The sequence below is a fragment of the Parasteatoda tepidariorum genome, chromosome 1 (assembly GCF_043381705.1).
Source record: "Parasteatoda tepidariorum isolate YZ-2023 chromosome 1, CAS_Ptep_4.0, whole genome shotgun sequence".
NCBI lineage: Eukaryota > Metazoa > Arthropoda > Arachnida > Araneae > Theridiidae > Parasteatoda > Parasteatoda tepidariorum.
Window position 1 is genome coordinate 60,155,692 of NC_092204.1, and position 288,358 is coordinate 60,444,049.

The 288,358-nt window shown below is 28.2% G+C and overlaps 8 protein-coding genes and 1 long non-coding RNA gene across 17 annotated transcripts in view; 3 read left to right on the forward strand and 6 right to left on the reverse strand.

Moving 5' to 3' along the window:
* The window catches only part of LOC107454181 (alpha-Mannosidase class II b), a 31,674-nt gene extending 21,957 nt beyond the window's left edge, over positions 1–9,717 (reverse strand). The window contains exon 1 of the mRNA XM_016071277.3: positions 9,087–9,717. Within this exon, the coding sequence (XP_015926763.2) occupies positions 9,087–9,485 (399 nt within the window). The 5' untranslated portion in view covers positions 9,486–9,717. The remainder of the gene's footprint in view (positions 1–9,086) is intronic.
* An 11,827-nt stretch (positions 9,718–21,544) lies between these two features.
* LOC107454175 (ENAH actin regulator enabled) lies at positions 21,545–62,678 on the reverse strand. Of its 2 annotated transcripts, none has more exons than XM_016071268.3 (11): positions 62,487–62,678; positions 39,785–39,950; positions 37,115–37,286; positions 35,928–36,030; positions 34,837–34,892; positions 33,144–33,499; positions 29,711–29,802; positions 28,783–28,813; positions 28,608–28,696; positions 26,064–26,203; positions 21,545–22,328 (listed from the first exon to the last, which is right to left on the reverse strand). In XM_016071268.3, the coding sequence occupies exons 1-11, from the start codon at positions 62,489–62,491 to the stop codon at positions 22,300–22,302; spliced, it is 1,239 nt and encodes a 412-aa protein (XP_015926754.1). In that variant the 5' UTR covers positions 62,492–62,678; the 3' UTR covers positions 21,545–22,299. The 2 variants fall into 2 exon arrangements, with proteins under 2 accessions (XP_015926754.1, XP_015926752.1); XM_016071266.4 differs by lacking the exon at positions 62,487–62,678 and adding an exon at positions 46,528–46,879.
* Positions 62,679–62,686: 8 nt separating this feature from the next.
* Positions 62,687–67,726, forward strand: LOC107454176 (signal recognition particle 9). Its single transcript, XM_016071269.4, has 3 exons — positions 62,687–62,899; positions 66,287–66,355; positions 67,558–67,726. The coding sequence occupies exons 1-3, from the start codon at positions 62,828–62,830 to the stop codon at positions 67,651–67,653; spliced, it is 237 nt and encodes a 78-aa protein (XP_015926755.1). The 5' UTR covers positions 62,687–62,827; the 3' UTR covers positions 67,654–67,726.
* A 1,392-nt stretch (positions 67,727–69,118) lies between these two features.
* Positions 69,119–94,322, reverse strand: LOC107454158 (mitochondrial ribosomal protein L47). Of its 2 annotated transcripts, none has more exons than XM_016071231.4 (6): positions 94,069–94,322; positions 91,803–91,945; positions 90,245–90,305; positions 77,075–77,171; positions 72,968–73,098; positions 69,119–69,447 (listed from the first exon to the last, which is right to left on the reverse strand). In XM_016071231.4, the coding sequence occupies exons 1-6, from the start codon at positions 94,137–94,139 to the stop codon at positions 69,159–69,161; spliced, it is 792 nt and encodes a 263-aa protein (XP_015926717.2). In that variant the 5' UTR covers positions 94,140–94,322; the 3' UTR covers positions 69,119–69,158. The 2 variants fall into 2 exon arrangements, with proteins under 2 accessions (XP_015926717.2, XP_042908826.1); XM_043052892.2 differs by lacking the exon at positions 90,245–90,305 and adding an exon at positions 83,358–83,418 and having other exon boundaries at positions 94,069–94,295.
* Positions 94,323–116,938: 22,616 nt separating this feature from the next.
* Positions 116,939–146,547, forward strand: LOC107454179 (lamin B receptor). Of its 4 annotated transcripts, none has more exons than XM_016071272.4 (12): positions 116,939–117,141; positions 123,999–124,171; positions 126,892–127,293; positions 129,555–129,773; positions 130,809–131,004; positions 133,726–133,911; positions 135,150–135,253; positions 135,326–135,448; positions 135,755–135,941; positions 138,223–138,303; positions 138,932–139,057; positions 143,379–146,547. In XM_016071272.4, exons 2-12 carry the CDS (start codon positions 124,013–124,015, stop codon positions 143,537–143,539), a joined length of 1,944 nt encoding a protein of 647 aa, XP_015926758.2. In that variant the 5' UTR covers positions 116,939–117,141; positions 123,999–124,012; the 3' UTR covers positions 143,540–146,547. The 4 variants fall into 4 exon arrangements, with proteins under 4 accessions (XP_015926758.2, XP_015926759.2, XP_071037041.1 ...); XM_016071273.3 differs by having other exon boundaries at positions 117,136–117,514; XM_071180940.1 differs by having other exon boundaries at positions 117,137–117,360.
* A 9,956-nt stretch (positions 146,548–156,503) lies between these two features.
* Positions 156,504–158,457, reverse strand: LOC107454171 (akirin). The gene has a single exon (XM_016071257.4). The coding sequence runs from the start codon at positions 157,948–157,950 to the stop codon at positions 157,432–157,434; it is 519 nt and encodes a 172-aa protein (XP_015926743.1). The 5' UTR covers positions 157,951–158,457; the 3' UTR covers positions 156,504–157,431.
* A 21,360-nt stretch (positions 158,458–179,817) lies between these two features.
* On the reverse strand, positions 179,818–214,924 carry LOC107454180 (zinc finger protein 541). Its single transcript, XM_016071274.4, has 18 exons — positions 214,594–214,924; positions 206,940–207,385; positions 204,394–205,005; positions 202,833–203,070; positions 196,630–197,794; positions 194,534–194,577; positions 193,836–193,941; positions 192,092–193,174; positions 190,769–191,009; positions 190,163–190,232; positions 189,611–189,660; positions 188,750–188,836; positions 187,416–187,519; positions 186,878–186,953; positions 185,302–185,390; positions 184,121–184,336; positions 182,679–182,851; positions 179,818–180,118 (listed from the first exon to the last, which is right to left on the reverse strand). The coding sequence occupies exons 2-18, from the start codon at positions 207,211–207,213 to the stop codon at positions 180,031–180,033; spliced, it is 4,716 nt and encodes a 1,571-aa protein (XP_015926760.1). The 5' UTR covers positions 207,214–207,385; positions 214,594–214,924; the 3' UTR covers positions 179,818–180,030.
* Positions 214,925–215,291: 367 nt separating this feature from the next.
* LOC107454173 (atlastin-2) lies at positions 215,292–236,341 on the forward strand. 4 transcript variants are annotated; one of them, XM_016071263.3, is made up of 15 exons: positions 215,292–215,410; positions 216,061–216,284; positions 219,353–219,487; positions 220,012–220,116; positions 222,555–222,605; positions 223,493–223,549; positions 224,274–224,366; positions 225,286–225,424; positions 225,511–225,638; positions 227,012–227,068; positions 228,323–228,394; positions 229,773–229,922; positions 231,343–231,557; positions 232,058–232,124; positions 232,685–235,085. In XM_016071263.3, exons 2-15 carry the CDS (start codon positions 216,084–216,086, stop codon positions 232,823–232,825), a joined length of 1,611 nt encoding a protein of 536 aa, XP_015926749.1. In that variant the 5' UTR covers positions 215,292–215,410; positions 216,061–216,083; the 3' UTR covers positions 232,826–235,085. The 4 variants fall into 4 exon arrangements, with proteins under 4 accessions (XP_015926749.1, XP_015926746.1, XP_015926748.1 ...); XM_016071260.4 differs by having other exon boundaries at positions 215,325–215,715; positions 232,685–236,341; XM_016071262.3 differs by having other exon boundaries at positions 215,331–215,484.
* A 16,010-nt stretch (positions 236,342–252,351) lies between these two features.
* Positions 252,352–278,027, reverse strand: LOC139425607 (uncharacterized). Its single transcript, XR_011636810.1, has 3 exons — positions 277,670–278,027; positions 276,650–276,836; positions 252,352–252,409 (listed from the first exon to the last, which is right to left on the reverse strand). It is a non-coding gene; the product is annotated as an uncharacterized lncRNA (long non-coding RNA).
* Positions 278,028–288,358: the final 10,331 nt, after the last annotated feature.

Consider the following 288,358-nt stretch of genomic DNA (forward strand, 5'->3'; position numbering starts at 1 on the left):
CCAGGTTACAGAAAGAAAAAAGCTACTAGTAGCATAAAATATTGTAAATAGCTTCGAATCTAATCGAAATCTAACAGCTTGATGTAAAACAACTCTTAATAAGTTATAACGTCAAAACAAGAGTATAATGGAAATTGAAAATATTAAATATTACGTTTTAGATTAAAAAGACAAAACATATTTTTTTTCGAAACTTAAACGAAAAACGAGGGGCTAGAGAGCATCACTTACAAAAGTGGGTGGAATTTTCGACGGTGGTACAAGATATTAAGACAGTGCTACGCCATGCCCTAGGTATTTTTGCTTTGAACTTGACTAATAAATAATTGTTTCTACTTAATAGTCAACTTGAAATATTTATCTCTTTTCGTTCTCTTCCATTAAGTTTTATGTCTGAAAATTTATGTTATCGGAAAAGCGCCGAAACTTAGTTTATCTATAAATTTTCCTTACATCAGTGTTTTCCAAAGTGTGGCACGTGTACCCCCCGGGGTACGGGAAAAGCTTAACAGGGGCACGCGTTCTTATGCGAAATATCTGACAACAAATGAAAATTTCAAAAAAAAATTTATTTAAAAACAAAGCTAGCTATGAAAATTTACGATTACGTATTTTTCTATTGGCTATTTTTTACAGAGTTAACAGTTGATAATTAGTGGTGACAACAGCCAATTGTGATTTTTAATTTTTATGCAATTTTTTTATGGTAAAAAATACTTTCATTTTTTTATTAGTGGTACACAGCGTTATGAAAAATTTAGAAAGGGTACACAAAAGTCATAAGTTTAGGAAACACTGCCTTACACACCATTAGGAAACAAGTTGTTGCAAGTGCAGGGTTGCTGTTGAAATTTAAGCACTCTAACTAGGCGGAATGCGATCAAAATTTCGATTTATTTCTAATTCTTGTAATTCCGTAGACGGATTGAACCTCGCCTAAATTCAGATTCAACTGTCCCCATCTGCTGGAAAGTATAGGAGGTTGGCGTATAGTGCTGACTCATCTGCCACCATCATGTTGTTGGTTTTGGAAATGTGCAGCTCCTATCTCCCTGACTTGGCTAATGTACTGTAGCGAAAGTACTGCCAGGTTATGCTAGCAGAAGTCAGGATATTATTGAAACAAGAATTTTCATTGGGCATGGAGCTTCAGTAGAGAATGGAGCACACTAGACGGAAAGAGGTTGAAATTTTGATTGCAAAACTTCCCTATCGCAGACACTAAATAAGGTTAATAATCCTCTTCCATGTACCATTATTTTGTCAATACCATTATGCTCGTGCACTTCATTTCACTTTTCACACATTCTTACTAACAGTTGGATGAGCATTGTACAGATATATTTTGGTCGTTGAAGCACAAAACATTAGTGATAATCTTAAGACTAACGAAAATACAATAGTTATCATTACAAGAACTCCGGATAGCTAATGATAGAGAATCATACGACCCTAAAAAAAAAACGCCATTGCTCTAGTAAAAAAAACACGGTGTCCGTAATCTTTCATTCAAGTACTCTTGTAACGTCAGTGACGCGTAGAAAATTGAGGCACTTTGAAAACGGGGCACGATTTTATTTTCAAAAATAATGGCTGTAATTCGCCTCATGTCATCTCACAGCCGTCCAGTGTGAATGGCAGAGGCATGAAGATTCTGTGTTTTTATTTTGACACTAAAAACGAGCACGCAGACAACAAAAGAGCTATAACAGGTGGAACAAATGGAAAATTCAATTGATGATAAATTTTGAAAAGCTCAGTAGAATAATAATGAACTTTTAAGATTTTTGGGATAGCGGAAAGGATTAATATCAAAATGTAATCGAAACTTTTTGTGGTACAGTTGAATAAATATGAAATAGTTTAGTTCGCTAGGGCCGAAAATAGATCTGATTTGTTGGGCGAAATGTGTTTCAAAGATTAATTTATATTATTTAAGATATTAGATCTAGGGAAGTGCTTGCACAATTGAAGAAATATATACAATGAGGATATAAAACTTCCCAATTTTCATTTATTATAGAATAAATAATTTTTGAAAAAAAAAAAAAAGATTGGGACACAATATGAAATGCTAAAAACTTTATTTAAGTTTTTAACATCATTTGTTTCCTCTGTATTGTAATTTTAAGGAGAACCTGATTATGACAAATTGTCATTACAATGGAATTCTTTTGCGTTTATTCTTTCTTTACCCATAGATTTCTTCAAAAAAAAAAATCGTATTTAATGCATTTTTCAACGATCAAATATATGGAGAGATAGTCTTACTCAATTTTGACAAAATATTTGCTAGTCAAATAATAATCAATGACTTTATTTTTGTCGATGAATTTAACATTACATTTCATTTTTTTTTAAATGTTTTTCAAACATTATAACCAACGCAAAACAAAGAGTTCTGGAAAATCTTTATCTGTGTAAACAACAATTTTTCTCTAACAAGAAGCAAAACACGCGAGGAAAAAAAAGCATTACAATGTATACTTTTGCTCCAAATGATTGGATTTCTACGTGCTAAATACTTTTTAACTTACGAAATCAGACACGAAAACATATTTTTTCTCATAATAAACATGTCTTTTTTACAACAGATTTGGATATTTAACCATCATGGTACGAGGTAGCCGCGACTTGGAATATATGGTATAAGGCTTGGAATGCATTTGGTTACAGTAGTTAGGTTTATTCACACAATTATAAAACTTGTCAATCTTAAATTAATTCAGCTCAAAAAAATATTTTTAACTATCATTTATTATCAATTATCATATAATGATCGAAAATATTTTGAATTGTGAAGTATGCCAATTTAGTTTTACATGATTCGAACGAAATCGGTCAAATAAGAGTTTTGAAGAAATAAAAATTTTAAAAATATAAGACTTTTAGAAAATTTATATTTTAAAAATTATTAAACCGATATAATTCACATTTTGTGTTTAGATATCCATAGTGACTTAAATTAAAATGAAGTAAAAAATTTTATATTTTATTGTTCGAATATTTTTCGACAACTTTTAAATAAAATAATAAGTAACTATTAAGAAAACTATATTGCTAGCATAAAATAATTTTTAAATAAATTAGCTTCATAAATTTTTGGAAAAAAATTAGCAAAAAATAAACATTAAATGGCTCTCTTGTTTATAGTGTTTATAATGGCTCTCTTGTTTATTAAACATTTAACGGCTTTCTTGTTTACTGCGGTTCAAATTTTGATGTTCTAAAATCTAATCTCCAGAGAAGGCATACTCAACTTTTATATATGGTGCACTAATTTCTTTATGAAAATTAACAGTGTCATGAAATGTTGAATAGAACTGTTATTTATACATAGTTTTATATTTCATTTTCTCCCTTTATATAAATTGTATTTATCAGTCAAAATACGCGAAAAAATTAAACTTAAACAAAGTCAAGAATTAACAACGTTAATAAGAGGAATTTACAACGTAAATGTGAGTATAATTATTCGAAATTTTCACTCAATTAAGTTTTACAATCGAAAAGTAATCTTAAGTAACTAATTAAAAAACTAACATAAAACCAATCGCAGACGATACATTTTCTCTCAATTCGAATCGGAAATGACGTAAAACTAATTAACACTCGGAAATGTGTCTAATTTCGTCATCTTTTTTAACTGATACATGGAAGAAAGAGAATAAAATTGCAATAAGGCTTGAGGAGCAATTACTATAAGATGTGGAGGAATGTTATTCTATTTATAGACAGATTCCGAAAGATGAAGGTCATGTGATACAGTTTAGAGGTCAGCGAGAACTTGCTTCATAAGATTGAAAAGAACAATATAGATCTATGGAAACAAAGACAAAAATAATACTTTCGTAAGAAATATGTTATTTTGCATTTATCTTTTTAAAGTTTATGAATTGTTTTTTTAATTAGTTTAATTTAAATTATTTTTTATATGCTTAGAATAGCGCTTTCGCAATGCTTACTTTTAAATTTTTGACTCAAATTTTAAATTACTTCGAATTCTAATAATCAATACAATAGTTAGCTGTAACAAAACAATAGATATTCATGTATCCTTTTTCTGATGCAATTTCACATTAAAAATTACGAAATATATGGGCGTGTTGAAACACGTATGTTTTTGTAATTGTATACCAAGACAATAAAAAATCACTCTTTTTTCTCATTTAAAAAATTCGAATGCTTTATATATTTTTTTTTTATTTAATTTATTTTGGTTTAAATAATTAATGAATATAACGTTTTGATTTTCTTTAAAATTTGAAGGTCTCAAACCATATTTTTCAAGGTAATTCTATAAAAAAAATTAAAAAAAAAAAAAAAAAAAAACTAATAAAATTTTTTTTTTAATTTTTTCTTCTTTAAAAAATCTGAATACTTTATATTTTTATATTTAATTTATTTTGGTTTAAGATAATTAATAAATACTGCATTTTGATTTTCTTTAAAATGAGGAGATTCCCACCCATATTTTTCAAGTCAATTTTATATATAGATAAAAATAAAAATAATAAAAATGTCAAGAAAAAAAAATCTCAACTGAACTCTGTTAACGGTCTGACAACTGTCAGTGCATACTTTGATTGACACACATATGGTACGATTTGACACTGGGTTGAATGAATTTTACTCAAACATAAATGCAAAAACGCAATTTTCATTAAAAATGAGAAAACGATAGAGAGAGAAAAAAAAGAGAAAACATTAAAGAAACATTGGTAATGAAAGCTGGTAAATATACGTAGAAAGGAAACAAAAATATGCTGCCCTCAAGAATTCTGATTTTAATCTTATTTCATATCTATTTCCCATATTTTTTTATAACATAAACTTAAATTAGACATTTTTTTTTAGATTAAAGTTAATTCGCAATTAGGGTTAATATCAACAAATCGAAGAATTACTTATGAGTAGAATGCAGTTTTTACCGAGAAAACTGAATAGGAATGCTAAAACTCAATGAGACAGAAACATGCTAGCAAAGACATTGGTGCTTTCTGAGGGTTTTAAAATGGAACTTATTTTTTAAATCAAAATTGTAGAGATTATTTATTTATTTACAGTTTAGCCTGCAATGCGATCAACAATACATATCTTTCTATCTGGCCACCCGCAAGGGGGTAAAGAAGGTGCACTTGCACTCGCCTACAAATCGAATAAACTAAAATTTAAAATTTGCTTTTAGGAATGTAATGAATATTCGGCCACTATTCGGTATTCGGCCCATTTTGCCGAATATTCGGTTGGCCCAATATTTGGCCGAATGTTCGGCAAAGTCTTTTTTTTCTTGGGGAATGACTTAATAAAGAGAAATCTAAAATCGATTTTTTACTATACATTATAAGATAGCCGCGATGGCTCAGGGGATAAAGCGTACACCTTCCAATGAGGTGAAACGGGTTCGAATCCCAGAGATGGCTGGTCGATACGAATTTTGCATCCGGCTAGCACCGACCACAGTGCTGACGTAAAATATCCTCAGTGGTAGACGTATCATGGGTTAGAGTCCCCCTGCCAACAGGCTAACCGTGGGATGTTCTCGTGGTCTTCCTCTCCATGTAACGCAAATGCGGGTTAGTTTCCCCAAAAAATCCTCCATACAGGCGAATTTCTCCCATAACTTGATGCAGGAGTTCCCTTGTCTTCTGGATTAGGTTCAAAATCACAAGGCTGCGGAGTTGAACATTAGTAGTCGTAAACACAAAAATTGGGTCGGCTGTTCAACGGCGGTTATAAAATAAAATATACATAAATAGAAGTAGTTTTTACGCATATTTGTTAAGTTCTAAGACTTGCGAATTTTTGTTCTGAAAGACAAATGAAAGAAATTTTTTTTAAAATTGAAACTAGGTTACTTGATACTAAACTGAGAGTTTTTTTTTTGTATTGCTGATTTTTTTAAAAAATTATATTCAGGCAAGACAATTTCGTCGTTTTTTCAACACGTTCTATTATAAGAATTTAGAGAATCTTTGGTTTGCTATTTTAAATGCTGCTTATAGAGCAGCATTTTAACAGAGCGTTTCTAATAGACTTAATTCTTTCATTGTCCCTTTTTTCTTGTACTATAAGGCAGATATCCGATAACATAGAAAACTGTGATTTTCTACGTTGAAATTATATTTTAAGAACTAAAAACAATTTTTTTCTATTTATCTTTCTCGAGCGTTTTTATTATGACACAGCATTTTTTAAAAAACGTTTCTTATGAACGTTGTTTTTTATATCATCCGTTTTTTCTAAAAATACGGCAATGTAAAAAAGTAAAATTTAGATTTTTCTCCACTTTATCTTGAAAATATAGCAATTGGAAGATTGAGATGCTCAGTTATAAATTTTCAAAAATTAAGCTAGATTTATTTTCTTTCTGCTTCGCTTTTAAATATATAATCTTTTTATGGGCATTTTCATAATAGCGAGGCATTTCTAAAAGCGTTCTTGATAGACTATATAGCTTATAACGTTTTATGGATACTTTTTTTCTGAAAAATACCATTTTTACCATTTAAGTTTTGTTTTAGGAATTAAAAGAATTTTCGATTTCTTATCTTTACGACTTTAGTTTTTTCTTTTTTAATTGTAGTTAGGCAGTTTTTTTATTTATCTTAAATATTTCTAATGCGTAAGTATTATAATTTTTCCTCCTTACCAATAATATAGCTAAGTTTTGATTATTTTTATAAATAAGTTTATTATCTATAAATAAAGAAAAATATTAATTAATGATAATTTTTTTTTATTTTAATGTTGCTATTCGGCCATTGAACATTCTGCAATCGACCAATTTTTTTTTGGCCGAATATTCGGTATTCGGCCAAATCACAGTTACTAATGAAATAATTACTGAGCGTCAAATACAATATCTCTGATTCATTAACAAAGCATAAGCATAGGAAACTTAAAAGATCTTTTGATTCATTAACAAAGCATATATAACTTTAATAAAGTATTATTACTTTTACATTATTCTTTTAAATTTATTTAAATTAAATTTGATATAGTAGCCTTAATTGATTTAAATGGCGAAAATATCTTACGCACACACTTAAAAAGTATTTTTCAGGTACACCCACGTACAAAAAAATTGCAATTTAAAATGTTAAAAAAGTACATGAATTTTGAATTATTTAAAAAAAAATATTAAAAAAATATTTAATCTATTTACAGTCCCCTTAAAAAAATTTTGTGATCTCCCTTTTAAAGCTTGTTATGCCTGCCATAAAGCATTCAATGTTAATCAGAATTTAAAATATAAGTTCACTATGCATTAAAAGACTTAAAACTAATTATCACACTATTCAAATAAATAATAACAATAAACATATAATATGCTTGTTAACACAGTACAACTGTTTTCCAAAATTTAGATTTAAATCCAGAGGCAATGCTAAAATTGTATTCTTAGGTTTACTTATTCTTTAACATTTAGAGCAGTTATGGATCATTTGCAATTTAAAATGTTAAAAGAGAGAAAATAAAAAAAGTTTTCTGTGTGTAAAGGTGAAACCTTCAAAAAGACTTTCTGTTCGAATGAAAAATGTTCAAAGTTAAAAACAAATTAGTGGCAAAAAATAAAACATGCATTGACTGTGTGTATTACTTTTCGACTTGAATTATTCGATTCGATTTAATTTAAAATATGATGGGTATTAATTATTCGAAATATAGATAGCATAGGAATTATTTTACAATTTTGACATACAATAAAACTTAAATACAATAGTCAAGTTTGCCTATATTGTTTTTATTTGTTCTAAACATTCAATGATTTGTTTTTAAGAATCAATTATATATCTCTTGACACCTGATTATACATATATGTGTATATTTAGCATTTATGAATACTTACCAGAAGTAACCATATACAATTATCAATGGTCCCCTTTATGTATTGAATGAATTATTTAATATAGTTATAATAGTCTTTATTATAACTATATTAAATAGTTATAATAGTCTTTATTTTTCAATCAAAATAATTGTCTACTACACTAACCCCTCCATTTCATTAAATTTTAAGTTTTATTTTAAAGACTTTTTGCAATAATAATAAACAAAAAGAAATATTCTTAAAATTTTTTTAATTACTTTTTAAAATTTTTACTTTGGAGGTAAGCATGACTAGTCTATCTTAAAAACTTCTTATAAATAACTATATAAAACTTCCAAATGCTTTCAGGAGAATAAATTAGAAGATTAGCAGGATAGAGAGGAAATTATAGATACTGATTTGCTTTGTAACCAATCATACAAAACAAAATAATATTCATTATAAAGCTAACATAAGAGTAGCAGGAAGACCATCATGAAGTTAAAAAAAACACTTTTTATTTTCTCTTTTTTAAGGAGAACATAGGGGCCCTACCACATAAGAAAATTTACCATTGTTTCCAGTAGATCCTTACCATTAAGACCATATATTAGAATTTATTATACTGTTTAATTTCATTTTAGTTACTATTTAATTCAGTTCTTAGTTGCTTGATTACATTTAAATTACAATTGAAATTACAAGTGAAAATATATATTTTAACAAATATGAATGCCAATTTATGCATAATAAATGCACTAATTATGAAATGAAAACAGCAATTAAGAAATTAATGATTTCTCAAAGAAATTGAAATTATTATTTTAAGAAAAAATTCATGGCATTAGTAAACTAGCATTAATGCATTCAACACATTGCACTTCAATTTTAAATTATATATTTTATTTGCAACCATTTATTTATTTACAAATTTTAATTTAATATTATACTTATATCACTTAATGAAATATTTTTAATTGGTTAACTTCACTAAATAAATGCTGTAACTATCTCAGTGTTAGATTTCGTTTGCAAATCATATAGAATCATAAAGAAAAACATAGTTTTAATAACCTATTTTTCTATAATTTATTTAAAACACTAAACCCTTCATAGTTTTTTCTGAAATATATTTTATAATAAAATCCACTTAAATCTACCTAAAATGCTACTTTTGACTCATTCCGAAATTCTATTCATATAAATAACTACATATATATTTCATAAGCAATCTTAATTTATAAAATAAAAAGGATTAATAAATAATACTTACCTCAAGGGGTAATTTATCCCAGTTTTCTTTAATTTTTAAGTACCTTCTTTCAAACGTATAGTTCCAATAGCTACGATAAGGTGGTTTAAAATTTAAAGTAGGATAAACTTCAGGGGTACTAATATCTACATTTTTCAAGGGACGAACGGTACTGCATTTCAGTTCTTCCCGCGATTTTTCCCTTCCGATCTCAGCTTCCGTGTTGATTTGCTCGATCAGCTGTATGGAATCTACAGGATTGAGACCGAGCTCAACCCGCGAAGAAGAAGTCGGCACCTGTTTGCTGTTTCCCATATTGTGATAAATAATTAACAAAGATAAGCATGTTAATAGAATGACTAGAATAAGGTATTTAGTCCTGGACTTCTGCAGGAATCGTGTGATAATCAATTTCGGCATCGTGACACAAAAGTTGTAAACAATTTAAGACATTTCCTGTATAAGATCTGACAGTGAGAGTGTTGATCACATGACGTTGTTAGTATCCACGAGTAAACAACGTATTATAAATTATAAGTGCGAGATCTGCAAAGAGTCTTGACAAGTTGACAACGAGTATTACAAACACACTGAGAGAGAATGAAAAACATAGCTGTTTTTGCTGCTGTTTTGCTGGTCCCTGCCGGCGATCGGATGGTTACCAGAATGTGGCATGATTATTTTTGCAGCCAAATAGTCGGATGGTCGCCAAAGTGCAGTAACGGCTTTCCCGCACTGAAACTTCTATGAGATTTATTACCTATAATATCAAATCTGCAAATATATTCTATTTGTTCGTTTGCCTTCCAACCTAAAACATTTTTATAGTAAATTTATTTTTATAATTTATATCGTGTAATACTAATAATTATTACTTTTGAAAAACATGTTTTTATAAGTGGAATCTAGCAGTAAGTGTTAGAATTAAACATTTTCCTTAAAGTGTGACAAAAAATTAATTTAAAACATTAATTTTTTGAAAACAGTTATTTTATTTACTATCCAGTTTTAGTAGTATAGCAATGCAAGGTGGTAATGTGATTGGTCTTTTTGTTTGGAAGAAATTAAGGGTAATTTGTTATATTTTTCAATATGGTAAATCTTTTCATGTTATTTATTTTTGTTTTTAAAATCTAAAAATTCTCGTCAAAATTTATGTGCGTATTTTAAAAAAAATCCGTTTTCTGAAGATAAATTTTTTTCTCCCCACAACTCTTATGTGATATAAAAGGCAAGATTACAAGTAGAATGTTGAAAATATTAATTGTTAAAAAAGTTCTACTATGATATGAAACAATCAAATTTAATCTTTCTTTACAAGATTTTTAATATATAATCTTGTTAATGAAGACATTTTGGAAAATAAAACGTAAATCGAATGTCCCCATTAAAAGTCTCACTTTATCCAAGAAATTAATTGAATTCTGATGCCTTTAGTAAAAGACAAATTCATGGCAAAAGTACACACACGCATTCAAGCGCCTTTTTCATTTTGTCAGCAAAAAACTAAAAATGATGTCAGGAAATATTTTTCAAGAAGCCGAAAAGATAATAAGAATAAAGTGTCTTCCATCTTAGAACTACCTCCAGTAACGTTTGGTATGCAAAAAGCACTTATGCTAACTCCATATAACTGATTATTCGAGTTCATAGGCGGGGCGTGAAGAGGCACACTTTTTGTTTTTAGAAAATTGTTCGTCTATTTTAAATTTTATACACGCATTTATATATAAATATACATACAAATAAGAAATATGCATGCATAAAAAAAAAACAAAGTTTTCTAAAAACGAAAAGTGCACGCTACACCTATGATCGAGTTATTTGTTTATTTACTCTTTTTTTATATCCTCATTTATAAAAAAGATAATACAAGGCATTCAAATCTTAGTTTTTTACCAGCTTTACAAGGCAGCGTTGCATTTGAAGTAATAAGTAATTTTGGAACTATGAAGCTTTACCCGCATTGGTTTTACTGTTTCTTATCACATAATTCTTACTGAATTATACAAACGAACAATTGTTAGTGTTTCATTCAATAATTGAAGTTTTCATTTACAAGGTGTCCCACAAAGGGCACCCTTTATATATATTATCAGAGGCTTTGTCAAAAAATGAATTCATTAAGGATAATGAATAATATTTAAGCAAAAAAAAAAAATACTACTAAGGAAGACGGTAGGAACCTGCTTGTTTTTCGGTGGAAACAAAGGCGAAAATTGTTAAGTATATTGCAAATATCAACAGACAATCAAACTGATTTTAATTTTTTTTTTAAATTTTATTTTACCTTCCTCACTAGCCAGGTACATCTATCATATCAAGTATGCTTGTTTGATAAAATCCTTTTAATTCGAATATATTGTATTAAAACTTAAATATTAATCTTCCGAATATTAATCGATCCGCAAAAATCTTCCGAAAGGAATATAAAAGTTGGTAACTATAAATTAGAATGACATACAATTCACTTCATTATTAAATGCAGAAATATTGGAATTATAAGTGAAATTTGTATCAAAATATCGATTAAAAAATGGAATAAAATTTTTCATGAAAGATATCTTTCATGAGAAATGACACAAATTTTTAAAAAAAGTATGCAGTTTAAACTTTGGTTTTAAGTAAGAAAATTTAATTAAAACGAATTAAATATCTAATTTACAAAACATATTTCCGTTTCATAATTTTTTTTAAGGAAGTGAAGCGGAGTTAAAGAAATTAAGTTATTTAGTGGTCGTGTAATTATTGTATCAGAATTTCAACATAAGCGTTCCTGTAGAAGTAGTTTCTCCTTTGAATCAGTTGGTTAGCAGGGAAACCAACATTTAAAGCAAAGGAAATTTTTACTCTGGTAATATTCTTATCGCTTCAGTTTCTCGAGATTATTTATTTAATGTCTTCGCTAGATTTGAAGTTACTAGATTTAAATTTAATATTACCTACATTTGATAATGAACCTAAATGGATACCTATATTTGAAAAATAATCAAATGTACTTACTTCAAAAAAAAAAAAAAAATTTAAATCTAGTTTAACAGTATGGGCGACATGATAAGAAGTAATAAATGAGAAATTTTCCTTGCTAACAATATATAACGGTACCGTTCAAATTGGAAACAGTTTTTTTTTCTTAAGCCTTTTATATTTTTTCAAATTTTGATGCAAATGTTTAGATTTTTATCAGGCAACATGCAACTCTCGCACTCTTTTTTATATATATATATTCATTTTATTGCTACTTCTGACTTTAAGTCAAGCGGGAGTTTATAAAATGAAGATCTCGAGAGAGAAAATTATTTTCCACAACAATGGATAAATAGTCATTATTTTTTTTAAAAAAATTGAAAATAAATCAGCGGGGAAAAACAATTAAATAGTGCAATAACTTTTTTCAAACAAATTGGAATTTCGAAAAAATAATAAAAAAATCGCGTTAAGTTAGTGAAAATTGTTCTTTCAGCACGTTAAGTTTTAACTCTGTAATTGGACTGCGGAGTAGTCCACGTGACACTTTTTACTGCAAACTCAACAGTGAATAACTCTCGGATTAATTATTGAGTGTTTTTTTTTCCCATCGTATTCCATGCACATTTTTTAAGCATCTTCGTATAATTTTAAGATTCTAAGTCACGGTTTTTACTCAACAAGAACAAAATGAAAGATCCCAAAACACCGGCCGCGCTTATGTTTTTTAATGCCCAGAGGTTTATTTACTTTATAAATAAATGTTTATTCTCAAATTATGTGAATGCTAAAATAGAATTTCAAAAAAATGATAACACAAAATTTAACTTTGAAAAAAAAAATCTTTTGAAATAAGTAGCTTTTTTATACAAACTGCCAAATACATAAAAATCTCAATTTTGAATTTTTTGTCGTTTAGGTTGATTTTTCTTTCGCACAGCAGTATAGTGGTCTAATTATACCTTTGAAGTTTGACAAAGTTATTTTGAAACACACCGTACATAGTATAAAAGCAGGAAATAGAGGGGCATATATGGACCACTCGGACCTACAATTCTTAAGAAACTACTTTTTAATGATATTTATTTTATTGTTTATTTATTATTTTATATAATTACCAGGATTGAAATGGAGCAAAGTCTTTTTAAATCCAACCCAAGTCTCTTTTTAATTATAACTTTCCACGGCCCTGCTTGCGCAATAAAGCAAAAAATGAATATTATTTCAAAGTAAATTCCACAAAGAAATATGATGCTACATGCTGAGTGACATTAAATAAGGTCATTGTAAATGATGGTCTTAGAAGAAGTTATCACTTACAGAAAAAATAAAAGTTGAAGTAGGTGTTGAAGAATCTTAAAGCGATTTTGAGCCAAATACGAAAATCCTATTCAGTGTAAGACGCATGCTCATTTTTCTACTTTCGGATTTGGCACGTTGCCATGGTTATCGGTTTATTTTCAGACGCGTGTGAGACTGGACATAGTGATATAAGGGAATAAGTCCTCAGGGATAAGGGTTGTGCTCCCGGGTACTGCTTAATTGGAATATTGGACCTTGGCCGTATATATATTCTTGGTCTATCTTTATACTAGATTAACTTTAAAAAAATATAATTTAATTGACAGTTTTCTGCTAATTATTAACGGAGCAGATTTAAAATTTTGGAAAGAACGAAGTTATTGAGTTCATTGGAGAAATATCATTTTAATCCTTTTATGATGAAATGTAGGAAAAATTTACATTAAGTTTCTGTAAAAAGTATGTTAACCCTCTCACTGCGTATTTTTTTAAATTCAAAATACTTTCAAAAATTGCGTATTTTTTATTACATATTTCAACATAGATGATGCTTCGAAAAATAGCAAGGCTTCGGGATCTTTTTACAAATTTCAGAGTTTAGTATTTGCTGTTTAAAAAAATATGACCTTTTCCTGATAATAAATTATACTATGATATCTTGTAAATTGTGCTAAATTTGAAAAATAATTTTAGCAAAAAAAAAAAAAAATATTTTTCTGCATTTTTTTTTATGAGCCGCTTTCTTAAAGTTAACAGTGTAATATTTAAGCTTAAACGTCAAAATAAAATTGCGGTTCGCATATGGGGACAATGGACGTTCAAAATACGAAAAATCCTTTAAATTTTGGGTTTTGCTTTTTGTGATATTAAAATATTCACCTGAATAATATACAGCAAACAGAATTCAAATTGGATCTTTTGTTAACGAGTTATAAGAATTTAAATTTGTATGTTGTAAATCATTTGCATTGAAAAATATTGATTTTTCTCAGAATAAGATTTTTGAACGATTTTCTATCTTCGAAAAGTTCCTTGCGCATCAATTTTTGCTCCATTGCTTTGAAATTTTCTTCAGGTATTGTTTGATGTCTGTTCTAAAGATAGAACTGCAATTAGTTAGCATTGCACAAAAATTTGTGTTGCTAATATTTAAACAAAAGTTTATGAATAGCAATTTTTTGATGAAAATTTAAGAGCGATGTGTAAAAAATCTTTTGATACACATTATTGCTCTATATTGTATCTGAAACAAGTTAAATACATAAAAGTACTTATTACCTCATTTTTTGTACAAAAATAATTTTGAAAAAAGCAAAACTGATGCGCAAGGGACTTTTTACGTATTGCTAATTTATCGTTAATTAAAAATATACTTTTCGCTGTAACTTGAAAAATAATTAGCATATTCTTAAAAAAAATTATACACAGGCTTCTATTGAGCTTACAAACATTCAATAAAAATTTCAGATGGCTAGGAGGAAAATTAAAATTTTTGGTTTTGAACGTCCATTGTCCCCTTAGAGCAAAGCAAACTGTTTTGAGTTTCACTAATATGTATTTACTTTTCACAAATCAAAGAAATAAGAAACAATAAAGTAAATAAATAAATTTTTTGTCCATTCTTTGAGAAAAAGGGTGCACTTATTTAATACAATCAGTCAGATGTTTTGCACCGAATAATTTTAGTACAGAAAATGTTCTTAAATTCTTTACATCGGACTGGGTTTCGTTCTGAGACGCGGGGGAAAAAATTGAAAATTATTTGAAACGAGTGTTGAATTAAAGAAAAACTTTAAGTAATAATAAAAATTAAACAAAATAGACTATATTATCGGGAAAAAATCTACGTGGTAACATAAAGAGAAAAATTTATAGTTTTAAATAATTGGTCGAATAGTTCTGGGAATTACATGTGGTTAGGTAGTTAAAAATGTAATTTTAAAATTAACTACGTATTCGACATCTCTTCATGTTAATTATCTTTATATTCATTTTAGTGACTTTTAAAACAACAATATTAGAGATAATCATCGCTGATGTCACAAGAGTTAGGTTCAAGACGACATAAAGATACCTTTTACCTTTAGTTTTAAAATAGATATTGAATAATTGATAAGTATATTATTCCTAGTAAATGCATACCTATGCACAATACTGGATTGAATTGACGAACTCACTTCCTTTAGCATCTGCTTTTTTCTAAATTGTGGAATGAATCAATTAGAAAAAAACAGATGCAAGAGGAAGCGAGTTCGATCCCCGCCGGCCAAAGAGTAACTACGTTGTAAATGCAGGGAGCGTAGCCAAATTATTCACCAAAAAATAAGTACCTTTTAAATACTCAAAAAATATTTTTAAGCACTTTAAAGAAATATCATAGCTAGGCAGGGTTGAAAAGTTTTTGACAATTGACGGTTTTATCTTGTTTTAAACGATCATGTCGAAAAAAAAAACTTTTGGCATTATTTTTGGCAATTGTCAAAAATCATGAAATTTTGAATCATGTAAAACGAATGAAGTTTTCATACGCTACGGGCTGACAGACAATATGCCGAAATAGATTGGGGTTGAATTAAATGCGAAAACGTTGTTTAGAACCATGTGAAAAGCACGCTTTTGCATAATTCGAAGCGAAAATCAACATAGTAAAGGAAAAATCTCATTTTTAAAAACACACAATGAAAAAAAGCACCTTTAAAAAACGCTACGAACCCTGAAATGGTGACTGGTGCGCGTTAAATTTGCCGAGTCACCATGTCCTTCATATTCCCATAACAAATATTATTATATTATATCCGTCGTTGAACAGCCGACCCAATTTTGGGTTTACGACTACTAATGTTCAACTCCGAAGCCTTGTAATTTTGATCCAATCCAGAAGACAAGGAAACTCCTGGATCAGTACCCCCAAGAGGTATTGATTTGTTATGGGAACATGGAGGACTTTGCGACACGACAGGTTTAATGTGCATCAGTTACCATTTACTACACGGGGAGTCTTCCGCCGGCGGGGATCGAACCCACGAACTCTTGGACATGGGCCCAGTGCCAGTCTACCCATGCCTCTTCCTTAACAAATAAATACCTCTGGGGATATTGAATTGAACTTCGATCGTTCTCTGGTTCAGGTCAAAATTACGATTTGTGTGTGAATGAATGGGTTCGCCCTATAAACGGACTGTGACGTATGTGTGGCTGAAATTGTATTCTTGGCCATGGATGGCGCCACTAAAAAAACAAGGAACGCACTCTCTGCCATAAATTCACTTGGTTTCATCAAGCAGACTTTCTGGTATTTGGCAAGTGGCATTAGAAACAAACAGGACTAACAGTTCAGTAGCTATAAAAATTTCGTTTTATACACAAGCAGACTTGTACATATTTACGAATCAGACATTGCTCTCTAGACTTATTTCTTTGTAATTATCTAGAATTTTTCCTTTGTAATTTTGCACGAAGCGAATGAGATCATACACGAGTCAATCGTACTATTAATTTGGAGGTTTCATTTTTTCGAGCTTAAAAAACTATTTTGGAAACATCATGTTTACGACGGCTTAAGTTCTTCCTCTCCCACCAAAATTCGAAGTGCATCTGGCAACTTTTTATTACTTACTAAAAGGAGGGCACTTAATATTTACTGTACTAGTAGTGATATGCCAGAATTCGATAGCCCTTTATTTCAGTCTAAATATTGAAATTGCAATCCTTAATATGTACATTTGTTCCTTCGTTTCTTTTTAGACAAAGCTGAAAATGTACATAAAGGGGTCATTATTGAATAACCTGAATAAAACTTTTCTCTCTTCTACTACTTTATTAAAAATATTTTTCTTTAATGAAAATTTGATTAAGTGTTACCATTGATAAAATTCAAAAGCAAGAAATGCTTAAAAATTCATCATTATTTTTCTCTTTTTTTGTATGTCTGGATTTGTGATTGTATATTTGGGTTTCTCAATATGAGTAATTTTTTTAACCGATTCAACGTTGTATCCCCCAGTAGAAAATAAACTAAACTAGTTCTATCTTTCAAACAAGTGCTTTTGGTCAAGTATTCAGGTAGCGCAAAATTCCTGTTGTGGTGGTTTCGCACTAGATCATGTGACTAGACGCACTTTTTTAGTTAATATCAATGCTGAATAATAAATAAGGAGAGAAATATTTGCATAATCAGTCTTTATTTTGCATTGGTAATACTTTTTAATTTTACACCAAAGTGAAAAAACTGAAAACTATACACAGACATTAAACATTTTCACTCTATAAATAGGAGCTTTCCGAAAGACAGGACACAGTTCAAATAACATTATGCACTATCAGTATTGAGCTTTGACAACTCTATTCGTTTTGTCTACACTCTTTGCATAATGAATGATATGATTTTGCATAGTTAAAGATTAATGCACAACTACTTCTACATATTTCAATAATCTCATTCTGCTTCTCTTTTCGAAGTAGTAATACGATAAATTAACAATAAAAATGAACAATTACAATTTCATTTTTTTTTTTTTACACTGACTAGAACCACATTTTTTAAAAATATATTTAAATATAAAAGTAGAAAAATTAACGAACAAAAATACTGCTAAAAGCATAACATAACACAATAAAAGTGAGCAATATGACAAATCATATATTGTCTTTTTAAGAATGTTACGATTCTTCAATATATTAAAAAATAACTATTAAAAGATAATTAAAGCATTTTTTTTACTTAAGGAATAAAAACAGACAGGTTTAAAAAGTTTATTGAAATTTTTTTTTCCCACTTATAAACGCTATTTGTTGATGATATGAAAGAAGGCCATTAAAAATATTTGAGAATTACAAAGGGAGACAAGTTAAAGGATACATTATTAAGGTTAAATTTATAAAAGGGAACATTATTATTATGCTAAGTGAAAACGGAGCTGATGTTAGATTCAGACACTTTAATATTTGAAAAAGAAAACAGCCAGAAAATAACAAACACAGAGTAAGATTGAATCAGTAAACACAAATGTTTGTGTGTTAATGGGAGGAAAATTTAGAAGAAAAAACACTATTCTTTTAAGGATAAATTATTTTGACTGAGATTAATAAACTAAAGAAATAAATGTTTAAGTAATTTTTAACAAGAAATAAATAACTGGTGAAAAGATCTTTTAAATTTTTAACTTTAAAAATTTACTCTAAAGACTTTAGAGGAAGATTTATTTCTCTTTAATTGCAATTACACAGTTTTGAATGCATTATAATATTTAACCACTTTTAAAATTTATTTTTAAATGCTGTTAATGCAATATTCATCAAATGGTTCAGAAAGAAAATCTTTATAACACCGATGAAGTAGTTTGAAATTTAAAAATTGAATCTTTTTTGGCCAACACACTATATTTCATTTAGGTTATTTTAATTTAAAGTATATACACTAGCAAAGTTTGCTCCAATTATTCTATATTCCTTCACTAAAAGACGTGCAATTTTTTTTACACCTTTTTACAATGTCAAGACTTGGGACTATTGTCCCCTCTTATGATATTTCTTATAGCACACTAGCATATATGACAGTTCGGGCCTTTGCACCATTAGTTTATATAAAAATGATTATTATCTGATACCAATATTAAAAATAAACAAATGTATTTGCTTCTTTTACAAAATAAGATGTGTCATCATTAATGTAAATCTTAAATTTATGTAATATACAAGTATTATTTTTAAAATTAATAAGATAACTTTGAGGACGATTTAGATAATATCTGCTGAATTTGGTATTTCTGAACTTTACCACATTTTAATGCCAAAAGGATTACAATATGATTAACAATTTAATATATACAATGGCAAGAGAAAGCCTTGTTTTCTCATAAACTCTGAATTATTGCAAATAAGCAAACATTTAAATCATGAAATGTAGACATTATAAGTCTTTGGAATTTCAGAGAAAAAAAAAAGGAACTTAATGGAGTTTTTATGAATACCTATTTACATGAATGGTGTAGATATCAGTTACTGTGCAATTACAATTTTGGGAATAATTACACACAGATTATTACCATTTAAAATATATGTTACTGAAACAATAAATATTGTACAATTAACTTTTAGGAAAACCAAAGAACTACTTTGAATATTAAATTTATAATATAAGTATTATTAGTAAACTAAATATTGAACAAAAAAAAATAATATTTTAAAGAAAAAATTATATTTGCCAAAAAATTCAAAATGCCATTATTCATTTCAAAAGTTAATTATTTTAATTTAATTTAAAAACACAGGTTTTATTACATTCATGAAAATATTTACTACTTTTGGTAAAAATTATTATAATATGAAGCAATACTAAAAAATTACTATCTTAGTTAGTAAAATTCAAGAATTCTTAATAAACATCAGTAAAACAAGTTAATTTTGAAGTAGTTATGTATAGATAATTTTTAAATATGTAACCGCAATTTTTTTTTTTATTATCACCATCTGATATTTACTTTTTGAAATTCACATTTAAACATTTAATACACATGGATATCATATAATAAAAGTATTTACACTTATGGACTGACATCTTAATAATAGCAGCACATTTACAAACACTTTAGCAATCTGAATTTTAATATTCAATTCACATAACATTTTAAATCCCATATCCAAATGCAGCAAACTGAATTAATAAACTTTAAAATTAAATTAACATTCTTTTTTAAAAAAATAGGCACACGCTTGTGATAATTTTTGTTTGTTGAATCACAAAACATTTTTTACTAGGCTAAAAAAATTTTTTAGTTATTAATTCTGGTTTAATAAATTTGATCTAATTCTAGAACTTTTGATGAGAAATATGGCCACACATCAAGTATCATATTCAAATAATAAGTGACACTCATAGCATTTTCATTCACATGATAGATTAATATATTTTATGAATACACAGTATTAATATCTATAACAAATGCATATTATCAAGTTGTTAAACTTTAAGTAAGCAACACTTCACTCAAAATGCAACCCAAAAAGATATTTACACTTTCTAAAAAAAAGACAAAAAAAATAATAATAATAATAATTCTAAAATGTCCAGCATTTTTAAAAAAGTATTGAAAAAAATTTTCCATAATTTTTATCAACAAAAATAAATTCTATTTTAAACGGAAATTCTAGAAAACTTAGGGTATATTTTGATAACAAATTTTAACAAAATGAAGTTAGTATTAAAGTAAGGTAAATGCAAGATAGAAAAGATACTTTAAATTTATAGTTTAATTATTAGCACTGAACAAAAATAAATTGCCAGTACTAGCCCACATAACTAGTTAGAAACTCAATAAACTAGAAAATATTATTTATTTATACTTATAATATTATTACCAAAACTTATTATTTTGGAAATTGAGATTTTGCTTTAAATAAAAACTAAAAATTTTTCAAAAATACACAAAAATAAATAAAATGCAAGAACAAAATGCATAAAAAATTAAAAATGCCTAAATTAATGTTTACTAACATACTAATTTATAAAGAATTTTATGTATGTTATAAGAGGAACTTATTTTGACCTTTTACACTGATAATAAAAAACCGATACATTACAATCAGTGTCAAGACAAAAAGCAAGCATGTAACACTAGTCATTAGAATTGACTCAAAAAAGAACATCACCCGCACTTTATTTTATTATTATTGAACAAAGAGAATATCAATACATAATACAAAAAATGCTTATTTTATAAACACACACTTATTATTAGCAATACCGATGCAATTATTCTTATTGGAAGAGCATCTAAAAGTCTGTGCCAAAGGCACTGATCTTATTTTAGAAAAATTTTAAACAGGTAAAATGGAAACTTGACTTTATGCTAAGTCAAACGTACATTAATAGATTAAAATATAAAACATTTTTCAGTAGAGTACTAAAATAAACATTTTGATAAGAAATAGCAGTCAGTTTCGTTGCTTTCAAGTATTTTAACACCAAACAACCAGCATTCATTGCTATCATTATTATTCTACAATAAAAATTTAATTATTATTAATTAGTATTAATTAATTAGATTACAAAGAAGCGGCATATTAGAACATCAATCAGCATGGATAAAAATGGCAATAAAAACTTTTTTTTTTAATTTTTTTTTTCTGAAATTGACTTTAATTTTGCACATCCATATATTTTTTACCCACATTCGTTATCTAAAGCTATGATAAATTTACCACATTCATTATTTGTATTAACTAAACTATCTGATTTAATTAATTATTTTTAATTCTGATTTAATTAAATTTGATATTTGTTACTAAGATCTATTTAATGTCATGTCATTAACATCCATGCTTTATTAATCATACTATAAAACGATTTGAAGAGTGGAAGAAAATGAATTTGTTTGGTATTTATTAAATTTAATGAATAAGAAGATGTCGTCAGTTTGATTTATAATTGCAGTATCACGACAGTACTAATTACTATAAGTTTTCATTTTAAATTATTTTTTTACTATTAAAAAGATCTAAGAGAACCAATCTATGATATAAAATTTAACAGCACCAATAATATGTTTATTAAAAAAAATCTACTTTTAAGTTCAGTGAAAAAGATTTATTTACAAGAGTGCTTTTTACCTTCAAAATATTGGAAACAAATAGACCCTACGATTTCAACATCTTACTATAAACTTTGACTTAGTATAGAATTAAGTTTCAAGCACACCATTAGCTTGTCCTCAACAAGAATGTTTAAAAAAAAAATAATAGAATAACCAAAGCAAAGTTCTAAAAAACCGTTTTGTCTATAGAAAAAGTACAAACGGGAACAATTTATTCATGAAAAAAGTTCACATAAAAGTTTTCAGAAGGCAAAAGTAGTCGCACACTTATGTACAGTATGAAACTCATTATGAAAGGCAAATATGCAAACTTCTATACACCAGTACATTCTGCAAATGCTTTGCATATAAAAGACTTCTTCCTCTCTGAGGCATTACCTACGATTTAGCTCACTCCTTATGGCTAGATTTAAAAGAAAACATATTTTAGCAAAAACAAATACATAAATTTAGTTAACAATAATTAAAATTGTAAAAACATCAAATTAGAAACAAAACACATCACCTAACCATGGCCAAGCAAATAGCCTCATTTATAAGGGCTGCATCATTTTCAGACTACATGGACAGTGCCTAACTTGCTACTCTTCTTGCAAAACTGACCAGACCACATCCAACAAGAAAACCTACAGTCATGACAGATTTAACGTGCACATGGCTGTGTATTTATGCCAGTTGTAAGGATCGAATTCATGTTCCCCAGCTCTCCTCCAAGGATGTGAGTGGTGCCTTAAGCGACCGCACCACAGAAGCGTTGATTTTAGAAAATCTTAATTTTATATAAAAGCCTGTTGACGGTGTTGTCTTCTTGCTTCATGCATTCTTTTTGTACAGATAAATTATATGATATGACGCTTTGATATGCATACATAGACATCTTTGGTTATAATTAGCAAAAAATTATAATTGTGTTAGCCTGTAAATTATTTTATCTCTTATTTAAAGGTGTATTTAATATACTAGCAATATTTAGAAATACATCCAATTTTTATAAATATCTTCTTAATATTATTCTCTGCAATAATTTTATTTTAGATACTGATTATTATTTAAAATTAATGTGTGCTAATTTAAAGTAATTTCTTAACACTATCTAATTATGCAACATCACATGAAAAAGTTATTTAGTCACAATAAGTTAATTAATTATATTTGAAACTATGTTCAGTTTATTTATGCAATTAAAATAAGGAATACAGGGTTCCCACTCTATGATGAGATTGAAATTCAAGGACTTTCCAGGACTTTTCAAGGACCTCAACAAAAATTTCAAGGACCTTAATCTAAGACCAATTTTAAAAATTATTCTCTTCTATTTTACTAGAAGCAACAATGCTTGTTGTGGCAATAATTAATTTCAAATATAATACCTAAATGCTTTGCCTATATAGAGAGAAGAGAGTATATGTATTATGGACTAAAATTTATATTTTTTTAAAAACAACCCTACTGGTTTTACATATTAATTCACAAAATCATTTTCAGCACAATCTATAACTAATGGTAATGAGGTGTTAATGGTGAAATCCTTTAATCCTGTGTATTTCCATGTGAAGGCTGCATGAAAGACAGAGCTAAATCTTAGGTATTCCATATTCCATGACTATTCCATAACCCCCTCCTCTCCTCTATTAAACATCGTTTCTGAAATTATTCATCCATAATTTACACAACCTTCTCTAAATGTTATGCAGCAACAATTCTTTCTGAAAATAAAAATTAGAAGGAACATATCCCATTTTCACCATGTTTAAAAGCATTATTCGTTATGTGTAATCCACAACTGCCAATGAATATGACCTGGTGGGAATATTTCTCTTTTAATTCACACTGAAGCTTCTAATAGAATTTCCAATTGACATAGGGTCCATCCATGGATAATTGAAGTATTTTAGAGAGCTTTTAACCATCATCCATGCATTTGTAAAAAGAGGACAAAATATTTTCTGCAGTTCCATGACCCATAAATTGGGAGGTAAGATACTTAGTGCAAACTTTATTATCAATTCCTTACCATAATGTCCATCTGCTTAGATTGTAGAGACTGATTTAACGTCTCATCAAAGAGTACAGTGTAGCAATCAACATTCTTCAGCTCATTTATAAGAATCCCTTTGAAGTATAGTGCCAATCCAAAGGAGCCCAAATAGGCTCACTTTGTGGCACTACAAAAAAATTGTCTCGCTATACAGCTATCAGCAAACATTTTGGAGAACAATTTACTAATCCCTTCACAGGAGTTACATGAATAATTACTAGTGATGCACTTCAGACTCCAGAGAATTTCAGCATCAAGCACATTCCTTTTGACCAGATAAGAAGACAATGTTACCTCGGCCACTAAAGTTTCTGTTTCACATGGGGCACACGATGTTGAAGGAGTATTTACACCAGATGAATTAGATGTTGATGTCTTTGGAAAAAGAGAACTCAGGGCATGAGACTGCTTTTTTGTTTTACCTTTCTTTCATGTGTGATTTCAGAGCAGATTCTTCCATTTTCGCGATATCGATCTCCTTCATGCATAATCGGCACTTGGCTCTGAACTTCTTTTCGGGCATCGATAAAATCCATTCTTTATAAGCTTGATTATCCATCCATTGGGGATTAAAATAGCACTTCCCAGGCATAACTAGTCTAAACTACATAACACAAATACGAAGCCGTGCCTTTGCGAATACGCTTTACAATAAAGTTTTGAAATGACGCAAACGTAAGGACAAGTGCGGATGGTAAAACGGCAAATTTATTGAAAACTACAAGGTACATATTGTTACGAAATTCGAGAGTATTCCAGTTTCGATAAGAAAAAAGAAGATCTAAGCATATGTGACAGAAGATGAAGTGGAGTCTCGCCCCGAACGCATTGATTGTCTGCTGTGCTCCGCGCGCTTGGCAGACACCAAGACGCTAGGCCCGGTTAGAAACGGTGGCGTTAAAAACCACGTGAGAGAGCTCGGGAACAAAACAGAAAGAACGAGAAAGATCCGCAGGTGTTTTATAAAAAGGGCCGCGGCAGTATTGGACAAATTCAAGGAACTATCAAGTTTTTCAAGGACCTAAGACGTTTTTCAAGCACTTTCAAGGACCTAAATTTAGCAACAAAAAAATTCAAGGACTTTCAAGGACTCTCAAGGACCGTGGGAACCCTGGAATAAGAAAAACTAAAATTCCAAAGCAATATCAATAAATAACTTGCGTACTTTAGTTAAACTGTGTTTCTTTAGTTAAACTATGTTACTAAAATTTGAAGAAGACTTTCAAACAAGAGTTTGTGGATAAAGTTGCAATTGAAATTAAGCAAACATATTAGGTTTACTTTTAATCTCAATAAAATTGGAAACTAAATCTATGTGATCTTTTAATTAAATAATCTTTAAATTTGATGTATCTATTTAAATTGGTGAAATCAGTTTAAATAAACAGAAATGATTAATAATCAAGCAATAATAAGCAAAACTCCTAATATAAAATAGAATCTAAATGTATTAATTTATTTCAAACTTAATTAACATGTACTCATTTATAAAGCTCAATGAAACAATTATTAAATAAATATATGCAAACACAAAACTGATGAAATTAAAACTAAATACAACAAGAAAACTAAATAACAGAGTGGCACTTAATGCGTTATATAAAATAAAATTCTTGAAAGTTTTTAAAAAATTAGTTTTAATTAGTTTATGCAATTATGTGTTTGGTTTGCTTGCCATCAATAGCCTAGAAGTGGTGCATACGAGTTATGAACCTCTACAAAACTAGCTGAAACAGCCTGACATTCACACTTTGGATATATGTACAGAAATGTGGCATTTTAACATTTTCACAAATAATATGGACTAAAAAAGTGCACATGTTTGGTGAGAGGGGTAAAAACATGCTCTGCATTTTACCGCTAAATTATCAAAGCTTTTTCTTTCAAGCATAAACAAGAACAAATAAAGCAAAATTAGGATTAACAATAAAAATTTAGGCAAATCTGTTGTACTAAAGAATTTAACGAAAAGAAAACATTCCAATTAATTTATCTTTACAAATTGTTAAAATTTTTTCTTTCAGAATTAATCACTAACCCTCAACATTGCATATTTTTTTAAAAACAAATTAGCAATTAAAATAAAATTAAATATCATACTTTCAATAATATCTTGTTTCAGTTTATTCATTTCCATTCTTATTTCCAACATTATTTCTTGCTTGATTCTTTCCATGTCATAAGGCTCAACACCATTGGCTTTTAAATTATCCATATCTCCAATAGAACCTATCCTTTGTCTAAAAATAGAAACCACATTAGTATGCACACCACACTACAATAAAAGAGACACTTTCAGTTTTTGACACTTTTTCAAATTTCTCAGAAATACTAAGAGAATTATTTTATAACGAGGAGTTTAGATTATGCGGTTTCTCAAACTTATCAATAAAATTTAAAGCTTTCATAGGTTTGAAAGACCGGCATAAAATTTCAAACAAAAAAGAGTGTTTTTGAACTATCTATCACAGAAAATACAGCAAAAAACTTGTAACTTCTATCAATTAATTTGGTTATTGCTTGGAATAACTGCAAATAAAATTTTGTAAACCTATTTTAAATATAATTCTTGAGATTTTTATAAAAAACTATTTGTTTTGAAAAACTATAACCTATTTGCTTATAAAAAAACTATTTGTTTCATTCAAAATATTCAATGTAATTAAACAAAATTTTTGAATAATTTTTAATTAATAACAAAAATATTATTTTAAAAAGTGAAAAAAATTCAATGAAAATCGTGTAAGATATTAATGTTTAAAAGAGTTACTGTCAGAAACTCAAATTTTGGTGTAGCAAATATTAAATAATTATAAATAAAAATGCTTCAAATTACAATTTATCTATTCCCTTAATTTGTTTAATCATAAAAAATAAAAATACAGAAACAATTATCTTATTAAAAAAAAAAACAATATCATCTCATCCTTTATATGCAAAACCAGTTTTCATTTCTTACCAATTTAGCTCTTCTTTTCCCCAAAGCAAGTGATTACAAAAAAATAGTTTTGAAGCCCTCAGTACTCTGAGTTTATTTTCCAATTTTGTATGAATAAGACAGAAATTTTAAAATGTTTCTTTTGAATGATGCTCAGCTGTATAGACTAGAATGTTGACCTACTAAACTATTATAACATAATAAAATAACACAAACATAAGATTTTTTGCTGCATTTAAAATATTAAAAGCCTTTCATTTCATACTTTTTTAAAATCTTGGCCCTAAATATTATTAAGTTAGCTCATAAAACAACTTAAAATACTGAAAATTTTTATAATAATATAATTAATAAAAAAGTAATAAGAAAAAAAAGGTAATAAAGTACAAAAGTTAAAATTTATTTTATACAATTGGTGGACGGTCCCTCAAGTAAAAACATTATCCTCAAAATTCTCAAATTTTATGAATAAAAGGGTGGTCGAAATTTTGAGGCGATGAAGCTTTTGGATTCTTGACTGCTCTAGAGACCCACATGAAAATACCTATTTAGTGAATGATCCTCAAGGCAAGTTAAAGATTATGGTACTGATCCATAAATAGAATTTCTCGAGAATCCGATTAGCTTGCCAGTGCCGAAGACGATGGCACACCACCAACTATGAATTAACAAGAGAAATAAAATTTTCTATCTCTAGAAGGAAATTTTTTTTTGACAGTGTTCAGTTGGCCATCAGCGAAAACTCGAGAGATTTTTCGGTTCGATTTCAGAGGGCTGAAAATGAAGCCTGAAATTGAGAATCTCTTGCCAATAAATTAAGCTCAGTATACGCACATGCTGACTCGCAAGTATTTAATCAAACATGTAAAATGATTGGCGTTTTCATACGCTAAGGAAAAATGGCATGCCGAAATAGATTAGGGTTGAATTAAATTAGAACAAAGTCTTTTGGATAATTCATGGCAAAAATCAACAAGGTAAGGAAAAAATATCTCATTTTGGAAAAAGGAAAATAAAGCACTTTTTAAAAACATTTAATAAAAAAAGCAACTTCAAGGCTTTTAAAAAACGAAAATTGAAAATAAGCACCTTTAAGCACTTTTTAAAGATGCTATGCACCCTGGAGATGTAGATACAAATTGTTCCTAGCATTTTTCTCATACCATGCTAAACTTTTAAAACACCTTAATCGTAGGTCTTGCTAGCAGTACTTAACAGGTACAAAAAAATTTTTAACAAGTGCCTATAACTAATAAAGACTTCATGAATACCTAATAGATTATGAAAGAATTGGATTTCTTTAATATAAATGCAGCTGCCATTTTAAAGATGACTTACCTTTAAAATCATAATATCTATATAGAGAGATTTATATCATATTATTTTACTCACAGATGAGTTTCTACTTTTAAAAAAAAAGTGATAGATATTTTGTATAATTATCCCATTAACTGACTTTTTAAATTTCATTGCAACTAAATTAATAATCAATGCAGATTCTTGGGCAATGTATCGTTAGACTGGCTTTAAATATAATACTCAGAATCTTCACAAATCATACATGCATAAATTAGATGATTTGCTTCCTAAGTCCTTGAGGTAGGTATTTGTATATTTTTTAACATGATGAAAACATACGTTTCAATACATTGAATATAAATAACTTTCAATATTAGATAAATTTATTATTATAGCATTGTTCATACCTGCGACTACCCTTAGGTGATTCTAATCCAGAGTTCACACCATTGCCATTTGAATTTTTATCCCATTTTTTATCAGTGCCATCGGAATCCTAAAAATGAAATTACGAATTTATTAGAAAAATTCTCATTTTTATCAATACAATGAAATAACAATTGTTCAAATTGTAGAACTTACATTGCCTTGGTAATTTTCTGCTTGAGCTCGCCTATAAAATAAAATAGAAGTATAAAACGTGACTGTCATAATGTATAGCATTAACAAAACTCAATTACCAACAAAATAAATTAATCTTTAATAGAATTTAAACTCAAAATTTAGTCTGTATTGTTAAAAGTATCACATGGAATTTAAAGCATGCAGGCAGGAAAGAATATTAACAGCATAATTTTAATGTACTTTTATTTGAAAAATTTAAATGCTCTCTTTCCTTTATATATTACTATACTTAAATAACTATAAAAATATTTAGTGATAAAATGTAAAGGAAGTAACAATGATTATCACTAAGTAAATTGCAAACAAATAATGTTCTAAGAGCAAAATAATTCAAAACAGGCAATTACACAACAAAAAAATTTAGAAAGAAAAAAGAGTATAAAATGACAATTAGTACACCGTGTTTTGTCAAATCACTTTTCACACCTTCTCGAATATTTGAGGTCCTTATATAGGATTATAAAAATGTATATTAAATATAAGAAATGCAGCTGCTGAAGACACATTGTTCTCAACAAGTGCATAATAGTTATTCAATTATCAACAATTTTATTATATATTTTTAAAATCACAATCAAAACTGAAGAGTATAAAAATCAGGAATATACGCAATAGAAGTTGAAAAAACGAAAAAGCAATAGAAATCTAACCACTACAAACGAAGGCGAGACTTAAGAACATCAAAAAGTGATAGACAGCCAGGAGAAATAGAGAGTAGTTTCATTAGTGAGTCTAATTAATTTCGATTTTGTTTCTTCTTCACTAAAATATTAACTTGAAATTCTAATGTTATTCTATCATTATATTTGTGAAAGTGCAGTGGTTACATAACACTGTTTATTATTCCAAATAATAATTTAGATAAAATTTAATAGATTTAATTTACCTTCGTGCCAGTGTTTTTGCCATTTCATCCATCATGCTTGCCATGCCACTAGGAGGTCCAGGGGTTTTATTTTGATCAACAATTGAATCACTCTGCAGAAAGAGTTTAAAGTTAACCTTTACATCCAGTTAAGTTTTATTATAGTATCTAGAGAATGTAATGTATCTAGATTTTTATAGAAAGATGAGATGATAGAAATAATTGCATACATAAATTATTAAAAATTAAATTATAAGGAATTGAGTTGTTCAAACAGCATTGCATTATATAGCTTTGTCATCAAAAGCTCAAATAGTTCTTTGACTTTTAGTAAGTATAATTGAAAATAATTACAGAAGAAAATTATAGACCAAATTTAAAAGCTTTAAAATTTTTAATAGTTAAGTAATACATAGCTATATATATTTTTTTTAATATTTTGAAAAATTAGGACCTATTGTTGCTATTATTGGTGTTATTTTAAATGATTTAATCTACATTATGAATGCATATTTATGAAAAAGAAGATTTAGAAAAGATCTTCTGATTTTGAGCTTTCAGCCATCTGATATGGCATTGTGCTTTTAATTCTTTGTAAAATTATAAATATATTTATTAGTTGCTCGTTTTCTAATTATAACATATCTACTTTTGGTCGAATTCTTAAAAAATTAGGATTTATATTATTTTTCTAGAGCCTAATTTTTTGGGAAAAAGTATTAAGAATAAAAGTATTAAATTTGGAAGTCCTAGATCCCAAATATCCTTTTTCTACAAAATCTAACATTATTTTTAAATTTTCTAACCATATCTGCAGAACATTTTTTCTTCAGCAAATAAGAACAACCCATTTTGACAAAACTGTCTTAAAAATAACCATTTCCCAATTTCTAGACATAAAAACTAGTTTTTTTGACACTAACAAAAATTACAAACAATATACTAAAACTGAAAGTTTAAACGATTAATTTTTTTAAAAGAAACAATAATAAACTATTACAGTCTTGTGATATAATAATAATACTGTGACCAAAAAAGTACACGGAATGATAGCATAAAACAAAAGATATCAATTTATTAGTCCAAATTTATTAATGTCTCAACCAACTTTAATGAATATTTGCCAACCTTTTTTCCAAACATTCCTTAAAATTTTTTTCCTTCTTAATAGATCATACTGAATTTTCCTTTCATCGGATTAATAAACTTAAAACAATGACCTTAAAGAAGCAATTTCAATTGAGGAATGACAAAAAATCCCATGGTACCATTTCAGAAGAATATTTTGTCAAAAATCGCAGAATAGTTGCTATGTCAGAAAATGCATTATTGTGGTGCAAAACCCATGTGCTTTTTTCATTACCATTCAGATTGTTTTTGATTAGTTGCCTCAAATAAACGCTATAAAACACTCAAATAATAATCTTCAATGAACTACTGTTGACAATCTGTTCAAACAGTGGGAATTCAGAATGCAAAACATACTGATTATTAAGGAAAACAGTTAACATTACCTAGAATTTTGAGTAGCTTTTACAATTTTCTTTTGGTTTTCCTTCACCTTTCAAATGCTACTGGATTGTTGAGCAGTTTTTAAGTGAAATGTGCTTTAAAAAGGAATCACAGAGTGAAAGCATCTCTCGAATCATTTAAACAAGTTGCTTTTGGAACAAATTCAAAGTTCTTGGCACAAATCCAGATGGAATGAGTCACAACCTTAAACCGTCTTTCAAAATTGGTTGACAGAAACGATGATGACTGAATATCAAGTCTCTGACTTAAAAAAATAAATTGATCATTAATCGAAGTGGACAGTCTACCAGATTGCTGACCATCTTCAACTGATTCTCTACCTTACAATCCTTGAACTTTTTATAGCAATCGAAAAAAATTTCTGTTCATTAACAGTAAATTTTTTAAAGCCTTTTTTAACTACATTTCATTGCAAAAATAAAATTTAGTGCAGGTTCTTTGCTCAATAATATTTACCATTTCAGAAAATTGATAAAATGAAATTTTTTTTCCTCATTAAAAACTTAGGTATTTTCAGGCGATAGAATTAAATACCTGTCTGATTATTTTCAAACCGTTTATAGAAGTCACAAACAGTAACAGTCAGAAAAGCTGTTTTCTTGGTAGAATTTTAAACTTGATAGTTTAAATATCAATAAATTTTCACTATAAGAGTATTTAAACTAAAAACAATTCTTAACAATAATTATTGATTATCAATCAAATATCCTTTCTAAATGGCTGGCAGCTAATTTAAGGTTAAGAATGACTTCTAGGTGAAGATTCAAATCTCAAAATTCCTTTTTGGTTATACCATTGGTCATAAAAATTTTAGCAGACTATATTAAATACACTGGAGAACATTTTTTCTTCTTTTCTGTTGCATGAGATTTTTTTAACAGATCTTAGTATCACTGATTTCAAATCTGAAATCGGTTTCCCTCTTAGAGCCACGGTTGTTTTTTGAATGTCATTTTTAAACCCCTTTTTGTCAAAATGTACAAGTTTAAAAATTTTACATATAATGGGGAGCTGCATAAGGTCCAGGTTACAACATCAGGATTACAATGGCATAGGAAACCATGTCTGGAAATGTCATCATTTGCAGCTAATGGCACTTTCCAATTATGAACCATTTCTTCTTGAGCTTTTGAACAGGTCACAATAGGGAAGTGCCCCTAGCTGCGTACAATATAATTTCTGGGTATGAGTTTCTATGCAATTTTCATTCTGGTGAATGGTGATGTACTCTGACTGACTTTAAAGTAAGTCACAACATTTATGTGATCCCCTGTTAAATATGTTTCTTCACTTGTACATTTCGATGAAAAATAGACTAATAATGTCCTTTAAAAAAAATCTGTAGCTTTAAGAAAAAAACTAATTTCAGGTTTGAAATCCCCACCCGATTCAAGCAAGACCTAGCATTTGTAAAAATGCAACAAAAAATTTTCTATTTTTCTATCAATATTTACATAATATCTCATATAGTACATAATTAATGCTTTAAAATTATTGGCATAAAAAAAGGTTGAATTTCTTTACTGAAAATACTTTTCGAAGGTAAAATATTTTAAACGAAAAGATTTACTTTCAATTTATGTTATTTAAATAAAAATAACATAAATTAAAATTATAATTATTAAAATTATATTGGCAAAAATAATAAAAGTTTAAAGGTAAGCAATTTCAAGTAAAAAATATGAGAAGAAAGCTAAACAATATGGGAAAAGCACAAATAATGCAATGATATATTTCTTTATTTACCATCTTTTCAATTTGTTTAGCTTTATTCATATATTGCACACCCTTTTTTCACTTAATATATGAAAGTCATATTTTGCCATTTTCAAAAGAATGTAAATAAGTTTTGAAACTTCTTGAACTGCTAATTTTTTTTAAAAATACATAAGATACTATAAAAATAAATAAATACACCTACTCTTTGTGTCTTTTTCAACTTTGCATTAGCTAATGCTGATGCCAAAGACATGTTAGCAGTGTTAGGGCGCTGCATTGAAGACCCAGGTGGGGGAGGAGGACAAGGTGGGCTAGAAAATCCCCCAGACATTGGAGGAGCTGGTGGCGGAGGTGGACCACTTGAGTTTGGCATAGGTGGAGGAGGAACTGGGGGCATTCCTATAGTAGGAGGTGGTGGTGGAGGAGGAGGTGGAGGTGGTGCAGCATTGGACTGCATAGGAGGAGTAGGAGGTTGTGGAGGAGCGGGTGGAGCACAATTTGGAGCAGATGTTCTGTGAAGTGTATTGCTAGGAGAACCAGGCATCTGAGTACCATTCACTGCAAAAAGAAAAAGAAATGATGTAACACATATTTTAGAATATTTACATTGTTATATATACAGAGAGCAGAGAAAATTGTGAAGGATATGAATACGTTGACAGAGTGTTCGTTAACACATTTTTTAGATGCATGGCTTTTTCAAAGAGGGGCATATGTGAAGATAGTATCAGAATACTCTCCACTGGCCGCAGAAATTTTTTTTCTTTAACAACCAATTTTTTAAAGATATTGTTCACGGTGAAAGGGATGACCAGGGCTAATTTCTCAATTATATGCAGCTAAAAAGTGGAGAAAGATCAACAACAAAATTGATTTGAAAGATTTATATTTATAGTAATCTAAATCCCTTTTTCTATGTATACATAAAAGGGTGGCAGTCATGGTTGAGATGTGAAGCCAAATAATTTATTTAGCTTCACATTGCATATTCAAAACATTTCTATCATTGGTCGAGCTCAAATCACACACCAAAACCTGTGTGTTTCAGTTTTTATCCTGGAGAAAAATAGCAAATGAATTTTCCCCTATTCTATTATATCTTAGGGAAAAATTAATAATTGTAATTGGTTTATTAAATAGGTCGCATGATTCCCATAATAAACAAAGGGTAAAATGTCTTACCTTTATTAATGCATACTTGAGCCAAAAATAGATTTAAGGACAGGATGTGAATTTAAAAGTGTAAGAAAATGTTTCGATTAGAATAATATATTAAAAAAAGGATTTACAGAAAAAGAATAACATAAAAAGATTAGTTGAAGCTTTTAATGTTACATACATAAATACAGACAAAAATCATTCTTTTGTAAAAAGTTCATTATTTCAAACAAAATATTTCGCTCTTCCTAAATTTAAAAAACGAAAAAAAAACATTTAAAATTTTAATGACCTTAAACTTTATAATAAAATTTATTTGAAAACCATACTTCATCCTTGTTGAAATACTTTGCTTATTGAATCAAAAAATATTTTTAAATTTTTTATAGTTACATGAACATTTTTGTTGTAAAATTTGGTTGTAATTGTGTTTTTGGTTGTTCGATAACCCACTTTGGCTGGATGAGTGGGACCATAGTTCTTTCCACCCCCTTTGCATGTCACTGATATTGAAATAAACCTTCTTTATACAAAATTACTATAATATAAAATATCATAAATTTAAAACATGCTCAAAAGAAATTTAATAAAAGAATTTAAGTTTTTTAAAACTAAGTAGTTATGAAATATTTGATTAAAGACGTTTACAAATATGTTAAAAAAATACAGAACAAGAAGAAAAAAATGCCAAAATGTATTAACAATTGTGATATGTGTTAAGAAGAGAAGATTTTTACTTGTAGAACTAGCATATTGTACTTGATGAGACATTCGACCAGTGTCATTGTCATTCCTAAAATAAAAACAAACAAAAAGTTAAATAAGATAAATGCTCTTAATGCAAAATAATCAACATGCTCAACTAGACAATTGACGTTATCCATAGGTCAATTAGAATGATATCCTTTAAAGCACAAAAAATTGTAAATCTGACAGAAATGACACTTTTTTCAAAATAAGTCTATTGGGTTCTATGCTGCATTTAAATTGCAACCACATAGTTAATACATATGTTGACCAGCATTGTTTTTTAGAAGAATAGCAAAGATATCAATATCAATATTTAATTTTAGTTAATAATTTCAGCATGTTTTGAGTAACATACTGCATGTATTTGTAATAATAACAAATTAATTAAAACTTTTCTTAGAATGCAAAATAATTTTTTGTACTAAGAGTCTTCAATAAAATGAAATTTATGGAAACTTTATATCTAACATACTTTCTAAAGAGTAACCTATTTTTTAGAGAATACTTTGGCAGTACAGTCCTTTTTAAAAATCATATCTCATGCTTCAGTTTTTAAATGAAAATATAGAGATTTTACAGTTGATTATTATTTTGTTTCAAATTTCAGAAAGAAATAGGGATGCAATATTTGTTAATTTTTATGGGGATAAAATTATTTAAAGAATTTTTCGTCATTTAAATAAATAAGTTTTTTAATTTTTAAATGTAATTAAAGTTTAGAGGATCATCCTAAACTTTTAGAATAGGTACTTAGAAATTATTATAAAATAAGGATTAATCATACAATAGCCTAATTAAGGTTCATAACATGCATGTGAGTATTTTAGCCAATACAGTAGTTAATCATAGTAAACTGAAAAAAACATGTAAATGTCAGAGTAAATTACTTTAATTACTTTTATTACATAATTAAATTACTTTAAAAGTTAGTTGGTAAATTTCAAAATCATGTTTAACTTGCACTAGCAATTTTAGGCCAGTTTATTAGCGAGTAAGTATAAATCGCAAACTGTATTTGAATTTTAACAGATTTTAGTTAAAGTAAAAACTGACATATAATAAGAAAGTATATACATACCACTTTTGTTGATCAATATTATTGCACTCAATGTCCCCAGATATACTTTGATAAACTGGTTGCGAATTCATGGGAGGAGGAGGTGGTGGTCTTGAAGACATGTCTTCAAATTAAAAAGAATATTAATTATAGAATCAAATTTTTAAAAAAAGAATAAACTCATAAGTTATATAAGACATACATTACTTTTTAAAACATACAAACATATATTAACTTAGCAATGAAAAAGTAGTTAGGGGCCATTCAAAAAGTACATACACAAATTTTAATTAACAAGAAATTTTAACTTCGTACATTACTATACATAAGGTACCTTAGAGTATGTACATTTTCTTAGTTTACCCCCCTTTTTCACAAAAATTAAATTATGTTTCAAATAAAATTAAATATTTATTTAGAATAATTTATTCATTTAAATTATTTAAACAATAACACCCAACTTTATCTTTGAATCAATAAATAAAACAATCTTATCTGATCAACATAATAATTTCCTACAATCAATACAATTAATCTACAGGGGGAGGGGACAATGATGGGGGTGCGCGTGAAATGGAAGGTGGAGAGGTTTTGGATTTTGCAGCGGAAGTGCTGTGATTGGAGGATGTTTTCACCCGGTACCAGAAAAAATTTCGGGGAAAGTTTGGTGTTTGCAATTTTTAATCCTGCGAGACAACTTTTTTTTGAGAACTGATTTACTCATTCTAACAAGTGGTCGCCATGTGAAAAAATATACAAGAACAAACATATGTATAATACATGTGTAGAAAAAAGGCTAATTTAAATTTGGTGTATGCTTATAATGTACGTACTTTGTATAATACCCCCTCCCCATCGTACAAAATAGCAAATCCCCCTCTTCGGGATATACGTACTTTTTGAACGGCCCCTTAATAGAATGTTACTTTTTTTTAAAATAAACTGATTTTTGCCAAAATTCTTTAGCTCAATTTTAATTGAAAATGTTGAGTAAACAGTAAAATAATCTACAACTTTTTAAAAAAAATCAGTTTAAGATTTTTCAAAAATTTTCTTTGATACATTTACAAATCGAACAATTTAAAAAAATTCGTTACTCATGCTAATACTTAATGAACGCAAACATCTTATGATCTTGATTATGGAGCTTCAAATAGGATTTATAAACTTCTCTCATACTTTTAGATTCCAAGTGTTATTAAACTTACTATTTTGGTTAACAATTTCAAGAGTTCTGAGCATAGCAACAGCAAAAGCTTCTGCATCATCACGACTGCTAAAATTAAGGCCATAAACTTGTTTGTTGTCACGCCATTGATGAAATGTTGGTGTGGCCTGGTTATATTTCAATCCTTTCAATATAGAAGCATTAATGACAACCTATATTTTTTAAAAAGAAGAAAATAAACTATTACTGTAAGATAGACTGTACATGTACATCTTACATTAGTGAGAAATACTGTAAATTATGAAAATGACTTTTAAACATTATCAAATCATTTACAATATTCTTAACTATGACTGACAAAAATAATTCAGATAACTTACTATAAATACAAATTAAATCATTACATTTGAATTTGAGTAATATTACATTTTATAATAGTAAATAATTTGAATCAGACGAAATATTCTTTTATTTTTGTAAAGATGTAAATATGTTTTTTATGTCGAAATGGCTTTAATTCTACAAAAACTTTTTACAACTTTTTAGTACTTGGGTACATCTAACTAAACGAAAGCTTCAAGAACAGTTTTTAGTTACAAATTGTCAGTTGATAAACTAATTAATTTTAAATAAAATTTAAAGCAATTCTAATAAAGTGCGTAATAAGATTAAGATACACACAAAGTTCAAATTTTAATTACAAAAATAATTGAGTTCTATAAAAATTCAGAATGATGAAATTCAGATTAAGATCAGGGATCTGTCCAAGCCAAATTTACTACTGTTTAGCGGCACCTTCACAAATTCAACTTTAGGAAAAACAGTAGTTTCACAAAATACTTTTTCTTAAAATTCTATTTCTGTTTCTCGTAAAAAATGATAAATCCATATTCTCGTGTTGATTGTTTAATATAATTTTTAATTTTCACAAATTTTGTGTAAATTTTCACAAAATAGATACCTCTCAGAAAAACCTAGACAGATCCCTGAAGATGTAAAAACAGCAACACCAATGAACTTTATAACTATACACATCCAAAGTTTTTAAGTTTTCAGGGAAATTGAAAACTTTCCTAGAATAAATTTTTTTTTAGTGATTATGTATTTGGTACCATGAGCATTGTGTGCCAAACAAGTACAGAGGAATGACACAAATTTAAATCACAAATGAAACTCACACATTTTATTACCTCTTCTGTGTAAATAAAAAAAGTACTTTTTTCCAACATTTTGAAATTAATTTAGAAATATTTATTACAACATTCACTTTTGCAAATTTTAGCAAACTTACGTTTAACAATCATTCTGATTGAAAGAATGAATTACAATGGTTCTTAAACTTTTGTTACAAGCAAGTCAACAGTATATTCATAGTATAATCTAGTTAATAAATTGTAGAAAAAACTGCATGCAAAATAATAATAAATAAAGTAAATTCAATATACATTTTATAATTAATTTTTGAAGAAACCTTTTTCTAATTAATCTTATAAATAGCGTAAAAAATTGGAAATAATGTCTTTAGGTTGCATATTCAATCAAACAATTAAAAATTGTTTGGCTTGTTTGGCTTAATAATTTTTTTATTTTTTATGTTATATAATCTTTCTTAAAATGATGGTTATGTTATATAATCTTCCTTAAAAAGTAATCTATTGGTCTGAAACTCATTCCTCTATGCTAAAATTCACTATTATATTAAATAATATTTTTTTTTCTTTTTGGGATAATAATGTTTAAGACTGTTGCTGTTTGAATTAACAGAAAATTGTATTAACTGAAATTTCAAACGTAATTGAAATTTTATTCAATTGACAACATAAGCAAAAACAAAGCTATATCTTTCAAACATCACGATGCATCAGGATGTTGGTAATATTTTTTTAATGAGGCAAACATACAATTGAACATTTTTAAATCCAATCGTTTAAAAGATAGAAGCAAATCCTGGTATTAATTTATCACTTTCTGGTGTTATATTGCAAGCTTATTCATGTGTGTCAACAAACTAAACATACTTATGTGAGTCATAGTGAGTCATTTTATGATATATTTCATCTGAACTATGAATTTCACAACTGAAGAATAACACTTTCAATCTTGTATAGTAGTGCAAATAATCTCTGTTACATCAATATTTAACTATATCACACTTTATATTATTTTTTAATTGTACGATTGAAAAATTCACTATTCAATAAGATTATGTGAATTTGTTTCATCGTTGAATTTCACATGATCATTACTAAACCCCATATTTTGTCATCCAACTGTAATATTCAATGATTTTTTTTTGCTTTTTTTTTGTAATTATTTTAAGAATAATTTTACAAAGGTTCTTTTCATTTAAAATGTTTAAGAAAGAACATTGATGAAAAAGTTTTTCAAAAATTGTGAGAATATACTTTTTTTTAGCAATTCCATTTTATGTTCGAACCCCTTTCACATGAAATAGCATAAAAAAGGGAACATTACTTAATCCATAATCATTTATAAAAGTTTAGGGCGATGTATTACTGATTTCTTTTATGAAATTATAAATAAAACCTCTTAATAAAGGAAAACTTTTTTCTTAAATTTTTTTTTCTAGTATAAGGATATGATAAAATATTTATTAAAAATCCTGAATAAGCACATGGCAATATTTAATCAATAATTCCTAAAGAACATTTTTTATTATATTTTCCATTGAAGACAGATAAATACTCACCTCATGATCCTGCAGTTTTCTTCCAACAACTCTAAAGGTATTATTTGTCAGATGCTGGTATATGTGAACTTTGGATAAACCACTTGAGGATCCACTAGGTACCCATTTTTTGTTCATATCATCATAAACCATCACAGATGCTCTAGCAGAAGCAATTGACTGTTCACTAAAAGAAGCGAAACATTTTAAATTCATAAATGTTCTAAGTAGTAAGTCTCCTAATAAAAAAAAAATCAGAACAATTTTTAAAACACTTTAACATTTTGGTACCCCCCCCCCAAAAAAAAAGTGGGTGATCCTTCAATTTACCATTTAAAAATTGAATGATTTAGAGATAGAACAAAGCTTTGAAAAGGGAAAAGCTTTGGCCTGACAGAATACTGAGCTGTGATTCGGCTGAAAACCATTTATGATATGAATATTTATTATATAAAATATTGTCTTTAAGTTGTGTACAATTTTACCTTATAATAAAATACAAAGTAGAAATGTATATTTAATTTAAAAGCTTGTGTGCATTAATATTTGAACCCTTGGAACCAGAAACCCTTAAATAATCAATTATATAATCCATTTAATTTGACATTTTCTAAGAAATATGTTGCATAATGTTACATTTAAGTAATAATTATATGAACAACTTGAGCTGTTTTAAAACGAAGCTGTTAAAATATTGAATGAAAATATTTAAACAATTCTATCTTTGAAACTTATGAAAACAGTAGGGTCATTATTTTATTATTTATTAGGGCATGTGTGCCAGTAATGGACATCCTTAAGGAATTTCTAATAGTGATAGGCATGATGTTTAAGTTTTTATTTTTCAGAAAAATATATATTAATCTGTCAAAAACATTTGACCAATTTCACAGTCATTGATCAAGGTTATCTAGGATGGTAAAACAAGCTTAAAATTATCAGAAAATAAATAAAAGTGTTAAAAATTTTATTATAAATTTTTTATAAACCAAAATATGAGAAATGAGCACACCAGAGCCGTATTAACACCCAACAAGTTTGTTTACAGTAAAACGTACAGGATATCAAGAAATGTTAAGGAAAATTAAATCAAACAGAACATGAAGCTTAAAAAATAACTGGGGGGGGGGAGGAGTACGGAGAAAAAGAAACATCACTATACCTCATGCAGCCCATCTTTAATTTCGACAGTTTATCCTTAAAATACTCATATTTTTGAAACTAAGTTTTATCAGCTATGATTTCAACATAAAAAATCCCTCCTTAATTTCAAGATGGCAACTTAAGGTAACCTTAGGAAAGGAGGTAAACTTCAAATAACCATAATAAACTAAAACAACAAATCTTAAAGCATTTTTCTAGCTTTCCAGTAATTACTTCCGTATTCAATTACTTAAAACTGGCCTAATGCCTCTAAGAAGAAAACATAATATAAAATACCAGCTATATCGACTTCTACACCAGCACTAAAATTTTTGTTGATCATGAAATATCAATGCAATGAGATAGATATGAATAACTCAGTATCAATTTACTTCTCTCTAAAACTATTTTTAATATGTTTTATACGGTTAACTTCGAATTTTCTTTTATCATATTATCTCTACATTTGAAGTTTTTTTTAAAAAAATTTTTTAAATTGCTCCCAGAAAGAAAAAAAATTAAGAATAAGAAAAGTTAAGATAATTTATTCTAGAATATTACAAAAAATATAACACAATGAAAACTTTTAAAACATGAAAAAGCTACAAATTTAAAAATTTCTAAGCATCATTTGTATGGGATTCGATAACGTTAGCAGTGTCGTCGGGCGGATCCTGACTTTGCAAAGGATTCGACTTCATCCTTACCAGTCGAGTCCCACAAAAATCGTCTTTAGCCCCACCCAAAGAATTTCAAGGCCGGGATAGCCTGGTCGGTAGGGCGCTGGGCCCATATCCAAGAGGTCGTGGGTTCGATCCTCGCCGGCCGAAGACTCCCCGTGTAGTAAATGGTGACTGATGCACGTTAAATCTGTCGAGTCTCAAAGTCCTCCATGTTCCCACAACAAATCAATACCTCTGGGGGTACTGATCCAGGAGTTTCCTTGTCTTCTGGATTGGTTCAAAAATACAAGGCTACGGAGTTGAACGTTGGTAGTCGTAAACCCGTGAAATTGGGTCGGCTGTTCAACGACGGTTATAAAATAAAATAAAAAAAAATTCCACATTTGTTAATACATCTTTATTTGAGGGAGCGCTCCATAGTATCTATAATTAAGGGCAAATGTATCATATACCGAAAGGACAAAGCGAAATTTCAATAATTTGAGTAAAATTTTGTAGGTTTAATATACACACATATATATTTTATGTTTTCTGATCTTTAGAAATTTTTATGTTAAATTTTTTCAGCAGTCGACTTACATCCGATACACCAGAAAATCGCTGTCGCTTAATCAAAAATAGTATGTCCACTTATACACAGGAATATATGGTAAGTAATATGAGATTTCCTTAAATATTTTTCTGACGTTTCTAAACGTAGAAGGTAGCATTTTATTTTATTTTATTAACGGCGTTGAACAGCCGACCCAGTTTACGACAATCAATGCTCAACTCCTTAGCCTTCTAATTTTGAACCCAATACAGAAGAAAAGGGAACTCCTGTATCAAGCATTTGGACAAACTAGCCTCCGTGGAGGAAATTTTTAATGAAACTAACAACCCGTATTTGCATTACATTGAGAGGTAAACTTCGAAAATACATATATCAAGGTTAGCGCCACGGCAAGGGGATTTTAACCCATGATACGTATACCACTGAGGATATTTTATGTCAGCACTGTGGTCGGCACGAGCCGGGTGTAGAATTCGCATTGAGACTCGTATTTCGTCACCCTATTGAAAGGCGAATGCTCTATTTCCTGAGCCATCCCGGTCAAAAAGCATCTATATATTTTTTTTTTTTAATTTTATAAAGAATTGTTACATTTTTCTATTATAAAATCGGGAAACAAAAGCTAAAGTACGCTTATAAATAATTCGAATATTAAAAAAAAAGTTGCCCATTAATATTTCTAAATAGAACACATAGGAGTAAATACGAAGTGCGCATAAAATTTCCTAAAATATCTTGGAAAAAATCACAAGTCTATATTTCTAAGAAAAATAAATAAATAAAAGGTCAATGCATAGATATGCTTCTTCAAAGTATCCCCTCCCTAAACAAGACATGAGAGCACTTAATTGCTTAACAACGGCACATTAAGATATCTTCTAATGGCTAAAGTAACCAATCCATAATTGCGCACTCTCGATGAGTATGTATTTGGCGACACTTGGGTGACATATTCAGGAGAGAACATCTCATTTAGATAGATGAGGATGCGTTCTGACATCCACCCAACTATCTCTATGAGAGCGTGTAGAGCAGTGGCCTTGGCCAGACGTGTGGAATCGATCGCGGAGCACGTGGAATATACGTAAATTGAAATGGTGAGGGGTCCACCTACATTTTTATTCTTTTATAGGCGAGTAGGGACTTCCCAGATGCCCAGTACTTCCCAGTAGGGGGAAAAAATAGAAAACCCGGGGTCGAAATTTTCATGCAATGAATACGTCATCAAATATGACGAATATCGATTGCCGGACGCAACTGGCTGTTTTGAAATATGTATCCGATTTGTAAAGATAGTTTGCTTCTAACTAGTAAATAACCACAGGGCAGGGAAAAATAAATTAAATAAAAAAAAGAGTCATTATTAAAAATAACAGAATATTTTTTTTTAATGAATTACATACAAAATTGCTGTTTCAGCAATTCAAAAAGTTATAATATTGTTTGTTGTATAAATATTATATTATACAGTCTGCTAATAGTGTGTTGGAATAAATTAGTTAGAATTGTTATCGTGACGAGAATCGATTGTCTAATTTATAGTTAAACACTATTCCAACAGCGATTTCACTGATGCCTAAACTAAATGATTTAATGATGCCTAAACTAAATGATTTAATGCCTAAACTGCAGGGATTTCGAAATTTTTAGTTAAATATAAATAAATTGCAATGCATTTTATTGATATGTAGGTGCGTACTGCTTTGCAGCGGCAGCGTTTTCCGCTTTGATCGGCTCGGCATTATACAGCAAAATTATGTTATTTATACGCAAAATTTTTGAAATTAAACAGTGTTATGCTTCTTATGGTGGTCAAAATATGTATACCATTTTATTACCAAGGATATGCCAAATTCAAACGAGATTTCGTTTCAAAGGAAAGACAACGGAATGGTGTTATAAATTAAGTAATTCTCGAAAATGAGAGCGGGAAAAACAAATTTAAGTGAAAAATGGTTATAACTGTCTCTCTGAGACTCCTGAGAAATCGTGATGAGAATGAAGGGATCCCTTTTTGACGTCATTTCAAATTTAATATTGAGGTGATTAACGAATCGCATTTCCATGCTATGATTGCAATCCACAATTACCCAATTTTACAACTGTGCGATCAATCGAAATAATATACAGGCCTCGATTATGATTAAATTGCGCAGTCTGAATGTAGAAGCTTTCTCACCAAGAAATGCGAACTTGAACAAAAACTAGTTGCAACCGTAATTTTTTTTATATTTAGATAAAACACAAATGCAAATTGTTGCTTCGACAAAACGAGGAAAATATAATAGAATGTATAACAAAGCAAACTGACCAACTCTGAATCTTTGATGTATAAAAATTTGTTTCCCCACCCAGAAAAAAAAGACATTTCATTACAAGGCTGGCTAAGACACATTTACAAAAGCCAGATAAAACTAATAAATATCAACATATACTTTGATTCACAGTTCTAAACATTACGCGTAGAATTAGAAATGGTCCATTTTTTTCATCACATATTTAACCGATTGACAAAACAATGAAGATTAATCTTGAAATTACGATGTATCCTTGAACGGATATGGGTCAAATGCAGTAAAAGTATGTTTTCAGAGACTTCTCGCAACAATGTTCAAATTTGAGCAACACAATGATGGAAACACAAATGATTGTTAATACCACTTTAACCTACATTAAACAATATAATGTGACTACAAGAACTATTTGTCAAAATTTAAATGGTATACATGGCTTCATATTTAAAATTTTTAGTTTAAAAAATTTCTAATGAATAACGATGGGGAACAAATTTTTTGCTGTATTTATATAAATACCTGATCTTGCCAAATTTGGGTGTGGGAATTTCAAATGTAAGATTTGTTTTGCTCCGAAAGTTAAAAATTTAAAAACGTTATATGCAATAGGGGGTTGCGCAAATGTTGTGACAAATTTCAAGAGGAGTTAGGGCAAGTTATCAGTATTAAAACTGTATAGCAGCCCTGGCCCGAAAATTTCGTCGAAATTGGCTAGGGGGCCTTCTCTTTTATGATCTGTTCACAAGCAAACCAAAAAAACAATTTATACTAGGGAAAGCGCCACTAGCATCGTATGACATTTTCGGGTATGTGTTAATCCCGATGATGTCATATCGGGATTAACATTCTTTAGAAGTTTGTCATAACATATATGAAACTCCCTGAAATTTAGTTTTAAACCGTTCACATATTGACAAAAAATGTCATTAAAAAAAAGAAAAGAGTTGGAGATTTGAAATCAAGGATGTGAAAATATACAAGATCCGTTAAAAAAATACCATGCAACAGAAAAAAAAAATGTTTCCCAGTGTAATTAACAGGGTAACAGAATTTTTAGCGCAATTTAGTAAAGGTTATAACAAACATTAAATATTATTTTTTCTTTGTAAAAAAAACAACGGTAATATTTCTAAAAGTAACAGACTAACAACATGAAACATTTCAAATAAATGGTTAAAAAATGAGAAAGAAAAAAAAGTACCAAGCTAAGAAAATAACGAGATTGGTTTAATTTTTTAAAAAAAGGAATAAATGAAAAAATGTTACAATCCTATTATTTAAACTAGTGGAACAACATTTAAAGCAAAGTTTGTTAAAGAGCGAAAGTAATCCAATTGTTGCACTGAAAATCGAAGAGAAAAAAAATGAAGCTAAAAGAAATCTGCTATTAGGTTAATAAATCCATCGCTTATAAATAAAGATTTTCTGGTTAACAAGTAATTTACTTATTTTATTTCTAGAGTCCTGTTCTCGAAATATTGTAAATATTGTATATCTAGACTGGGAATTAATAAGAATCACGATTCGGATCTTGGTTGTAATTGGGAAATAAAGTAAAATTTAATTGTAAAAAATTTATTTTCCTTAAAACTTTATGCAAAATATAAAATAAATAAATTTTAAAACTAAGAAAAACAACTTTCCACGATACATTGAGGCATATAAATTCAATATCGCCTGGCGCTAGATAAAAGATAACGCATAGAAATACAATGATAAATATGGAAATTATTTTCACATTTTATTTATTTTCGTAAAAGGCAACCTGCGTTACATCGAATTACAAACTATAAAAATGGTAATAAAAAAAATTATCAGTCTAGCAGACGATAGTTCGACCTCAATAAAAATAAATCGGTTTCGCATGAAAACAAATGGATTTCGAAAGTACATAAAATTTAAAGGGTTGAAAAATAAACCAAAGTTCTAATTTTATGCACCACTGAAATAGAAAACCTTGAATTGATATCATAGGCTTATCTCATTGGAAAGCGGGCTCAAACAACATTCAAAGCGATTTTAAAACGCCGGCAAAAGAAAACACTGTCGCAAACGAGAATTACGCATGCAAAAACAAACAACACAACTCACCTTGTCCGCCCATTATTGCCTGGAACGCAAGATCCTGTCAGGACCGAAACGCAGCAAAACATCGTAAAACTGTTTTCTCTGCCACACTTACATTCCAGCAGGGAAAGCTACGTCCGGAGAAAGTTGGCAGAATCGCTTAGAACTGGGGCAGGGTGGTCAAACGTGAGAAGCTGCGCAAGAACTTGGGAGTCGGGCATTTTTCAATGTAGGGGCACAGATTAAAATGAATGGATGGAGTTGAGAGGGATAGTAATGCAAGATAGAGGGGGCGTCGCCCTCGTCTGCTTTTGTTTTTTAAAGTCTGCATGTGTGTGTTCAGTTCAGTGCAGTGGAGCGTTGAAAATGGAGTTTCGCTTACTGGCAATTGCTCAAGTTTGCGAATCGAAACAATCGCTAGTCGACAGATTTACAGCTTTATTTCATTTTACATTACCTTTATTACGGGCTTAGTAGATACTTTTTTTTTATTCATCACGTCGGATGTGTGCTACTTTGTTGACCAGTTCTCTAGAGAAACTTTTGTATCAACGTATCGGATGTTTCTACTACCATATTATATGATACATTATTAACACTAAGATAATCTTTTTATTCACAAACGAAAATTAAAATTGCTTTTATTTTATTCAATTGGAAAGCAGATTTAATTGTTACAAGGAAAATGTCGAATTACAGGCGATTTTCAGAACATTCGATTAAGAGAATAACACATAATCCGATTAAACTTATGAAATAAAATTATTGATGAAGCGAAGCAAATATATTTGTTTTTCACACCAAAAAGTAAACTCATTGAAAATGTTTTTAGCAAAGTCAACTTTGGTCTCAACTCAAGCAGTGACTTTAACATTATATAGAATTTTTATAAAATATATACAGCTTAGAAAAAAAAGCAAATTCTAATTACTTCATCTACAGCTTTATTTCATTTTACGTTACTTTTATAACTGTCTTAGATGATACTTTTTAATTTATTCATCACGTTGGATGTGCGTTACTTAGTTGACCGACTACTAGGTTAGGTTCTCAAGATAAAAGTTTTGTATCAACAGGGGTCTGTTTAGAAGAAATTTGGGTCCGTTAACGGACCCTTCACAAAATATTTTAACTTAAAAACGGACCCTTCACAAAATTATTTTTCTTCGAATCGGACCCTTCACAAATTTGTTTATCTTCATTATTATTTTGTTAATCGAATAAACCCTTCCCAGGAGGGAAAACAAGAAATATGGATGTAAACAAATTAAGTTTTGTCTTCGGCAGACGCTTCTTCCATTATTCTTCCGAAATTAATATTCTGCATTCAGCAGTATAGGCTAAATACCAAATATTTGTACGTTGCATCTCTAATTTAGAAGCAGCAATTGCTGTTTATTTTTGAAAATTTAATTTTTTATTATTATAATATTACAGTGCTGAGCAATCTTGTATCTATTTACAATTTAAAAACTCCTTGAAAAAGTTTTTTGTAATAACCGGACCTTATTTGCACAAATTCATAAAAGCAGGACCCTGGTTGAAAGAATGTGACTTAACGTTTATTTTATATTCACAAATTACGAGAGTAATTTTTTCACAATTTTACAAAAACAGGAACTTTCTCAAAATGTCAGACAGACCCCTGATCAACGTTGCGGATGTTTCCACAACTATATACAAGTATTATAATACACTATTAAAACTCGATAATCTTTTTCTTTTTTTATAATTATTTTTTTACAAATGAAAGCTAAATATCATTTTTGTTTAGTTACTTAGAACAAAGACTAAATAGTTGCAAGGAAAATGTCTGTGACTTTCAATACATTAGATTAAACGCTTAACATATAATTCCGAATAACGTAAAACATCTAAAATAAAATTATCGATAACAATGTTAATTGAATAAATTAGTTATTAAAAATAAAAAGTAAACTTTTTCAAAATATTTCTTGTAAAGTTTAATTTGGCTTCGATTTAAGCATAAGAAGATACAGTATCTTAATCATTATTTAGAATTTTCCGTGAATTTTTCATGTAACTAAAAAAAAAAACACTACCAATAATGAGGCTCAACATTGATGTCCTTCATTAATGAAATTTATTAGTTATTTTATGAAACATTAAAAAATTAACACTTTAAGAAATATGCCCCATACATAAAATAATTATAATTACAAAGTGATATGAAATGTACAATTTGATAATATTTTTAAATATTTTAAAATTAAAGAAACTAAAAATAACCTTATATTCTCAAGGTATATAAGAGCAGTTAATATTTTACTTTAAACAAAAACGTTAAATTTCAACTTTGTTTAGATTTGATAATACTCAAAGAGATCTTTTCACAGAGTTATTTTCAGTAGAAACTTAATGTTCTACTTAAGCCTTTGCCAGCTGAAATTTGGGTTGCGAAATGAATGTAAAAATGAAATATGATTCTTGGCAACTAACTACGTGTTTAAAATTCAACCTAGCATTTAAAACATTCCTTGATTCAGAGCATTACATTCTGAAATTTTATTTTAAATACATAACATTTCAGCAAAAAACAGCCCCTAAATACAGATTTTAGTGAAAACTCTTATTTTTGAAATATTAATAAAATTTTGTGTTTTGTAAAAGTAATAAAAAGATAATACCAATATAAAATATTTTTTAAATTTATTTACGAAATAATTTACCATATTTGTACAAAATATATCATTCTAATAGTAATTGCAAAACTAAATATTCTCATAACCTGGTGACCCTCTCAATATTGAAAACTTAGAAAGTTGATACATGTATAAGATTTTCAATATGAACTAATAACCCTTAATTAAAAATTAAATTCATATTTACAAATTACATTATTGTATATCATAACTTTATTACAGCAGTACTTATATACAAAAAATAACTGAATAACCGGAAAGCTCAAATGAGCAGAAATATGGAATTTTATTTAAAAAAATTATTATATATTTTAATTAAAAAAATTTCTTTTCTATCTTATTTTTTTACAAAAGAATTGGAACATTAAATAATAACAGTAATGATAAGAGTATGGTAAAATTAGGATTTATCTCATAAAACTTTTGTCATTTATTTTTATAAAATTAAATTAGGGACAAAATTTTTTTTTATTTCACCACTTTGTATGTATATTTTTAGGATCAAAATTGTCCAAAATAATCATTTGTTCAAATGAATTAAAAGTGTAAAAATATTTTTTCACGTAATAAGTTTTCAAAAATCAGAAGAAAAACAGAAATGAATATCAATGATGTATACATTAGAAATTAAGATAAAAATGATATTATCTAGTCAGAAGACCAGACCACTGACAATATATAAATACACAAATGTTTTGTTTTGGACAAAAGTTAGGTTAATTTATAAATCAATATATGATAAACTTTAAAAAACTTAAAAAACTTTATTGTTATAGAATTTAAAAAACTAAACACCTATCTGAAATGTTATAATTTATAGTCTACTTAAGGAAACATTTTTTTTCTTCAACTTTATCAAAACTGATAAACTAAAATTTTATTCCAAAAATTTAATAAACTTTTCTTTTCTTTTTCAGAATGATCTTATTCTATAAAAAATTTTATTAGTTCCAATCATACTTTAACACTTAGAGTACTAAAAAACTCACATTATTTTGTGGTCACCAAACTTAAATTTTTTATTATTTAACTTAATAAGAATTAATACTTTAAATAATTTAACTTAATATATTTTCAACATCTGCATATTTAAGAATAAATTTACAAAAAATATTATCAAAAAAAAAAAATAAATAAATAAAAAAGAAAGAAAGATACATTTAACCTTTCATTATTTTAGAACATAACATGGGTACGCATTTAATGTAAACATAATTTATAATTAATTACATTTATTGTAACAAATATAAAACAAGATTGGATGATGAGAAAAAAAAACAAGTCGTATAAGCAATTATACACATTTAATGCTAAATGTTATTGTTTTTTGTAGTACTGCATTCTCTTCCACACACTACACTTCAACTAGCATTAAAACTCAAACAAGTTAACAACTAACAACGAATTGCAGAAACATATAGTTTGTCTACTGTAAGAACTCCCCCTGCCACAAAGTTAGAGGCCGTCTGCTGCTATGGAAACAAGAATAGCGTACTTCCTGGAGGGTAGTTTCTCTTCACTCTAGAGCTAACACAATAGACTGAAGAAAAAGATTCCTTTTCTTTCGCCGACAAGAGTAAAAACCTGTCCTAAACAGTGATCCCACACCCCTACTTGAAATAGTTATAGTTATACCTCGTTACCATAGTCAAAGACCAATGGCTAGAGGAGCTTTTGTTTTAGACAAATTATAATAAGCTTCGTTGATCTCAATTAGCTGTAAGGTGGAAAATAGTCAGCGTGATGGATTGTGATCAACAAAAGTAAAGGTGCATTCTTCTAAAGTAAGCATTTACAAAAACAGCCGAGATATTTTTCTTTTAGGAATTAAGACAACTTAGCGGGTGGCTGACAATTTTTGCAAAATAAACATTTTGGGTTAAGATTGTACGAACAAATCAAAATGTTTATTTTTCTCTTTTTTATATTGTTATCTTACTAGATTTTTTTTTTTTTTTTAAAGTTTCTTTTACTTATAAAGATACTAAAAGTTTCCTTTCTTTTACTCTTTATTGAGTAATATTGCTCACTTAACCATGAAAAAAAAAACGTTTTGCAATAGCGGAAGGGTAGAAATATTTAACTTGTTACGAACAAACAGTTTTTGTACATTTAATGTTAGCATCTTGCACAAGACCTCATAATAGGCCGTACTTGTTATATTCAGTATTATAGGAGTCATGATAATGTTTTACAACAGAAAAAAGTTAACATAGAATAAAATAAAAAGAGAAATCAGGACAAAATATTTTTTTATTAGGAATATGAAGAAATTTTTCAACAATGTCCAAAATTCTTATTTCAATAATGCTCAGAAAAAGCAGAAAAAAATAAGAAATTTTTCTGAAGATGGGAAATTTTTTTTTACAGAGGGTGAAAACCATAGTAAATACCGGTACAAACCTCACGTGGTAAATACCGTGCCAACCCTGTAAATTTCAACTTAGACTTACCGATACAACACTCATAACTATTACCTCTATGGACCTAAATTTGGATTCAATTGATTTGTCATAAAAAAAGACGACATGGGTAGTTATAATACCTTATTTGTTAAATAGCACTATTCAACTTTCCCTAACACCCCCTACCCTAACACTCAGCATCAAGGGAAATGAATCAAAATCTATTTCAATAGATTTTAATTTATGGTGTGTTAACCAATTCTTTGTTATTTCAATATTAATAAAAAAAAATTTTTAATTATGTTTTTGGTTGATCTAATACAAGATGAATGCTTCACTTTAAATTACGATAAATATATCTATTAAAAATTTAGGGTGTGTTTCTCATTTACTAATCAATTCAAATAAATATAATATAATCTTATCACTAGCTAATGTATTAAATATAACATAATCTTATCACCACTAATGAGCTAATTAGCTTAGTAATGTATTTAAAATGCATGCATAAATTAATAAAATAATAAATGTATGCTTTTAAGTGTCTGTAGTTATGATTTAATAATTAAAATGATTAATAATAATTTTGATATAATGATAACGGAAGTAACTGCAAACTTTCAAAGACAAGTATCTATGTATTGACAGCAATGAAAAACTAAATAAAAAAGAGTTAAAAATAACAAAAGTTTAAGAAATCCATTGTAGAGTTTGGGGAAAAAAATAAAGAAGGGTTGAGGAAAGAAAGGGCAAAAGGGGTATGAAGTCTATTACACCAGGGCACTAATTTACTTCAGGGACAACAGGGTGGATTATTTTGGATTAAAAGGGCAGCAGGGTGCTGCTCCCTGTTTACTCTGCCTAGAATGAGCTCTGACGAATAACAAAATGTTTCATTAATAACAACACGATAATTGAACTCTTATTTAACTAATTTTGTAAAAAGCAAACCAATGGTACCCAACTTATTTTGCGACGGATCAATACTATAGAGCAGCGGTTCCAAAAAGGTGTTTTGCGGAACCCTAAGGTTCCGTGAAAGGATTTCTGAGGTTCCGAAAGTTATAACTTCTTTTTAATCAGTAAAAATTATTTTTATATTATTATTCAATAAATAAGACTGGAGAATATATTTTGCCTATATGCAAATACTTTAGCTTGCCGAAATCGGGTGTCTGGGTTTCAAATTTAAAATCAGTTTTCCACCTAAAGCTTCTGATTTTTTTAAAATAACATTTTTAGTCTATTTTTTTTACACCCCAATATGTCGTCGTACGCGGCTAGGAGCTCTTCTACGTTGTAACCTGTTAAGAGACACACTAAGAAATAGTTCACAACAGGAGGAGCACGACATTTCGGGGCATAGGTTTTTGTGCAATTTTAATCCTGATGATGTGCCATAACTCCCCTAGAAGTTTGTTGCAACATTTGTACTACCCCTTTTTTATATAAAACATTTTTAAACTTATACATTTCGACAAAAAAAAACAGATTAAAATTATCATTAAAAAAACTGTAGCCAGGTGATAGAAACCGATTGTAGATTTGAAATCCAACAGACAAACAAATTTTGCTTCCCATTTTAATCTATAACTAATTTAATATTTCTAAAATAAAATTTTAGTAAAAGGCTAATAAAAAAGAAATATTTTAATAAAAAAAAATATTTTGTTAATAATGATATATAGAATAAATTGTGGAAAAGATATACATTTATAAAAAATTCCAATAGTATTTTTACTAAGTCTTTCAATTTGAAATAATACACCAAATTAAATAATTATAGAAAACTATCTTCAGCATTTATAACAGTTTTTTTTCTTTTCAAAACCGCGTATTTTATAAATTTTTTAATAACTCATGTTAATATTATATTTGACCATTCATGATATTTTGGAGTACCTGATGCAAAGCACCGCTGTACTTAGCTATAACTATTTCAGAAACAACTTTTAAAGTTTTCTATCCGAATGCTCTTCAATTATAACGTTCTTAGCGTCATCGACATCGGTAAACGTCATTCTTTAAATAAATTTTCCTTTTTTATTTGATTTTATCGAGGAGACACGCTCAGAAGAAAAATCCAATAAAAAAAAAGAAAGTTCATTGTAACAATAAAACATCTACACGTAAATTTTCAAAAACGTTAAGAAGCATTGAAAATATCAAGATCGCTAGAAAATCTGTTAAATTCTTTATAATCTATAAAAAACAATTTATTTTACTTAATTACATTCACAAAATCAGCAAGCGAATAATTTTTCATGTCATTTGTTGAGACCCACTATAGAAAATTTTGAGAGAATTTATTATTTTGAACTATTTCGATACAATAATTTTTATTGTTTCTGGGACGCCAGAAAATGCAACAATATTCCACTGTTGAAAGAATAAAAATGAAATAAAGTATCTTCATAGTTTATTTTTTAAATACCTAATATGTTTTAGAACAACCGATAATACGGTAAGCTTTGGAAACTAAATTATTTAAGTGATAAAAAAAATCCAGATTAGTTAAAAAGTAACATTAAAATATGCAATAAAATCCAAACAATTATTAATTTACGTGTATAAGTACAAATAAAACTTTTTTTACTACTAACACCTAAACAATCAAAAGTAAAATAGAGAATTTTTGAAAGTTAGTTCATTTGAAAAATCTTTGATAATACGTTTTGGATATACGTTCTAATTATATAATTATCAATCTTAATTATCTAACTAATTGTTCCCGAAATTATGTTAATCAGCACCAAAGTTTTCAAAAATCTACAAATATTAGAATTTTCAAAAACATTAGATCATTTATAAATAAAATTAAAAGTTCAAGTCCAGGATTTGAGTCACCCTCTAGAACAATTAGTAGGGGAGAGTGGGGTCAATTGTAACATTTTTTACTTAACTATTTTTAACTAACAAAAAATCCAATATATTATTAGTATTAATTGACAGACGAGTAAAGTAGACTATCCTCTACTAGAAAAAAAAATAAATACCTGATTTTAAATATTATTATATTAGTTATTAACAATTTTTGACAGTCGTGCAGTTGTTACAATTGTCCCCACTTACGGGGTCAATTGTAACAGTTCATAAATTCAACTAAAACATAGTTAATTATACATATTATCATAGTTGTGATATATTTTTTTATTGATCAAAATAGTAGTGATATTTTAGGAGTAAAAATAATAATGAGCAGAGACCTAAAGGGTTAAACTTTTAACTTTAAGGGGTTAAAAATTTTAATTTATGCTGTGAAAGGTGACAAATAAAATAATGCACATGCAACATAATATAAATGATATAGGAAACTATTGGTGGTTCTTAAAGAGTTAAGTAATGGTTTGTAAACATAAGATTATTTATTTTCAGCTGTTACAATCGTCCCTTTACTTATTGTTACAATTGTCCCCAAGACGCCATTTCAGCTTCATTTGTTAAAAACAATGCTAGTTAATTAGCAAAACTAATCTTTTTTTTTTTGAAATGTTAATTAAGGTGTCCACTTACATATTCGGTTACTAATTTTTATTTGTTTAAACAAAATTACTTTGTTACAATATAATATTCTAATACCAAAAAAAGTACTTGCGTGGCGTGAAAATATCTTTTGTGATGTAACTCTTTCAAAAGTACATAAAAATGGTTGCCATCAGGGGTGTACATGTAGATTTATTAAATACACCTTGTGCGCCACCTAGGAACAAAATCTAGAGCCCGACACTCGAAATTTTTGCTCTGTTACAATCGTACCCTGTTACAATTGACCCCATTCTCCCCTACACTTCTGAGAGAAGCATTTCTAAAATGATCAATTACACTACAATGATCAATTATAATAAGAAGAACCATTCAACGAGATTTAATTGAGAACCTATATTAATCAATATAGTTAAGAATTTATCGGAAGCAATAATGGCAAAAGCTTTCGAAATATCGGGGCAAACCACATCAAGCTGGAATTCGTTTTCAACACAAGTCTGCAAGGAATTAGTTCGAAGATTATGGTGAATGATTCATCCACATAACATCTAAAACCAAAAAATTTGGAGAAAAAAGAACAAGCTTTAAGGATGTCACCACAGCGTCAGAATTGACCTTTTGAGTAGCAAATAAATTTTAATCAAGAACCATAAGAAATTGTGGTCATCGTCTGGACGTTCAGCAAAAAAGAGCCAGCGTTTTATCTTAATATGTTCCAAAATTTAAAGAAGCTGATAAAATGTGGTGTAATCTATCAGATAAATACAATTTTCGTGGTTTGCATTAGTGTCGAAAATAAGTGAAAAGTTTTCATCCCACCGCCCTTGTGTTAGAGATCATTCATTCTAATAGAAGGCACCAAAAGTGGTTTCTGAAACATTTTCATACAATTGTAAAATATCGAAACGTAACAAATGGATATGTAATTCACATAATATTTTCAGGACTTATTACATCAATCCAGCAAATAAATAGCTGAACCTTGTATATTTTTGAGAAGAAAAATATGAAATAGTAAAATAAAAATAAAAAACTTCAGCTTTACAAGAAAAATTATTTTTACATTTAAAGACATTTCATGTTTTTAATCTTATTTCAATAAATTTGATTTAAAATGATAGTCGTCAATAAATTTTAACTCATACACAAAAGATCTGACAATTATATGATGAGAATTCAATAAATTATTTAAATAAATTTCTGCTTACAGTCATTAATTTGTTATTTCACAACTACTAGGAAAAACGTATTATTTTTGGCAGCTATGTAACTTGTTCGGAAAGATGAAGGAAGAAAAGGATAAAGAAACAAGTTTGGTTTGTTATTAAATACCTGAGAAGAAAGAAGAAAAAAAAGTGTCGCCATCTTTTGAATTATAATAAATAATTGATTAGAGAAAGCGTGATATGCATTTTAAAAGTAAATTTGTGTAGCGATAAGAAAAAGAACTCTATTTCTGGTATAGAGAATCGACATCCCGTCACAGCGGAAGCGAGCTCTACATTTCGCTTTTAACGATCCGGTAAGCGACAACTATAAGCATTCAGTAACTTTCACAATAAATAGGTAGCTTTCAGTATTCAAACTTTTTTCTTCGTTTTCTAAAAAATAAGTTGGAAAATTTTATCAAAAAATTTCCAAATCATGCTTTAATGGCTTTTGAGACAAAATTAGCTGTATACGATGGGTACAGTAACATGACGTAAATATTCCGAGTATATTTTATATTGGATAAAATATTCTTTTTCCCGAGATTTAAAATGCAATTGAGAGGAATTCACCTTAGCAAAAATACTGCATTTATGAAATTTGATGGATTTTTAAATATCCAACTTTTATAAAAATTCGATTTCTAAGGAACTATTCGTCCGATTTAATTCAAATTCTGCTTTTTACCACTCAAAATTACATTTTTTTTTAAAAAAAACTGATGCAAAAATTAATATAACTTACACATTAAAATTTTTTCGACTATTACAAAATAAAATAATTACTATTTGGCGAAATACGCAAAAAGATAGTTAGCGTTAAAGGGGCCAAACTTTCGACCACTCTCCTGTCCAAACTATTGGGACCCTTACTCCCAGGTTGCGGTTACCTTTTTATTTCGGGGAGCCAGAAATCATAATCCGTCAAAAGAAAGGTATATTTTGGTGCTTGATTTTGTAACTTAAAATATCGTCTGCACTATTCAGCACTTTTGAGGTTACCCTCTGGAACCATTAAGATTGAGCATTAGTATGTGAAAATCTGATCATTAGATCAAAAATTATTCAGGATAACTTTTTTTCGTGCGCATTTTTGACGTGGTGTAATATAACTACAGGAATAGTTCTAATTAGAATGATAAATTCAATTTAGTATGATTATTAACAATGTAGTGAGGGAGAGCCGTGATGGCTTTTATTCCCTTAAGATGAATTTCACGTCACTGATATATTTTTAATTTATATATTAAATTCTTTTTTGTAAAAAAAAAAACATAATTTTAATAGAAGGAACTGAGAACATCACTGTACAATAAATTTCGGCTAACATTCCACAATAAAAATCTATTGAAAAAAGGGAGGAGAAAAAAAAAACTTTATGAGGCAACAAAATCTTTATCATTTAAGTCGATAACGAAGTTCGTTGCAAGTCAAAGCGAGATTACCCCAGACTTCTCTTAAAAAATGTAACTTTATCTACTTCCTCTTAGCTATTGAATCAATAAAAAAATAATAATAAAATAAGAAAGAACTTAAGAAGGGAAGACGCTACGCTACGCAAAGGAAATTCCTGACTTCGTCAATATGATTACTTAATTTCTCTCCCTTTGATTCACATTCAAGGAAGTCTAAAATGCGCTTAAGAAAACAAAGTAGTCTAATTTAAAACTTTTAATTTTCTGCTTAAAAAAAAAACATTAATTTTTAAATTATGCTCAAGGATGTCATGATCCGCCTAAGAAAAAAGAGTGTAGCTTGATTTTTAAAACTAATTTCTTATGCTTCAAGCAGGGAAAAACATAAGAAGAGCTAAAGATGGAATGGCAAATAATTGAATATGACTTGAGATTAATAGAAATCGAATGTTCACAAAAATATTTTTTCGAGCAGTATTCGTTTTACTGTAAAAGCATTTTAACTTTCTCAAATCTCAAGGGAATATCCTAAACGACATAATGCAAGAAATACTTTTTCAAAAAAATAAATTTTGTTTTATCAGTTTTTTGACATTCTATTTTAGCGTTCATAGCATTAGCAATAGAAGGAAAATATTTGTCACACCACTTTTCTCAGAATCAATCGTGAAGCATTTACATTATTTATTTCATTTGCACAGCAGTGTAATGAATACCACTGAAAAAATGTATTTCCTTACGTTCAACAAGGTGGATTCACATTTGTTGACTCTCAAGATGTGTTACTTACTACAAATTATTTCAAATCTAAATCCATACTATATGGTTCCAGCTATTAGGTTCAAATTCTTATAATTTAAAGACGACAATTTAATGAATACAGTGGAGTAAATTTTATATTTAGTCGGTCAGTAAAGCATTAATATTAAATTATAACATGTATTTTTTCTATGTCAAGTTGTCTCTGTCTTATTATTTACACAAACATAACCTAATAAAGATGAGTCACAACCTTAATGAGGAGATGATCAATGGAATAAACATTTTACACATTTGAGGGCTGCAGAGAATTATTTCTTAATCAAATAATTTTGATTAATTTTGATAATTTTAACGTCTTACAAATATATGTAAGGTGTTCCCTCACAACTGACCTAAATATACATACATATTTATGGAATCTGTTTGAGAAAAAAAATTTGTCACATTAATAATTTAAATCAAATCAGTCAGAAGTTAAATCAATATAAATGAAACTGAGGAATAAAAATTATCAAACACTGGTCCATTTTATTGTAAGACTGAAATGCATATAGTACCACTTTTTAGTTTCATCCTAAAATAAACAGATTTTGATAAGTTTAAACTTTCCTTCGTCATGATTGATTTTGATCTACCTGAGTAAATATTTTACCTTAATATCTGGGAACCTTAATTAATGTAAATATATAGTCTCATTTTTACGAAGACCCTAAAAATATATATTAAGAAATTAAGAGCAGCAATTATGTAACACTGGACCACTATGTAGGGCTTTTAACAGCAACAAATCGTGCTTTTTTTCCAAAGGTGTAATTTTTACATTGAACTGCACAGTATTGTTTATTACTTTACAAGCTTCAGTGGCTCCCATTAAAAAACTGCACAATATACAGAACAAATTTATTTTCAACAAGGAAATTGCAATGTTTTTCTTGAAAAATATTTTCCTGCATAATTTGAATAAGGTGGTTGATCATTACAATATTAAAAAATGACACCCACGACTTTTTAGCACAATTCCATAAACTGTATCATTTATTATCAAAGATTAAAAAGTAATCTTATGCCTCCAATACTTATATGTATTCAGGTTATAAGTAAAGCTATTCTCTTATTAAACTTGTGTGTAAAAATAAGAAACAATGCATGTTTCAATCATTTAAAAGAAAATATATCAATTAAAATTTAAAACAAAGCATAGCTGAGAATCGGTATTAGTAAAGCTTTAATGTTACAGTATGAATTGAAAATTTTAATTTATTGAAATTTGAAGACATAAACCTGCACTGTATGAATCTTTTTAGAAAAAAAGGGATTAAAATTATTTATTATTATAGTAACATATTGTATACTTATAAGTATTATAGGTATACAACTTATTATTATTATAGGTACAGTAATAAAAAAATAATGAACAAAAAATAATGTGAATTGTAAGGGCTTTCTTCTTGAAATAATATTACGTTACGTTTTACTAATTTTTTTTATAAAAAAAGCAATTTTACTAATATTTAAAGGCTGTGCCCACCCACATCTAACATTTTCTGAATTTTCAAATTAATAGAAATTGGATGTTTATAAGCTTATTAAAAGTTTAAAATCTATTAGACCGTAATGAGTTAGGATAACAAATTTCGTTTTTATCTTCAGATTCCATGAAATCTCTGCATGAATACCTTTTAAAAACATTAGAACAAATGGGTAGAAACGAGTTTTGTTTTATTTAGGAATAGGCTGATCTATTTGAAATTAGAGCTTCCAGGAATTTTAGTTTTTCCTTGCTTTAGCATTTTTTTTTGTTTCATTTCATTCACTGACCCTTTGAAATCTTTTTGTAAACACAAGAAACACAATTTCCTTGATGACTCAAATGAGAAGATTAAGAAAATAATTGGATTGAACCTGATTCAATAAATAAAGAATTGAATTTCATATCCAAAGTTATTGAGTGTGAAACAATTATTCCTAATTTTATTTTTTATCTTCAGATTCTATGAAATATTTGTATGAATACCTCGTAAAAAAAATATTCTCTATAAATCTGAAAAGCAGAATGGGTTTCGTTTCATTTTGGAATAGGTTGATAAATTTGAAATCAGAGCTTCCATAAATTTTAGCTTCCTTGCTTTGGAACTTTTTTTATTTTGGAGGTAAAAGTAGATGCTTCAACCTCCTCCTGAAAAAATTGATTCAGAAGCCATTCCAGAATTAGAAATCTAGATAAGTCTTTATTTCTTCAGCTTCAAATGTGTATTCAATTACCAAAAAATATTAGAAATATAAAAGTAAGTAGGAAATTAGGGGAGATTTATATCAATTTGGAAGATTCAATACTTAGAATTATCTATGTTTAATTTAAAAAAAGAGACAATAGTAAATAAATTATATTATTTAGGTGTGTCTCTCTTACTTTTGTATACTTTGGGGGCTGCATACAATGATTTAAGTATGCTAATCAGTAACACATTCATATAATCTAACAACTCAATATAATTGATTAAACTGGAAAGCTTTGGAGTGGTCCCAATGCTTTTAATCACAAAAACGCTTTTAATATAGTAACAGAATATTATTATTATAGAATTAAATATTTTGTATTCTTTTACTTATTGTAACAGAATAATCATAAGGGTAACTTTTAATTGAATTGAATGGTACTATATTTCATAAAATAAAAAATATTCTTTAATATTTTAATAAAGAAAGGAAAATTTTACTTTATTGAATGACACTAAGAATTATATTTCATTAAAAAAATCATTATATTATTATGAGAAAGCAATTAAAAAATCCTTAGTATTTAAATAAATTACTTATAATAAAATAAAAATATCCATTTTCCTTTTTCACCTTAAATATTAATTTCTTTCTTTCTTTATAGAAAGAGTAAAATAAGGCAACCGAAAAGAAGATAATAGAAGTACTCTCTCTAAAGACCAACAGAAAATAAATTATCTTCATTGAGAAGACAGTTAATATTATTCAGCTTTATATCTTTGGTGTTTTAAAATAATTATTGTAATAAAATAAAAAATAGAAAGATAATTCACAGTTTTTAGAAAACCATTTTTTGATTGAACCCAAGAAAGTTCAAAGCCTGAATTTAAGAAAGATTCAAGTTGCTAAAAAATAGACCTTTTATTTTATATGTTTAACTCACTTTTTTTCTTTCTTGGTTTTGGAAAATGCAAAATGTCAAGCAACCTTTTTAAAGCAAACTCTTTAATTGAAAGCAATTATTTAAAAAAAAAACTATAATAATACTTTTACACAGAACTTGGTATAAAAAATACAATTGAAACTAAAAAAAATCATAAACTGGACCACTTTTAAAATTACTGTCTGTATTCTAAACACAAATCTAAAGTAAAAGAACACACTATCAAAGCAAATATTTTATTGAAATATTATATAGCAAGCATATCTAAGAAAAAATAAATTAGTAAATGTCAACAATAAAAGCTTATATGAAGAAAAAAAACTTCCTTTTTGTATAATATGTTGAAACAATAAAACAAATCGACTTTTAAATCGCTACTATCTCTTAATCAAATAAATTATTATTCTAGAATGAGATGCTTAATGAAAGCGTGATGAGTGACAGAACAGTTTAAAGAGCAATTTTCGCTACTGCTTCCCGTGTTTTCATAAAATTTATTACTAACAACACTAGCTTGAGTCACATTCTAATTTCGGAAAAGCTATTCGCTTACGATGAAGAGCAAGATAGCCCAATTAGGTAATATCTGATCGCTCTCCAAATCATCTTTAATATGAATAAATGTCTCATCCAATAACAGTTAAAATACAATGACTGCTATGACTCATCTAGATTACTTATGAAAATTTAAGTAAAAACTATCGATCGCAACCTACCATAGTCGTCATATCTTTTTCACATTGAGTAAAAGAATAAACATGAAAAGCGAAAGTAAACATTTCAAAGAAGATGAAAATTAAAAACAACAATATGACCCAACCCTAACATATACACAGACTTTGGGATAACAAATCAATAAATTAGGAATGCAATTGATCACTTACGTCATTTTGTTCTGTATGTAAGTATTCCTTTTATATCATGCAATAAAAAAGCTTCTAGAACTACGCTAACTACACAAAATTTCTACTGGTAGTAAGACCAACACTTTCATTCAGGAACATATCAGCTCCATCTTTCAGACTTTTTCTCCTTCCTTAGCTTCCCGACGCTTTCAGATCGCTAGAGGGCGCTGTAGAGATCTACCGGAAGTCATAGAAAGGAAGTAATACTCATAGCTTTGCGATTTGTTTACGTATGTTCACAGGTTAATCTTTTAACTAAGTAACTATTTATTTATAGTATTATTAATAGAACAATTTAAAAAATAGTTAAATACACCAACATGCCTTATTGTTCCACATGGGAAGAGTTTGCTAAATCTGCTGAAAGACTTTATATTCAAGATCCAATGAAAGTATGAATGCATTGTGAAATTCCATTTCCATAATCGTGTCATTAAATAAAATTTAATTATCATATTAAACAAAATTGTAATGATGACGACGATATACTATCTGAAACATGGGTCTTCATTATAAAATATATTTTCTCTATAAATTAAAAGTAACTAATTCTGAAACTCTAAAATATCAAAAAATAGTTAGCCTTATTTCATTAGTGTAAAATTTTTGGGAAAGTTGCCCTGTTATTTTGGCAATTTATGTTCTTACAGAAAAATGGTAAAATGACTTTAACAGTGAGCTTTCCTAATGATAAGAAGCAGTGGAAGATTTTATTTACAGTAAAAGCTTTAAAGTACATCCCTAATATTGATAGTTTTTATTTCCTAATTGGAACTCAGTTCCTATTTTTAAATTTAAGTTTTTTTCATTTATATACATAAAAAAACATTTCTGACATAAATATGAAATCTATATAGACTCTTTTAATTGAGGTATGTGTTAGTTTAAATCCAGGTAAATATGGTATTACGAACTTCAAATAAAAAGAGCTTAAATTTTAAATATGTATATGTTGTAGTGAATATGTATTAATCTTTAATTCGAATTTGATTATTAAAAACATTTATTAAAAGAGTATTGTTGAAGTTCTAATGAAATATATCATTGTAATAAGTATAATACTGTAAGCATTTTTAAACAGTTCAGCTGCTTTATATTTTTATAAAACTAGTTGTAATCATAATGTTAATGGTACTTTCTTAAACCTCTATCTTTTATATCAGTGACCCCAACCTTTTTATCCCAGGTATTCGGTAATTTACTGCTATTAATTCGGCCTGCTGAGGGGAGGGGATTTTGAATATTTATAATTTAGATTGTATTGATTTAATATTTTTAATTTAATTGTATTTAAACAAGCCTTCTAAATGAAACACATGCATCAAAAATGAATATAAAATGATTTAACACTTTAACTAGAATGCTACATCATTAAAAGTAGAAATCGGAAACTGAATTTTGATGGTTAATAGATGTTACTTTGGACTGAGAAACCAATTAAAATCTAAATTCATCTCCATGAGAATTAAAGTAAGTTTATATAAAGAACTTATTAGATCGATTATTTTGTGTAAAGCAGAAATAATATAACAAATATAGAATAGAAATAATTTTTCTATTCTTAATAAAGCAGAAAAAAATATATTACTCGCTATAGAGAGAAAAATCCATCGATAAATTTTTGGAACAGTGAAAGAAAATAATACATAGAGAAGTTCATATAACCATGAAGTGAATAATAAATTTGGACAACCAAACATTTTTAGAGCTATTAGGTCATACACGATCAGATGGTTGTAACATGTTTTCTGTCATAAAGACTTTGATCCAATTAAAAAACTAACATTTTCAAAAATTGAAGGTATAAGGAATAGTGGAAGACCAGCAACTAGTTGGTTGGACTGTGTGGAGAAGGACCTGAAAGTTTCGGGAAGGAGAAATTTAGCTGCAAGTCAAACTGTCTGGAAGAGGCAGGCTGAGAAAGCCTTGGCCTGCATTAGGCTGTAGAGGTGTAGAAGAAGAAATGCTAAATCAATGAAAACCCTGAACATGTTTCTTTGCAACGAGACAGTTCCATCTTTAAATAATAGGAGCCAATGACACTCAAAGTAGGTTGCTGATGCCCAGCTTATTCCATTGGTTTGGCTGTTGTCACTGGAGAAACCCCAACTTCACAAGGATTGGTTGTCAGAAATGGATAGGTTTTATTAAGTGTCACAGACCAGTACTGTTCTGGGGGTTGGGGACCACTGTTTTAGATAACCAGAAGAAGACAAAAATTAAAGTTTAATCATCCAATTATGTGTGTTTTTATCTTAAAAAAAATGACGTATCTAATTTGTTCAGAGCTAAAGTGCATCCGGATAACTGACTATGAAAAAAAAAATTTGTTGTGGATAAATACTTAATGATAAAAATTTACAGACCCATTCTAAACTAAGCTGTCTTGAGTTCTGGAAATCCCTTATAAAATTTACAAGTACAAAATGTTAGGCATATTGTTTTTTACAATGCTGCTTGGTAACAGTGGTGTGCAAAAGTATATTAATAGCCGGGGTCAACTCCTCGATTCGATACCCCTCTTTGCAGAGAAGAGTTCTAATTTCATTTAAAAAAAAAAACATATTTAAATCTATATTTTAATTTCCATTTAATATTATGTAAATTATGCTAATGTAAATTTATTATTTTATTATTATATTTGAAATTTTTTTTTTTCATAAATGCAAAAAATATTTGAATTATCTAAAATTTAATTATAAAATTTGTTTGAAAATTGCATTTTATTCTTTATGAAATGTATTGCTTCAGTTAAATATTTACTTGATAGGAAATTTAATTTCATACTCATAAATATAAATAGATTTAAAATGTGTTCTTAGTTATCAAATAAATGAATGTTCCTTTTGGCTAGGTGACTGGGACCATGGCCTCCCTCGCCTCTTTGTATGCCACTCCTTGGTAAAACTTCAGTTTGAAAAGAAAAGGTTAAAAATGGGTAGAGGCAAAGTGAGGGATTAACATAACTAGCATTATTAAAGAAATCTGCAAAAGATACTTGATGGTAATGATAAAGTACAATTGAAGATGCTAGCTGGGAAAAAAAAGAGCATTGTAAATTTGATATGGAAAAAAAAATTGCTTGACAAATATTTTATGAACTAGAAACTCTTTAAAAAGTGAAAAAGCTGCTAAATCTGATTTCAGTTTTTCTTTCTTTTTTTCCTCATAGCCATCATTTGGACAAGGTATGGACAGAGAGAAAAAAATAGCACCTGTAATTAAACATTTTTGACAAGAGAGGGCTTTTTAATATCAAAAATAACTTTTTGTCGTGATAGAAGTCAAAAACTGATATTAAACATAAAAATCTAGTGTGAGGTAGGATATGAGAAAATTTCAATATGAAAGATCTGTGCAGTTTAAAAACATAAAATCATAATTATATTAATCTGAATACATAATTTAAAGTAATTTTGTTCAAAATGTAAATTTAGACTGTTTATGATTGCAAATATGGGCTTCACTTTTTGAGGGGATGGAGAGGCATAAAAAATCCAATCAAAATATATGTAAGTTCCTTAAAACTTAACTTTTAAGTACTTAAAACTTAAACCAAAATGAGAATGGCCCTGTAGCTGAGTATTAAAAAGAATTATGTATTACTATTATTTAAACTAACCATTACAAATAATAGTTAATGTTATCAATATGACAACACTATTACATGCTAATGTACATTCATAAAATATTGTTTTTAAATGGAATGAAACATATTTTCTCTAATTTTTGATATACTTTATTGGAATTTATTATAAGTGTAATAACTTTTTTTGTAGGTAAGGTTTAGTATGAAGTATCGCCATTGTGATGGGAAATTGGTTATTAAAATTACAGATAATGTTGCTGTAAGTTTTTGATCCAATGTTTGCTATCTTTTTAAATTGCTTTGTAGATTATCATTTTATAAATTAGTGTTTTTATATTTTCAATTTATTTTCCCTCCCTACTGAAACTCCTTCAGTTTGCTAATAATTTTTAGAAATGTGCACAATTTTCTTATTTTTTACACTTAATTTGCCATGGAATTTATGTTGTGTTTTATTTGTTTACATCCAAAGACTTTTAACTTACATTTAGAACTAAAACCAATGTAAATAAGGTATCACTCTCTAAATCTGTTCAAATAAAATTCTAAGTTTCTATTAGTACTAGGACTCAATCTTGATGGTTCCAGGAGGTGATCTCAAATATGCTTATTAAATAGAGCAAATTATATTTTAAGTTACAAATTAATAATAAGTTACGAATTCAGTCACAAAAGCGTACTTTTTCTGAACAAACTCCTTTTTTTTAACATCGATTAGGATTTCTAACCCCCAAAATATAGGAAGCAGTCACAATCTGAGATATATGGTCCCAATAGTTTGGGCAGCACAGAGGTCAAAGCTTGAACTCCTTACTGTTAATAATTTCGTCATATCTTGAGAGTTTTTTAAACAAACTTTAATACCTTTGCACTCGGAAATATTAACTATTTTACGATTACTGTACTTAATGAATTTTAAACCACCTAATGTTTATTGTTAACTTGTAGTAGATATTTATGATGATGTGGGTTTGTGAAAGTGGATTTGACAATCCATTGATGGGCAAACCAATGTTCATGACCCATGCTCCATCATGAATCATGACAAGGCATCGTAAGCATGGGTTCGGTTGTAAAAGTGAATAAGAAAATTTTTTTGAAAACAGACTGTACACAATAAGAATGTTTTCTACGAGATTGTCAGGAATCAATGACAAAAATGGTTTTAAGAGGTTATATATAAGTTTGTTTCCTGTGCCATTGTTTGCAACAAATTATTAACCATTTATGTACAAAAATAGTATCCAAAATGCACTTTCTTATGAAAATAAACTTTTTTTCTGTCAGAATCTCAAATCGGTACTTAACTTTTCTCGGAAATGCCTCATTTATTATCATTTAAGCTTACTTTTCAGAGTTGTAGACGTAATTCTTTTTTTTTTTTTTTTTAAGTCTTGTGTCTTGACTTTATCATTGTTTGTGGTTTATTTGCATAAATAATGAATTTTTTTCTGTTTCTAGTGTTTTATGTACATGACAGAACATACTCAAGATGTAAAGAAAATTGAGAAGCTCACAAGTCAACTAATGAGGCATATGGCATCAAAGGAAAAATAATGTGTTGTCATAAATTGTATTAAATTCAAATTTGTATATAGCTCATAAGCAATTAAATTTTGTAATGTTTCCATTGGGTATTTTGTTATTCTTAAAAGTCAATGTGTAAATCCAGCTTTCCAAACAAAGTTCCCCTATACTTTGTTAATCAACGTAGAAGTTATAATTGGAATGATAATTTTGTACTGATTTGTAGAAGTAGTTTGGCAGATTAATGTAGAAACTTCCTTTTTAAAATTCAGCACTGTCACAGTATTGCATAAAATCTAAAATATAGTAGATAAAAAAATAATTTAAGCCAGGTTACTGGAAATAGTTTATTAAATGTTTTGTTGAAAATGGGAAAGTTTCAAACTATAACAGTTAATTTCAAAAGAAAAACTTATGAGATTTTTTTTTATTCAGTCTAAAGTAGTACAGTAATCTATGTATGATACATTATACATAAATCTTTCAAATTGGCAATTTTAAATTTTTGTTGGCTTTGGAGAATGCTGGTATTTTAAGTTATTTGAATAAAAAATAAATATATTCTTGGCGTCAGAGTATCATGTGATTCAAATGATTGTGGAAATTTTTTTTTTTTTTAATTTCCTATTCATTTTAGATAATTTCAAGCATTTTGGATAGTTCACAAATGGCAATGAAAGATACAAATAAAGAGAAAAAAAAAATCTATTTTTATGTTGAATAAACAGATATTTTTAATGAAAAATATTAATTATAAGATTGAGTGGTACAATTTATAATTTCTTACTAGAGCAATTCTAAATTTAGGTTTTAAAAAAAAACTAAGTTTGTGATTACCCATTCTATATATGTATATGTGGTTTGAATAAATGCAATATCTCTGATTTATTTAAATTTTGCAATTTTTTAAATATATTTTAGAATCTAAATTTTTAGAAATAACAACAAAAAAAAAGGATTTTCAAAATTATAGGTGTTTTTTTTAAAATTAATAACAAAGTGACATTAAAACATAGTAAGTATTTAAACATTCTAAATTAGAAAATAGTAAGAGATTTGTTTAAATTTATGTTTCAAGTCGGAGAAATAAATTATTAGTTACGATTTATTCAGTATATTAGATAATTTAAATATTTTTAAGGAGAAACATAAGTTTTAAGGAGTCTTTAAAGTAAAAGCTTAAATCTTCTAAGAATCATGAGTAGAAATAAATTTTCGACTTTATAGGCAATTTAGTTGTCAAACAAAACCAATAATTCCTTTAAAGTGGAACAATGCAATTAATTGTCGATTATATTCCTGCAAAATTTATAAATAATTTTAATTCAAAGATATTATGTTAAACTAGATGTGTACTATCAATAACAAAAGACTCCTCTCAATTTTATTTCCATTCATACCAAACTTTCTTTGGTTGCAAAATTTTATGAATAATAAAAAAAAAAGAATAAAATGATAGTCAAAAATCTTAATTAAGCTATTGAGAAACATTACCAACAATTCTTAAAAACATTTAATGCCATTCAAACAAATATTTACAGCTCATCATGCTCTTCTAAATATTTTTTATATTGATATACATCTACATCAGGATATTGCTCTTGTAAAGCTTCCATATCCATGTTGGGAAATTCCTTGAACAATTTCTTAATATGCATTCTCTGTTTCTTGCGTTCAATTCTTTTCAGGAATCTTTCTTTTTCTGATAGCTTAAGTAAAAACTCTGGAACTGTGGGATTGACAGTCTCCATAGTTGGAAATAGATCTTCTTCTAGGAACTTCTTGTTTTCTTTCATGGGAATAAGATGCTCTTCCAATGGCACACTAAAAAAAGTTATAACCATTAAGGATTTAACACTAAAAAGGCGAAACAAGGACAACATTACTTCCTATAAAATGCCTAAATCTTAATAAATTCTGTTACTTTTTAATATTTTATTAGGTGTAATCAACTTAAGTTCTCTTTGAATAGTGGTTCAACTTCATTTTGTTTATTTTAAGATACAGATCCTTAAAGTCTAATAAGTGCATTATTATTTATGATTATAGCTTCTGATTTGTGATGCCTTCTGTTTGGCATCAGAAATTAAAAAAAAGAGTGTACTAGTTGTACTATGACTGGAGGAATTGTACTACAACTTGTCTGAAGTGAAACTTAACTCTATTTTTAATCTTCACTAAAAGGTAAGAAAGAAAATGATGAGGCTTTTGGAAAAGAGATTGTTTACAACTTTAATGCTTTAAAAAAAATACAAAGCTTTTTTTAGTTTAATTTAGTTCAGCGAAAATTGATGCAAGCTCATATAAAAAACTAACTAGCTGGAAAAGAAAATGAATTTTCAAGACATTATATGAATTGCTATATCTGTGGATTAGTTTTCAATTCAAAATAAATATACTAATCATGAGTGTTCAGAATAAATTTTCAAATTAAATATATTCTTAAATATTCTACTAATAATAAATTTAACAAAATTAATATATTCTACAAAGAAATTTTTTATCCATAAATTGTTTATTGAAATAAATCTGTTAAACAAGAAGAGATATTTTCTTTATTGATTGCAGTATAAGATTTATGTCATATTCTATTATTTACAAGAGATAATTTTCAAAGACATGGGACAAATCAAGAAAGAGTATAATTATTTTTACCCTCTGAAAAAAAGCGAGACATTCTCACCTTAAAATAAGTTGACTTTATATCAGAATATGAAATAGATTGACTAATTGAGAAAAATAAATAAATAATTGTGTATTAATATAAACTTTTTCTTAATTTGTAATAATTTCTCAACTTGAAATGAGATGATTTTATCAGTTATCTCATTTCTCAGAATAGATTAAATAACTGAGAAAAAAGGAATGGTGTATTATTTTTAGTAGCAATCACACATCATCTTGTCTCTATTTCTTGCAGTTTTACTAATAGAGTACATAAAAATTATGTATGATGTATTTGTAAATTAAAATATTTATGGTTAAAAAAAATCTGTAAATTTTCTTTTGATAAAATTGTAAAGCAAAGTTTCTACCAAGGAAAAAAAATTACAAAAAAAGGTGAAAGAGAAAAAAATCTAAAATGCAAATAAGAAACGACATGTTTTTGCTAAAATATTTTACTAAACTATTTCAAAAAATAAAAATTCCATTAATGAAAAATAATTTTATGTTTAGAATCACAACAGATCAAACAAGCAGACTGACCAAGACAAAACATACTTTAGATGAAAATAGTAAATACCTGATAAAAGGCAGTTTTTTTAATAAAGATATAGTAACTAAATTACCCCAAAAAAGTGTATAAATACAGGCTAATGTGTTCTAAGTACAAAAATCTTCATAATAATTATATTTAATAATAATGCAGTATGTGTCCTGTCAACCTGATAAAGATGTTTTGTTGGGTTTTTACTGTCATTGTTTTTTTTCTCAATGATAAGTACAATTATTAATTAATTTTGTTTTAAAGAAACTTTTATTAGCTATTGTGTTGTGCAATGTCTTTAATGATTCATAAAAGTTTTTAAATTTGTTTACAAATGAAAGTGAAACACACCAGAAACGGTATGCAAATTTATAGTCATAAGCCAGATGGAATTTTGCTGAAGTTTTTTTTGTTATTTTAGATTTTTTGATAATTTAGATTAAACTCTGTCATGTTGACATAATTCCAACAATTAATATGTCAATAAAAGTGCAACTTATTAGTTAAATTTATCTTGATTTTTATTCATTTTGGCAAGGAAATATTAAATATCAATGGAGTTTAAGTCGCATTAAAAAAAATAACAAAAATTGAATTTTCTTTAATTTTTGGTCTTTTATACATATATATTCTGGATTAAAATGTTTGTTAATGTTATTTATTCAATAAAATATTTATTCAAAAAATAAAGTTAAGGGATGGTCTCTCTAAATCATCCAAAAATGTAAGCAATAACATAAACTGAAATGATGATCCATCTCTACTTCAAACATTTCAATTAAAATGTCTACTTAACAGAATCTGCAAAATCTACCCTAAATAATAGTTCCACAAAAGTGAATCTAAGTAATGCATAAAATTGACCTTAACTCAAACTGCAAAACACATTTTTTTTCTTCATATCATTGAATTTCACTTAGTAACTAAGTAAGAATTCAAATTATTCTAATTGTGAAGATCTTAAATGCTTAACTGTAAATTTTTCTAAAGATCCACAGTTTTGTGTCTTATTTATAATATAAAATTTTTTTTTAATTTTCTTGTCCAAATTTTTTTCATGTATAAAGTTAATACTTTAATTTTGAAACAAATAACCTTTAATCATAGATTAGAATTGTTAGTGTCCAGCAAAGGAGCAACTAATGATTTTTGTAAATTTTTTTTAGAATTTATACATTTTTTCTTTCTTTAGTTTCTTTACAACTACTTCTTTAGTTATATACAACTTTTTTCAATCTTGTAACAGGGTTCCCAGTCTTTCAACAAAGCAAAAATTAAGCACTTTTAAGGACTTTTTTTTTTGAAAAAATTAAGAACTTTTTTGAAAAATTAAGGATTTTAAAAATAGTATGATTGTTTATCATCGAGTATGCCCTCAGTGATAGTGAAAATTACTTACTGTCTTAAAAAAATCTATAAATAATAAAAATCATAAAACACAATTTTATTATAATGTAAGAACTAATTTAATTATATTAATTAACAGGGCTCACCTAAGAACTACCAGACAATTTTTGCAAACCGGGGTTGGTTTTTTTAAAAACATTTTCAGATNTTATTCTTTTTTATTACAAAAATAAAAGTTTAGGGATGGTCTCTCTAAATCATCCAAAAATGTAAGCAATAACATAACTAATATGATGATCCATCTCAACTTCAAACATTTCAATTAAAATGTCTACTTTGACCTTAACTCAAACTGCAAAACACTTTTTTTTTTCATATCATTAAATTTCACTTAGTAACTAAGCAAGAATTTAAATTATTCCAATTGTGAAGATTTTAAATGCTTAGCTGTAAATTTTTCTGAAGATCCACAGTGTCTTATTTATAATATAAATTAAATATTTTATTTTATTGTCCAAATTTTTTTCATGTATAAAGTTAATACTTTAATTTTAAAACAAATAACCTTTAATCATAGATTAGAATTGTGTCTAACAAAAGAGCAACTTATGATTTAAAAAAAAAAAAAAAAAGGTTTTTAGAATTAATACAACATTTTATCTTTCTTTAGTTTCTTTTACATCTACAATTTTTTTCAATCTTGTAAAGAAACCTTGTTCTTAGAAAGTTTATTTTAAGTAGTATAGGAACCTAGAAAAATTTGTTTAAGTTGTTAAGAAACAAACTTACCAATTAAATCTTCCAAATTCATCTTCCTTCCAACCATGAGGTCTTTCTCCTGTTTCCCCAGTTTCTAATAAATAATATGCTTCATTCCTTTCACGTACTACAGCTTCTAAATTCTCCATACTTATTTCAACCTGTCGAGTACATAAAATATGTATAATAGTTTTATTAAATATATTTCATAATTGTTTTCAAAACTAATTTTCTTTTTTTGCGAACTTACTAATTTGTTAAAGAAAATTAAAAAGAAAAAATTGGCAACCAAATATTTATTAAGACTGAAAATCAAAATAAAGCATATTCAACATGTTTTCAGTTTTAGCATTATTACAAATTTTTGAATTTTAAAATGTTTAATCTCTTAAAAGTTTAATTTTGACTTTTCAAGTAAGAAAGAAAAACTCATTTTTCATTCAAAAATTTTTTAAATAGTATCACACACATTTTTTTTAAAAATAGTATTAAATTTTTACTTTTTGACATGAAATTTAATATTTTTGCTGAACACAGCATTATGTTTGACTCCTGGTCCCTTAAAAGTTTTGTTTTAACATCCCTTATTTGGAATTTTAAAAAAATTACATAAAATTTTAATTAAATAAAATTTCCTAACTTCACACTTGATTAAAAAATTTTAATAGTTTTTTTAAATATTGACATTTTAGTAAGCTTTTAAGTACTTGAATAAGAAAATAATGAAGTGAACAATGGTAATTGGTTTAAAATTCAAAATTTAGTCCCAATATCAATTTTAAGTTTAAAAGTTGAGATGTTATTATACAAAAAGATAGCACCACAAATAGTGTGTGACACTTGTAACATCAAATTGACTATCCCAATTAAATTTATGCTATTTTATCTATATTCTAAATACCCTTTATATCTTAAAGTTTAAAAATCTGATAACAATGTAAAACAAAACAAAAAAAACAGTTATTGAAAGAAAGTTCTGGAATCTGTTTTTACTAAAATCAGTTCATCAAAATATCTTCTATACGAATAAATTAGATAGTATAAGTTTATCAGAGTACAATATATTCTTTTCTTTCATTTTGATTTTTAAAGAAAGAGTCATTTATGATCACCACTGAATATAAATTATTTCAAAAATATTAATTATTTTACATTTAACTCTAAAATTCTCATACTATGCAGGATTTTAGCCAGGACAAAAAAAGGTGATCGGCTTATTTTGGTTTAAACCACTTAAAAAAGTTCGGCTATAATTAAAAAACCAGCTTTTATTAGAACTTATATTTTTCAAAACTAGGAATAATATAAAGGGATATAAAATTATTAATTAATAACTATATTAATGCGATTGTATGTTGAAAACTATTTGGAACAAATTAGCACTTTTGAAACAGTTTGAAGCAACAACTTGGAACTGTTAAGGACAAATATTTTAAACTATTTAGAACTTCGATTAGAAATCAACTTATTTAATGCAGCATAAGAAGATATAGAAGAATAATATAAAATTAGCTATAATTACTAGTTGTCCAACTTTTTAAAAAATATATCTAATTCGAACAAATCACATTATGTACAATTTTATAAGTAAAAAAATGCCTAATTTATAGAAAATTCAGTGTAATTTTAAAAAAAAAATAATTATTCTGAATCAAATTTGAGCACAGTTAGGAAGAATTCGAAATAGGTTTAAAACAATTTCAGACAAAGCAAATAAGGATTAGAAATTATATCATTAACCTCTTTATGGAATAAATGCCTATCAGAGAAAGTTAAATTAATATTGTAAGATATTTTACTAAATAGTCATTAATAAAATTAAATATGTGTATGTTAATCTTGCATAATAGAATATAAAAGATTAAAAAACTAAAAAAGAACAGCTTTTTTGCAACCCTACCACTATGTAACATTTTAAAACTTTGAAATGATTGCAAATGCAACCACTAAGTCCTTGCTACTCTGATGGGTGAGATACTGCAAGTTTTCAGTGACACAAAACTAGTTATTTCAGTGATTCTGCTATTATTAAGAGATGAATAATTTATTATTGAAGAGAACATTTTACTTCCATTTATTTTTTTAGTGCGGTAAAAGAAAATTATATTTCAAAGATGTACAACTTAATTCAAAAGAGGGCAGCGTGAAAAAAATTTAAGTTTCATGAGTAACAATAAATTTAATTATTGTATCAATCAATAATAACTCAACCATTCCTAAATATAAAAAGAGCATCTATTTGTCTTAAACATAAAAACAGCAACTGGGGTTTACTACCGTTTAGTGGTACCTTCACAAATTAAACTTTAGGAAAAACGGAATACTTTACCTTTACAAATACTGGAACAAAATACTTTTTCTTAAAATTTTATTTTTGTATCCCGTAAGAATAAATCCATATTTTTGTGTTGATTTTTTAATATAATTTTTAATTTTCTCAAATTATGTCTAAATTTTCACAAAATAGGTACCTCTCAGAAAAACCTAGACAGACGCTTGAGCAAATTAAAGCATGTCTTGAACATAGTACAGCAAAGTAAAGATACCATTTTTAAACCACCATTTTTGACTGACTCCTTAATAAATTTAAATTAGGTTTTAACTTTTTTGGTAGAAAATCAATTTTAATATTTTTTTTTCTCTATTGATGAAATAAAATAAATTACATTTGCTTAAGCATGTTTTGATTGAAAAGAATTTTAACCAAAATATGTTCACAACAAAATTTTCTTCAAATTTTTTTTAATTAATTAGTACTTAACAGTAGTGCAATCTGAAAATATGGTCAAAATAGTTTAGTCAGAAGAGTGGTCTGGAGTGTCAATATCAATTTCTGCATATTTTGTCATATCTTGGAAACTCTTTAAAAAAATAAAAAACCATTCTACCCACAATTATAAAATTTGTTTATGCAAAGCTATTTCTGTGTAAAGAATAATATTTAATAACCATTTATTATTATTTATTCGAACAAAAGATTCAAATATTTTGAAAGATACAAAAAGTTTTGCAACTATGTAATTTTAAGTAACCTAACACAAATAGTTCTTAAGATGAAAGACAATTTTAAAACCCCACTTTTTTAAAAATGTTATAAGTCATGCAATATTTGACCACTTTTGTTCAAGTTTTGTATTTTGTCATTTAAAATTACGTAACACATACAATAATAAAAAAATTATGTATCTTACAATTCAAAAACAATTTTTTTGAACCATCAGTTAATGTAATTATGATGAAAGTATCTTTCAATAAACGAATTTCATGAATATTTTTTAAGGGCCCAAACTTTTAACAGCTCCATAAACTAAAGTCTAGTTTGCAGTTACTCCCCATATTTTCATGATCAAGAATCCAACTCAATAGAAAAAAGGTATGTTTATTTACAGAAAGTATGTTTTTAAGCCTGATTTTATGACTTAATAGTTAGAATCCCTTAATTAGCATACTTAACCCTTTGTTTGAACCATTAAGATCACTTAGTACAGGAAAATCTGGCTATTAGAACAACAGTGATTAAGGTTGATATCCTTTTTTTTCTTTTCTTTGGCTCAATGTACAGATGAAGATACCGGCTCAGATGAAGATGGCAAGACGGTATCACAAACTTTGCAGAAGACCTTAATGTCTTTGAAACATTGAGAAACATTCTGTATTCACACTAACTTACAAAAAAAAGAACCACAGTATTTTACGGATGCTGAAAATTTATTGTTCGCGTAGTGAAGGAAAGAATGCATTCAAACTAAAATTTCTATATATCTTAAATTAAAATTTTTTTTTTATTTATCCTCCTTTTGCATTTCAAATATTTTTGCTGTAAAACACATAATTTTTTTCTTTTCATTAGATACTTTATGCTGACTTGCATTCGTCTTGTATCTGTTCTTTGCAATGAATGGTTTAATGAGAAACAACCAATCAAGGTTCTATTACATAGTAATGCTTAACTTAATTTAAAAAAAAAAAAAAAAACATATTTATCTCAACATGAATATGATAAAAACCAGTTCTATGTTAAAATGCATTAGGATAAAAATCAATTTATTTACAATCACAATTGTAAAACAGCTCTATAACATTTAAACTAACCTTAAATAAATAAGCAATCTAGCTAAAATTAAGAGAAAAACTTACTTTGTCTATTCGTTCTGGACTAGGAAACAATTCAACTTCTTCCTTAGCAGCATGTTCCATTGTTAATAACATATTCTTTTCTTTGTATAAAACAAACCTTTTAAAAAGGAAATAAAAGTATAAAAAAGTAAGTCTTTATCACTTTAATACAGTTGTCACTCAATATAAGGATCCCTGTGGTCTAAACAAAAAACAGGCGTTATAATCTGAAGTTGTTTAGTTGTTCTTGAAGTTGTTGTTACAGTGACTATAGTGAATATAGAATTTATTTTGGCAAAACATGTTACACTTTAAATAGAATTATTAAGCTGACCATTATGCACTATTTTATGTTGATAAAGTACAAGTACTATTTAATAAAAGACTTTAAAAAGAAATGTTAATTTTTTTTGACATCGTTTAACATTGCACATAAGGTTTAGCCATTAAAGATTTTGAAGTTTTGCTTCACAAGAACGACATCATGAATTTCTTTATTCTTCTGCCTTTAGAATCTGAAGGCCTGTAAAATTACATCACAATTTTCAATTATTGTAAACAATGTGCTTTCAAAATCTTTAATAACTTAGAAATTTGAGGGTTTGATGTTATTCTTATGTCTATTTCCAATAAAATTTTGAATTTTCACTCTAGTCATAAAGCGTTACATTGGTTAGGAGTGGCAATTTTGCTAAATAACATATGTACAAAGAACTAAGTAAAACTAAAAATCTAGAGGAATGTGAACAATACAAAACTTCAAAATAAACCACCGCAGTGCGGTTGATGAGCATATTAAACTGTTTGAAAAGAAATTTTGAAAGATTATAATTATAAAACTCTGATTTCTAAATGACTGTGTAACATACACTTCAATATTTAAATACAGGTAAGTAATCAATAATTCGTTTGACCATAGATAATCCCAATGACCTCCTAGATTTAAGAAAAGTTAGTCCTGTCACTCTTTCTTCATTCGTATAGAAGTCAAGACAGTTCATGTTTATTGAGCAGTAACATCAAAAGAAATAGTGATTCGAATAGTTTTCTCGAAATTTTTGTTATTGACTGACTCGATGTTGATAGGGAATATGTTAGTTAAGAAGGCACATATTTAACATCAGTTTTTGAAGTGATTTTATGAGTATAAAAAAAAATTATATAAAACTTTGGTCGCTATATTGGAATGAATGGTCCAGCTTGAATGTTCTAATGGGCATCACAATAACATTGCTTCAATGGAATAGCAAACAGGACTTCAGGTAGTGGTCATTATAATAAATCTACTAAAGAACTACGCAGACTGTACTATTTCTACTATCTGTTTTGGGAACCATAGTAAAGAGCATAGACTACTATAATGATTTAATCAAAAAATGCATAGTTTCACACTTGAAGTTGTAACAAAAATTACTGTATAAAGTAAATACTGACAAGAAAGCTTACAATTTTATAAAAATATCCAAACCTAATTTATAAACAATGTCCATAGGTTTTTAAGCAGCCAGATGAGATGTTATGAAGTAAAAACAATACAAAAATATTTATCTTATTTTTAGAGTTAATTCACCATATTTTGGTTGATTAGCTTTTCTCTTCTTAACTAACCCATTATGTTGTCAAAAAAAAATTTTTTTTTAAATTCCATTTACATTTAATTTATTGTAAAATCATAATTTTTTTTCCAAACAGTTTTTATAAAATTCAGCATAATTCCAGTATACAGAGTATTTCCTATTAAGATAGTTTGCCAAGTTTCATTAAAACATTTTTTTTTTAATTTAGCATTTATAAAAAGTTTTGAAAAGAAAAGTAAACATATATAAATTAAAATTGTTTTAAGCCCTATAAATAACAAATTATTAGCAACAAAGCTAAAGATGCAATCTTTGAAAAAATTTAGAAAACTTAGATATTTTGTTTGAGTAACTATTTCATGGAACTAAGGTGAACATAATAAATAAATGTTTGTTGTGGAACCTTTGTAATATAATGTCTCTTTAAGCTTAAAATCAAGATAAAAAAATTCTTGAAAAAGGAAGATAGGGAAAACTTTATGCTATGTAGACTGAGGCAAAAAAACAATGTGAATAAAGCACATATGAAGCACAGAAGCGGACAAACTATAGTTTCGGTTCCCTAAACAAGAACCTACCTCACTGTCTTAACACAAAATTACAGTAAAAAAGTAAATAGATAAAGATATGCGAAATAATTTAACAGATAGATACAATCTTGAAGAAGATAATAAAAAGGAAAGTGATAATAAATAGGTGTAAGAGTGTTTGGCAGAAACTCCAGGGTGCCAAAGATTAAATTAGAATAGATTTCCTAACATTAAGAAAGGGTGAGATTCAAGATTATTAACTAGATACTTATAATTTTTCCAAATATAGAATGATTCCCAGAAATCTAGTTCTATAGAAAAAGAGCAGTACTGAATGATTTTAGCATAAGAAAAATCTAACCTATGATTAAAATTTATAATTCAGACAACTCTGAATTATATTAATAGCTTGATATTTATCAAATTTCTTGTCAATGTGGTCCTGGACAAACAAAACTTATCCTCAAATTTGAAAAAGAACATGAAAAATGTGTCCAAAATCAGGATATTTTTATTTCCAATGGCAGACATGAAAGACAAATTTGTAGCTGAGAACAATGCAAAGAAAGAACAAAAAACGGAAACAAGAGCTACAAAAAGAAAGAGTCTATAGTTAATTAATAATGCATCTCGCCCGCCAAAATCGTTCCCACGAGGAAGTGCGGGGCAGTGTCTCAGATGGTTAGCGTCCATTTCTTCTTGTAGGTTACATAATGGACAAAAGGGGCTTGAAAAGATTTCGATTCTGCACAGGTGTTTTGATAAACAGCCATGGCCAGTGGCAAGGTGAAAAAGGGCCACAGATTTTTCTCTTGGCCATGACGGAATATTTTCAATTCATTCCAGCCAGTCCTTATCTTTATTTGCTTCTTGGAGTTTTGCCTCAAATGTTGTTCGAAGAGAGATTTTTATTAGCCTCTTTGTGGTGTAGAAAAGAACTGGTTTAAGAGATATTTGTAGAATCTTGGCGGCTTTTTTGGCCAAGAAATCTGCAGTTTCGTTACCTTGAAGTCCACAGTGTGCTGGTACACATTGCATGTGCATGGCGCATTTTTGTTGTGCTGATCAAGCCTGGGGATCGGGATAATAAATTATCTAATACACATCGAACATGTCTAAATACACACTTAACCAATGAAAGATATTCAGTTCTTAATTGTTTAACCTGCTGGTCCTTCATTCAAAAAAGTTGCGCACCTCTACTACTACATTTAATCTATTTTTTTAAATATTTCATTGGTTAACCATTGGCACTTCTTTGGTCTATCAGCTGCCCTTCATTCAAAAATGTTGTGTACCCTTACATTACTATAGTTAATCATTTTACGAAATTCATCAGCCAGGCAAAATGTGAGACAACTATTTTTGATTGATTATAGTGAGTGATTAATGGATTTTGGATAATTGGATTGAGATCAATTCAGAATTTAATTCTGAGACTGATTCTTAGAACCTTGATAATACTTCTGTCAATCAAAATTGATTTTAAAATTTCTTATACTTCTTTTTTTTCAATTAATAATTCGCTTACTACCAACATCAGTAGTATTGCAGCCCACATAACAAAGTAACATTTTATCATTAGAAACTCTGAAAATGCATCAGTAAAAATTAATACACAAACAAGTACCTCAATTAGAAAGAAAAAAACTAAATAACCATGGGAATAAAAATTTTCAGAAAATATTTCTAAGCTTACATACAAGTTTTCTGATCATATAATGGAGGGAAACAAATTCTGTATCACAAAATCTTTGTACTACTTAACTCACAAAGAACTGGCCTATTTTTTTTTTTTTTTTTGAGCAACAAATAGAAATTGTCTCTAGTAGGTGAAGTTGGCTAACTCAATACTTTTTAAGGAGTCTAATAAATATAACATTTTGTTTTATCATTTCTCAGTTACATACTACACTAATGTAGTTAAGTTTAACAATCATGTTTCCACTTCCTAAAATATATTATGTTACACTTTATAATCTTGGTTTTCAAAGTTTATTGATTGAAATGAATGATTAGAGCAATGAACACTTATAATTTAAAGATTATTCTCAATATAAGTAGGTTTGTGTCCTATTAATTTGGATAATTGATATAATATTAAACGCAAACAATATTGAAGACCTGATTAATTTTTCTCACACAATATAAAATAAACACAAGTTTTTGTTACTTTTGAAAATACCCTTTTACCTAAAAATTGCAAGCATTTCAGGATACGGGAATCACTACTCTTAAATATGATACTAAAATTAGCCACCCCTAAATATGAAATCTAAAAACAATTACCTAATTGAAACATATTAATAGGGGTCTGTCTAGGCTTTTCAGAGAGGTACCTATTTTGTGAAAATTTATACATAATTTGTGAAAACTAATAATTATATTAAAAAATCAACACAAAAATATGATAAAAATATGGATTTATCGTTTCTTACAGCATAAAAAAAAAAATTTTAAGAAAAAGTATTTTGTGAAATTTTTCCTGAAGTTGAATTTGTGAAGGTACCGCTAAATGGTAGTAAACTTGGCCTGGAGAGACCCTTGATTGACATCCGGTGGCTGAGGGGTAGCGCTTAGCGCTGTCGTGCCACAGGTCCCTGGTTCGATCCGCGGGCCGGGCAATGTTGACTCAGCCTTTCATCCCTTCAGTGGGTTGATAAATGAGTACCAAGCATGCTTGGGGACTAAACATTGGGGGTTCCGCGTTCGGCTGACCACCTGACCGGAACATCTGCTCCTGCACCCCAGAGCCCAAGGTCAAGAAAACTAAGATGGGCACAGTAGGCCTTGGCCCTCTATGGGCTGTCGCGCCGCTGAGTTTAGTTTAGTTAGACCCCTGATTAAATTCACTTTTTAATTATCTAACTTTATAATAACATGAAGAACTTTTTAATGAATAAAATAAATAATACCTATAATGAATAACTTTTCAATCTATAAATAAAAAGTTCAAGTTTTCCTGCAGCTGATTATATCTTTCACATTTAGAATTTTTATCGTGTTCAAAATTATTACATGGAAGAAAAGTCAAATGAACCACAAATCTAAGAAGCTTAAATTAAACCTAAACAAGAAGAAAAGTTAAAGATGTTATTACACTTTTCAGAACTAGAGACACAGAAGGGAGAGAGTTATGAAAGAATGAAATAGGTAGAAATATCATATTAAAATGAAATTATGGATAACTTGAAGGAAATTGTTGCAACTCAATAAAATCAACTATAAAACTGAAGGATATCCTTTTTGTCAGATATTTTATCTTAGGGGGCAAAAAAACAGGTAGTGGGATGTTAGCTTATAACTCATGAAACTTTTATGAACAATTAAAGACAGAGGGTTATTTAATTATAAATTCTACAAGGATAATTTTTGAACAAAATAAATATGTAATTCCTGTTTTAGTAAAATAACAGAAGAAAAAATTTAAATTTAAACAAGAAATAAAAATAAATTTAATAAATCATCTTAATTCAATTTTTAGTAAAAAAAATAATAAATTTGTTTGATCTACTGATCCAATTTTAACCAACTAAATAGCAATTTTCTTACTTTATGAGGGTCCCCAGAAATATGCTAATTAATTTTTACAGGCTTTAGTTAAAGAGAAGTCCTAACTTAGATAAAATAACCATAATGAGTTAGGAAGTACTCTGAAAATTTAGCTCCTTATTATTATTTTTTATGTTCGCATATCGATATTTTCAATTACGTCTATAAATCCAATCGTGCAAATAAAAACCCTACTACTCTTATTTATAAAACTTGTTTGTATAAGGACAATTTTACATCAAAACTTACTTATTACGAATGGTCAAGCTGCATAAATAAATAAAGCTTTTCTTATTTGGATATTCCAGCAAAATATGGAAAAAGTTCAACACTTTAAGAGGCTTCAATTTTTTACCTATCCCTTGGTTAAGATATAGGGACCATAGCATCTATATTATGGTTAGCCATATATCAAGGGTTAGAAACTCAAATTCATCAAAATAAAATACATTTGTGTATCTAATTTTTTTACTTATTTTCCACTAACATACTTAAATTAGCATATCTCAAATAGGCCCCTTGAACCATGAAGATTAGGTAGTTCACTGAAACCATGATATTAACAGGTGAAAATCTATCATTAGGTCGAGTGTTTATAAACCGTGAATGCACAAAAAATAAATTAATTAAAAATTAAAAACTTACCACAATTTGTGTAAATCACTATTACTTTTGATCCTAAGCTCATCAATTGTCCAAGCTCTTCCTAAAAAATAATATATCATAGTAGTATTATGTATTTCATGTAATGAAATCAAATAAGATTATTATTTTAAGTTAGGCATAAAAGAAAAAAAGTATAAAATAAATAAATTATGTGTTTCAAAATTCTAGAAACTGCATATACCTGAGTAAGGTAAACCCATCGAGGGCATAATACAATTATAATACTGACTTTGATCACTTTTATTAAAATATCTTTCAGAATATTTTAATTTTTTCAACTTCTTAACACATTTAAAATGAATAACATCTAAAAAAAATGACATTTAAAAAAAATTAAATCAAAATATTTAATCCCATTGAGTTTCATACAAAATTATTTCACTATAAAATTATTCAAGTAAGAAAACATAATGCTAGTTTGATCGAATGAGAATCAATAAAATTTATTCAGTTCTTGATGAGGCAACAAAAAATAAAATAATTCAGTTTCTTAAGTCTTCAATTGGATTTTTATTGATAATCTAATTTAAATACTTATAAAACAAATAAAAGTAGTAAGACAATTATTATATCTGCAGCTACACCTTTTAAACATGAAGATATGCATTTTTCGGATAGGAAATATTGTAAAGCACAATAAATTTAAATGCGTAGATTTATATTTAGTTTCACTTTATATCTCCTCACTAGAAGGTAAAGTGCAATTAGTACCTGAAATGATGTATCGCAAAACCAGTACAAAACGTTTTCAATTATTTATTTCAGATGCCTTTTAATTGATGCTTTTATGAACATAAAATTCTGTTAAATATGACTAACATAAAAAGTTAAACTACTATTACAATTGTTAAAAAAATCATACAAATATTAACATGCCATTTTAAATGTATGGTATGTCAGTTTATGAAGGGAAAAAAAAGGAAAATATTTTTGTTCTGTGTTGTCAGTAAAGAACAAAACTTGTTATTCAACCTCTTCTTAATAAATTAAATATAATAAGTGACTCAAAAGACCATAGATGGCCCAAGGCTGGTAAGACATGATTAATGATTTACTTTGCTTTTCAATTTACTTCGCTTTCAAATTGCTAAACCTTGAACCTATTCAATGGACATCAATAAGACAGATTCTAATTTTCAGATATCCGGATTAGAAGCAGAGTCGAGGCTTAAGTCTGTAATATGGAAGATTAAAACCTTTATCATTTTACTAAATATTGATATAACAACAAATATATTGATGGAAAAAAATAGGTATAGTTTAAAATTATTCACGGAAATCAACTGCAAAAATAATATTCATAAAATTTTTTTAAAAATTAATTACAGTTTTGTTTCAATTTTCTCTTTGTCAAAGTTTTCAGTTTTCCTACAGTGCGTTTTTGCCATTTAATGCATAAATTTTTCTTTGAAATTGATGTATTTCTTCATTACATATTATTTAAAGTAAAAATGAGCTTAGCTCTCATTTAACAAAAAATGTCTAACAAAATATAAAATGTGACTTTTTAAAAAAACATAACAAAAACCATGACAGAAAGAAAAATGCATAAAATGAAATTAAATTACAGTCGGACTTCTATTTAACGAACTTCCATTTTACGAATTTCTCTATTTTGCGAATTTTTTTGTGGAACCAAGAACATTTTGGAAATTTCTTCGTTAAATAACTTCTAAATAGCGAAGTGAATTTTCTATTTAACGAATTTTTTTTTTGANCGCACAAGAGAAGATGTATTAAGCTTCAAAAGAAATTTTCTATATATATACTTACATTAAAATATTGTACTATGTAATTTTATCTTTTTTATTTAGTATAGAGATTTATTGCTTATTGATAATTATAATAGAGAATCAAAATAGCAAAGAGGGAGATTATATTTAGAGACATCTTATTATTTTAGAGATTCAAGACTTTTCATACTCAAAGAGTTGTACGATATAAAAAGTAGGGAATACTTATATAAATAAACAATTTAGGTAAGAACTTTTAAATTTTTTGTAGAAAAATTATTTTTTTAGATTTAAACAAGAACGAAGTTATATGTTAGATTAAAATAATTTAATAAAAAAATAACTTGAAAAAATTATGACTCATTGCAGTTTACAAAAATGATAAATACAAGAAAAAATTTTAGTATGAAAAGGTTGAAATTCAATTAATGTGTCTTAAAATAAAAAATAACCAAATGAGCATTTTGATTCACATTGAAGGCTCAGAAATAAAGTTATATGTTTTCATTCAAGTTAAATAAAAGTAAGTTCAAGAATAGTATAATAAATCAAAACTTGCTGTAACTAATCAAAATGGTTTTGCAATGTGCTGCAAAAAATCTCCATTTTCTTTCCAAAAAAATAATTGCAAAAAGTTTTAAAATATAAATATGGCTAGTTATCACATTTATACCTACAGCATTTCTCACCAAATGAAAAAATTATAAAAGTTAAAGTTCAATGATAAGTGATCTTTCTAATCAAGTCTAACCCCTTTAAGACTGTCCTCGCATAACTGTGTGGGTTTGATGTAACCCAATATGTGAATATATGTGTATAATTTCAAATAAAGTTTAAATTAAGTAAAATTTTCTTCTTATAGCTATAGCTATCAGTTTAGTATTAAAAATATCTTAGCTGCTTTGTTACAAACAATAAAAAAAAAATTTAAATGTAATATTATATTCAAGTTTGCATGGATTATCTTAAATTTCTTAGAATAATGTTCATAATAAAATCATTTTCCGAGCACTTTTTATGTGTTAAGCTACTTATACTAAAAAAAAATAAGAACTTTCAAATTGCATCAGGTCATAAAAAGTTAATTAAGAATCCCCTAAACCATGGCAATATTTGACTAATAACACTAAAATAACTTATTGCATCGAACAACAAAAATAAAAATAATAATGCAAAATCGCATTTGAATAACATTTACCCGAAGTAAAACTTACATCAATAACAACACCAACATCGCCTTCTCTGAGTCCAGGAGTGTCTTGTATGCATCTTACCCAAAATCCTAATCTTAAGTGAGTCATCATGTATCTCAAATATTCCTGATCACTAGAAAAATTTTCTCTACTCAAATATTCACTATCCTGAAAGAAAAACCAGAACTAAAGATAAGACAGTGCAGCATTCAGTACAAAATTCAAAATTAATCATCTTGCATATCATTTAATGTTCAGATTATTTACAGAGTATCTGCTACATTTTAGATTTAATTCTTTCCATGGCTAATTCCAAAATTTTTCTTGACTTAACGAAGTTACCGTTTACTCCGACAAAAATGCAACAATAAAATTTAAAAAAGCACTATAATGACATCAATTGAAATGATAGATATAACCAAAACTGTTATGCTCTGCATCTTCATATTTGTAGATTTTAAATTTAAAAAACAGAGTAAAGAAAGAGTTGAAGCAACAAAATAGCTGAAAGAAAATATAAAAGCAAGTAATTATTTTTTCTCTTTTTCTGCAGAATTATATTCTAAAGATACTTTTCGTGTTCATCAGAAATACATTTTTCCTCATTTTTCTGTTCACATTTCGGAATAAAAAAAATTCGCATATGACTGGCTTGCTTCAGCTAGAATTTTAAATTGATAAAATAAAATAAGAATAATAAATAATAAAAATTCTGAAATTACAGAAGTTTAAAAGATAATTCGCTCTAGAAATGATGTTTTTGCTTTCATTTTTTGAAAAAACACCAAAATTTTTAAAGAACATGATAAAAACATTTTACATTTTAATAAAAAATGACTGTGAGTGGGGATTTTGTTAGAAATTCAGATACTCGAAACACCATGAAATTGGGGAGGGGGATTCAATTTTAAAAATTAGACCAATTCAAGGACCTAAATCCATGATTTTAAAAAAAAAAAAAAAATAGTTAAAATCATGACATTTCATGGCGAATTTTGTTCAATACCCAAATTCATGACTTTCCAGGTGCGCAGATACCTTGTAATCATCAAATTTCTTGTCAATGTGGTCCTGGACAAACAAAGCTTACCCTCAAATTTGAAAAAGAACATGAAAAATTTGTCCAAAATCAGGATATTAAATTATCTATTGCCCTTTTTTCTATACATTGAACATGTCTAAATACAAATTTAACCAATGAAAGATATGCAGTTCATAATTGTTTAACCTGCTGGTCCTTCATTCAAAAAGGTTGCGCACCTCTACTACTACATTTAATCTATTTTTCAAAATTTTTCATTGGTGAATCATTGGCCCTTCTTTGGTCTACCAGTTGTACCAGTGGTCCTTCATTCAAAAATGTTGTGCACCCTTACATTACTATAGTTAATCATTTTAATAAATTCATTAGCTAGGGAAAATATGAGACAACTATTTTTGATCTATTATAGTGAGTGATTAATGAATTTCAGATAATTGAATTGAGATCAATTCAGAATTCAATTCTGAGACTGATTCTTAGAACCTCTTTTATCCAAATAATTCTGTCAATCAAAATTGATTTTAAAATTTCTTTTACTTCTCTTTTTTCAATTTAATAATTCGCTTACTACCAACATCAGAAGTATTGCAGCCCACATAACAAAGTGACATTTTCTCATTGGAAACTCTGAAACTGCACAAACTACATAAACAAGTACCTCAATTAGAAAAAAAAAAATACTAAATAACCATGGTAATGAAAATTTTCAGATAATATTTTTAAGCTTACATGCAAGTTTTCTGATCATATATGGAGAGAAAAAAATTCTATAACACAAAATCTTTGTACTACTTAATTCACAAAGTACCTATTTTTGTGAGCAACAAATAGAAGTTGTCTCTAGTAGGTGAAGTTGAGTTCATTTTGTTTAATTATTTCTCAGTTACATACTACACTAATGCAGCTAATTTTGACACTCATGTTTTGACTTCCTAAAATATATTATGTTACACTTCATAATCTTGGTTTTCAAAGTTTATTGATTGAAAAGGATGATTAGAGCAATGAACGCTTATAATTTAAAGATTATTCTCAATATAAGTAGGTTTGTGTCCTATTAATTTGGATAGCTTAAATTTTACTATAATGTTAAATGTAAACAATATTGAAGACCAGATTAATTTTTCTCACAAAATATAAAATAAACACAAGTTCTTGTTACTTTTGAAAACACCTTTTTACCTAAAAATTGCAGGCATTTCAGGATACGGGAATCACCACTATTAAATATGATACTAAAATTAGCCACTTCTTAATATGAAATCTAAAAACAATTACCCAATTGAAATATATTAAAATTTCTTTTAATGACTAACTTTATAACTAATATTAATAACTTCTTAATGAATATGACGCCCGCAGGCTGAGTGGTACCGCATCACGCTCCTGTGCCACAGGTTCTGGGTTCGACCCTCGGGTCGGGCAAGGTTGACTCAGCCTTTCATCCCTTCAGTGGGTGAATAAATAAGTACAAGCATGCTTGAGAATTAAAGACTAGGGGTTTTACGTTCGGCAGACCACCTGACTGGAACATCTGCTCCTGCACCTCAGAGCCCAAGGTCAAGAAAACTGAGATGGGCACAGTAGGCCTTGGCCCTCTATGGGCTATCGCGTCACTGAGTTTAGTTTAGTCTTAATGAATATAATTAATAGTATAATAAATAGCTTTTTAATATATGAATAAAAAGTTCAAGTTTTTTTGCAGCTGGTTATACCTTTTACATTTAGAATTTTTATCGTGTTCAAAATTATTACATGGAAAAAAAGTCAAATGAACCACAAATCTAAGAAACTTAAATCAAACCTAAACAAGAAGAAAAGTTAAAGGTGTTATTATACTTTCTAGAGAAACAGAAGGGAGGGAGTTATGAAAGAATGAAATAGGGAGAAATATCTAATTAAAATGAAATTATGGATAACTTGAAAGAAATGATTGCCACTCAATAAAATCAACTATAGAACTGAAGGATATCCTTTTTGTCAGATATTTCATCTTAGAGGGTAAAAACAGGTAGTGGGTTGTTAGCTGATAACTGAGGAAACTTTTATGAACAGGATTATTTAATTATAAATTCTACAAGAATAACTTTTGAACAAAATAAATATGTAATTCCTGTTTCAGTAAAATAAAAAAAAAAAAATTTAAATTTAAACATGTCTAAAAATTACACTTAATAAATCATCTTAATTCAATTTTTAGTTAAAAAATTAATAAATTTGATTGATCTACTGATCCAATTTTAACCTACTAAATTGCAACTTTCTTAGTTTATGAGGGTCTCCAGAAATATGCTAACTAATTTATACAGGCTTTAATTACATAGAAGTACAAATTTGGATAAAATAACCACAATGAATCAGGAAGCACTCTGAAAATTTAAGCTTCCTAATGCTATTTTTAATGTTTGCATATCGATATTTCAAATATGTCTAGAAAACCAATCGTGCAAATAACAACCCTTCTACTCACATTAATAAAACTTGTTTGTAATTTTACATCAAAACTTACTTATTACGAATGGTCAAGCTTTATAAATAAATAAATATTTTTTTTATTTGGATATTCCAGCAAAATATGCAAAAAGTTAAGCACTTTAAGAGGCTTCCATTTTTGATTTATATCTTGTTTAAGATGTAGGGACCATAACATCTATATTATAATTATCTTATATCAAGAGTTTGAAACTCAAATTCATCAAAAGAAAATACATTTTGTATGTAATTTTTTTACTTATTTTCCACAAACATATTTAAATTAGCATATCTGAGATAGGACTCTTGAACCATGAAGATTAGGTAGTTCACTGAAACCATGATCTTGACAGGTGAAAATCTAATCATTAGGTCGAGTGTCTATACGCCGTAAATGCACAAAAAAATAAATAATTGAAAACCTACCACAATTTGTGTAAATCACTATTACTTTTGATCCGAAGCTCATCAATTGTCCAAGCTCTTCCTAAAATAATAATATAAGAAAAAGGTATAAAATAAATGCATTTCAAAATTCTAGAAATTGCATATACCTGAGTAAGGTAAACCCTTTGAGTGCATAATACAATAATAATAGCACTGACTTTGATCACTTTCATTAAAATATCTTTCAGAATATTTTATTTTTTCAACTTCTTAACACATTTAAAATAAATAACATCTAAAAAATGTCATTTAAATAAAACAAATCAAAATATTTAATCCCATTGAGTTTCATACAAAATTATTTCACTGAAAGTAGGAAAAAATAATGCTACTTTGATCGAATGAGTATCAATAAAATTTATTCAGCTTTTGAGGTAGCAACAAAAAATAAAATAAATCAGTTTCTTAAGTCTTTAATTTAATTTTTATTGATAAACTAATTTAAATACTTGTAAAATTTATAAAAGGAGTACGACAATTAATTATTATATCTATAGCTACACGCTCTAAACATGAAAGATATGCATTTTTTGTCTAGAAAATATTGTAAAGCACAAAAAAATTAAATGTGTAGATTTATAATTAGTTTCACTTTATATCTCCTTGCTAGAAGGTAAAGTGTAATTAGTACCTGAAATTATACAATAAATTATCGCAAAACCAGTACAAAACGTTTCGAATTATTTATTTCAGAAGCCTTTTAATTGATGCTTTAATGAATATCAAATTCTGTTAAGTATGACTAACATAAAAAGTAAAACTATTAGTATTGTTTAAAAAATCATAAAAATAATAACATGCCTTTTAAAAATTTATGGTATGTCAGTTTATGAAGAAAAAAAAAAAAGATATTTTTGTTCTGTGTTGCCTATAAAGAACAAAACTTGTCATTCAACCTCTTATTAATAAATTAAATAAAATCAGTAACTCAAATGATCATAGATGGCCCAAGACTGGTAAGACATGATTAATGATTTACTTTGCTTTTCTATTTACTTCGCTTTCAAATTACTAAACCTTGAACCTATTCAATAAGACAGATTCTAATTTTCACACATGCGAATTAAAAGCAGAGTCGAGGTTTAAGTCTGTAATATGGAAGATTAAAACCTTAATCATTTTATTAAACATTGATATAACAAATATATAGATAAAAAAATTAGGTATAGTTTAAAATTATTCACGGAAATCAACTGCAAAAATATATTCATAAATTTTTTTAAAAAATTAATTACAGTTTCATTTCAGTTTCCTCTTCCTCATAGTTTTCAGTTTTCCTGCAGTGCATTTTTGCCATTTAAAGCATGAATTTTTCTTTGAAACTGATGTATTTCTTCAATACATATTATTTAAAGTAAAAATGAACTTAGCTCTCATTTAACAAAAAATGTCTTTCAAAATATAAAAGGTGACTTTTTACAAAAACCATGACAGAAAACCATGCATTTTTCGTATGAAAACTAATTTAAAATTGGTCTGTAACAAAAACAATATCACACAGTTTTCCAACTTTGTACAACACTTAGGAGTCCAATACCTGATTTAACTTCCTCTTCACCCCAATTTTTAGAATCATCAAAAAACTCCATCAAATCGCAGCATATTGAACTTCTATGAAAACTTCTGCTATTTTCTATAATAGATTTACTGATGCTCAATTTTTTTAATCCTTCACTGAATCTGAAAGAAAAATCCTGTGTCAGATGATTTTATCGGCAATTATATACATCAATAGTATAATTATATTAATCATAGCATAATAACGTTAATCATATAAAAAAACAAGTTCAAAGAAAATAAATTTTATTCAAGAATGACTAATTTATCTTTGTTTACATTAATTGATTTGCCTATTAATTGGAAAAATCTATTTTTCAAACTTATTAAAAAACCTCTTTCCACCCAAAGTAGAATGGGTTTATGTAGAACAATAACAAAGATTCTTTCTACTGCAGTGTTCTTAATATTTTGCCAATTAATAGCATTAAGCCAGTGTTTCCAAAACTTAAGACTTTTGTGTAACTTTTCTAAATTTTTTGTAACACTGTGTACCACTAATAAGAAAATGAAAGTATTTTTTACTATAAAAAAATTGCACAAATGTTAAAAATCACAACTGGCTGTTGACACCACTAATTGTTAACTGTTAATTCCGCAAAAAATAGCCAATAGAAAAATATGTAATCGCAAATTTTCATGGCTAGCTTTGTTTTTAAATAAAATGTTCGTTTGTTGCAAGATATTTCGAATAAGAACACGTACCCACTGTTCCTGTACCCCTAAGGGTACGCGTACCACACTTTGGGAAACACTGTATTAAGCCAATAAAATTCTTTAGACTTGTGCATAGCCACTTCTAGAATTTCTATTATATCTAGAATAGCACATTACACTTTGTACAGTCATTTGTGCTTCATGCACAGCAATTTTCATTTATGCAATTAAAAAATTCCTTATCACAATATGTATAATAGTATTAACAAAATCTAATTTGTGCTAACAAGATTCATGAATAGGACACTTCGATCCACATTACCACTATTTACAAATCAAACATCATCCACTTTAACCTAGATTTACAATAAAGAAATTTATGAGTTACAATCCATATTAATGTGATTTATAAGCCCTACATTAAGATATTCATTAATAGGATTTATAAGTAGCAGTACAAATATTTGTATTAACAGATTATATTAATTTATTCATACCAACAGGCAGCATATATCACTAAATTAGATTTGTAATCACATAAATGAAGAAAAAAATGCATCCAAATTTGTTTTTCATTACTTATAAACATTGCATCTCAATTAATATTCACATTATTACTGAGAAACGCTTTGCATACGCATAAACAAAATTTACAAATCATTCTCATTCATAAGTGTTACATTATACACATGTGTGTAAATACTATAGCTCGTTTACAACATTGGTAGGCTGTAATTGATAAAATACTCTAATGCAAAATGCAAGCATAATTATCAGAAACTTTTTACTTGTTTAAATGTTGGCAGTAGAAAACTGCAGAACGATCTGCCAAGAGGGCCAGACCTCAAACTTAAACTAAGCTTACTCGGAGGAGACAATGAATTTTGTCTTATGAGTTAGACGACAGTTGTCTACCATTCAAGGAGATTACCGTATCCTGATCTGTGGCAGAATAATCACTTGGCAACTTCCAACTTGGCAACTAATAATCTTGGCAACTTCCAGGCAGCGGCCCGCGAGGAACTAAAAAAAAACATCACAGAAAGGGACGAACTCGAAGTGTATAACTCGTACTCACCCACAGGCAAAACATCTACATGTTTTTTTTTTTAAAATTTGCAAGTTTAAAATCTATTTGGCACTTTATTGATTGAAGTTGGTGCAACAGATCAGGATACGGAAATATCCCCCAATTTCATTCATGCAAGTTTCATATTTAATAAAATAAAATACGAAATCAGAAATGTAGAATAATATAATGCTGTAATCAAATCAGAATAATTTTTTTCAGAACTAGTGATAATTTCTGGAAAACATCTCGTACCCCTAATGAATGAAGAATTATTATGTTTGAGAATGATCAATTCAAATGTTGCAGTGAGGAAAAAAATGATTAAAAAATTTCTAAAAACCAGGTTTTGCTTTTAACTTTTTGTAAACTCAGAAAAGAATGATTTTTTTTCTTTTGAGAATCAAAAATTATATGAGAACACTATAACGAAGACTCAGTTTAATATAAAAAAAGAAGAATTGTAAAAATTTATTAATAGAGAGGGTGAGTTATATTGTATAGGAAATATCTGACTCACAGTTTAATTTTTCCATCATTAAAATTTAGAAATACTTTTTTACACCTAGCTAATAATAGTGAGCGGAACATATTCTTGAGTGATCAATTTCCAAACAATAAAAATTCCTCCTTTAAATGCTATTCCTGATTCTTAAACATGAGTTTTATTTCCCATTTTAAATGCTTGTTAAATTCAAAAAAAAAATTTCAGAAATTCACGGTGAAGGAGAACTAGATTGTTGTAAATAAACAAAGAAAAGTACGGTTACAGTGAAAAAACAATGTTAAAAAATTTCAAGTTAACAGCCGTTCACAGTTCAGTCATTACTGAAAGATTATTCACACTCAATCTATGCAAAGGAAAAATCGTGTATGCGAATTCAAAAGTGCGAGCGAGAACGTGGTTGCTGAGTTGGCCGATTATTTCGTAGTTGCTGCTGGTTTGCTAATTGCAGCTGGTTCGTAGTAGCAGCTGCACAATACGCTATAGGAGGTGATCTGAGAAACATCTCTGAAGATTGTCCGAATACATGCCATCAATTTAGACCCTCTGCGGATGGCTGTTGTTCTTGAAGTTCATTTACGTCGCACTAGAGCAGCATAATTGGCTATTCTCGACGGTCTGAAAAACATCCCTGAGGATGATCCAAAGCCATGCCATCACAATTTTATCCTCTACAGAGGGGATGGCATTCCCGCTACGATAGCCCAGTGACCTGCACGCGAAGTCAAGCACTTTACGAAGGAACAGTTTAACGAGGACCCATACCGTACACCCTCGGTCCCTACGCAGAATGATCCAAGTGGTCACACACCCGCACACTGACCGCAGTCAGTGAAGCTTGACTTCCGTGATCTGCTGAGAATCGTGTCTTAACGGTCTCCGCAGAGGGTCACTGCGAGACCCTCTGCGGAGGGTTGGCTCCATCGCCTTGATAGCCCGACGATCTGCACTCGACATCAAGCTCTGTACGGTAGGCCGACGACCAATACTGCACATCCTCGGTCACTCAGCCACGTGCTGCCAGCTGCCAGTAATGCTTGACTGTGGTGATCTGCTGGGAACAGTGACCTACGATCAGTTCACATGGGGGCAAATTAATATGGGGAAAGGACGAAGAAATGGCGAAATATTTATGAGAAACGGAGGTGAAAAATTGATTAAATATGTTGACCATTTACATTTTTGAAAACAAACTTAATTTTTGAAACTTATAAACTTTTTTTTCCATTAAAGGTTACAAATTAGTAGGCAACCGGGAAAAAAATTCTATCGGAATCTAATAAATCACAATCGAGGAAGGTGTTGAAACTTTGAAATGATTTCCAGATGAAACTTGCATGTGTTTCTAACAATCACCTTTTAATTCCTGTCTGTTTACCTGGATCAATCAGGTTTAAATGTTTTCAGTTCTGCCCTCTTTTGTGGTGATTCACGACTCTTAACTGTCCGAAAACTATTGGTTTTAGCAGTTATTTATCGTTTTCAGGCAGTTAAGACTTATGAATCATTAATAAGATGGGTTTAAATATATGTCAAAAATTTTCATTGCTAGTGGATGCTTAAAAAATTCTTGCAAATAAAGCATGCTTAATTGTCTTTTCGCTACTCTATTCACCATTTATGGAAAATTTCGTGAATTTAATTATCAATAGTTTTGTTTACAAATTGGCTTATTGTGCACAAAATACAGTTTTTAAATAATAAACGGACCACCCCAAATAACTTTTGATCTAATGATTGGAACTTCATTCTCTAAGGCTCAATCTTAATAGCTTATTGGGTTGACCTTAAATATGTTAGTTAGTTAGAGCAAATGATATTTTAAGTTACGAAATCAGACACAAAAGCATACTCTCTCCGAATAAACATACCTTTTTTTTCGTCGGATTCCCAAAATATAAAAGGGGGCTGCAATCTGGGAAATCTGGTCCCCATAGTTTAGTCTGGAGAGCAGCGCAAAGTTTGGACTTCTTAGTGATAATTTACTCGTGCTTTTCACCATATCACGTGAGCTTTTTAGGCGAATGGAACAATTTTACGCACTATTATAAAATACGTTTATAGTAGGATAATTTCATGAAAAAATATTTATTGTTGTTTATTAATTTTTTTCTTACTATTACATTTAATAATAATAATAAAAAAATATTGAATTGTAAGGTTTACAATTTCTTACATTATTTTAAAGAATGTAATTTTACACGGTGAAGTACAAAATTTGAGCGAATATTTTGAATAGTTCTAGAGAAATTGAATTTAAAAAGTCGTAGATTTAAAATTCGATTTATATATACAATTGATTTATGAATTATGTATATGATTGAATTATTAATATCAAATTTTATTATGTTAGTCAAAAATTTAAAAATTCGAATTCGTGGGGAAAATAAAACAGTTTGTACATTTAGAGAAAATACGTTTTGATTTGTGTCTGATTTCGTAATTTAAAATATCGTCAAGAATACTTAATTAGTATATTTAAGGTAAGCCCTTCGACCCATTAAGATTGAGTCCTAGAACGTGAAGATCCGATCATTAAATCAAAAGTTATTTAAGATGGTCTGTTTTTTTTTTTTTTTTCGGCACTATACATGTATTGAACTGATTATTACATAATTATGGTAATTCACCCTAAATTATCTGTTACTTTAAGATTCAATTAAAAATATTTCTTCTGCGCTACAATTTTATAATTTGTTAAAGTTTTTATTTACTTAAAATTTCGAATATTTATTAGACCCGAGGAATTTAGTTACATACAGTCATTTTACCGCTATACTCCGTATTTCTGCTTTCCTGCCAAGTGATTAATACCAGGGAGAAACAACTTCAACAGGGGTAAATTTATAATCGGAATTTAAAACTGAGTAGATGGGCTGGAAAACAGCTTTATTATGCTATACCGCATTTATTAAAGACAAGTTATGTATAGAAAGAAAATGAAAAATTAAATCTAAAACTTTATAATTAATAATGATTTTTAACTTAAGGTGCACCCATAAAAATTTCATTAAAAAATTGGGAATTATTACTATTTTTCTTTACATTTATTGTAAATAATTTAATGCTATTTTTATTTATTTATTTATTTTATTGGATTTGCAGTTTGTTATAGAGTAAAGTATACTTCCTTCGAAGCTTTTCTTTCAATTATTTTTTTTAAACTAAATGAGCAGTATTGTAATATTTTTTTTTGTACAGCAATGAATAAATGATTAATATTAAAAAAATCGATCTTTCTTGCATTTCGTCAACCTAACTATAAATACATCTTGTGAACAAAAGCTCTTGGATGACAAGCATTCTGTTCATGTTTTCAAAATCTTCATATAAAAATTTCAGTATAATTTTTTTTTTTTTTTTTTTTTTTTTTTTTTTTTTTTTTTTTTTTNATTTTTTTTTTTTTTGCTATTTCATACAACTTTTATGCATTATAGCAATAAAGGAAAAATAATAAAATATTGGTCTTAACTAACTCTAAACTACCTTTGAATTTTTAGAGAATACCAAAGATTTCTCTAAAAATTCTAAGCTCTCGCGATCTTCACAAATCGTAATTACGGGGAAAACGCCCCTTCATATTTTAGGTTTTCAACTACGGCTAGAGATTTTCTAAAGATTGTAAAAAAAATTAAAAATCCAGGTCACGACCAACAAAAAATACGAACATTTCCGAAGACCAAAGCGATTTGAAAGCTCATGGCTTACGATGTTATTACTTAGCTTACATTGTGCATGCTTTCACTTAATAAAATATTTTTCACGTATTGTGCTAATAGTCTTAAAGTTTCCTATTGACTTATAATTGATGAATGATTTAAGGATTGTCGATTTACATCATGGACACTTTTGTTTTTCTCGTTCAGGATAACGCTTGCAACAACAAAAATTAAAGGGAAGTTTCCGCTCACTTTCTAAATACTCGTCTGAAAACTAAATTTTTTCTTGACCAGTTAAAATCCAAAGCTCTGGAAATTGAAAAGAAAAATCTAATTTATATTAATCTCACTTTTTTAAAATTTTTTATACATTTTTAATACCAGTTTATTTATTAGCTATTGTTTGCTTAAAATTATTGTATTATATAATTATTTATTTTTATAACTTATTTATGTAAAAACAAATTTAAATATATAAAATTTTTACAATCCGACTTTAAATTACAAACAAATTCGATTACAAACTTTACAATTCGACAAAAGTTGATTTGGCCGAAATAATTAAAGCATTTACCACTGGTAATGATTATTTTTATAATATTTTTTTTTCTATCTTTAAACGTTTCTGGTTAACTATGTTGATCTTCCATAGCTATCGAGAAAGCTATGGAAGTTTTTTCTCTTATGTAACACTATAATGTGGATACGCGAAAGCCTATGAGAAAAAAAAAGAAGAACCTAAATTTAGACTTTACAAAGGACGAATATAAACTCCTATGTTAGATAAGGATAAAATAAATAAATAAATAACATTAGAATTCATTCCTTAGACTCGAGAATTGAATAAAATATCTTTAAACAGTATGTGTTACTTTTTAATTATGAGAATTGTAATGTTAGGACATAGAAATAGAAAGAGGAAAAAAATATTAGATACTGTGTTAATAAAATTTTTAAAGACTATTAAAAATAATGAAATTTTGCTACGTTATGAAACATAAGTATCACGCTAATATTGATTATTTACTGCCATAGGGACGAAACTAATGCAAAGGGAAGAATATTTTCAAGCATTTTTATATTAAATTTTAATAAATTAATTTTTGCTTCAAATTTTTGGTTTTGTTGTATAGTAAATATTAAAGTTTAGATTTTATAAAAACTAACTCTTTTAATTTGAATGTTACTATAGTTTGTGTTTTTTTCATGGTTTTGAATGCATTGTATTGATATGCATAATAGTTACTTTTTAATATTAATATTTATTTTATCATTTAAAAAATGCAAACTGCCTTTTTACAATTTTAAACAATAAATTTTTACATAACACATTTATTTCAATTTAGGTTTCAGCAAACAGAAATGTTTAAAGTGCTAATCTAAATCATATAAAGTTAAACTTTTAGAAAAATTCCATATTTCGACAACAAGAGCTTTTTTTACAAATGCGGATTTAAATTTTTAAAAAAATTTTTTTATAGATTAATATAATAACATAAAAATTATCGGTGACAAAATGAATAATAATATTAAAATTCTTAAGCAATTAAATTAGATTATTAGCTTTAAAACCTTATTTGATACACTACAGTTCTATACGGTAATTCTATACTGGAAACTACTTTTTCTTCATCTTATTAAAGCAAGGAAAACCACTTTTTACAACCTTCAGTTGATGGAAATTTGGTATTCAAAGGAAATAGTTTCACGAATGAATTTTTATAGATTTTAATTTTTTTTAACTACGGATATGTATCTAAGGATATTGAAAGGAAGTTACTAGTTTTGAATACATAAATCGCTAGGCTTAAACGCATCTGCTTAAAAGTGATTAATGTTAAATCACTGTTAATTACTTTTAGTATTTTTAGAAATTACTTAATGCACCGTATTATTAGTTTTAACTTTTATGTAAGTAAAATAAAAACGAAATATTTTAAGTTAATATTAAACGTAAATTCTCGTTTTTAAAATAACGCTATTTATTTTCAGATTTATGGTGTTTGGGTTTATTATATTAACTATGACCATGCGCCTTAGTTTTTATATTTAATTATCATTTTACTTCAAATTTAAGACCCTACTAACTCAGAAATGCATGGTTTGTTTTAAAATGCACTCATCATTTACTATAAAAATAAGTTGTTTTTTTTAATGTTACTAAAAAATTTATAATATTAATTAATGAACATTGAATCAGATCAATGATTTTAAAATAAAAGTAAATCATGCACTGGTAATGAACTGTTTTAAAATAAAAGGAAGGGACTTTTTATCAAAATATAAGGACGAAAAAAGCATAAAATGTAGTACATAATTTAACACGGAATGAATCTACAGTTTTTCAAGCATATCTAACATGACAACAAGAGTTTGTCTTTTTACCGGAAAATTTCTTATTTACCTTTCAAATGTTAAATATAAATAATTTATATTCTAATTTTTTTCTTCGGTTCTTTGTTTCGCTACGTTGACATGCATTTTATTCGCTTGCTTGACTTTGCTTTGACTTGATTTAAAGTTCAGTATGACATCCAATATGTTCGGTAATATTTTATCTCAACAACATAGTACACCACGCAATGGCTCAGGGGATAGAGCTTTCGCCTACCAATGAGGCGAACAGGGTTCGAATCCCAGTCGATACGAATTCCGCATCCGGCTTGCACCGACCACAGTCGTAACAGGAAATATCCTCAGTGGTAGACGGACCATGGGTTAGAGTCCTCTTCCCGTCAGGCTAACCGTGGGAGGTTCTCGTGGTCTTCCTCTCCATGTAATGCAAATACGGGTTAGTTCCATCAAAAAGTCCTCTAGGAAGGCAAATTTCTCCCAAGACTCGATTCAAGAGTTCCCTTGTCTTCTGGATTGGGTTCAAAATTACTAGGCTACGGAGTTGAACATTAGTAGTCGTTAACCCATCAAATTGTGTCGGCTGTTCAACGACGGTGATAAAAAAAAAAATATTTAAAAAAAAACATAGTACACCAAATTTGCTAAAAAAAAAAAGGTTTTGAATTTCCAGGAAAACATGCAAGATCAATTACTCAGATATTAAAAAAAAATTTTTTTAAGTAAATTTATTAATTACATGATGAATATATATGTGTTAATACATATGTGTTAATATATATGTATGTATGTTTGTTTAAGCACATTTAATTATTTAAAGTGTTTTAATAATCAACACGTTTAATATATTATTAGAATCTTTTTCAAAAAGGAGGTCATAAAAATCTATACTTTAAGTCACAAATTAATAGCTGTGTAAAAACGAATAGAAGCATTATGAAAATTAGCCAAATCATTATTGACTTGAAACTCGATAGACTTGGTATTAAAATCATAAAAACACATTTATGTATCAAGTATGACGAAACTGAAAGGCGTTCCTAATTTTTTTTCCTACTCACTTGTAATAAGAAAAATAACTTTCAGTTTTTTCTCACAAGTAAATTGATTTAGATTATTTTAATTCTACTTTTACTACGTTTAACCTTGGCAGTGATGAAGTTTTTTCTTCTTCCTTTAAANCAAATAAGAAGCGATAAAGGATAATCCTCTAGCACCCCTCTCCTAGGTTCATCTTAGTCCTTCACCCCTCCGATTTTCCTTCTCCGATTTTGACAATTGAAGATTGATTACTGATTACGCCCACTGAAGAGGGGGAAAATATCTGTGACGATCGAGGAAAGACATGTATCAAACATAGCATAAAAATTACGGTGAAAAAATGAATAATAATATTAGAAGTCTTCAGCAATTAAATTAGATTATTAACTTTAAAACGTTATTTGTCACACTAGAGTTTCGATAATTCTATACTGGAAACTACTTTTTCTTCGTCTTATTAAAGCAAGGAAAACCACTTATGACAACCTTCAGTTGATGGAAATTTGGTATTCAAAGGAAATAGTTTCACGAACGAATTTTTAGAGATTTTAATTTTTTTTTTAACTATGGATATGTATCTAAGGATATTGAAAGGAAGTTACTAGTTCTGAATACATAAATCGCTAGGCATAAATGCATCTGCTTAAAAGTGATTAATGTTAAATCACCTTTAATTACTGTTAGTATTTTTAGCGATTACTTAATGCACCGTATTATTAGTCTTAACTTTTATGCAAGTAAAATAAAAACTAAATATTTTAAGTTAATATTAAACGTAAATGCTCGTTTTTAAAATAACGCTATTTATTTTCAGAATTAAGGTGTTTGGGTTTATTATATTAACAATGACCATGCGCCTTCGTTTTTATATTTAATTATCATTTTACTGCAAATTTAAGACCCTGCTAACACAGAAATGCTTGGTTTGTTTTTAAGTGCACTCATCATTTACTATAAAAAGTACGTTTTTTTAATGTTGCTAAAAATTTATAATTTTAATTAATTATCATTGAATCAGATCAATGATTTTTAAATAAAAGTAAATCATGCACTGGTAATGAACTCTTTTAAAATAAAAGCAAGGGACTTTTTATTAAAATATAAGGACGAAAAGGAATAAAATGTAGTACATAACTTAGCACGGAATGAATCTGCAGTTTTTCAAGCATAACTAGCTTGACAACAAGATTTGGTCTTTTAATCGTAAAATTTCTTATTTACCTTTCAAATGTTAAATTTAAATCATTCATATTCAAATTTTTTTTTTCTTCGGTTCTTTGTTTCGCTACGTTGACATGCATTTTATTCGCTTGCTTAACTTTGCTTTTACTTGATTTAAAGTTAGGTAAGATATTTAATATGTTCGGTATTATTTAATCTGGACAACATAGTACACCAAATTTGCTAAAAAAAAAGGTTTGAATTTCCGGGAAAACATGCAAGATTAACTACTCTGATATTAAAAAATATATAATAATAGTTTAAGTAAATGTATTAATTACATAACGAATAGAAGTATGTATGTTTGTTCTAGCAGCATTCTACACAGATTAATTATTTAAAGTGTTTTCGCAATCAACACTTTTAATATATTTCTAGAATCTTTTTCAAAAAAGAAGTCATAAAAATCTATACATTAAGTCACAAATTTATAACGTGTAAAAACGAATCGAAACATTATGAAAATCAGCCAATTCATTATTGACTTGAAACTCGATAGACTTGGTATTAAAATCATAAAAAAACACATTTATTTGTCAAGTATGATGAAACTGAAAGGCGTTTCTAATTTTTTTCTTCTACTCACTTGTAATAAGAAAAATAACTTTCAGTTTTTTCTCACAAGTAAATTGATTTAGATTATTTTAATTCTACTTTTACTACGTTTAACCTTGGCAGTGATGAAGTTTTTTCTTCTTCCTTTAAATTATATGTTCATTTGAGATTTGCAATGTGTAGATTTTTATGACTTTATTTTCAATGAGGACAACTCGCCCCGAACATTTCACCTCTAATAAACATGCAGTTGATTACCAAACTACTGCTGAGATTTTAAATATAGTACATATTTTTTACACTATTCTTAGGACTTGTTTATTATCCTACTTGGTCTTGTTCGTCTACAGTGAACAAATAAACCTGGTGGGGTACCTGCTGACTTCGGCCTGATTGGCTACCAGTCACCAACTTGAAACCTCTTACTAAATTTATCTGCTGCCCTCGGTTTCTAAGCGTTTAGCCGACTAAAACCGATGAAGAGAAAAGATTCTTCGAAATAAAAAATAAGTTTCAAAACTCGCCAGAAATAGAAAAATATGACTCTGGTCGTTGAATTCGTATGCGAGTTAATTCATTCTATAACTAAATCGTAAATCTACCACAACTATTAAAAAAATTTAAGACCAGTGTTCTTCATAGTTCCACATACTGTGGAAATTGAAAATTATAAATTTTTTTGAAAAATTTTTCTCAAAATTTTCCCACCTTGTGTTTGCTTAAATTTTTTTTTACAAGTAACTTTTAATATTTTTATTGATTTACCTTTATTTCTTTTAAAGTTTTTGTCAGCTACGAGCACCAATATTGCGAGTTTGGAACGACTTTTATTTTCCATATCCTACACACAACCAGTCCCCAGAAACTATAAAGTTTCCTTCAACATCAATTGGTAAATCCTTCAGTAAAGTTTAGATCAATAAAAATATAAACTTAACACCCAACGAATAATGTTGATCTTCTTCACAACGATCAATTAGCAAACAATTAAAATGCCAGCGCTCGGTCCCTCCCCTTGTTGCCAAACAATTCCACTGTTCTTTATTAGATAAACGAGGGTGAATAAAGTCGTCTGCCCTTTTGTCACGGGCAGATGCCTTTGATCACGCGAGATTCCAACATTTTTAGGATCGTTGACCTTGTTAGCTTCCACAAGGCTAGCGACCTCTTGATCTTAAGATATAATTACACATAACTGCAACAGGAGACTACGAAAGACAATTTTTGGGCCTCTTTCGTCGTATGCAAGAACAAAGCAGCGTTTAATGTTTGTGTTCTACATTGAATTGTGGGATAGGATTGTTTTGGAAGGTGGAAACGACTGAAATGCTTAAAGAGTTAAGATGATTAAAAGAAAAGCCATGGGGATAACGCAGATTTGAATAATAAACATTTAAGTGCATTATTACTTCATATTGAAGATAAATGTAAATTAAAAAATACTGTTGGTGGAAAAATTGAAAATTCTAAAATTCAGTTTACTTTATTAAGAATTATTATTATTTTTTTTAAATAATAATTTAGGAGACTTTGCCTCCTGCTTGCTTCGCCCCCCCCCTAACCCCAATGATTGTTCCCCAATTATTTTTATTTCTTCTCCGGAAACATAAATTTAATTGAAAAATAAAAGTATTGAGTCTTCGTTATTGTTATTCATTACGCAATAGCGTTCGCCTCTTTATTTTTCGAAATTTTGAATTTAGCTTAAAAGACAAGAATTGACTGAGAAATGAACTCGTCTTTCAAGTGAAAATTAATAGCAAACAAGAGAAAAATATATGTTTATATGTATATACATACAAAGTCAGAAAGTCATAATTTAATACATTATCTGTTATATAATAGTATATAATACGTTTATGAATTATAGAACTGAAAATATATTATAGGTTTGTCTATTTTATTATTATTATTTTCTTTAATGAAAAAAAAATGTCATGTACTTCATGAAATGTCATAAATAGTGCTCCGAAAAGGAGGGGGGAAAAAACGGATTACCCTGAATAGCTTTTGATCTAATAATCGGGTCTTTACATTCTTGGACTCAATCTAAACGGCGCGAGGGCTTACCTCAAATATGCTGATTAATAAGTGCAGACGATATTTTAAATTACGAAATCAGACATAAAAACGTACTTTCTCTGAATAAACAAAACTTTTTTCTTTTCTTCGACGGATTCAAATTTCTGACCCCCAAGCCAAAATATGGATGGCCGCACTGAAAACGGTCTCATAGTTTTACCAGGAGAGGAATCCAAAGTTAGGACCCCTAATGTTAATTTTATTTTTTGCTTATTTCGCCATATCTCGAGAACTTCTAAAGCAAATTGAAAAATTTTTTCGCACAATTTTAAAATTTGTTCATCCAAAGATAATTTCATGCAAAAAATAACTTTTTGTAAATATTCATGACTTTTTAACAATGGTTGAAAAAATATTGAATTGTAAGGAATTAAATGTTTTGCATTATTTTAAAGGATATAATTTAAGGTAGCAAAATACAAAAATTGAGCAAATTCGATTGAAAAGTTGCGGAGAAATTGGATTTCAAGAACGTCAGATATTTAAAATTCGATTTCTCAGGAACTTTTCGACTGATTTCTTTCAAATTTTGCAATTTATCATGTAAAATTAAATTCTTCAAAATAACGCAAAAAATTGCAGTAAAACTTTAAAACTTTTTTCGACCATTATTAAAAAAATATTTAAAAATAATAGATACTTGCAGAATTTTTTTTTTTTTTTTTTGCTTGGCAATATCTTTGGATAAGCTGACTTTATAATGGTGCGTAAAATTTTTTCAATTCGTTTAAAAAATTCTCGAGATATAGCGAAATACGCAAAAAGTAAAATTAACATAAAGGAGTCCAAACTTTGGAGCGCTTTCCGGATCAAACTATTGGGACCATGTTTCCCAGATTGCGGCAACCTAATAAATTTTTGGGGTCAGAAATCCGAATCCGTCGGAAAAAAAAGGTATGTTTAGTCAGAGAAAGTACGTTTTAATATCTGATTTCGTAACTTGAAATATCGTCTGCACTTATTAATTAATATATTTGAAATCATCCCTTCGAGCCATTAAGATTGAGCTCTAAGATTGAGTTAAGAAAGAACGTGAAGATCCTATCATTAGATCAAAAGCTGTTTAGGGAGGTCCGTTTTTTATTTTGCGTACTGTACTTCAGAAAAAGTATTTTTTTCTTTCTTATTTAAAGTAAGAATTTTTGGTTCGATATGCTGTACCATGGACCATCATTCATGATGTTACCTTCAACTATTGGATATTGTATCTTGAATAACAGTCATTTTAAGTTCATTTAATTTAAACTTGTTAGTTGATTTAATTCGAATATCCCTAGTATTACTACCTAATTTACAAGTCGTCTGCATAAGCTAATTTAAATCAATTTAATCATAAACGTGAGACTAAATAATATTTTATTGGAATAATTAAACAATTTAATATAGAACATCAACATTTTTAGATGTTGTAAATTGTAAAATCCACAGGGAAACATATATTTGATATCTGGGCCTGTTGCACATACTTTTGGCCAGTCAAAGTACCAGTCCAAAGAACAAGAAGAATACTAGTTTTTAATTTTGTTACGCTTAGCAAATATAAAGTATGTTTTTAAAAGAATTGTAATGTTTATGTTTTTAATAGAATAGAGCATCTTAAAGAGAATGGCATTTTTGTTCTTATCTATCTTAGTTCTGTTTTTAAACACAATTCTTATTTCCGAATTAAACACTTCTTATTTAAATTAAATTTAACAATCAATAATTCTAAAATTAATTACCGAATGTTGCTGTTCGTTTATTCCATCTTCCCAATACATTTCTCTAAACACCATATAGTTTCACTTTCTTAAGTTATAGTTTCACATTCTTAAGTATTATCGTTTTCGTTCAGTAAAACAAAATGTAACGTGAGGTTGAACTTGCAAAACAGCAGCGATTACTATGATTTTTTAACTTTTTTTGTGTGTTTATTCAGTATTTTGTCTGTCCTTGTTATGGAATGCTATTTTAAATCTCTTATAACTCCAGAACCGTTGGTGCTAAGGTTCTAAAATTTGAACATTGACTACGAGAAGCACTTTTAGAGTCCCCAATCCGAAAAATCGCTTAAAAAATTTAATAATTCCATCCAGGAGAAATATTTGAAAATTTTTTTTTTTTATTATTAGTTTAACATTAGCCTTTGTCTCTATAAATGTTAAAAATACAGTTCTCTTATATTGTTGTCAAACTGCTTTATCACGTGATCAATAAATTTAATTAAATAATCTGATTCAACTTTCTGTAGTAGTCGGTGCATTTTTATTGGCCGGAAAACCACATGGTAGGAAACAGTTTTCCCTCATTAACTTCATTATTTTTTGGTTGAAATAATGTAAAATTAATAAAATCATAATAAAATTATCATAAAATTAATAAAAGTCATTAAGGTAAAAATTAAAATTAATTTTTTTTTCATTTCCTAAATTAAGAGTTTAAAACTAAAAGGGTTGTTTCGTTGTTATATAACGTAATTCTATATTACCTTAGTACGCGCAATTTTAAGATAAACTTATTTAAATCGATCCCTAAACTTATCAACTGCTCTATAATCATTATTTTTCATGAAATAAAATATTTTAAAAAGCATTAACTTTCCTATGGGTCTGCACGAAAAATAATAAATTAAATATTGCGTGTAGCTTAAAAAAATCGAGTTTATAAAGTCTCGGCTAATTTTCAAAGTATCATGCTCTTGTTATAAATAGTTTATCAAAATATGTTGTAAAAATTTCTATCGAATTTCAAAGAAAGCAGATAAAAAGTCGGTGGTGTTCGAATAACAATATCAAATCCAAATAAACCTCCGGCTTTTCATCTGCTTTTTTTCTTTCAAAAATTTTATAAATAGTTCTTGGGACACTTTTTTAAAATAAATTTTAAATGAAGATAATGCCTTGAAATTTAGCGGAGACTATAGAAACTTGATTTTAATAAGTTGCCCACAATATTTTATTTATGAACTTTTTTTGGAGACCCATAGAAAAATTGTCATTTTTTTAAAATTTTTTAAATTAATTTATTTAATATAGAGATATACAATATTACTTTTAGTAGGTATGTAGTGACGCAACATAGATCACCCCATCCATAAGCATATCGAATTTAATAAGCAAAATTGTAACTAATAAGGGCATCAAAATTCTTACTTTTTAAAATTTGCCATTATACTTAAATATTAAATGGCACGACCTCAATAACAGGTAATGGGTATCATCATTGCAAGAAGAAATGATGCAACTAAGTGGCATTTACGCAGTGTGTAATGCAGGGTAGGATTTCTCATGGTAACACTGCTGTCTCATGCTGGTTGCGATAATAACAAATGTTTTGAGACAACATAAAATAATTTGACAATAAATCTCACTCCTTCATAAATATGAGGAGCATTCATGTCTGACTACGAATTTCAAAGAACAAGGTTCGAGTAAGAAGAACGGCGAGTCAGAAATCATAAGTTCAAAAAACCACTGAAAGAGGGAACTCGAACATTTAAAAATATTTTAAAGACAAAATTTACATATTAATTTTAGGTGTGCTACGTTTTCTACAATCATTATACAAATGTTTTTTTTTATTTTATTGGATGTTGTTGTTGTTGTAGTTAATTTACGTCGCACAAGAGCTGCACAATGGGCTATTGGCGACGGTCTGGGAAACATCCCTGAGGATGATCCGAAGACATGCCATCACAATTTTGATCCTCTGCAGAGGGGATGGTACCCCCGCTTCGGTAGCCCGACGACTTGCACGCGAAGTCGAGCACTTTACGGTAGAACAGTTTAACGAGGACCAATACCGCACACCCTCGGTCCCTACGCAGACTAATCCAAGTGGTCACCCACCCGCACACTGACCGCAGCCAGTGATGCTTGACTTCGGTGATCTGCTGGGAACCGTGTCTTAACGATCAGTCTACTGCGGGACTATTGGATGTTAAATGTGCCTGTATGTATAAGACAAATCAAGATTAGATTTGGTGATTTTCATGACGGTATGGAGTGACTTTAGTTACCTCATGTTATGAAGAGTAGAATACTCTCGAGGATTGCTTTCTCTTACAAAGTTATAGGATGTCTAAGTTTAGTTTAAGTTAATGTCTAAGTTAGTATCTAAGTTTAGTTTTTTGCTTAATAAAAATTCTTGTNCGTAGTGATTATTTTCTGACATCTCCGCCGTACCTTTGCATTGCGCGTAATCAGTGTTGATCATTAAAAAGCAATTTAATTTAAATTCTAAAACTTTTTCATTTCCGTAAACCAGTATATTATTTTGTATATTGCTTAAAGATGTCAATTCATTACTCATAATTTCTTTGTTTGTTTATTGAAGCTTTAAAAGCAGAGATCATTCAGATTACGAGCAATTATATACTATAGTTTCGGTTTTGTTTAGTTTTGGTTTTCAGAACTTAGATTAATTAAAACCGAAGGAAGGATATTTACTTATCCAACCATAGTTATTAGTTTGAAGCGTCTGGTTCTATTATAACTGAAGTATAGATGCTTATATTAGCATTTTTTTATATTTAAAAATATGATTTAACAGAAGGAGTTCGAAACTAAAATCCTTTGAATTTTATAAGTTTACTATNGACCGCAGCCAGTGATGCTTGACTTCGGTGATCTGCTGGGAACCGTGTCTTAACGATCAGTCTACTGCGGGACTATTGGATGTTAAATGTGCCTGTATGTATAAGACAAATCAAGATTAGATTTGGTGATTTTCATGACGGTATGGAGTGACTTTAGTTACCTCATGTTATGAAGAGTAGAATACTCTCGAGGATTGCTTTCTCTTACAAAGTTATAGGATGTCTAAGTTTAGTTTAAGTTAATGTCTAAGTTAGTATCTAAGTTTAGTTTTTTGCTTAATAAAAATTCTTGTAAGTTCAAAGATGACTTTTTCATTATGCTTGCTTAGCATTTTCCACTACGCACTCAACTATGTCAGCAATTCACACTGTATGCGATTTGTCCTAGATCAGTGGTTACCTACTGGCAGCCCGCGGATTGCATTTGCATCCGGCCCGTGAACCCTCTTTTGGTGGCCCGCGAACTAAAATATATTAGTTGTCATTTTTTTGTGGACAATTTTCATAAAAAATCTTCTCTTTCGCTAAAAAAAAAACTTAATTTCTTCGTTTTTGTTAAATTTAACTTACCAACGGTGCAAAAAAATTTATTTCTCAGGTTTTGCCTCCAAGAAAATATTTATTCAAACACAAAAATAATCGTGCATGTTTTTTTATTTTTTATTTTATTTTGTGAATATAATTTAGCATGTGTGTATCAGAAATTTTCTCGGAGAAATTCTCTGATCCAACTTTTTGAAACCACTCATTTTGGACGAAATTATTTACATTTGTAAATTTCAAAACGCGTAAAGGAGGTAATGAATATCAGGTTTTATTTAAATTCTTTGAATTGAATATGGCATGAGCAGAAAAGNTGTATTTTGTGAATATAATTTAGCATGTGCGTATCAGAAATTTTCTCGGAGAAATTCTCTGATCCAACTTTTTGAAACCACTCATTTTGGACGAAATTATTTACATTTGTAAATTTCAAAACGCGTAAAGGAGGTAATGAATATCAGGTTTTATTTAAATTCTTTGAATTGAATATGGCATGAGCAGAAAAGAAATTTTTTTTTATTTCAGATGCCCGAGAATTTTTTTTCTCGTTATAATTCCTAATAAGTCGAAAAAAATATTTTTTGATAAAGTTGCGGCCTTCCATTTGACTGGTGTTTTTAATTGCGGCCCCCGGCCTCATGTAAGTTGGAAACCCCTGGTCTAGATGTACATGTGAATGTTGGGACACTACATGTAAGATGTATTGCTCGCGCATGCGCGAATTGCATCGGCTTACATATGCGAAACGCATGCAGTGAAAATGCTTAGTTTTTAGCCTCCTAGTGGTTTCAGATATGCTACACAGTATTAAATTCTGGAGATATGACGGGTCTGGTCACTGCACCTTCTGAATATGTAAGAATTCAAAGCATTCTTTGAACAACCTAGCCCGATGTGGACGAGCATTGTTATCCATAAAAAGGAGCTGTGGACCGATACAGAGCTAAAGAGAATCGAAGGGCTAGTTCATTCCTCTCTTAGAGCTGAAGCTACGATTTCCCTCCTCATAACGTCATGCTGCACCCAGATCTCGGAGACCGCAAGCAAAGATATTATGAAAACTTTGTATCATTCTCTCTGTAAAAATAAGTTCGACTCTTTCTTGATATTAGATTTCAAACTTTATGCAATTAACATATTATTTCCTTCTCAAAACATAATTTTAAAAAATTTTCTTGGCCAAAATATTAAATTAAATACCATTTTAAACTAATAAAAATATTTTACTAGTTGTCGTAAATGACGCTATAAATACTTTATTTTAAAATTTCCAGTTTTAACTTTCGTTATTAAAAAAAAAATTTATGCATACATCGACACTTTTTTAGATACTATTGTTCGATAACAATAACTTGTAAAGTTAGGTTAAATTTAGAATCTTGATTTTAAAATATGATGTTAATGGCAATTTGTTTATACTTCATCATTAGGAAACAACCTTAAACGCTAATCATTCTAACAAAATAATAATTTAGGTTCATAAAAATATTAGAAATTTCACAATTGGTTATAGATATTTAAGTTTAAAAGAATATAATAATATTAAAAAAATAATTATAATATAATTTTAAAATAAATAAATAAATATTTAGAATAACTACATTAAAAACTACGTAATAAAACTAGGAGAATTTTAACTCTTAATTATCGATACTTTTCATTTAATTTTTTATTTTTCTTGACTTCGACATTTTTTAATTTTTTCGTCTGTCTTTTTTTTTCTTTCTTTTTCTTCAAGTATCTGGGCGATTTCAATATAGAGGGCGAATTCTTATAAAAGTTCTAATATTCAAAATAAGCGTATTGCTGTTTTATTCACTGCGGGATACCGTCCCTCTAATTCACTTATAAATTCTTTGATGACACTTTTTGATTTTCTGTTCCATGCACACTTTGAAAAATTTTCTCAAATTCCTGACACACTTCCATCCATGCTGTTGACGGAACAATTAGTCCTTCCTTAGATAAGAGAGCACTTGATAGAGTTAGAGGAATTTCAAAATCATTCTAATCGGCAATCCAAGCAAACGATTTCTTATATCATCTTCATAATCTTGTTTTAAGAAATGCTTACTGTATATTCGTTCATTCATGTTTAAAATATTAACTGGGTCATTTCGTTTGCAATGTCGAAGCCCTTCTTTACATAGTTGTTCATTTACTTTAGGGAACACGTGGAAAATTATATTTTTTCCTTTTGTGTTTCTATCAGAATTTTTGTAAGTTGCTATCGCACAAACTGGCATTTCATAAATAATTTTAAATTTTTGTAATTCACTTCACAAAACTGAGAAAAATCATTATAGGAAACAAGGAATGTCTTGGAATATGTCACAAAAAGGAATGCTCCAATCTTAGTTAAAGCTAGCTAGACCGAACGCTTCGTTCCTGCAGTAAAAGAACCGTAAGCTTTGCGCCACCGTGACGTCACAGGCGAAAATCGGAAGTTTGGCACGGCGAGAGTTTCTTCAAAGGAGTGAACTAGCCCTTCTATTCACTTTAGCCCTGGGACCGATAGCACTTCCAAAAAATTAGATAGGGATAAAAGTAGGGCCGTTTTATCCATTAGGCACTGTAGGCAACTGCCTAGGGGCCCCGCCACGTTCAGGGGCCCTGTGATACAGAGAAAAAAAATTGACAATGTTTCTTAAACAGTAAAAATTTAATTCGAAATTTCAATGACGATTGTCTTGCTCTGTACATTACATCGACGCTATTTTAGTACATTTCTGAACGCATTCCAAATTAGATATTAATATTATGGTAGTTAGTTCATATATAACGCAGTAATATAATCGCAAGCAATTTTATCGCGGTAATTTTAACGCCGACTAATCAGATGACTGTACAGCAAGAGCAGATCAGTCGCATCAAGAATTCAAAACNTAATTTATATGATTGGAATTGTATGCAAAACTTTTTCAATCCGCTTAAGAAAAAAAAATGGGACATAGTGAAATACGCCAAAAACTAAAGTTTACATTAAAGGGTCCAAACTTTCAAACATGCTCCTGAAAAACTGCTAAAACAATATTTCCAGATTGAAGCTACTATATTTTGGGGGTCAGAAATCCGTATCAGTCGAAAAAAGCTATGTCTAATCAGAGAAAGTACGTTTTTTGTCTAATTTTATATCTTGAAATATCGTTACCACTAATTAATTAGTATATGATTTTAGAACCATTAGGAATGAGTAATAGAGCAAGAACATCCGAACTTTAGGTGAAAAGTTATTCTGGTGGGTCCATTTATTATTTATTTTTTTTAGCAATGTACATTCATTTGAAGTATATGTTAATATTACTGATAATAGCAAAATATTTTTTCATTTTTATATAGAAAGGTAATTTAACTGGTGGTTATCCACATATATATGCTTTGATGACTTAAAGCAGGGGTGTAAAACTCAAAAGCTAACTTGAGCCAAATAAACAATGCTTAACTTTAGGTCGGCCGCAATAAAAAAAATCAGTGTTCATAGAAACAAATATTTTTATTTTGAATAGTATATTGTAATAAACATATATAAAGTAAAATTATTGTTTGATATTTGACATCTCTTCACTGCTACTATTTTTCCTATTTCGGGAGAAATTTTGTCAAATTTGAGTCGCACTGAATCTCAATCACTTCCATTTGCATATTACTGGGTACTGAGTCTATATTTATTGAGAAAAGCGAAGAAAACAAGCAAAATTTGTCTTCCAAGGAATTAAAATCTTTAAACCTTGTTTCAAATTCTGTTCTCAGATTAGAAATTTTTTCAGCTTATTTTTGATACGATGCAGTTTCCCTGGAATGGCGAGTGCCGCAAGCCAGTTAGAATTTTACTTTTTCGCGCGTACAATTAAAATGTCGTATAGTTATAAATAAAGTGTATTATAATTTTACATGCTAGTTTCCTTTCTAATTAACATTTCGATTTTATTTTTACTTTGCAACGGATATATTGCCTGGGCCGCGAGTTTGACACCCCTGACTTAAAGGATTATGATTGGAAGAGAAAAATAAGGTGAAATGATGTTCACTTTTCATATTAATATCAGTTATAAATAAATAAAAACGTCTTCTGTTTTGTCCTTTTTCGTTAATTTTAATTACAGAAAAATGCATTTTCCTCTAACGAATTTTTGCAGCTATTGCGGAAAGCTAATGTATATATATATATTTTAACTCATTATAAACAAAGAATTTTTGTATCTTAAATATTAATGTTTTGTAGGTATCGTAATATCGGACATCTCGATATATCAAGCTTTGACTGTATTTTAGCTTGCAAAAATGCGGAAAGAAATTTTGGTTTATAGAATAAATATTTGCACCTATGGAAAGTGTGTTAAAATTATACTAAATTAGTTTTGATATACATTGCAAAATTTTCGAGGGAAAAAAATGTACAATCTTTATTTTTTATTTCAATGGAAATTTTTTTTAAAGTGTTTCTTTAAATTTTAAAACATATGAAATTAAAACATATTAAGTTTTGCCATTCCTCCATCTCACAATTATGGAGAAAGCGGTGTCTATAATACAAAAAACAAATAAGTAAATAAATAAAATTCGGCGTAATAGATTAAATTCTTATTTTATCGCTTTTTTTTTTTTTTTAACTTTTCTCGACAGGAAGATGAACTTTTCCGATTCTAATAAGATTACAATTCTAATTTGTATATCCATTTTGTTAATCCTAATTTTTTTATTACATTAAAAAAATTGTTGTCTAAAATTGTCTTTTCATGATTAGAAAAACTATTTTTGATGGAATAGCACGTGCATTTTAACTACAGAATGATTCAGGTCCTCTTTATTGTAATTCGTAAGACAGCTTGGTAGTCTATTTTAATATTTTAACTCATATATGAGCAATTAAAATTGAGTTTATTAGTATATATAAATATTAACCCTATTTAAGAGAAAATAAAAAAAGATTGACAGAACAAACTTAGTTTTTCACTACTTCCAAATAATTTAAAAATCGAATTTTTTACATTAAACGGTGTGACATTTAACAAAATACTTTTCTTTATTGAATGCGAAGAATGTGTACACGCATTAGTCAGTCTCAAAAAGTGTGGTAACGTGAGTATGGTATGATGGGGTAGGAGCTAGGGCAGTCTTCTTGTCTTCCCTTATCCCTCAGGGGTGTTGAATAGCTTTCCATATGGACGCAAACAAAAGACTTGTCCCTCAGACTTTTCTGAGGAAAGTGAACAGGAAGTTGGTGGTAAAGTGCTAGTAAAAATAACACATTTTCGTTTTTAATTGATTCTCATTAACAAAAAAAATTTAATAAAAAGCTAGATTTTTTTAAGAATGCAATTATATTTCGTTTCAAGACGGTAGTGTTTTCCCGACGACATTTAAGTTCGTCCCGATAGGGGGGCAAACGATGCCCGACAGGGGGCAATAGCCCCCCCCCCCTGACCCCCTACTGGCGCCGCCCTTGGGTGCCTTCTTGATACGGGACCCGTATGAACTGGTGCAGACAGGCTGTATCACTCCTAAAAAATGGTGCGGTGGAGTCATTGATGAGTTTCAATTCAGTCTTAACAATTCGATGTGTGTGCTTGATCTGTTAGATAATCAGGAACCTGTATCGAAACCATCCCTCAAACATAATGGAAGTTCATCACCATTGCCGTTCCTGGCGGGTATGCAGTGAATGCCCCGCACGCAGGGGCCCAATTTAAGGGGCGCCAAATTCAACTATTCGAAGTATAAGCATAGTATATAGGGGCGCACAAAATTATTCTTGCGCGCAGGCGTTCGCCACCCCAGGAACGGCACTGCTCATCACCATGCAGATTGAGAAGTCCTTACACTGGATCAGTCACCCAGACCTGCACGTCTGTCGGGGAAGCACGTTATTTTCACCCAGGTATAAGACTGAGATCAAGCACTATGTAAGATTGTTCAGAGGTTCTGTTGCTGCGTTGTTTGTTTTTATTAATGAAATAACACCTCCACATAGACCAGGCTGAGGAATGCCTTGAAAGAATTTATATCTGAATCAAATAGAACATATATATGGCATTATTGAGTATTCAACATTTCAACTCAGATATCTGAGTTGAAATGCACTCGTCTCCCACACATACATTGGTGTGGAAGAGTCATAAAAATTATTATTCTACGGTGTACTTTTTACGTATTTCGCAAGTCTAGAGTCTTTGTTAATAAAGTACATTATTGAGATACCCGGAGGTAAAATAATAGTAGTGTTCTCAGGCAAAAATAAAATTGCAATTTGGTTTTCCCTTATAAGTAGTAGTAACTTATTTTCGTTGCCCAAGAGCTGCATGTTGGGCTATCGGTGACGATCTGGGAAACATCTCCGAGTATATTTCGAGGACAAGTCATATCAATTTTGATCCTTTGAAGAGAGTATGGCACCCCTGCTTTCATAACCGGATGGCCTGCGCGTGAAGTCGAGTACTTTACTGTAGAAAAATTCAACGAGGATCGATTCCGCACAACCTCGGTCCTTTCGCAGCCTGAACGAAGTGATCACCCACCCGCACACTGACCGCAGTCAGTGATGCTTGACTTCGGATATCCGATAGAAAACGTTTCTTAACAATTTGTCGAATGAGGGATTCTGATAAGTAGTATATCATATTCTTAAAAGCATATAATGTATAATGTACAAAACTGTAAAGTCACTTTCACCCTCCCCTCCCCCCTTAATATGGCATCCGAATTTGTCACCAATTAAATTTTTTGCAAATGAAAAGCTAAAAAAATTTTGACCTAACATTTGAAAATATTTGGTCAGTTTTCTTTAAAATACATTGTTTTCTCATCTTGTTTATACGTAAAATTTTTTATCGTATTAAAAAAAAAAGAAAGCAAAACTAAAATGAGACATTCTAATTTTACAGCAGACCCCACTGGGACACAAATAAACTTAAAAGGATGCTTTGCTCTAAACACAGTTTAGGAGTTGCAATGAGAACCAATCAAAAGAAAAGCACATACGAATTATCCAATCAACGTCTCTTCCCCTGTCAAATCTAGTATAAGCGTCCTATGCTGGAGTTTAACATTGATTTTGAAAACGTAAGTAAATAAATCTCTTTAAAATTAAATTTTTATTTTATGTGAACACAGTTCCGCATTTATATAACTTTTTAAATGTAATTGCATGCATATTTGATTGTTTGATTACATTACATAATGAGTTAGAAATCTTACGGTAATATTTAAGGTGATCATGAGTTTGTTTATGAAAATGGTACCTATCATACCTATCTAAGCCGATGGAGTGTTGAAGCTTTTGTAATTTTTTAATAAATTACTCTAGTAGGATTTTGTTCAATCGTTTGTGGTTTCTCATTTTAAAGGATATTTTAAAAAAATTCTTACCGGTATATTTTGTGTTTACCGGTTTTTAAAATATCCGCCATTATTGAATGCTTGATTCTCCAAAGTAGTATGTTTTCCTCTGTAATTTATATTTACCTCGATTAAAATATTTTTAAGTACATAAATAGTTATTAAAAAGTTGTGCCTTTATTATGATGTCTGCATTAGCCTATTTTTATTACTCAAAACATTTATCTCCCGCTGATATGAAAGCGCGGGAGTTTTGTACGATTAGACTGATCAGCATCATTTAAATAAAACTTAACTATGAATGTATTTTCCTTTTATTTTTATAAAATTTTTTAGGAATTTTGTTGCTAAATATTCAAAATTAAATGTTGATGTCCCGCTGTTATGAGAGCGCTGAAATATTGGAAGTTGAACTGTTCAGTATCAATGCGTACTACAAGAAATTTTTATAAGAATATATTGATCTTTTATTTTTATCGAGAATTAAAAAATTTCATTCTTAAGTATTTAAAATTAAGATTCTAACTCATCTTTATTTTCTAAGAATTACTAGACAATTTTATACTCACTTCTATCAAAATGAGAATACTGTTTAAATTTCTTAATAATTTATCAAATTAATAACATAATTGTAAATAACAGCCTTTATAGATATTTTTCAGCATTGAGTGACCCAAAAAGCAATCATAGGGTGTCAAAAAACAATTTGTAATTATCTGAAATAGCCTATTGCCAAACTTGCCAGTAGACTTAGATAAAATGAAAAATTTTCTGCCTTTGATGAAACTCTGAGTTTGTTTTCAGTTTAATAATAAGAAAAATTCTGCCTTTGATAAAAAAGTTTTTTTTTTTTTTTAATCCCGGAGAAAAAGATCCGTGTTTTTGCGAGTGCAAACAGTAATTAAATTTACATTCAAACACTTTACAATTGTACATTGTGATTTAAAATTACTTTTTCTGGTCTGTATCAATGAGATTTTAAGTTACACTTTTTTAAGAGATAAAAATATTGCATTGGGATTTGTATTTTCGTTACTTAAAAATCAGTCACTAACCTTTGCATACACCAGTTTGTAAAAAAAATTGTGTATTGATATTTTTTATGTAAATCTTGGGTTAGATATATGCTAGATGTATACTAGGTTAGCTATAGTTAGATATGCAGATATGCTTTTTTTTTGCTTAAATTTCAAGTATTTTAATTATTAAAAAATTTTACTTGTAACATTTTTGAAAAAGGTTAAAACAAAATATTTTAACCTTGTTTTTTAGTTTTTTACCAAATTTATTCCTGATGGTCATGGATAATCAGCATTATTAATATAAAGCATAGTTAGAAAAATTAATGATTTTTTAAAAATAATCTGATTTGTTTGATTAAATAAGATTTTTATTTTATTTAAATCAATTTTATTTTTATATTTACCAGCTAAATATTTTGATAAGGTGTATCAGTACTTAATATTATTTCAGGACAATAATATAGCTGAAATATTTTATCTTTCTAACTAATGGAACTAATAATTTCTAACAATCCAGAAATTATTCTTTAAATTATTACAAACTAAACATGTTAGAAAGGGCGGCAACTTGTCAGTTGAATATCCCATGAAAGGTAAATTATTTCGAAATAGAATATATGAAAGGAAATAAATTATTATAAGTTTTCCTGGATAGAACAAGTCTTTCATTATGTATAATATTTATGTGTATAATAAGTTTTCATAGCACTGAATAGAATATTGAAATAAACAAAAGCTGAATGGGTAAAATTGAATTATGTTTATTACCAGCAAATTATTTTACATACTGCTAATGGGAAAATATAATTGACAGGGATGAGATTTTTCCGCTTTTTAGCGGATTTTCACTTTTATCTCTCAAATTTCAGCTTTTTTATCAAAAATTCAGATTTTCTAAAAATTTCATTTTTTTTTAATAAGTATTCCGCTCTTTCAGAAAATTCACTGATTTTCAAAGAGAAACAGAAAATTCAAACTACATAGGTACCAATCCTTTCTCATTTTTATGTATTTTAGCTATTTTCTCCCCTTTTACCCGCAGCAGATAAGATTTTCCGAATTTTTTACCTGCCCTCCAGATGTGTCCGATTTTTGCAGTTCAAACGACGCTGCTTCTGACAAGCCTTTTAGCAGTCCCAAGCCTGGAATCTGCTAATATCTCGACTCTTATTCACACGATTTTAATATAAAACATAGCTTTTCATATTTGCGTGTTGCGATTCTTATTCATGCGATTTGAATATTGTATGTTGCGATTCTTATTTACGAGATTTAAAAATCCGATATTGTGATTCGTATTTACGCCTTTTTAAAAACCTATGTAGCGATTCGTATTCACGCAAGTTTAAAATTCAATGTCTTGATTTGCTCATGCGGTTTATAATATCAAACATTGATTTTCGTATTTATACGTGATTTTAAAATAAGGCATTGGGATTCACATTCACGCATTCTAAAAATTTATAATTCTTATTTATGCAATCTAAAACTAAGGCATCATGATTCGTATTTATGCGATCTAAAAATTATGAATCGGTATTTGTATTTACGCGTTTTAAAAATTCTATATCCCAGTTTATTTTCTCATTTTTAAAATCGTATATCTAGTTTCATTTTCATGTGATTTCAAAATTCATAATAATCCATATTCATGCAATTTTAAGATCAACTATCGCGATTCTTGTAAGAAGTAAATTTAAAAAAAAAATTAGTTACTATAAAGGTGACTATTTTTCTAACGACGATTATAAGTGTGTATGTAAGTGTTACAACATCAGAGAAACTGGAAGGGAATATATTCAAAACTTACATTCTGTGCTTGCAAAGAAGAAAAAACAGGATTTGTCACAAGATGTTTGAAGATGGACTAACGACTAAACATAGCAAACATAAAAGATAGCAAGCAAACAAAAGCAATCACTTAAAAAGGGATTTAATTNTCAACTATCGCGATTCTTGTAAGAAGTAAATTTAAAAAAAAAATTAGTTACTATAAAGGTGACTATTTTTCTAACGACGATTATTAGTGTGTATGTAAGTGTTACAACATCAGAGAAACTGGAAGGGAATATATTCAAAGCTTACATTCTGTGCTTGCAAAGAAGTAAAAACAGGATTTGTCACAAGATGTTTGAAGATGGACTAACGACTAAATATAGCAAACATGAAAGATAGCAAGCAAACAAAAGCAATCACTTAAAAAGGGATTTAATTTAATATATTTTTTTTTTGGAAAAAGAGTTAACTCATCATTAAAATTTTATTTATAATTGCTGTTATTTATGCTATAAGATGCAAAATTCTTATCAAGTAAAAAACAATTATCTAAACAGTTGCAGATTGTCATGTAATTTACAAACTAACATAGCAATTTTTGTATGTTAAGGAGTTACTATATATTTCTACTTCACTGTTATTGATATGTTTCAAAGGGTTCTTGTTAGATTAGACTATAATATGAACATAATGATTTGGTCCATTGTTAAAGTTTTTTTTTTCCAATTATAATTTAAAAAGTAATATTAATGATATATTTGCTATAAATCACACAACAGTATTTATTAAAAGAATTGAAATATTAATGTATATTCTCAGTAGTTTTAATTTGCTAAACCAGGTAGTTTTTCAAGTAATAATTGTCTCTTAACTGAGGAAAAATATAATTTCCAGCTTTATTTTTTCAATTGGTAATTTTTACTTTCACTAAATGTTAAGTATCAATGTAATCGTTTATATAATAATAGATTAGTACACAATTGTATATCAACACATTATTTATTACCTTAAACTGTTTGGAATTTATTATTAAAGGGTTGCGCTTGCGTAAAATTTACTAGCGTGGAAATTCACCTTTTTTGCCTTTTTGCTAATCTCATCCCTGAATTGAGCAATTCCGTCCTTTTAGTTTTACATTAAAAGACTTCACTGGAAAAATCATTTAAAGAAGGCTTGTGCTGTTGTTCATATCAAAGATTATTATTATTACCAGCAAATGATTTACATAAAGCAAATGGAAAATTATAATTTAATGTTTATCTTATCCTTTCTCTAATTGTATATTTTTTGAAATATAATAACTTATTCATTATTTTTGGGATAAAACCTTTATTATCAATGAAATCAGACGTTAAACAGAATCTTACCGTGAAGAATATATAGTGGAAAGTACTATATCCAAAATCGTTGGGACTTTGGCAGGCATGGAAAAAAGATTTTTTTGATAATAGGTCTTTAAGTTAAACAAATAAAAAAATTTTAGTTCAATAAAAAAATAAACAAACAAATAGATGATAATTAACATCAATTTCAATTAATAACGAATAAATCCATGTGGTTGCGCTATTTCGAAAGAATTTTTTTTACAGATTTTCATGTTTTTAAAGCTCTGAATTACACATTTCAGTTAGTAATCATTCTTCAATCTACTCGATTTGCGAAGACTCCGCTGTGAATCCGAGTGGTTTTGCCGCTCGTTTTTTCGGTAGTTATTAAAACTGATTTTCATGTCGTTGTTAAAATCTAAATGTTTTAATTGATATTAGTTTGATTGGCATTTTTTATTAGTTTGATTAGCTTCGAACTGCGCATTTCACACTCAATTATTGGCGATTCACTCACAATCTCACGTGAATTTATGATTGCATTTTTGTCAGTTATTGTTACCGATTTTCAACATTTTTTTTTAAATGCTTTATTATACATGTGAAATTTTGAATTGCCTTTTGTAGAATTACTTTTTGAATACTTGATTGATATGTGACGATTTTATTGTCCATTTGGTTTTGTTGATCACCATTTTAACAGTTAGGGATTTTTACATAGTTTTTAAAATGTCCGTTTAATTTTTTAACAGAATATTACACGGCTTTCATTGGAGACTACAAAGGCGACTAAAACGACTATTTTAAAGCAATGGCATTTATGGCGACTATTTTAGTAGAAATATGAGTAAAAGCAACTAATTTGCAATGATTAGTGTAAAATTGGCGACTTTTTTAAGCCAAAGCGACTAAAATGAAGAATAGCTTCATGAGTTTCTCCCTTCCCCCACTTTTTTGCAGTGCTTTCGTTTTATCCTAATTTTATTATTTCTCACTGATGTCAAAAGCATGACAGACATATTTAACCAATCAGACTGATGGAATTGGAATTTGCACTACGTGGATGCTCCTCCTGCTTCAGAAAGCTAATGTAATATCTCTGAGGATTAAGTTTTTTCCCGTCTTTTAATTTGAATGAAGTAGCAAAATTAGAAAAATTGCCTTTGATTACACAAAATGTGTTGCAAAATTAGAAAAATTGCCTTTGATTACACAAAATGTGTTATTAATTTTTTTTAGAGCCATTTAGAATAGAAAAAACGGTACAAGGTGGTATTCGTTTTGTCGAGTTACGATCGTAATATTTTTGATAAGCATTAAAATTTGGAAATGTGTCAGTTATGAAAAATAAACAAAATAAAAAGGAATTAAATTGCAATATTTATTTATTTATTTATTTTTTTGATGTCTAAACTAAGCAGCTGCAAGAGAACCGAGAAAGGAAATTCAAGTTTCAAATTCAACTGTTCTGTAACGGATAAAGATTAAACTCTCCGTTTTTAAGCGTAGTGTGAAAGAGTATATTGTTGGCAAATCCACAAATAAATGTACATTTTTTATAAAATATAAGTATCTAACTGCATGTTATTTGAATTTTATGCTATTACAGCACAAATAATTAATATTATGTTAAAGGAGGATATGATGTTAGCAACTATTTTATATATCTTGGAGACTTTCTTTCATATATGATGCAACTAAAGCAGCTATTTTTCTTGCTTTCATCGAGTGGCAGCCCTGTATTATTTCAATCTGCAAATTCTGAATCGCACTTATGAATAATCCCCGCTTTCGCAGTGACAATTTTATCTTAAATCCCAATTTTTTCAAAATGTGAAATTTTGCCCACTTTAAGATTAAGTACGTGATTCTTGGCGATATTTATCTCATTAATGCGAAATGAGAGACACATTAGCTCTTTAGAAACATACATTAAAAGATACATTCTTAAATAAAAGGTATTTATTTAGCAAAATAATGGCAAAATTTAAAGTTAAATAATTATTAGTAACTAAATAAATCTGAAGTGTACTTTTTATACAAACAGGTAGTTAAGAACCTTTAAATGAATCTTCTCCTGAAAAGATAAAATAAAAAGGCATCGCTTTTGAAAGGATGTGGGCTTAGTATGTATATATATATTTAGCAAATTGCCCTTTAAAAATGTTTTTACAAAATTCAAATCCCTGTAAAAAATGTACTTTTTATTATATATTAGTGAGTCGGTATAATTTTTCTGCAGAGTGGCTCTCTGGTGTTCCTCCCAAAAAAATTACTGTATCAAAATTATATAATCTTTATATTTTTTTATGTTTTATCTGTCTTTTTATTTCAAAATTAGTCAAGCTCTAAACTTTGAGCAATGGGCTTTTTTCAATTCTTTCTAGCAAAATTTTTTTCACAATTTTATAAAATGTATGTGCAGATTTAGTTATGTTTTATAAACCATCTTATTCAGGTCCATGAATCAAAATGTCGACTAAGTTCAAGAAAGGTGATCAAGTGCAAGCTCGATGGGCTGGAAGTAAGAAATTTTATGATGGAAAAATTGTTGATGTCCTAAAAACTGTGTGCAAAGTTCAGTTTGAGAATGATGGAACTATTTCATCTGTGAAGTTGGCAGATATTAAGGTATGTGCTTATTATAAAATTAAAAATATAGTTTTAAAGTAAAAATTTAAAAAAGTAATGTTGATTAATTATAAACTTAATAACATTTATAAAATTATTATATTTATTTATATGTATGACTATCATGAACATTTATTATTGAAAAATTATGCTATACTTTTTGTTTCATGAATTCACTGACAAATTTGCAAAATTTGTGTAAATTCATATTTTGTTACAGTTTACATATTAAATTTAATTATAACATATACATTGCTATAATTTATATTTGACACAATTCTGGTTGAATTTTTTCAGTGATATACGATTTTAAATTAAGAAGTTGACTATTGTTGTCTTCCTTTTTGCATTAGATTTGTAATTATTAAAGTTTCTTTTTCACTGTTTTTATATATATAAAAAAAAAAACTAATTGCGATTAGAATTATTATTTGCTCCCTACTATTTTTTTTTTGCTCCCTGATCTATTTTTTTATTTTTGATTATAAGCTGGCTATTGCTCTTTTTTCAAATTAATTTTCTTTTTTGTATGTAAAGAAAAAAATTAAATTGCAATTAGAATTTAAAAATTTTTTTTTTTTGCATCCACATAATGTTTTTTATTTTTGTTTATAAGCTGGATCCTTAAGCTATTTTGTTTACAATTTTTTTTTTTTTGTTGTTCAAGTTAATTTTGGGGCTATTAAATTTTTTAGAGTATTTATTTCCATAGTTTTCAGCACTTTTCTCTTTCGGTGAAATTTATGAACACTAACAGCTTTGTTTTCACACTGGTTCTATTTAAGTTAACTAGATTGTTGATATATTTTTCTATTGGTATTGTACAGTTCGATAATCTCTCTTACAGATGTAGATTGTGTATCTTCTGAAATCGAAAAGTTTTCAAAAATATTTTTTAAAAATTAAAGTTAATTAAATCTGAAATCGAATTATAAAATTGAAGGTTAACAAACATTTCAAAAAAATATGTACAGTAGAGCGCCGATTATCCGAACCCTTATTATCCGAACGTCCAATTATCTGAACTATGTCCGAATTGGTTCCCCCCCTCTTTTTTCATGTTTAGAACTTTTTAACTTATTGACAATTCTTCTAAATTCAGAAGAATAAATAATATCCGCTACATTTAATGACCATATTTAATTTACAACCTTTTTTAGCAGTTTTCTTATAGTAGCCATACATACAGTTAAACCTACATACCATTTTAGCCCTCTTACACTGAAAATTATTTTCCAAGAATGCGAGCTTCATTTTGTCTATAACGTCAAAATGATGTTGATCCAGTTCAGTTGATTTAATTAAAAAGAATAAAGGCTGCTCTATAAAGAGTATCTTTTTTGAAACAAAAGTCTTTGCTGAATTTCTTTTGCAATGGAAAATAGACAAAGAAGGTTTAAATCGGTAATTGACAAAAAAATTCAAAATGAAAAAAGAGGGAAGTAAATAAATAAAAACAATTTAAAAATTGCTGAAAAAAAACTTTTAAACAAGCCAGAGCTATTTTAAATAGTACTGTCAGTTCTAAGCCTGGAAAAAGTGAGAAAAGGGAAGTTAGTGCATAAATAATAATCATTTAAACTATATTTTAAACAACTTTCCGACTATCCAAACTTTTCATTATCCGAACCACGTTCGGTCGCGAGCAGTTCGGATAATTGGCGCTCTACTGTATAGATAAATAAATCTACATCTGTGTGTGTGTATATATATATATATAAATATATATGTATACATAAATGAGTAAACTATATCTACAAATATGCATTTAGAAAAATTACACTAGAGCAGTTCTATACATTTAAATAATAAAATTTATCAGAAACATATATATTTTTACCTTTATTAAACTGGGACAGAACATAGAATTTACTTCTGGGAAAAAAGAAAAAAAAAAACATTTTGTACCTAGATTTATGAAAATTTTCTGTGTATTTTGATTAAAAGAAAAAACATTTTTTTTAAATGGAATTTTGAGAAAAAACAAAATATTGACAGTCATACGATTGTGTCTGTGTGTTTTTTAATATTCTATTGTGAATTAAATTTTTTTACAATGGTTTTAAAAATATTTTTTACATCCAACAAATGTTTATAAATAATTATGCACATTTTATTTTTTATGAACCTAACTCAGGAAATATCTTACTCTTGTTATATGCTTTTGTTTGATACGTCATACTTCATTTTGTAAAATCAATTAGTATAAGTACCAATGACTTGTTATTTGTACAATTTTATAAATAATTGTGTTCAGTTGGAATGATTTATTTATTTACCTTTTTTATTAAAAAGGACATGTATATTATTCTTTTAATTTTAAATGCAAATATCCTTCAATATATTTTCTGAATATATTTTTGTTAAGTGGTCAATCATGCTCCATTCGGTGGGCCAAGCTTCTCTGTCCTCAAAACTCATTGGTCCATTCTTCACACTTTTTTATAAAAACTAACTATATGGTTAAATTTTTGCAAGCAAAAATGAAAACTGAAAGGTCAACCAATTTACTCCGGATTTCTTTTCGTTTAAAAATATATGTATTTTTATATTAAATTTAAATGAAAGCATTATATAATGAAAAATTCGTGTATGTATATGAGTTGTAAATGTATACATTACTTGTCCCCATAATTTTTTTTTTTCAATCTGCATTCTAGAATTATGTTTTCTATTTTCTTTCAAACTTCTAATTTTAAAATATTTATTTTTAACTTCAGAAACCTGAAAAGAATACTGAAGAAACTTCAACCAAAAGTAATCGTTCAAAAACAAGAAATCGTAGCAGATCAACCGGAAGAGAAACAAGATCGAGGTCGAAGTCACCTGCAAGGAAATCTGGCAGATCTAAAAAATCAACTGGTGAAGATAATTCTAAAACAGCAGTTGTTGAAACAGAGAAACCTTCAAACGTTAACAGTGTATCAAAAGATGTTGTTGACAGTGTTAAAAAACCTCTTCTTAGCAGAGAAACATTAACTTCATTGAATTTATCACCCATTGTAAAGCTTAACAGCTATTTTAGTAGTAAAGAGACAACATCAGTAATGAAAGCCGAGGCTACCGCAACCACAACCGAAGGAATTCGTTCTAAGCGGCTTTCTGCTTTGAGAAGCATGGAGGTATTTCTTATTGATTCACTTTGTTTAAAATAGGAGTGTGCAATGCAAAAATTATAAATAATTAATTGATTTTCTGTGAGCTGCAACAAAATACAACTTGCTGATGTAAATTAGTAATGATTTAAATGCTACTTTAGTATAATCAAAACACTTTTAATTCATCTTTAAAATTAAATTAGCTTTAAAAAAAAGCTTTCGAAATGCTTCCTAAGTTAAAAATTAAGAAACTTGGGTGATAACTATTTTAATTTATCACTATGTTTTGGATATTTTAGTTTTTTTTTTTTTTTTTTTTTTTTTTTTTTTTTTTTTTTTTTTTTTTTTTCAAACAGCATGATCTTGCAGAAAAAGAAAATGTGTTTCTGAATATGGTTTGATTTACTTTACTTTACAAATTGATACCATTGTATTTTCAATTTTTAGTTTTTTTTTTCCAAACAATTTATTAGTATGTTCATGCAGAAGATACTTAGGTTTCTGAATACATTTTGATTAATTTTTTAAATTGATCGGCGATCCTCTTGATGTGTTATAAGGAACGTGGCAAATATGCTTAAAATTTGTAAAAGGGACGGTTAATTTTCAAGTGCAGGTAAAAAAAATGGACAAAATATAAACTTTGAATGTGTGTAAAAAATCTTTATTTCCTTTATTAAGAGAGAATTAAAATTAAGGAGAAAAGTAGAATGATTCTAAATATCAAATTACATCATCAGTACAAAAAATTTTTTTCTTGATTTGAAATTTTTTATTTTGCTTATCAGTAAATAAAATAATACAAATGTGAATATTAATAGATGGATATAAAGGTTGAGAATTTGTATGTTAAACGGGGACTTGCTTTTAATTAAAAAATGACTTAAAACTATGGAAGTCCTGGGTCTTACAAACCTATAATATCCAAGCTTTAGCAGAATCACTGTTGATACCTCTGTATTTTGGATATTTAGTGTTTTTTAAACAGCTTATTGATATGATCATGCAAAAAATAAAATTTTATCTAATAATGCAGTTTTTAAGTCATCTTGTTTATGTGAGCATGCTAAAATCAATTTCTTTTATATGATCTGATTTTTGATTTCTTATAAAGTTCAAGCTATATATTAATATTACCTTATGCATTAAATACGTCAGCATACTTTTGGTGAACTAAAACTTAAATACCTCCGTAAAGGTTTCCTCTTTGATCTTAACAGAGAAATTATTTTCCTTTTTTTTAAGTTAGAAAACTAATAATTCTCAATCCTACATTAATGAGAGTAGGCCCTGAAAAGTAATTTCACATTCTTTGTAATGTTGATTATATCACCATTTTAGCTCTTGAAGATAAGAGTTCAATTAAATCAGCCGTGAGTTATGAACTCAAGGATGGGAGACATTGCTATCAGAGACTTAATTAACTCCCCCCCCCCTTAATTTTTATAACAGAATGTTTAGTTCAATGGTCAGCAAATTTTCCCAATTTTTGGTTATTAAGGGTTACTTATCTCTGCTATTTATAATGCTATTTGCGTAAAAATCTAGCTACTGTACTGAATTTTTCTCATGTTTGTGTCTCTGCTGTTTTCCCCGTTATAAACTAAAAAAAAAATTCACAAAATTATTTATGTCAAGGAAAAAAGTAAAGAAAAAAAAAACCATTTCTAAATTATTTTATTAGTTTTCTTCAAATTTTGAAAGGAAAACATCTGTTTTTATTTACTTTTTTAGTGTTAATTATATTTGCCTTAGACTAGAAGATAATTTAAAGACAATTTTTGAGCTTGTCTAGAGTCGAGAGACTAACATATTTTGTGTCTTTCAATTATGAGTTAGAAATCTTTAATACTGTTAAAGTAATTGTATTTCTTTTGAAAGTATCAAAGTTATAAATGGTTTAATTTTAGATGAAAAATAAAAACACTGTTTGACATTTAAAGTAAATTGTATATTGTTCTGCCTATTTAGGGTAGGAATGTATAATACAATAGAAATTTATGAATAGAATTGTATGTTATCTGTAGTTAATATAAATATGTCTGCTCTCTTTGTATATACTTCCTACTATGTATTGTTTGGTTTTTTTATTTATTATAAAATTTCTGAACTAAGTTAACAATTCTACTGTTCCTCCTTAAGTTAGTGTTTCAGGGTTCTGATCGTATTTTTAACTAGAATGCAAGTGCCACATATAAACTATTTTAGGGGCATACAATGTGCATTTCTAATTTAAAATCTCTCTTGTGTAAGTTTTAAAGCATATGTTCTTGGCTTTTTTTTAGTCAACTCAACGACAGTTGGAATCGAAGTTTGAAAGTAAGAAACTTCCCTCAAAAGCTAAATATTCAGATGATGACGAAGAAGAAGAAGAGGAGGATGAAATTGATTCAAGGCCAAAACAGATTTCTAAAGTGTGGCAGACTGCATATTTTCTCTCTACGCTTTTGAAGATATTTTTTCTCCCTGCAGTTCTTTTGTTCTTAATATTTGCTTGCACGACCGTGAGTATAAGAAGCACCTGTTTGCTTTTTTTTATTTAAAATATTTCTACATATTAAACAAAAACCTTTTTATTTCATAATAAGGGGTCTGTTTAGAAGAAATTTGTGTCCGTTAACGGACTCTTCACAAAATATCTTTCCATAAAAACGGACCCTTCATATAATATTTTAACTTAAAAACGGATCCTTTACAAAATAATTTATTTTTTAATCAGACCCTTCACAAATTTGTTTATATTCATTATTGTTTTGGTAATCGAATAAACCCTTCCTAGGAAGGGGGGGGGGAAGGACAAATGTAAATGAACTAAGTTTTGTCTTTGGCAAACGCTTCTTCCTTTATTCGTCCGAAATGAATATTCTGCTTTCAGCAGTATAGGTTAATTACCAAATATTTGTATGTTGCATCTCTAATTTAGCAACAGGAATTGCTGTTTATTTTTTAAAATTTAATGTCTTTACGATTTAAAAACTCCTAAAAAAAAGTTTTATGCGACTACAGGACCCTATCTGTACAAATTTACAAAAACCGGACCCTGGTTGAAAGAATGTGACTCAACGTTCATTTTATATTTTCAAATTACGAGTAATTTTTTCACAATTTTACAAAAACGGACCTTTCACAAAATGTCTGGACAGACCCCTTATAATTTAATCTGCTTATCATAACACACCAATTTCAGATACTGGTACAGTTCTTGTTTCAGTGCTGGTAGTTACTATGAAATTTATTAGCATTCTGTGTAAAATAAGATTTTCTTTACTGATCTGTCCGAAATGCAATAAGACAAAATTGATGGATAATTATTAATCAATTTAAAAAGAAATTGTGTGGTAAATTGCATTTTGCGGGCAAACTCTTCTATCAATGACTAAATTTTACAATAACTTGAACTAAAATACAATTCTGATATCTGGTTCTCTATTTTAGCCAAATTTTAATTTAAATGTTTTTAGATTTGTACTTAAATGGCCTGTTACTCTTTGACAATGTCAAATTTCACTAAGTGATCTAAAATCTTTCTAATTTTTTAGAAAGCTTGTACCATTTTGGAAGTGCCTCCTTTCTTCTCGAGATGGTCTGTTTTGGTAAACAGTGTAAAGATTCCACTGGCATCTGTAATTGCATTTCATCTTTTACTTTGCTTGCTACCTCTCATTCCACTTGGTAAAAAAGTACTTGGATTTCCATCATTGGACAGCAAAACTGCTATGGAATATAGACTTCACGGTATGTATATATAATTAAATAAAGGTTTTAAAATTTCCCAGAGGAATGGCATGGTCCAAATAAAATGTTGTCTATACCCTTCTCTTTTAATTTTCAGATAGTCTGGCAGGGTTCATATTCCACGGGAAAAACAGGAAATTTAAAAATCATCTGAAAATGCAGGGAATTTCAAATTTTTCTTAATAAAGTGGGAAAAATAAAAGGAATTTTTTCTGATATTCTTCTTTCAAAGTGCAATCTATAAGATATTTAAAGGTCATGGTGCGTAGTGTTTTTAAAAAGTGCTTAACGGTGCTTCTTTTCGATTTTTGTTTTTTAAAAGCCCTTAACCCACTGGCGGTTAAGGAAATGGGCAAAATTGGGAGAATGTTTCTCCCCTACACACAGTTTCCCTATCAGTTAACATGGGAAAACCGGTTTTGCTATGCAGAGAAGACTACAGGTTAAAATGCGACTTTTTACGTGCAGAACCGTCAGTGGGTTAAAGGTGCATCCTTCAATGGGTGTTTTTAAAAAGTGCTTAAATTTCCCTTTTCGAAGGTGAGATTTTTTTTTCTTTATCATGTCAATTTAAGCCATGCAATATGCAAAAACGTGCTTTTCACATTGTTCTATTTAACGTTTTCACAATTCATTCAACCACAATCCAGTTCAGCTTACCGTTGGTTTATGGCGTATGAGAGCGTCGTTTGTGCATCGACTGAGTTAGATTTGATGAGATTATTGCACTCTCATGTGCAACTCAGCTGCATTTAGCAAAATATTCTCAATTTCCGGCTTCATTTTACACCCTCTGAAATAAAACCGAAAAATCTCTCAATCTTTTTATATGGCTAATATAATCAAGAAAAGTGTTCTTTGTCAGAAACTAGTTATTTTATCATGATCATGTATTGTCTTTGAAGATTATTTTGCATTTTGTTAATGTATATAGTGCTTACAAATATTTTTTGTTGAGAGATTTGGCTACGCTGAAAATAGTTCAGCTATACTATTTCATCTACATATAATAAAAAAATTTTTTTTTTGCAAGTTCATTGAACTGTACCCTCCATTTGGTATTACCGCCTTGTCGTGGTGAGTGGGCTTGTATGGTTAAGTCATAATTGGTAACTAACCCGGAATTTCTGGAAGGATCTTCTGACTCTGATGTATTAATTTCCACAAAGGTATTAATTATAATCCACAAAGGTATTAATTTTTCTCCGAAAATAAACCTGACAGCTTATTTTCATTTTTTTCGCTCATAACGTCACAAAATCGTATTCCTGCCTACTTCCACAATCTGCACTTTCCCCTCCCATTGGTGAAGGATGTTTTTTTGTATCAGCGCTCTTGCTGTTGCATATGCTGGTCACTTAACCTGCTCAGCTGGAACTGGTTGAGTGGTCTCACCTTTCTAGTTGCAGTGAGAATGAAAAATGTTTCTTCCCTCTTCCTAGAATAGTATCTCCCAAGCATGCGGAGTTTACTTTTTCATTTGCTCCATACTAGCCCTAGTTGCTGATTGGAGTCAGGATTATGTCTTCCAAGAAGCATTGACGGATATTTCAGAAAGAATATTTTGTAGAGTAACCTGTATTTACTTGTTCCACTTAACCTATCCACTTGTTCCCTAATGTGTATTGTAATATTAGCAAAGGTGATTTTTCGATAGCGCATAGAGCCCGAAATAATTCTTTACGTCATGTGGAAGGATAATGCTATTGAACAAATGGTGCTGCTTCTACCTACTGTAAAAGCATTAAAGAAATGTTTTCGGGATCTCTGAATGAAAGCCAATATAATAAGAGCGGAACCTCTCTTTGAATTTTTTAATTCAACATAATTTGCCGTTATCTTTTGAGGACCACGGAGGTCTGTTGTTTAAGCGCATTTTTTGGAATTCGATTATTATCGTCAAATTTAAATGTGAAAAAAAGCACAAAAGTTTAGCTGAAACAATACAGAATGGCTTAGTCTAGGAATTTTTTCTAGGAAGTTAAGAAATTTGTTTTTAGGGAAAGGAAACAAATTATCCGTGATTAGTGAGCAGATTATTTACCTCTTCATCAATCTATTAATATGCGCACTTAGATATTGATAAATAGAACAAATGCAACAACAATCAACAACAAAAAAGTTTGATTTGAGTTAGTAATTAAAGAAAAGCCAAGGTCATGTAATTTGGCCCTCATATTAATTTTCTTATGTAGAGATTTTTTCTTTTCCAATTCGATTTAATTTTGTTAAAGATTTGTTTTGCTTTTACTGTCATAAATTTTTTTGAAATCTTTAGTTTTCGGCATATTTTATAGAATCAAGATATAAATTTAAACTGTACAATGCTGACCTTGTTCCCACAATCATAGCATTTGTCGCGAAATTGTGAGCCCTTGACATCCCAAATCTACAATGCACTTTTTCTAGAAAGCTTTACTAAATATATTTTGATATTTGAATTTTTAGTTTTCAGTCATATATTTTTTTTATTACATTTGTGCAAAATATAAAAATTTAGGATTTTGCTGCGTTTAAAAAAATTTTTTTTTTTCAAAAGTGGTCTGTTAGTAAAATTGAAATGAAAGGTAGGGACAGCTTCTGTGAAAGTAAAATCTTTCCAGGTGTATATCTGTTAAAGTTTAAGAATCACTCTTGTATATAGTTTGCCAACCTTAATATTTAAATCACAATAATCGAAGTTTTATCTTAATGTATATTTATTGTATTGTTTATTTACAGGTTTGGTCTACTTAGTTTGCAGCATGATAATATTTGGAGTTTGTGCTTATTTTGGTATTAACATGAATTGGGGTATAGATAAGTTCAAGCCGATTGCATTGAGCTCTTTTATTTATTGTGCTGTTTTTTCTTTCATTCTATACATCACTCACTGCATAAAGGGACATGGTTCTGTACCCACAAAAGGTAATAATGCCATTATGTAACTATGGTAACTATTATGTTACTTATGTTAACTACTTTTTATTGAATTTTTTTTCCTTGATAAAATAATTTTTTATATTTTTACTTGTCTTACCATTGAATTAATTTGTTTTTACTAAATAACCTAAATTCTATGTGTATAATAATAACTAGTCTGAAATTGGGAAAACATAATTTTGGGTTATATTTTTAAGCATATGTTATAAATTTCAAGTATAAGATTCTTCTGCCTTATGGCGGAATTTCTGACTTTCTGAACTTAAAAGCAAAAACTAAACTTCTAAACTTAATTGTTATTTTATTCTCTTTAACCAAGACTCATATATAAAAACCTAACAGTTTGTTAGACTGCCATGTGCAAGTAATAATAAATAAAAGAAGTAAACAATTAAAAAAAAACTTTAAATAATTATGTAAGCAGATGTAAAACTTGATATAATTAAGTAAACTTATGTATATATATATATATTTGTTTTGGTGCAAAATAGTTTTGCATACTTTTTTTATTTTTTCATGATTTGAGTTGATAGGCCTAACCCACTCTCATGCCTGAAATTTTGACAATGTTCAGACCAAATACTACATGTATTTTTAAAATTTCTAAATTGCATTTATGACTGTTTTCTTTGCCTAACTAAATTTGCTTTTTGAAGGAAAGAAGTTATAGAAAAGTATTTTTATTTTTAGAAATTACTATCATTTTTTAATAAATTATTAACCATAAACTATAAAGGAAATATATACATAAATCCATTTAGGTTTATGCATATAATAAATATATGCATCAGGGTTGGGTTTTTGACGTCAGAAANTAAAATTTCTAAATTGCATTTATGACTGTTTTCTTTGCCTAACTAAATTTGCTTTTTGAAGGAAAGAAGTTATAGAAAAGTATTTTTATTTTTAGAAATTTCTATCATTTTTTTATAAATTATTAACCATAAATTATAAAGGAAATATATGCATAAATCCATTTAGGTTTATGCATATAATAAATATATGGATGAACCTAATTGGATTTATGCATACATTTCCTTGAAATTTATTATGAATAAAAAATAATCTGTGAATAAAATTGACTGATTTTATACATTTTCAAAATATTAAGAAAAATTAATGAAATATGGGATGTTTTTTTTAAATGCATATTTTTCCATCATGATATTTTCCCCCTTTCTTTAATAATTCCTCTGATTATTTTATTTTCATTCTTATTTCAGTGCCCTTTATTGGTAAATTTTACAGTGGTTCTTATACAAATCCTGTTCTATTTGGGAAAATTGATGTTAAAACAAGTTTTATTCGTGCAGGATTGATTGGATCTGTAAGTATAGTAGTTAATCAGATCAATGTTTTAATTTATTGAAATTTTATTTATTGTAACATTTTATTCTAGGTTCTTTTAAATTCCAGTATTCTGATGAAATATTTTCTTTTGAAAAGTGCTCGTTCTGCAATTCCTTTAGGTTTAACTGCTGGAATGCAAATCCTTTTTGCTCTCCATTTGTTGTTTTGCGAGGTAAGTTTCAACAATTTGTGTATGCAAAGCATTTTTTATGGTTTTTGCATTATTAAATTTTTTTTAACCTAGTGATCTGTTTATTAGATGCTTATTGTTTTCTATAATTATTCTATATTAATGAAAGCAAAAGTGTTTTAAAAGGAAAATTGTAACATGCTAATTTATCGGTTGAAAAGTTCATTTTATAATAGCTACCTATTTGAATAGGTAGTTTCTCCATTTCAGAATTTTTATGCAAATTTTTCATTTTTGTTATATGTTTACTTTGTTCAATTACTGAAAATGCAATGATTTATTTTGTAGGAAAAATTGTTGAGTACTTATACTTACACTTCTGATACTGTGGGATATGCTTTTATTTTGACAACTGGATTTCTTGTACCTTTTGGCTTATCAGCTCCAAATGTTTACCACTATCTCTATGAAACTAAGACCTCTTTGACGTTATACTGGTATTACTCAGCAGTAGCAGTTATTGTAGTTCTGTTTTGTAAGTATAGGTTTTATAGTTAATTTGATTTTTTTCAGCTCAGAATTATATTGTACTCTTAAATTGTTATATAATATTAATTCTTTATAGCTTATATTTTAAAGCATTTTAAGGAAATATTTCCTGATCTTGTAATAATTCTGCATTTGGAAAGTCACGTTTTCAAACTGCTGTCTTTCTAGTTATATAATTTTTCTTAGATTAATAAATCAACGAACATTGTAGACTGAAATATTTTTTTATTTTATAAATTTGCCGCTTTCAAATGAGTCAACCAATTAGTTTTAATGTGAAAGTTAAAAATATGTATGCAGTGTTTGGGGTTAGATATTGGTATGCCCCAGGGTTGCTATGCTGGAAAAGTCAGAATGTTTTGAAACTGTTCTCAACATCACGGACCAACATTGATCGAGTAACAAATTTCCTGTGCAGAAGCTTCTTTTTTCCCATCTGGCATTAATTAAAATATATAATATGCATTAATGGCAAACTTTTATTTTTTGTGGTTCATTATATGCTGTTACGTTAGATAAAAATTTTATTCTTCCATTTGAGTAGCAACCCTGATGCCTCGTTTAAAAATTTCAGGAGAACATTTTTAAGAGCAATTTTGGGGATAGATACTCCAATTTTTATCTGATCAAATACATGTTTAAGTGTATTGTCTCATACAGTGGAAATGCTCAAAATTTTTTTAGTACTTATTTGTAAACAATACCAAGGAACAGTTTGATTAAAAATTTTCTATTTGAGAACAGTAAGTCTTGTCACTATAATCAGGGTTTGAAATAAGCGATTATTATTAGTAATTAGCTTCTAAGAACTCAAATTTGAAGTCTAGAAAATAAAATTTTATTGTCATTTTTTATGCTTAACTTTTTAAATACCTTTGCACCCGCAATACAACTCTTGGCCTAGTTATACAAAAGGTAAGAAATATTACGTCATGTGCTCTGAGTATCTGCAGGACCAAAAGTTATAAGTATGGCATGCTAAGGCTCTATCCCTGTGGCAGAATTTTTTTGGGCTTTCTGCGACAATCTTCTCTAGCACTAATATTTTTCTGCAAGATACTTTTAATAATAACTAATATACATGTTATTAATTAAATTTAAAGTAACAGAAACTTTGTATTTACAAAGAAAAGCCTATTTGGATATAATAAAACTTTATGTATTTTGTTTAAATAATGAATATGTAATATTTTTTTACTCTAATGTCATAGGCGATATTCTCACATTTTGTAAGAGGAAAACACACTAATTATTTCTTTTTTCGCATTTCCTAAATCATCATCACATAGAAAAATAATGATTAAAAATCGTAAAATCAGTGAAAGAAAAGAAAACCAAAATTTTTTATTTTTCCCAAAAGGAAATTTAAAAAAATCACGAGCATTTCTTCCCCTCTGATGAGTGAATAAGGTATCTCTTGAGTATAATTGTGGTGGGGGAAAAATCTTCCTAACATTTCTGCAGAAAAGAAATTTTTTACTTCAATATTCTTTATTTTTCATTCTTCCCAAATAAGAATCGAAAAATTAAGAACATTTCTTTCCCCTTCGATGCTTGAAAAAGACATCTTTTAAATATAAGTTTAGAGAGAAAAAAAAATTTCGAAAATTTTTGCAGAAGAGAAAACCAAATTTTTTTACTTTGTAAAGGAAAAATTTTTCTGCAAGAACTCTGTAACGTTCTGCGACAATGTCGCCGTGTCGCCACGATTCTGCCACTGGGGGCTCTATACACGTGTTAAAGAAGAAAAGTTTCTTAATCTCCTTTTTTTATGCTTTTAACCCTAAAATTGGTATTTGTCATTTTGTTCGTCTACGATAAAGCATTTTCATTTCTAGATAAACTTAATCACGTGCATGAGAACTTAGAAGATGTTTATTATTTCTGGACAAACTTTTTAACATGAAAATGAGAAAAACGATTTGTTCTTATTTTTCATTAATAAAAAGCACACAAAATAAACAAGTTAAATATAAATTTATTATAACTTTCGTAGTTGTGTATGTATTAACAGAGCATTTCTGTTTTGAAAAAAAGTTAGTATTGTGGTTAAAACAAAAATTTAGAATTACGCTGCTGCATTGTTTTGACAACTAAGAAAAAACATTTAGGTGCCATTGATGCTGGTTCAATTTAATCTATTGTACTAATTTCTCATATTAGTGCAAGGTATAATGATGTTGTAAAGTATAATAGTATAATGTTAAACACAGTTATGATGTTAAAAATGGTTTTAATAAAAAAATTTTATCAATTTTTCATTGTAGTGATTGGATACTATATTTTTCTGACATCAAGTAACCTGAAGCACAATTTTAGGAGAGATCCATATGGGAAAGCCATGCTAAGTATGTGAATACACAATAAGGTTTATTTACGTGTCTGTGACTACTAGAATGTTATGTGTTGTAATTACTTTTAAGAAACACTGTCATAACATTTTGGCATTCAATATTCCTTTAACTAAATTCATTTTTGATGTAGGACTTGTATATGTAGCTGTTTTATTTTTATTTAAATTTATTGTACATTATAAAGTAAAAACTGATATTAAATTACAGGTGGCTAGCAAATTATGTGTTCAGCGCAGTATTGAAAGCTTCTTCTAAAAATTGCATTAAAAAATTATTATTATTATTATTTTTTTTTGTCTTATTGTTTGATAAAAATACTTTAATTTTATTATTTTTGTTGAAATTTACACTACAAATTTTGGTTCTGTAAATCATGGTTAATAATTATAATTGCCATAAAAAATATTGAGGAACTATTTTCCAAAGCTGTTTTAAATTATTTCAATTAAATGCATAGTTGTGCTTATGTAGCAGTTTGAATTATTTAATAACAGTCGCATGATAAAAATTGGGATTCCATTGAAGATAATAATTTAATTAAACTGGATCAAGCTCTAGATCATATCAATTGTTTTGTTTTTGCAAGTTAATAGTTTTATTATTTATTTTCTTTTATTTGTAGAACATGATTCTGTTCCCACTCAAATAAAATCCAAGAGGCTTCTTCTCTCTGGAGGATGGGGATTGGTTCGTCATCCCAACTATTTAGGACTTTTGATCATGGCTATTGCTTGGACTCTTTCTTGTGGTAAGCAATTTTCAGGATTCAATTTTAAACATAAATAATTTGTTTCTGTCTTGAAATAAAGAGTGACCACAAAGTTTTTTCTGTAAGAGATGTTAGTGGTTGTTAGCATGACAATTAAAAATTTTTTTTATTTGGTTCAAGATTACAATTTAGTCCCAAAAATTGTAATCTTTAATTTTAACTGATTGAAAGAAGTGAATGATTAAGGTTGAAATTTTTTATTTAACATATTTTTAAAATCATATTTTATTTAATGAATAATATGTGTGCTTGCAAATTATGTCTTTGTGCATTATTAGATTTAAGATTTAACAGTGTTCCATAGTTCAATAGTAGTGAACAAGAAATAAATGATAGGGAATCAAAATAAATTAAATCTTAGAAAATTAGCCAAAATAAATAATTAAAAAAAAATTATGATAGTGGCTGAATATTAAGCAGCAATTAACAACAGGACATTGCAAATGCTACTGACTTTAGTCAAAAAAAGAAAAGGCAAAGTTTGTTTCTTGAAAACAATACGTGAAGATTGGCAGTGTTACCCCCCGACTATGATAGCAAAGAACGCAAGTTTGCCATCCTAAGCTAAATTTCAATATTTTTTTTTTTATTTCTTTTAAAGGATAGCTAGTTTTTTATTTTTTATTTTTTTATTTTTTTTTTTATGTTCAGGATGCAATCCTTTTTTCTTTTTTTTTTCCGTTTAATTTTAAAATGAGCAAATATAATATTTTTTTCCTCTGTATAAATTTCTTTTGAATCCATCTTAAACATGTGCCACATTAATTCAATCTTTATTTTTCATCAGTTAATCTAGTCTCTCTCTTTTTTTTTATTTTTTTTTCCATTTTAATTGATTAGGGCCTCTAAAATTACTTGCAAATCTAACTGTGTTTAAAAATTAAATTTCTGTCTATTTACATTGAGAATTGTTTTTTATTAAATCTGTAAAAGTTCAATGTGGATCATTCCTAGTTTCCTCTTTTTTTATTCTCTTAATTAATATATATTTCTGGTTAAATTAAAATTTGTAATTGTCCTTAAGTGTTCATATCTGGTTGTAATGAATTTGTCCTCGTTAAAAAAATTGTTATTTGGCTAGGTTATTGTCAATAATACAATTTTCTTGTTTTACATGTTGCATATTTAAGCTGATGCACAGTGGGCCAGAAGACCATGATCTTTGGCCAGAAGCCAAAAATTAAATTTCAACTAAAATATGTTTAGGCAGCTTTAATATCGCCCAAATTAAGTATTCATAATCATTCCAAACATTATAATTTACTTTTTGGTCCGACAAGGGTACAATGTAGTGAAAAATATGTTAAATTTTTTATTTTTAAATTTAACTTTTAAATTTCAGAAATATATACAGGAATTTCACCTTTCTGTTTTATTTTTATCAGAGTAATTAGTCTGAAATTATAGTACAATTTTTCAATTTGTTGGATTAGTTGATACTCTTGATAAACTTACAGTTTATATCTTATCAATTGACATTTTACAATGTTTGAATCACTTTCGAAACTTCTCTCCCAAAAGTTTCACGAGGTAATTAGCTAAACTTTTTTTTTGTTGTCTTCTTTGATGTTTCTTCTTTTGAAAAAACCTGCCCTATTTTGCCCATATTGTAAAGGTGGACTAAATATACCGAAAAACAAAAATCTTTTTTTTTTCTTCACGTTTTCGTGTTATTTTGTAATTTGTGCTATTTTGTAATATTACTTCGGAATTATAATTTGCTTTTCATTTTTAATATAAAATTACGAAAATTATTATATTATCATTGCTATATTTAATTATTTAAACGTACTATATACATATATATATATATTGCTCGCCATATTTCAGTCGCCATCTTGTTTTTTGTTGTTGGTATTTTTAGTGTATTTCAAAATTTTAACTATGAATTCAATTTACCTGCACATGAAAAACCTAAATAAACCCCCCCCCCCTAATTTTGAAACAAATTTTATCGAAATACTAATTTTGGCCACGAAACCTTGGATGCTGGCCCACTGTGCGATGGTCATAGTTATGTGCTTGAGGCACGTGTTAAGTTATTTCGTTTGGGAAGATTGACAGATTTTAACTAAATGCATATCCTAAATTATGTCTGAATCTTATTCCAAAGCATTTAATCAGGAATTATATTAATTTTAAAACCTTTATACCAGGGTTGGCAAGTTTTTGACAATCGACTGTTCTATCTGGTTCTAACCATCATGTCGAACCCCAAAATTATGGTGTAGGAATAATTCAGCTATTAGGAGTATGAAGCATTTATAAATAAACATACATATAAAATTACAAGTGATCGTTCAATTATGTTCTTGAATTATTTGAACATTAAGCTTTCTTTTTTATTTGACAATTGCTGTCAAAATCCCAAATCAGTGTGTTAATTTAAATTGCTGTCAAAATCCCAAATTAGTGTGTTAATTAAAATTGCTGTCCTTTTTTTTTTGTCTCGCTAAGTAAAGAGTGGTAACCCATCCCTGCTTAATTCCCAACTAATTATTTGTTATTGTAAAAAAGAAAAAAAAAATAATACCCCTATCTTATTATTAAAAATCTCTGTAAACTTTAAGGTGTCAATAAAAAATAAGAGTAAGACCTACTCAAAATATTAAACTCTTAAGGAAAATAACATTTAGAATGTAACAATATTTATTTAGCATGTCAGTGAGTATGTGATGAATAACTAGTTATAGAGTATAAATACATAATTAATGTATATTCCATATAGTTTTCTCTGATTACTTCCTCTATAGTATTGTACGCATGTTAAGACCTGTTTATACAATTCAACTTCTTTGATCAAGATTGATTGATAGAAATTTGTTTTGCTTGGATCACGTAAATGATCGTCCAAGTACTGGATGGTAGTAGAGCATGTTCTACTTTCAGTCCAAATTTTCTTTCCCATAACAAATCAGCTTCTACAGTTTCGTGACAGCAGTAAGCAGGCATCTGATTATGTCATTTTGTTGTCCGTTTTCATGTATTATATAATCTAAATAAATTAAACTGTTACGGTGTATTTGTGTTGTTACAGGGTTGCCACAGACGACTAAAATCCAACTATTTTCAGCATGAGGCAACTATGGCAACTTTTTTTGCCTGAAAAGGCTAGAAAACCAAGTATTTTCAGGAAAAGGAGACTATTAAGAGACTTTTCTGTACTCCTAGCAATGTCTTTTAGTATAAATTGGGTTGAAAACCTGCACCACGTGAAATCTTCTGAACACACTGAATTTCTTTTCTTAAAAAAATGTAAAATAGAAATAAAAAAAATAAATAATTTTAAAAAAAAAATTTAGATTGCAAATTTGAGTCTTCACTTTTTAATGCGTTCAATTTGCACAGATTCTATCGCAGGTCTTTCGCTTCTCAATCACCTTTTCAACGGTTATTGCTATGAAATTCTACACGATTTTAAAAAACCTAATTTTTAATAGGATATTATGATGCATGAATTTCGAATTTGGGTAATCACTTTTCACAATATATTTGCTAAATCAATTAGTGATAAAAGGGAAAATTTTTTAGAAAAAGTGTTTTTTTTTAATCCAAAGGTATTCTTTGAATGAATTTTAGTAATTAAAGTTATTTAATTTTCTGCAAATATGCTAATTTTTTTCTTTATTAAAAATTTAGTGCTAGAACACTAACGTTTATATAAAAATTATCATATTTGTCACCAACTTGACTAAATGGATTATGGTATATGACAAATAAGTCATTAACAAAATTTTAGTCATATTTTTGATGAATTTTTGTTCTTATTTAAGCAACTATTTTCATAGTTTTAGGCAACTATTTTCATGCTTTAGGCTACTAAAAGCAACTATTTTGTTCATTTTTTTTTCTGTGGAAACTCTGTTATTAGGATTTTATTTGAATTAATGTTAGTATGATTTTATAATGTGAATATGAACAATGCGCATGCGTAAGTTATTCATTTGACCAATCAGGGACATTCAAGAACTTGAATAGTGTCAATGAATCATCCAATTTCTTGGAGAGAGAAATGTCTCAAAGTTCTCGGATTCACGAACTTGTATTGCATAAACAGGCCTTTAATTTCAGTCACAGTTAATTGCAATCAGTATTTCATTTGAGACAAATGACAGATTAGATTCACTAAATTTTAAGTCAGAATAATTAGATAGGTTGTTTATGTTTACTAACGTTCCTCGATAATGTAATAAACTATTGTGCTATTCATTGCAGCTTTAATCCATTTATGTATTAAGAAAGAAAAAAATAATCGAAGAATTGCATTAATTTGATTTTTAAGTATTAATTTCTTTTTCAGGTTTTACCCATGCTGTACCCTATGGACCTCTGGCAATGTTATTTCTTGCATTAGTGTTTCGAATCTTCAGAATCGAAAAAGAATGCAGCGAAAAATATGGGCCTGGATGGAAAAATTACACAGAAAAAGTTCGCAGTCGTCTCATACCTTACATATTTTAAAATCACTCATCTTCATTTCTTTTTCTCACCCTGTATGTAATTCAAGTACATATATCATGATCATCATCTGATGAGTGGATTTTAAAGGTTCAATTGAACTTTATCCTTTTAAAGGAACTTTTTATTGTATTGTTTTATTAATCATTTTGACATTTGCTCATATCAGTGTATTCATTTATTAATATGTGACATAGTTAATATATATTTATGGTTTTTATACAACATTCATATATTTGCTCACATCTCATAATTTTAAATGCACAGAGATTTTACGTGACTCTTTCGAAGAAGGAGATCTTGCACAAATATGAAGAAAAAAAAATCTTTAAAATTTTGTACTTATATAATGAGTTGATTCTTTCGATGGATATTTGTGATAAATTGTTCATTAATACATTTTATTATTGTGTGCACTCAAGTACATATTTCCTTTTAAAATCATATTTTGTAATTTTAAAGTTAAATCATTTTGTTTATGTTTGAATTACTCCATTTTTTTCAACCTTGTTAATTTTTTTTTTAATTTTTACAAATGTTGTCTTTATGAACCTTTTAGTAGTACAGATTTACTTATTCATATAAGTTTTAATGTATTTTAGTTATTTAAAATCATAATGTTAAATATTGCAGAACAGATTGTTGGCAAATAAGAACAGATAGTAGTTAGAGAAGCCATCTACTGCAGATTTTACCTAAATAATATAGATTTTAATCCCAGGTCTGGAATTAAGGAAAGGTTTTATATCTTATTCTTGCAGTTGTCTCTTATTTTCTTTTGTTTTAATTTTCAGTTAGCTCCTTATTTTTTCTTACATTTTCACAATTCTGCATCAAAATCTAATTTTTTCACTGAAAAGGCATAATATTTTAACCCATTTTTAATCCGAATAGTAAAATTAAATTTATTGAATTGTATTTCATTATTTGGAAGTACCAATTACTGTAATTTCAATTAAATTCTTACTTTTAATTTGGAAATTATAACAAAGAATTTCTTTTATCTTAACGAAAAATAAAAAGAAAAAAATTATCTATATATATAAATATTTATTTCTAAATAATTAGCTCCTAAATTAGTTTTAAAAAATTACCAAGTTTTATATTGAAATCAACATTTACATCAAAAGTTGTTGACTATTTTATTAAATGAAAAAAATTTCTTTGGCTTTTAACAAATCAGAAATGTGTTGAATGTGTCACAGTTCATATAATCTTCATGTTAAATTAAATTTTTTAAACTATTTTAATTATACATGTATTATTTGTTTTTGTTTTAATTTTTAAAAAAAATATCAATTCTTAAATCTTATCATTCTAGAAATGAAGAAAATTAGTATTCTCAATGCATATTTTTTTATATTAATTAAAATTTGTGTGTTAGGTTTTTAGAAAAATCTTCTCCTTTAAGGACACGGTTAAAGCTGAGAAAAAATATAAACGAACACAAGAGCAACAGTATTGTTAAACATAATTTGCTTTTTTTTTCTTTTTCAAATAATATGTCGCTATTATTATTTTATGATTTTCTGTTAGATAGTTTTATTATAAATAGCGTTGTACAAGCCTTTAGTTAATAACTTGTGACTATTTGTATCTAATTGTAATTTTTTATAATGAAAATTCAATTACAATTGAAATTGTGTAGTTTTATAATTTTTTTAGATTCTATTTGTTATACTTTTATTTTTATGTGTAGATATAGGGTCAGCAATTTTAATTTATTCAAACAACATAAAAATCTTTTCTCGACAATTCCCAAGGGGAATACAATGAACTGAGATGTACGCAGAAGAAAATATCTGAATTATATCAGAATAATAGCATGATTAGAACGGCTGTGCAAATTTTGCTAAATTGTTCCAAAATAGCTGAAATTATGCCAAACTACTCCAAAATAAATGATATTCATTGATTGAAAAACATAAGTTTAGCACCAATTTTGAGTGCAAAAATCAGTTTTATTGCTCCAAAATAACAAGCATTTTTATTTTTTCTTCTGGATGTCTATTAATATGCTTATCTGGAAAGAAAGTTCGGTGGGTATCAGAATCAGCATGTCAAAAAATGGTTTAGTAAATTTTTTTTCACTTAATGTTATGTTTTTTTTAAAATTTTAATAATTACAAGCTCTGTGAACTTAGCATAAAATGTATATTTTATATGCTACTAATTAAATGTTTCGTAACTAGCAGACTTCTTTTTAAACTGACTTTTTATCTGCCTCAATCCATTAAAGTTTTCATTGACTGCTACATTTTCTTAAAATAGGTATTCAAAACCTTTGCTGACCCTTGAAATATTTGAAATGTATGTTGTGTGATTCTCATGTTTAAATTCGATGACAGGATTGTTCTTATTTGTATTTTGTTTTCTTAATACCAGAATGCTTTGCTGTTATTTTTTTGAACATACATTTTTTTTTTTTTGTATATGCTCTTTTTTCGTAATTTATTTATAATTCATCATTATGTGAATGAGCCTAGCATCTGTTTTAAAAGGGTGGTAAACTGGCAGAAATTTAATTCAGTCCTGTAAAAAAGAATGTTTTCTTAAGTCTTACAAAATTTACTTGAAGATTTTTCCAATATTTTGTAACTTTTCTCTAAAGTATTCAATTTTAGCATTTATTTTTGGCAAAACTTTCTTTTAAGTTTGATTTACTGTACTTTGATTTCTGTACCACCACTCAACTTAATTTAAAACTGCTTGATAGAATTCTTATTTATAAATATACAGGATAAGAGTGAAATTTCTTCTTCACATTTACCTAAGGTTTGACAAACTCATTTGAAATTAAGTTTTAAAATATAAGTAATGTACTGTGAATTATAATTTTTGTATTTTAACACTTTTTGTAAGTATTAATGTTTTAGGTCCACCTGACTAAATTGATCAGGTGCATGTGTACAGCATCATCATTCATTTTTAATGATTAAAATTTTATTTTGAAAAAATAATACTTGTGTCAGTGCAATGTTTCATTACAAAATAAAGTATTTGAAATATCATTTATAGTTAAGTTTTTCTTTTCTACATGAGCCAGTCAATAAGGGGAATAAATCATGTAAATCAGTATTCCTGCTGTTAACTCTTCATTTTTTTTTATTTTTAAAAATCAACTCATTTTATAAATGATTTTTTTAAATAGACCGTTTTATCTACTGATTTACTCTTAAAATATGAAAAATGACTTATTACTTTTATGAAGTTTAGCATGAATTGCCCTTATTAAATGAGAAAACTGGTTTTTCTATCGATTGTTTGGCTAAAAAACTGTTTAGTGTGTATATTTTAAAATTTGTTTAATTATTGCCATTGATCTTAGCAGATTACATTTTTGGGTAAGAGGGAGAATAGGTAAAATAGCCAGTTAAGTTTTTGCTGATTGTGGTTGCCAGCACACTAACCATGCAAAGTAGTTACCACAGATGTGCTGCTTCCTATGTTATCTGTGACTTAGGAGACAGGAAAATTTTCTAATTTAAGCTTTTCTTTTAGCATGTACGATTTTATAACACAAATTGTGGAAAATAATAACTTAATAAATATTATAATTATTTGCTGTTTGACCGGCACATAAATGCTCTCAAAATTATGCTTGCTTTTTAATGCTAAATCATATTTTTTCTAGTAGCATTGAGTTGGGCAAAAATTGAAAAAGTAAGGAGTATGCAAACTTGTTTATTAGGAAAGTAAGAATGAACTATTTAAGCAGGGCAGGGTGCGTAGAATTTTTAATAAGTGTTTATTTTTGATTTTTAAAAGCCCTTAAAAGTACTTTTTTCATATGTTGTTTTTGAAAAGTGCTTGATTTTCCAGTTTCCAAAACAAGAATTTTTCTTTACCATGTCATTACAATAATAATTCATGTGGATTAGATGTTAAATCATACTTTTTTCTAGTAGCATTGAGTTGGGCAAAAAATTTAAAAAAAAAAAAAAAAAAACAGGATANAAAAAAAAAAAAAAAAAAGAATATGCAAACTTGCTTTATATAGGGGAAGTAACAAAGTATGGTTTACATAATTTAAATGTTAGAATGAATTATTTAAACAGGGCAGGGTACGTAACGTTGTTAAGAAGTGCTTAAAGGTGCTTTTTTTTTTGTTTTTTAAAGCCCTTAAAGATGCTTTTTTTGTGATTTTTCCCTTTTCCAAAATGAGATTTATTCTTTACCATGTCGAATTTCGCCACGAACTGTGCAAAAAGCGTGGTTTCCACATCCTTCTATTTAACTTTTTCAGAATGGAATGCATGCAATTAACATAGTGTGGGTATTGAAATGTGAAATTTGTTTACGTTAGCAACTGTTTTTTTCCTTCTATTTCAAGTAAGCCGCGTCCGTCAATTGTCTTAAGTGATACATTCTATATTCTTACACATAGATTTCAATTCTCTCACTATATATTTCTTTCTTAACACAAAGACAGGCCAGAAGAGATGTAGTACATAAACTAATTATGCATTGAAGTTGCCAAGTACACAAAACAAAAATATCTTGTGGTTGCAATAAAACAAACAAATAATAAATCTAAATTAAATAAAAGACGAGAAAGAATTCTATCTCAACTAATTCCATGTGCGATACGGTGCTGTATTTAATTAACTTCATGTTAGTTTACAATCCAACCTATGAGGAGAAACTTAGCTCAACTTTTACATGCCACTTTTCTGATAAACTATCTGCTGACGTTGTACTTCATAGGTCCAATTTTTCAATACATATAAACTGTACCAAATTGTTTTTGTTTATATTTTTACAAAATAAAGAAAATTTAAATTTTTGAAAGGTTTTTAAAACAATTAAAATTTATCTTTTAATAGAACTATTACAATTTGATTCATTAGTTTTCAGAAACATCTTAAGTTGTTTTGTAACAGCCCTGTATAATATTTTTTATTTATTTATCAATATTTAAGTAACAAAAAGCACAGTTAAATTTTAATCCAACTTGATTTTATAATGTATTGCATCTTGTAGTGTTACAGATATATTCTCAAGTATTTGAAATATTTAAAAACATTTACAAGAAATGATTTTTGTTGTAATAAAATAAAATGAAAATTGGGAATAAAGAATCATCTGCATCACCTTTAAAAAAATCCACTATTAAATTTTATGATTTTAAACTTTACACCTGTAAAGGCTAATCAGCTTTAATACCACTGTTAGTTTTCTCTATTTTTTCATGTATTAAAGCAATATAAAAAGATTCGACAATTTCATTGAAGAACTTATAATTGTTTAAAATCTTTGCTCTATTAATCGAATAGTTCTTTATCGAATCTTCTCTCTGGACAAATGTATTTTATGAATTAAATTAATTCAATGCATTAAAAAAATTATCGACAAATTAATTCTTTAAAAAGCATTATAGAGAATAAAAAATAAATGCAAACAAGCAAAGGAAAGAAACAACAATGATATGTCAAAACTTTTAACCTACTATATTTTAATGCTAAAATTAAAAAAAAACAACAAAAAAAAACTTTAATACTGGATAGTTCTGAATAATTATTACGTAATGGTTAAGTTTTGTTCTTATTCATTTATATTTATTTTTAAGATAATTTTAAAAGTATACATTTGGATTTTAGAATGAATAAAATGAAGTAAATTGGATTCACATGATGTTTTCAGGATAGTTTAAAAAATAATTGTAATTCCAAAAGGTGATAATTTAACTTACCCATGAAATGTATAAGGTCCTTTTTTTAACAAACTTTTTTTGTGCAGTCAAATGTAACACAATAAAACACCATATTTTAAGATTTTTAACCAAAATTCCTGCATCAATATTCTTTTATTGAAATGAGAAACTGAGAGTAGAAAATTTCTTTCTCGAATAGTCCTGTGTCATAATGAGGAGAAAAATTATTGATGTGCATGCTCTATTTACATATCACCTCTATGGGGATTAGACTATATTTGCCCTCCGTTTCCCCTTTTTAAAAAGTCTGATATGCATATATTGCTTCAGAAAATATTTATTTTCGTAAAATGTTAACCTGATTTCTACTTTCAATCGCTACAAAGCTCGCTTGTGATTTGTTTACATACTTTATTTGTAAATTAAAATTGGCTGGTTGTTCTACTACTGAAGAAAATTTTTAAAATTTAGGAAAATATATAAATATTTTACTTATGCAATCTTACATAATGAAATACATTAAGGCATGGGAACTGCAAGATATTCCTGTCAGGTGTTTGCTGAACTTTATTTGAGCTACAAAGCTTTTTTGTTAATCACGATTTAGGGTTTGGGTATAATAGACCTCTGGTTGATGCTCTATGTGCCCTGCTCTTTGGAACTGCCCAACTTACTTAAGTCTACATAATGAGATACAGTAGAGCCTTGATCGATCGTTTCTCAAGGGACCATTCATTACTTCGTAATGACTAGAGACATATCAAGTAATGACTAGAAAATGTATAAAAATTAATAAATTTACAATAAGTATAAAAAAATTAAGTACTTCCTGTAAAAAAAAAGGATAAATAGATACATTTATTTATTTAAAATATTTGGTTCTCTCTTTTCAGCACAAACTATAAATTTTCGACATTTGTTGTAGATTCCTGTCGAATTTCAGAAAGTTCGTGTGAATACAAAAAGTTCCTCATTGTTTTGTAGGCTACAAGGCCTTCTGCAAATGTTTGCTCTAATTGGTTTTGTTCAGTTCAATTTTCATCAGTATCACTTAGCACTTCTTCAACCATTTCTTGAACTGACAACACCACAAATTTCAACATTTGTTCAAATGATGTAAAAACATCAAACCTGTTTGAGTCAATTTACCCAAACATGCGGGATTCTGATAGTTTCAAGAATCCTCTAAACGAGAATTAGGAACGATCTAAATGGGAGCTTTAAAACAATACAATACTTGCAGGAAAACTAAGATGTGGGAACAGTGGATCATGTTCGACTATATATATATATTGTAGCTTTTGTCAGTACTCAAATTTTAGGTTCTTTGAACAAATAAAAAAAAAACTCACGCATGATCAAAATTTGCAATAACAAAGTCTAATTTAAAAAAATATAATACAAAAACTTTGTTTAACTGATATTAAAAAAGTTTTTACGAAAACAAAATTTAGAAATTAGCTCTAGAAATCAATATGATAAATGTTAAGCAACCGATACAAGATATAACTTTCAGAATTTAGCTTTTCTTTTACATATAAGTAATTTGTGTGAAAGGGAATTAAATGCCTGTTTATTTTCAACTTTGATATAAATTTTAAAATCATGCTTTTAATTAATATGCCACAATAATATTTTACTAACTCAATCTATCCTAAGATTCGAGCATAAATTAGATAAGAGAAACCAACTGTTAAATAAGATATTCAGAAAGGTTGCATGGGATTAAGTGTCAAGAGAGGATAAAGGCAAAAATAGAATAGAAAATTGTTGCCAAAGTTTACACTAAGACAGGTTTTAGGGTTTGATTTGAAGTTTTATGTTATTTAGAAATATTTTGTCTCCCTTTGCCTTCGTAATATCGAGGTTTCATAGCATCCTTTTTACACTTCCTTAATCACCACCACCTTTTTAGCAGCCGAAGTTAGTAACTCATAGTAAGCTTTTAACAATGCCACAATAGATACGAAGCAATATGTAAAGTACAAAACTTAAAAAAAATTGAAGTATCCACAATTTTTTAAATATTTTCACACAGAATTTTAGAAAAAAAAAATCGTAAGACCTAGAATTTCCAATCCACATTAGATTGTATTTTTAAAATGCCTAAATGCAATAAAATTACCTAGTTAAATAAAAAATTACACAGATATCATTTATATTTTACGTTAGAAAAAGTTAGTAAATTACATACATTAAAGAATTATGTAAACACAATAAATTGTTAAAACAAATATCTGAGAAGGATATGCAAATCAAGTTTTATTTCAGTGACTACGGCAAGGCAGAAATAAATTTGAAAACATTTCTTTCAAAAACTCTACGCTTTAGAACTGTAGTTACATAAACCAGTGTGTAGTTAAATTTAAAATTAGAACACTATACTAAGAACAGGCTTTTATCACTTCCTAAACTTCAGAAATAAAACCAGCTAGGTGAAATTTGTTCAGTTTCTTAAAATTACCATTTTACCAACAAAATAAATTCTAATTCTGAGCTCAAATAAATTCTAATGCTCCCATCATATCAGAAAAAAACTATTGTTATTTTTAAAAATTCTTGTTTAAAAATATTTATTCATCTTTTTGTGATTTAATTTCTTAATTTAAAATAAACTTTTTCTAACCACTGCCAAAGCCATTCAGATTTACTCAAACAGTATGCGTAGCCAAATCTTTCAACAAAAAATAAGCACCATTTAAGTACTTTTTAAGCACTCAAAAAATATTTTTAAGCACTATATACATTGACAAAATAATTTTTAAAGTCTACATGATCATGATAATATAACTAGTTTCTCACAAAAAACTCTTTTTTTGATTATATTAGCCATTATAAAATGATCAAGAGATTCTTTGGTTCAATATCAGAGTGGAAAATGAAGCCTGAAATTGAGAATATCTTGCAAAATGCAGCAGAGTTGCATATGAGAGTGCAATAATCTCATTAAACCCAGCTTAGTAGATGCACATGCAGGCTCTCAAGTATTTCATCAAACATGTAAAATAATTGGCGCTTCCATATGCTAACTACCGACGATACACCAAAATTGTTTTTGAATGAATCGTGAAAACGTTGAATAGAACAATGTGAAAAGCATGCTTTTACATAATACATGGCAAAAATCGACATTCCCTTTTCAAAAATCTCCTTTTGGAAGAGGGAAAATTAAGCACTTTTTAAAAACATCCAATGAATAAAGCACCTTTAAGGGCTGTTAAAAAACGAAAATAAGCACCTTTTAAAAACGCCATGTTAAATATTGTATAACTTTCAGTTGATTGAACATTCTCTAAAGAGAACGATAATTGAAAATAAAATTATTAAAGAGAAATGCTGTGTTAAGCAGACAATTTTGTGAATTGATAGATATGGATAGAAAATCGCATAGTTTGGCACAGGAGCCATAAATGTTAAAAATTTAAGTTTTGGTGTACTAGTGTTAAATTATTTTTACACCAAATCTTAGAAAACACACTATGTTATATTGTTATTATGTGTACTTGTAATATTTACAATATCAATTGTGCTCTTTACTATGAAATTTATAATTCCCTTTAACGTCAGCTGAAAACATAAAAAATTTAATAAAACACGGTAAGTCTTATTTGTGTCACAATATAATTTTCTTTAACAATTATAGGCTCGAGACCTTTTAGAATTTATAAAATGCAGAAAAATGTTATAAATGATAGAACTACTAATTTAAATACATATCTTAATAAAATTTCTTTAGAATACTAAGCTTGTTCATTCATTGTCTCGTAGACATAAGTGGAAAGATACACGGGGAAATTTCAAAATTCTATTTTAGAAACTTGTACTTGCTTATACTCAGTTACCTATCTATTTGACCATGAAAGTTAGTGGATTTTTATAAATCGAATGAGAGATTTATTTTAGAATATCTGAAGATTATTTAAAAACATTGAAAGCAGAATATTGCTCGAACTAATTTAAAATTCTTTTCTTCTGAAGTTTTCCAAGCCATTGAACATAATCAAATGAAATGTATTCAGGTTAATCTTTTAGTTTTTTCCAAGAACTAACCATTCAAAATAATTTGAAAACAGTTTTGAGTAAATTTACTTTTGCTCAGTGGCATAAACACTGAATAGTCTATGTTAAATACTGTGATTCTATCTCAGGTGGTAGTTCTAAGCTTGTCTGAGAGTTAAAGGCAGTTAGTACACAACGCTAATCAAGTTGTGGGTCATAAACAGCATTGTGGAGCCACATCTCTTCTGGCAAACAGAATGTTACAAGAACACTTAGCTTTGCAAAATAAAATTTATCTCTATTTTGTTAATTTTTACTTAATGTAATGCCTTTTTCATACATATTCCTAACTTATTAAACTTCCACAATGGATTTGCTTTAATATCATTGAGTACAAAATTATTTGAACTGCTAAACAGTTGATTGCAAATGAAACCTATCAACTTTAACTATATTCAAGATTTTTTTAATTATCAAACCTTAATAATCTATCTAATTAGTTAACAAACAGAACTTTTACCAAAAATATTTCAAAATTTAATTCTACCCAGCTATTTAAAATGTTAAATAAAAGACTTAGTTGTAAAACTATTTTTCTTCCCGACAATTCAAGGAAAAAAACAAAACAATTATAAAAGTTTTCAATAGTCAATTAAACATATTAATTCTGTAAATATGGATGACACAGATGAACTCCTGAACAGGGTTGCAAAAATCCCGCCCGGGTTTTACTGGGTAAAACCCACTCTGAAAAACCCACCCTACAGTGGGTTTTTCTAAGATTGATTTCTTTTTTCATCCTCTGTTATATTAAAGAGCTATTCTATTGAAATATATATGTAGTCTAGCCTAAAAAAAATTAACCTACAGTGAAGAAACTAGTTGTGTTGGAGACTGGAGAGTCACCTTGCTGGCTAGATTTGACTGTATGACCATTGATTTGATTTCTATGCAAATAAAAAATTTTCCTCAAACATTTTTTAAGATTAAAATATAAATAAAAAATAAACCTGTGTTAAAATAAGTTTCAAATGTGTGATGTATGTGAGCACATATAACATTTTGTATCGTGATATCAGAAGAAACTTTTTTCAGACTTTCACATCAATTCTTTTGTATTAATTATCTATATGAAGTAAATTTATAAAATTAAACTTAATTACTATTTATTAAAATAAGCTTTTTTAAAATAAGGTACTTATCCCTGCCCTCTCTTTCGAAAACCTCCCCATAAAAAACCCAGAAAAGCCCAATAGAACCCCACTCGGGTTGGGTTTTTCTACAAAAACCCGGGTTTTTTGCAACCCTGCTCCTGAAAAATCTGATCTAGAAAACTTTGTTAGAAAATCATTCCTAACTTATTTTTTGAGGTGATATTCTTATACACTTGATTTTGTTTTTAGCAAATGAAACATAAAAGTAAATAAGAATGCGAAATGAATATTTTTAATAATTTATAGGATATCTATTCTATCATTTGATCCTGGTAAATATTAAGGCAATATTGCTTAAACTAATTCACATTTTGAATTTCAAGAGATATAATTATCTAATTTTCATAAAAATCACTAATTTTGCAACCTTGATTTGATTAAATTTTTATTTCTGGTTTGTAGTACTATTGTCTACATATAGTTAGTTAATCTTTATCTTAAATATGTTGTTTAAGCGAACAAATGTCTTACTAAAACTTTTGCCAGTTCAAACAAGAAACAGACAGAAATGAATAAGAAAACACATGCCAACTAAATGACGAGAAAGTAGATCAGACTCAGAAGTTTTGCCAAAGGAAATAGTAAAGCATCCTTTAATGTGAAAATCACCGTCCATGGTTACATAGTCTAATATAAGAATTTTTTTTTTAAAAATTATGATTATTTCAGTGTCATAAGAAATCTTTTTAGTTTGGAATACTTGTTTACTAAACCCCATATATCTTAATATTTTATTAACTTACAAAATTCATCCCTCCTTATTGATTGCCCGTGACAGAACGTGGCAACATAGTCGCAGAACATTAGAGCTCCTAAGATTTTTTTATTTGGGAAGCAAAGAAGTTAGTTTTCTTATCTGCAGAATTTTTGAAATATTCCCCCCCCCCTTTCTGCAGAATTATATTAAAAAAATGCCCTTTTCGCATATCAGAAGTGGAAAATCGCTTCTGTTTTTTTTTTCGAAAATAAAAAAATTCTGCTATGACTGGCTTCAGCTAGAATTTCAGATTTATATTATAAAAAGTAGTTTCCAGATAGCAAAAATTTAAATCAGGTGAACTATACTAATATTGTTTAGAACAGAATACCACCAATAATATTAGAATATGTATTCTTTCATATTTAGATTTAAAAAAAAAAAAAAATCTTACATTTATAAGTAAAATTATATATATACTGTTCTGTTCTATACATGNTTTTTTTTTTTTTTTTTTTTTTTTTTTTTTTTTTTTGTGAACAGAAAGTGCTTCTGTTACTATAAGTTAGTAACATATATATATGCTACTATTAAAAATGTCTCTTAGAAAGGTGTTAGTAAAAGAGAGAAGTGTCGCAGAAAGCTTTAAAAAATTCTGCCACATGGATTGACTGTTATAGTACTTATCAAATAAAATTTTTCATAAAAGATGCATAAAATTTATGTGCATCGCAAGTGCCCAATGTTTGAGAAGGACAAAATTAAAATACACACACAATAACTTTCGAAATTTCACATATAAGCAAAATATTTATCATGCATGCTAAGTATAAGCAAAAAGATTAATTTTGTTTTCCCTTTCTAGTTTTCAAAGAATTTTAATTGATGACGATTCAGAAAAATCTTCTATATTAGTTTGAAATAGTGAGTCGGACTAAAAGAGATTTCAAATTACTGAGGAGGGGGCCATGCCCATTATAAATATGTAGAATAAAATTTTGATTAATTAGCATTAAGAGTTCTTTATCATTTCCAATTGTTTCTTACTTTACAGGCTTATAAATGAAATATTTAATAATAGAGGATTGAAATTCTATTGACTTTCTTTCTTATAATACAAATGGGAGACTTAAGAAATGCCAAAACTATTGTGAGGTCATAATTCCATTGTACTTCATATAAATTATTAACAAAAACTTTAACATACTTTTTTAGGCTTTTAATTCTTATTAATTTACTGAATATTTGAATTTATTAGATATGATAAGAATTTTTGCTCATGAAATGGCACCAGCAAGTATAAACCAGTCTTCTATCTATACAAATGAACAAAACTTAGATGAAGTAACAAAAACAAAATGAAACTGGTTTATAATTTTAAAAGAAATTTCCAGATAAAACAAATGCTATAGAACAAACACTTTATTTAAGACAGGTTACTTTAGGCCTGAAGTACAAGTATAAAATTTTCTGCAAGTTATATCTACTAACACTGAGCTATAAATTTTAAGGCATCCATTTCTGATACTCAAAATAAATGTTCTATTTAACCATTGCATCAATCAAGCACAGCAAACAAATTTCTTGCAAATGATAATAAAGATCAAAATATTTTTATGCCTCTTAGCCTTGCAAATGATTACTTCAAAATTGAGTACAGCAAAATTTGTCTACAAATGAAATTGTACAAGTTATAAGAAAGAGTAAAATGTCTTTTAGAAAAATTTGATAAATAATTCAGAATTTTAATGGAATATATGAAGTTTTACAATCTTACATCACACAAATAAAAATATTCAGAAATTCGTACCAGGCACTTTGAAGTAACATAATAAATTATAAAGTTATATTCAAAATCAATACAGATATTGCATAGCTTAAGAGTTACAAGAGTTCAAAGTAAGTCTTAGAACTCGATGCACACCTGATTAGCAAATCCAATTCGGAAACTCCACCATTACTAGTCCTTTTTTTTGGTGATTGAAAAATTCACAACTGGCTACTTACTGTACACAAAATTGTCACTTGTATAAACAATCAATACGGTTATTTATTTTACAGCAGAATATTAACATATATGAGTGGGTAACAAAAAGAACTTATTAAAGACACATCCACACATACAATGAGACAAAAATTCATTATATTATATATATTCTGGCTGCTATACAATACAGCTTTTGAAATAAAGGAAAACAAAAATATATATCTAGATTTGGGAAGGAAAAGTAAAAGCAAGAAATTTATATTGGCAATGCAGCAATTTTTTGAATGTTACCTCAAGTTCATAGTTCGGTAGCATTAATATTTTCTAACTCGCAAATAGAAGTGATTAAGATAAATAACTGGGAGTAGAGTTTTCGTAGCGCTTTTGAATCTGGTCGTAAGTAAACTTGACAAAAGTGTCATACTGCTCGGCCAATTTAGCGTTGAGGATGCGGTCGTATTCATCTCTAATTTGATTTTCCCTTTCCTTAATCATTCGCTCGCAAATCATACCAACTTGACGATAAGTGAAAAGTGGCTGATCCCGGCATGTAGGAGCCATGAGACCTGAACTGGAAGTTGGAGCAGATATTCCGGAGGAGCTATCAGAGCTGTCGCTTGACTCAAATCGAAGTTGCTTTCTTCGATGGAGTTTTTTAATTTCATCTCTAATATTCTGGGCTATCTGCTCTGAGGTTAGTTTGGAAGTAACTTCTCCGAATGGAGATTGAGGTTCGGAGGAAGATTTGAAAATCTTTGGCGATGGTGACATAACTGCTGCACATCTGCGACGTTTAGGACTTCTTCCTGTAGGACTCTGTAAAGGATCCCATTCACAACTTCTTTTAAGTGTTGCACAAGCCATAGCTTAAAGTCAAATGTTGACGTAAAAATCAGAATTTCAAAAAATTAGAATTCAGCTGAATCAGCGTCAGTCCTAGTACGACGACAATGTAGAGTAGCTAGCACTAATTAGTTCGTAGGAATATGAAGTGATATGAATACAAAAACTAAAAATTTTGTTTTCTGCTACAATTGGCGCCACTGAAATATATTTTTGTAAATAAATAATTTGGTTTGACCTCGCCCAGTGAAAATGACTTTTTTGCTATCAACAACAGCAATAGCCATGCTAATATTCAGCCATTACATTACAAGTAACACCTCAGACGAAAACTGAATTTCCTAAATTTGATTTAAATAGAACCGAAATTTATAAATTTCGTAAAATAAGGAACACGTAAAGTGCAAATTGGATATTAATAGAGGATTAAGAATTTATTTAAATAAGCAAGCCAGTCATAAATCTCATAATAAAACAAAGCACGTTCAGATTTTTTTAAAAAGACTGTTGCCAAATCAGATTAAGAAAATCTTGTTTAAAATGAACAACAGCAACGAAAAATTTTGGCTTTTTTCAATTAAAAGGTTTATCTTTACTGTAAATTTTTTTTAAATAGTAAAATTTAATTGGATTTTGTGATGCTTTTTTTCTCTTCGATTGGTGTAAACACAATAATGCATCGGTAAAACTCTATTTAAGGAAAACTTTTAACAAGAAGGTTTTTAATAAGAAAAAAATTGATTTCAAAGCTATTTTATGTTTCTCAGGTTTATTTCGAGAAGTTTTTAGCTATGCAATAATATGTTATGTTTATTTAACTGTGACTGGTACAACGTAAGTTCTTCATTTGTTATTGAAGAATTCTGCTACATTCTCTCCTCTTGTTAATGGACAATATCTTTACTTGCAATTAATTTAGATTGCTGGTTGTTTGCTTAGATTTTTTGGAGATAAATATTCATCAAAATGCTTGCTGTAAGAAATCTTCTGAGAGCTACCCGAAGTTTCACTACGTCTGCTCTTCGTCGAGGAGGACATGGTGGTGAAGTCGGTGATAATCTGCCTTTTAGTATCAACAATAGGTACAAGCTCACTTTGTACTTCATGTTATTCTTTGGAAGTGGATTCAGCCTACCTTTTCTAGTTGTGCGTCATCATCTCACCAAATAATTAACTTATATATAGTTATGAAGCAAAGCTGTTGTATCTATTTGGTTTATTTACTTTGAAGTCATCTAGACAAACCTGTAACAAATTGACTTTCTTTTGTCAAAATAATGCTTGTATAAGATAAATATATTGATATTTCGTAAAATTAAATAAAATGTAACAGTTAACGCTTAAAGTGTTTATTATATCCTATATTTTTCTAGTTGCATAATTTTTGAGGGTATATTTCATATTGGTACTTGTCCTCGCCAACTGCAATCACCAGGGCATCAAAGGTCTTCTGAGCTTGCTGAGTTAAAAAAAAAAAAAATTAGGGGAAACTTACTTATCGTGATCAGCTACTACAGTCGCTAAGGTGCCAAATAGATTTTAAACTTGAAAGTTTAAAAAAAAAGCATGTAAATATTTGACCTGGGGTGGCTACTAGTTATACCTTTCGCGTTAGTCACTTTCTGTGATGTTTTTTTTAGTTTCTCGCGGGCCGCTGCCTGGAAGTTGCCAAGTATTCTGCCATAGATCCCTATACGAAATCTTGTGGTCCAGTCCATGAAATAATATCCATTTTGGAAAGTTTAGTTAGGTGTTGAACGTAACTCTGCCTGTTGACTGATTCTTTTATTTAACTCAATAAGTAAATAACTAAACTTCTCTTATTTAACTCAATGAATAAATAGCTAGCATTTTAAATGGTTATGTTACGGAAAAAAAATTAAGGTAAAAGGGAAGTTAAATTGTTCTTTGCTAAATTGAAAGTTGGTGCTTTGGTTTGTATGCAAGTTTTATGCCTCTTCCACTAGTTACAAGTACTTTTGTTTGAATGATTTAAGGTTAGTTTTATTAGTTCACATATTTTCGTAAACTTTAAGGTAAGAATGCATAATAGGTTTCTTAGACTCTCTCATACTCGTTTATGGAAAAATGGTTTCAAGTTAGGACTTGCGATAAAAATTTCATAAACTGTTTTGCTACTTTTCAACAAATGTTTGGTCCAGTTATTAAGTATAAAATATGTACCATTTATAAGGTACTAAAAATTACAGAACTCTGCAGTACTTTATGAGGTAGCACTAATTATTAAATGACTATTATTTAGCTTGACTTAGATTTTAATTTAAGTCATTTTAGAGTTCAGTCTATTCCCCCCCCCCTTTTTTTTTAAATAAGTAAGTGGTAAAAAGGTTTTAATGACTAATTTTCTTGTTTAGATATCTAGGGCTAAGTGACGAAACAAAATTTGGCTTTCTTCTGACGCATATCTTAGGTTCTAAGTAATCCTAAAACTTATTCCTGCCTCTGAAATTCTTCAGGTTCAGACCTATAAAAGCAAGCCTGAACTCATCTCTGGCCCCTTTTGCACCTTGAAAATTTATGAATTCTTAAATATATTGGCACAAATAAGGATGAGTAAGTTTTTCTTTGTTTCACCTCAAGTTGGCACTACAGGGAAAGGTAGGAAATGTAATACTACGCCTTTGAAAAGTAGTTCTTAGCTATTTTAGAATAATTACAATTTAAATGTGTGTACAAATATAAATAAATGTTGTATAATAAGAAATATGTATCTTAAAACATGTTTTAGAAGTTTCATCGTGTTCAAATGTATTTAACTTATAAGTACCTTCTCAGAATGGCGAATGTACAAGGAAGGTGTTTTAGTTTGGCAATGAATTAGTTTCTGAAGAAGAAGAATTGGCGCGTTAGCTGTGTTTTTGCACTGGTCTCCCAGCTCTTTCGAGTCCCCTTGTCTTTGCGCTTAATTTCAATATCTTTCACGTGCGTAACTTAATTGTTCTTTTGATTTTATTAGTTATTATTTGTTAATTTTGCTATTTATTTATATTTAGCTCGTTTTTTATAGCTATTTGTATTTTTTTGTATTGATTGTTAATTTTTTTTTGTAATTTTGTGTTAGATTTTTTTTTTTTGCCTTTTTTTCTAATTACTGAATGTTAACTTGTTTCTTTTTGTTAGTTCGTTTTTGTAGCCATTAATTAAGCTTCATATCAGATTTTTAAAGACTTGAGATTTTTTTTTAAGAAAAGAAAAAGGCCATCTTTTCTTATAGAGAGGTTTTTTGGGTTAGTTTGCTTAGATTTAATAAAAAAACTCTTTAAATATAATTTTGTTTCGTTTAGTTAAAAAATATTAATAAAAAATCTTGTTTTTAAAAATTATAATACGAAATCAGCTTGGAATTAGTATCTTAAATAAATTATTATTAGAAATGCTCTAGAAAAATCTTGTTATTTTCTGTATTTTGCTAAAATTTTAGTAAGATTCTTGGTAAAAAGAAAACAAATTCGGCGCTTTGTTTTCTTTAACGCCACTTTCTCTATGTTTTTGCTACCTCACACCCCCAACTATCTTAGAGCAACTCAGTTTCCATGACAACAGCTGCAATCCAGTCTACCTGCCTTTCTCTCCAATGCCAACTTGAGGTGAAACGAAGTATAGTTTGCCTGTGGAAAATCCAAAGTATCAATCTAATTTAGATTTGTTCATGTTTGAAAGGGTTAAAATAAAGATGGTTGATCTCATAGTCAGAGATATAAATTTTAGTGATAGGAAGGTTTAAATCATTCTTGAAATGCAGTACTGGATTAAACGTACGCCATTCAAATTTTTGGGACCCTTAGATTAATTTTTTTTCTTGTATATTTTTTATTTATTCAAATATAAAAGTATTTATGTATCTTTTCATTTAAGAAAGCTTATTTAACATAAAAATAAATTAAATTTTATTTTATTTTGTTAAATTAGAACTAAAAAATAACCATAACATTTTGAAAAAATTTGAAATTTATTAACACTTTACAAAATCAATGCTACTGTAAAATTGGTATTCAAAAATCTTTTCTTCTGCTCTTGCGATGAATAAACTTATTTATAGTGTTATCAAAATCAGTTTCACAGAAAACATCCGATTCAATAAACACCAAACTTAGCATGTCTAATCGTTATTGAAACATGAAGCGTCTTTGCTCACTCTTGATTCGTTTCATTTTTAAAAATGAGCCCTCCATAGAACAATTTATCATAATAGTGAGGGAGCAATTTCAACATTTGGAAAAACAGATCCAAGTTTGTCTTGAAATAAAGTTTCGTGAACTGAGTTTTTGATGGGAATTTTGATTTTATGTAACTCTGAAACTGTTTCAGTTCAGAATAAAAATCTTCCAAATCGTCAAAATAAAAGTCAACTAAATTAGAAATTGCTTTTAAATTTATTTTTAAAAAATCCATTTTAAGGGGGCCCCAGGCCGTGATCTAGTTTAGCCTAATGGGTAATCTAGCACTGGTGAAATGGTACTTGTTTATACAGTCTTTCTTATTAATTTAGTCCTTGTTTAAAACTATCAGTACACGAGTTTGTTTTTCCTTTGAAAAATATGTAATTATTTGCTTAGCTTGCCGACTTATGGTTAAAAATGTGAGTGTATTCCAATAAAAGTAATCCAATATTTCCCTTAACTGATTTTTTATATAACTCAAATCATAATGGATTTTGTAATATATTAGTAAGTTGTATTAGTGAAAGTTTTTAAACTAGACTTAGAGTTTGTCCCTTTCTGTGTGAAGTTTTTCATGTGCTACTGTCTGATTCAATTTGTTAAAAAATAGTGTTTTCAAGGAGATAACACTAAATTCTACAATTAGAGTTAGTCACTTTTTTTTTTGTAAAAAATTTTCTTTTGCGGCCCAGCACTTATAGTTAAATTCAATTTGTTAAAGTATCATACTGTTCAACGAGAAATGGTAGTGAAAAACGCTATCTAAAACTAGGCAACGCTTTTAGCTGTTTATCACCAAAGTTATGACAAGTAGCACTTGTCTAGGTAGCAGTTAATATAAGTTTTATTGATAAAATTCTAGAATTGATAAGAATCTGCAATGTTTACAATAAACAGGCCTTCATGTTTACATCTGCTACCTTTTTATTGCTGAAAAGAGAAAAGTGCCTTGCCTGGAGGTAATGTTTTCGTAATTACTCTTACTGTTAAAAAATTTTTTTAAAGCAAAATCACATTTTTGATACTCTAGTGCAAAATGTAAATTATAAATTTTGACTTTAATAGAAAGATTTAAACTAAGAAATAGTTCAAATGAAATGAGGGATCTGGCTGTTTGATATGATTTTTTAAAGACTTTTGAAAATTGCTCATAAAATATAGGATTGCTATGGACTGGAAACGAAAGAAAGTTGAAACATTAATCAACCAGGAAAGAAATAGTACTGAAAAAGCAAATGCTATCAGAAAGTAAAGTTGGCATGATTAAAAGCACATTTTAATCAAATAAAAAAAAAAAGATTGACTTAAATCAAAAATCCAATTTAAAAAAAAAGAAAAATCATGAATTCTGCTAATCCTAATAAGGAAAAAATAAACCAGGAAATAATTAAAGAAGAAAATTTTTTATTTTTATTATTTAACATCTCTGTACATGGCTGGTTGTGCTTGCAAACACAGTGAAGTCTTCTCCTTGCAATCTTACTTTGATACAGCCTCATAGTAAAATTATTTTTTACTTTTAAACATGAAAATGTTGCATGCGAGAAGTTTTCTAAAAAGAAATTTTTTTTTCTGTAGGCACTAAGTTTTTTTTCTTCCTAAAACATAATAAATGAAGAATCTGCTATCTTGTTATCATTTCGATAAAATTTCGTCACAATATTTTGGGAAACAATGTTGTAGAGGGATATATTGCTATATGGAGGGCCTACATAGTTTGAGAACATATTTTTTTAAAAAATATTATTTACATTTTACGCAACGAAAAATTTATTTATATATCATTGATAATTTTAAGTTTATTTTGGGCAAAAAAATTGCTTTCTTTCTGCCGTCTTAGGGAAAAATGTGTATGAGAAAATGTTCTGTTAAAAAATCAAATACTCAAGACTTGAAAGATGAAGAGTTTTCATGGAATTGTCCAACTTCATGAACCTAAAGTATGAAATTATTTGATTCGTTAATGTGATTTGTGTGGTCATTCCTTGCTCATGATCAAGTTTTAATATAAATGGAATGAGATTAGACAGAAATGTTACATCTGTGATCTACATTCTAGTAGATATGAGAGGCATTTTCTAGAAGGGAAGCACTTTGGGTTGTCTCCACCTGTTTGAAGGATGTAATTGTATTGAAATATGAATAATAGCCATTCTTACATTAGTGGAAAGGAATAATTACAAAATCAATAGCGAGTCTTCTCTTGTCAGAAAAAATGGCTTAAGATAAAATAAGAATTCTTTTTTGTATTTGAATTATCATAAAAAAAATAGCATCGAGATATTAAAAAAAAATCGTGTAAATCGCTATATTGAGAAAGATAATTAATTTATATGCAAATTCCCCAGGACCACAAAATATTGTAGTAGTGGGAGTTGTATCGGATGTCACTGTAGCGAGAATACACTGTATATCAATTATAAAAAGTCAAATACAATATATACAGTGAAACTTAAGTTAACCACTTCTGCAGGTTGAACACCTAAGTTTATGACAATGATCATGTATCAAAAATAAAGACTTTTTCAAATGCAAAATCAACCTTTGTTTAAAAGAGATATGATAAATACTTAATGCAGGAACAAATATCAGTGAGTGTTTAAGAAGAAAATGTTGATGTTTAGAGCTGAGGAAAAAGGGATTTCCTATTTTTCATTCTCACCTGAAAGAACTTTTTTGATGAATAACATTAGCTTTACAGTGAGATAACTGATGGTTACAAGAGAGAAGACTCCTTAATTAAATATATTATCTAAGTTTTTGGTTTAAAAATTGGATTCATTTAGCGGGGGTTTTAAGCTTATTTGAAATTGGGATCTTAAATAAGTTAGAAAGAAAATTCAAAAGTGTTGAAATTTTTTTTAGTTAGTTTAAAGAATAAGAAATATGATTTAATTATTTTAGGCATTAGCTTTTTGAATGAAATTGGATAACTGTATTTATAGATTATTTCTTCAAAACCAGTGTATTCCAACCTGTGTGCTACAAGAGATTGTCGAAATTCACTGGTTTCAAAGAAATAATCTATGAATACAGTTATCCAATTTTATGAATTTATCGGCAATATCTCATCACTAATTAAAATCAACTATCTGATATATCAAAGGATTGTTGATTTTAATTTGTGATGCGATACCTTTGATAGTGATACAGATTTGTGATCGATACATTCAAGTCTGACTGTTCAATCGCAAACTAAAATTATAGGGGTTTCGTAGCTTTGGAATCGTAAAATGATTTTTTACTATTGCACTTATGATTTCCACCAGTTTCAAATATAATTCATAAATTTTCATTATCCCAATCACTTTTTATCTTTGAGCTTTCACAATTGTTGGGTTTGCATGGGAACGAAATAGAACATTTTAACTGAAGGTTTTTATTTTTAGTTAAACACAAGCCTAAAAGTTAACTATGTAGTAATGTATGTTGTATTTGGAATTTTATTTGTACAAGCATGATTTTACTAATAAAGAAACATGAAATAATATCCCAGAAAATATAAATAATATTTTTTTTACAAAAAAATTATTTTTAGTTAAAAAATGTTTTAATTTTTGAATACCAGGGTTATTTGATATTTAAAAAAGAGAAATAAATGAGTACTGAAGTGACATGAAGCTTTAAAATTATAACTTTCCATTAGCAGAATGTAAATTAATTCCCTGTTTAATAAAGATTTCAATTATAAATATACCATTTAGCTTTATGTTTATATAAATAACTTTTAAAACTTTAAAATAAGTAGTTTGCAGATATAAATAATGATGAAAGACTTATTCTGCTAAAAATAATTTAGAAAACTTGATTTTCTTTTTAACGTTTACTGATCTAAATTTGTTCTTCATATGATATTTGACAGTTAAATTTCACCTTAGTCTTTATGAATTCCAGGAAGGATTAAGCTTAACTAAAAGAGACAAGCTTGTAATAAGTTATAATATTATTTTTTTTAATAATATTGTAATTACTATTAATATATTTTTTTTGGAGTTTTGATTGGTGAATGTAAAAAATTAATAATAATAAAAAAAAATAAAAAAATGATTTTTCCAATTTTTGTAAATATTACTGTTAATTTACCCTAATTTATTGCAAATATATTTTGTATTGTGCAACTTAAATTTCTTTTTTTATATTTAGGCTTTCAGAAAATAATCTTAGTATTAATCAGAAAATTCGAGGAACACATTTAAGGCAGGAATAAAATATTAATTCATTATAATTTAGTAAATAATTGGCACACTAACTGCAAAGAGACAATGAGTTTAATCATCTACATATCTTATAGGTCCAACAATCCAAAAAACAGTTGATGCACAGGGGAAAGATGAATTTTACAACTTATGGCATTCAAGAATACATGAAATTCTGAATAGTATCACACAGTTCAATACAATAAAAAAGAAACTATATAACAACAAAAGAAAATTAATAAAACACAGAGAGGAATAACATAAGCACCATGTACGATGCTTACTTATTGACAATAAGGGAGAACAGTAATAGACTTTTTGTATTAAAATACATTTGTCACTCAGGTAATATCTGTACACATTTGGAAACATACAGGAACAGTAAAAAGGCATTTCTTAAAACAAAACATAGTCAGACTTTTTTTTTTAATTTCACACTGTACAGAATTATATATCAATAGAGATACACTTTTACAAGAAAAATAGGACCCTTTATATATATACAAGAAAAATATACAAATACATTACAAGGTCGACTTTTATATTAACATCATATAAACATTAAATGGACTTCCAATACACTACAAAAAGCAAAAGTGATTTAATGATGAGACCAAAGTATATGAAGATACAATGACAATACATAATAAAAAAAAGCCTCCATGCATGAAAGGCTGCAAATGCACATACAAAAATATTTGTACAGAGATAAAAGATCTTGTGAGCATATCCAGTTATTGAACATATTTCATAAAGGAAATAAGAAAAGTACATAAATGCACCTCATGATTTTCATGTATTGCACATGCAATAACATACTATATATCAACAAAGATGCCCAGAAACATTAAGGCTTCCCCTCCCTTAATTTAACACTGGAATTCAAATTTTGGTTATATTTATTTATATTTTTCAAATATTTTTAAAACAATTTTATTATATCTAGCTTGATTGTCATGTAAATATCAAATGATTTATAGTAACTGGTAAATGTTGAGCAATATATGTGATTATCAATATTCAGCAAGTAAAGTATACCATTAGCAATTTTTATTTGTACTGTGACAACAGTAAATACGATTTTAAGTAAAGCAACAAAAAAAAATATTCCTGCAATTAAAAGATTATTTATTTATGACTAATGCTATTTTACCTGCAGTGACTTATAGTTTAAATTATTTTGTATATTCAGTACTTCTCATATGAAAAGTAGCAAGTGATATAACAGAGAAGTGGAATTTATCAAGTAAAACTTAATATAACTTAAACAATTTCATTTTTACCATATTAAATATAGTATATTCCCTATATTTAAATTACTCTTCCAAAATTATTACTAACGAATCTAATCAGTTATGTTTATTGTATCTTATTTGTTATAAAAAAGATCAATTTAGAGGAAATAGTTTGATTTTTTTTCGAAAAAAATATTTTTTTTGGATTCTAGCTAAAAACTACTTACACATATCATCAGAATTACGACTACATATATAAATATTAACTTCATTGAAGAAATTTTTTAGGAACTACACTTTTATAGTTTAAATAATGTAACAGTAAAAGCTAATTAGTAAAATTTACAAATTTCTGAAAATTTTCTGTGTATTTCATGTTAGTTTAACTTGGTAGTGTGTAATAGTCTATGTGATGTACTAATTTGTATGCATGTACAATCAGAATATTTTGTTCTAATTTATTTTAAGATATTTGCAATTTTATTAAAGAAAGCTACAACTTTCATCTTTATCGTTTAAAAATATGCTTACACATGTAACTTAAAATTATTTGCTTGATGATTGGAAAAAATAGAAAAAAATTCTACTTCTCATATAAGAATTATTGCAGATAATTTAGTACCCGTGTACATCATTTAATTATTAAACTGAATTAAAAAATAAAGTAAAATTGTTCTCATCAATCAACTTATTGCCTTACCAAAATTTTAGCGCTAACCTTTAGTGAAAAATATTGAAGTATCTCTGGATTACTGATTTTTGTTTTCACTTTAAGATATTACGAGAGAGAGAAAATAAAGATACTTATGCAATTATTTTTTTCCTCCGATTTTAGGGTTACCCTTGTTAAAAACATCAAATAGCTTTAGAAAGTTATCTTTGGATTTGAAGTAAAATTAATTATGGAATGAAAAGTCATTGTAAATAGCTAGGGAAACTTCATAAGTTTAAGTTCCATTTAAATTTTTTTATTTTGTAATAATTATTTTGAATTACAGTTCCAAGTTGACTTAGTGTGATATAAAGTGTAAAATATTTAAAAATGATTATGTTATTTGTTTTAAATATTTTATAGTAATTTAATTAATAAAAGTTTATATCAATGTTTAATATCAAAATGCAATGAAGCAGTCATAATGTATAGGAGGAAAATAAAGACATTTAATAGAGTAATAAAATGTAATTTTTATGAAGAAATAATATGATGGAAGGCAAATAAGAAGCTGCAATTATATAAAATTTTTTTCATTTGTTCATGTAATTATGAGTTGTTAACGTGAAGGTATTGTATAGCGAAGAAATTTTTTTTTATTTTAGGACATAATCCCGGAAATAAAAAAGGAATAAGCTAGAGAAATATATTTGATTTTGCATCTAGGTATTTCAGAAAACTCTAGAAGGGCAAGCTCAATAATTTATACAACCTTTGATGGGCAGGTAAGGTATAGCTTACTTTCAGATTATCACTAAGAGCCCATATATCTTCTTGAAAGAGAAAACAAACAAAAAACTGATTTGTTGAAGTTCAATGGAAAAAGAACTTAAAAACTTGGGCAATTTTTATTTGTACTGTGACAGCAATTATAGAGATTCGAATAATGAAATAAAAATAATAAATACCGCAATTAAAAAATCATTTATTAAGACAGAAACTTTTTTAACTAAAGTAGTTGATAAATATGAAAAACGTTTTTAGTCCTAATTTGCCATTATATTAAGAAATGGTAAGACTTAGTATTTTTCTTGATTTTTTTAATTTGATAACTATTTTTCAAATACATTGTTAATAATAAGCTATAATTTTCCTGGAAATATACCAATAATTTTAGCTTTCTCATCATAAGAAGTTAAAAGTTTTCACAATTAATATTACATTCTACATTACTTTGCCAAAGTTACTAATAAAATATTTTATGTGTAATTGTTCAAAATCAATTTTTATGATTCTTAAATGAACATTTAGTTTGAAACATAAATAAATGTTATAATCAACAGAATTTTTTTTCAGAAGTCTCAGATTTATCAGCATGAATTATATTTAAATAAAAAAACTATTAATAAATACCTTTTACTAAAAAAAAGTGGTGAACCCTTTAAAATTGATCCAATTGAAATTATTTAAACACAAGTTTCTAATTAGGCATCTTTGTTTGTAGTAGTATATTGTACATGTAATCATACACATTAAATATACAATGACAAGTATAGCATGCATAAGAACAGTAGAAGCACCTTAGCTATAGTTTTTATTTACCCTCCCCCCTTTTTTTACTTCATGGTTATAATCACATGAAATAAAGAACACTGCGGTTTCATCATAAAAAATAAACTCTTAGAATACTTCTGTAACATGAATAGATTATACTTTTGTGCTGAAGAACCAAAATGCTTACATGCACACTGACAGACACACTTTACACTTAGAGCACATGCATGAATGATAAAATCATGCAAATAAATTGAACATTTAATCCTGTTAATGATAAATTAGTACACTGTATATGCATATGCTGGTTATTAAGAATATAATGAATTTACCAATCTCCAGTTAATGGTTACAATTTTTCTTTCTTTTCAATTTAGATAGATATTTTGATGTTTTATCAAAATAGAAACAATTCTGACATGGATGGATAGATAAAAACTTTCAAAAGCTAAACATATACTCATTCAAAAAGTTAGAGATTAATTATAAGTCAAATTGTTATTTGAAAATACATTTCATACTAAATTATATTATAACAATAATTGTAAAAAATTCATGAAGTTTATAAAACATTAGAAACTAGTTATTTTAAGGATTTGTCTACAACTGAACATATTGCTCATTGATTTTTTCTTTAAAGTGTGTGAACTTTTTTTCACAGCATAACATGATAGAAAGTACAAAAAAAACAATTCCAGTTAGTTTAGAATAAGTTCCCAACATTAAAATGTATCACAAGTTTTTGATTAAAATTTTGAAGCTTTTAATTGTGTTATAATACATAAAGATTATAAGCATAGGAAAAATAAATGAAAATATGTTAGTTCATTGATACTTATTTTAAACATCAAATTAAAATAAAAATTAGCCAACAATCAGAGAAAAATACAATTATTAAAGCTTTTGAATTTACAGCTAATACTTTCAAATGAGCAAACTTAGTTTATTTTACTGTAATAGGGTTAGGAATTTCATTTTTAAAAACCTTTTTATGATTGAAATAAGTAAAAGGAAAATGAATTGGTTTGACATGTGAAAAAAAGTTCATTTTATGTCATAACAATACAGACAAAATTTTGTTTTTCTTAATTTGTATAAATTTTGCAGACATTCAAATATGTTCTTCCACATATGACATAGCTATTTTAATAGAAATAATGCCCATAATTTACAATGAGAATTAATTGAAAAATTGAGCTTGAATGATACAAATAAAAGAAAATTTGCTCAAGACATTTTAAAGATGCTGTAAAATTTGTAATAATAAATATATTTGAATTAATTTGAAACTAAATCTTGATATAGAAAAAGCATCTGGAAAATAAAAAAATAAATTGCAGATTTTTTAAGTAGCAAAATAAGGAACTGGTTTCTTTTAATAGGAAATATGCTGCATCAGCATTGGAAAAAATAAAACTTAGTTGATCAAAAATTAATAACAATAAAAAACATATTTATAACAAAAAGTAATATGCTTAAAAAAATAATAATCATTCATCAGGAAAAGGAAATTTAGGGTAACTTGAATGATCATAAAAAAGATTATTCAACAATTAACAGAGCTATTTAAAAACTCAAGCAGAGCTTCAAAAGCATCAACAAAGCTAAAAGAATTTTAAAAATTATAACAAATTAAAATTTTTCCATGTAACCAGAGATTTGGCACAAAAATATTTCAACAAAATTTTATTGTCATTACATTAAAAAGGAAAAAAAAATTTTCTTCCAAAAATAACCATAAACAGAAACTTAATAAGCTTTAATAATGTGAATTATTATGTTGGAAAAATAGAACAATGAAATGATATGGTAGCAATCTAAAAAACTTGATTTATCACAAATTCATATCATAAGAAAAAGCTCAATGAGAATACTTAGCAGTTATTTATATACATTCAACAAATGCCTACATGGTAAGCATTTTTTATTGTGACTTGAAATCAAGATCTACAAGACACTCACTGTAAGGAGTACGGATATCAGAGACATAGAAAATGTCCTGAAGTATTTGCTATAAAATGGATATTTTTTTTCCTTCTTCCAAATTCTAATCACTTTTGCAAAACATTCAGATTGGTTTTAACTAATTCTACAATATAGGAAGAGAGGGCTAAAGCAATTTACAAGAGGAGCAGCAGAGTGTCAAAAATGAAATTAAATGTTTCGGGAGTCTCTTTGGGATCAGTACTCCATTACTAGATGTTCCTTTGAATAGGCTTTTCAGACAGTCAGCAAGCACTGTTATAGCTGATCTAACATTCAAGAATTAATTCAAATGCTGAAGGTACTGATTACAAAGGGGAAATATGTGTATAGATATATTTAAAACGATGATGTAGCAGGAATCATAATTTACTATCGGATTAACAATGTAATTTGTTTAATTGTACAGTTCAAAATCTATCAATTCTGATTGTAAAATTGCTATTTCTGGTGCTTCTAATAAAGCACTTTAATCCTTTCTGACCTTAACTATATGCATAAATATAAAATTAGTTTCAAGGGTTACCAAGCAATTGCTTTAATTGGCTGAGTGGTAATAAGGATATCAATAAATAAAAAAAAACTAATATCATATTATTTACTATCCATTTTTGGTCAAAAGCAAGTTAAATATCTTTCTTATATCAATAAACAACTTATAAATAATTACTAAAAAAGTTTGTTTTATAAGCAAATGAAAAAAAAAATGAAATGAAAAAGTTTAACACAAAAGCAGCTATGGTCTATTCGTGAAAAGGTGATAAAAAACGATCTCTCTTAAATCAAAAAGGGAATTAATTTAAGAAAATTCTACTTAGCTGTATTGCAACAAACACTAGATGAGGTTAACAAAAAAGTAGCAATCGCATATTGGTGAAACATATATCCTTCTTAAACCAAAAGGAAATTTAGAAGAATTTACCTAAGTTGTGAGGTAACACTAGGTGAGAAAATTATTATAATCTGTTTAATAGTGAACTTTTATTTTATTCCTAAACATGCCAATTTCAGAATATTGCTTAGTTTTGATTTTATTTAGAACTGGAATTTTATTCATATGTGCCAACTTTCTTCAAAGAACCAGAATAAAATTAATGGCTCCAATTCACAATTGCAACAGTAGTGCTATTCTCACTTTTCCAACTCAGTCAGTCACACGAGAGCACAGTACAATGTTTTCCTTTTCCACAATATTATAATTAATCTCATTCTATTTAGTTTTTAAATTTAAAATTTTTCAAAATCAATATATAAACTAACATACTTCCTACTCTTATGTCTAAACTACAGGCTACTTTTGCCAAGAATCATCCGTAAGACATTTGATTCGTAATTTTAAAATAAATGATTCTCATTTTATGAATAAAATTAATTTATAATTGGAAATTAGACTGAAGAATTGTCCCAAACTATAAATAGGTCAGAAAGGACAAAACAAAAGTTATTTATTTATTTTTTTATGATTTCATGATGTACATATTGAAATTGAGACGATTTATCAAAAAAACTAAATAAAAAAATAAAAATATTTTACGATCCATTTTTGTAGCTTTGCACAATACCTCAGTGACATTTCCGTAGAACTTTTCTTTCAAGATTAGAAACACGAAGGTTTCAGAAGCTTCAAAAAAGCATATAGAGTAAATGTAACAATGAATAAAAAGTGGAATCACAATAGATAACTTAAAATATTTTATAGCACAAAACAGCGATGCACAACACATATAAGATTTTCGCAGCTGCCATGTAAAGGAATTCAATTAAAGCTAAAATAATTTCACTAACTATTTTATAAATAACACACTTTTACAAAATTTGACACAGTATCTAAATAAAAAAAAAATTTAACCAGTTTTAAAGAATACCTAAAGTACAGAATAAAACTTTAGACAACAAGTCGAATCTTAACAAGTGCAATAATTGTTCATATTAAAAATCATTTAAATCATAATGAATATTAGTAATGAACAGTTTGATAGCAATAATATAAATTGTAATAAATAATGAGGATTTATTTGAAATGTACCTGATAATGTTTAACAGATCTTTAGAATTTTATTTCAAAGCAAAATAATTTATAAATATAAATGCTGCCCAAATGAAAAGTGGATATGTTTGAACACTTCACAAAAATAGTGATAACAGAATTACCATTCAGAGTTATGAAACAAAGTAAGAAAAGTGTACTGATTAATCAGTTCACACAAGAACATTTAAAGTGAATGTAAAGTTGTGGATAGTAATGCGGGTAGAATGTAAAGTTGTGGATAAAGAAAGGATGCATCCAGAACAGAAGGAGAGGTACTGTGATTTTTTTAGTGGAAGAAGGTAGTATGTGATTTTAGGAAATTTATTTTATTTTTATATCTTACCAATTTGGAGTTTTTCAATCTACAACTGTTTCTTATCTTCCTTAATTTATATTGATTATTTTGTTCAAGCTTGTTCTACTTCTCCTATTGGTTAAACTACTTTTTTGCTTATTGCAACTTGTTCTGCATGTATTTTCATCCGTTTTTCTGTGTTCTGACACTGAGAAAGTTGTTTACAGAGCTGAAATTTTAGTACGCCTTTTTGGTGCCATTATTTTTCTTACACTGTTATTAAGGTATTTTTTTTTATTCGCTGGGTATTGGTAGTTCCAATATTGATGCTTTTAATTTACACTGTCTTTTCATAGTTGTTTGTTTTCGTAACTATGCTTGTCATAAATACAATTGCTTTAATTTAATTTTATAACCGTCGTTGAACAGCCGACCCAATTTTATGGGTTTACGACTACTAATGTTCAACTCCGTAGCCTTGTTATTTTGAGCCCAATCCAGAAGTCAAGGGATCTCATGGATAAAGTATTGGATGAAATTTGCGTTACATGGAAAGGAGTAAGAGGAAGTCACAAGAACCTCCCACGGTTAGCCTGATGGCAAGGAGACTCTAACCCATGATCCATCTACCACTGAGGATATTTCACGTCAGCACTGTGGTGAGTGTAAGCCGGATGCGGAATTAGTATCGACTGGGATTCGAACCCGGTTAGCCACATTGGAAGGCGAACACTCTATCCTCTGAGCCATTGCGGCAAATACAATTGTTTAAGAATAAATGTCTGATAGATTCAACTTCCACAATAAAAATTGTAAATTGCACACTGTTCTAGTCTATACAAACTCATCTTAGCACAACTTTATATTCAGATTAAATGTGAAGTGGTTTATCAGTTACACATTCTCTAGTACACTTTTCTTACCTAAATTTATAATTCTTATGTATGGTACTGTATTTCCTACACTATCTACTTTTCATTTGTGCAACCTTAATATAACGTACATAACTGAGGACATGATTAACAATAAAATTGTGCTGAAATAAAGTTCAGTTTGCAAGCAGAATTAGAATATGATAGTTATGAATAATTTCATTTAAATAAAGAATTATTTACTTATGTGTCTTAATTTTAAGTATTATGAGTGTTTTTAATTTTAAAAAAGTGCAAGAATATCACCATAGGATTAACAATAACAAAAAGAACTAAAAATTTAAGTAATAATATCCTCATATTGAGTAATGAAATGAAATTATGGTTTAAGTAAATTTTTCCATTGAATAAATTTGGCTAAAAACAGGATGTAGCCACTAAGAGGTTTTAAAAAAATTCTATTTACAATGTTTTCTCAAGAAAATTTACAAAAAAGTATTTACAAATTGATTTTTTTGTGCAATTAAATAATTATTGCACATCAGAGGAAAGTAAGTTCAAAAATTAAAATCAAAAACATTAGCTTACTATAGATACATGGTACAAATAACACATCATCCATAACATTTATACACAGATACAACAATGCCAACTGTGAATAAGTAAATATCATATTTACAAGCTTTTCTGAGTTTTTCACATTTTAGAAGAGAATAATTTTAACAAATAAATGCAATTTGCATTTGGAAAATTTTGTTTATGAATTCTTAATTTTGTTTCAATATATACACATATCTGAAATATTTATTCTCTTTAAAACAAGAATTTCATTCAGAACAATAGAAATTTTGTGTTCAATAACATTCAATACTTTGTAAATAACTTCCAATAGTAAAATTAAATTAATATTTAGGAAAATTAAATCTAAATTTTTAGAAAAATTTGGAATATCACAGTTTATTACTCCTCAATATGTTTTAAAATTGAAAACTCAAGTGTTCTTTTAAAACACTACTTAATTTTTCATTAAAAGTTAATAAATTTCAATAATATACATCTGTTGTTAAAAATATATTTAAAACAGAGAAAGTGCATTTTAAGAATAAATACAATGAAATTTTATTTAAAAAAATTAAGATTATTACTGAGGGATATGTTTTGATTTAATACTTTTTGCCTGCTGTTAAAGACACAATTTTAACGACATGCAAAGATATAGAAATTTATTACGCATTAGATTATAAGATTGATCGAACAAGTAAAAGAGAAGTAAATATATATTTGAAACTTTTATGGGAAAAAATAATTTACACAATGGATAACAATGCGCATCTTTGAATTTCTATATACAGAACTTTTATTTTTATAAAACATGAAATTGTGCATTCATGATAAATATGTGATATTTATCTGATTTATATATTAAATATTTCAGAAAATGTTTGCAATTAAAGCATCAAGAGGAAAATTAAAGAAATAAACACTTAAGATAGAGTGATGCAACAAAAGTTCTTTGTCAGTGTTCCATAAATTATCAATAAAATAAATAAACATCATGCTACAAATAAATCATTACACACCACTAGGTGCATGATTGTGGATGGCATATGAAACTAAATAGATGAAAATGTAAGCACAAATTTTTAATTTCTTGTAATAAAAATATTGTGGAGTGTAAAAAATTTAAATAAAATCCGTAATGTAAAGGAAATATTATCTTTTGAAATTTTTATGATAAACTTACAATCACCTCTAATAACCAAGCATTTAAAATGCTTTCATAGATATATTAACTTTTGGAATGAATCAATAAAACAATTTTATGCATGAACATGTTTTAGATGTAGTACTGAAATTATAAATTTTCATTCTGTCAAAATGGATGATATTTTTTTTTACATTTAAATATGTACAGAACGATTAAACATCACAACATGCACACAAACATATATTCAATGTGAATGCTTTGTTTATATTTATCTAATATTTTGCATCACAAATTGAAGAGGTGATATTTTACCTATTACAGCATTAACATTCTTTGGAATAAAAATATCACACACAAGAAAAAAAAAAGAACATATTTCCACTTACTTACATTAGTTGAAATCGAACAGTATATTTTTTCATTTACTGAAAATGTCGAATCACCGGGATCAAATTAAAAACAACATAAAACAAATATTTATATACGTCCATACACACAGTAACACTTATATATTACATAACATATAGATTTTGAATCACAAATTTCACACTATTTTAGGATATTAAGTCAAACCCGATTTCTTTTTGTTGTAAAATGAGTTATATTATCTTCATTTATGTGGAATTAAGATCTAACATTTGTTTTAATAATGGTTGAAAACAGCAGTTTTGAATAATTAGTAAACCCTTTAAAAAATAAGTCAATAATTAAAAACTAATACAAAGTAGTAGTATATAATTTTTAACTGATAACTACAATCAATATTCATAATATTATATAAGTCAGTCAAAATTTTATATGATAATTTAGAAAAATGATAATAAAATAAAAAATATAGGAAAGTTAGGATTGAATTGCACACTTGTTTTATCTAAAGATAGAGAATAATCAATCATTCTATAAATATCTATAATAAAGAAATATGGATTGTCAAAGCCATCATAGACTCAGCATTATATTTTTTACAATTATAAAAATTATTTTACCATTACTTAAAATTGTTTGCAAATTTTAAGAAAAAGTCGTGGCAACATAAACTTTTAAATTTTTAACGCAACTAGATATATTTATAAAAATTAACGAATGCTATTCTCAGTGACTCCTTTTAAATACTTCAGTGAATTTTTTATTTGTTTTAAAGAAATTTTTGAAATTTGTGAAAATAATTTTTTTAAAAAAATATTAAAATTTTTCTGAAAAAAATTTCAACTAATTCTATAACTAAAATGAATAAATACAAATTTGTAAGAGGGATGATACAGCGAAAACGGAAAGTGTCTCAGCAAAAGTAAGGTTTTGTCTGGTATTTTACCTCTAAAAATTTCTTGTTACAGGTAAAATTTACCCAATTGTATTTACATTGGGTAGATAAATAAAACTGCCTGATATTAAATAACAGATTCATTAATTTTACACATGCATATAGAAGATAGAAAAAAGTTCAAACATTTTAGTTCATATTCATTTAAAAATTCAAAATAAATAAGTTTAGAATCAAAGTTTAGATCGGACTACTAAAATAAATAACGTCAGGAAAGTATATGTTTATGTACAAAATTTTTTATTAAAAGAATGTCACTTAAACTGATATTTAATAATATTGTCCCAAATTTTTACAAATAACACACATAACTCATCTTTTATACATGAATTAGTATAGTCAACTTTTTAAAATAAATTGCATGAATTATAAACATGATGTTTGATTTTAAAATTGCGTGTACATGATCTGTGATATGTAAAGTTTAAATTGTATGAACACGAATCGTGCTTTATTTTTAAATCTTGTAAAAGGATTTGCTGTGTTTGATTTTAAAAATGCCTGATTTGATTTTATAACTGTGTGATAAGTGTTATTGCATAGGAAACATGGTTGATGTAGGGATTCAGAAATTGGAAATGGGATTCACAAGTTGAGATTAAATTGAGATGTGTAATTTGCAAATCAGAAAAAAAAAGTCAAGCAATGAATCGTTAATCATGCAAGCATTAGGCGGAAATCAAAATGATGGTTCTTAAAATTTTTAAATTCAAAGAGATACACAAGACTGTAAAATATAAAACTTCCATATTAATAATAAAACATTAAAATAACAAGTAGTTAAGCATTAAGGATAATAAATTTAATGCAATAAACTATTTTAAAATTTGGTGAAACGTTACACATGAAGATCATGGCCAAGAAATTCTCTTAGTGAAGCTCTTAAGTGCAACAAACGAAAATCTCCTAAGTGGATCATAACCAACACAAAAATCGCTCCGTTGCAGATAAAATAATGAGGATGAGTTTTTTCCTTAAAAATCTATAGGACAAAAAACTTAAATCTGCGGATATTGCAGGCTTTTTGAAACAGAACACAATCATCCCTGCCAATAACTAAAATAAACAGATAACAATGGGAAAAAAAAAAGATTTTAAACCACGCACCACAAACTCCACACAATGGACACTGCAGATTTTCCAGAGATAAGCTAGTTTTGTTTTCAAAGTTAGTTTCGATTTCAGCAAACATTTTCACAGCTTAGTGCAAAAAATATGTTTTGGTACATTTTGTTGCAATTGTCACAGCTGTATCATCCCTGATATAATAAAATTTTTTAATCATCCATAGATTTTTAAACTAAAGCCAAACATTGTAACTCATACAGTATAATTTTAATTATAGAATATAGTATAGTATATTAATTATCGAATATAGTATTATAATATAGAATTATTCTCTGAAATAGATTATTTAAATAAATTTGTGGCTAAATTGACCAATAAAAAATATTTTTTCCAAAGTTTTCAATTCCCTCTCCATGAAAATTAGTAATTATTATTTCACTGAGCCACAAGAAAAGTTTTTTGATTTTGAAAAACCATCAAAACTAAATATTAAAATCTAATTGCGATAACAAACAAATTGGCTTCATTGCAGAAGTATTGAAATGGCAAATAACTTAAAATAAATTTGGCACCAAAACTCTTAGGACGGTTTCAGTATACAAGCATATGATTTGTATACTTATTAAAATATATAACGTTATTTATAATATTATCTTAGCAAATAAATATAATATTGCCACTTACTAAGAATATTTTTAAGATGAGATAATGAATTGTTTAATTATTATAAAGATTGAATACATACTAAAACTCTTTTTCTGTAACAAAATACACCTTATAGATGAACAAAGGTATTGAGGCAAAAGAAGGCAAGTTTTTATTTTTGATCTGAGCACAGCCCCAAACCTGCAGTATTTTAAAATCTTGGCAACAATACAAAATGAGCAAATATTCAATATCGAATGACTCTAGGACATTCATGATTTTTTTCCCAACAATGTGGAATACAAATTGATAAATATATTTATATATATATATATATATATGTATCTTAAAAAAAGTTCCATTCAACTATCATACTTGTTCTTCTTGTCACTATCCGGTTGTCTATGGCTCTTCATGTGCGCACTGCGACTCTTCACTTTATTAAATATTCTAAAGAGAAAAAAAAATATTTATGTTTTGAACACTTATTTTTACTTAAGGGTTGTACAAAAAATAATAAAATACAAAAAATAAAAAAGAAGCCTTAAATACTTGTAGAAGGTTCCTCAGGTACAAAAAGCGTTTTTAAAAATCGCAATTAAATCTTTCCTTTATAAAATCAAATGATTAAAAGAGAGGCAAAAATATCAAAGTTAAGATGCTTTATCATTGAATCTAGTAAGCCCACCACATGAAAAACTTAATTAGTGAATGATTGCAAAGTTTAGGTATTATGGTACAGAACTATAAATAGAACATTACACTAACGTCATCATCTTTCCAACAATCTGAATGATTAGAAAAGAGGTTGTGGCAGCCGCTCGAATTTAATGCACAATGGGGGAAAAGCGTGTAATGCAGCGTGTAATGAAAAAAAAAATCAAATCGGGGGGAGGTAGATTACATGTGTCCATTATATTGATAGACATTTAGGAGATTTTTGGTTGGATTCCAGAGATACAACCAGAAATCTGGTTTCCCGAATAATGCAGGCAAGGTGGCACATCTTAGTTTTGGTCCTATTACTATTGCATCCTTGTTAGATACAATAGTTAATTCAATCTTGCTCTTTTATCAAGATATGACATTATCATCCTTTTGTTATTTTCAGAGCAATCTCATATAATTCCTGTTCTAATGAGAAATATTTTTTAGCTTTTTAAACAAATATTCAAGGAAAATAATTTTTTACTAAACTCTTAGAAAAACAAATTTATAGAAAGATTTTTTTCTTTTGAAATTGACATTCATAATTAATTGAAAGATGAAATTCTATCAGCCCATTTTTTCAAGATAGATTTTCATTTTAAAGACAGGAGAGTGGAACCTATGCCTCTCAGTAATAAAAGGGACTATTAGGCAACATCTAGGAAAATAGAGACTTACTGGTACCCTTAATATATGCGGTGGTTTCAGATTTTAAGTGTTTGCATTCACTATAACACTAACAGTATTCACTACAAGGAAATTAGGTTTGATTGAGATTCTCCCTGCTTTTTTATAAAGTATCAATGTTTCACAACCAGTAAATGATTGATTTTATTACTGGTGTAATGGTCGACTTGCTGTCTCCGATTGTAATTTACAGGTTGAAATAGTTGACAAACACACCAGAAAATAGGATAGCTTTTTAAATTTTTTTATTGAACATATGATGATTAAAGTCTTTTTAACTTGTAGATAGCTTTAAAATAATGAAATAGAGTTTTTAATAAAAATATGGGTAATTTGAAATGTCATAATTAGAACTAACAATAATTATTTTAAAATTCCTCTTTGTAACCAATACCAATATTAAAGAGACTTTGCACTTTCGCTCAACATCCCACATGTTCAAGCATGCAAGTTTTACCAAAATTTGTAGGGAATAGAAATATTCCAGCACTAACTACTTAGTGTAAAATATACATATAAGAACAGTCAAGACGCTACAAAGTTCTTTTTCCTAAATTTTTGTTCAATAAGAAAAAATCATAAATGTATTAAAATTTTGAGAATTTAATTTATTATAAAAAAGGCGTGAATTATTAATACTACAGTACTTTTGCTTTAAATAATAAAAAATCAAGCAATTATAATTTTATGAGTTAATTTTTAATTTGATTTTTGTTTGGTTAATTTAAAAATTTTTATGTTCTATTTTAGAGTTAACTGTAATCCTATGTTATGCGTTATTTTGCACTTAATTGCTTAAAAAAAATCATATGAATTTGTGACCATATGGATGTTTGTTGATATAGGGTCACTGGACTGGACTGTGTAGGGGTCAGGCCTTGAATCAGGAAGATTCCGAACTCGAATCCTGAGCAAGGCATGGATGTTGTTTCATTCTCTGTACTATCTGTCCTTACTGTGGGAGCAATGTTGGCCCTAAAAGAGTGGCCAACAAATCTGCCCTGTCTGAATCGACAAATCGATCGAATCTGAATCGACGAAATGTTAACACGGGTGGGCATTGGAAATAAAAAAAAAAAGATATAGGGTCAGTCTTGGGAACTAAAAGTAAGAAAGTAAAAAAAAATAAAAGATACTAGAAAATTTTTTTTTTTAAGTAAAAGTCTGGGTAAATTACAATATTTATTTAAAACAAATACAAAAATAACTTTTTTACTTTGTAGTTTATGATTTGTAGGTTATGACGCCCGGTGGCTGAGTGGTAGCGCTTCACACTCCTGTGCCACAGGTCCTGGGTTCGATCCTCGGGTCGGGCAAGGTTGACTTAGCCTTTTATCCCTTCACTGGGTCGATAAATGAGTACCAAGCTGGCTTGGGAACTAAATACTGGGGGTTCCGCGTTCGGCTGACTACCTGACCATCTGCTTCTGCACCCCAAGGTCAAGAAAATTGAGATGGGCACAGTAGGCCTTGGCCCTCTACGCGCTGTCGTGCCACTGAGTTTTTAGTTCATAATTTGAATGATAAGTTAACACTGATTTAAATTTTAGTTACCTGGAGTTAATTCATACCAGAAGCTAACAGAAGCAATATAATCATGTGAAAAAGCACTTACTTGCCACAGATTTTACATGGAAATTTTTCTAAAGGTTCTGGAGTGAATTCATAGGTCGAGGTAATTCCAGTTCCATTGTAAGTAGAAGTAGAATAAGACGATGCTGTTGTGGTAAAACATGTCTTAACTTCAGAAGCTGTTCCATTAACAGTAATATGTTTTTCCGATGATTCCTGAAATAATTTTTATAAAATTTTTAAAACACTTCTGTTGAGGAAAGGGAACTCATAATGGAAGGTACAATTTTTCAGCAAAGGTAGAAATTAAGAAAATTTAGTTATTGATTCAAAAGACCGGGAACTAAAAGATTGATTTCGTTCATAATCATTTTCACAAGTCCATTCACATGCTATTGTATTGTTCTATTAGATAAAAAAAAACTTTATAATTTATGAAACATAATAAATTTAAAAATCACAATGTATTGAAAATAAAGCTTTATGTAACAAAATTTTATCATATTTCTCTGTATGGGTAAAATGTTATGTATTTCACACAAGTAGAGCATTAACAAATTATCATGAACAGACAAATTAACAGGAATAAAAAATAATTAACACTAGGAAACAAAAAAAAAGTAGAATTATTAAAATGAATTTAGAGGCAAAATTACAGAGAATGTGTATTATTCAAAATTATAAATATGCTATTTTGTGACAGAAGCACAGACCAACACACTAAACAAAAAATTCAAATAAGTATACCTAGGGGTAATTGTGAGCCCAAGTCAAAATTCTGGAAAATTCCTTGGAAAAAAAAAACAGTTTACATTGTAAATTAGAAAAAAATTTAAACAAGTTTTTTTCTTTCCTTTTTCTCAATATTACTTAGTTTACTTAAAATATATTTAAAATTTTACACATACCTATACCATTTACACATACCTATGATGACCTGGAGAAGCAATTAAAATTTACAAATATGTCTTTCTTTTTTGAGTTTATGATTATAACAACTATTAACTGATAAAAAATGAATATAATTCATGAATATAAGCTTATAAAGTATCTCTCTGGCTCTCCCTTACAAACAAATAAAATAAACTGTGTTTTTATGTTCCATCTTTGAAAATTTGATTTCCGGAAACTTCTGTGAGCAATGATTTTTTGAAACTTCTGGACCTTCGATCTCCGTAAAACTTCCGGAGCACAATCAGCTCTGTATACCACCCCTTTACACTTGTTTGATGGTAATTGGTTTGGTGACAATGACTTTTCATTGTGGTTTGAGTCAAATTTTAGCCGCCTTCGATCAATAGATTACTATTCATTTTGAGCCCTGTTTAGTGTACTCATTAGTAATACCAAATGAAGCATTTGAGTAAAAAACAATTTTATAAATAAATAACAAGTGCTATCTATGCTTTTATTCAATTCTGACATGCATTTTTTATGTAATGTTGCACTTAAAGTTAAATTTCATAAAAACTAAGTAAAAATTACCTCTGCATTTTTTCGACCATTAACAGTAGGAGGAGATGGATTTCTTTTATTTTTTTCCTCATTCTCCTGCATATCTTCTTTGGACCTTAAATTATAATAAAGACTTTCTTGTTCCTTTCTTCTTCGAATAAGCCTGATTCTCTTATATTCATCAGGACAAACTTTTTTCCACAAATAATAAAACTGAATACACTGCTTAACAGATTTTGTTGGAATCTGGAAAAAAAAATTAAACTGCTAAATTTATTTAAATAAAGAAAGTGAAGAATTGTCATAAGAAAAATTTAAAATAATTTCGAAATAAAATTTTATTTAGTATGGTTCTTTTTTTGTACCTTCATCAAAATATTGAGACATAATATGTACTGTTAGATTATTATTTACTGAAATTGTATTATACACCGGTATTTAATCAATGTGAACTTAATTAGGGTTGGTAGTCCAAAGTAAATTAAAAATTAAGGACTAAATTTCCTCTAAATTTAAAGACAATTATAGAACACTGAGATTTTCTAATGGGAGTAATTTGTAAAATACGGACATGAATTAGGAGATACACAATTGTTGATAGATTTAATAGTACTTGTACTTAATAGACTTAAAAAAAAAAAAAAAAATTAAAAAGACGGGAGAGTCTAAAGACGGAAAATCATTAAGTATTAGCAAAATATGAGAATTCTGTTTAAAACATTATGGTATGATAGTGATTAGATTGTAGGGGGGAAAAAGGTTTTTTTAAATATATTTCTCCAACATGGAATGTTTTCATGCAATCAAATCACAGGTTATTGTCACCAACAATGGAAATAAATTAATTCCAAACTTGAAAAGCTATAAAGACTTCGGCATTAATTTTGTTATGAACTTTATCGCATAGCATATAATGAAATTTCAAATTTCTTTAAACCTTCTTTAGAAATGTAATAATATTTATTCTTTCTTCCTCCTAACTTCAACAAAAATGTGGAAAATTCTTAAATTATGGATTTCATTTAAGGATTTTTTTAAAAAATAATTAAGGACACTTTTTTTTTAAAGGAAACTAAGGTACTCTGGATTGGAAAGGACAGCCTTGAGCCCTGCTTATTACATTATTTCGATAAACTTCTGAAGAGAAATAAATTAAAAATGTTTGACATTGATGGCAGTTGAAATGTTGATAAAAGTTCCTCATTACTTACATCTTTGGCAATACTGAAGAAATCTTTGTCACATCTAAGTAGTCCTTGATGATAAGCTTCAATTTCTTCTGGGCTCCATTGATCATTTTCTAGAAAAACATTTATATTTCAAATCAAGAAAAAAAAATAATACATCAGATATTGTTTTTAAAAATAATACAACAGATATTGTTTTTAAGATATAACATAGAATATAACTATTTTAAATTTTATATTTTAGAAATACATTGCTGTTAGCTTATATTTGTTTAAAACCAGAAATTGTGTCTAAGAGCATTGAAAAGTTGTTGAATATTTGACAAGTTTTAATACTATCACAATGTATCTTTTATCACCTGAAATGAACAGTTGTTTAAAACTCAACTGGATGAGTGAGGTTGATCCTCTCAATATGCTATTTTCATTATGCAAAATTAACATTCAGTTAAACTTAAGAGGTATTGATATGCTATAAGTTAGAAATTGTTAGCTACTAATATCAGCTAGGATACTAGAATTTTTTTCGCTTAAAAGGTGCTTCACTACATTAAAATTATAATGTCAAAGGACTAAAAAGAGGAAAAATATTTTACTGCTGTTTTCAAGTAGCCTGTCACAGTCCCTTGCATGCACCGAAAAAATTTCAAGAGTTTTTCTCAAAGCTAAATTTTTCAAATCAGTAATACTCACAAACAAATCTTCGAGTAGTTTCAAATTTAAATGGCAAGTTTAAAATGTTATTATTTATCGAAGTATGCACATTCGTTGCATTTTAATGCATATTTTTTTTTGAAAAAAAAAAGGCAAATTTTTCTTGGAAATTTTGAATTAAAAAGAAAATAAAATTAAACATTTTTTTCATACATTTGTAGCCATTTGCTACTATATTACATACATATAATTGAAAAAAAAAATCATTCTAATTTAAAAACTTAAGCTAAAACGAAAGCTTTCCAGATTAAAAGTCTAGTTCTGCTATACATCCTAAAAAGAGAGAAATACTGCACAGTTACCATTTTTTTACATTGTGTTATTTTTAATATTCCTAAAACTTAAAAAAAATAAAATTATTCAGCTTCATGATATTTCATAGAACTAAAACTAGCCTGAATGAAAAATTGATACAAAAACCATTGTTTCCATTCAAGATACCACATTAACAAATTGATAATTCAAATGTGCAACATAATTTCAAGGAAAAAAAATGCTAATGTGTTTTAGATGAAAATTTTAAAATTTAAATAAATGCATTTCAATTGCTTCAATATTACCTTTCACAGTGCAATAGTCGAGAAATTAGCAATTTCATATGGAGATTTCAGGGCAAGCAACTGACTGAGTCAGTATCTTTCTTTTTCTTAAAATTAATAATAATTTTTTTTAAAAAAAAAAACCCCAACAAATTAACACTAGTTAACAGCTGTTTTTACTCGAAAAAAGTTCAAGCAGTTTTGTAAATCCTTAAGATGTAGAATTCATACTCTAAATAAGTTTTGCCATTCAACATTTATATTGAATATTAGGTAAGAAAACAATATTTGACTGTCTCAATTATAAAATATAATCTGTAAAGGTAAGTCTGGGAAAATAATTTTACCTGAATACTGAAAGGTTAAAAGTGGATGCTTCGGTGACAGTTTTGGGCCAGTATCCATTAAGCTTAGAATTGCATCCTGAAATTAAAAAAAAATATATATATATATTATAAGAAACAAAATGTTGCAGACTGCTATCAACACTGAATACTAACATACTTGATAAGTTTTTACTAAAATTGGTTTTGAATTACAAGGAAGTTAACATTATTTTAGTATATATAATTATGTTTAGCAAATAAAAAGTTTGTTTTTCATAATGGAAAACCCAAAATACAAGCAAATAGATGAGAAAAAGTAGGATCTATTTAACTAAATTTACAAATCACTACTTTAACATATTTACAAATAATGTATAGAGAAAATAAATAATATTAACACATATAGAAAATAAATAAATGAAAATTTCTTTTCCTTTTCAAGAAGCTTTAGTACACTTTGAAAGACAGCCTGATCTGTGCATTGGTTGCAACCAACATGTTAGAAACCTGATACAATGGATTATTAATTATTACTAATTTTGCTAATCATGTTACTTACTTTAATTTTTCCTTTACACATCTGAAGCAAATGCAATGCATACTCCTTATTTCTTCCACCACCAGGAACAACTGCAGAGCAGGATAGTTCTAAATACATCTCGACTAAATAAAAAAAACAAAACAATAACATATATTTAATATATTTCAATGACTTTATGGTTTACAATTGCTACAAATAAGAATGAAATCATGACCTCTCAACATAACCATACAACAAGTGATCAGGGAAAATAAAATACACTTTTACACTGATATACATTTACATGACTATATAATTTTTTGTATGACCAGACAGATTTTGGTATCCTATTTTAAGAATTTAAAAAAACAAACAAAAAGCAATTTGTTAACTTTTTCCTGTGTTTTTCGAGCAGGAACTCATATCAGATATCTACTGCAACAGGCTGATTAGAAGAATATCAAAATACATTGTTATTGACCAAAAGAAAAAAAAGAAAAGAAAAATCATTGCACTTTTTTAAGGTTAATGGGTTCAAAATCAGCAGCATTTCAACTGAGATTTTAAAACTAATTCACTGAGCTTTTCCCGTTTTTCCACTTCACATTAAAGTGAAATGATTAAAAATTTATTTTCTGCAACAGCATAGATGATCTTATGAGAATAATAATTTTATTTTATTCATAGTATTAAATGGCTGATTCATAATAGATTTTTACCAATCAAAGATCGACCTTGTAAATTTGGACCAAACGCAGAAGATAAGAGATCAAGCATAGGGAAAAGATTATTTTAAAGGAGAACTTTTTGAGTCTTAAATTAATCTTCATTTGCATTATTAATAAGTTACCCATGTTTCATTAACTAATGTGGATACTTTACATAAGCATTAAGGTTGGGTGAGGCGGAATAGTACACAAATTTGCCAGCTATTATCAAGATTTCCCATAACAAATCATACCTCTGAGGGTACTGATCCAGGAGTTTCCTTGTCTTCTGGATTGGTTCAAAATTACAAGGCTACGGAGTTTAACATTAGTAGTCGTAAACCCAAAATTGTTCAATGACGGTTATAAAAAAAAAAAAACTTAAGTAGCAAAAAAACCACCGGATATATCGCCCCGTAACAGTAAAGGTATTTAAACGAAAAATAATGTTTTTTGTATTTGTAAGTGAGAGAATGAAATTTCATAAATTTCCAAAATATTTATTTCAAATAATATTTTAAACTTATGAGATAATGTAATAAAGATATCTTCAAACTATATATTGAATAAATAACTTATTTATTTTTCCACAGAGAAAACTGAAATATCCTCTATTTATATCATTTTAGCCTATTTGCAGAGAATTACTTATCCAAATAAAATTACCTTCTTCTTCAGAAAGAGAATCCATAGTAGAAGGATCCCAAACTTTATCAGCTTTATGTTTTACAAGCAGTGCATCCTTGAAATTCGCTATAAGAAATTTATTTTATGAAATAAAAAAAAAAAGGTTCATAAATATCAATGCTTTAAAATGGCTTAATGAGATCTTAAAGATGAAATTACAGCTTTTGAATAAGGCTCAAACTGTTTTTATCAACATTTTCAAAGATGAAATATCTTCAGTATTCTAAAAAAGTAAGTAATTATTAAAAAAAATGTTTTCAACAGTTTGTTATATATGTAAGTTAAACTATGCTGCATAAGGTGAAGAAATTTGTCTAAATTAATATGCATTGTTGTAATTGCAGTTTTTATTATACAACGCTAAGGGGCTATAAAAAAAAAGTTAAATGAGATATTCTCATGAATCATTAGTTGAACAGTTTTATTTAAAATTAATGTTTGAAAATTTTAAGTATGAGTGAATAAAAATCAACAACAATAAAATTTGTAGAGTTTGCCTACTTTTCTTTTCACATTGTGTATGGATCCTAGAATTAAATAAAAAACAATAACAATATTCTACCAAGGCAAACAATAACCTAAAATCATATTTAATGTAGCTCAAGTACTTTTTCCTTCAATAAACTTTCCTACATTAAGAAATAATATGTACAAATTGGATCATTTAAAAATTATTTACAAGTCAAGCATATTATATTTTAAAATCTTATAAAATTCTAAAATTAAGAACAAAGAAATAAGTTTTTTCTGTGAATAACTATGCATACATAATATCTAGAAAGTTCTAATTATTTTAAAGTGGGTGTAAAAAAGAAACAAATGTATGTTATTCATACTTACGATTAAAAGGTGGTATTTTTGCTTGATAATTAGAGCCAATATTTACATGCCTGTGAAAAAAAGAAGATACAATTTATTACAAAAATGCCATTTTACATTAATATGCATCATAGTTAGATACAAAACGTAAAAGAGAAAAAAAAATTTGAGATAGATTTTATGGGCAGCATTATATTTAAAGATGGAAATACTTGGGATAAAAGTATTGTGAGATACACAATTTTATAGAAAGTTTTTTCATTTCACCTGTTTGTCACTATAGGATGAATGAAAGCTATGCCCTTATGACTATTTTGTCTGTATATTTTCTCTTGTTATTGAATTGCTTTAATTTTTATTATGTATTCAACAGTTTATGCATTTAATCACATGTAAAAAAGAAATAGAATTTTTTTGTTAATAAAAATAGCTAACAAAAGTTTATTTTTAAAGTAAATAAAAAATTTTTTTTGGCAGCTTTGAGGATTATTTGTCATGAATCACATATTTCTGAGGGAAATCAAGAGCTTACAGTGCAATTTAAATAGAAATATACAAGAGGAAATAACTTACGGAAGTATATCAGATTCAGGTGCTTCGGTTATATCTTCTTCAACTTCTGGTGTACATTCTCCCACACTCACTATGAGAAAAAAAAAAAAAATGTATAATGAATTATATTTTCAAGTGGAAGAGAAGAACAAATGACTTAAAGCTGAATATTAATTACAAATATTGTAAACAATGCTACATCCTACAAATATACACACATATATATAATGATAGCATTTATGGAAAAAATTGTAAACTAAATTTAGTTTGGGTTCAACATTACTCTAATTTATAGTAACCTTCTTATTTTGCAGTAGCAATTTATTACTCAGCATTAAATTCTTAGGATATAATACTAGATGGATATAATTTTATACTTATTTTTTAGACTTTAGACTATTTTAATTCTTAGACCAATACTAATTTAAGTAGAGTGATAAAGAACAATAAAACTTTCATAATTTAAAAATTGTCAGATATAATACAGCTCAGGAAATAAAGAAAAGAAAACAGTACCACAAAATAAAAATAAATTAGAATTGTTTAAATAAAAAATAATCATCCTTTGCTTTAAAATAATGACAAAAATAAAAACAATAAGAATTTATGTATACATAAACTAATTACTTTTATGGCTTAATCCGAAGCTTGGAGTTATTGGAGCAGATTTGGGAGTCAAACTACCAGATCCACTGAGAATGTGCCAAAATAAACCAGAGCCACTTCGTACTGGACTAAGCATTGGTGGAGGAGTATATGGAGGAGGACTGAGTTTCTTGTGGTCTGGATTAGAGGGATCCCACAAGCGGGGTGAGCGAAGTCTACTAGTATAACCACAAGTGTTCACATAAGGAGGAATATATAATGGCTAAAAACAGATGAATATTAATTGTCACAAAGTATAAATCATCCATTTCATTACAAAATGTGAATATGAAAAGGAAAACTATGTCCTTCCCTCAAAAATGTTATTTGCCAAAAATGTTTTAAAAAGCTTTATAAACATTGAATATTTGCATCTTTAATATTAGCAATTAGGCTATATATTTGATTACATAATTATAAAATTTGAAACTTCTGAAAAATAATTAAAGGCCAACTAAAAGACAATCTCGGTGTAAAAATTTTCTTAAAAAAAAAAGTGAACTAAGCACTACTGGAAAAATATTAATAGGAAATTAAAGTGGAATCACTGACATATATGGCAACATCATCATGGGGGGAAACGAATGGGAACATTGGTGTTTTTTAAAAGGAAGAGAACCTATTTCAATGTACTTTATTTCTTAGAAGAAATAAAAAAACATTAAACAATTAAAAAATTGCAAGTATTTGAAAATTTTGCATTTCTTAAATTAAATATTTGCTTTTGAAAAAGGCATAAAAAGTTGAAGGTTAAACGAACAATTAAAAAAAAAAAATTTCTTTGGAATAACAATCTGGCTCATTTAAACATGAATAAATCTTTCTTAATTATTTCTTTACATTTAATATATTCCAATTTCTTTCAAAACCATTTTGAACATAGGTGTAACTTAAGTTCACCTTCTTAAAGTTGTGAAGTAGTTATTACATTTTGAAAGTGGTTTGCAGTCACTACATTTAAGAAAAAGTAGCTGTAGTTAACTACATTTGTAACGAAGTAGATGTAGTAAATTACAAAAATAATGCAGTTTCTCCGACTACTGCATAAAATTTAAATCTAGGAAGAGTTACTTTTAAGCAATGAATAGTTTTAATACTGTACAATCAAGAGCAGTTTAAAATAATTTTAACAGAAAACAAAAGAAAAAATCAATTTTTGAACTGCAATACTGCTGCAAGGGAGAGTTTATAGAGGGAAAAAATTGAATCATAGCCAAAAAAATTTGATTTATGTAATTGGAATAATATGCCCGATCAAAACTAAAACAAAAAGAATGAAATTGGATGAAAGTAAGTAAAGATTACCTCAGGTCTACGCTTCTTTTTGAGTTTCATAGGACTTGTAGGAAGACTGGTAGGACTTAAAAAGACATCATCATCGTTGCTATCATCACCAGTTTTTATCTTATCCCCATTAACAGGTTTGATTTCTGTAGGAAGAGCGGCTGAAGATGTAACTATAGAAGCAAATTGCATCATTTCAAGCTCACTAACTGAGATATCTGGAAAAGTTTGTCCAACTCCTAAATCATTGCTTGATCCATCAAAAAACACATTGCGCTCCAGACATTGAGTATCTAATTCAGATATATCTCTCATATTCATAATCATTGGCTGAGCTTCTGGTATATCTTCAGCAGACAAGACTGGCAAGGCAGTACCTTCTGGCGTTATGGCAGTAAGATTGTGATGATGCAACTCATTAGCAGCATCGTCAATGGCACTAGTCAAAGATGAGGTTTCAAGGGATTGGAATTTGGACAATTCATTCACAGACATTGTTGAAAGAGAATCAGCAAAATCTGAAAACGATGTGTCCATATTAAGTGATTCACCAGGATCAGATCCAGTCCTACATGTGCGTTTAGCAACAACCCTATTGCGCAACAAATCAGCTAGAGCACTAGTTGTAAATGTTGTACAAGGGCGTTTAGGAAGTATAAAATGATCCGAGTCTGAATGTCGTCGGTGCTTTTCGATGGGGGGATGAGGTACTCGAAATTGTTCTTTTAGGTTTAGTTTTTTAAATATATCACTTGTTTGCAAATTAAAATTATCTGTTAAAGAATTGAGATCAGATGCTTGACTAGAATCAGGAAAATTATTAAAATCAGTAGTCTCTTGAGAATTTGAACCAAGAATAGGAGGAGCCTGGGTAATGACATTTGTATTTTCTTGCTGATTAGTTAATTGTGCTATTTGAAAATCAAATGTCTGAGCTTGACTGGTAGTTATTGTTTGATTTTGCATTGAGTTCTGAGGCAAAAAGTTTCTTTTTTGATTAATTTTTTCCTCAATAAGTGCCCTAACATTTGTGCTTGCTGTTTGTAATGGTGGATGATGGGTTTGATTAGTAACTTTCTTTTCATTCTTTTTGGCTTCATTTTCCTACAAAAGAAATTAAAAATAATGGAATAATTTTATAAATTAATTGTTAAACATAGTAAAATTTTTTAAAATAAAATTAAGTGTATCATTAGGAAAAGTCAGCAGCTAGAATTGCACAGAATTCACAATTTAATGAATCTTAATTACATTACTTTATCTTCATATATCTATATCATACAACAGGCATTGCTGTTGTAAAAGTTTCAGATGTTTATGTGGAGAAACATTCTTCTCAGGACTAAAGATATATCTAATTATCTATTTTTTAGTTCATACATCCAGTTTAAAATATTATAGTCATTTATACTTGACTACATTACTTTCAGTATTATGCTTGAAGAATTATTAAATGATACGAAGATCATTAAAAGAAATAAATATTTAAATCAGAAAAATAATTTAAAACTAATTAATAAACACGTATTTAAATGTTTGAAGACAATAACTATGTTTAATTAATTTTTTTCATAAAAAAGCTACTTATGAAAAAATTTATACACTTATATTTTTAATTACAGAGGTTAATCTGAAATTTTTTTTCTTTACACACTGAAAATCTGTGAAAGGCTGTTACAATTTATACTTCAGATATTAAATTATAAAAAAAAACAACAACTAATAATTACAAACCTGAAAAGTACTATAATAAATTTAGACAAACCTTTTTAAAGTATCCACCATGGAGTCTCATGTGTCCATTCAAAGCAGGAATGTTTTTAAATTTTCTTTGGCACAGACTACACTCAACTGGTTTGGGATCCTGAGCACTAAAATTTAAAAGGAAATAAAAATGAAACATTTGCAGTTTACATCAACAATTTATAGTTTTATTAATTTTTTCATCAATTAAACTGGAGTGTCTTGAAAGCTGCTTTTTCTTATATGGTGTCAGAGAGAAATTGCCACAAGATTACAAATGAGTATTGCCTCTGGGTAAAATTGTACAAAAATTTCTTTGCTACGCACTACTATTCCATTGAATAACATGGGGGAAATTTTTTGATGCATGAAAACTTTCAGCTATAAGTTTGGAAAGAGTCATAACTGCTGCTCAGAGTATGATAAAAAAATTCTGATAAACAACTAAATTAACAAAAAAATTCTTTTTTAATATAACAAGTCTGCTTTTACTAAGAGATTTTAATTTTTGCTTTATCATTTCGCATCCATGAAATTTGATGTACAACTAATTAGGGCACATATTTTACTTTCGTTTCCTATATCAAAATTATAAATATTATTCTTGAATACCTCCAGGAACATGCATATAGGTTTGAGTTTGAAATTAATAAAAAATTAATTTTATTGAAAAAAAAAACTTTTTAAAGTAAAATAAAGAAGTTAAATATTAAAACCTACCTGAATCTTGAAGATGAGTTTGCATTAGTACCCGCAAATGGTACCTAAAAACAAAAGAGTAAATAAATACACATTAATATACTACTGATGTAAAATATGTTTATAACTGGACTCATTGCTAAAATAATTTTTCATAATTTGAAAGGAGTTTTTTTAATTTATTTTTTTAGAATTTTACATTATAATTTATAATTATTTTTTAGTTCTTTATTCTTAACTAAGCAATACATGAAAACAATTCTTTGATAGGAATAGTAGAAATTAAGTAACTAGCACAGAATAATCCTAATTATCTGACACCATTGGTATTAAGGGTGCATTGGGAAATGATCCCTTCAGTGGGCTGATAAAATGAGCTAAATACTGGCGATTCCGAGTTGGGCTGACCCCTCAACCGGAAGATCTGCTCTTGCACCTCAGATCCCAAAGGTCAAGAAAACTGAGATGGGGACACTAGGCCTTAGCTCTCTATGGGCTGTCCCGCCACTGAGTTTAGTTTAGACTATGTATATAATAAAGTTTCAAAAAAACATTCAAATGCATTTAATTTCTCTATCATAAATAATAATGAAATATGATTAAAATATTTTTGATATCGCAGTATTATTTATGATAGAAAATGTTTGTCGTTTTCAAGCAGCCAGATTTCGGATTCATCGAAACAATTCAATGATTCTTCTACTGATGATAACTATGAATCACACAGGATATCTATAATTCAAATCTAGGACTTCATTAGAAGTATTTTCTAGGCTTGGGATTTCTAATGTGAATCAAATATCTTCTTTCCAATTTAGTTATTTGACCATAGCTGTTTCCAGCTATTTTTTAAGTTCCTTTTTAACTGTTCCAGATTTCTGTTAAATAAATAGAATTTATAATAATAACAACAACACTCTAATCACACAAGAATTCATAAAATGTTTTACATTAGGCTATGTAACAATAACAGACTTGAAATAAAAGCTTTTTGACAAAATATTTCAACTCTCTAAATCATCCCTTGATCTATTGGCTGTAATAACAATAAAATCAGGGCCAAAGAAAACATTAAGACAGCATTTTTCAAACAAATTAGGACATTTTTGGAATATACATACTATGTAATGCATTTAAACATGACTAACTGAAAAGTATAAATTGAACCTATTGAATTTTTAGATTGATTTTGATTATTCTAGCCTAATTAGTTAAAATAAAAATTCTCAACTTATTTCTCATTACTATATTTTATTAAAATTAGAATAGATTAACACTATTTTATTAAAAGCCTTTTAACCTTTTCTTTCGTAGTACAGGATATGTACTTAAAAAAATAAGAACAATTATTAATTTTAAGAAACCAGATGTCCAAATTCTACAACTTAAAAATATTTTTTTAAGAAGAAGCATCATTATATAACTTGCTTTATAACAACTTGTAGTATTGATTTCAGTGATTAGATTTGCAAATTTTCCATTGAGATTACAATGTCCCATAAGTAAACAAATAATAAAAAACAGCTGAATAGTTGCTGCTATAATAAATATCTGAAGCATGATTTAAAATAAATTTTACAAAAAGATGAAAATGAATGGAAATAGTTCTCTTGAAGAGAAAAGCCTGTATTGCAATTTTTTAAAAATCTTTTCATTATTTATTATTTTTTTAATTGCTTAGACACTTACTACTTGTATTTATTAAATGTCCAGGAATATTTTTAAATGCTAATAGAAGCCTATTAAAGAAATGGTTTTAATACGATACTAAGTAAACATATGCCTTCAAATGAAAAAAGGCATGTTTACTTACCACCTGCATTACTAGCTTATTAGTGAGATTTTCAGAAATAGTTATGATAGAATAATCATCCATTTAAAAACTTAGAATATCAGTAATCAATAACATAAAATTTTTATAATCGTTCTTATAAAATCTTAAATACACTTTAAAGCAAGAAATCAATGGCAATTTTGCTTGCAGGAATATTGAAGTTACTAAAATACTTTACAATGAATCCTAGCATAATTAATGTAAATATCTTCATTCCATTCAGCAAATGAAAAGAACTTAATGCAAGTATTTATAATAATAAAAATTACTAGATTAGAATTACCTGAGACCATGAAGTCATTAGAACTGACTGTTGATTGGAATTTACTTGCTTTTGTTGTTCTTGCAATGAGGTTAAGTAAGTATGCTCCGATCGGGTATTGGAAATGCTTGTTGAGTTAACATCACTATGCTGCTTAAGATTAAGAAGTTGCTGGAGCAATGGGCTCTCAATTTGAGATCCATTAGTGGTTTCTTTCACTGTGGGTGTTGTTGGAACAGAGTTTGTGTTACTTTGATCAGAAGGTTCAATTTTTACGATTTGCATAGATGAACGTGAATACAGAGAATCTCCATCTTGTATACGAACAACAGTACCAGGAGCTGATTCAAACTGCAAGTTCATGGACCCTTGTGGTGTGAGGGCAACAATCTGCTTAGCTCCAGTTGAAGAATTTACAACTTCAAAGCAAGCCTCAGACAACACAGCTTCTTCAAGAGAAATCTGTTCTCTTGAATCTTGAGACCCATCGACTTTTTTAGGCTCTTGTTTTATTGAGAGCAACTGTGATTGAGAAAGCTCTGACCCTGATGAATTTCCTTGTTCTCCATTAGATGCTTCAAAGCTTCTTGATATCAACGCTGATTGTGTTTGATTTAGTGATTGAGAAGCTCCGAAATTTTGGGTTAGAAGCAAAGCACCCGTGTTGATTGTCTGTGGTTGCCACGAAGAAACAGAATTACTTTCTGATTTGGTAATATTCTTTGGTGATGTACCCTGTTGGTTCTTTGACTGCTGTTGGAATGTTAAAAACTGTAAGTGGGAAGTAGCTGTAGGTAAGACAGAACTAACAATAGAGCTAGCCGCTGTTCGAGAAGTACTTTCAGAATTAGTAGAAGTAACACGTGTGACGAGAGATGTAGTCGCCGATGGAGGTGGTGGTGCATATTGTATTCTGTTAACCAAAGAAGCTTCTGAAAAAGCAGGACTTGAACTACTTGTAATTACACTAGCTGGGAAAGATGATTGCACATTAAAACCCAAATGGGCTAGACCAGGTATCACAGACACCTGATTGCTTATGGATGTTGACAGACTGGATGATGTGTTGGAATGATGGTTTTCTTTATGTCTTCTTAGAGATCTCGCATCACAATAGCTCTTTCCACAACCTTCAGCATCACACTCAAAAGGTTTTTTGTTTCGGTGAGTAAGCATGTGACCATTCCTACAAAAAAAAATTTAATGGCTTTCAGTAAGAGAAAACATTAATAAAGCAAATAATTTACATTTTATATTTACAATAAAAAGTACAAGATAGTAAAAAACAATTTTAGTTTTATGAGATTCAAATTGCATTAGAACCTGACAATATTTCATTTGGGTCATTTTATTTTGTTAAGAAAAACAAGGAAATATCCTACAATTTTTTCTTTTTCGAGTTGCATGATTTAATCCAGAAAAAAAGCTGCAAAACTTTACTTTTTATTAAAATTTTAAATTCATTTTAGATTTATTAAATTTTAAAGTTTCATTTCACTGCTATTTCTATTGTTATTTATATAATCTCTTAAGAACGCCGAATTTTTTTTGGGATTATTTTAATTAGAGGACATAATATTAGTATTTATGTAAATTAATATAGAAATGTTTTAAAACTTTTCTTTAAATAGTTGTTTAATCTGTAGAAGGATAATCCAGTTATATTTCTTAAGAAAGAAGGAAGTGTTAAAGTTTGAGATTATTTTTTTAAGGCATTTGTTTATAATTTAATGATTGTGATTGATTCAAATTGAAAGGATTCAAATTAACTGATTGTTTCAAGAAACAAGTAACTCAAAAATTTCATTAATCTGGACCCACTTTCAAGGTATGTTTACATATCACTAAATAATGTAAAACAAATGAAATCAACATTACTAAACAATTAAAAGAGAAATTAAACAAAAGAATTTTTTTTATTAACCTATTTTGATTTTTTGCAAAGTTGGCAGGCACTTTACCCTTTTCAACTTCAAATCAAAAACCAGTGGAAAACATATAACTAATTTAAAAATTTGGTTCTTTGCTTTTTATTATATTTGTTACTCTTACTCTAATTATACTCAGTGTTGTGAGTCAGGAGCTGTAAAAGTAGCGAACATGAGATCAAAAAGCACTGTATTTAAACATTCAGTAGCCCAAATATGGTCCTCAACATCAAGGGTTTTAATACTTTTTATGATATCCGTTGTGACCCTCCCTGAGCCCGCAGATTGGCTAACTCTAATCTAAATGCCCTTAATCTTGTCAACTTTCTCCATAGGGATTTAGTTGCTGTTAAAATAAAATTCTATGACAAAGAAACAGTTTCTGACTGTCATTGTTTCTGCCTATCTCCCTTATGAGGAGAAAGTCCCACCAGCTGATGTTGCCAAAGCAATGATTGGCCACTGTAGTTCTAGCTGCAGACTCATCTTCAGCTGCGATGCAAATGCTCACTGTGTGGGACAGTAGTAATTGAAATCAGAGGAGGGATGCATTAATAGAACATATTTCATTCTATAACTTATTTGTTCTCAATAAAGGCAATGAACCCACCTTTGTTACGAGTAACAGAAGGGAAGTGATTGACCTTACTTTATGTAATTTATTTTCTGCAGATTACATTACTGATTGGCAGGTATCTCATGCAGTTACTGCTTCAGATCACCAACTAATTACATTTTCCATTAAAGGCCTCACTGGACTGAAGGTCACAAGGAGGAACCCCAAAACACGGACAGCACTGGGGAGAAAAATGGGAAACCTTTCTGGTAAGTATGATAATGTTAATGATGTGGAGTGGACTGTTGATCAAGTGCAACGTCATACTCTATTCACATCATATTTCTTGTAATGTTACGTCCACTAGCTCCCCAAGACGAGTTCCTTGGTGGGCTTCTGAGCTTAGTAAATTACATAAGAGATGTAGGAAGCTTTTTAACAGAGCAAAGAAATCGGGGGAATGGCAGTTCTCAAAAACGCTCTAACTACCTATAATAAGGCTATTAGGCTGCTAAATGTTTCTCTTGGCAGACTTTCTGTGACTGTATTAACACGATCTCTGCCACCGTAAAGGTTGCAAAAACCCTTACGAAAGATTATAATTGCAACCTAAATGCTATCTGTCTTACAAACAGAAAATATAGTGAGTCAGAGGAGGAGGCTTGTGGAGAATTACTTAAAACTCACTTCCCTGGATCTCATTCTGTAGAAAAAGAATATCTTTATAATAATCCTATATGGAAGACATTATGCCTATAATGCTTATTAAGGGGTTAACATATTTGCACATATTCTATGTAGGATCTTTCGAGTCTGTATAGCCTTTGGGTATATATCTCATTCTTGCAGGAATATGAGGGTAATTTTCATCCCAAAACCAGGTAAGGAAAATTACTTTGAGGCAACCAATTAGCCTCACCTCCTGTCTGTTGAAAGTCATTCAAAGCTTTTTTATTCAGATATTTTAGAGACTCTGTACTCATAGATAAGCCACTGTCGTCCTCACAGCATGCTTCTCAACCTGGCAAGTCAACAGACTCTGCTATAAATGAGCTCTCTTACATGCTTGAGAAAACCCTCTCAGATAAAAAGATTGCTTTGGCGGTATTTATTGATATCGAAGGTGCTTTTGACAAAGTATCTGCTGAGACTATCATCAAAGCTCTTAAAACCAGAGGTATCAATTTGGTCATCACCAGGTAGATAGCTAATTTGCTGTCCTCCAGGTATGGTGTATCATTATGGACTATTTGTTAGTTCGGTTAACCACTCTTCGTATTCCCTGTGTTGGGTATGCTGATGATGGTGTTATTGTTGTCAGAGGCAAGCATGGCAAAACAGTCTCTGAAATCATGAATGGTGCACTTCTAGAAGTAGCTAGATGGTGCTCTGACTTATCTGTTAATCCTTCCAAGATAAGACTTGTGGCCATCACCAGAAAAAAGGCATCTTAATATAGGTGATGGTGTATTACCTAGACTATAGGTTGGAACTTAATGAGAAAGTCAAGTTTCTCTGTGTTTATTATGACTTCAAACTTAACTGGGGTTATCATTTAGAATATTGTATCCGCAGAGCAAGAAGATTTTCTGGTCTTGCAGAAATGCTATGGTAAAACCTGGGGATTATCCCCCAAGATAGTTTACTGGGTGTACTCAATGATTATTAGTCCTATTAACACACATGGTGCAGTTGGTGGTCTAGGACTAGGATGAGCTCCGTCAGGTCAGACAGACTAACAGACTACAATAAATGGTCTGCGCAGCCTTGACAGACTGTCTCAAGACCCCCTCAGCTGCTCTGGAGAGCTTATCTGGGCTTCTTCCGTTGAATCTACGCTATTAAAATTGAAGCTCAAACTGGTATTAAGCGTCTTATGTACCTTTTCTTATGGAAGGAATATTCCAAACACTTGTCATGGGGTCATCTTGTTTCGTAAATGTTGGATATTCCCTCTTTTATTATGTCTAGTGATTATATGTCACTAAGATACACTTTTCACAAGCCCTTCAAGATCCATTTTCCTACTAGAGATGAATGGCTTAATTCTCCTCGGTGGCTTAAAGGCAAATGCCTAATATGGTACACTGATGGTTCAAGGCTTGGTCTTAAATCAGGGGCAGGAATTTATTGCTCCAATAATAATACCCAACTTCACTTTCTCTTAGGTAGTTATGCCACTGTTTTTCAGGCTGAGGTCTATGCCATTATCTTGTGTTCTATACCTAGACAGGGAATATCAAAATATGCCTATCCACATCTGTTCCGACAGTCAGGCTGCTCTCCTGTCACCATCAATATGCAAATTTACCTCTACACTAGTGTGGGAGTGCTTATTGGTCCTCTGTGACGTCTTTACTCATAACAAGGTATACCTACATTGGGTACCTGGACATATGGGCATTCTTGGAAATGAGCTGGCTGATGAAGCAGCATGGGCTGGCTCTGGTGCGATTTTCTTTCTGGGACCCTGAACCAGCTTTGGGAATTTCTCTCACATCATTCAGGACATCTATATTCAAGCTCTATGGCAAAATTGCCCATGAGCAATGGCGCCACTCGGATGGTCAGAGACAAGTTAAAATGCTGAATTGTGACTGTCCTAGTCTATATCAAAAAGAGCTCATTAAGCTAAACAGGAACTGTTTGAGGAAGATCATTTCTCACAGGACAGTGCGTTCTCAGAAGACACCTATACATATTGGGTATTGAATCTAATCCTCTTTGTCGAGATTGTCATCTTGAAGAGGAGACTTCACGACATATACTTTGTGATTGTGAGATCTATTCTGCTCAAAGATGTGAGCATTTAGGGCAACATTGCATTAAGGCCTATGAACTGCAAGACGTTCCTGTCAGGTGTTTGCTGAACTTCATTTCAGCTTAAAGGTTTTCTTGTTAATCATGATTTAGGGTTTGGGTACAATAAACCTCTGATCAATGTGCACTGCTCTTTGGAGCTGCCCAACCTCTAAGTCCAAATATTAAAAAAAGGAAAATTTAATTAATAAAATTAATAATTTTTTAAAATTTATATGAACAATAAATAGTGGAATGAACTACACAGCACACATAGAGACATTTCAATACAAAGTACACATAGAGGCATTTAATCTTTTATACAAAGTTGGGCAATCATTACAATCTTTAAATTTATCTAACCCTTTCGAAGCAGTGTATCGAGTCTGGCAACACTTATTCCAAATATATTGTAAAGCTCTAAATATGTAAAACTATTTATTCTTAAACGGCCAGTTATTTTTTTTTTTTTAACCACTACTTTTTCAACAACATGGATGGAGAACTGTACAAAGTTAAGGACAGGTGGCAAAAGGGGTTACAATTTGTAATAAAACTTCTAGGTTACTACTTCGATTTATATTATATTCTATGCCAAAGCTTCCAATATTATTTTACTAGTAGTATTCACAATATTATGTTTTCTTTAAATTTAACAGCAAATGAATTGGGACGACTCCACAGGGATGCTATGATGCTATCCAAAAAATAACAAATAGTGAAATTTTACACAAATATAGCTAGATAATGGATTGTAAATCACTTTTTCTTCTTGTAATTATAAATAATATTTTTATTTTAAATGGAAGCAGGAATATTCTTTCAACTCTTTTTTTTCTCCCATCTAATTATCACATAATTTTAGAATATGAATGTTAAACAACATGTTTGAATAAAAATGCGGAAAAAAATTTAAAGTTTAATGAATGAAATTTACTCACAAATGATCCTGGCGCTTAAAAGCTTTGGCACAAAGCTGGCAAACATATTTCCTTTCATCACTGTGGGTTAATTTGTGCTTAGTTAGAGCACTGGAGTTGCTAAATACTTTACCACAAGTAGGACAAGGTTGAGTTCCTGGTCTATTAGGAGAAGTAGCTTTGACAGGGCGAGCTTTAACTTTCAATTTGTCTACTACTAGAGTAGTTGAAGCATTTTCAGTGACTTTGTTCTTGATCTCTGCAAAAAATTTCATTCCATTTAAATATTGTCTTGATTTTTATTATAACTGTATATACATGTAGATTTTTATTATCTATAGAGGTGAAATGTAAATAAAGTGCATCCATAATGATAATTTTTTCCCTCAGAATAAAACCACGTGACTGGAGAGCAAATCAAAAGAGTAATTTTCTACTGTTTGTTTCTTTTGTTATTTCAATGAAAGAAAATCAATGCAAGAATTTTAAAGTTAAAATTCTTTAAATATTGGTGGTTTATTGAGCTGCATTTGCTTCAAAATAAAGTTTTTGCTAAAAGAGGATCTTATACGTTTTATTAAATTATTGATTTCTGGAATTACACTTGTTTTACTTACTATGTAAATGAAATCTAAGCACGTTCTTCTTTTCCTTGAAACATCATATGAATCCCAATTATTCCATTTTATTCACTCTTAAATTGAAATTTATTCTTTCAAAACTATCTTGAGGTAAATTTAGATAAATAAAAACAGAAAATATTTATGGAATGTCCTGATTACTTTGATAGAACTTTTAAATTAAATGTAAATGAAAATTCAGACATTAGCATACCTAAGAAAAAAGATAGCAGTTCTTTTTTCTTATTTTACTTATTTCTTTTTTCTTCATAAACAGTTCTTCTTCTAAAGAAATCACTTTATGGTTTAAACCGGGCAGTTAAGTGTTAAAATAACAAATTAAATGAAATTTTGACTAATTTTGGAGAAAAACAATGAAGTGCAGATCTCTGTTTATATTATATTAAGAAGGAAAAAGGGTTAACACTTATAATGAACTATGTTGATAATATTATATTTATACCCGAAGATTCCAATAAAACTGAAAAATGTAAAATTTATCTTAATAACAAACTGGAAATAAAATATGTGGGATTAGTAAAATATTGGAGTTAATTTTCAAATGAAAACGGATTTATAGTACTGAGTAATAGTGGGAAATTTTAGATCACTTTGGTATGACGGATACTAAAACTTTAAGTAATAGATTACAAGAAGCCGAAAAATTTTGTGGATCTGAGTAATTTTATCATGAATTAGTTTATTGTTTAATGAATCTTACATCTTTTTAGAGATATGAAGATATAACAAAAACTTTTTAGAAAACAACTCAATAACATAAAAATGATTTTTGTTTGTTTGTAATTTTTTAAGATTTAATATTAATTATTTCAAGAAATTGAAGCAAATATGTACAAGCTTTAACATTTTGAAAGTTCATACACATCCTGTAAAATACTGAAACAACAAATGAGGCACAAATTCTAGTAAATTAATTCAACGTAAAGAAATGTATAATTTACCTGCTTTAATCAAAGTATTATCACTAAGCCCAGTAAGTGGAGAATTTTCTCTCACAGCAAAGGCATCATTAGCGGAAGGAAAAGTTTGAGGAGACAGCTGTAATTCTTGACCAGCTTCAATATATGCTTCCTGATTTATTTCACCATCAAGTAAATCTGGCAGACGCATACCAGGGGCAGTGGCAGTACCAAGCAAGCCATCCAAAGTGCTGAAAGTATGAGAGGAAGGGACATCAAACCCTCCCTCCTGAAGCATATCGCTTTCGGTGTAATTTAAAGCACTAAGCATAGTGTCACTACCAGGGTGGAAACGCAGCACATGAGTCCTGGATAGCATACTGCTTGGTACATTTGGACTAGGATGACCAGCATCTTGGTAAGCAGAAACAGCTATCACCGACAAAGGTGATAGCCCATCCACCCGACCATCAAATCCAGAGATCATTTTATCATTTTTGGTTTCATTTATACTAAGGGCCATGAAAGACTTAGGGCTTGCATTAGAGCCAGTTGACAAAGAGGATTGTCCAGACAATATGACACTGGAAGCATCATTTTTTTCTAGATCCTTCATGTCCACACTGTGCTGAGGAGATAAAGAAAAGCTCCCATCTAGAAAAAATATATCAATTATTAACAGTTAAGATGTAAATAAAAATAGTTGTGTTGCGACATTTAGTAGCATTTTTTAAAATTAAAATAAATAATAATACATAACGTTGGTGGTTTTGTGAGGAGGGTATTGACTCCAACCCTCTCTAAAGAAATTTTTAAGTTATCATTGAGAACAAGCATAAATAAATGCAAAAAAAATTTTTTTTCCACCCCTCCTATTTTCTTAATTTTTTATTTAGAAAACAGATACAAGGATTTGTTTCCAAAAATAATCTTCATTAAAAAGAACTAATGGAAAAAATATGCCTATCTGAAACAACTGCCAAAACAAAAATGAGGGTACATGTGCATTCTTCTAAGCAAAGAATAGCAAATACAGCATTTTTGAATTTTGTCCAAAATCCGCAAAGACCAGCTTCAAATACAAAATGTCACTTAAAGCAGTGGTTCCTAATTTTTTATACCTATGGAACTCTAAATGATCAAGCATTTTTTTGTGGAACTGCAAACACATAAATAAAATTTATTAGAAGCCGTGAATATACTGACCAAAGAAATACTGCCAATTATTTTGATAATATTTAATGTGAAAAATGAAACTTTTTTAATGATCGTTTTATCAATGAAACTCTTACAATTATAGGCTTGATACAATTGAATTTGTAATTGGTATCTAGTTTAGTTCTGAGTTTGTTTTAGGTGCATACATTAGCTGGAAATGAATAAAATAAACCCCTCCGTGTGTTTCAATTATTAGGTTTACATCCCCTAGCACCTATCACTTGATAGGAAATGTGGTTAATACCTGATGCGATTTACAGATGCTTACCTGTAAAGTACAAGGACTCATGGAGTTTATATATTCACAATTAATCATCTATCAAGTGTCTGAATAAATGTTTCATTTATTACACCTCAAAGATTGTATTGCTGTTCTCTCTTTTTTTTATATTTATCCCGGCTGTGTTAAACACAGTCTTCAAATTTATAAGAAAATGAAAAAAAATTTCAGTGGCGAAGAAGCATTGAGAGCATTTAAGACGTAATTTCAGCTTGTGGGGTCTCATAATCTGCGTCGTCCAGATGAAAAGATCTAAAGAAGCCGTTGCCCGAATGAGCAGTATCTATCATTTTCTCTCCTTTTTTTTTGTTGCAAAGATAAGGCAAGGTGACAGGCGAAAGATTGATTCTTTAGTAGTGAAATAGAGCAACAATATCTTTAGTTATGGATAAGGCAAAAAATTTACATGCTTTAAAAATGGTGAAAAGTTTCATATTTTTTTTTCTAGCAATTTAAAACGGAAAAAGATTTTTTCAAATTTAAAAAAAGATAGTGTCCAGTTTGAAGAGATAGAAAATAATGTTTCAGGACAAAAATGACTGTCCACATCCAGTTACAAGAGTGTCCACTTTGCAGAGAATGCACATAATGGTTTATTTAATGAAGATTAATGGGAAATTAAAAATATGTCCGCATTGAAAAGCCTTCATTTTGCAGGAATGTCCATAACAAGATGTTTCACTGTATTTACACACATACACATAATAAGTAGTTCCGTCGTTCTAATATTTTACTTTTTAGTATGCATTTTTAATTTAATTTCTTAAATCTTTTATATATGTTAATTTTTATTTTATTTTTATAGTTCTGATTAAGGTTGAAATGTAAAATTTTAATGTTGCATGTAATGAAATACTATTATATCAGGTTTTCCTTTAATATAAGTACACCTTAGTTACAACAGTACATATAGAAATTAACAAAATAAAAATTATATTTAAAAATGTTGACTTCCAAATATACATAAGTTTTTTTTTTTTTCTTTTACAATATTTCATTCAAAAATTCTAAATATTAGCAGAAGAAATATTAATAACAGTAATTAAATCTTGTAGAAGTTGTCACAGATTCAAATATTGAAAAGACATACCATATGAAAAGTTGAAGGAATTTGAGTTATAATCTGCATCAATACTCTGTGAAATTGACTGAGAATGGCCATGTGCAGACTCAACAATATATCCTGGACTGGATACATCGGGAGAATTTTCTCTTTTTAGAAGCATGTGCGTGGCTAGTTGATTTACAGATCTTTCTTGGCTGGATAAATCAGGATCAGAGGTGGAATTTTCTAATGTGTTAGAGGATGTAACAGGGGTGGTGGGAGTAGAGATGGCGACAGTTTGAAATCCACTGGCAGACATTCTATATAAAAGTACCAGAAAGCATGATTAAAAACAAGCTTTTGTAGGCCTGTTCCATACTTTTCCTTTTAGCTTTATGAAGACAAAAAGGTTGAACTAAATTTTTCACATGTTTCATTACTTTGTGAAGATTAGTCCAGTGCCAGTTTTTATTTGTATCTTCAATACTTATCTATGGAAGAAAAAAAAAATTCAATTAATAACTTAGTGGCTCCAAAATTAATCAGATATAATTAGCTCAATAACTGATATACTACTTGGTGAATTCATATACAATTTTCCCTGCTGAGATATCCCTATTAAACAACATGAAGGAAAACTAATTTTCTGTGCAGAAAAAAAAACATTGTATCTTGAATTGACATTAAGGCTTAATACATTAAATAAATAAATATAATTTCAACCTCGGGAAGATTCTTGTATCGTTACCTGCACCAAAATAATTAATAAGTTTTGACGACTTCTAAGCAGTGGCCACGCGAGGAACTATAAAACTAACAATGTACCTAAACATATTACAAGTTATTTTTTAAAAATTTTTCTTTTACATAAAATTACTTAAAATTAGAAGTCCTCAGTCATTTTTTAACTACAGAATTAGAGTATACAAAATGTAGCTCAGTACAAAATGTTCTAAAATTTAATTTATTCTAATTAAACACAGTATAAATTTTATACACATACTTCAGTTTCTTTAGCAATAAGTAATTTTTTTTGTAAGTGCAATAAAAATTATCAAAAATACAAAAAGTTGTAAAGATCTGAATGAATGAAGTTTATAACTAGTTTGAAGTTTATAACTAGAAGTTCTAACTAGTTTATTTAATAAATGCTAACTGTGATCTGTTCAAACATTTAAATTTTTTTAAAGATTGTAAATATTCCTTCAAAATTTTACCGTTGAGCAATTCTACAGTAAGGTCAAGCAGGCGACCAAAATTTTCAATTTAATATTTTTAAACAAACTAGGTATCATTTTCAAGGCAAAACACTGAAGTTTTAGAAATATTAACTTATTAATTTCAGTTTTCAATAAGCTACAGGCTGTTAAATGACCACATGTTTTTAACCACAGTAAGAGAATCTCTAACAAGTACAATTTTTTCTGAAAAATACACTCTAGTAATAGAAAATGGAATAAATAATAATTAAAGTAAACTGTATCAAAACAGGTCATCTTGCACAAATGTGTAGAAACATTTCACAATTTGATTCACAAAAAAATTCCTAAGATGTACTTTTGATATTTTACGTGATTGTGCCATACCACTAAGATTTAACATAATAAAATTATTTGTTCCCTTTAAAGCAAGATTCTAAGCCTCATTTGTTTAGTCTATTTAAAAAAAAATTATTTTTATTGTAAATTAATAATTTTTACGTCCGACACCACTGCTTTTCCTTTCATTACATTTGTTTTCTTCTATTTCTATCACATATTTTGCTTTTTCTTTATAAAAGAAAGTGAAATATGAATAGAAATCATCTAAATATTCCTTTAGGTTAATTTAAAATTACGTATTTCTCCTCAGTAACCTAATAAAATCTGCTTAATTATGGTGTATTTAAAGTTATTTTTATTACGAACTTAAAATTGATCAATGAAAATTTATTTAAGTTATTTTAACAATTTTATTTATCTAGTTTTTGAGGTAAGCAACTCAATTTTAATTTTTCGAGAAACAACGCAACTTAATTTAGAGCATTTTAAACCCATCATTTTGTTTAGAAGAGCTTGAAAAGTGCTTGTATTTGGAATAAAATCTTTTTTCAGAATATTCTGCAGTTATTAATTTTTTGAGAAAAGCAACTCACCCGTATTTAGAAACTATTTGTTGTTGTTGTACATGCTTATATTTGGGTTAGCACAATTGCTGGCTAAAGGGTTGCCATACACATTCAAATGTAAGTACCAAACCTTGGTAATGCAAGTAAAGACGTAGTTAGGGCTTACAGTAGTAGGGATAAATTAAGTTTTTGCGCATCTGATATACCTATAATATATATAGATGATATAATGTCAAACTTAAGGGGACATTTCTGGACTGTTACAAGTTTAGATTCTGCAAATTTATTAATTTAAACTAAATTTATTAATTTAATAAAATTAATTTAATTAAAACTAAATTTATTAATTTAATTTTACATTGAATATGATTTCACAACTCTAAATCAGCGTAACCCGACAATATAAAAACCCTCATTCCATTTGGTTTAAAATTGAACAGTATTCTTTCTATTACACTTAGATGATTGTTTTTGATTGAGTGATAAGTATGCATTATTTCTTTTTGTCTTGTTTGTAAAAAATAATACATGCAAGGTAAACTACAATAATAATACATGATCTATTCAATTTTTAGGTTAAATGGATTAAAATGTCTTTGTCATAGAGTAAAACTACCTCAAACCTATCACACATTCTTTTATCTCGCTAACCTCGGTAAATAACGATCTGATAAATTCCGAAGGTAGTATAGATAAGTCCTAGAATATTAATCCATAGTTTATTATTGGGCCATTAATTAGCAAATGAGACTGGGAAAAAGAGAAAAAAATTTATTCTGGAACTCTCTTCGAATTATTTTTCATCAATTTGGTGCATCTCTAAGGCTACATCAAGGGACATTAGTTCTTTCTTGTCCCCTGATAGCTATGCCACTAAATACAAGTAAAAGATGTATCAATAACAGCGTCAGGGGTGAAAGTTTCAAAAATTGTCAAGACTGAAAATTTCAAAATTAGAAGTGGTCGTGTCCCGTCCAATAATTTTAAGTAAACAAAAAATTACATATAAAATTCTTTTTTAAAAAAATTGTGAACAAACTTTTCAATAAAAATTAAAATACTCAAAATGCAAATAAGGCTAATAAAAATTCAATATTTATTTAAGCAAACCTACTGTTATTCAGGAGTATAAACAAAAAATGCAAAGCAATTAGTTATTTCACGAAAAAATTACCTCAGCTTTTAATTTTTCTCAAGCATTTAATTTTCTAATAAAATAAAGTGCTAGCATTTTAAGAAAAAGAATAATACTTAGCTAAGTCAATACTTTGTTAATAAATAACAAAAACAATTCAAGCAAAACATAGTTCAATAGTAAAATTAATATTCAACAAAATGTTGATATTTAATAAATGTTAAGTCTACAATGCTTAAAATTAAGATATATTGATTAAAAACATATTGCATGTATACAACTATCTTTACGGTATATCTATACTTATCAATTTTAAAAATAAAAATTAAGAAATTTTAATTACTAACTAAAACATTTATCAATTTATATTTAATTAAAAAATAAAAATTTACAATTCTTGAAATAAAAGTACATAAAAAAAGAGTGATTAATAAAGAGTAATGATTTAACTCCTTCGAGAATAATTAGTTATAGAAGATTAGTAATATTCCGCTTCGCTCCGTCTTGTTTCTTTTTTTAAAAAGACGGAAATCCGTAAAAATACGGAAAACTTTCATCCCTGAACAGCGTCTACTTTGATACATCAAATACAGTAGATTGTAAAAACTGTACAAAACTATCATTTAATTTTATGCAGGTGATAAATATAGCAATAAAATTTTATTAATTTTTTTATTTCAGGAATTTTAAAATTATTAGTTTTAAGGAAATAGTGCTTAACTATGAGTTGTATTTACATTGTTGTTAATATACCCTGCATAGTTAAAATTACAATGTCAAGACTGAAAATTTCAAAATTAGAAGTGGTCGTGTCCCGTCCAATTTTTCAACTAAGTTTTACAAGATACAATATGTTATAAAAGATATTGATCCAACTATTCTGCCATGCAATTAGAAAAACAACATAAGTAGTAACGGTAGATTTTGAGAAAAGTGGCTTGATAACTATTTTCTTTCTATTGCTAATGCTATGAAAGCTGAAATAGAATTTCCAAAAAAATGATATAACAAAATTTAATTTTGAAAAAAAAAAAGTTCTTTTGCAATAAGTAGCTTATTATACAAAAAAGCCAAATATATAAAAATCCCAATTTTGAATTTTTTGTCGATTACACTGATTTTTCTTTTGCATGATAGTATTCGAAAAGGAAATAGAGGACAATTTAAATTTTAAGAAGCTGAATGGTAAAAAATAATGTTTGTAGCATTAAGATAGATTAAAGAAATTTTCAGTATTTATAATTGTTATCATTAACTTAAACTTTTATCTAACCTTAAGAATTTATGTCAAACACCAAAAATTTTTCAACAGTCACCAAAGTTAAAAATTTCAAATTAATAATATATCATATTTTACAAGTTAAGAACTGTCTAGAATTCTTTATTCAAATGTCAGCTTCGAAATTCAGTGAAGTTTATATTTAAATTACAAATAAATTCACATAGTTAGTTTTGACAATTTGTAAATGATTTCTCATTTTTTGCTTTCTTGTGATTTATGTCAGACACCCGCAGTTAAATTAATTTAATTTGAACTTATTATTATCAGTTTTTCGAAATATTTTTTTCACAAATCGAGTGTTTAAAAGACATAACCTCACCAAAAGCTTAAACATTATTGTGTATATATATATATATAAGGTGTGTGTACTGTTGCACTTTACTAGAACAAAATAAAATATATAATTTATTTTTCATTACCACTTGTAAAATAAAACTCATTTTAAATAAGTTTTGGAAAACATTGCTTAGCAATTTTATGAAATTTTTTAAAATTCTAAAACTAGAATTCTTTGTTCTTATCATCCAAGATAATGCATAGTAACAAAGCCATCATTGCTTTTATATACATCTCTTTTTTTTAAAAATCAATATTAGAAATTAATAAAGAATATATGAATGGAAATTATTTAAAACAAGGATGTACAATCTGTATCTCCCAAGTCATGAAGTGACTTTTGACGATTTTATAAATGATTTACAACACGTTAGAATCAACAGCATAAGACTAACTCAAAACCAGCTGAAAAATAGATCATGATGTGTGATGTCAGAGCTGAAGATCATTATTAGTATTAAGGCCCCATCTTCAACTACAACTCCTTCTTTCGAGGCAGCCATGGACCAACTCAAAGGATATAACTTGCAGCCAACCTTGGGCAAATCTCTACTAGTGTTCTCCCTAAGCGAGATTTTTGAAGGATGGCACATTCTGTTTGTCCTTTGATCCCAATAAATGCACTCTCTTTACCTTTTTTTTGAAAAAATAAGCTACCATCACTGTCTTTTTATTCATTTTTTAAAAATGAAAATTTAAAAAATAATTACTTTAAATGTTTGAATAATAATTACACACTGGTAAAATTATCTGTGTTCATAAGGTTTAATTTTAATTACCATTGGCGATCGCAATGCTCGAATACGCCATCTGGGGAGAAACCAGTTTCATGCTTTTGGCCCTTCTCTTTTCCCTCTCCTTCTCTTTTCAGTAGTATAGGAATGAATGTAATATTTTTCCTTTTTATCTAATAAAATTTTTTTTTAAAATTTCTGTGATGCTTTTCTTTAGAACTATGTTTAATGTAGTTTTCAGTTCCATATAGTTTTTCAGCTTAAAAGATATTAATCTATATGAAAATCAAGAGAGAGACTAACGTATTTCCTTCTTCTATGACTCTCCACAGGCTAATGGGGAAAGTATGCAATGTCTTGCCATAGGTAGAGAGTTCTGCTCTAAGCCACCTGCAGCCCATTTCGATCGCCAATTACAAATATTTTCTCGGTTAGGATTAACTTTAACTGGTTAAATTTTTATAACTATCTTTTTTTTTGGTGGGGGGGATAACAAATTTTTAAAGTGATTTTAAATTGTAAAACTATTTTTTTAAATAGTTTTTTCCTTTTAAAAATGCACCTTTAAATGTTAATTTTTGTAAGATTTTCAGTTTAAATTATAGAAAAAAGTTTTTAAGTTGTTTATTAATTAATCATTTTTTGTTAGTTTATTACTACATATTTTTTTTGAAAAAAAAAAAAAAATGCACAGAGACTGCTGTTTAGCCGATTTTTATAAACTACTTTCTTTTTGAAATATATGCATAAAATATTATGAAAGGGTAATTTAAAAATTGTTGAAGACAAAATTCAATTATTACATAATAATACACATTTTGATACATTTTAATGGTGTTAAGCAAGTGCCCTTTCAAAACTCAAAGCATCCTTTTCAGAGAGGAAATGCCCTGCTCTTTTTTATTCCTAGGAAAAATTCTCTCTGTACATATTTTCCTTTAAAAAATTTCCACATTTAAAATCCATTTGGCACTTTGGCAGATGTAGTTGGCTTAACAGATCATGATATGGAAATATCCCCAGTTATTTAAAACATGAATGAAATTGTATTTTGAGGAATCGTAGTCTTAATTACAACTGAACAAACACCTCTATCAAGAAAAGGCACCAATATGGTTTAATTCTGTTCCTATGCTGATAAAACATAAAAAGAAATAAATTTTTTTATTTATTAATGAATTTTTTAAATAGTTTAGTTTAATTTAGCTTACAACAGAAAAACTAACAAGCACTAATTCTATCTCTTTTTTTTAATAATTTGGATGGAAAATTACATGTCCCAGGAGATGTGTCATAACTTTTATTCCACATCCCATCTATGACTTTTGGCATGAATAAAGGGAATTGTTGGCAAAGTTGGTATAAACACACATATGCGCTATCACTGAATCACTTTGTTTTAAAATAATAAAAGATACATTAAGGTATAAATACATTATAAATATGCAAAGAGGTAACATGAAGCAACATGCATGTAAAGATCAGTATGTAGGGAACAATATCATGATTAAAATTAATAAAATTTATGTACAATTGCATCATTAACTTTAGGATGAATTGCGAAAATAAATAACATTTATTAGATACATCTTCGGCTACAGTCTTTTAATCTTGACATAAGATTACACAATACCTATTGCAGGGACAGACAATGAAATTGTATGATTGTTACACAATAATATTAAAGTACATCAATGATCATTATAGATACTCGATTCCTCAGCAATAATAATTTATAATTAACCGTAAAATAAATTTGTAAACATCCGATGTAATTGAGAAAGTAGTAAAACAAAATAATCGCGAAGAAAGCTTATATCTCAATTTTGCCAAATAAATAAGAGAGCGTCAAAAAAATATTTTTTTTTTTTCGTATTTCGTGAATTAAAATATAAAGTGATGTTAAAAATGCCTTTTATAACTTGTTGCTATGCTTTTAACTCCGCATTTGCTCCAACATCGTAAGAGAACTACAAACAGCTTCCTTTATTTACCAATAACAAAACCTGTCAAAATATTGCAGACAGAATTTAAAAGATCGTAGGAGTCATAAATCACAGAAATAAATTTAAGCATAGAATAAGGTGAGTGATGCATAAACTCACTTTCTGATCTGTTGTTGAACATGAAAATAGTGAGTAAATTTTTGAAATAGAGTTATTAATGTTGGTTTCCTCCATGAAGCACAGTTGTGTTGGACATCAACAATAAGAGGTACCAAACGAGTTCCAAGGTCGTATAGTTAGTTTTTGTTTTGGAAAACGCTTTTGAGTTATGGAGTTCCTTTTTTTGCATGTGTTTCAGTTAATAATATCTTGAGATTTTTTAAAATACTTTTTTTTCTCAATGCAAACAAATATAGAATTCATCATTTTACTCTCGAAATATGTACAATGACGTCATAGATTTATTCTCTCGCTCCTCGCATTCTGCGGTAATTTTTTAAAATGCAGTTAATTATTTTTTATGACATTTTTAGTTAATGCACATTTTAAATCATTTTGGTACTTATAATATTCTCCGATTTTAATAAATAAATTTACGCAAGTTCATTTTTAATTCTATAATTCATTATTTTTATCTCTCAGTAAAGTATATTCTTGCAATAAATTCCTTAGTTAAAAAATTATTTGAAATTGCTTTTCGAAAATGAATTAAAATAAAATTTATAAAGAATTTGAAATCGTTGAAAAAATAAATATTGAAAGGCTGTTGCTTGGCTGACCGCTTTTTTAATAAATAGAGGCATTTGATTGGTCGATTACATCATCGTTTTCATCGTTATCGCTTAATCGTTTTGTCNCGGTCAGCCAAGACAGTGCGATATTGAAAATTTAGGTTTGAGGCATGATGGGAAGGAAAAGATGAACTGCGAAGAAAACGAACAAAATCAAAACAAAACCCATAACAACATCCATTTCTGTAGGTTATCTAAAAGTAGATTAAATTGAACTTGAGTGAAGTGATAATTAGTTAATGATTTTATATTTGAAGAAGTAAATAGTCATTTTATTTTGCTTCTAAAGATTATACTATTACTGGTAGTTTATTAAATTTAAAATTAAAAATAGTGAACGTAGTAGCGGGAAATGACGTATTTATTATTGCTGACGGAGTCAAACAAATGCACGTGAGCTACCTGTATGTTGATATATCAATATTGAGCGAGAAAAATCTGTTCAACAGTTAATATATTTTTGGATGGAAAAGAAAATTTTATATTAAAGGTTATTAAAATCATATTTGACTTATTTCAAACGTTTATTTTACAATTTAGCTTAGTATTGTATTAGTCGTTTATCAAGATAATACTTTTTCCTCCTTCCTCGTTTATGCTAACTGGGAAATATTTTGAAATAAAACAGTTTCAACATTTATCCCTTTAAATAATTTATTTGTATTGCAGGCTCTCGAAATTATAATTCGTTATATGAATACTTATGTTTTATTTCTGTGATCACTAATATATCGAATTAGTTCGTGTTGTATATGTAATGCTTACCGGCTGACACTTGAGTGCGTTTTATCGAAATATTTTACTTATTAATATTTAATCTAGTATTGCATTTCAGATTCTTAAAACTTCTTTGGCAAAATGAATCAAGAGAGGGGTGAAGCTATCACCATCGTAAGTGCAGAAGATCACTCTTTTGAACTCATTGAAGAAAATTTACGAAATGTGCTATTAAATAATGACATCAAAGATAGAAAAATTGTGGTTGTGTCGGTTGCTGGAGCATTTCGTAAGGGAAAGTCATTCTTATTAAACTTTATGCTAAGATTCTTGGAATCACAGGTATGTCAATTTTTTTCTTCTTCATGTATTATATATCCCTTTTATATTAACATTTTTAGTAGGGAAAGATTTCCGTATCCATATCTTAGTAGAATGTTGGTGAAAATTTGGGAATAACACACAAGAAACAAAAAATAAAAGCAATAAAAAATCACATGAAAGGTTTTACTTGTAGCCTCCCTTGGGCCAACTACCAAGGGCTTAGCTACCATTAGAATGAGTGGAGCAGTGCCATGTTACCCTTGAATATAAAAGGCCTCAAAATAGAAAAGTTAAATTTTATTTTGTAAAAATAAAATTTATTTAAATTTTTTTTTTGTATTTACATTTTCTGTGCTTAAAATTTCAATTAATAAATAAATCGTAATTTTTATTTATAAAATAATTTTATTTTGTTCCATGCATATAATGTTCTAAAATTGTAATTTTCAATGTATTAATTTAAATGGTCCTATTATTTTTATCTCGCTTTTATAATTATTTTAAATTTGCTTGAAATAAGCTCATTCATGAAATATTAATTTATGAAAAAATGCATACATTTCTTCGTCAAATTTCATGTATTTTTTAAATTATTTAAAAAGTGTTTTTGCACATAACATTTTTGAATTTCTATTTCAGCTTTTTAGTTTTTTTTTTTTTTTACCCCTGTTCATTCATCCCTGTGAAATGAATCAATGTAGAGTTTTATAAAAATTAAAAAAATTTTTAAAAAAAATCCTGATTTTTAACACATATTTCGCTGAAATGAGGTGGCGTCAAAAGGGTTGAAACTAGTTACAAGAATTAATCATTTGCTTGCAGAGAGTTTTAATTGAGATTTTGTGTGTGTAGAAAGTTTTTCATTTTATCTAGTCTGTGTATAACTTCATAAAATTAGAAAATGTTAAACATCATTAATAAATCAACTTCCTATTGTTTTTTTGTTTTTTTAAGAAAAAAAAATTAAACTCTTAGTTTACAATTTTTCAATTCATATTTTAAAAAAAGACCAAATAAGTTTTAAAGTAAAATGAGAAAAGCAAAATATGAAAATGTAGTTCTTTTTAAAGATATTTATTGCTAACAGTTTTTAGAATGAGAAGCTTAAAGGTAATTCATTTTTTTAGGGGGAGGGGCTGTGGTGTCTAGTTACGGACAGTTGTTAAAATGCATTGCATAAGCTTACTTAAATTACGTTTATGTACTGCTTTCTCTTAACTTTTTTAAATAGGAGTAGTTACATATAAAGTATTCTATTGAACATACAAGTAGCCTTTTTATTTTCACGTCTGTTTCAAAAACTTTCTTTTGTTTAGTTTAGTATTAATATTTTACAAATTTTACTACTTTTTTGGCAGGGTTGGGTTTTTGACGTCAAAAAGTGGTTTTTGACATGACAAGGGTATAATACTGGTTTAAACCGTCAAAAACCCGTCAAAAATGTCAAAAACTGAAGTTTGCCAAGAAAATATATAAACTTCAAAACTACCAACAGTTGCCATGCATTATATTGAAATTTAATTATACTATAGGTAATCAGCAGGTTTTAAAATATTTTTTAATTAAAATTAAGGTAAAATAACAGATTTAAAATCTCAGAAATTTATATTCAAATGCATGTGCAGAAAAATTTTGCACAAAAATTGTTTAAATATTTATATTTAAAAAAATTTTTTTTTTCTTTTTGATACTTAAGAAAATTAAAAGTTTATTACTATGCATTTTTGACATATAAGGAACATATAACTAATATTTATAAGGAACTTACAAGTTATGTTGTATAAATACAAACTTGATATAAGATACAAGTGTATAAAAAATTTTTTTTAATGTTATACCGAATATCTTTATTATCCAGTATGTTAATTTGAATTTAAAAGTAGTTATATTTATGAATAATGATAAATATAATTCATATTGTTTATTATATTTATTTATAATTATTACACTTATCATTTTAAAACAATTTTTATCTCTTAATTTTTTTTTCTCCACTTGTATTAAGAATACAAATAATGCATATCTTGAAAGCAAGAAGTAATTATTCAACAGCTGAATATTTAGATATTCAACAAAACTATATCGTATTCAGCAAAATGAAATTCACAAGTATTTGGATAAACTAAATTTTCAGCATAGTAAATGAATAGGCTGAATATACTGTAAATCGACACTAACTACTCTGTGTATTTAACAGAAAGCACTTAAATTTGTATTGTCTTATGTTAAAAAGATTATTAAGAAGATTTAAAAGAATATTAAAAAGATTTTTCTTTAAAAGATGTCTAATGTACAAAACTGCTAATGTTTATCTTTAAAAATGTCTAATTTTTAGTATAATCTATACTATACACTAAATTTGGTTATAAATAAATTTCTTAATAATATCACTGCAGATTTTCAATAACACATGAAAATGAATACATAATATTACAAAAGATGTGAGTTTTCAAAAGTACAAGATTTTGGTTACTATTCAAAATATAAGTGTTTCTTCAAAATTTTAAATTTATTTTTTCTAGAACATATTTAGAAACACTATCCTTTAAAAAATATATAAATTTTATGTATTAATTAAATTTCACATATGAATATAGGTTTTTGACATTTTTGACATTTTTGACAGTGAGGTTTTTGACGTGACGGTTGAAACCATGGTTTAAACTGTCAAAAACTGTCACATGTCAAAAACCTGCCAACCCTGTTTTTTGGCATTTTTTTTTGTAGTAATTTTTTATTTAATTTTTCTACATCAAATATTATTATACTTAATTTTATTGCAAAATCTTTATTTAGGTACTAATGGGTTCATGTTAAATAAATTTAAATAAGTTATCTTTACTACCTAAGACATAAAAATGTGTAACTTGTCAATAATATAAGGTTTATGAATCCACCTGTTATTAATTGTCACAAAAGGCGAAAAAATATTCAGAAATGGGGGTCGAAACTATTGTGGCTGAAGGCAAATTTTGATTAACAATATTTTATTTTTACTTTTAATTGGTGAATTTCATAAATAATTTTTTTTAAAAATTATTTTACTGTAAAAAGATAAATTTCAAGAATTTTATGCATTATTTCAGGGAGCTAGTGATTGGTTAGGTAATGAAGATGAACCATTAAAAGGATTTTCATGGCGTGGTGGTTCAGAAAGAGATACTACTGGAATATTAGTATGGAGCAAAGTTTTTCCTCTGAAACTAGAATCTGGTGAAGAAGTATGTCTCTATAATTTTCCTAGTTATATCTTTACAAAAAATAGCTTTTAAAGAATTTTTTTTTCTTTTTTCCTGGTAAATGAAACTGAATAAATAAGAATATATTTTGACAGGTGTGTTTATTTTTTGATTTCAGCATTTGTATGAACAGCAGCTATTTTGCTAATGCTATCAAAATTTCTAATATTTACTCTGGAAATAATAAACAAAATTGTTGCTCATTAGAATATGAAAAAGAAAAAAAAGTTAAATGAAAAGCACTTAATTATTTAACAGAAACATCACATCCTTAATCTAAAATCTGTTACTATAGTTAAGTACTGTAAAATAATAAATTATCTTATTTTCTTTGAAACAGTTTATTCCTAAAAGCATAATTGATTACCATATGATCCATTTCCATAGGTAAATTGGTTTTACTGTCTATCAAGTATTTTTTTTTAAATATGCATTATTAAATATATATTAATTTTAAATATGACTTAACTTTTTAAATAAAATTAATCAGTCTTATATTTTATTAGGTTGCAGTACTCTTAATGGATACTCAAGGGTCATTTGATAGTAGTTCCACTGTTAAAGAGTGTGCTACGGTGTTTGCTTTGAGTACCATGTTAAGCTCAATTCAGGTTAACATTTATACTTTTTACTTAATGAATTTAAAAAAAAATTTTTTTAGCCAGATTATTTGCAGCTTCTTTAAATGATTCAAAACTGTATTTATCATATTTATGGATTAAATGTTTATTTATTTATTTTGTTGGATTTACAATTTTTATCATTGAAATATACTGAAATCTGAAAAATAGGCTTCCAATAATTGAATCAAAAGAGAGGCAAATAGCTCTTAATGGAATATTTTTAAAAATTGCCTTTTTATTATATCCCTTTAGATAAAAATGTGTGAGTCAAAGGAATTTTGCACACTATTGTAAAAGTCTTTTAACCAAAATACATTTTTTTATTATTGTTTGATTAAAAAAAATTTTTTTTTTTTTTTATTGTATAAAAATTTAAACCATTGTGTGTTAAGCTTTCTATGACAAAATTTAAAATTAATCTTTAAAATTGTTCCTAAATAATCCAATTATTTCCTGTAGTAAAAATGTATAAAAAAACTTAAGAAAAAATTAAAATAAATTTAAAATCAAAATGTAGGGATCACATTTTGCAGTTGGCACCTACATTGTTTCAAGGGTTAAGAATTGAAATCTATCAAAAAAAAAAAAAAAAATTCATATTTGTTCCCAGAAAGTATGCTGTTTGTTTGATAAATAATATATTTTAACATTGTTCAAAAAACATTTTTTAAAATGTAACACTTAGTAAAAAAATATTGCACTACTGAAATATCTATATTTTTCTTCAAGATTTAGGAAATTAAGACACAAGAGAAAGATCTCATCTTGGAAATATATGCTAAATGACAATAATTGTTTCCCAGTTATCTTTTACTTTTGTTGTATTTACTATTTATATTTCCTTTTATCAGTTATCTTGTGTAATTTCTTTTTATACTAGATTTATCATATTAAATTTATTTTTATTTAGATTTATTAATTTGTTTATTAATATTTGTAATATTTTTTTTTCAAAAATATTTACTTTTTACTTTAATGACAAGTGTGATTTGTAATATTTTTATGTTCATAAATAAGACGAGAGTGGAAAAACTAGTTACGTCATAAGTTTCAAAATAGCCAGGTTATTCTTTCTGAGTGTATAGGAAACTATGCATTTTTCAATTGTACTATAAAACTTTTGTTAATGCAAAATTATATTTAAAGAGCTATTGTTTTCTAACTTTTTTGGTGCTAGTGAAACATGTTTTATTTTTATTACCTATAATGAAGGTGAATAGATTGTAGTGCAGTATTTAAAAAAGATATATTTACACATACAGTGAAACCTCTAGGAAGCGACTAATCTCTGTTCCCCAGTAAAATTAAAAGAGAGGTTGGCAGTTCTTAGATATTACCTCCATTGACTTCAAAATGTTAGCGAGGGTGCATGATTTTTCATAAACAATTTTAATTTTAGTCAGTGTCGTTTTCTTGGTACAGAAACGCCACTTGTGTGACGTCATGAAAATCGGGTCAATGATTAAAATTTAGTGTGTCAGTAGAAATGATCTCTACTGATATAATGTTGTGTAAGAGCGAATTTTCCAATTATGAATGATAGAACTATTTTGACTAAACAATTATGTTTTTTAGTTTGCATTTAATTTTATGACATAAAAATTAGTTAACTTTAAAAGATGAGAAGAGATTTGTTTGTTTAAGATGCTTAGTTTTTTTCTAAAGTAACTTTTTACTAATTTAACTTTCAACTTTAAAAATAAATCATTAATAAATCAAAAATAAATCATTCAAATCTAAGAATAAATAAATCATCTTTAGTGCACTTTGACTGCAACATGAGGTTGTAGATCACTTTCAGAGATCATCAAAAAGAGCTCTATAAATAAGAGCCTCACACAAATGTTCGGAATGCATTTTAATCTACTTATTTATTTTGCTTATATTTTCTGTGGACATTTTTCATGTTTCTTTATATGACCTTCTCTGTATTTAGCGCAGGCGTTTTGCCCGGTTGTGGGAAGAGTTTTCAATGGTTACTCCTAAAGGTTTTCTTCAACACAAAGTCTATGGAAAAAATGTTGTGCCTCTCAAAAGTGGTTGTAAATAGAGGAGGTCGATACATAGAGAATGTCGCTACATAGAGGTGGTCTTTCCCAGACGTTTCACTGTATGTATCTATATACACACACAGGGCCCGCGCTTAGGATTTCTAATTATTATCCAATAAATTAGTAAAATATCAAAAGTATTCGTCAAATGCAAATCTTAACAATTTTATATAGTATGGTTTCCTAATTACGATAAATCCGTTTTTTTAAAGCATTAACTTTATAATTAAAACAGTTTAAAATATCGAGATTAAAAACTGCATTGAATTGAATTTTATATGATAAGTAAAATAGTTCATTATGACTGATATATATTTATTTATTTAATCATTAATTATTAATTCATAAATTACTTTATTTCACTATATTTTTTAGGTCTATAATTTGTCTCAAAATATTCATGAATATGACTTGCAACATTTGGAGGTAAGGATATATTCTTTTTTTCCAACATTTTTATTTTAATACATTAATGCTTTCTTTACTAGCACATCAGTCCTAGATGTGCCCTAGCCTTCCCCACTATTCTATTACTTTTTATCTTGGCTTGTTGTTCTTGATTGTGTCTTTCAATTTACCTTAATACTTTGCAGGTTTTTTCAATACAGTAATTAAAAGTTTTTCAATAAAGTTGGCAGGTCTAAATTGTCAACCGACCCTAGTTTGCCTCCCATTTTATTCTGGTACTAGATGGTATAGTTAAAAAGATTTTTTAATGACTCAATTAATCCTATTAATGCCTAGTGCTTCAGTGTAAGGCAATGCTAGCTCTATAAAGTCACAAAAAATTTGTTCAACATAAATTTTTCATGTGTTTTTTTGGGGTTATGTCTTTTTAATTTTATTAATGGCAGCACATTTAAAGTGTTTATTTATCATTGTTATGATCACATCATTCTTAACTTTTAGTATGTTAAAAAGAAAAAAACCAGGTGATTTGAATATTTATTTAATTGAATTCGAGGAAATTATGTTATTAAAAACATTTGCAAGAAAGCTTAAACTCGATATCTTTCTCTCATGAATCAGAAGTTAAACTGAATTATTGTTAGTTGATAAGATTACTGTTCTCAAAATAAGACTTCTTGATTTTTTTTCCATGCCTTTTTTTATTTTAATCTCTTACACTTTTCTTATTATCTTCTCTTTTGCAACCTCATGACTGAGTTTTTTTATAAGCCCACAAATCTTTATAACTAGTTTAATAAGGAATGTGTCATATTTTATCATTGACAGATTTTCTATTTTGCTATAGATATTATATGTTTTAGGTGTATTTAAAATATTGTATATTTTAATTTTTTTTCTTCTAGCTTTTTACTGAATATGGTAGATTAGCTATGGAAGGTTGTGATGAAAAACCATTTCAGGTAAGACTTTTAACACTATTATTCCTCTAGCTAGCAATATATTAACTACATTAATAGTTTTATGTGTCAAAATAAACTTAGTTAATGACATGTGTGAAATAATTTTGGGTTTGGAGTGTTTGCCTGTGTGTATTAATGTAATAGATATTTTTTAAAAATGTAATATGTTATTATCATGCTACTTAAAGCTGAGTGTTAAAAATTAGGTTAATAAGTGCAAGAAATTGACCTTTTTAAAAAATTGGTTATTTTTAGTATTTAATTTATGGAAGATCAATATCAAATGTTAAATATTACATTTTAATATTACTACTAGAAAGGTAAGGTTTCATGGCTGCTGAAGAGTATTGCTACTAGTTAACAGTTTGAAAAAAGTGGTTGTTAAAATAAATACAGAGGATGGAAATTTTTGTAACAACAAATTTCAAATAGCTGAAATTACTATGGTGATATTATACCTAATCAATCAAATTTGGTGATTAAGAGTCCTTGCCTTCAACATCTTGGGCTGGAAAGTGTTAATGATTCAAAACAGTGTCTTTATACTTTAGTGTCCTTTTTAATATAATATTCTTGCTGGTGAAAAGCATGCACTCTGTAAAATTTTAGGTACAGTGATAGTATTTTTTAAATTGAAAAAGTCTTGAGTAATCTTTCTAACAATTTTTCTGATTGAATTTCTCTAATGTCAATTAATGACTGAATTTTTATTATTTATTTTTAGAAATTGGTCTTTTTGGTGCGTGATTGGAGTTTTCCTTATGAAGCCGAATATGGTGCTGTTGGTGGGCAGATGCTTCTAGATAGAAGATTGGAGGTAAAGTACACCAAGGACTGTTACTTTTTTAGTATAGCAGGTTTTTAACAAGCACAATAATACAGACATCTCTTCTAAATAGTCCTTGGTATTGCGTGTTTTTAACTTTATATATTTTTTAAAATTTTGATTGGGACTCTCATATTACTAGGGGTTTTGAAAACAATGTTTCTGTTACAGATTTGTTTTGCTATCGAAGTATTGCAAAATTGTTTTTCCGACTCATAATTTTTATTGGGTAAAATTCAACTCTCTCTCAACTCGCTGAATTGTAGCTGAAAGTACATTGCCAAAATAATTTAAGCGTCATCATGTTTGTATTTAGAGTTGCTTAAATATTATTAAAATATAGTTAGAAAGAAACAAAACAAGTAGTATAAAAATTAAGCTTTTGACGACATAATGGAATCAGGACTTGTATTTTATGCTGGATTTTTGAAAGTAAAACATTATTTTCATTTTAAGAACATATGTAATTCTGTTGCGAGATCCAAAATATCCATTACAGCCCTCTAGACTATAGTATAGAGGGCTGTATTATAACATAGTAATGACTATAGAGTCTATAGCAATTGGATCAAAACGTAGATACGAAGGAAATTGGCTATTTAATTTTAAAATATATTTTAAACAATGACAATAATATTTTTAATTATTACTGATTGGTTTTGTTTATTACTTAGTATAGAGTTATTAGTTGTGCCTTTAAAAAAATTCTTGAAACAAAATTTTGCTTGTACTATTGTCTTGATATTTTCATCTTGTAATAAGGAAATATAAAAATTAAATGTAGCAGTTTTTTTAAAAAAAAAAAAAAAATCTAATTGAGTGTTTATACAATTATGAATGTGAATATTTTTCTCTTTTAAATATTCCACTCTATTCTTTTGTAAATATTTCCCTCTTTTATAACACTTAGATTTCAGAGAAGCAACATCCTCAGCTTCAACAACTTCGTAAGCACATCCGATCTTGTTTTTCTGACGTGGGATGTTTTCTTATGCCCCATCCTGGACTTGAAGTAGCATCAAGTCCTAACTTTGATGGAAGACTTTCTGGTTTGGCAAATTTTTTTCTCTGAAAATTTATATAAATTATTACTTTTTTAAACAAAAAGATATAAACCACCAACATTTATTTGTAGTTATTCGTAGTGAGTTCAAGGAATCTCTACAGGATTTAGTTTCCTTGTTGTTATCACCCTCGAATTTACTTCCAAAACAGATTGCTGGCCGTGATGTTACTTGCAAGGACCTAATAAATTACTTTAAAGTGAGTGGTTTTTATTATCTGACAAGAAATTTGTAATGTAGAAGTATGATTGCATTCCAGACGTACTCCGGAATTCCGTTTTTTTATTTTATTTTTTTATATCATTCGTCTAGGCCTAAAAAACTTGAGGCAGGGCATGTGAGTTTTCTGCAAATGTCACAGAATTCTGCGTATCTCGAGATCATTGGTTTGCGAACTTCCACTAATCAAAATCTTATAATCCAACAAAATGTTGAAAAATTTTGTTAAACCGCACTAATGAGACTGATGCATACATGTGATTCTTTCGCCAATTAAATTTTTTTTTGGCGGATTCTCGCTACTTTGAATATTTGGAACAGCCCAAGAAATTGCTAATATTGCGATTCTTATTCATGCGATTTTATTATCAAACATCAATTTTCACATTTACCTGATTCAGATGTTATGCATTGCGATTTGTATTTACACGATTTAAAAATTGTGCATTGCACCTCCTATTCACGTGATTTAAAAGTCCAATATCGTGATTCGTTCTTGCGAGTTTAATATCCAATATTCGTGATTCGTATTTATGTACTTGTCATTGTTACTTATAGTTAACAGAAGTATTTGGATAAAAAAGAGGTATTATTGTACTTTAATCACACCATCAAATGTTATCCAGTTTTTGTTTTTCATTTATGAATATTAGCAAAAAAACTTTTCTACAAAAATAAGAGCTGCTGCATGCAGACAACATACGTCTTAGTTCAGGAATTCCTATAATCAAAAACTGAGCCTTCCATTTCTATATTGTCCTGAGCACTCCATTTATTGTGTCTGAGATTGCCAAACTTTTTCAAATCGGGAGAAACTCAGATGAGATTAAAAATTTTATCACAGCGCCCTCAGTCATATAATTTTTGTTTGAGATATATTACTTATTATATACATGTAACGAATGTTTCTTATGAGTTAGACAATGAACCAAAAATTAATAGAAGAGGGTGAGAATATAAGCATAATTTACATAACTCATTCTTAAAATCCACTCTAGTATTTTAATTGTATTTAAGAAGGAGGAATTAATAATGATTTATGTAATATCATAAAAGTTTTTAATATTGATTTTTGTAATTTTATTATAAGTAACTATCATATTAAAGAAAATGTAAAAATGAATTACTAACACACAGTTGAATGTATTATGAATTTGCTTAGTAATCATGGGTGAACTTATTGCTCATCCATGATTTGTTTATTTTTAAGCAATATTAGCTATTTTTTAGGGCAGCAATTGCTAAAATATCAGTTCCATGCATCCACTTACTTTAGGAACCCATTTAGTAATATGAATGAAAATGCTTAAAGATATGTGAGTTATTCACTGAAGTTTTTATAATTTATTTTAGGCATATGTGGAAATCTTCAAAGGCGGGGAATTGCCTGAACCTAAGTCTATGCTGAATGTAAGTTTTAAAATGTTTATTATTAATGTGTTTTTGAGAAAAATCTCTCAAAGTATGTAATTACTAATAAATATTTACCATACATTTCAGTACAAATATTTTCATAAAGACTTGAATACAGAGAAAGGCTTTTCAGTATTTGTGACTTATGCATTAATTTTTTTAGTTATTTCACATAATGCCACATTGAATCTAAGGTGTTCAATGCTTAAAAAGGTTTATTTTAATTTCTCGTATGCAGAATTTTCTAAACATGAATTCCTGTTTTGAATTTCTCAAGTAATCTATAAAAGTTTTTTTTATATTTTCCATTTCATATTAAGTAATTTATTCCTCCCTCACATTCAGTTCAATTCATTCAACTCTTGTATTGACTGCTATAATAAAATAATCATCACTGTAACACAATATATGGAATATTTTTTATCATTTACTTATGGCTAGTGTGACAAGTGAACCAGAATGACAGGCTTCAACATGCAACCTCCATAAGCAAAGAGTTAAATATCTATACTAAATGAAATCAAATTAATTATCAGTTTTCTCATCTATCAGCAAAAAATTAAATTTTATGTTCATGATAAATGTAAAAGTTTTCAAAGGTTTATGAAATTTTTGTTCACCTTGAAAAAGATTTCATTTTAAGCAGATTCATGTTATAAGTACTTAAAGCATTATATTGGTATTCAATTTGGCAAGGCATTGAAAGTTAGTTCACATTAAAAGAAATTTATAGTTAAAAGAAATTTAAGTGTGTTCTCGTTAATTAGTTATGACTTTATTTAAAAAAAATCCATGAAATCAAGTATAAATGTAGGAGATAATTTTTTTTAGATTATTTATATAAATTATAAAATTACTTTATAATTATAGTTAATGTTAATTCCAAAGTAATCTATGGAGCATCCAAGTTTTTAAAATCCCACTTTATCTAAAAATATTTTAATTCAAATCAGTTGATGATAAATTCGGAATGACTACAGTAAATTGATACGTATTAATTTCCCTATAAAAATGCTGAAAGACTTATTAATCTTCAATGTATTTAAAATAGGGAAAAATATGCACTTTCAAAGGGTTTAATGTTTTAATAATAATGAAAAAATTAAAAACTAAATGTTAAATTTTTTAATGTTTTTTTCTTTTGTTTTTGCTCTTTTGAATTATACTGTTTCTGAACCATATGCAAATACATTATATAAAACTTAAAACGTTTCACAGTATTTTTTTTCACTGTAATGCCTCTTATTTAAGGCGACTGCAGAAGCTAACAACCTGTCAGCAGCTGCAAATTCAAAAGAATACTACTCTGCTGAAATGGAAAAGGTAATTTTTAAAAATAATTTTAAAAGTCAGTATTTTTAAAAAGTGCTTGTTCCTATGTTCATCTATTTGTTATTTTGTAGCATTACTATTGTACTATGTTTTTTTTTTCATATACATATTTTAATTTACTGTTAATTTTTAAATGTATATTGTTTATGAAATTTATATATTATATTATTTGAATTTTTTTTGCAAAATATTGCATATGCTATTTTAATTCCATGAACTTTATTTTTATTTAAAATATAATGGCTATAATAAAAGCAAACAATTTCCGCAACAGCCCGTTGTGGACCAGTGTGGTGTCATTGAAGTTAGGGCTTTGCAATTGCAGGGCCAATTACATGATGGTTACAATGTGGTCTACATTGTGCTCATAGTGTTCTTACTTCCTAAACAAGCTGGTACCCATCAGGAATCCCAGCCCTTCACAATAACAGCTCAGTGCTTTAACCACTGAGCCATCACAGCTCATAATGGTTATAAAAAAGAATTGAAAGATTGAAGAAAGAAAGAATTTAAGAATTGGTTTTTATCAAATTATCAAGAAATTTGCTTTCATTTTAATCAAAAACTTAACAAAGATGTGTAACCCTGTCTAAATTCTAGGCTTAAAATAAAATATAATATTAAGTTTAATGATAAGAATAAGTTACAATTAAAAAAATTATATACATGAGTTTGAGTTGCATCAATGGAACTGAATTATTGTATATAACTTTTAGCAGTTATATGTACAACCTGGTTGTTTTTTCTATCAGAAAACTAGTTTTCCTAATAATATTCTATGAAGAAACTGTTAAAAAAAGGATTTTATTTAAATATGCCCAAGTATTGCAAATACAGCTTTTAAGTATTAATTACAAATGCAGTTACATTACGAATATACATTTTTAATGCGAATTTTTGACAAACTGAACTGACCAGTAATTGGTAAACTGACCAGTAATAATCTGAATGGAAATTCTAGTCTAGATTTTTCCAATTTGTAGGAGCATAAGAAAAAAAAGTTTTATTAGGAATATAGATAAAAGTAAAAGGCATAAATCAGCATGCAATTTTTTTAAATATTTAATAATTGAAATAGCAAATATAAATTTCCTATATTTGTTATTCTGAGTTCCATATTTCTGATAAATGCTAAGGAAAATATCAGTGTAATATGTTTAGTAAATAATGGAGAAATGTCTGTAATATATAAGTAAATAAAAGAAAGGAATAACTATGATTTTCTGTGCATTTTTGCACCCAAGGTAAGAATGTTAAGATAAAGAAGGTAAGAATGTTAAGATAAAGCGAAATGTTGCATTTTATTAATTATAGTTGATGTATTGTACAATATATTCTTAACACTTATTATGCAATTAATAATATTTAGATTTGTGGTGGTGACAGACCATTTGTTAGCCATCAAATTTTGGAGAGAAAACACTTTGAAATTCGCCAGATTGCCTTACAGAAATTTTCAGAAACAAAGAAAATGGGAAATGAAGAGCTTGAACATTCTTTCAAAGAAAAATTAGTGAAGGTTTGTTTGGAATTTTTTCATTATTTTTTGTCTTTTAAACAGACTAAATATATAAATTTTTTTTCTCATTTGTGCAATTTGGATTATGTTACAGTATTATTAAGTTATAATAATAATTATATAATATATTAATTATTAGACTTCGATATAAGGTCATCCGCATATAAGGTCACCCCGCATATAAGGTCACCCCGCAAATAAGGTCACTTTTCCAAAGTCCTGGCTCACTAAATAGGAATTCTTTGTTGCAAAATATCGGATATATGGTCAAGTTTTAAAAATCGTTATCGCTTATAAGGTCATTGTTATCTGAGGCGAGGGAAGCTCTTTTCTAACAAAAGCCTATTTAACTTCCTTACAAGGCCTCTCGAGTTCTAGTAAAATGTTGCAGCCAATGAACAAGCTACAATTTCTGAAATTTTTTCACAAGTTGTGGTCAGTGAGGACAACGACAGTGATCCTGAGACTGTAGCTGTAACCCATATGGAAGCCTCCAATGCAATAAATGTGATACGAAATTTTTTTAAAAATCATGAGGGAGCTGAGTAATATTTTGAGAAGTTACAAAATCTAGAAAACATTGTTCAAAAAATGAAACCAAAAACAAGACAGACCTGCATAAAATGATTATTTTAAATAAGGTAAGATGTAATGTATGTATGTGCACTTTGAGGAAATTTCTAAACAGCTTTATTGTAAATTAAATTTTTTTTTGAAAATCTAATTTTCTTTAATTCTTTACTAATTCTGTTAGAATTTATTGACTTAAATATTTAATTTATGGCTGATTGTTTTCGTTTGTATAAACATTTTTAAAAAGTCTTAATGTGTACTATTTACGTGCTTAGTTATGAACTGCTAATGAATCGGTTAAAAGGTCACCCCGCTTATAAGGTCACTTTTGCGATGTCCCTTAGGGTGACCTTATATCGAGGTCTGACTGTATTTAAAAAAGTCTGATGAGAAAGGGTCTTTTTAAGGGTTGGATTAAGGGACTTTTTTGAAATTGGGATTTTTGTGAAGGGTACTAATTTTTTTCTAGATTGATCATCTTTTCTTAGTTTTATATTTTTACGAACCCTGATTGTTAGTTTTATATTTTTACGTTTGTATAAAGAAAAAGTTAACTCGCTCTTAACTGATTCAACCTCAAATACAGCCTATTTATAATAAAGTACAAAAGCATTTTTTGCATTTTACCAGTTATTATTCAGAAACCCCATAATTTCCTAAAACAATTAATCTAGAGAATTAAAAATTTGAAACTATGATCTGTATCTTGGTAGCATATTATGTACCAAAAGAAAACATATTGTCAAATTAGATGAACATAATAAAACTGAATTTTGTTTAAATTTTATCATGTGTAAATTAGTCATGAAATTAATTTTTTAATCTTTACATTTTTATTAACTTTCAGGAAATAGATGAAATGTACAGTAGCCTTGTTCGATTCAATGATGGCAAACAGATTGCTCATGCTGTTCGCACTCCTGCAACTCTACTTCTCATCATAGTTATCTGTTATTTAAATTCTACTTTACTAAGAGCATTAGGATTAGAAGCATTTGCTGTATCAATAAATTTCTTTATGGTTCTCACCATAGTTGCTTTGGGCTTGTGGGGTTACTGCAGGTAAGAACATTGAAATATTGGGTGTTTCAAACAATTAAAGAAATGTGCAAAAAAATTAAAATGCATAGTTTGCTACATTTTGCTTAGAAAATCAAATAATTTTTTTGTGCCAAGTTTCAAAGTATTATTAGCAGACACTATTAACTGGGAAAAAATAGATCAATGTTTTTGCTACATGTCAGACCAATTAAATTGAAATATTTGCGTGGCCATCTTATAATTTTCTCCTCCGACTGTGCCAGGTTGTTGTTGCAAATAGTGGTTATTTTTAAAACATTTTTATTTTATAGTTTTTCCAAATAGTGGTTTTTTTGAAAACATTGTTAATGCTGAATAAACACCTGGCTTCTTAAGCAGAATGTAGTAAATGGTATATTTCTAGATGCTTCTGTGTTTCTTTGATTTTTCAAACTCTTGGTTATTTTTGGAACCATCTTCAGTTTAATTAATCTTTTTTATGTTTTAAAAGGTAAGCAATATATTGTTAGTTTTGTTTTTAGGTTTACTGGAGAAGCTCATCATGTTGGTACATTTATTGATAATATGGTGAACATTGTTTTGACTAATGTAAGTGTCTTTTTCTACTGTTTAAATTAAAATTGTTATTTTATTTGTTAAACTGAAACTTTAATTATATTTTGATTTTTCTTCTGCAGCTTTTGAAAATGTTTAATTGGTTGTTTGTGAGCATTTTTAGAAAGTCTTGACAATTTTAATAAGTTTTCTAACAAGACGAAATATGAATGGACAAAAGAACTATTTTTATAATAAAAATAAAATAACAGTAATAAAATGTGTAAATTACAGATGTTTCTTGTGTGAGATAATTTCTACAAATTTTCATAGTCGCCTACTCTTCAATTATCTAAGTGCCAAAAGACAAATAAAATAATATTATAATAATTAAAAATTGCTTAAAATTTGTCACTGACTGTTAAAATAGATCATATTATCAAAAACAATATAAAAAATGGTAAATGATAGTCTTTGTCCGAGTATTTTCCGATTCTCGTTTTTAGCTTTATTGTATTATTTCTTCAATCAAACAATCTATTTAAAAAGGAGACATTTTTAAAATCTCTTAATGTGTTTCTGAATGTAACCTTTTATTTATTTTTTTGTTACAGTTTATATTCCCCAGCCAGAAACAAATTGCTCAAGCTTTTGCAGGCAAAGGTAATTTTACTACATCCATGGATGGATCCATAGAAACTTTGGAAACCCCTAGTGTGATACATACTAATCTTTTACACAGAAATGTGAAATAACTGTATGCTTAACACCAATTTTCCCTGTTAAAACTTTGGTTAATATCTGATTGTTTGTATTTATTATCTGTACCTGAAGCAAGGCTGATTATTTCTTAATGGATTGTTGTATAACTTTTAAGTAATATGTAGCATACTAATTTGTACAAGCAAAAGACTAATAAGGAAAAAAACTCATTTATAATTCTTTCAGGTATTAAAATATTTATAATATCTAATCCTTTTAAGTATTAAAATATTTTTTTTCTATGTATTTTGCAAAGGTGTCACTCTTTTAAACACAAGATAGATTTATGTTGTATCTTTCTGTTTTTAAAATTTTTTTTTTTAAAGTCATGCAGCAATATTAAGATTTAAGCATAAGCTTATAGTTTTCAAGTCCCAATTGTCTTAAAAATGTTTAACAATGGCATTACATTGTTCTTACTATCTCAAACTGTAAAATTAACGTAACAGCCGTAAAATTATGACGTGTTGACATAATGAATTGTCCACAAATTATGTAAAATTGATTGATATGTTTTTTTTCTTGCCTTTCTTGTTTGTTTTTGGTTTCAGAATTTTCAGGACTAATAGTCTTAAGTCTTACATAAATTTATGATGAAAGTATATTGATTAATTAAATTCTATGAAACGGTAGAACTTAATAGGAAAGAATGGCTCTTTTTAAGGGTGAATTGTAGGGCCATCCATTAATTTATAATATTAGTTTACTATGGAAATTTTTAAATCAGGCATCAGAAATGCCATTTACTAATTTTCATATCTTCAAAATATTAAGTGATAAATATTTTCAGATACTGTCACTTTGCCTAACGAAACAATTTCATAAAAAAAAAATGTTCTGTCTTGTAATTTCTGAAGAGTGTCACCCTTGATTTTTATCCATAATTGATAGATTTATCAAAAAGTCTTAGGAAATTGTTTTAAATTTCAACCGTGAATAATGCATTGGGTTTGTGTTGATTTCAATGTGAGTTATTGAAATTTGAGTTGATAATGAAATTATTGGCAGCTATTAATTTACTTATTGAACTTTCTTAAACATTTTTATAGAATTGTATTTATGAAATATTATGTTCCGAGAAGCGTGACACTAATTGAATAGTGGGGAATTTGCTTTTATTTTCAAATGCTCCCTAAGCACTTTTAGAAAACATGTGTATCCCAAATTTTCTATATTATAATATTTCTTAAAAAATGATTACATATTATTTCCTGATTGTAAAAATATGTTTTCTTCAAAAATTCAGAAAGTTATTGTTTCTGAAATAATATTTTTTACTGTGCTGTTCACATTTTGTAATTTCAACACTATTTAAAGCCAAACAGATTTTTGCCTTAATGCACTTTTTATAACTTTTCAGTGTCTCTGTAATTTAAGTAAGTGTATTTATTACACTTTTTTTTTTATACTTACTTTATTAGAAGTGTTTTATTACATAAAGTATATTTGGAGAAACGTCACATTAGTTTAATAATAAGGAATCTGCATTTATTTCAAAATGCTTCCTAAATATTTTTTTTACTATGATTAAGTCAAAATACATGTATATCCAATATTTTCTACCTAGAAGCATCCTTTCAAATAATCTAAAGTGTTCCCAGTTTGCCAAAATTTCTGTTTTCTTTGAAAATTTAAATTCATTGTTCCTTTGATTGCTTTTGATTTAGTTATTTGCCAACTTTTATGGATTTTTCGTAGGTGTTTATTTTTATATTTAAAGTGGTGGCAAAATTCATATTTTTTCTTTTCATACATTCAATGTATAAATTTAATTTTAATTTATATTGATCAGCACTTCTTATAAACAAATTAAATATGTAGATCAATACATGATAAATAATACAGTGACAAGTTTTGGTTCTGGGGAAAAAAGTTTTTTTATCTGCAATTTTCATCTCATTACCCCTTGAGAAAATTTTCTTTAGAAATAGAAAAAGTTAGCAGGTTTTTCAACAATATTCAAATCCAAACCGGTTTTTGCCTTATCGCAATTTTTATAAGTGTGTAGTGTCTCTGAAAAAGTCACATGAAATGTTATCTATTTAATGTTCATAATTTAAAGCCCAAGCTTTTAATGTATATAGCTTTTGCTATAGTAACATCTATATTTATTTTTTATTTAATACCAGATTTTTTGAAAATAGTGCTAGACGTTCAGTTTAGTGAATTTCTTTCAACTGTAAAGTATTGTGTGGTATTCAAAACTATTATGGACTGTTTTTAAAGCTATTTTTGTATTTGCAATCACAAAAACGGCAAGTGTTTATTGCCTTATTTGGGGTATGATCTCTGTACCTTTCCCACTGCCAATTTTATGAAAATGATAAAAAAAAATATCAGCTGACTATTGTATGTCATTGGTAGTTTCAATGTGTCATTAATTGTTTGAAGAAGATCTAACTTTTTATACACATTCAATCACAGTAAATAGTTCAAAGTGCCATATGAGATGAGTAATATAAGAGTTTTCACTGTTATGTTTAAATTGTTTTGTTGTTAATCTTAGATATTGTCTTACTAGAAGGTAGTTATGTGTGAAGTCTACTTTATTGCAGTTTTGGTGTTGAGAGTCGTACCTTTTTTTTTTATTTGTTCACTCGCTAGAAGTGTCAAATGATTTAAAAATGTGGAAATTAAGATTTTTTTGATAAAACTTTTTTTTAACTTACATTTCTGAATGTACTTTTTAGTGTTCTTTATAGATTGTAAATACAAAGCAGATTTCAAAATAAATTATCTTTTTAAAAAGTAAAAAAAAAAAAATCAGAAATATATAAAAATAAATTTTTATAAACTAATTTTTCTAATTGTAATTTGAGTTTTGAAAACTATTTTATTAGCATGTTCGCTAAGTGGTTTTGGTAGGGCACCCTTGTTTAAAGCCAGTATCAAATTATTTCCGATTTTATTATTACAATTATGTAAAAGAATGATTTAAATTTGCTTTGTTCGTTGAAGCATTTAAGTGAAATATATGCAATAATTTTGTCACAAGCACACTTTAGATCTCTTGTACATTTTTTTATTTTTTATATTTAATCTGAGATGTGTAAAATGCAGCATAAAAAACATGCGAATGAATCGTAACATCTATTTTATAGATTTGTAGATTTGTATAGCAATAATGCTGTTTTTTAATTATATTTTTTCTCTCTAATATACACCTTAAATATTTCTTGTCACCTATATCATGTTTGGGTTTTTAATGTTATGATACTTTATATCTCAGTTATTTTAATTTTCAACATGATTTTTTCTTGCGATTTAAGCTTGCCAAATTGAAATTTGATTGTTTGTTGGGATTCTTATTTAGTGTTTCTGTAACAACCCTATTTAAATGTTGCACTATTGTTAAAATATGTATAATAAAAAGCAGAATCTCTTAACAATATACATATATATATTTCTGCACCAAGTGCAGTTATTTTCGTATGTTACTATGATGTCAAATATAAGTTAACAAATATTTTTATGATAAAACTAATTTGAATAAATATCTTTTAAATATATATATATTACAACATATTCATTTCGTGTTTCTTAATCTTTTCTCACTCAATGGTTTCCTGCAGTTTTAATATGGCGGTCATCTTTTTCTTCTTTAGGTTTTACTTCTTCAAAAATAAGGAACTAACACCCTTAAGAGGGCGCTATACCATGAGAATACAGGGTTGCCACTCCACAGGGAAAACCTGGAAAATACAGGGATTTTGAAAATCACCTAAAATAACAGGGTAAATGCAGGGAATTTCGATTTTTTCTTGACTAACAGGGAAAATACAGGGAATTTTTTTTCTTATTTTTGTCTTTTAAAGAATGGTGACCTCTCAAAGTGTAATCTATGGGATATTTAACTTTGATATTTCAGCCATACTAAACTATTTCATTTGTTATAGCATTATTGAAGTATGTTCTGCTGTTTTTTTCAACAATCAAAACTAATAAATATTGTTAACCCAATATAGCTCACACAAGACCACGGTAATTGTTGTTTCCTCTTAATTTATTTTGTATAATATGTACAGGAAATTTTTTTTCCGGATTTGAGTGGCAACCCTGGAATATCTTTATATGGAAAATTCTCTTTTGTATCAGTAGTTTAAAATTTCAGGTATAGAAACGGTACGATAAACCTAATACGATTTACGATAAACCTAAAATAAGTTTTAATGCTTGCAGTTTTAAATGCTTGCATTTTTCTTTTAAAAATATCAAATTGCAAATAAATTTGCAAATGCTGCTATTATGAAGAGAGGAAGGAGAAGTTTTCTCTTAATTTGTTTGCAATTAGATATTTTAAATGGAAAAAAAAAACACAATAAATTCAGCATTAGAAACTACATAATTTACTCTAGGTTTTCCTGTGCTAATTTTTTTCCTGTACTTTGTACTTTTCTTGTACTTAGTCAATTCCCACTTAGGTCAACAAATACTCCATCAAACTTGGTTATTTTTATGAATGGTTTGGTTCTCATTAGTAGGCGTATTTCAACATGAGTCATATGAAACTAAAATTAATTAAGAAATTAATATTTGAAAAATGTGTCAACTACAAGTTTAAAAAATGTATTTGCACTTGGGTGGATGAATAAAAAGTATTTTATTAGCGATGAAAATTTGAACAAGATATATAAATATATGTAGGGAGAGTGTGAAATAATAGCAGGAATTGAATAACTAATGCTTTTGAAAGATAACTTGCCATGGATTGCTTTTTCACTGATATCCTTTAAGAAAAAGGGTTTTCCCCATTCTTTTAAGAAATATTTTCTTTCGAAACCCAATGATCCTCGGAGGAATTTGAAATGAGGAGTTCATTTAAATGTGCTTTTAATTTAATTTTTAAGGAGAAAACTAATGCTATTACTCATTTTTGCAATGTTTTTTTTAAATTTTTTGAGTACATGGTGGTGAAGCAGGTTTCTGGTGATTTGAAACGGCGAATGATAAAATTGAAATGTACAAAATTAATTAAAAAGAGTCGACTGAAATATTGTTTCATGAAATGTGTGTTTTATTATATATTTTGCCCCATAATCTATGAATTAGATGTTCAAACTGCCAACTCTACTGGATTTGCCAATTTCTCCTGGTCTACTGATTTATTTAAAATTCTGTTTTTTGTACATTTTAGAAAATTTCCTAATATTTAGTAAGTTTCCTAAAAAAATCCCTATTGAAATAGAATTTTTGTATAGATTTTTGCTTGTTTGAACAGGGTGCTTAGCGTTTTTAAAAAGTGCTTAAAGGTGCTTATTTTTGATTTACGTTTTTTAAAAGCCCTTCAAGGTGCTTTTTTTAATTCGAGGTTTGTAAAAAGTGCTTAATTTTCTATCCTTTTTAAAAAAAAGAGAGATTTTTTTTTTCTTTGCGGCGTCAATTATAGTTTTAAATTACAAAAAATGCATGATTTTCACAATTTTCTCTGCAAAATGTAACTATCTTTTAAAAGTTTTAAAAACTATCTTTTAAAAGTTTTTGAAAATGTTTTTGAATTTTATTGATTTTATGCTTATAAATTAAGAATTTTAAACGATATAAGAAAACAATCTTTATTATTGCACAGATCCTAATTATGATTTTTTTTTTTGGAAAGTGATTAAAAATATTTTTAAAGTGCTTTTTTTGTTGAAAAATATGACTACGCATCCTTGTTGTTGCATCCTTGGCTGTTTAAAAATTAAATAAGTATTACTGATACATAATGAAGCGAACCTCATTTGTAGAAATCAGTTACAAACTTTTTTTGTTCTAAAATTTTCAGTTAATTTTTATTCAGAACTCTCTTTTTAAAATAATTGAGAAATCTTTTAGCAATCTTTGATGAATTAAATGCCTATTAATATTCGAAATTATGAGTAAGCATTTCACGTTCATTAATGTCAATCATAACTAGAAAATATTGTAGTTTTTCTATTTTAATGACTATTAAAATCCCTAAAATTTGCTATGGGTAAAATATTTAGTACATTATGCAACAATTACCATGAACAAATATCATGAACAATTACCATGTTGGCAGCTATGGATGTTGGAGTAGTCCCCACCCCCTTTTTATTTTATTTTCAATAGCTTTTTTTTTTAATTATGTCGATATTGCCAAAAAAAGAAAAAAGAATTTCAGTCTTATTCAAGAAATATCATTACTGTATAATAATTTTAAAAAAAATAGAACTTAAGGAGAAAATCTTGAAACGCATAAAACCTGTAATAGCCGATTTAACGCATAAAACCTGTTACGCATAAAACCTGTAACAGCCGATTTGAAAGCTTCAAATTCTTATTATAAATCATCACATGCTAAAGTTTAATTTTCTTAGTATAGTTTTAAATTAAAAAAAAAAGGGTTTTGATTTTACAAATTTTATGAAAATTTCTTTGTAAAAATGTTTGTTTTTTCTTTTTATTTATTTACACACTTATTTATAACCCAAACACCCGAGTGCTTTATTGAAGATACGTTTATATTTTAGTATTTTATCTAATTTCATTTACACACTTTATTTATAAGTTGAATTTTCTAATACTGGCTAGATAAATTTTGCAATACTAATAAATAAAAATTTGCGAACGAAAATATATAGAGAATATATCTGACAAATTTCATAACCGACTCAATCTTTAATATTAAACAACGAATATCTTCTGCGGAAATATGCGAAAAAATGACACAAAACGCATCTTTAATGTCAAGATCAGGAATTGAAATTCGCAGATGCGAAAAGCGATAACAATATGAATTTTCAATGATAACCTTCATCTTCATCATGATGTAACAAATGTCATTTCTGCAAGATCAAAAAAGCACGCACCACATGGTGAAAACCGCATATATTTAGCATCCTTTTCCAGCATCAAATGGAAATGGGGGGTTGAAGTTTTACGTGATGGAGGGGTGGGGAAAGGAATTCCCCATAAGATTGTCACGTAAGGCTTGACAGAAAGCGGGATACTTTTAACGAGATGGAGTGCAGATTGGGAGGTGTCAGAAACCAAATAACGAGCCCACGAACCTTTAAGCCTTGTTAATTCTAGTTGCGGGGAAATTTTGCAGGATTTTCAACGTTTGTGCTGGGTTTGGCGCTTTATCACCGTCGATAGAAACGTAAATGTTTGAATCTTTTGAAATTTGCAAAATAAATTTAAAAAAAAGTGTCTTCATAATGCATATTGATACATTATTGAGGTGTGTTTGTATTTGTTTGCTTCCTCCCTATCCTTTATTCATTAAAATAAAGGACAATTTTGTTTTTATTTTTGTAATTGTAAATTAACACAAGCTAGTATCAAATAATGATTTGTTGTTGATTCAGATTTTGATCCGATAATTCAGATTTTAAAAGCGATGAAAAGTTCTTTATTTTAAATTCTTCTCATGCAACAAAAGAAGGTATGTCATTTTTAAAGAAATATTTTTGCAACATCAATAAAAATGCTATGTCAATCCTGGCCTTGCCTTGACGGACATAAAGACTCAATATTTTCCCGATATAGGTACCTGAATTTTTTTTTGTTTCATACTGTAGAATTAATGTAGTTTCTGTTGCTCATAGGATTAATATTATTTTTTGCGTTTAAAGGTTTTTCATCGATAAAATATTAAATTCTGACGTTTGGAGCATATTTGTTTCATATATGTAGTTCTTTTGTTTAACCTGTTAATTTTTTTTTAAATGAAAGTGTGTACTCAAGGAATGAAAATGATTACGGAGCAATTGGAGGAGCAAAGCTCCCTACTTATTAAGAATTTTGGAGTGAGTTCAAAAAATATTGAATAATGTAAAAATGTATATATGCATATATTCATTATTCGGTACAAAACCAAGGGGCCTCAGTGAGTATAGCTCTCGCCTCCGAATGAAGTGACGAAGTTTCGAATACCAGCGATGACTGTTCGATGCGTGTTCTCCTTTCGACTTACTAGGACCACAGTGCTGACGTAAAATATCCTCAGACGGATTATGGGTTAGAATTATCTTCCTGCCGGGCTAATTGTTTGAGGTTTTCTGGTTTTGATGACTTTCCACGTAACGCAAATGCGGGTTAGTTTAATCAAATAGCCCTTCACGAAGGCTAGTTTGCCCCAATTCTTGATCTAGGAGCTCCATAGTCTTCTGTGTTGGGTTCAGACGGCTACGGGAGTTGAACATTGATAGTCGTAAACCCAAAAATGGGTCAGCTGTTCAATATCGGTTATAAAATAAAACATTATTCGATAGATAAATTCATTTATAAAAACTGGAATATAGTGAAAAAATAACACTTGACATTATAAGTAGTATTACTGGAATATTTTCTAATGAACTAGTTGTATCATACCCTTTAATCTATTCAGCGACAGCGTTCCCCTCGCATAGAAAATGAACTAAAAGTGTTCCCTCTTCAAAAGAAGATACTAATGTTTTTGAATACCGGCTATTTTCCTTTCTAGATGAAGACTTTATCTAGTAAATGGATAAAGAAACCTCCGATGGTGGTTCTTTTACATTAGATTATATAACCGGACATACCCCTATCATTACACTGAATCGGTCAAACGAAATTGATTTTGATTAAAATAAACAGCTATAAATGGTTTCATCATATTAAAATTATTGATTTGATAGTAGTAGTTGTAATCTTCAAGAGCTTTTTCATTTAGCTTACTTCAGATCTAGTATTCAAATTTATTAACCAGCATTACATAATCCACCTTTTCTTTTAATGTGTCTTTTTTTTTAGGAACGGTACTGAAATGGAATGCAAGTTCATATAGATTACTTCTCCGACATAAATTTTGCATTAAGAATTTTGTACTACCTTAAATTTCAGTAGGATTAGCTACCTTAATTTTACTACTTTTACGGACTATCTTAAAATTTAGTAGGACTAATAAACATTTTAAGAATGAATGAAACAAACCGTTGTTGAGATTTTAATTCTGGATGCAGCTCGAAATGCGTGTTTTCAATAATGGACAAAGCTTAAATCGTGCATTTCCGAAAATGGACAATGCTCAAACTGTTCATCGCTCAAATCAACTGTCATTGATTGCAGTTAATTAAAACTAATTAATCGATTACTTGCAATCGTGATTGCAGATAACTACGATTGCAAGTAAAGATGATATCTGATTACACGAGATCATGATTACTATTACTCATATTAAGAAACGATTACAAGAAATCAAAATTGCAAGTCATCAAAATATATGATTATATGTAATCATGATTACAAGATTTCAAAATATATGATAGAATTGCAAGCAGTCATAATTACATGTAATTCTTATAAGTTGAGAAAGCGTACGATTACAGTATGAATTTTAATCATCAGATCTATGTATGATTGGACATACATTATACATTACTACATACATTTAAAGTACATTGCTTCATGCATTGTATAAACAATGTATGTACATATCTACCATGTCTTATATTGTTTGCACATACATAATTTTTATATAATTTTACATAAAATTTAGGTACATAATAACATAATATTTTTACATGCATTTTAGCTGTGGAAGAGACGCTTCAGGTTTTTGATAATTTTTTTTTTAAATTTCTCGAAAAATATTTAGAAGATTATTATATAAGTTTAGAAGCGTTTATATCATGCGATTTATCATACTTATCAATAAATTTTAAAGCTGTTTGAGGGATCGACAATAAATTATGAATGAAAACAAGTATCTTTGAATACCCTATGTCATAAAATATTTTAATAAGCTTGCAACTTCCATCAATTACTATTATTTGCAATAATTAAATGAATTTCGTTATCTTAAGTATTAAGGAGGTAAGAACATTTTTATGGAAAAAAAAAAAACAAATTTTTTGGCATAATTTTTTCGCTATGACTTTTAAAAATAATAAACACAATTTTTGAAGCAATTTTTAACTTATATCAAAATCATCATTTTAAAATTTAAAAAAAAATTCGTTTAAAATTGCACATAATATGAGCAATTAAAGTAATTATCCATACCACCCATGCGCGGAAAAAACAAATTTTTTTTTAAAAATTTTGTAGTGAATTGTAATTGATAACTAATGAAAAAAGTCCGATTTGAATATCTTGAAAATGAAAAAAGTTTCTAATAAATTTCTAAGTAGTTTCTGTCCTTTTTTTAAAGAAAGTTTTTAACGATAAAGGGTTTTTCACAAATTCTATTTTATACAATTAAACAAGATTTATTAAAAATGACACTGGCATTGTAGGAGATCATACCCCATAAAAATATGTTTTGTTTCCTTATATCATCCCATTTGTGTGTACGGACGAATAACGTAAGATATTATTAACTACTAAATTCTGTCTGATAATACAAAATAAAATTTGTGTAAAACCTCTTATTATTCAGAGCTTTCTTTTGAAAAATAAAAAAACTATTTAGAAAAATTGCTAGAAACTTTTTAAATTTTCAAGATATTCAAATCGGACTTTTTTTTTATTAGTTATTAAACGCGATTCACTACAAAATTATGAGAATTGTTTTTAAAATTTTTCCCGGGTTTGCGTAGTATGAAAGAATTATTTTAAAGGCTCATATCTTGTGCAATTTTTGACAAATTTATTCAAATTTAAAAATAATAATTTAGTAATACATTAAAAATTGCTCCGAAAATTTTGTTTCATTTTAGTGAAAATTTTTAAAGCCATAGAAAAATAACCTAAAACAAAAAGATTAGTTATTTATTTCATAAAGATGTATATATCTCCGTAAATATAATAATGATAAGTTTACAAAATTTTATTTAATTATCGAAAACAACCAAATTAATCGATACTAGTTACAAGCTTATTGTTAAATTATGTATCATAGTGTGTTCAGAAATACTTGTTTTTGTTCGTAATTCATTACTAGTCTCTCAAACCTCTGAAAGTTTAAAACTTTATTTATAAGTATGAGAAATCGCATGACCTAAAGTTACAAAATAATCCTTTAAGTATTTCTTGAAAAACTTTAAAAAAAAACTGTCAAAAGCCGAAAGTGTCTCTTCTTTATTGTTGGGTAGTTTATAGTATATGCGCGCATACATTTTAGGTAAGTGCATATATTTCTACTTTTTTAGTTAGATACATAGTTATATAACATACATAGTATTGTAAAAGTGCATTTTGAGTTGTGTCAATTTTTAAAAACACACATTTTCAGCTGTGTACATTTTCGAAAGCAAGTATTTCGAATTCTGTCCAGATTTAGAAACGCACCGACGATTTTCTAGCTCAATTATAGTTTTTACAGATAATATTCAAAAGATAATATTCTCTCCACATATTATTCAAAAAGTAATATTCTCTTCAGACAATATTCAAAATAATATTATTGTACACAAAATAAAATGTATAGTAAAAAAATATGCGTCGTGATATTTTGTATTAGAAATAATGATTTTTACGTGGATTCTTCAATTGTGATTGTAAAAACGTTGTAATTCATTACTTCAATGTTCTTTTACACTTACAAAAATTAATTATGTCGATTTCCATTAGTCTTTTTCTATGATTAATCATAATATTCGATTCTAAAATTGTAATTCTGCATACATTTAGCATTTTTGTTTTCCTAATTGCCCTTCAGTGCTTTAATTCTCATTTATATCCCTTCAGTATTGAGCAACAGGGGGTGAAAGAGAGCATGAAATCGTGGGAAGTGTTCGAGCAGATGTTCTGAAGCAACGTTCTCCTTGATAACCGTTGTCGTCCATCCTTTCTGGGATATCTACGCTTATGATCTTCGGGGTACAACAAGCGGTGCACAAAGTAAAGCTAGATGAAAAGAATGATGTACCATGTGGAAGTTAATAAATTGGGATGGATAGGACTATTTAGAATATTATCGTGAGAATGTTTTGCTGTAATATGTGATCGGTGAGAAAATATAGGAATTATACTAATTTAAATTATTAAGCGAATACTCATTCATTTATATATTTATGTTGTATTTATTATATGAAGTTTTTTATGCTTTCGAGAACGTTGATCAATTTATGTATCCCTTAGTGCTATTATTTCTAAGGATAATAATTTTAAATTTGTAATTGGTAATTGATTATTCATGGTTATTATTAAACAGGGTTAATCTAAACTATTAAATTCTAAGACAATAATAAATATTTTTATAGCTCTTATTGGACTTAATGGTAACCATTAAAAAAGAGAGAGAGAGAGAGAGAAATGGAGAATTTTGTTTAATCAAGAAGTCTATAAGTAATACAAATAGCCTAATATTACCAAAACTTACCGCATCAGATGACTTGGGCTTGTTTTCGGATGGGACAACTTGGGTTTGTTTTTAGATAGGACAACTTGAACTCTGCTGAAAAAGGTCATATTTGTAAATCTACAAGGTATCAGAGAAAAGGAAGATCGATGAATTGTAAAAATTCTTTGGATTCAAGTCTGGTGAATTAAGTGATAATTTTTGTGTTGGAAGAAAGCCCAGAAATCGTGTCCTGCACCATATTTTGAGTGCTTTATCTCTCTGCTCAGGAGTAAAATCTTGCTGTTAAGTCCATTTTCGGTTTCTAGAGAATTTTTGTTACTCAAGAACCATATAACATCTTCCAAAATGAACTTGCGATATTATGTAAAAAAAATCATTTGATTATCTTATCGATTATCGTATCATTATCATATATATTATCATTATCATATTATATCATATCGTATATTATTCGATTATCATATCGATTATTTTAGAAATTAAAAATAAAATTTCTATTGAAGTATTGTGCATTGTAATCAAAGCATTTAGGTTTTCTTTCGTTTAATAGTTGTAAATTTGTTTTTATACAATTCTCAATAAAGGGATATAATTTTTAAAAAAATATTCATCATAAGTAGAACTTTGAAAAGTTATTTCAATTTATTTAAACCATAAAGATAAACTAATTGAAAATTAGTTTTACGAATTACTAACCGAATAGATAATCTAATCGCAGCTGTAAAGTAAAAATTTTCTTAAAAAAAATAATAATTCTGTAACTTTCCTATTGAAAATCCCTGTTTTCTAAAATTACAAAAAATTTACTATTAAACTACATCGTAATCTGTAAAAGAAAAAAAAGGTCTTTTTTTTTGTTAGCGAACAAAATCTGCAATTATTGATACACATTGTACTCGTTGGGTGAAGACTTTTTCAGTTCTGAATATGAAGAATTTTAGTATCAAAGCGGCAACAAGTAATTTGATACGTTGAAACAGATGCCGTCTGTGCTGTATGGTGGTCAAGGAATTGGCATCATATCAGGAAATTCCAGCTTTGGAATGTATGAGTTTAACGATAAAAAAAAACGATTACAAATCTACAAATAAAAATCTACAATAAATCTACAAATAAAATCTACTGCGTTTCTTTCAGAAGTGATGGTTTTCGTTTTCTCATAAGTCGCGAAAAATCACTTAGAAAATAGAATAATTAAAAAACTTATCAAAATTTTATAAATCTGTTTCACTATGCAAACCAGAGGGTATATAGTCAAAAAGTCATGCTAAATTTCGCTGTCTTACCCTGACCTACGAAAAATATCTAATTCTTAAAGATATTTTCTGTAGTGTTTTTACCGTAGCATACGGATAATCTCTGACAACTTTGCTGTTCTAAATTTTCCGTACTATAGCAGATTTTTTTATAGTGTATATTTTTATAACTGAATTGAAATTTAAATCGCATTGGAACATTCAAGTGTTCGATAGCATTATTTTGATTGAAAAGAATTTGTTTTTAATGCACTTATTTTTGCAGATAATATTTGCAGTTTTTTTTAACGCAAAAAATGTATTTCTTAGCTTTTATATTAAGATGACATTATTCATAAAAGTCTCTCCAAATAAGCACTGCAAAATGGCCGCTATTTGCGCATTGTATAGGACCAACAGCCATTATGCGAGCACGCTTCAATAGACAATGACATTTTGAAGATGACAAGAATCACAAATTGAGCCAACCTGGCCAAACAAGCTATCCTTCACAACCTTTTGTACCCTGCCATCCCCACAAAGAGGAAAACCTTTATAAATGGTCGTTTCCTTTGGTATCATAATACGCCTCTATCATTACATAAATGCAATATGAGAGCTTAAAAAATACACAAAAGCAAGAAGCTTTATTATGGAGCTTAATCTGCTCCCAAGATCTTGTTGCGCGTGTATGATGTTTATCTACAACCTCTATTGCTGAGAAAGCTTTTTGCATAAAGTTGGAAATGGAATTTATGAAAAGACCTCTAGCTCTCTTGTTATGTGGGATCTAAAACTTGATCGGTTTTAATCAATAAACCTCTAGAAGCTTTTTATTTTTTTATTTTCATTATTACTATTATCCTGATTCTAATCTTCATGGATATGATATTAATAAACTGAATGCGGTACATTGCATCGCCTTTTGCCTGCCGTTTGAGAGGAAGTGGGACGGATGGAAAAATATACAGGCAAATAAGGGGAAAATTTTGAATATAAAAGGCCCATTAGTACCATATTTATATTTAAAGTTTAAGCAGAGAAAAAAATTGAAAGAAAAAAGACAAAAGGATATTTTTTTTTGTTGAGTTTTCAGCTTATTTAATGTTTTTTCGTGTCTCATACAGTCTGATTATTGCAAGGACAAATAGGGTCTCAAATTTCACAGGGCCCACAAAATAATTTTTAGCAGAGGAATCGGCAGTTGAATATTTAATATTAATGTTAATTTTTGTGTATGACGATCTAAGAAATATCCTCAGTGGTAGAAGGATCATGGGTTAGAGTCCCCTTGCCGTGTGGCTAACCAAGGGAGGCTTACGTGGTTCTCCTTTCCGTGTAACGCAAATGCTGGTTCTATTAAAAAAGTCCCACACGAAGGCTAATTCAACTTAATGCTTAATCCAGGAGTTCCCTTTTCTTTTAAGTTGGGTTAAAAATTACAAGACTATGGAGTTGAACTTCGATAGTTGTAAACTCAGAATTGATCAGTTGTTCGACACCACTTACAAAATAGAATAAATGCTCTATAAAAATAGTTTCAGATGTAGTAAGTAAAACAAATAAGGGTTAGTTCCATCAAAAAGTCTTCCACGAAGGCACGTTTCTCCCGATACTTGATGCAGGAGTTCTCTTGTCTTCAGGGTTGGGCTCAAAATTACAAAGCTATGGAGTTGAACATTGGTAGCAGTAAATTCAAAATTGGGTTGACTGTTCAACGACGGTAATAAAATAAAATAAAACCTACTTGTGGAGAGCCGCTGTGACTTGGATGACAATGCATTCTCCTCCCAGGGAAGTAACCTAGGTTCGAATCCCAGCAGTGGCCGGTCGATACGAATTCTGTTCTCGGGTTACACCGACCACAGTGCTGACAGTGATAGATGGATTAGAATCCATGCATCATGGGTTAGAATCCCCTTGCAGTCAATCTAATCGTGGAAGGCTTTCGCTGTTTCCTCCACAAAGTTGTTCTAGTTTTCCCCTATGCTTGATCAAGAAGTCTGGTTGGCTTCTGGGTTTGGTCAAAATTATGAGGCAACAGACTTAAACATTGATGGTTGTAAAATCAGAATTGAGTCGACTGTGCAACGTTGGTTATAAATAAAAAATCTACTTAAGGACCAGTGGTTCATTTAATCAGGCTCTGTCTTAATTGAATCTAAATATTCCAATATCTAGGTAAATCTAAATATCTGGGTGAAGAGTTTTAAGTTTTTCATCAATGATAAAAATATTAAAAATTTTGCAAAGATACTGCTTTGTTGAAAGCATAATATTGTGATGATGCCATACTTTGCAAAATTGCTTTGGGTATTTTATTTTACACTAAGATTTTGGTAAAAGAAATCGAATGTTCTAACTAATTTTAAATAAGATTAAAAATGTTTTTTTTTTAAATATTTCTTTTTTTTTTGAATTATTGCTAGAAATGCAAGGAAAAATAATATAGATGAGAAAAGTGTTAAGGTATGGTTTTTTCCTAGCAAATATACTCTGCTAGATGTAAAAACAGTTTTACAGAAAAGCCCTACAAATGAAAAAAATAAAATAAGAGAGGTAATTAATAATGTTTATTTAAATATTTTTCCTCCTAATTATTTTTAAGACTGTTTTTGTCTTATTTCAAAACCTTATCATAGTTTCGCTTTACTTTAGCAACCATTCCTATTAATAATACTATACCATAGCCATTTTTCATTTGGTTTTTAAACACGAAATTTTATGCATACTTATTTATTTATTTGAAAATCTGATGCAGCCTTCATAAATGTTGTATAGCGTAAGATTTTTTAAAGTATTTACTTAATTGTTTTAAAAAATGCATTTTTCATTAGTTTCTTACGAAAATTAAATAATTATGAAATTGATTGACATTAACCTTTTTTGTGAAATCAAATTGATATTGAGTTATATTAAAATTGGTAGATTCAGCGCAATATAAAAATTTTTTGCTGAAATTGTTATTTTAAATGTTATAAGGAATACAGAGTTGTAATCTGCTTATTAATGTTTTTAATCTTGTCATTTTATTATTTTAAAAAGTAAGGTACTACCGCAATAGCCAGTTATTGTCCGAAGAGGTCGTGGAGGTTTAAACTTCACAATTTCGCAACTAACAATGTTTCATTTTATTTCATAACCGATATTGAACTGTCGTCCCACATTTGAGTTTACAGCTATCAATGCTTAACTCCATATCCTTGTAATTTTGAACTCAACTCAGAAGACAAGAGTAGTAAGCTGTCTTTGTTGAGGATTTTTTTATTCATTTACGCCTCACTTGCGCTACATGGGGATGAAAGCTTCGAAAAATTTTTGCTGTTGATCTAATGACCAGAGAATTCCATTTATTACTGAGAAAATTTGGGGTCGGTGATAGCCCGCAGCAGTATTCGTATCGAATAACCAATGCTGGGATTCGAACCTGGGTACCTTATTAGGATTTAAGTGTTCTTCCCCGTGAGCCACCGTAACTTATGGTGGCAATGATGTCAGCATTATGCACCTCCTTTACTAGCACTGCCACCCCTATGTATGACATGATAGAGAGAGCCTGGTTCTTCCATTGAATTCAACAACCCCGAAATTCATTGAATATATGCATTTACTAACCAGATGAAAAAAAAAATTGAAGTAGATTTTTGATAAAGCTAGACAATTAAGGACAATGTTGACGAAAAAAAAGAAAAAGAAAAAAAGAAGACGAATGAACCATCCCAAATTAGGAAATCAAAGAATGATTAACATAGCATATTAAGGAATCAGAGAATCAGCCAATAAACGAATTGAATTGGGGAACAATTTTTTTTCCTTCTCTGTTGCAAGATTTTTTTAAACAGATCTGGGATATTTTCACGTCGCTGATTTAAAACCAGCAATCGGTTTCTATCTCCAAGCTACAGTTTTCTTAAAGGACAATTTTAGTTTTTTCTTTAAATCGAAAAATACAAGTCAAAAAAACGTTATACATAAAAAAAGGATAATGTATATACTGCGACAAACTTCTAAAGGAGTTAAAGCACATCATCAGAATTAAAGTTGCATAGGAACCCATGCTCGGAAATGTCGTCATACACCGCTAAATGCACTTATCTATTATGAACCGCTGCTTCGTATGCTTCTGAACCGGTCATAATAGGTAAGTGCGCCTAGACGCGTACGATGACACTTCTGGCATGGGTTTCTTTGCAATTTTAATCCTGATGAGGTGCTTTAACTCTCCTAAAAGTTTGTGGCAAAATCATATTAACAACTCCTGTTACATATATAATGTTTTAATACTGTACATTTCAATAACAGGCAAAAAATGTCATGTAAATAGTCCAAAAATTGGTTTTTCACTTAAAGCTACAGTTTTTTATAAAGAAAAAAACTGTAGCTTTAAGTGAAAAACCAATTTCAGTTTTGAAATTCCCACACTCAAACGAGACAAAATCAAACATCTGCGTAAATGCAACAAGAATTTGTTCCCAGTGTTCTTGAATTGAAGTAAGATTGAAGAAAAGAATCACTAAATGGATGAATTAGTGAAAGATAGAATCAGTTAAAGTTTGATTCAGGAAATGTTTGAATCAGGGAATGCTTAAATCAGTGGATGAATGGATCTAGTTAAATCAGTTAAAATGCGAGGACAGTGAATGGTTGTATCAGATTATAAAGAAAGGCTTCTGAACCTATAATTATAGTCGACGATGTTAATAATTGCAGCATAATGAACAATTACGATGATATCTATAATTACAGCATAATTAATAATTACATAATTAATAATTGCAGCATAATTAATAATTGCAGAATAATTAATAATAACAGCATAATTAACATGCGCAATTGCAATGCGGCAGTTGACGATTACAATTTTTCAATTTTTTTAAATGCTTCTTTTTAAGAAATACTTTTAATTTGGTATGTAAGTAAATTTACTTTGTTTTTTCACAATTGCTCTTAAATTTGCATATCGGCATATTATTTTATGCACTCTTTTGGAAATAAATTCTCCCAGCAGTGGAAAGAGTTTAATGGCGAATGTAAACGAAAACAAAAATTATAGGAATAAAGATATTAAAAAATAAAGAAATTAAAAATATACAAAAGCAAAAACAATGAAAACCACAGAAATATTAAAGTAAAAAGTTTTGATATGCATTATAAATATTGCTTATTAGCGTAATGAATTATATAGAGTCTTTTTTTATTCGTTTACTTTTTTCGGATGAGAATCTATTCATATTTAAATTAGTTTGTTATATCGCGATTATAAAGATTAATAGTTTACTGCGATTAATTGACTGCTAAATAAAGGATACGGAATTTTAGCAAACTCTACATCATCATTCACTTTAAAATGTATATTGTAATGATGTAAATGATGTATATTGTAATGATGTGACAAATGATGTAACTAAATTAAGGTAAGAAGTGCTATTATTTTCTTATTACTTTTTCCTTAAGCACTGTGAAATTCGCAATGAGAGATAATTCAGGTGAGTATAGCGGGGAAGTATTGTTTTTTCCCTTGCAAAAAGACTCTGTCAGCAGTGAAAACAGTTGTACAGAAAAAACTAGCAAATAAATGGAAAATATCAGTCAACTTCTACATAAATTTAAAATTTAATAAAAATGCCAGGAAAAACCACAGATACAATAAAGTAAAAAGGTTTATTTTCTTTTACTTACCTTGATTGAAAGAGTGATAAAAGGCGATTGGCAGTAATTTATATTCATCATTATTCGTAACTTGTGCGTAAATTCTTACACATCATGTAAAAGATTTTTAATTGTAAGTGGTAGAAATAATACGATTTTTGTACGGATGAAATATGATTAAATCCAAATTCAAAAAAAATGTACAGCTTTTATTGATTAATTTTTTTAAAGAGTAAGAACTTAAAATATTTTTTAAAAGTGCCTTTTACAAAAGATTTACATAAATGTTAATGATTGCTGTAACGAATTTCAAAATAGGTTAGAAGTGTTTATATTTTTACCTTCAATTATTTTTTTCTAATGTGGTATCAGATTTGCTGTAAAAGATAAATTGTATGAAAAAACGGCGTGGTTGTTACAGTTTTTCTCTCCTTGAAAACTGAGTTTGAAGGCATTAATAACCAGTTTGACTGTGAAGCCTAAAGAGCGGAAGGAATAAATAGTAAGAATAAATAAATAAATAAATTAAATTATTCATAAAAATAGCAATCAAGAAAACAATAACTATAGCTTTTAGGCATTCATCATTATCCTAAATATTTGCTACTGGTACACAAACTAGCAAACAATGTGTGAAAGTTACTTAGCTATTTATAAAGGATGGAATAATAATACACTTTTTTTGAGAATATCACGCGATTAAATCAAAATTTGTAAAAATGCAAAATTCTTATTGTTTTATTTAATGAGGTTTAAAAATTGAAGCCCATTTTAATTTACTTTTAAATTAAGAGACTATGAATGATGTTTTATTGTAGAAAATTGTGGTAATTTTTTTAATTAAATTTTTCTAATTATCTATTTTATTTTCTATGAAAGATAATTTAGATGAAAAAAGAGTATAAATATTGTTTTTTCCTATGTCAATAGATTGTGCGTGCAACGAAAACAGTTGGAACAATAAAATTAAACGAACGTAAAGAGTAAATAAAGTTAATAAATAAATAAATTTAAAAACGTATAAAAAAAAGCTAAAAAAACCCTCTTTTTATATTATTCATTATTATCCCAAATATTTGTTACTTGTACTCGGGTTATTAAACATTGCTTCAAAGTCATTTAGCTCTATTTTTATTAATGGCAAAAATTATACAATGTTTTTTAAAAAATGCAATTTTTCTAAATCAAAACTAAAAAAAAATAATAATAATTCAAAGTTCTTTTTGCTTAGTATAATAAAGGTTAACAAGCTTAAAAAGATTTTCTAGTCATTTAATTAATATTCAAGCATAAAGAATATGAATGTTGTTTATAATTTTAAGCGTAGTTACGGGTTCTGGAGGGTTTTTCCTAACAAAATTTTCGACCTATGACCTATTTTAGTCTGAGTGATTTGACCCCAAATATAAGATAATACTAAAAAAACTTCTTATGTTACAGCAAAATTATTGTAACTATGTATGTATTACTGCAACTTAAAAACAGGAAATGATACATCTATTTTCTAAATTGGAATCGTCTGATAACTTAAAAATTTTGTTTTAAAGTTATTTACCGTTTCGTCCTTAAATCTGTTTCTCTGAATTAAAATATTTTCGCCTTGCTCGCAAGATTTTTCAACTTTTAACAGGCCTATTAAGTTAAAGCTTGGTAATTGATTTGTGTATAGCATGTTGCTTAAATTTATACAAGCACTCGAATGTTGGAAAATATTTTATTTTTATGATCAAAAAAATTATTTTTTTCTAATGAAAATCCAAAAAAAAAAAGTTTGTTTAAAGAAATTTAAAAATACTTTTTATTTTCAAATTTATTTGAACAATCATGGCTTTAAAAAAACATATTTAAATTTTTATTAAAAATTGTTTCAAGTCATTGATAGGATTTTATTACTTTTATCACGTTCGCAAGTTGTCATAGTATCTTTTTTTCTTTAAATTTCAGCTATAAGAAAAATTAAATTATGAAAGATCTTTTCATTATTCAAAAAAGAAAAAAAGTTTTTACATTTAAATCATTTATGTTAAATTTTTGAAAATATTTAAAATCTTAAGTTAAATTTTGGAAAAGTTATTGAAATTCGAAAAACTTACGCATTGAAGCTTCATCAAGTTTTTCTAAATTACTATTATATTTGCCATGAAAGATAATTTAGATGAAAAAAAAAATGCTTAGTTTATATTTAAGAAGTGGAAGTAATGCAATTTTTGTGAAAATGAAATAAGATTATATCCATATAAATGATTAATTTAGTAACAGTAAAAACTTATAAAATTATATAGCATTAACAGTCTTTTATTGAAATTTTTACATAAAAGACGCCAAACAGTCTTAAAGATTTTTTATGAGGAAAAAAGTTTGTCAGTTTTTCATTATTTGTTGTCATCCATATCATTTTTGGATTTAAAAGCAAAAAAATAAATAAATAAATAAAAAAAAGATACATTAGACAGCGATGAATCGTAATTGTTTTTTCCTTTGCAAATAGACTCTAAACGCAGTGAAACCATTTTTACAGCGAAGTCCAACTAGAGGAGAAAATAAATAGTTAGTAAATAGATTTAAAAATTCAAAAGAATAACAACCAATAGAATTACAGATATAATAAGGTGCTAAAAAGTACTGCTTTTGTAAAAGGTTTACTTTTTTAGAGTAGTGATGAAGGGTACATATTTGAAACTAATTTTTTTTCATATTTTTTCTAAATATTACTTACTTATAAGCAAATTATAACAGTGCATTGTGTGAAATTTATTCAGTTCTTTATAAATAGGCAATTTTCGTAAAGATGTGATGTGATTTAATACGTAATTTTTTTAGGTTTTATAATTTAATTAATTAATGATCAACATATAAAAAAATATTTTGTTAATACGTGCAGTGTTACAAGTAGACTTAGGTAAAAGACTATGATTGTTTCTAGTTATGATTGTTAAAAGAGGTTAAAAGTACAAATATTTTCTTTATTTTGTTTTTATAAATTACAAACAGAATACCCGTTCTTCACACGAGGTGAATAAAAAAAAGAACAAAAGAATCAATAAATCAGCACTGAGAAACAAAACGCAATCATGCTCAGAGCTGAAAGGCATAGACTGACACAATTCAAGAGCTTGATGGAAGAACAAGTGAATGACATTTTTAGAGGAATTATTCAATTAGAGAAAATAACATAAAGTGGATGCGTCTGTATGGGTATGGTTTAATGTAACAAAACTGCTGTTGCTTTCGCTTTTTTCTTAACATAACTAATCCATATTAGCTTTTAGTATGCTTGCGTGATTTTTATTTCAAATTTGGCAGTGGTGAGTAAAATAAAGCAAAGAATTATTAGTCCCACCTTCTAATAAATTGGTAATAAAATAATTTGGTTACGACTTCTTTTTTTCATTCTGAAAATGTCGCTTACCTGATTCTTCCACTAAGTTTTTCAATGAATATAGCCAAAATAGTTTCAATTATTTTTTTCAATTTAATATTATATATTGTAATCTTTAGTGGTTTTGTGTTATTGAAATAAGCAAAGCTCGTTTTTGCAATTCATATCATCGGAATAAAGATAAAATTTATTTAGCATCACTTGGCTTACTCGCGACCAACTCATGTTAGTTAAAATTTACCACTTTTAAGTGATTTTCACAGGTAGCCTTTTCAAGGGTTAATTAATTAGCTTAGAGATCACTCTTTCAACCAATTAAGTTAAGTTATTTAAGTTTAAAAGTCATTTTGGTCCGCTTTTCCTTTTGCACTTTGTAGATGAATTTTACTAAACTCTTATTATGCATCAGATATATAACTTCCAAATTAGTTTTATTCAATATTTTATTTTGACCCCAAATTCAGTGTGTAGTGTATTTTTCTTTTCTGAATTGTTTTTAGTTCGAAGCTCTATTTTCTTATTCTATTGCAATACTTACACTTCATTTCCCCCTTTATTACTAATAACGGAAATTTTTTTAGTGGAACAGTAAGAAAATATTACACAAATATATTGTCAATTGATTTTCAATTGAAGTCAATTGATTTTCGTGAAAATATTGAAAAACTTTATTTTTTAAAAAATAAAATGAAACTCTGTATTTCAGAACTTCTATTTTATCTTATTAGAATATTTAAATTTAATTTGTTTCGTTAAAACGGAAAATATAATTTTTTTTTTTAGTAGTTCACTATAAAGATATAACCTAAGCATTTCGTGAAAAGTCAATACGCATTGCTGAAAAAATACAACAGAAAAGTATTCTCTTTCTAAACGACAGGGAAAAGAATATATTCTTACAGAAAACAGTCGAATTTTCTCCAGGAGAAGCAAAATAAAAAGAAATCGTTTGATGCATGTATCGTGTGTGTTGATCGCCATTATATGCTGCTTGGCAAACTGGTAAAGAAGGACGCTTTCAAACAATCAAAGATATAGAGTACCGCCCCAGTATATCTTATTTACGACAACCCTTGGCGTGAACTGAAGAAAACAGGGGCTGTGTGGAAAGAGAAAAGCCCTTTACTGCAACACTAATGACAGAGAAGCCCGCGGTCACGGTTTTGGTGCGTGTTTTCAGCCTTATTGACGCAATCAGCGGCCGATGTTTGTGACGGCCGACCCGGCGACTCTGTGTTAGTCAACTCCCGTGGCTCGAAGGCTCTAAACATACAAACCAAATACAACCACCGCTCCATCCTTTCCATCTCAGTCAAGAAAGATCACCCCCAGGGCGGAACTCTTCCCCACACACCTTTTGATCCGTTCGATTTCAGTTTATTCCCTCCCCCGTGTTCTATCAATGTCGCGTCTTATACCTTTTCGATTCTCCTTTCTGTTTGTCGCATGGCTTGGTTAAAGATTTTCTGCAACTTGTTTCCTTGGAAATTAATTAATACCACAGGCGCGCTCATTAGAAGAAGAACGATGTAGTTCGCTGATTTTTGGATCGTCACGGAAAAGTGCTTCCTCGCACGGTTTTCTGAGAAGTTTATTATTTTATCGTTTGATATTTTTAGCTTTTGTTTGCGAAACTTTTCACTTTCTGATGACGATAACAAACTCGAAAATAAATGAAAAAGTTTTTAAATTTTGAGAGTATTACTTGAAATTTGATGGAAATATGGCTAACATAACCTCTGTTATATTGTTGAGAGAAAAATATTTTTATTTGAATGTTTTCTTTATTTTATCCGAAAATACTGATACTGTTTGGCTTCCTATCCGGTTAGAATGCTACAGTTAGTTAAAATGACAAATTTTTTTAAATGATTGATGTCAATCTACTAACTTTATTCCTGATTTAAATACAAGTTCCTGTCTCTTTCATTACTGCAATTAAATAAAGGACCTGCTATTATTTTTAATTTTTAGGATTTTCTCTGGAGATGATAATGATTTGGAAAGCAAGCGAAAAAGAAAGAATAAAAATTGAAATTAAACAGTCATTTATGTGCTGATTTAATTTTAATTAATTGATAGATGTTTCTTTTTCGAAGTTTTAATGGCATTGTTGTTCTTTCCATCAGTTATTTACGTTTTAGTATTTTTATTTTCTAAAATTTTTTTGAGATGATAAATTTTTCAAATTTTTGTTTTAATTTCAGCTGTTTGTATTGAATTAATTTAGTTCATACAATACATTCGCTGAGAGAGAAGATTATTAAAGAACTATTCTATAAATGGAGCAAAGTTATTTAACACTTAATTAGAAGGTCTCTGATGAAATTGTAAGATTTTTTAAAATTGAAATCGTCTGCTCTTTTTAAAAAACTTAAAAACTACGGAAGTTCACAAGTTTACATAGCTTATTACTGTAATCCAATAAACGTTTTGTTATCGTTTGATATTTTTAATTTTATTTGGAAGAATATCAACTATCTGCAGACGATAAGTTTTGGAAAGTGATTGAAAATGAAGAGAAAAAAATTAAAATTAAAGAACTCTTATTACCATGAGGAGTAATTTTGAATTGATGTCTAAATTTTTCAGCGGTTTCATTTATATCATTTCGCTTCTTTTGTGTTTTTCCACATTCCCACTGTAAAGGTAAATAAATTTTTTTTAGAGCTATCTGACTAGTCTTTGATTTTTTTTAACTTTGTTTGAAAAACTGTTAACTTATTCCAAGTTAGCCTATTAGAATCTAAACAAGATAATTATTAAAATTAAAGAACAGTTGTTAATAACAGGTAGAATTTTGTTACATTTCATCGATTCTATTTTGAATTATTTTTATAATCAACCAATTTTTATAATTTTCATCTTAACGTTGTTTTTATTTTTATTTGTTGATTGATTCCATAAACGTGAAAAGACTAAGTCTTAGTTCATAATACTTAAAATAGAATGAAAACAAGAAATTTATTGAAATTAAAAAAAAAAGTTGTTAATACCAGGTAAAATATTTATTGCATTTTCCTGATTCTATTTCAAGTCATTTTTACGGTCAATCAATTTTGATAATTTTTATTTTATAGATATTTTAATTTCCCTTGCTAGATTGATATCTTAAATATAAGAAGAATATGTCTTGGTTTATGATTTTTAAAATTATGAATTTATTTTTTGTAATACTTGGTAGATGCTTTTAAAATGTATATATATTTATCATTGCTTGGATTGATATTCCGGTTGTTTATCACTGAAAAATAAAAATAATAACATAAAATTGAAAGAATATTTACTTTATGGGCATTTATTAAGTTTTGTAATGTAAGTTTTATCATAATTTAAAAAATATTCAAAATTAAACTGGGAATGAAAATTTCTCATTTTTTACGGCTTTTGTTTTTCAGCTTTTATTTACGGCTTTCATTTTGTAAATGCAAAACTTATAATAAACTTATTCTAAGTTAGCAGATTAGAATATAAGCAATAAAATTATTGTAATTTTGATCGTCATATTTTCAGTTTTGGTTGAGCCCGATTCGAAATTAAAGAAATAATCTGCTGTGAAGAAATGTTTATTTACTTGCATACACGAAAAGAAAAAAAAATCAGGTAAATTTTAAAGTTTAACGCATATTTATGCAAATATTTCCAGAATATATAAAATATGCCACTTATAAGAAATTTTTAAGTAATTTTCTTGACACAAAGGGAAATAAAATACTTTTTAATAACAATAAATAGAGTTATTGCAATATATTCTGATTCGATTGACATTAAATAATTTTGAATGTAAAAACTTTTTATTATTTTTAACATTTCAGCTGGAGCTCATATCTGAGAGAAACTTTTTTATTTCATTTTAAAATCGCCTCGTTGAACTACCGACCCAATTCAGTGTTTACGACTAGAAATGTTCAACGCCGTAACCTTGTAATTTTGAACCCAATGCAGTAGACAAGGGAACTCCTGGATGAAGTATTAGGAAAAATTTGACTTCGTGGTGGACTTTTGAAGGTACTAACCCGATTCGAGTTGCATGAGGTCTAAAACTAAGAAACACCGTGGTCGTTGGGAGTCAGTTGCGGAATTCGCATCACCAGCTATTGCTGGGATCGAACCCGGTTCACCTCACTGGGAGCCGAGTGTTTTATCTCCTAAGACATCATGGCTCACTTCTGCGAAATACTTGATAGATAAATTTCTTTTAGTACTTTCAATCCTGATGGCTCTGCAAAAACCTATTTTCTATCTAACCTAAACTATATACGCAAAGCCTTTTGATCTATTTTTTATCGCTGTCTAAAGTTAGTCTGAATCATTTTTTCACCAAATTTTTGCTTGGAGCACTTTAAATCTTATTTGCATTGATTGCAACTCTATAATTAAATAACTTTGTAACTAATTTATTATTTTCCATAGCTCAATTTAAAAAAAAAAATATTTACTTTAAATATTATGAACTCCAGAAATAAAATTAAATGGAAATAAAGATAATTTCCTCTATTTTATTTTCAAAACATTTTCTGTCATTGTGTACCTTGTGATGATTGTTTATACTTTTTCTTTTAATGCAAAAACATTAAAACTAATAATGAGCAATGAGTTTAAGGTAATTAAAATTTAATTTTAATAATTATATATTTAAATTCCATTTTTTACAATAGGAACAAGGAAATACATGCCTAATTTATTTAATCTTAAATTCACAATTTTGAGTCATAAAAGATATTAAATTCATTTTAGGTGGTTGTAAGACAAGTGTAAAAGGAATCATAAATACACAAATATTTTTGAATAAATTTGAAAATACAAAAATTACTATAAAAAAATTAGATTTTTAGAACAGAAAAGTCTCAAAGTGATTATTTTAAATTACATTTCCAAATTATTTGTTCATATAATTTATATATTTGTATATAACATGAAATATCGTCAGCAATAATTAAAAAGCATATTTAAGATTAAGACCTGAAACCATTAAGATAGGTTCCTTTTGCAAGAAAATCCAATCATTAGATCAAAAGTCATTTATGGTATTTTTTTTTATGGGAGAGGGGCACATTGTATTATGTGATACTTTTTTAAGCCTTTACATCATGACGTTACGGTATATTTTATTATAATCAAGTACGCTACCCCTCAGCCTGTCTCACTTAGTTTAGGAATTATTACATCTTGAAACTAGAATTTGATGTAATGCAACTTGAGAGAAAATGAAAAGATGGACTGAATGAATTTTAAAGGAAAAAAAAAATTTGAAAACTTAATTTTTGTTGGAATTACACGTAAAAAATAGTATTTTAGGTTTTTAAAAAAAAGTGTGCATAAGTTCCTACGATTGGTGCATGAAAATTTTAAAGATTGTTCTCTTAACAAAAAAACTAGATTTTTTGAAATTTAAAAATTTTTTGAATCTTTTAATCAAGTTTCTGCTGCAACTTTGTCAACATTCTAAAACAGTTCCAACTTATCTTTCTTTTTTATGGAATAAAAACTAAATTTTTAAATAAATTAGTTTAAATTATTTCATAAACTTTTTTCAAAAAAATCTTACTTATCCCTTTATCCATTCCTTCTTAAATTATATTAATAAAACGCCACAAATATGAAGGGGGATTAATCAAAGTATAATGAAAATAATCATATAGAGAAAAAAAAATTAATCACTGCAAGTTATTGTTTCAAAGAACAATTAAAATTTTAGTAATTTTTTTTTTGGAGAACTTGCTATTTGCAACCAGCATTCGATAAAAATTACGAAAAAAAATTATTCCTTTTTTACTCATATTTCCCTCTTTTGTTTACTTGTTTAAATTATTTTCACTAATCATTTAAATTTTTGTAACGTTTTTTTTTCTCTTTTCGTTCTTATCAATCTTTTCTTATTAATTCTCTATTTAAATTGGAGTGAAATTTATTCGAAGTACTTCCCAGGCAGCAAAACAGAATGGGGGAAATAGAATGTTATATTTGAGTATAGGAGAGAAGAAAGTGTATCTTGAGTGCATCCAATCACAGTGCAGATCACGTGGTATTCTCAGGTAAAATGACATTTGCCTAGGGAAGTCACGTGATCCACCGTCGTTTCTATGGGAACCGTTGGCGATCTCTGAAGAGAGCACGTGGCATAGGGCTTGTCAAGTGTCATCTTGATTTGAAGTATTTATGCGCAACCACGTTTTAGAAGCTATTTTAGGGACGGGCGGCGAATTCAATTTAAGCATTATTCTCATTTAATTCTTGAACCGAAGGCAGCTGCTTTTATTTATGCTTGAACACTGGAGATCTCTTTGTCCCCCTTTGTTGCATAATGAGGGGTCTTACCATATTTGAAACTTTGTGACACACTTAATCCCTTCACTCAAATATCAGATTGGATAATAAAAAGAAACTTTTAACTCACTTTTTTGTTGCAATTGAGAGTAAAAATATAAAAAATTAAAAGTGATTCATAATATTTTAAATAATATGGAGAAGTGGGTCAGGAACGAGATCGAATTAATGTTTGAAATGATTTTTCAAAACGAAAAATTGTTTTTAAATATCTTTGCAAAATTTTTGATTCAGACAGATTATTAGTTCAATCAATTTTGAAACTTATAATTAATCAATTTTCAATTATGCTTAATTTTAAAGGAGTTCTTAAGTGCTTAATGTATTATTATATTTGCAAAAAGAAATAAAGAAAAATTGAAATTATAAGTAATTCCTCATTATATGAGAAATTTTGCAATAACTTTTCATTAAAACTTTATGTGTTTAGTTTTAGCTCTGGTGAAAGACAAGTCGTTTTGAGTTTTCTTGATTTAAAAAAATTATACTCCAACGTTTTTATAACATAAATCGATCGTTTCGAATTTATAAAATATTTGCCAAGTAAAAAGTTCTGCCTTCACAACATGTTATTAGTCTAATTAATTTATATGTAGTTCAACTGTTTCTACGTTTTTTGAACATATTAAAAATTAATCACACGAAAAGTGACTGCCAACGCAATTTTTCTGAAAAAAAAAAATAAACAAACAACTTAGAAATGCAATTGGTAAATTCCTTTAACAGCAGGCGGGTGTCATGTCTGCTGCCGTTTTTAAAATTTTAGTAAAATAGTTTTCTTTTGTTCCAAAATTGATGTAAAAAGTTTTTATTTAATAGAAAAAAAATAACAACATTATATTGAAATTATTATTATGAAAAGTTGAGACAAGTTAACTTTTTTATACCTGTCCTTTTTGTCACAATTCCATGTCATGTCTGAAACGCTAGTAATTTTTTTAAACCTTATTAACCCGGCCTAAGCCCCTGATTCGCAGCGTCCATATATCGTCCATTTATATTTTTGTGGCTATTGTTCGTGGTAAAGAAAAAAAAATTGTAAATTGAAAAGTTACATTAAGCAAGAAAAAAAAAATGAGCCAGCGCATATGTCTTAATTGTTTTAAACATATGTGCATTTAGAATATGACATACTCTGCTTAACAAAAGTAATTCTTTAGGTGGCATCTTTCAATATTGCCCTTCTCAGCGCTTTGCAATTTCCCCGCAATATCGAATTAATCTTAGATTATCATTTTATTCATTCCCATTTCCCCTTTATCATTTTTTTTCATTCCCATTTCCCCTTTTTTCAAAAAAAGAAAAAATTGTCTTGAAAGTAAATTTACGAGAAGCGGCGAAATAAAGCTGTTTATTTTTCAAAATTATTATTATAATTTTTTTTGGAATAATAAACATTTTGTTTTTTTAAATGAGGATTCCATATACGGTCGACGCATGGACGATTTTGAAACAGTCTTGCAGACCACTAGCTGAAAACAAGTGTCCTAGATGAATCAATAGCTATCCACTGGTTTTGTAAGAAGAAAATGCAGGATTTTTCCATGTTATCACCCCCTAGTATACATTTTTAGATTCCTTGTGTACACATTATATGTTGAAAAATATTTATATTAGAGGAAAAATGCATTAAGCATCATGTGTTGGAAGAATATTCAAAAGTGAAAAAAATGACATCTCAAAAAATCGTTACTAAGATAAGTATAACTGAAAAAATCAAAACCTGTTTGATTGTCAGAAGAGACAGTGAGGAGTTGAAAAGCGGTTATCAAAAATTCATCCAAACTCAATTCGGCATTAAAAAAAAAAATTTTTTTTTTTTGCACTTCACCTTCATCATTAGTGATTCATCAGATTTTGATATAGATTTTTTCTTACTCACTTAAATATTACGTAGCGATTCCAATGTTATGATTCAAGATTTTTAAAAACGAATATTTAGGGTAATGTTTAAGTTCTAAACTTAACGTTAATACAATTTTAAAAAAAGTATCAGTTCCCACATTTTCAAAAAAGGAAACAATCACACATTTCAAGTCCTTAAAATCGGTTTAAAGACGTAATTATTTCTTAAAACAATTTTTTTTTTTTAATTTTTGATATTCTTTTCAATTAAATAATATTAATAATAATATTCTGACAACTGCCCATTATACTCTGACGTTTACATTTTTAAAGAATTTAATAAAAGCCAGCTTATCTAATCCAAGACAAGTCCATTCAGTTTCGCCCAGGATTAATGATGCCCTCATCCACTTCAGACCATTTTTCACAAAATTGAGATTTCTAACAATAATCTTTATCGAAAGTTTACATGAATGGGGGCCTAGCGAGGGTGTTAAACTGCCATCATGCGTCTTATGTATACAACCACCAGTCTTCCACTCAGAGCGACCATTTTTCACACGCTCTTCCCCCTCCATCCAATCGCTCTTGAGTGCACACTTCTGATGGAAGTTCCAATGGCCCCTCCAGAAACAAAACGGGATCCCTAATAGACATAACATTCGAGTGACACTTTTTCTCGAGAGGGAAAAGTGCTCGATTATTGTTCCGCAATATGTAGACATTATGGCTGTTGAGTCTCGTAGTGAATTTACTTTTGCAACAATCAGTATTTCCTCCCCTCCCTCCAAATGCGAGTATGTTTATATGTAGAGAGATGCTTTTTGTTTACTTTTCATTTTCCTAAGTGTAACAACAATGAAATGTTTATCATTTTCTTTTGAGATTTCGGTGCAAAAAAAAAAAAAAAAACTTAAATGGTATACTATCTCTTTCGGAAAAATAAATCAGTAAAAATAAAAGTAAATAAATAAAATATAAGAATGAATAAAACAAAGTAATAATAAATAAATATATAAAATAAATAACAAATAAAATAAAAACAAATAAGTAAAACTTCATAACTTTAAACCTTTGAAGCAGAATTTTAAACATATTTTTCATGCTTTTTTCCTTATTTTGTGTTAATTTAGGTTAAAATGCGTGGAACATATTATATTTAGCATTTTAATAATTTTTGGATATTAAACACAGCATTGAACACTGGTGTTCTTTTTGTGTTTCCAAAAAAAGGCTTACTTCTAAATTTTGCTGGTTTTTGACAAAACCATTTCATGAGAAAATCTCGAAGCGGGCATTTCGTTTAATTAATGCAATTACTATCGTCATTTTGGGATACGAATTTTTGCAAAAGCATTAGAATTAATGCTAAGTATAGATTAATTCATTGATTATATAATGCTATTTAAAATAAAAGGAGTATGGGTGAATAAGCTCTCTGTCATCACCGGAATTTGAACAGGGGGAAATCTACTTAATAAGTAAGTTCACCTACACCTGTAACCATACCCTCCAACTTATGAAGATTTTGAAAATAATTCTTTCTAGTGGTAGCGAACCAAAGTAGAAATTTTTAAAGCAAATGGATCTCTCATAAAACTTTTATCAGAACTTAAGAATCTAGCCATATGGCCTGCACTTTTATAAGTAATAGTGGACAAGTTACGCTAAAATTAATTTTTTTTAAATATTAAGACATTAATTTTGCTACCGTCTGAAAAGAAGATTACTGAAACTACGGAAATTCCGTAGCAGTTGGAGGGTATGCCTGTAACTATTCTGTTATATAATGCAAACAATTTTAAAACCAGATGGGAAAAAATGCCAGGGAGCATCCAGAATGTATAGAGGTGACGAAGGATTGAGGAAACAGCATCTTCAAATAGTTGAGAGATCACGTTTCGTCAAAATCATATGATTCGTGACGAAAGGATTGTTATTTTTTAAAAAAAGGAAATACTCTCAAATTAAAATTTCACCGTTGAGTTTGAAAAATAAATTATAAACAAAACTTAGATTTGGTACCTTTATTTGCGTTTGATTATTATAAATCTTGACAATGACTATTGTAATTCAATACCTTAGACAGTTTTTATTGCACAATTCAAACGAAATGGTAAGAGTTTAAATTACTTTAGTAAATTTTTCAATTTTAATAAGCTCAATTTTATTTGAATCTTATTTTAAATGTTACTTCAATTAGTTAGTGATTAAAAGGCATTCATATGTACAGTCGATTTTCGTAAAGGATGTTTAGTAAGGAAGCATCTATGTTGTAATTCTGAAATTATTGCTGGCTTAATTAATAGTACATTTAATTTAGTTACTTAAAACATTTAATTACGAAAAACTCAGAGTCACGTACCATTCATCTTCATTATTTACAATGTTTTATTAAATTTAAGGGAAGCATACAGTGCATTATAGCTGAAATATTTCGGATACTTGCGAATATATTTCAGCGACTTTTGCTACATTTCGTTAGTGAACTTTTTATTTTGCTAAATCTAAATACGCATTTGAGATAACGAACATCTTCTTTTGAGTCCATTTTTTAATATAAATTATGTGTCAATTTTTTAAATCTAAGTTCATTTCTCAAACACACTTTTTTTACTATATTTAAAACAAAAGTCTCACTGACGATTTGTTAAATCTAACATTACATAATGCGTATTAAAATATCCTCATCCCGGAATATCCTCAAAAACAACTTTTAAGATCAATTAAGGGACAAAAAAATTCTAATTAGGTTTTCAAAATCAAAATTACATTTGCAACACAAACCATATGAGCTATACTTATTTTTTCAAACGAGCAGTTCAAGTATATAGTTGTTTTAACTAGCCTTCCGAAGTATTTCCAAATAATTTATTATGTTTAGTTTAAATATTTAACTATATCTATCTATTTTATTTGTTACAGAAAGATTACTAACCATTTGCTTAAACTAATATTCTACAATGTGTATTAAAAAAATCTGCATAGAAATTGCTACAAAAAACAAATCTTAGTTCAATTTAGGGGAAAAACTAACTAAATATGCTTTTAAAGTAAATCAAAATTAAGAATAATTATAGGCATCATTTGAGCTCTATGCTGTAATTTTGATACAGAATCTATCAGAGACAAGATAGATGTTTGCGTTCCACTTAATAGATGTTTGCTTTCCAATTGATTCTTTATTCAAAAATAAAATTACACACTTCTATTCAATAAAATAACTTTGTTGAATTTCCGTCTGCGTCTATGATACATTTTGGCGGCTTTAAATTGTTTTTATAATGCTTTGCTCTCCTCTAGAAAAAACTGAAATAAATATCATTATCTATAATGATGTTTCTGCTTAAATTTTAATGATCATTTTTTGCCTCTATTTATAAGAAATCTGGCCTTTGATAATAATTTTAAAATTTTATTTACACAGAAAAGTCTCATGGGAAAAATTCAACTATAAAAATAAACAAAGAGGAAAAAAGAGGTACAAAAATTTGTTCTATACTTCCCTTTTTTTTAATTTTTAATAATCAGATAAATTGGATGTAAAGCTTCCAAATTTCAAATTGCATTTCTGAATAAACGAAACACGTTGTTTTAATTTTTCAAATAATCACGAGATAAAAACTATTTTAATTGAATGTCTTTTTAAAACTAACTTTCTAGGCATATATTTCCTAAAATACCATTGCTTAATTTAATTTTATTTCGTAACTGGAACTGAACAGCAGATCAAATTCTGAGTTAACTACTATCAATGTCCCGCTCCGTAGTAATGTAATATTGACCCCAACCCAGAAGACAAGGGAGCTCCTGGATCAAGCATTGGAGCAAACTGGATTTCGTACAGGACTTTTTGAAGAAATTAACCCGCATTTGCGTGACATGGAGAGGAAATTCATGAAAACCTCCGATGGTTAGCCCATGATTTGTTTACCACTGATGATATTTAACGTCAGCACTGTGGTCAGTGCGTGCCGGGAGCAGAATTCATATAAACCAGCTATCTCTGGGATTTGAACTTGGATTTCTTCATTAGGAGGTGAACGCTCTATACCCTGTTACACAATGATATATTAGAATATAGTAATAAAAATTAATAAAATCGTATGTGAAATACAATAAAAGAAACAAACATAATTTTATCCATGTAAAATAAGAGAACTATATGGATCGACATATTTTCTAGAACGTTACAAATCGCTCTGAAGTTCATGTAAATTTCTCTTAAATATTATTGAATAATATTATTGCAAATAATATTATAAAAAGTCACGTTTTCTGAATTATTTTCTAATTTTTAGTTCCAAACAGCTGTTGTCAAAAAATAAAGCCCTTTAAGATCACATGCAATCCTGATGATGTGCCCTAACTCCCCTAGAAGTTTGTCGCAATACTTATTTAACCCCCTCTTACATACAACATTTTCAAACTTGTACACTTCGACAAAACCCAACCTGAAGATGCCATATTAAAAGAAAACTGTAGCTTGGTGGGGGAAACAGATTGCAGATTTGAAATCAGGGATACAAAAGTACCGAAGAATTGTTAAAAAAACTCATACAACAGAAGAAAAAAAAAGTTTCCCAGTGTTATTCATAGAAAACGTGTTTGTGGAGTTTTTCTTTATTTTAATAACAACAAATAACAGCCTTAACACGGTATTTTATTAATAAATATAGTAATGAAGATAAACCATTCACTTTTATGTCAAACAAAAACAGATATTCCACGTCATGTACGGACGTACAAGAAATTACAGTTTTTTAAGCTTCTTAAACTTTATTTATAAATACGAATAAAACTATTTTTATGTGTTCACATTCTGTATGATAAAAGTTGAGAAAATTCACCGAGAAATGTTAAGTAAAATTTGAGAAAATTCATAAACACTTCTTTTTTTTCCCATTCTTAAATTTGAGTTTGTTTATTTACGTTATGACAAACAAACGAGTTATAACAAGGAGCAAGCGGTGCGGTTCACCTTAGTTAAGGTATTGAGCTCTCATATTGAAGAACTAGGGTCCGATTCTCAGAGATATAAGAAATTATTAGACGGATTATCCGATTATTTAATACTTTTGTTAAGAAAAAAAATTACTGAATCGGGGATAAAATTATCGAGCGGTAGTGTAGATTTTGTATAAAAATGCAATAGTTTTCAGGGCAGGTGAATTTTTTTTAAATGCATCTACGTGACACGATAGCAACGTTACGCAATGAAAAGATAAATATCTAGTGCGTTATAAATAATATTTATCTCTTTTCAACGCTATAAAGAGAAATCACAATTTTAACAATGCAATAATTTTAATATAAGTTGCAAAAAATTGGTCAAATTTTTAAAAACGGGAAAAAATCTTGCTTTCAAATAAAAGTGCTTAAAAGTTTTAAAAATTCAATTATAGTACTTAAACCATTAGCCTGTTTTTTATAATTTCTGAAAACTTTTTAATACTTTTATTAAAAAAAATGTGAAACATCAATTAGATATTTTAGTTAAAAAATAAATAAATAAATAGACATTTGAATTTATATTAAAACATAGAAATAAATTGAGGGAAACTTAGAATATCAAAAAGTTGTATGAGCTAAATATTCTAGATATAATAAAAGGTATCGCAAAATGTAAAAAGAGCTTTGAGGAAACTTAGAAATATCTTGATGCGTTTCAGGTAAGTATTTTAAACGAAATAAGAATAGCAATTTATATAAAATAATTAGAATTATAATTATAAATAACTTATTATACTTGAATTTCAATAAATATCTCTAAATAAAATAGGTCTAAATGTATATAAAAAATATGAAACTAAGTTGTTTTCAACACTTTTAAACAGTTAAGTTTTCACGTCAAAATATCAAGCACTCTTAGTGGATTTTTACTACCATGAATAGCTAATTTTTTTTTTTTTTTTTTTTTTTTTTTTTTTTTTTTTTTTTTTTTTTTTTNTTTTTTTTTTAAGGAAGGAGTTTGCATAGAACCACATTTTATTTTGAGTGCAAATTTAAGCACATTTTCATTTAAATATCAAAATGCATAACTATAGGCATAACTAATGAACTTTATAATTAATGATCACTGAGTCGCGATGGCTCAGGGGGTAGAGCGTTCGCCTTCCAATGAGGCAAACCGGGTTCGAATCCCAGTCGATATGAATTCCGCATCCGACTTGCACCAACCACAGTGCAGACGTAAAATATCCTCAGTGGTAGACGGATTATGGGTTAGAGTCCCCTTGCCCTCAGGCTAACCGTGGGAGGTTCTCGTGGTATTCCTCTCTATGTAACGCAAATGCGGTTCAGCTCCAACGAAAAGTCCTCCACGAGGACAAATTTCTCCCAATGCTAGATCCAGGAGTTCCCTTGTCTTCTGGATTGGGTTCAAAATTACAAGGCTACGGTGTTGAACATTAGTAGTCGTAAACCCATAAAATTAGGTCGGCTGTTCAGCGACGGTTATAAAATAAAAAATATATAAAATTAATGAACACTTGGCCGAGCGATAGCCTGGTTGGTACCGCACAGGGTGGGCCCAAGTCCAAGAGTGTGGATTCGATTCACGCTGGCCGAAAAACCCCGTATAGTAAATGGCGACTGATGCCCGTAAAATCTGCAGGGTCACAAAGTCCTCCATGTTCCCATAGCAAATCGTAACTCTGGTGGTACTGATCCGGAAGTTTCCTTGTCTTCTGGATTGGGTTCAAAACTACATGGCTACGGAGTTGAATATTAGTAGTCGTAAACCCAAAAATTGGGTTGGCAGCTCAACGACGGTTGCAAAATAAAATAAAATAAATGAGCACAGCTAAGTGTAGAATTAAAAATAATAAACACATTAAATAATCTTATGAAATAAATACGACAAACGACCTAAATCTGATGAAATAAATGTACGTAAAATTGAATTTAAATTACGTCGGTTTTGTACTTCGAATACTCATTAATATTAAAATATTAATATATTTTTTTAAATCTTATTATATTGATATTTTTATTCATTTAATAGTTTCACCTATTTATTTGCTTGTTAATTTTATAATGTTTTATATTGTAGTATTTTGTTACATTAACCGTAACTTATTTCTTCAAATAAGTTTAACATCACTCAAAATATTTATTAAAACTCGCTCTAAAATGTCAAACGTTGAGAAATTCGAAACTGTTTTCGAAAATTCATTTCGCTAAACAAAGAAAAAATTAAAACAATCTACCGTTTCATATATAAAATTCTTATATTTCTTTAAAACTTAATCTCTTCAATCTTAAAGGTAGCTTTTTTTTTCTATGAAATACAATCTTTCTAAAAAAATCAAAATTTAAATTAAATTTTGTCCGAGTCATAATCGAAAAACAGTTTCAAATTTATTTTTTACCTTTTACTATTATGGGTTTAGAGAAAGAAAAATGCCTGTTTGCTGTTTTCATCTCGTAAAACGTCAAGAATAAAGAAATAACAATAAACTGAATTTTTTTTTTATTTGTTTCAGAAAAAATGAAGAAAATATGGAAGAAGATTTCAATGTTTACAGTAAAAACGAGTCATTCGAAACGATCGCTATTTTCTAAAACCAACATTTTTCTCTTGTGCTTTTGGGTTACCATAGATGCCAAATCGCCAAGAATGTGCAGTAAATATTCATTTATTTTATATAATTCTTTTCCCCTCTAGGCACACAGTTTGTTGATTTAAATCAAACGATTTTTTTAAAAAAATCATTGATTTAAATCAATTGTTTTTTTTTTACATATATATTGATATTAAAAGTTAACAAACAGTGTTTTAAATTATTGATACTTTTCTTAGTTTTAAAATTTATTTTAAATAAATTGCTGCATTAATTCATTTTAGTTAACGAAATTACTTTCTTTCTTGGTGTGTGTTAAATTCCAACATATTTGAAATTATATTTTTAAAAATCTTTTGATTATTGAGATTGAAAGTACATATTTAAGTACACATTTAATGCTGTCTAAATATAGACTTGCATAGATGTAGAGAGTAATTAATAAACATGAATTTTTTTTCAACAAAACAATTCAAATAATGCTAATTAAAATTCTACCTTTCGATTGAAAAAAAGTGGAATTAAAATCTACATCATATTTTATTGGTGGAAAATGTATTTTTCTAAGGCTTGAGGTTATATTAAAAAAAAAATACCCTAATATGCTAAAAATAGGAAAAAAAAGGCTGATAAATTCAGAAATTTTTCTCCCGATATAGTGTCACTCTTCCATTTCAATCTCTTTCAAAGTCTATTTGAAGCAGTAGGGTTATTAACTGTTTTTTTTCTCATAATGTATGTTCACAAAATCAGATTTTCTATAGAGAAATTTTGTGAAAAAAAAATTACAATGAGTACATAGATTTTTTAAAACTTAACTTATCTATTTTGATATAGGATTAAAAATGAATATTTTGATACAAAAATATATAGGCTACATATTTATTTATTTTTTGATGAATGACTACATTTATAAACACAATTTGTTACATTTATTTTGTCATTTCAAAAATCCAGGGAAAAAAAAGAAATCACAATTTTTAAGTAAAATTATGGTTAACTATTAAAACTCTGTTTTAATAGTTAAAGTACAGGGGTCTGTCCAGGCCAAATATACTGTCGTTTAGCGGTACCTTCACAAATTCAACTTTAGGAAATTTCACAAAGTACTTTTTCTTAAAATTTCATTTTTGTGTCTCATAAGAAACGATAAATCCATATTTCTACTATATTTTCGAGTTGATTTTTTAACACAATTTTTAATTTTCACAAATTATGTCTAAATTTTCACAAAATTGGTACCTTTCAGAAAAACCTAGACAAACCCCTAAAGCATTCTTTAAATTCTCTATTTGATTTAGTCTTTAAATTTCAATCATACATTTGTCTCAAAATAGGTGCTATGCATTCAAAGCTATGTATAATAAGGAAAAGTTATTTCAGCAAGTTAGAGCTTCTAAAATATTGTTATAATATAGTTTTAATATTAATTTAATTTTGATGAAACATTTATAAAGTTTTTTTAATCATAAATAAAAGTTCTTACAGTGTATTTGAATAAAAATAAAAGAAATCTGATTTAAATAAAAAAAAATTCCGATTTAAATCAAAAAAATCCCAAGTCCTCTGCTTTAGTCTAAATAATATCTGTACAGTTATATAGTATTTATCTTAATATTGCTGAATGTTTTTTATTGTTAAGCTTAAATTGATTTGATAAACTTGTTTCTAGTCAGTTGATTTTGTTAATCAAGGGCTCCAAATAGATATCTGATGTTTTCGATCAAAAATGGCGTAAATGAAAAACGAGCCATTCCATTAATATTTAGAATTCGTAACCACAAGCATATTTAAGTTAAAAATATAGAGAAAACATGAAAAAAAAATAGAATTAAGAGTTATGAAAAGAGAAGAAGTTAAAATGTGCCTAACTATCAAAAAGGAAAAATATTAAAATGGAAGCACTGACATACATGGTAACATCATCAGGGGAGGGGGGGTGGGCATTACCATGCAGCCAGTGAGGGAGCATTTTCAGTGATTGGCGGTATATTACCGCAAACAATCATATCCCCACTGCCCCAAGAAAAAAAATAAACCAGCATCAAGTCAGAGGAAGACTATATAACGTAATATTCAAAATCGAAGTTGAAGTGCATAAAATCACATAATGGGAAGCAGAATTTATCGGAGGAATTTAGAAAATTGAAAGTTCGAGTGCTTAACAAGTATGTGGGTTCGAGAATGTATATAAATATGAAGGAAAAATAATAAATAAATTAAAAAAAACTATATAAATAAAACTAAAAATAAACTTTATAAGCATTAAATTTAATAAATTAACTATAATAATACGATTGGAAACATAGACAGGTACTCGATTATGTTTCAAGGTGATTCACCTGAACCTTTAATTGTCTGGGGGTCCTTTCTGCTTTCTGTAGCTTAAGATTACGCATTACTTCTCCTTGGAAGGCATATATATATATCTACATATGAAAGGCACATGAAATTATATATGCAGGCATATGAAATCTACATTTGCAGTACAATGCAATCACGGTGAAATTTTTTTTTAAAACTTACTATTACGTATTAAGGGGGAAAACAGACATTAACATTTTTGAAAATTTATCAGTACAATATGCAAGATTTAATTTTACTAGCTCATTTAACCTTTTCAAAACCAAGTATTTCAAAATTTCGGGCAATTTAAAAATGTGATTTGCCAACAAAAATGTCCAAAAATGTTTAATACTACAAAACTGCAACGTACGCTCCAGTAAAAAAGTGTTCATGAAAAAAAAAAAAAAAGACAGAAATAAGAATAAAAATTTAAGAATATTCTCCTATTTGACGCGATCAAACTCAATAAAAGAAGGCTGGAGGGCTAGTTAGATTAATTTTGAGATTAAAAAAGTAATAGCATGGAAAGTTAGTATTTAAATTTCGTAATTATAATGCGTCTTATAATATTAATACGTTTTATCGCAAATTTCTAATCTGCAAACATTTTCTGCCAAACGTGAAATTTTTTTAATAGTTCGTATGTGAACAGTGTAGTTCTAATGACGAGTGACGGATTGAATTTATAACTTATTTAAAACACAAATTCTAGGTATGGAACTTGCAGCCTGAACCAATCTAAACAAATTTCTAGCTCATTAAGCAGTATACAGAAATCATATGTAAATAAAAGTTGTCTTATGAATTTCTTTTTAAGTGACTGGCTAAAAAAATTAGAGCATTTTCACTGTCATTTACATATCTGAAATAAGAATGATAAATAAAAATAATTTTTTATAATTTACAACTCAAGTAACATTGCTCACTTCTGACTAGCTATTTTTCAAATCATTAACGGTTCTACAGTTATAAGAGAAATACACAAACTGACAGAAGCTATTCAAACTTTTCCTTTAATTATTATAGATTTTTTCATGTTAATTTGAAAATATTGATTAATTTTAAAAAAAAATGTATAACACTTTTATTAAAAACCGTCTTCAAGTTGTTAGTAACGTTTCCAGCTGGTAATAAATATTTTTCTTAGTATTTTAAAATTTAAATTTTTTTCAAGGGAGATTATGTCGCCAAAAATAGTATTTCCTCGCTGAAGTATAAAAGGAACCAAAGACTTTAATCATTATCTGATGGTGACTGATTTGAACTCTGACATATTGAATTACCTGTTTCCACTGTTTTAAAAAGGTAGAGGAAAAACCACAACAAAGGGGAGTGTGTTTTTGGTTACTTTTAAAAAAAATTTCGTTTTTCGATTTTGAGTACAGTACGAAATTCCTTTTTTTCTTCCTTCGATTCTCGTAAACATATATTGCAAAATTTCGAATAAAAACTAAAAATCAACTAGATCTGGTTTCTTAAGTTGTTTCATTTTTTGCTGTTGTCGGTCATGTATATAAGAGAAAGGAACTTTATTTTTAAAAAGCACCGTAGATCGAAAAGCGAAAATAAATATTTCGTAATCAGTTTTTCCTCAAATGTAGAGAGAGTTTTAAATCTATTTCTTAGCATTATAAGATTTCGTTACAAATCCTTTTTATCATTGAAAATATAAAGATAAATACATAAATTTATTTAGAAAATAACATGCATTTTAAAACAGCTGAACCTTAAAATGTAAAACTTTCCAATTTCACTTTTTTTTTTATAAAATACACAATTATTTATTTCTCAAATAAATAATTTAAAGAGTGTTTTATTACATCCTAAATACTACAAGGTACGGTAGTTTTTATATTCGGTAATTTTTATAGTCATTCGTTTCATACTTCCTTTTCCTTAATGGTATGTTGATAACTGATTTGGGCTCTGACATTTTGAATTACCTATTCTTAAATACTATAGAAATCTTCGTGAACATTTGGAAAATCCAATTTCTTTCCGAAAAATAGTAATCAACACAATATAATGCATATTCATATGTTCCTTTTTTAGGAAATATATTTTAAAATGGAATAGCAGTTGAAACTCTCAGGAATAACAGATGAAAAGAGTAGGTAAAATTTTTAATTTTTTTTTCACTTTATATAAAATGTATTAACTGATTATGTGAAATTAGACACACTTTAACCTAGTAATTAAATATATTGATGTATTTTTGAAGTATAGATATTTTTCATTAATTTATTATGATTATTTGGGAAAAAAGAGTTAAAGAATAGTTTCGGTTTATTAAGAAATTTTGGAATCTTTACTAGTCAAGCATTATTAGAACTCAATCCTTTGAATTTCAAGATGTTAAAATTGTTTTTAATGTTAGTTGTAGTTTTAAACATCATTTGTAAAGAAATTAAAATTTAGATTTTCAGTTTCTTTTTACTACTTCAAAAGACTTACTTATATGGTTTTATTTTCATGTGTTCTGTTCTTTCGTTCACCTTTACTTCCACTTTTACGTAAATTCTTTGTTTCTGTTATATCTGAGCAATATATTGAGGAATCATGAATCATCGATATTTTTTGACAGTGCGTAAAGAATATTTGAAAATGTATTCTCGTGATGCATAGTGGAAAATTATATCTTACGAAACATAACGAATATACTGCATTATAATCATTATCATTTATTGACAACGATAATCATCGAATACGGTAGTGTAGTGTTCTTATCGACAACTATGAGCATCGAATACGACAATATCACGATTATTTTAAATAAAGATAATAATTGAATACAATATAATTGTGGATATTAAAAAATTTCATTTGATTAACAGAAAAATGGACGCATGTAAAAAAATGTAACTTTTGTTTAAGTGGAATATAATCACGATATATCAATATTTTTTGTATCCAATATATTATCCCAAAATAGAAATTCCGATGTCACCCAGCACTAATTTTGATTAATTTTTTTCCAATTTTCTTGCATTTTCTCTCTTCCTATTGGTTTATATTTCCTCTAAACTCAATTCTCTAATTATTCATTTCTTTTATATGACTTTAAGGATCAATTTATTCGTCTTGTGGAATTGGACTCTGCAGTGCGCAAAAATAAACGAAATACTCTAAATAACTGTAGATATAATGATCGGATTTTCACGTACTAAGGCACAATCTTTATGAATAAAGGGGTGACCTCATAATGCTAATTATTGCAGAAGATATTTTAAGTTACGTAAACAGGCACAAAAACGTACTTTCTCTGAATAAACATGTGTGTTTTCGATAGATTCCGATTTTTGCTCTCCAAGACATTAGGAGGGTGAGTAGCCGCAATCTGGGAAATATGGTCCTAGAAGTTTGGTCAGGACAGCTAGCGAAAGTATCTATCTCTTTATGTTATTTTTTACCTTCTGTTCACCTTCTTGCATATTTCGCCATAATCTGGAAAACATTTTTGAAGCGAATTGAAAATTTTTTGTACACAATTATAATATTCGTACAACCAAATATTATTTCATATAAAAAGTAATTTTTTATAATTATTAATAATTTTTTTACCGAAATATTAGTTGAAAAAATTGCAATGTAAGGTATACATTTTTAAAAATGTAAACTTATGTTGAAAAACGCAAAATTCGTACAAAACAGGTCGAATAATTTCTGAGAAATCAAATTTTAAATTTATGACTTTTTAAAAATTCTATTTTTCAGGAACTATTCGACCGATTTCGTGCAAAATTTGCATTTTCCCACATAAAATTACATTTTACAAACGCATGCAAGAATTTGTATACCGTTAAATTAGACATCCCCCTCTTTAATTAAATGAAATATTTAAAAAAAAATCTAATCTTGACAATGCTCCTGAATCAAAATCTATTATATCTATAAATCTCGGTTAAATTGAAAAATAACAAAAATATGTTAAAGTGAATCAAAACCACATAGGAAAAGCGAAATAGAGACACTCATCTACAGTTTCCAAAATAGCAGTCCTATAATTATGAATGGTATTGGTAAGGTACTTAATTGTTTGTGTTGAAAAATTTCATTTGAATGGTGCCGAAGGGTATAAATATTACTGGCACCACCAAATGAGAGAAGGCTCAGTGGTGAATTGACATTTTATTTTGATTCAAAATTGGATATTGCATTTGAGAGAGGGAATAAAAACGACAAAAATTATCCTAACACATCAGAAAATTACCTATTAACATTAACAGAAAATTTTCCTAGATGAAAAATGATTTGCAAGCAAGATAGAGCTTCCATACTCAGAGTAGAATAACTGCATTCCAAGAAAATCCAACTTACGAGCTGGTCAGCAAGGTCACTCAATCTAAACACAGTAGAGAACATTTGGGCAATCATTTCAAAAAATGTTTATGGAAACAGCAAGCAATATGAAAGTGCTGAGGATCTGAAATAATCAATTGCTGCAGAATCATCACAAATATGCTTAACATCAAAAATCTTATTTCCAGCAGGACAAATCGTATTTATGAAGAAATGCTAACAAAATCTATGGATAAATAAAAGTTACACTTACTATTAGAGAATAGATTTTGAACGTTTTACTTATTTTTCATTAAATTTTTATTCATTTTATATAACACCCTATAGTTTTGGGACAGCGGGAAAAATTTCATCAATTGCCAAAAGACTTACAGGCTATATTAATAAAAAGTTTATATAAAAAGTTTTTAAAATCTTATTTAGGGAAAAATACTTTATAACACAAAGCAGTTTTAGAATATTTATGAGGCATTTTAAAGTTTAAGAAGTAATGCATTTGCCTTTGACTTAAACTTTTTTTAAGTTTTAATGTACTTTTCATCCAATTTTTTTATTGCATTTAATAGTCTTTCAATGTCCATGATTTCATAATTCGCGATCGCAACGCTCGAGTACGCCGTCTAGCGGGAGCCTGTAAATATCAGACATTAATTTATCACGTTTTCATTTAGTTCCATCAAAGTCATTGACTGAATCAGACGCCATTTTTTAGCAGCAAATAAGAAACAAAATTTCCCTAAGGAAAAGGCCGAAGAACTTGAAAAAAATCTCCAGAATATTAGTAAATCTTTCAGGAACAGAACACGCCAAACATTTGAAGAAAAATTCCTCAATAATTTTTAATTTCTATTATCAACAAACTTGCAACTGATGACTTCCGATTTCGGATACTGTTACAGATGTGTGTATTAAGGTAAAATGCATTTCTTCTGTCTTCAATTCATTACGAATTAAAGTGAAGTCAACATTGCTTTCGTCATTCCAGTGAATAAATATGAATTCAGAACATACAGAATTGTAATAGTTATAGCATATTCTTCTTCGTTATAGAATAGTATATATTTCTGTATCCATATAATTCGGAAAACAACAATAAAAAATTATCCAAGTTACTTGAAATAGTGCCATTTGTGCTGATTCTTAATTAATTTTAATCGTTTTCTTGGTAAGTATTTTTTAGTTTTGAAAGAATAAGTTCAACTAGAATTCAGCTATTCTGTTTTTAGCTACATATTCAAATTCATATCAATTATAAAATTTTGCTGTGTAGTATGTTATCTAAAAGTAATGAAGGTATAAACTATGTATCTATTATTTGAGAATAAAGTTTTCAAACAAGGAACTTATCATTTTGGAATTCTCCGGGAATCATAAATCAGGTAAGTGCAATGATTTTTACAATAAAAAATTTGCTTGTAAATATTTTTTTTTCATTTGATGATGGTTCTCTACAGAATGGTTTTTTACGTCTGATTAAGAACTATAAGAATAATAAAAAAAGAAACAATATGAAAGTTTTTATTTCAATGTTAAGAATTCTTAAAATCGTTTTTTTTATCCTAAGAATTCTTTATTTTCCGTTTTTTAGTTTATAATTTTTTGATAAAAATTGTTCTCAAAATACTTTTTTTGAAAAATTAAATGGTATAACATTATGTGTTTATGTATACTTCTTGTATATTCCAATGTTTGAAGTAATATGATTCAGAAAAGTATGGAATAAAAATTCGGTACTTACGTATTAACGCCACCGCCGCTACAGATTTGGCGGTTTTTAAGTGCCGCCAATCTACACTTAAAATTTTTGCGACAATTCATAAAATAAAACACTTTATTTAAAATCAAAATAGTCAATCGGATTTCGGTGGAAAATGAGCCGATATAGAGTTTAGCATAGATTCAAAACAATCATATCGCCATATGAACTCTGATAAATAAGATTCCAAATGAAATAACATTTCCAAAACGTACGTTTACCAAGATAAAGTTTTATGTTGTGGGAATTGGTACATTTTCGTTTTTTCGGTAAAATATTTCCCTCCTGAAAAAATAAAATTGCATCTTGTTTTGTTTTTGGCAAATCCCAAAGACGAATTTTCGTAGCACTAAAAATGGCGACAAAAAAGAATTGTTTTTTTTTTTTTTTTTTTTTGTTTCGTCAGCATTCTTTATTTTACGTTTCTTAGTTTCTAAATAATGATTTTTATTGAAACTTGAAATTTTTTGATAAAAATTGTTGTCAAAAAACTTTGTTTACAAAATTAAATTTCATAAAATTATGAGGCTTATGTATACTTTTTGTTCATTTTAATTTTTGAAGTAATATGATTCTTAAAACTATAGAATGTAAAGTTTAAATGGGCCTTTCATGTTATATCATTAAATTTAGTAAAACTATTTCTCGGGCATTAGGTTTTAACTCTTATAAGAATATACATATTTTTTCTGTTAATACACAAATATTTTTCCGATGTGTTTTGGAAATTCCTTCTCTAATAAAAAGAGATACCATTTTGTTTTCGTTTGCATCAGAAAGAATATCAAGCATTTTTCTTTTTTAAATTTAATTAGCCACAATAAAGAAGGAACGTTGCAATGCTTACGTGCTACATTAACGACGTCTCCAGAGTAACTGAATGACTGTTCATATAGAAATCGCAGGTATTAGTCTCATACAACAACGCCCCTTATAGTTCGTTGCGATCGCGAATCGGAATGGTTCTAAATATGAATTATAAACTCACGTGAATAATTTTTTCAACACAAATCACTTTTAAGTATCTTTAACATTTAAATTTTTATCACTCGCAGCACGTATAGAAAGATTAATCGTTAATGAAGTAATTTTTTATTTTCAATTTCGATTTGAATGTACAGTTTTTCACAATGAATGGAAAAAAATTTGAAAGTTTGTATAAACTGGTAAAGTGGGTATTTTATAGTAATTTGTTATATTGCATTCACCAAATGTTTTTGCAAATTTAATTGCAAGAAAATTTTTTTCTCAGAATTTCATAATTTTTTACTTTAATTTTTTTTACCTATTCTAATTATTTAATTAATAAATTTTTTTTGCATTTAAAATTTTACGATACATCATTTATTATCATTTTTCATAAAAATTTGACCTTTAAGTTATGTAGCTAGATTTTTTAATTTATCATTTGATTTAAATTTAATATTGAAAACTTTATGACTTGAACTCAATGTTCATTCTGAAATTTATATAATTATTAGTATCATTAGTTAGTATCAGCTCAATAAATAAATTAAATTTTCTAACTTTATTCTCAATTTGAATGTATACATTGAATTAAAAATTACAATTAAAATGGTGTTAACTTAACAATAAAAATAGTTTGTATTGAAACTTATTACATATCAAAACAAAATATTGTAGTGCATATATTGTAAATCTTTGTAAAATATAGTAAATCTTCTTTCATTTATCTCATCCAAATAATGATACCCTTTCTGTGTTTGGTAAACTTGTTGAATACCTGGAAGATAAAAAAACTTTATATAATACTTCAAATATTTATTTCGATAATTTTATAAAATATTTCAAATATTTATTTCGACAACTTTATAAAATATTTCAAATATTTATTCTACATAAATTTAACTGAAATATTAACAAATTTAAAAGTCTCATGTGCGACATGTTCGGGCTAATAAATTATAATAACCTAATATATATATATATATATATATATATATATATTCGGCAATAGCATATTTTATTTGATTAATCAAGTGTATTTGAAATCAGAGTAAGATCAAATGGATACCTATGAAGATTTGACAAATAAATGCATTTTTAAAACTAACTTAAGATGAAAAGTGAGAAGAAAATTTTTTAATAAATTAAATTTTAAATGAAATTGTAAAATTACAATGAGACTAGCTGCATCTTAATGATTGTAAGCTAAATATAGAATTATTATGTGCTCCAAATTTAGTTAATAATCATTAGAGGAGAATCCAATGTTTCATTTTAGATCACGGGAATTTTGAAAGTTGAGAACTTTTTCAAATAAAATTGTTAGAATAACTATAACACCCACTGCTTCAATTGTTATCAAATTATTATAGCAATCAAGTACTCGTGGTGTACAGATCGCTACGTCATGCTGAATTAGAGTTGTATGTTCTTGTATTCGAAGGAAGTTAGAACACCTCAGTATTTATGCCAAATGATTCTTCTGTTATAATGTCTTGAATATGTTCTTGAATGCAAATTTTTTTTTTTATATAAATTAAAGATGTCTTTCAAAAACCATGTTTTCGTTATAAAATGCTAAATGATTAAATTAAAGAGATAATAAAAATGAGAGACTAGATTGAAATATCTATTAACACTTTAATATAATATAGTTCTGATTATTGAAACTAGTGATTAAAAAATTAGGTTTAAAAATTTAAAAAATTAATATTACAGCTAATTTAATTTCTTTCCTCATAATTTTGAAACCTACATGGAAATGTGTCCCATGATTATAACACCATAAAGGAATTGGTGTTGAATTTTACTGTATCCGGTTGTGCGAGATAACGTCTTATACCAGGATGTTCATACCAGGATAAAGTCTTATAAAAAGATCTTCATCTATACTATTGACGCCAGTGTTGTTTGATTAACTCTGGTCAATTGGTGATAGATACTGTGGTTACAGGTACCGAATATACTGATATAGGGTATAGAATATAGGTACAGAATGTAGGCGCGGTAGTAATCGAGGTCTTTTAGTTGCAAATGCCATTCTCTAATGTATGAAAAATAATTCAGGTTGTTGTGCTTTGAATTACTTGAAATGAAGGTATGGAAAATAAGGAGCATGATGAATTCATGAAGAAATGGTTTTTATTTGCAAAATGTGATTTAGGAAGAATGTCAGAAGTAAGACTTGTTACCTACAGTACAAAGGGCGGTTTTTGTTTTAGCTAATTAATATTGCAATTATATTAATTTATAAAATGCAAATATTTTATTTCTTAATGTTTTATTTCATAATCTATAACTTTTTTTTAGTTTCATACATTAAGAGAAAAATCTTAATTATCACATGTATTTTTAAAACTGTATCAGTTAGTTTTATTCTGTGCATTGCAAATAACTTGATTTATATGTTTACTTACCGAGTGTTTTACATAACTGAAACTTTTTTTTACTAGAATAATGCTGTAAGATTCGAAACAAACAATATACATACATAAAAAAATGTATAGACTTTGTGTGTTTAATAGAAGCTAATTTCTATTGAAACCATGCATAGTAGGGAGGCCCTTGTTTTTCAAATTTTTAAAAGTTTTGTTATATCNAATTAATGAAAGACACATTTTTAGGTACTGTTATATGTCTCCATAAAGCAAATATAACAGTTTAGTGTCCACCCTTTTATCTTGTTTCAATGAACGAAAATACGATTTGCTCAAAATTTTAGGTACATCAGGCAATTGAAAAGCGAAACTTATCGACAATGAAATATTGAAATTATCGACCAAAAAGTCATTTTTCAGATACATGGCTTCCTTCAAGGCAGATTTATTTCTAGAATTACAGCATTATGTGGGTGTGAATTAAAAAGGTAGAAATCATGATTTATTATACATGTAGTAACATTTTTGTAGGGCAATCTGACAACTGTAAGGTGACACTCATTGACGATGAAATTTTGCAATTTTTATTATATTTGCTGAAATTTTTCCTTTCTTTGACCTTGTATGTCTTTCCCTTGACGCATGATAGAGCTGTGGATTTTGTAATAATTTGATTCATCACAAATTGGGAATTTAACATCAAGAAGCTTTAAAAAAATTATATTGACGACAGTGAAAGTTCTTCCGTCAATTTCTGACAAGAAAATATAAACAACTACCGCAACAACAGTTTCAAAAACTCGAGATTTAAAGTTTCCTAATTTCCATCTCCTGGATGTTTTTGATAATGACGCAAAATCACTGATGGAAATGGGGTTTACAAACTGATTGCTGCAGCAGAACCTTCTCGGTGTGATGCTAAAAGCACTTTGCATTTTACAACAAAATAATATTCTTTTTTTACAAAACATGAGTTTTGTCTTTTTGAAATCTCATTACACAAACTTTTTTAATAGATTTTCTACCAGCAAAAATTTCCTTGACAATATGAAAAGATAATCCTACCTACAAAATTTAAATGAAAAGATATGAAGAGCAGCTAGGAATTAAGCTGCACGAAAACTAATGCAAAGTACAATAATGCTCTGTCAAAAGAGGAAAATGAAAAACATCTTTTATTTAACACATTTTTGATGAAGACAGTCAACGATAGTCAATTGATACTAAATTCACTTTTAAGAAAAAAAAATAATGTACTTTTTTTTTATTCGATTCGATATAAATTATTTTATCGTTTCCTTTCAAAAATATTTGCGTCATTAAAAATTATTATAATTTTAAGTTTTTCAGTAGGTGTTGAGTGTGATTTTGGGTAGCTGTGTAATTATCCAAATAAACTCAAATTTTATTCAGCAATGTTAAAGGAACAACGTTAAGAGTGAGATCAATAAAATAGCGCATAGTTAAGGTCCACCCTAATGTATAGTATACCACATAATTGAGGAAATTAAACACGGCATTGACTTCCTGCTGGGAAATGTAGATTTTTTTGTTGTTTTTTTTTTGCTGACTGAGAGACATTAAGATACACAGTTTTAACGTAGTTTATAGACAGCTAGAATGAGTACACCCAAAATATTTACTATGTTCAGACTAGCTTAAATTTCGTAACATGTCTACAGGGTAACAAAAAATATAGGGATCATTTTTGAATGTTTATATTTCCAAAATTTATTACATAAATTCAGCGATGCTTCTCAATATGTCGACCTCCGGCATAATAGATTTGTCTACAACGCTTCGGCCAGGATTTTAAAGTCCGCAAAATGATTTCCTGGCGGATTTTCTTCACCTCTTCTCTAATAGCTCTTTGAAGACCTCTCAATGTAGAAATTCTTCGCTTATTCAGTTTGTTTTTCAGATGTCCCCATAGGAAATAGTCGCATGGTGCAGCATCAGGACTGTTTGGAATCCATTGTTCTGGTCTCAGGAATTGTACTTGCTGATTTGTTAGGAATTTCTGGGTGACCTTAGATGCATGCGATGGGGCAGAGTCCTGATGGAACACAGCATCACCATTAGGGTACAATCTGCAGTAATCATCCTTAAGAAAGGGCTTTAATATCTTCTGTATATAATACTCAGAATTTATTTTGGCCCCAGGTTTCACAAACCGAGGTTTGGTCACACCATGGGCGGATATGCCCATCCAAACCATTACGCCTTTGGGATGAGGCACCGTGGTTGATGGTGTCAAGTCTCGCCTGTTCTGCCCGCGACTAAGATATTGAACTTTAGATTTAGCATTGGTATCAGATAGATAGATCCAAGCTTCATCAGTTGTAATGAACTTTCGCCATCTGTCCTTACGGAGAAGCTTGTAGAGGGGCCATGAACGTTGCCTCCTAATCTGCACCGATCTCTCACTTAAATGATGACATTTAGGTTTTTTATGGCATTTTTTCTTCAACTTTTGTTTTAGTTGATAGCTTACAACTTGCTGACTCACGTTAAGAGCTTTAGCCATGCTTGCCTGTGTTGGTGGATCCGGTTTTGATGTCATCTTATCAAGCTTCTGCAAATCTGATTTCTTCAATTTGCTTGGCCGTCCACTTCTTTTTGGTTTTGCATTATTTTGCATCGATCCGAGTTTTGAATTCTTGATGCGACTGATATGGCTGAGGGTCCTAAGGGGGGTGATATGGCTATGGGTTTGTATAATCCTGTGGATCCAGCGAAGTTCTAAAAATGCTTGTACTTGACCAATTAGCTTTTTGTCAAATTTCTTCAAAGGCATTTTTGTGATTTTATGAAATAGTATTGCAATTGAAAGTCTAATAGCAGAGCTTTAGATCAGTAAGCTATATATGTAGAAAGGTTTTAAAACTTTAGTGGTAGCTAGCCACACAAGTGATCCCTATACTTTTTTGTTACTCTGTACAGGCCAAACAACACACATTCTATTAGTACAGTAAGCGAGCATATTCAAGAATAGAATCAAAATTCCGAATGGCAGGGATAAATTCCTTCAATTTCCTTAATCATCCAAACTTTAGCTTGTCCACTTTCTGATGCAATAACCTTTAGAAACGCCTCACTGTGAGCAGTGTCAGTTGCAAAAAGAGTGAAAAGCAAGAGTGATTGAGTTTTTCTTCTTCTTTGCAGCAGCAAGCATTTTCTTTCCTTGCAAAGAGCAATGCAAAGCGTTAATTTAAGTAAAGGAATTTGTGCACTTTAACTCACTCGCGTTATAAGTAAACAAATTTCAGAAATTAAGTTTAAAAAAATACTTTTAATCATTGATAACAGAGTTTTTTCTCATCAAAGCAGAATTTTTTTTTTCAAATTTAACCTTTGCTAAGTGAATTTAAAACAGGTAGTAAGTCACATATTTTATAACGTTATTATGTTTCAATGTTGGACCAATTTTTGTGAGAGAGTATGATTCTTAAAGAATTCTATTATAAATCATTCCCATAAATTATCTCACAAAATTCTTCTAAACCTCCTTGAAAACTGTGATATAAATATGATTTTCAAGAAAAATTTTCCTACTATGAACTTGATATGTTATCAAACCAGTTTTAAATTTCTGTAATTAAAAATGAAAAAAAGTAAACAGAAACATCTGATGCGTCTATGGCACAAGTAATCATTGATGATTTTCTTAAAAATAAAACTCTTAACATCGCGTGAATTTTCTTTAGCAGAAACAACATCTATTATTGCTTCATTATGAGTCTTTCTTTTTTGGAAAACTTCGGGGTTTGATGTTGATAAAAGACTGTTTGTTCTCTGCTTTCACTATCCTCTAACAAAAACAAAGCGTCGAATGAGCTCCATCTATTCGCGGAGTTAATTATTTATCTTTAAAAATTCATTAATCAGACAGTGAAGTCGCGTAACGAAGGGACGGAAATAATCTCTCGTTGAACTTTTTTCTTACTTTTACCTTACATCTCGGTCGTTAAAAGTAGCGTCGCAACAAATATGGCGTCGCAACTAATTACAATGACAAGCCAAGAGGAGAGTATGCGAGGAAGAACTTGTTTGGTTGTTAACTCACTGCCTCTAATGTGTAGCAAACAACCTGACACCGAGCATTTTGCGAACCACCACCAACGTTTTCGGGAGCCCGGTCCTCAATTTACGATCTCTATTAAGGTATTATGTTTCCGGCACTTCGTTAGCGCAAAAGCAGCAACGATGTCGGTCGTTTCGAAGGGAAAATCGATTGCACAGGCATGCGGCAGAGGGAGCCTTCATCGTTAAGAGACCTCTCTGTTTACTGACTCGGCTGCTACACAGGTAAGATTACAGACGGCGTTAACGAAGCTACATCGTCATTGTTTATGCAGGGACGTCTGACGGGCTAGAATGAAGCAATAATGAGGTGGAAGAAATCTACGCTTCTTACTTTTACCCTTCCCTTTTGCCAATTATAATGAAAATTTTCGAGAATCCTTCGCTGTTTCTGGAATGTTATTAGATTGTTATTACAAAGTCTTTTGTTCTAACGTGACTCTGTGCCGGGGGAATTCGATGCAGGAGAAGAAGTAAAAGGAGATGACTTGAATGAATTTGTCGCCCTTCTTTTATTTATTCAATTTTTTTTTTTCTTCGTCTTTACGCTTTAGAATTCGAAAATGTGTCCAATTTCAAGAGAGTGAAGATACTGTTTTCGTTTAATAAAATTACTCTTTAGTATTCAATAAAAAAAAAGAGGAGCAATTTTTCTTGAGATTTCAGTTTTCGTTTGCTATTCTATATGTTTGACAGAAATAAGTTTAACATTTAGGCAATACTTTTTGAAAGTTTTTAATTTAATAAAACATTATGGGTGCTTTATAATTAAAATTTTGTAATAATAGAAAAAGAAACAAATTTTAATCTTAACTATTAATTTTTAAACAATACTGAAATGCTCGTAATTGCATTTAAAGTTTTCATTAGCAACTAAAAAGGGCTTTTCTTAATTTTTATATACCAGAGTTCCTTATTGCCATTCTATGGTGTTGTAAATCAAGTGGCATGAAAGAGAATCTCCCTGTTTCAATCTTTTTTCGGTATAAAAGACATCTGTAGATTCCTTTTCCAACTTTTCTCTACATTTAACTCTACAAAGGGTCATCTTTATTATGTTCATAAATTTTACAAACATTTCCTTTTCCAGTATCACCTGAATCATTTAACTTCTATCGATGCAATTATAGGCTGTCAATGCATACCAACAGGGCATTTTCATTAATCAAAACCCCTGGTGGCTTCCGTTGATTTTATAACACGTGTTAAACAGTCAATCCATTTTAAGGCTTACGGCTATCAATGTTTAGCTCGGTAGTCTTGTAATTTTGAATAAATACTAGAAGATAAGGGAGCTCTGGGATCATGAATTGAGATTAACCAGCCTTTTATGGAATTCGCATTTGCGTTATATGGTGAAAAAAGCCACAAAATCTTTCTACGGTTAGTCCAAAAGCAATGTGTTAATTGTAGTAAAGTCAAAAGGTTTCCTAACTATCGCCCTATTAAAATAATGCTCTATCACTAGACATTTACCTAATCTA

Bases quoted from the DNA above. Each gene is read 5' to 3' on its own strand.
- LOC107454180 (XM_016071274.4), bottom strand. From the start codon at position 207,213: ATGTCTGCCAGTGGATTTCAAACTGTCGCCATCTCTACTCCCACCACC. The intron at 191,010-192,091 runs GTAATCTTTACT...ATCTGTTTTTAG, and splicing joins AAAAGAAGCGTAGACCTGAG to CCATTATATATTCCTCCTTA. The intron at 185,391-186,877 runs GTAAAATTATTT...ATGTTTTTCTAG, and splicing joins TTTAACCTTTCAGTATTCAG to AAAATGATCAATGGAGCCCA.
- LOC107454173 (XM_016071263.3), top strand. From the start codon at position 216,084: ATGAATCAAGAGAGGGGTGAAGCTATCACCATCGTAAGTGCAGAAGAT. The intron at 225,639-227,011 runs GTGAGTGGTTTT...AATTTATTTTAG, and splicing joins ACCTAATAAATTACTTTAAA to GCATATGTGGAAATCTTCAA. The intron at 227,069-228,322 runs GTAAGTTTTAAA...CTCTTATTTAAG, and splicing joins AACCTAAGTCTATGCTGAAT to GCGACTGCAGAAGCTAACAA.
- LOC107454179 (XM_016071272.4), top strand. From the start codon at position 124,013: ATGTCGACTAAGTTCAAGAAAGGTGATCAAGTGCAAGCTCGATGGGCT. The intron at 129,774-130,808 runs GTGAGTATAAGA...CTAATTTTTTAG, and splicing joins TAATATTTGCTTGCACGACC to AAAGCTTGTACCATTTTGGA. The intron at 131,005-133,725 runs GTATGTATATAT...GTTTATTTACAG, and splicing joins TATGGAATATAGACTTCACG to GTTTGGTCTACTTAGTTTGC.
- LOC107454176 (XM_016071269.4), top strand. From the start codon at position 62,828: ATGCCTTATTGTTCCACATGGGAAGAGTTTGCTAAATCTGCTGAAAGA. The intron at 62,900-66,286 runs GTATGAATGCAT...CTTTTTTTGTAG, and splicing joins ATATTCAAGATCCAATGAAA to GTAAGGTTTAGTATGAAGTA. The intron at 66,356-67,557 runs GTAAGTTTTTGA...TTCTGTTTCTAG, and splicing joins AAATTACAGATAATGTTGCT to TGTTTTATGTACATGACAGA.
- LOC107454175 (XM_016071266.4), bottom strand. From the start codon at position 46,589: ATGTTTTGCTGCGTTTCGGTCCTGACAGGATCTTGCGTTCCAGGCAAT. The intron at 36,031-37,114 runs GTAAGTTTAATA...TTTAATTTGAAG, and splicing joins TGAAATTGTTAACCAAAATA to ACATGTCTTCAAGACCACCA. The intron at 22,329-26,063 runs GTATGATATTTA...TTTTAAATCTAG, and splicing joins GAAACAAGATATTATTGAAA to CCATAAGGAGTGAGCTAAAT.
- LOC107454171 (XM_016071257.4), bottom strand. From the start codon at position 157,950: ATGGCTTGTGCAACACTTAAAAGAAGTTGTGAATGGGATCCTTTACAG.
- LOC107454158 (XM_016071231.4), bottom strand. From the start codon at position 94,139: ATGTTCCGCTCACTATTATTAGCTAGGTGTAAAAAAGTATTTCTAAAT. The intron at 91,946-94,068 runs GTGAGTCAGATA...TTTTTCTTTCAG, and splicing joins AATGATGGAAAAATTAAACT to ATTCAGTGAAGGATTAAAAA. The intron at 69,448-72,967 runs GTAAGTTTGTTT...AACTTTTTTTAG, and splicing joins GAATTTGGAAGATTTAATTG to TGTGCCATTGGAAGAGCATC.